Source organism: Mesoplodon bidens, assembly GCF_964165515.1.
Source record: "Mesoplodon bidens genome assembly, chromosome: 10".
Classification (NCBI taxonomy): Eukaryota; Metazoa; Chordata; class Mammalia; order Artiodactyla; family Ziphiidae; genus Mesoplodon; species Mesoplodon bidens.
The window spans coordinates 21,808,282-22,096,639 of record NC_138172.1 but is presented as its reverse complement, the minus strand read 5'-3'; the positions used below and the strand labels follow the sequence as shown (position 1 = coordinate 22,096,639).

The window sequence follows — 288,358 nt, the reverse complement described above, 5'->3', positions numbered from 1 at the left end:
AGGGATAAATTGACTTATGACTTCAACTGACTTCCAGAAATGTTAAGGTCAATGTAGAAAACTTTGTAGCTGTATTCAAATTAAGTAGGACACAACTACTGCGTGAAACCGATAATGTAGAGGTGACAGAGAATTCAGGTTTTCCTCAAGCAACTATGTTGTCTCTGGCTTTTTTATGTCAATAAAAGTTATCTTCTGGCTAAAATGTCTGGAAGGGATGTTGTTAAGAGAAAAATAAACTCAAGATAGGAGAAGAGATTTGTAAGAGAACATCTAGTTCTCTTCAATGATTCAAGCACCCTGGGCACCGTGATGCGGGAAGAAGGGAAGCCCTAATTGGTACATATTTTTGTTATTTCTATGGTATAAATACTCCCACCACTGACTCCAAGCTACCAACGACAGGTTGGGAAGAGGTGTACATTGTTGGCCCTCGCAAAGCACTGAGAGCCAGCTTCAGCATATCACTGCGTAAGGGGAAATCACATTCCTAGTACCAAAACAGAGAAACTGTCAAAAAATTACCATGCTAATGCTAGGAAACTGTGTAACTGGGAGAGGTACCAGAAGTCTAGTATGGGTTAAGTATAGTTAAAATTGTTTAAAAAAAAAGGAAGTGGATTCTGAAATCTATAGATCAGTGACCCTGAGGTCAGCCCAGGGCAAGATTCCAAAGTAGATCATTTAAGGAATTTGGGGGGAGTAAATAGGGACTCAGTGATCACCAGGGGCCAGCTTGCATTCTCTGAGAAGAACAATCATGCCAGAAAACTTTCTCATTGACCTTACTGTTTTCTTTAACTAGTCTAACGTATTTTTTAAAATTGATGGACATGTCTAGATATTAACAAGATATGAGTCTAGGCTAAGAATTGGCAAACGATGGCCCTTACACTATGTCTGGCATGCTACCTGTTTTTGTAAATAAGGTTTTATTGTAACACCGCCACTTGTTTACATATTGGCTAAAGCTTCTTTTGCAACAGTAGTTGAATGGCTGCAACAGAAATTTGATGCTCAGAAAGCCTAAAATATTTACTATTTGGCTCTTTATATTTTGATATCCCCTTGTGTATTCTGGAGAAGGCTGGGTGATAGTAAAAATTGTGTGAGCTCATAACCATAATGAATAGTCATATTCAAATGTTTCTAATTTATGGAATAATCATATCCTAGAGAAAGATTTCTAGTAGCAGAATCCTGGGTTCTGTCCCGGCTGTGTCCTGTGCACGGTTTTATTATCAACCGTGTGAAAGACAGTATTGACGTGGTATGCGGACCAGTTTTGCAGGTGATCCACAGTCAAACTGGTCATCAGCTACTTAGCATGGTTAAATCAAGTTCAAGCAAGTAGACAGAGGAAAGCATTTATGATGATCAGAAACAGTTGAAGCAGGTTGATGCGTAGATTCATGGAAAAAGAAGAGGGGGTCAAGAATGAGAAGGTGCATTTAAATATTTGAAGGTCTGTCATTTAGAAGAGGGATTAGATTAGTCTCTAAAGAGTGTGTAGAATTTATAACTAAACATATATCAGTTTAAAGACAATTTACCTGATTGACTTTAGGTAATGCATTTCTTGGTATGAATGGTATTCAAACATAGACCAGGAGAACTCTTGGGAGGCTGTAGAAGGATGCATGCCTAAGGAATCTTGTATTTCTCAGAATTTGTGATTATCTGAGCCTGATTTCTTATCAGTAGAGTGAAAATAGGATTAGAGATACTCTGTAATGTCAGATACTTATGACATAACAAATTCTTAGGTTCTGAAGAGCAGCTCAAACTGCCTACATCCAGATTGCTTGGCTTAGACATATAGATGTCCCTTAACTGCCCCAGAAGCATTGCTCACCAGCAAAGAAAAAGGTCCTCCATCCCAATTTTGTGGTATCTGTTTCTTCAAAGTCTCCAGCCACACCTGGAGCAAGCCAGCATCATCACTGATGAGTCAGTGAGAGCAGTAATGGGGTGATGATGGAAATGAGTTGGAGTCATACGAATTTTATAATAAATCAGCAGCCCCTGTTACAGAGACTGGCCAAAAGACTTCAGGATGTTCAGTCAGGTACAACTTACAACTGCAAGGATGAGCCAGTTGGAAGTTTGAGATCAGGGAAGGAGGCCCAAACCAAATAGGTCAAAACCAAAATGGTTGAAGGCAGGGATTGGTTTAAAAATGTAAAATTGGGGCTTCCCTGGTGGCACAGTGGTTGAGAGTCCGCCTGCCGCTGCAGGGGACACGGGTTCGTGCCCTGGTCTGGGAGGATCCCACATGCCGCAGAGCGGCTGGGCCCGTGAGCCCTGGCCGCTGAGCCTGGGCGTCCGGAGCCTGTGCTCCACAACGGGAGAGGCCACAACAGTGAGAGGCCCACATACGGCAAAAAAAAAAAAAAAAAAAAAATGTAAAATTGAGCAAGTCATTGAATATCTTAGCCAGGTATGTCTCCACTACCTTTTCAGTGGCTTATCAGATTATAGATATCATCTAATTCTATCCAAGATTTTAGAAGGCAATAAGATGTATGCGTAGTGAGAAAGTGAGTAAATGAAACTTCATGTAGACAAAAATTTCACAACTGTATTTCACGTTTCAGTTTTAACACACTACTTAGGTGTGTGAAGATCTGAACGTTCCTAAGATCTCAATGCTCTTTCCAGGAATGCCTAAGTAAAAGGCCATCAGATATTTCTCTATTCCATTGCAAGTTTTTTCTTTAAATGGGAGCAGTCAGTGCTAACTCAGAGTTGCCGTGTTCATTACTAATTAACCTGTCGCTGTGGCAAACTTACCCAGAGTCTGACAGCAACATGCAGAGCACTTGTCCCAAATATCCTAAGGAGCTACACAATGCCCGCACGTGTACGAATGCCACCAAAGAAATGCATGGCCTATGTCAGAGGGGCATCGCTCTGCAAGATAATCTCTTTATAGCCCTGCCCTGGTACAGTAATTATCACCCCTAAAAAAAATCCATTGGCCCCTTCAGACATCACCTTACTCTTCTGAAATGAAATTCATGGATACTATAACCTCCCGAATCACGTAATTTCAAAAAATTAATATAAGGTACAAATATAATATCAAAGAGAAATGAAAGAAAATCAGTTTATAATAAAATATTTCTTTTATAAATGCTCTAGCATATAATGTCAAAAGACATAATGAAATACTTAAAGGTTTGAGCAGAGTAAGTTTAAATTTAAGAGAAGTAACATTTATCCAGCTACTGTTGACACATTATATATTAAAATACAGACTAAGTAAAAGCAGATGTGTGCATATATTTTAAAATACAGGCTAAAGAAAAGGTATGCATACATAAAACCAAGAATACAACAGCTACAAATACAAACTGAAATGAACAGTTTTATTACTGACTCAAATCCACAATCCATGTACCTATTGGTAATGTGATTTTTCTAAAATGGTTGACTAATTCTTAGTAAAAGTCAGAACAAAACAAGACAATCTTTCCCTTATTTACATGGTAGTTGCACTTCTGAGTAATTTTAGTATATATCAAAATCATGCCAGCACGAATGTCCGTCAATTGATGAATGGATGAAACAAAGTGTGGCTTATCATACAATAGAATATGATTAAATTGTAAAAAGAAATAAAGTACTGATACGTGCTACAACATGGATGAACTTGGAAATCATGCCGAGTGAAAGAAACCAGACAGAAAATGTCACACAGCATATGATTCTATTTTATGAAACATACAGAATAGGCAAATCTATAAAAACAGAAAGTGTAACCGAATGCAGATTCAGCCGCTCGCCACTCAACAGCCAATAAATCGAGGGGCAAGCTTCGGTAGAGAAGATACTTTATTCAGAAAATCCAGCAATCTGGGGAGAAGGTGGACTTGTGTCCAGAGACCAACACCAAAGATTCTGCTCAGCCAACGACAGTTTTTAAAGGGAAAAAGGGGAAACAGTTAATCATTATGGCAGGAGGTCAGATTCTTTGTCATTTTTCCACTGTGTGCAGGCCTGTTGACTTATCCCAATCTTACTTGGGATGCTGTCTTGCTCATGTGGTCCACCTGCAATTGAATGTTCTCTTGCCCACGTGGTCCACCTGTGCCCACGGGATCCATCTGCAAATTTACTAAGGGGAAGCTAGGGGTAGAGAGTCAGTCATTCTTTAACTACTTAATTCTTCATTCTTATTCCTTCTAATCCAGGAAAGGAATCAACAGATTAGGTAAGGTGTTGTGAATATTTAGAAAAGTAGAAATCAGGAACTAAGTTAAGTGTCGCCTAATGATCTCATCTTTATGATTAAGGTCTAAGGAAAACAGGGATGAACAAACAGAAAAGGGGCAAAGGAGCTGCTTCCAAATTAGGTTAGTTTCCAGGGAATGGAAGGGGGAGTGGGCAAATGACTGCTATTTGGTTGTTTGAGGTAGATGAAAATAGTCTGGAATTAGATATTAGTGATGGTTGCACAGTCCTGTACATAATCTAAAAACCATTAACTTGTAAACAGCTTTAAAAGGGTGAATTTTATGAAATGTTAATTATGCCTCAATTTTTTTAAATATACAAAAATATTAGTTTTTGTATCTGAGTTCAGTTCTGGGCTCAGGACATCATAAACAGATTTTTTACTTACATAAATCTTCAGTGTAGCATTAATACTTCATTGGGACAGTTATTCTCCCTTGAGCAGAAGTATCTCATGCACTTCAGGGCATATAGCATATAGCATTTCTCTCTGCCCACCACATGGTAGTAGCAGCCCACCACCTCTGTAACAGCCAAGAAATCACTGCACAAATATCCTCATCGTCCTTGAGGGTTAGGTACTGTCCTTGTTGAGAACTACAGTCATAATAGCCTGCAAAAATAACCAAAGCATATAAATACTTTGCCCTGTGACTTTCTGGATTTCCAACCTGACAATTAGTCACTACTTACCATCACTTAGAGACTGCTTCAAGGACTATTCAAGCTGTATCAGTTGGTCCTTTCACCTGCCCCTCCCTTCCATTACATCTGACTTTTAAGATAACAGTGCAGAATATACTCTTCCCAGTGAACCATAAAATAATTTGCAGGATTCTGTTTGGGTTTTTTCTAAATTAACACTATTAGGATGTGTGGTATTTCTCAGAATTTACAATAGCCCTTACAGTTCAATGATGATGTGTTTCTCAGGAAGGAACTCAGCAACTTTATAGTTCAATGGTGCTTTGAGGTAGAGGGTTTAAAAAAAAAAAAAAAGGCTTCCCAGCTATTTAGGAAGTTTTTCTGTTTCTCAAAGATTTTTTAAATTATTATTATTCATTGATTTTGCATTTAAAACAGCAGTTAAGAGAGCCTCAAGGCCTGGGAAGGGCTTCAGATGTGAATCTGAGTAGCTGTTTGCAGCGTTGAAGAAGCACCAGAGGCTGCTGGTGTCACACACACAAAAAAAAGCCAGCAAAGGATTTTTTCAGGTTTTCATTTCATGAATTGGCCCCTACCAAGTGCTGAAGACTTAAAATTAGGATCGAAGTCAGCAATTCCCAAACCAAATTTTGGTACACACAAGGATGTCTCTAATGGTTTCAAGGAGAGTCTAAAATTCTCAAAATGCTTCATTTTTATTTGCAATCTTCTTCAAAATAAAATATGCCCTGGAGTATCTTAGAAGAGGTGGGCAATGCAACCCAGACTTTCTGAAAAGTAGTATGTCAGCCTGCTGGCCACTGACTGAAATCACTGTGAGAACGCTTTCTACGGGCTCCTGTGAACCATTGCCGCTTGTGAGAAGGGATATTGATGAAATAGTTATTTAGCTTAAACATTGACTATAGTCCCAAAGACAGGAGAAAAGAAAGCACTTTATTCAAAAATGACGTTCTCAGGCTTCCCTGGTGGCGCAGTGGTTGAGAGCCCGCCTGCCGATGCAGGGGACACGGGTTCATGCCCCGGTCCAGGAAGATCCCACATGCCGCAGAGTGGCTGGGCCCGTGAGCCATGACCGCTGAGCCTGCGCGTCTGGAACCTGTGCTCCGCAACGGGAGAGGCCACAGCAGTGAGAGGCCCGCGTACTGCAAAAAAAAAAAAAAAAAATGACGTTCTCTTCCTATACACCATAGTGGATTGTTAGTGTCCATAGTAGGATTAGAGACATGGCTGGTATTTTTCAATGATAATTCCATTTGGCCTCCTAACATAAGCACTGCAAATTGTACAACTGGAAATAAAAACTCTTTTGGTCAAATATTATAATCTGAACATACAACTCATTATCTCTTTGAATAAGGTGAAATCTAGCTTTCAAATTTATCACTAAGCATTTTACATTTGTTCAAGATAATTTCTAAAAAGAATAAAGATTTGGGTCAGATCAAACCCACTTCTAGAGAAACTCAAGATAGGCTCAAAGTCTGTTGGGGAGGGTCAATTTACAAGAAAATGGTGGTCATTATGTTGGTTTTATAACTTCTGAGATATTTAATAGATTTCAATGACCTTTGAGATGTGTGTGTGTATATGTGAGACATATGGATTTTACAGAGGGGGCTTTGAAGTGCTATAGGTTTTGGATTTGGCAACTGTAAACCTAAATTAAACATTTGATTAAAAAGTGAATCTTTAGAGCCCTTGCCCTACCCTGTGTGCTCTTAGAACTGCTCTAGGGCCAAAGCCCCTGAACATGCTTGAGGATTTCTGGCTCCATTTTGTTCCATGCTGGGGCTGTTGTTCTTTTTTAACTTTTTTATTATAGAAAGTTTCAAGCATAAGCAAAAGAAGATCAAATAATATAATGAACCCTTGTTTACCCATCAGCTAGCTTTAAGAAATACTAGTACGCAGCCCATCTTGTTTCATCCAAATCCCCACCAACTGCCCCCAACCCCAGATTACTTTGAAGCAGATCATCTCATCTCTTCTGTAAATATATCAGACTGTATATAATCAGGCATTTTTAAAATCACAATATAATTATCAAAACTAACAATTAACAATGTTATTAATATCATCAAATAGAAAGTCAGTGTTATTTGTGCTCTTGTGATTGTCTTATCATTTTTCAGTAAATTGCTTGAGTCAAGGTACAGATATGTTCCATCCATGACAATTGATTGAAGATAATGAGTTGCTTCAAACTAATCGAGGTTGGGGAGTTGGTGTGGACCAACACAATGGATTATAGCCTGATATATTTTTTCTTGATTAGAATCACCATCCATGAAGTTCATCAAAATCCCATTCCCGGGCTTCCCTGGTGGCGCAGTGGTTGAGAGTCCGCCTGCCGATGCCGGGGACACGGGTTCGTGCCCCGGTCCGGGAAGATCCCACATGCCGCAGAGCGGCTGGGCCCGTGAGCCATGGCCGCTGAGCCTGCGTGTCTGGAGCCTGTGCTCCGCAACGGGAGAGGCCACAACAGCGAGAGGCCTGCATACCGCAAAAAAAAAAAAAAAAATCCCATTCCCTAGGATGGAGGAAGATTGAGAATGTGTTGCTGAGTAAGCGCTTTATAGGGAACCAATCTTATTTTCACAAGCCCTTTTAGGTTGAGCAGAGGTAGGGAGAAGATGGAGATAAAAAAAAGAAGAGACTTAAAAAACATTTTGTTTTTCAGTTCAGACTAGCTTTTCCCGGGAGAGGATTAAGCCCTGTGATAGGTATCTTACCACTGTCAAGGATTTTGCTCTAACCCAATAAACTGGATCATTTTCCTGCCGCCTGGAGACATAAAATAAGCATAATATCTTAACCGTGTTTCAAGTAGATGAGCTGCAATCCTAGTGTTTAAAATGGTCTAATGCTCTTCAACCATTAGCTATTTTCCTCCATCACAATTCCTATTACACAGTATGGTTTGATGAGTTTGGGAGTAAGTGGGAATTTGCTGTAAAGTCAAGCAATGATTTTGTTCTCCTAGCAAAGTAACATTTACATAAGATGAAATCAAATGTTTCTCTTAATGACTCTTTAAAGGAACAATTGACTGGAAAAAATCGCTGTGACAAACTAATATGAAGGCCAAGGTATTTCAGGAAAAGAATAATAACAGATGCTAGTAACATCTCTCCACATTCGTTCCCTATGACTGAAGCTGTCTCTTAATAGATGGGAGAATGAAACTATCTCCTACCAGGGACCTCGGGCTACATGGAAAAAAGTAGATGCCACAACAATGTGAAATATCTGAAGGAAAAGCTAAAAATGAAATCAAGAATGTTTTAACAGATGTCTAGATATACAGATTTTTTATACCAGGTAGCTAGATCATGGGTCAGCAAACTTTTTCTGTAAAGGGCCAGAAAGTAATTATTTTAGACTTTGCAGGCAGTTACTGAATTCTGCCATCAGAGCATGAGAGGAAGTACAGACAATGCATAAACCAGTGGACTGGGGTATATTCCAATATAATTTATTAAGAAAATAATTTACAAAAGCAAGCAACAGGCTAGATTTGGCGTGCAAGCTATAGTTGGCAGACCTCTGAAATAGATGATGACAGAAATCTTGCTTTCACGTAGGAATCTGGCACTTAGTTGCAGGTATGAGAAGAATGGTGCAGATTATCGAATTTTTTTAAGTGGCTTAGGTAGGAGGTCACAGCCCAAATTTCTACAGGATGAAAACTTTAAGCCACTTGAAGAGATATAAGTGTGTATAAGAGGTTTGGAAGTGGTGAGAACATACCTAAGTAAAAAGACCCTTCTCTGTCAGTGGAAAGGGACCCTGTTACTCAGCTGTACCTGACTGTCACCATGTGGAAATGTCCAGTATCTCCATCTCCTCTAATAGTTCAGTGAAATCTCCCTATTTGTAAATGTTGTAAAATAATTAAACATTTTTAAGACAATGCAAAGGCAAACCAAAACAAACTGTAGGGCATCCAGAAAAGTATCGAGTAGACACATAGTAGATTCTCAATAAATATATGTTTTTTGTTTTGTTTTGTTTTTTATTAACTTTTATTGGAGTATAGCTGCTTTACAATGTTGTGTTAGTTTCTGCTGTATAGCAAAGTGAATCGGTTATACATATACATAAATCCACTTTTTTTTTAAGGTTCCCTTCCCATTTAGGTCACCACAGAGCATTGAGTAGAGTTCCCTGTGCTTCAATAAATGTATGTTTGAAGGGCAAAGAGAGGGAACCAAGAAGGAGAGAGGGAAGGAGGCAGGGAGGCTGAGAGGGAAACCAAAAAAAAGGGGGGGAAAGGCAGAAAAATTGAAAAAGAGGCAAATGGACAAAACCATTACTTAAACGACCAGTTTTCAAACTCCAGGCAAGAGGCTACGTCCCAGTCATTCATATTTGGCACCTGCCTGGTCTGACGACATGACGTGAGTTAGAGGAGGTGTTTTATATTTATTTAACCTAAACAAGATGTGCTATTTTCAACCTAATAGAAATGAAATAGAGTGAAGACCAAGACCCTGGAGGGAGAAGTCTCCATTTTCGTTTATGTCCCCCATTGTGGGACACACACCAAATTTTATCTTCAGTGCATGTGTAGTTGTATTCTCTCCCTCACTGTACATGATTCATCAGGGAGCTTTGTAAGAGTATCGGTGTGCAGTCAGAGCCCAGAGATTCTGACTGAATGGGTCCAGTGTGAGGCTCAGGCCTTGATATTTTTTTAATGCCCCCTATGTTATTCTAAAGCAGAGCCACGGAGGAGAATTACTATACATTAAAGACATATGTGGTGTTAGGAGGATATTTAGATTTATGAAGAGCAGACAATGCAGAATTACTTCTGACTGCCACTCAGGGATGTCTCTAGTAAAGGTCTACATTGTTGAATTGGGTCACCCACCAAGTTGGGCAGTGAACACAATTACACTCCCCAATCCTTCCCAAAGTACCATGTGACCTATGTCTTAGATCAGGGGTTGGTCAACTACAATCCACTATGGGCTTTTATATGCCCTATGAGCTAAGAATGGTTTTTACATATTTAAATGGTTGAAAAATATTCTTAAAGAATAATATTAGTGATCTATCAAAATTATAAGAAATTCAAATTCCACTGTCTATAAAGTTTTATTGAAACCCAGCTATGCCCTTTCATTTACATATAGCCTGTGCAAGGGCAGAGCTGAATCACTGCAACAGGAACTGCGAAGCCCAGAATATTTACCATCTGACCCTTTACAGAAAATCTTTGCCAACCCATGTCTTGGAGGGTATAGACTCTTTTTTGTGAAAAGACTAACAAATATAAACAAACGACTTGAAAGTTTCAGTGGATTAACCCAACAAATGTTTACCTCCCCCATATGTCTCAGGCTCCTTCCATGTGGCATTGAAACTTTTAACCTTTTTGTGCTTTGGACCCTTTGGGCAGTCTGGTGAAGTCTGTCAACACTTTTTCAGGATAATAGTTTTTAAAGGCATAAAATAAAATACATAGGATTTAAACAAAACTATATTAAAATTCAGTAATCAAAATATTTTTTAAATGTGACATAATAATATATGTGCTTCTTTAAATAGCAAAGTCTAGCAACAGGTTTAATAACTATCATAATTTTAAAACAGTAGTAAGTGTAAAAAATGTTTGAAATATCTGTAACAACTGTAATGAAAAATCTGATTTCTCCAGGTGACAAAGTCATAGGGAGTGCTTACATCATTGTGGTTATTTGCCTACATTCATAATAGAAGGAAATGCTAAATTTAAGTTAGAGTATCGTGAAGATAGGGATGTAATGTTTTTCTAGCCAAGCCCATGAAATCCTTGAATTTTATCCATAGATCAGGCATCTATGGACTGAAAGCTAAAAATTCCTCAGAGACTCTACAATTTCTGAGCCCATGGAAACTTCCATTTGAGACTCTGCTTTCCACCAGCAGGCAGGGAAGAGAGAGCAAGCACAAGACAGTCCTGGAAGTGACAGAAAGTACAACAGCCCACATTCCATGAAGCAGAACTCCAGTTTATGGGAGATTCCAGCAGAACCCACCTAACTGCAAGGGAGGCTGGGAAATGCAGCCCAGCTGTGTGCCCAGGAAGGAAAAGAGACCCACGTGGTGAACCCTCAGCTGGTCTCCGCCACAGCCTCTTCTCCAGAGCACTAAACAGAAGACCCTGGGAAGCTATATTAGTCAGCTTGGGCTGCCATAATAAAACACCACAGACTGAGTGGCTTAAATAACAGAAATTTATTTTCTCACAGTTCTGGAGGCTGGAAGGCCCAGATTATGATGCTGCCTATTCAATTCCTGGTGAAAACCCACCTCCTAGCTTATAGATGTCCACCTTCTCACTGTGTCCTCACATGGAGAAGAGAGAGAGTGAGATTTCTGGTATCTCTTCTTATAAGGATGCTAATCCTATGGCTTCAGGGCCGCACTCTTAGGACCTCATATAAATTTAATTACTACATAGAGGCCCTAACTCCAAATGCAGTCACACTGGGGGGTTAATTCTTTAGGGATGAATTTTGGGAGAACACATTTGTGTCCATAGCAGAAGCCATGCCAAGTTCTTCTTTAAAACTTAGAGAAAAGAGGATGTTTTGTTCAGAGTCTTCCTGGTAGCTTGATCTCAATATGGTAAACAGCTCCACGTTTTTCCATTTTCATGTTTTATCCTGAAGCAACAGAGCATAACATTAATTGACTTGTCTTATTAATTCAGTAAACTGCTTCCAGGATGAAATGCTTAGCTATGCTTCCTTGTTTTGGGTCCTTTTTGGTTGTTGGGAGAAAGAGCTTCAAGGCTCAAACCGTTCTGCTGTTTTTCACAGTCACTGAAAATTTTTACACACTGGTGAAGATTTGCCACATTTGGAATTACTAAAAACTTCTAATTTCTCATGATATTATGGTTTCATTCACACTTTTTAGTATGATAAGAAAATATTGTGTAGTTCACATATTGTAGTAGGATATTTGCTCATAGGTAGTTAATACCCTGTTTGAGTGTTTATCTTGGAGGGAATTCAGTGCAGCAAATTTGACAGCTGCAATTAAAGCCAAAGGAAACTCTCATGCGACAGTGCTAACTCTAGCCTGAAACAGCGGAATGTGGACTTCACTCAAATACTTTTTTGAAAATGAAATTAGGAAATCAAGTGAGTAGAAAGTGAAAACTTTCAACAAATACAGGGGAAAAAATCTAGATATTTAATTATCAAATCATAACATTGTACACCTTAAACTTACACAATGTAATATGTCAATTATATCTCAATAAACCAGTGGGGGAGGGGAGAATCTAGATATTTAAGAGACTAAATCTTTCAGGAATTAAAATAAATCTTGATAGTGACTTTTAAAGGACTTCCCAGGCTTATGTTGTTGGATTTCTTTTTCCCAAAATCTTTTGGTACAGTACCAGAACAGTACAGATGGGTGCCTAATGTGTGTTTTTAATGAGATTTCTATTGATGATGATAAATATGCTACTTTGTGAAACCACATGAGATAGGTATTAAAGCATGGTAAAGGGATGTTTTAAACAATTATCAGCGATTTAGACACTATAATCTCAAAGACAATTTGAAATTTACATTATTATTTTATAAACAGCATTTTAAAGCAAAAATAAAGACAGTCCCCTCTTTCCACAAGGACACAGATATGCTTACATTTTGTTTTGCTTCTTTGCAAAGAGGCTGTTGAACAAAAGGTTTTTTCAAAAATCCAAGAAGGTTTATAATGCTTATTCTACACTATGTTTGATATATGGAGTCTGCAAAGCAGCTCATACCTAGACAAGTGGGTTTAATATGAACAGCTATTCATGGCCCAATGCCCACTGAAGCTTGGGACAAAATGTGGAAGTAACCAAATATTATTTTAAGCTTTCCTCTGGTGTATTGTACCAAAACTTGATGCAAATCAAAGGTTAATGCAATGCATTAGGTAAAAGGGTTTTTATTGCATAGAATTGACTTTGTAACAGGTGTTTCCAGTATTAATATTAGGAAAACTGATAATGATGAAAAATACAGTTAGTAGTATGGATTTGCAAATCTTATCTGATCTTTCTTGGGGCTTGCTCTGTTAGCCCTAGAATTTTAGAAACCACTTCCTTGCTTCCACACAAAGCATAGCAAAAGAACTGGAAACACGTGAATCCCTGCATTCATTTATTCGTGTGAACATTTAGTTAGTCACTCGTTCCAAATTCATTCACTTATTCAACAAATGTTTCTGGAACATGTACTATGCACCAGGCTTTTTCCCATTTATTTATTTTATCTCACTTTTTTGTTTTTTTTTTTTGCCCATACGTTTCAGGAATACATTCCCTGAAAAAAAGTAATTCAAACAATAGAGAGCATATAAAGGAAAAAAATCTAAAATCTCTCTTCACTCTTCCCAATGCCATGGCCTTCAACATAAGTAACCAAATCTAGATCAGGAATCAACAACCAATAAGCTCAGAGGATTTTATTTTTATGTATTTCATGAGCTAAGAATGTTTTTCATGTTTACATTTTGAAAGAGTTGTTTAAAAACATAACTTTGAAAAAGAATATATACATGTATATGTATAGCTGAATCACTTTGCTGTACACCTGAAACTATCACATTGTTAATCAACTATACTACAAAGTAAAATTAAAAGTAAAAAAAAAAGAACATGAAGAATACACAACAGAAACTGTTAGATGGCCTGCAAAGCCTAAAATAGTTACAGTCTTGCTCTTTACAGAAAAAATGTTTGCCTACTGGTATAGACGTCCAGACCTTTCTCTAAGTGTGTATCTGTGTGTGTGCGTATATAAAGACACAGATAGACACAGAAATCTAGAGTTTTTTTTTTCTGTTTATTTAGAGAAATGAGGTTGTACTTGTTCATTGCTCTGCAACATGCTTTTTTTTTTTACTCAGTTGTGTATCTTAAAAATTGTTCTATGTCAGTATATTTATCTCAACTTCTTTTTTAACTCCTAGTAGTATTTCATACATATTTTCTGTTCCCTGCATCTATAGAGCCATTGCCCCCTCTTCAATGTGGAGCAACACCTCTTCTGAAGAGTCTCGCTCACACGTTCTCAGTTTGGCTCTCAAGGTGTGTGTCCCTGCCTCCTATTTTAAACATCCATCCATTTATTCATTCTACAAATATTTTTTGACACATATTATGTATCAGGTACTCTTTTAGCCCCTGAGGATTCAATAGTGAATCCAAATATCCTGCTTCATAAAACTTACCTTCTAGCGTAATAAACAGAACCAACTAGTGAAATATAATATGAGGCAAGGAAGGAAATGTCAAATGGTGGGGCTTGAAATTTAGATCAGGTGGTCATAGATGCCCTCCATGAGACAGTGACTCTTGAGGAAAGGTCCTTGGGAGATGAGGGTGCTGGCCCTGAGAATATCTGAAGGGAGTAGAATATTCTGGAATAGAGAGAGCAGCAAGTGGAAAGGCCCTGAGGTGGGTGTACACTTGCTGAGTCTAAGGAAGATCAAAGGTGACAAGAAGAGCAACGTGGCGGAAGCAAAGTGAATGAGGAAAAGAGTAGAGGAGATGAGGTTAGAAGGTAATGAGTGCCTGCACTGTGGGTTAACCTGTGGCTTATAATGAGGACTTGGGTTTTTACTCTAAGTGAGAGGGGAGCTGTGGGAGGGTTTTGATCAGACGAGTGACATGGTCTGATTTTCTTTAAAGCAAAATCACTCTGGTTGCTTTGTTGAAAGTAGATTAAAGAGTCAGAAATATAAGGATAGAAGAAGTTGGACCAGTTAGGAGGCTGTGATCATCATCTAGGTGAGATATGATGGTGACCCAGAATAGGGGTGGTAGAAAAGGGGGTGTGTTATGGAGCAAATATTTGTATTCCAGCCCACCCCCCATCCCTGAATTCATATGTTGACATCTTAACCTCCAGTGGGATGGTATTTGGAGGTAGGGCCTTTGGGAGGTAAGTAAGGTTAGATTAGGGCATGAAGGTGGTGGCCTCATGATAGGATTATCATCCTTATAAAAAAGAGGAGGAGATATAACATCTCTCTCTCTCTGCTCACCAGTATGTGAGATACAATCAGAAGGCAGCCCTCTGAAAACCAAGAAGAGAGCCCTCACCAAGCACCAGATCTGTCAGCATCTTGATCTTGGACTGCCCAGTCTCCAGAACTGTGAGAAATAAATGTTTATTGCTGAAGCCACCCAGTCTATGGTAATTTGCTACAGCAGCCTGAACTGATTAAGACAGGGTAGTACGAAATGGAGGCTATAAAAAGCCAGAGGAGGAGAAAACCAGTTTTGAGACTCCAGCATACAGACCCATAGGTAACACTCTCATTCCAAAAATGATGAAAATATATTACAAGAAGAATCTTCAGATCTCAAAGGCCAAGGTCAACCTAGAAGATTAATCTTTAGGTCTAAGACCGCATCTTATATAGGTAAACACCCCTAAGGTGAGGCTTTATTAGTTATTTTAAGATCAAGGCCATGTTCTCATGAACTGTCATCTTAGAAGTTTTTTTTTTAAGCCCTGTTGTGAAAATAGTGAAACAAAGAAGAGGAGTTTTTTTTCCTTTGCAACTACTCCAAGAAAGAATCCAATAATATGTGTGCAATTCTTTTAACAGAAAAATAAAGAGTGAGAGTAGGCCAAAGAACAAGGGGGTTCCCAGAGTGTAGGGCTTTTGGTAGCAGACACGAGTAGATGAGGGCAGAGCCTAAGGAAACAGCCAGCTGTGGTCATGAAGGCTCTTGGCCAAATCCCAAGGGTCGATTGTCAGCAGATTGGGACAGCTCTGGTGGTCACTCAGGAGTCTTCTCTTCTTGGGGGCTTGACTCCCTCAAGCTGTCAGTGGAGGCCACATACCAGCATTCTTCTGTTTCTTCACCTGAAAGGATGTTACCTTTGTCTCCCTACAAACTCAGAAAGTTGAGGTGAGTTCTACTGAGCTGAATGGCTTGTCAGAGGCATGGTCTCAGGTGCAAGTTATAAGTCAAGAACATTGCAGAGAATCTGAAATTCAGAAGGTTCTGTGCTTTTGGTTCGGCTTTATCTACCTTTAAACAATAATGATGCTTGGATATGGAAACTGGACTTAGTGTATGCTAACATACGTAAGATCATTCTCCCCTAAGTGTGAGGCACGATGAGTTTAGAAGATATCCAGACAATTATTATTTCATTCCTGTTTCCAAGGAAAAGGAGAAACCTAAGATATATTTCAAACTTTGGGGGGGGAAAAACAGTAATAATTTTAAATATAGTAACACTCCTAATACCAGTATATTGATTGGATTCTTTTGGTTACAAATGGCAGAAAAAAAAAACAACTCAAACTAACTCAAAGAGAGTATATATTGGCTCATCTAACTGTGAAGTCCAGGAGTGGACACAGACATAGAAGAAATTTACATGTTGGGTATAGCAGATTCTGGGGACTCAGGTGATATTCTCTTGCCTTTCTTTCTCCGTCTCTAGTTCTACTTCCAATATGCGTTGGTCTCATTTCTTTCTCCTGTCACATAATTTGATAAACTACAGCCAGCAGTCCTAGATGTAGATTAGTGTTTTTCACAGTGTGTGATCCAAGCGTAAGAGAATGCATCTTCTCCAAAGTTCCAGCAAAGATATCCAAGGAGAACTGTGATTGGCCTATTTGAGTTGAATGTCCATCTCCACACCAGTCACTGTAAGCAGAGGGAGGGGTTATCTTGGCCAGAACTAGATTACATGGTCATTCCTGGGCTCAGAAAGCAGAGACAACCACACACAAAATCATATACAAAGTGGGAGGAATGGTCCCCCGAAGAAAATGGAATTGAGAAGACGAAAACATGCGTCCCCTGTAACCTTATTTCTTTTTTTTTATTGAAGTATAGTTGATTTACAATATTATATTAGTTTCAGGTGTACAGCATAGTGATTCAATATTCTTATAGATTATATTCCATTTAAAGTTATTAGAAATGATGGCTGTATTTTACTATGCTATTCAATATATCTTTGTTGTTTATCTGTTTTATACATAGTAGTTTGTATCCCTTAATCTCATACCCCTATCTCGCCCCTCCCTCCTCCACTCTCTCCACTGGTAACAACTATTTTGTTTTCTATATTTGTGAATCTGTTTCTGTTCAGTTATATCCATTTGTTTGTTTTTTTAAGATTCTACATATAAGTGATAACCTACAGTATTTGTCTTTCTCTGTCTGAATTATTTCACTAAGCAAAATACCCTCTAGGTCCATCCACAGTGCTACAAATGGCAAATTTTTCATTCTTTCTTATGGCTGAGTAATATTCTCATGTGTGTGTGTGTGTGTGTGTGTGTGTATCCTCTTTATCCATTAATCAGTTGATAAACACTTGGGTTGCTTCCATATCTTGGCTATTGTAAATAATGCTGCTATGAACTTTGGGGTGCATGTATCTTTTTGAATTAGTGTTTTCATTTTTGTTCAGATATATACCCAGGAAAGGAATTGCTGGATCATGTAGTAGTTCTATTTTTTGTTTTTTGAGGAACCACCGTACTGTTTTCCATAGGGGCTGTACCAATTTACATTCCCCCGAACAGCATACAAGGGTTGCCTTTTCTTCACATCCTTGCCAACACTTGTTACTTGTAGACTTTTTTGATGATAGCCATTCTGACGGGTATTAGCTGATATCTCATTGTGAATACTTATGAATTATGTGGTAGTATTTCATTTCTTCTTATAAGTTTGAGAAGTGCTTTCTATATTCAAAAACAGCTGTACAGCTTACCCTAAAGGAGACAATAGTTTGGTAGAAATATGTTGAGGAAATTTCCAAGAAGACAGGGACAAGGGGAGATAAATGTCTGCAGCTTATGGACTGTCAGTTCTTGAAGGCAAGCAGGCCCTGTAACTTACTCAGCATGGGTCTGACTTTGGGTCTAGCTCATAATGCTGTTATGCAAGTAAAAACTTGGTCACCAAGTATTTGTTAAAATGATTGGCTTAATAAGAGAGAAGCACCAGACTGCAACTTGCTTCTCTACAGGAGGAGGGAGATGCTACCAAGAAGCTAAGTATCTGTCCTGGTGTGACCAGCTTAAACTCCTGAGATATACGGCCCATCATTAGAAGGCTTTACTCAGCCCTTTTACTATGCTAGGGGCTTGGGAGCCCTTTCTAATTATTAGAGTAGAGATTAATTTCCCACTGCAGTGTTGCAGATATCCCACTTTTGCCCCTCTGTATCTACTCTTCACTGTATCTCTGCCTCAAGGCTAACCTGTATGTTTCCGTATTTTCTGGCTGTTATTTTGGTTCAGCCAACAGCATGAGAAGGAAATTGGAAGGACAGAGAAAACTGAGGTTAGAGTATTAATCCCCAGATCCCACTCTGCAGGGTTGCATTGGATAAAACAGAATAAATGTCCTCTATCTGCTAACCCTGGACTAGATTAGCTCAAACTCCCTAGCTCTTGAAGTACACAATTCCATATTTCCCTCCTTCTTTTTGTTCTATTTCTCTTTTTTTCAACCTCTTCCACCTGTTTTGGCATTAGGAAGCACAGGTGTCCTCCCTTGCCTTTGAAATCGCTCTTCAATTTCTTTTGGCCTTAAGTTTGCAAACTCACACTCCAGTCTGTCCTTTCTTGTCCTGATTATCTGGGGTTTGGGTACATTTACTGTTTAAGGGTATATGACAAAAGTTGGGCAAGTTCTCCTTAATAATCCCTAATGAGGGACATTTTATATGATCCCATAAGCCAAGGGTCTTCCACCCATCTCCTGTCACCCATTCCAGATAAGATCCCAAATCTCTATCACCGCATCTTCTGCACCCAAAAGGGCAGATATCACCTCTGATGCACTTTTGGAAAGCAAAAGTTGATTATGTTTATTTCCTATACTAAGACAAACAGCAGTCTCTGTCACCAGCAACAGTTATGATAGGGTTCATTTCTACCCAATGAATTTAATTGGCTATATTTCTAGAGTGCCAATATCAGCAGTGCTTTGCTGGTTCACCAATGGCTGTTATTTCATCTGCTGAATGCAGAGGAGGACGTAAATCCACAGCAGTAAAAGTGTTTGGTGGTTAAGTAGTCTCTAGAATATATGACTGCTAGATTGCAGAATGAGCTCATAGAGAAACTATTATACTGAACACTGGCTCTTGGGTGGACCTCAGAAGAATGGGATTCAGTAGACAGAATGAGCGTCCTTCATGGAAGCTTTATTTACTTTTTAAAGACCCAAGGACTTCATCAAAAATGGCTTCACTTATGAGAGTGTTCCACAGAGATAGAAGTGAAATTTCACAGCAAGTGAAACCATAACCCTTGGCATCAGAAAAGCTTGGGCTTGAAATTTCTCTCCACTCCTTGCCACTTGGATGACCTTGGGCAAGTCACTTAATCTTTCTATATAGACATATTTCCTTCTGTATGTTGAGGGTAATGATGTACCAAATTATAGCATTGCTGGGATCATCAAATTAGATAAACTTAGGAAAGCAATTAGCACAGTGCCTGGCACAAAGGAAGCACTGAAGAAATACTTGCATTAAAAAAAGAGAAATACTTGCATTTTGATGATGATGGCGATGACAACCATCACTGGATCATCATTATCATTATCATCATTATTTGAATGACTGAAGGGCATTTTGCACTCTTATTTCCCTCAAACAAATCTCTTCATTCCTACAGTATTTTGGGCAAAAGAGCTATCTCTCTAAATACATACCCAAGTTCATCATGGCCCTCACTCTCTTAAAGATCACTCCTGGCTTCCTAGTCAACCTGCTAAAGTTGAAACTCTTGAAGATACCATATAGGCATTCACGATCTGTCCTTCTCACATCCCTTCAGCCTCATATCTGGATTCTTGTCACCCTGAATATTTTACTGCAGCCATAGCAAACTTTTCACAGTACCCACCTTGCTTATGATGTCATGCCTTCTATATTCTCTTCCCTTTGCCTGGAATGTTCCTATGGAGGGTTCAAGGCTTTAGTCAAGGATCACCTTATTAGCTCATATTTGTTATGTGCATATTGCATGCCCAGCACCATGATGATCAACACATCTATGATGTGGTACTATTATTCGGCATAAGAAGGAATCTGAGGCTTGGCAACAGGGAACTCATAAAAGTGATCCAGGGGTACCTGTCCAGGAAGTGGAAGAGTGAGAATTCAAATCAGGGCATTCTGACTCCAAAGTAGCTGTATTAGTTTCCTATCGCTGCTGTAACAAGTTACCACAAACTTAGTAGTTTAAAACAACATGTACTTATTATCTTACAACTCTGGAGGTCAGAAGTCCAAAATGAGTTTTACTAGGTTAAAATCAAGGTGTCAGCAGGGCTGCATTCCTTATGGAAGCTCTAGGGGATAATCTGTTTCCTTGGCATTTCTAGAGAGACTGCCTGTGTTCTTTGGTTCATGACCTCTTCCTCCACCTTCAAAGCCAGCATCTCTCTCTCTCTCTCTCTCTGACTCTGCTTCCATAGTCACATCTCCTTTTGTGTCTTCTACCTTCTTGCCTCCCTCTTAAAAGGACACTTTTTATTACATGGGGCCCACCTGGATAATCCAGGATAATCTCCCCATCTCAACTCTTAATTTATCACATCTGTAAAACCCCTTTTGCCATGTAAGGAAACATATTCACATGTTCTGGAGACTAGGGATGGACATAGTTGTGAAGACTACCACAGTACTGCACTTAACTTCTGTATTATTTTGTCAACTTTCTTTAGGAAAGTTGCCTTCTTTAACTTTTTCATGAACATTTCCATAGCCAAGGAGCTGCTCCTTTCTTGGGTTCCCATAACCCTCTATTCAAACTTCTCCTTTTGTGCTTATCATATTGCATTGAAATTATCTCTTTATCTTTCTGGCTCCACAAATCAAATGAGAGTTTCTCAAGGGCAAGATTTATGTTCCCAGCATCCAGCCCAGAACCATGTACATAGTAGGCGTTCACTGAAAGTGGGGTGGATGGAGGGAGGGAGCACATGTTTGAAAACTATTGATATCCCTTTTCAAAAATGTTGGCATCCATAGCCATTTTAAACAAATACATTCATGTGGCTAAAGGATGTCTGCAAAGTTTATATACGCCAAGAATGAACACTGTTCTGCAAGAGGTGAGAATAACTACAGTTCATAGAGCCTCTTCCTACTGGTGCTTGATTTCTTCAGTCATGTGACACTTGAATGTATCTATCTACTAAGTGTGAGGCCCCAGGGACATAAAGATAAATTACACTCTTGCCACTGAAGAGCTGACTGTTTTAAGGGCAGACATGTATGAACTCAACAATTGGTCAGAAGTAATAGGTGTTGTACTCATATGAAAGAGCCATTTTTCGGGTCTTGCTGGAATCCATGAAGGATCTTTGCAAAGCCTTGCTTCAGTAAAAAAGAGAAATGTAGGTTGTTAGAGTCTCTGAGGAGGTAGTGCCATTTAGTGGTTAAGGACACTCATTAGAAAGCCAGAGTCTTAGGATTAAACCCTATCTCATAGAGGTTATGTGGTCATGTTTAAATACACTGTTAGGGACTTCCCTGGTGGTCCAGTGGGTAAGACTCCACGCTCCCAATGTAGGGGACCCAGGTTCGATCCCTGGTCAGGGAACTAGATCCCACATGCATGCTGCAACTAAAGATCCTGCATGCCGCAACGAAGATTCCACGTGCTGCAACTAAGACCCAGCTCAGCCTAAATAAACAAACAAATAAATAAATGTTTTAAAAAATATTTTTAAATAAATACACTGTCGGTGGGAATGTAAATTGATACAGCCACTATGGAGAACAATATGGAGAACAGTATGGAGGTTCCTTAAAAGACTAAAAATAGAACTACCATATGACCCAGCAATCCCACTCCTGGGCATATACCCGGAGAAAACCATAATTCTAAAACATACATGCACCCCAATGTTCATTGCAGCACTATTTACAATAGTAAGGACATGGAAGCAACCTAAATGTCCATCAACAGAAGAATGGATAAAGAAGATATGGTACATATATACAATGGAATATTATTCAGCCATAAAAAGGAATGAAATTGTGCAATTTTCAGAGATCTGGATGGACCTAGAGAGACTGTCATACAGAGTGAAGTATATCAGAAAGAGAAAAACAAATATCATATAACATTGCTTATATTTGGAATCTAGAAAAATGATACAGATGAACTTATTTGCAAAGCAGAAATAGAGACACAGATGTAGAGAATGGATATGGGGGGCGATGGGGGTGGGATGAATTGGGAGATTGGGATTGACATATATGCACTACTATGTATAAAATAGATAATTAATGAGAAGCTACTGTATAGCACAGGGAACTCTACTCAGTGCTCTGTGGTGACCTAAATGGGAAGGGAATCCAAAAAAGAGAGGATATATGTATATGTATATGTATAGCTGATTCACTTTGCTGTACAGCAGAAACTAACATAACATTGTAAAACAGCTATACTCCAATAAGAATTAATTTTTTTTTTAATGCATGTGAAAAATAAATAAATAAATGACCTAAGCTAATCTTTTCAAACTCCTCCCTTATCCAAAGGAAATGAAATCAGTATCTCAAAGAGATATTTGCACATCCATGTTCAGGTGAGCATTGTTCACAATAGCTAAGATATGGAAACAACCTAAATATTCATCAACAGATGAATGGATTAAGAAAGATCTCTCACACACATACACACACACACAGAGACACACACACAGAGGAATATTATTCAGCCTTAAAAAAAGAAGGAATCCTAACATCTGTAACATGGATGGACCTGGAAGACATTATGCTAAGTGAAATAAACCAAAAAAAGAAAGTGAAATACTGCACCATCTCACTTTTATGTGAAGTCTAAACTAGTCAAACTCATAGAAGCAAAGAGTAGAATGGTGGTTGCCAGGGCCTGGGGGTAGCAGAGGGAATAAAGCCATGTTGATCAGGTGTACAAAATTTCAGTTGTAGAGAGTGAATAAGTTCTGGAGATCTAATATACAGCAATGTGACTCTAGGTAACAATGCTGTATTCTATACTTGACATTTGCTAAAAGGGTAGATCTTAAGTGCTCTCACCACCAAAACAAAAAAAAAAAGAAAGAAAGAAAAAAGTATATAAAGAAAGGAAAGAAAATGGTAACCATGTGAGGTGATCAATATGTTAATTAGGTTGATTGCAGTGATTATTTCACAATGTATATGTGTATCAAAATATCAGCTTGTACACTTTAAACAGTTACAATTTTTCTTTGTCAAGTATACCTTAATAAAGCTGGAAAAGAAATAATTTTTTTAAAAACTTTGCAAGCAAATACTACTTCTGAATGGGGAGGAAAACAAAAATCACATTAGTTTAGATTGTTTTGTTCTGCATTGTATCTGTCCATGAATAATCTGTGTTTACTACTTATTAGGCTTTAAATATACTTCTGTAAATCTGGTTGACATTTAGGTATTTTATTAAACACAACAAATGCCAGAGGAAATTGAATTTAAAAAAGTTCTCCCCCCGAAAATGGAAATTATGATCACACCGATCCCATAGGGATTTATGGAAATTAGATGAGATTTATGAAGAGCTTAGCTTAAGATTTAGCATATTCTTTGCGTCAAAGAAATTCTAACTATAATTATCATTTAGGATAATCCTTTGCTTTTTTTGGATGTTAAAAACAACTCAGTATAACAGAATGCATTTTCAAAGTGTTTACCAAAGTACTATTAACTACTTCCAAGTATAGCTGCCAACCATCCATTTTAGGAGCCAAATGGATGAACACCAGTTGTAGAAGACACAGGATCCACTACTGAGAGCAACGGTGACAACCTTAGCTCCAAAAGGAGGAATGAGCGGGAAAGATGTTTTCTTCCTACCCCCAGATTCTATAAAAGACCCTCTAAGCTGCAGATAGGGAGAAGAATTTGGATGAGAAGAGAGACAAGACATTCCAGGGGCCATTTACTCTGTCTCCCCTTCTTGGAGTAAGTCCTGGTGATGGAGAGGGGAAACCACCTCACAACTGATTTTGATTTGGGATCTGTGAATAGAGAGGATTGGCACCCTGCAGTAATTCTCCATCTCCCAAACCTTTAGGAGAGATTCCAAAGGGCTGAGCTTGGGCTGAAAAATCTGAATGAGCCTGGAGTCAAAAACAGGAATGATGGAGAATGACCTGAAGGCATAGGAATCAGAGCTATGGCAAACCTTGACCATCTCAAGGGACAGAATTGCTAGACATCAATGACCGTAAACTGTGAAGGGTGAAGTGCCATTGTAGACTGGATAGCACACCCAAGACTCAGGCAAGACAAGTTTTGAGTATTAAAAACTCTAACAAAATACCAAGATAGAATAAGTCTAAGATATGGACTTGGCTCCCCAGTAGCATCTTATAGCAATTATCTTAGCCGTGGGACATTTAAAATCAGTACTGAATTAAAGGGAAGGAGAGAACCTCAAGATGGTTTTATGGGATTTTCTGAATGATCCTGAGTTTTAAGGCAGAAGTAACGTAAATAAAAATCTCTGGACTGGAATGAGAAAATCCTGAAAAGGGTTAGGTTAATTTTTCTCTCTCAGGAATTCTTGAATCATAAAATCAGAAAGTTTTGTAGAAATAAAGTTCATTTTTGCACACCTGAGATGGTCACCATATGTTGATAACCCACAAACATTTGCCTTTCAGTAACTCATTCTCTCAGGCCAAATAAGGGAGACTTCACTGAATTAAACATACTTGTGACAACTGTGTTTAGAAGAACTCAGGTTGCATTTTATATTAAGTGTATTCCAGTGGCAGTACCAGGGATGCTGGGTTACTGAAAAGACTCACTGGGGGTGTTATGTGATTTAATTCATAGTTCTTGCCTGCAGAAGTATGACAAGTGGAATCTGCTAAATGAATCACCATTTGTGCAGGTGCTGCTCCTCAGATGAAGGAACAGAGGAGAGTGGAGGGTTGAGAATAACAATTGTTCATGTCCTGCCCTGGAACCTAGGAGACAACTTCTAGAAATCAAAGTGGTTACTGTGTAGCTCAAGGTTTGGCAATTTTTCTTTTTTGCAGAAGGTTATATCTTACTCAGTTTGGGCTGCTATAACACAGTATCCCAGACTGGATAGCTTGTAAACAACAGAAATTTATTTCTCACAGTTCTGGAGGCTGGAAGTCTAAGATCAGGTGCCAGCATGGTCAGGTAAGGGCTCTCTTCTGGGTAGCAGATATCTTCTTGTATCCTCACATAGCAAAAGGAGCTAGGGAGCTCTGTGGAGACTCTTTTATAAGGAGGTTAGGATTTCAACATATAAATTTGGATGGGGGTGTGGGGAGTGAAACGGGACACAAACATTCAGACCATAGCAGGCCAGATAGTGAATATTTTTAGGCCTTGTGAGTCGTAACATCTATGTTGCAACTACTCAACCTCATGGAATCAAGCATAGACAATATAAACAAAGGAGTATGGCTGGGTTCCAATAAAACTTTATTTACCAAAAAGAAAAAAAACTAGCAATTGGATTTGGCTCATAAGTCACAGTTTGCCGACCTATAGTCTAGCTTATCTGTACCAAAGTATGTCGGTTTGGCCATTAGACAACAATGTGGGCACACAAATGTACTTGCCTGATGGATGGATATAGCAAACATAGGAAACAGTGGGCATTGTTGGTTTTGTTTCATGGCCTCCTTAGGATCTATTTCCCTTAATGTCCTTTGGGAACCACCATTACCCCACCCTCAGCCCTCATGCTTTTGCTTAGGCTGGACTCTTGGCCTCATGGGTAGAGAATGTGATCCAAATCTAACCAATGAGCACACCTATCCCCTTAGCCACAGTGACTGTTGCAGAGATGAGGAAGTGGTCCCAACTTGTCCAATCAGGATGAGGTTTATGATGTGTTCAACCAGGAGGAATCCCCCAAAAGCAGACCCAGAGACAAAGATTTCAGTGTAAATGGTTCTTTTTTTTTGAGAAGTAATCCCAGGAAACACTGGTTGATGTTATCAAGCAAGTTACAGCTGAGGGGAATTAGAGCTTCATCCTGCTAGTGGACTCTGGGAGCCTGTGTAGAACAGGAGCCTCAGAGGCAGCCCGCCACAGAGGTACACATGAACCCCCATCAGTCATTGGTTGAGGGCTCTTCCTTGTGGGGTTCATCCCTGCTACTTGTGACCTGACCTCAGCACTAACAGAGTGGATGTTTCAGGCACAAAAGGATGACTTCAGGCAAAGAGGTACAGTTGTTAGGATTTGGAAGTCAGGTCTTACTGCACTGAAATAAGAACCAAGAGAGAATTGTGTGGAGGACCTACATCTTTTGCTGCCACAGAATTTCATTAGTCTCCCTATTAGGGTTCTGAAGAAACTGGGGCCTTATGTGACTCAGTTAGAGCCTTTGAATCACACTATGCCTGAAGTCATTTCATGGACATTTTAGTTACGGGAGCTAACAAATTCCCTAATTGGTTAAACCAGTTTGAGTCAAACTTCTTAACATATGAATCAAGAAGGACTAAATAAAGCACATGGGAAGTTGTAATCTATTTTCTACTAATATTGATTCACTACACAATCTGATCATTATTTGGGGGTGTATAGTATTCCTAAGATTATAGGTATAGATATACAGATATAGATCATATATATCATCTGTATTAGATATAGATATATCATATATTTCTGTGTCTATTTCTATATCTATATACAGGGGTGTGGTGCTGCATTCAGGAAAGAGCTACATACATATGATGGTTTTTAATCGTATACAAAGAGCTAAGTAAGGCTATAATGTAGGATCTCACAGGAAGGTCACCAAATCACCACAATCCTTTCATTTATCGACATGACTAAAACCTTACATGAATATCTGCTTCCATGAAAGAAGGAACTGTGCAGAGTTGCCCAGCAGACTCTCAGGAACTGTTTAATAAAAGAGATAAAAGTCTATTCTTCATGAGAACTTATTTTTGTCTACAATCTCTGTGCTTGAGGTTTATCTCTCTTTGTCATTTTTTCTACTCCTATTTGCTAAATGGAATTAAAGGATTAGAGTTGAGATGGTCTGGACAAATAGAAGAGGATCAGAAGATAATAAGACCAGGAAAAGCAAATGTATTCATTTCAGGGAAAGTCAGAGAGTCAAGGGAGTAAGCAAAGGATGACACATGCTTATGAGAGTGGGAGAAGGGTCAAAAAAGTAAAAGATTAACAGAAAAAATTTTGTAATGACTAGAGCATATACTTCCCCTTTTTTGTGTTCTCAGAGGAAATGGAATATATTTCTATTATATTTTTTTCAGACTGCTATTTCATTTAATGTGATTCTGTGCTGATCCATGCTTACTTAGACTAAGTTAGCAAGTGAAACCCTTTATAATCTGTGACCCACGTGGTTCAGTCTTTGGTACCTGCTTATTCAGGAGTCACAGGTCGGTCAACAGTCTAGAAATAGATTAAGATGGATTCCATTCATTGATTCAACATTTCTCTTGAACATCTTCTATGCCAGCCACTACTCGTGGCACTAGTGATTCAACAGTAAATGGACTAAACAAAAAGCACACTCATCGAGTTTACATTAAGCGGGGAAAGACAGATGATAATCAAAATAAATAAAGTGTGTAATAAGTTAGGTGATGATAAGTGATATGTAGAAAAACACAGCAAGAAAAATGACTTGGGAGTTCTGGGAGGGGAGGGCCTCTTTGAGATGATGCCTTTTGACCAAAACCCGGAATGAGCTGAGGGGTGAATCATGCAGTTACCTGAGGGAAGAATACTTCAGACAGAGGGAACAGCAAGTACAAAGGCCCTGAGGTGGGAGAGTGCAGGACCCTTTCTTGGAACTGCAAGGAGGCCAGTATGCAACTAGAGCAGGGGTCAGCAAACTTTTTCAATAAAGAGATAGTAAAAGATTTCCAGCTTTGAGAGCCATACAGTCCCCATAACAATGACTCAACACTACCACTGTGGTATGAAAGCTGCCATAGACAACAGGCTTTAAGTCTAAAAGAATGGGTAGGTGGTAATGAGGCCTGAATGTGTGGGGCCTTATATATCATAATTTTGGATTTTACTTTGTTAGTCAGGGTTCTCCAGAGAAACTTACGAACAGAACCAATAGGATAAGTGTGTGAGTGTGAGTGTGTGTGTAGAGAGAGAGATTATAAGGAATTTGCTCCCATGCTTATAGAAGGTGACAGCTGATAAGCTGGAGACCCAGGAAAGCTGATGGTGTAGTTCTGGCCTGAAGACCAGCAGCTTTGAGATGAAGGAAGACTCAATGTTTCAGTTTTAGTCTAAAAGCAGGAAAAAACCTGATGTCTCACCTAGTTTGAAGGCAATCAGCAGGAGGAATTCCCTCTCATTCAGGGGAGGGTCAGTTCTTTCATTCTATTCAGGCCCTCAACTGATTGGATGAGGCCCACCACATTAGGGACAATGATCTGATCTGTACTCAGTCTACCAATGTAAATGTTAAACCCATCCAGAAAAACCCTCAACAAAACACCCAGAATTATGTTTGACCAAATATCTGGGCACTCTGTGGACCAGTCAAATTGACACATAGACTTAACCATCACATTTTGCATGGGATAAAGTGATATTGGAGGGTTTTGAGCAATGAAATGACATAATCTGATTGAAATGTTAACCACATTACTCTAGTTGGTGTGCCAGGGCAGACATAGGGAGACCAGCTCTGAGGCTCTCTCAATATTCCAGGCAAGAGATAATGGTGGTTTGGACAAAGGTGGTAACAGTGGAGGTGGTGAGAAATAACCAGATTCTGATTATTCTGAGAAACAATTAGATTGGTTTTGGACAGTAGCACTGACTACATTTTCTGAGTACATGATATGAGTATGGAAGAAAGATTAGAGAAGGGTGGACTCTAAGACTTTCTCCTGAGCAATTTAAAGGATTGAGTTGTCCCCAACTGAGACAGGAAACATGGTGAGAAAAGCTCATTTAGGGGAAAGCATAGGAATGCAGTTTTGGACAGGTGGTATTAAAATGCTTTTTAGATACCCAAGTGTCAAAGTAGATACTATGGTCAGGATGTTTGTGCGCCCACCCCCCAAATTCCTACATTGAAATTCTAATGCCTAATGTGACGGTATTAGGAGGTAAGGCTTTAGGGAAGTACTTAGGTCATGAGGGTGGAGGCCTCATGAATGGGATTAGTGCCCTTATGAAAGAGAGGCCACAGAGATCCTTTGCCCCTTCCACTGACTGAGGATATAGCCAGAAGGTGCTGGCTATGAACCAGGAAGAGGCCCCTGACCAGAATGCAATCATGCCAGCACCTTGATGTTGGAATTCCAGCCTCCAGAACTGTAAGAACTAAATTTCTGCTGTTTATAAGCTACCCAGTCTGTGGTGTTTTGTTATAGCAGCTCAAATAGACTAAGACAGTAGAACAGGCAACCGTATATACAATTTGCAGTTCAGAGGGAGAGGCTTTTCCCTCACCTAAATTCAAAAGACAATTCAAGAGATCCAATTCAAAATTTTCAACATTTTCTATATCCCTTTCCTTTTTTCTCCACACACCTGAAACTTGTTGGAACTCTCATTTGCTACTGTCCACCCTCTGCAAACCCAGCCTTCTCTCTTCCTCTCACCAAGTCCTACTTCTCCATCCATGCCTCTCTGGGTCTTCCCTTCTCTGCCATTTGCTGGATCCATATCCCCAGGTCTCCTGGCTGGGGAAAGGCAAGGAGTGGATTACAAAGAGGGGAAGATAAAGAGAGAATTTGGACTGGAAATTATGTAATCTTTTTGGGCAGCTATAAGGATGGGTGAGATCTATAAACACCCCTATGATAAATAATAGTAATAATAATTATATAATTATATATGTATGTATGTATATGATTCATATACAAAATCATATGTATATGATTCATAAGTAGCTAATGTTTATTATATCAATGCATATTTATTAGAATCATAGGATTTTAGTAACTCTGGAAGTTTAAATATCATCTTGTCCCACTCTACCTTTTATAAATGAAGAAACAAAGATTACAGCAGTGAACTAACTTATCTGAGCTTCACTTTTTCTCAGAAGTGTATTCATCTATTAATCACCATAGCAGTATAATGTGTGTACAGACGTATGTATATCTCATCAGTGTAATAAATGGAACATCTACACATGTAGCACTATGAAAAGTGCTATATGTTCACAATTTCTTTGAATCCTCACAACTCTATGAAGTAGGTAAAATTAGCTCAATTTCACAAACAAGTGTCCAAAGGGCTGAAGAGGTGAAATGACTGGCGCTGGGTCACTAGCTAGGTCACTAGCTAGGCAGTGACTGAGCCAGGATTAGAAATTTTTCTAAAGCCAGTAACTTTCCTGCACATAGCTGCCTTTCAATCATGAATCATTGCATGTGTTGGGGTAAGGATGAGAAGTAAAGATGATCCGCATTTGATGGTAATTCATTCTGGCTGAATCTGTTTCAGTCTGCATGTTTTGGAGTCCCTGTGATTGAACTTCATAAGCTCTAACTTGCTCTGAATGACCTGGCTTTGTCTTCATTCATAGTTTTGTTTTTTTTTGTCCTTTTGTTTGCAAGAATTTGCATGTGCATGAGGGAAGGGATGTGGGAACAGATGTATATGTATGACTGATTCACTTTGTTATAAAGCAGAAACTAATTAAAAAATTAAAAAAAAAAAGAATTTGCATGTACTATAAGTGGGAGTAGTGGTGGGAGAAAGAGAGAGGGATAGAATACTCATCCTATTCTAAAAAGAGAGAGAAAAAACACACAGAGGAGAGTGTGTTCAGGCTCTACTAGCTGAAAGTATTATAATGTGAAAGTCAACTATAAACAGAAATTTGACATGAAGAAGTGTTAGGAGCTTGTGACAACCAAACATGAGGAAGTAATCGTTGCCCATTCTAACTAACTGTACTTACTCAAGAGAAGGCACAAACAAGCCGTGGGTCTGTTCCTCTTACCATGTACTGCATTGTATTTTTCAGCCATATAATTTCTCCAGGGTAAATTCTAAAATATCCTCCTATAGAGGAGGATTGGAAAGGAGTCTTACTTCTTCTTACTAAAGAGAATTTTGCTAGAAGGGAAAGAGGAAAAGGTAATAGAGCTGCCCAGGGACACAAGCTTTTATTTTTAATTTAGCAGATCCTAAATTCATGTTTCCATTCATAGCACCTTGTGTCTTATGTGTTCTACTTGAAAAATCCTTTCTCCTTTTGTCAAATATATCTTACTCTTCAAGACAAGGAGAAAGGCACGGAAAATTTGTGCAAGTGCAAAAGAATCTGTGAATCAGCCTAATGTTTTCATTTTGGTTGGAACACTGTATGGTGTCCATGGATTGTGTGCACACCTTTCCCACACTTTCACTCAGAAGGTCTGGATAAATAGTAGGCCAAAATTGTCCATATGACTCATTTTAACTTTTGGGAATAGACTGGGGCTTCTCAATTTGACACTGTTGACATTTTCAACCATATAATTCTTCACTGTGGGGGCTGTCCTGTGTATCACAAGATGTTTAGCAGCATCCCTGGCCTCTACCCACAAGATGCCAATAGCACTCTTCCCCAAGGCATGACGAGCAAAAACACTTCTGGATAAATGGATGATTCCATGGCTGGAGAAAAAAAAAAAGATAGTTATCAAAACACAAACACACACACACACAAATTTAATGATAAGGGTATGTCAGAGGGACACAGAAGAGCCCTCAGAGGCTAAAGCTGGAACAATTTAAGCAACAAAATAAAGTAGTATTGGGTTATAACCCTAAGTATAAAATAAATATTCATAAGTCCATATTAATATTAATACTTGATTGAAAAATTAAGTAAATGGGGATAATGGGCAAGTGTCCTCTGCAGAAGTACTTCAGGTAATGTATGTTAACACTCATTTTAATGAGTGAGTGTGTGTGTGCACGTGCACGTGTGCACGCACGTGAGTGTGTATATATATATAATGTATATATATATATTATATATTATATATATATATAATGAGTTAGGTAGTCATCAAGGAGGTATGTGTAACTTCCCCTTCCTTAACTTTGGGCTGTGCCTAGTGACTTCCTTCCAAAGAGTACTGTATGGAAAGCAGGGATACAATGAGTAACTTCACAGTGAAGAAACCTGACAGACACTACTCAGCCAGGTGGTCAAGGTCAACATCAGCAGTGATAAGTCATGGTGATCGTGTGTACCCTTGATATGATGTGATGAGAATGACACTCTACCTCTGTGCTCTTCCTTCTAAAACCCATAACCCCACTCTAATCATGAGAAAAGCACAGACAAATCAAAATTGAGGGATATTCTGCAAAATACCTGACCGGTACTCCTCAAAACGGTCAAGGGCATCACAAACAAGGAAAGTGTGGGAAATTGTCACAGCCAAGAGGAGCCTAAGGAGACAGATGCCTAAACGTAATATGGGATCCTGGAACAAAAATCTGAATAAAGTATAGAATTTATTTAATAATAATGTTGATATTGGCACACTAATTTTTTGAAGTGTACCATACTAATTATTAACATGAGAGATGTTATTAATAGGAGGAACTGGGCTTGAGATATATGGGCAATTTCTTACTATTTTTGAAACTTTTCTGTAAATCTAAAACAATTCCAAACTAAAAAGCTAATTTTAAAAAATATCTCTGGATATTGCCAAATGTCCCCATGGGAAGTAAAATAGCCCCAGGCTGAGAACCATTGCTATAGCATATCTGAGTTCCAGTCTCACATCTTCCATTTTCTAGCTGTGTGGCCTTGGGAAAATTCCTTAGCATCTTTGAGCCTCTGAAAAATGGCGATAATAATACCTATCTCAGAAGATCAGTTTGAGGATGAAGTGAGGTAATGTAAAGTGCAGGCTGGCACTTAATAAGCACTTGATAAATGTCAGCAGTGGTACCACTCACCACGATCAGTATTATAAATTCACATTGCATGACTAATGCACTACTGACACAGTCCTGTTTGTTCCTAGCTCATCAGGCTCCAGAAAAAACTATCTTGAGGGTGACCTGGGTTTAGACAAATCTCCCTTCTTGCCTTGAAGAACAGAATGTGCCTTTTAGAAAATTATAAACTCTCCCCCAAACCTGCAGGCTTTCTCAAAAAAAGCCCAAACGATGATCAACAGTGGCATTTCCTGCCCCAGTACCAACTCAGCCTAGCTCTCCCGCATCACGTTTCTTTTTTGAATCCCGGGGTGAGAAAGGCAGCACAGTAACACAAGTGGAAGATGAAGCCATCTGTCTGGCTGGGGAACAAGGGTGAGGAAATGAGAAGAGTGGGCTCCACTGCATGAAGTGCAGCCTCTGCTGCCAGATCTGTTAGGTCAACCATCCCTGGAAAATGTTTCCCATCTACCCTGTGACTATTCAATGTTGGAACGTTTGAGTCATCTCACCGCTCACTTTTCAGCATCCTGGACTCAAAACTATTTAGATGTAATGACTTCTACTGTTAGGGAGTTTAGGGCTGAAGGAAAATGCAGAGAGCCAAACAATTTACATTTTCAAAAAGGATATAGAGTGAAGCAGGATGAAGGCTACCACTCCAGCCCCTTGTTAAAACTGGGGCTAAAATGAAAAGCTCAGCATCGGGCAGCCTTTCATTTACCTATCAGTGTAGAAAAGTATGGTCCTTAAAGTCAGATTAACTTGGTTTCAAATTCTTCCAAAGTCTCTTCCAGCCAGGTGACTGTGAGCCAGACTCTGTTCCCTCTTTGAGCCTCCATTTCTTCCCATATAAAGTGGGGATGATGATGAGAAATCAATGAAGGGATTTTTATAAAAGAAAACCCAAAGGACCAAAATGGCAACAAAGGTCAGAGAGATGATGCTTCTAGATGGACTGATCCTGAAGAGTGATACCTCCTGAAGTTCAGGCACACAGAAACACACTCTGTCTGCTAAGAGGGTCTTAGTTCTCTCCAGCCAGGGACCAGCAGGACACCTTCTCCCCTTTGAACTGAGTTCAGAAGATGTTGATGTCATAGAGTGGAATCTGTTTTCTCACTCCGCTATGTTCAGTTACTGAGGAATAATTTGGAAGACTGTGATGGAAATAGTTTAGTCCAAGCAGTCTTTGTGGGGAATAGGTGCTGGAGAGCAGGGTAGCTCCAAGAGAGGGTGTGAGATGGAGTATAGGTTCCCCAGCTCTGAGAGAGACAGGTAGCATAGGGCTTTGGAGAGATCAACTATGTGTTGTTACATTAACTAATCTTCAACTTCTTGGACCTTCACACTTCTCTTGGACCCTGACCTCTGAAATCCCTATTTGAGCCCGCTTTCAAGGATTTGGCTTCATTCATTCAAGAAATAATTATGAAGTGCCTACCGTATGCCTAGGCACCAGAGATACAGTAGTAAAACAAGCCAGCTGCCAGCTAGCCTGGTAGGAAACAATAGCTAAGGAAAGATACAAATGAACGAATAATCAAGATAGCCTTGGTGATGAACTCTATAAAGAAAGTAAATCAGGGTCAGGGGGCAGAAAGTGACTAGATTTCAGGTAACCTCCAGACAGGTTGAGGAAAGCACCTCTGAGGAGATGGCATTGGAGATGAGCTTTAAAGGCAGAGAATGAGACAAACATGGAAAGATTTGTAGAATTATCCAGGCAGAGCCGACAGCCTGAATTAAGGATATTCTAGATTGCTTCTCATTTTTTACTTTAGCAACCCTACTCAAATCTGATTATCTAACTTCTTCCTACTTAGGAAAGTATTTTATTTTTTTAGCTTTTATTTTATATTGGAGTATAGCTGATTAACAATGTGGTGATAGTTTCAGGTGCACAGCAAAGGGACTCAGCCATACACATACATGTATCCATTCTCCCGCAGACTCCCCTCCCATCCAGCCTGCCACATAACATAGAGCAGAGTTCTTTAGGGAAGTATTTTAGACTCTGCTTGTGTGGACCATTTGTTTATTCATTCATTCCTTCACTCATGTACTCAATTACTTATTAAGCACTTCCTGTTGGCCAGATGCCAGAAATAATGAGTAGAACAGGCATGAGTTCCCATTCAAATGGAAACTGAGTTTACAGAGACTATCCCTGAAGTATTTCAGTGCCTAATGCACCAAAGAGTAGTATCTTAGAAGGATGTTGCAGAGCCCATACCTCAGAAATAGCTTATTTTTTTAGGGAGTCATCCATGGCTGGTAGATAGAACTGTAAAACTTGATTGCAGAGAGATGGTGGGAAAACATTGGACTTAGGGTCAGAAAGAACTTGACTTCAAATCTTGTGCTGCCATTGACTAGCTGTGAGACCTTGGCAAAGTCACTTAACTTCTCTGAGCCTTAGCATTCTCAGCTGTAAGTATCTAGCACAGGGTTCAGCACAGAGCAGACTCTCCACGAATGATTAAGGTGACATTTTGACCCATTTTTGCTGTCCTTTTGAGTAAGTAAATTGTAGCTTTTTCCCCAAGAGAACAAAACTATATAACCTACCTCAGGAAGGAATGGAGGCTTTTTAATGAATCTAGTTTAATCTGATTTTTACAGAGACTATCAGGTCCCTTAAAATCCAGAGGGTATTCTGCCCAAAGTTATCCTTTCCACTTTCTGTTATGACATTCATTCTCAACAGAGCTTATATAAGCAGTCCCTTTCCAGAGACCTGGATTCTCCAGTTGCCTGTACAATAATGTTAGTTAAATAATTATCTAATATTTACATGCATGGCTTGTAGAAAAAAAAAAGCTATTATTCCCACACTTTGGATAGGGACTGTTATGTAGAATTCAGGCAAACATCCTGAAAAAATAAATGCTGTGTCTTAGCCTTTGGCGGTAACCAGCTCAACTAGGAAAACGGAACTGATAGGTGTTGAATTACACCTTATTCTCTATGCCCTACCAAATATGGAATCCAGGAACTACTGTATAATGTTAACCCCCAGCAATAAACCACTTCTCAAAGCAGTTTAGCTCTAATTATAAAAGGAAACAGAGGTTGCCAGTTCCTATCTGTCACACATCCTACATCTGCCAAGGCCCTCCGCGAGCCAGTAGGGGGACACCCTCGGGGGAGAATTAGCTGTTGGGTTTCTCAATCACCTCCTGGAATGAGGATCAGCGGAAGAAATAGAGAGGTGTTGTATGAAGGTCAGTTTCCAGCTGAATCATGCACCAGCCCATAACTGGCAGCAGGGAGCAACACTGCTGATTTGTACCAAGGCCCCAGGAGTTACTCAGCTGTATTAAACTATTAGGAGGAAGAATAAAAATCGAAAGAGATCGCATCCACTTGAGGTGGGCTGTTCAAAATGCGTTCACTGGGGGAGCGTTAAATTCAACATAGATGACAAGGTTGGATGAGACCCAGTGCCTTATTCCAAGCATATTAACGTTCAAGTGCTCACCACAGGATATTACTGCACACTTCATTAGATTATACTTCTCACCTGAAACAATAACTGTTAAATTCCAAACTCCATCTGAGTCTTGGAGATCATGCCCCAGAGCTACCTTAACCTTGGGACAGGTAGCTGAATGGGAATTGATTTGTCATCTTTTAGAACTTAGCAAGAGCTAAGAGTTCACAAGTTGACACTCAGATAACATATTCTGAATTCTGTTAAGTGATTTCACCTTAACTAGAGACTTGTATAGTTCTTTCTGGCCAAAATTGCCGCAGCCCTTTAAAATATTACATTGGAGTCACACAAATAGGACACTGCCCTTGCTACAGAAGGTTGTTTACATTAAAATTATGTCTGCCTTGTGACCCTGTGGCCAAATTTTTCATCACCTAACTTTGGCCAAAATTCATTTTTACTTGCATCATTTTGAGGTCATGAAGTTTAACCTGACCGGCGCGAATATAACCACACACTTTAAACCCTTTTAGTTCTGCATTTCGACTTCATCTTTTTCCTGCCTTGTTCTTACAGTCTGGGGCCTTATGTTCCTTGATCAATCTTGTGCTTTCATAAAGTGACAATGTTTTACCTAGACTTTATTTTTCACCTCCCTAACCCTCCAAGGTATTCTCTATCTTCCAGACAAAAGAAATGTCTTCATGATTACAACCAGCATTCAGTCTTTGCTTCAGAGGATGAATTCATTCATTGATTTAATAAATATTAGTTGAGTACCTACTGTGTGTCAGGCATTATTTTTGACCCTACTGTTGCAGTGATTATGCTTAGGGAATCTTTGGAACTCACATACTACTGAGAGTGAAAGACAATAAAAAGTAAATAAAAGCACCTTATTTCAGAGAGTGAAAAAGATAGAAAGGTAAAGAAATAGAGCATACAATTAGGGTAACTACTGAACGCCTTTCTGAGAGGTGGCATTTGTGCAGAGATCTAAAAAGATCCAGGGGAAGAATATTCCAGACTGATGGGACAGCAAATGCAAGCTTCTGGGGCAGGAACAACCTTGGTTTGTTGGTTAGAAAAACAAAAAGTGTCCAATGCAAAAAGGATGAGGACCCAGAAGTAAGTGACCTTCCCAGCCCCGATCAGGAGTTTGGGTTTTATTCTGTGAATGATGGAAAATCATCATAGGGCTTTAGTAGGAGAAGGACGTGATCAAGTTTAATCTTTTTAATTACATTTTGGCTGATCTGTAGTAAATAGATCTATGGCTTATGCCTAATATGTAATAGCTCAATAAAGTGGGCTTTGGTGATCAGGTAGTTCTGAGTCCAAATTCCAGTTCTACCGTTCATTTGTTTATCGATTCATCACATACATATTCAACCACTGATATTCTGCCCCCTCAAAGTCCTGCATGTAGCAATTTTAATGAGCTGTGTATTTTTTAAATTATTTTTTGAGCATTTGATTTCCTGTCATCATTCTCCCAGCTTTTTAATACAAGGAAGTTCCAAACTTACCATTCCTCCATACTTTTGTGCTTCCTCAAATCCCAAACCCTCCTGAGAATCTGGAGCATTCCACACATAAGCCCGTGGGTCGTAGATTCCCATTCACTGGGTAAATACTGAGCTGCTCTCCTTATGGTATTTGAAGGATAAGGTTTTGGGGTGCTAAACCAGTGATCCTCAACCTTTAAAATACCAGAAATTTTGGTCACAAGTTAAAGCAATCAAGAGACTGAAGACAACAATTAATATGTCCATTATAATTACAGCACAATTCTATTAAAATAGCATAATATCTCAATGTATACCAAAATAACCATTGTTTTTTCCTCTTTGATGATTGCCCCTCAACCCAATGCAGACTGTTTACTTCCCTGACTAAGCTCCCTAATATACCCACAATGCAAAATTGTTGAGTAACCCAAGTCTTTTCTTCATGCTGACTTGATATCATGATTAGCCTCTTCTATCAGCAGGTTCCCTACTTATAGGGCTTCCTAAATCTCACTCAGCACAACATCATATCTGACAGAAGTCACTATGATAATATGAACCCTCAGTTGTAGCAGAAATTAATCGTACATACTGATCAAAATTTGAAGGCAAACACATGAATGATTCACAGCACACTAGTAATATTGTGACATCCCTTTGATAACTGCTAAAATAAGGACTGTCACTGGACTCCTGATTTTTATTTCAAACAGCAATAATTACTCCTGGGATCACACCACATAGACTGTGATATTGGTGCACAAAACTCCAAGCCTAGCACTTTTTAAAAATAGATCTTTATTGGAGTATAAGTGCTTTACAATACTGTGTTAGTTTCTGTTGCACAATGCAGTGAATCAGCCACATGCATACATATGTCCCCATATTCCCTCCCTCTGGAGCCTCCCTCCCATCCTCCCTATTCCACCCTTCTAGGTTGTTGCAAAGCAGCGAGCTGATCTCCCTGTGCTATGCTGCTGCTTCCCACTAGCCATCTATTTTACATTTGGTAGTGTATATAGGTTGATACTACTCTCACTTTGCCCCAGCTTCCCCCTCCCGCTCTGTGTCCTCAAGTCCATTCTCTATGTCAACGTCTTTATTCCTGCCCTGCCACTAGGTTCATCAGTACCATTTTTTTTTAGATTCCATATATATATGTGTTAGCATATGGTATTTGTTTTTCTCTTTCTGACTTACTTCACTCTGTATGACAGACTCTACGTCCATCCATGTCACTACAAATAACTCAATCTCATTTCTTTTCATGGCTGAGTAATATTCCATTGTATATATGTGCCACATCTTCTTTATCCATTCATCTGTCGATGAACACTTAGGTTGCTTCCATGTCCTGGCTATTGTAAATAGAGCTGCAGTGAACATTGTGGTACATGTCTCTTTTTGAATTATGGTTTTCTCAGGGTATATCCCAGTAGTGGGATTGCTGGATCATATGGTAGTTCTATTTTTAGTTTTTTAAGGAACCTCCATACTGTTCTCCATAGTGACTCTATCAGTTTACACTCCTACCAACAGTGCAGGAAGGTTCCCTTTTCTCCACACCCTTTCCAGCATTTACTGTTTCTAGATTTTTTGATAATGGCCATTCTGACCAGTGTGAGGTGATACCTCATTGTAGTTTTGATTTGCATTTCTCTAATAATTAGTGATGTTGAGCATCTTTTCATGTGCCTCTTGGTCATCTGTATGTCTTCTTTGGAGAAATGTCTATTTAGGTCTTCTACCCATTTTTTAATTGGATTTTTTGTTTTTTTGATATTGAGCTGAGCTGTTTGTATATTTTGGAGATTAATCCTTTGTCCGTTGTTTCATTTGCAAATAATTTCTCCCATTCTGAGCCTTTTCATCTTGTTTATGTTTTCCTTTGCTGTGCAAAAGCTTTTAAGTTTAATTAGGTCCCATTTGTTTATTTTTGTTTTTATTTTCATTAGTCTAGGGGTGGGTCAAAAAAGATCTTGATGTGGATCAGACACTAAAAAACTCTTAGAGGAAAACATAGGAAACACTCTTTGACATAAACCAGCCTAGCATTTGATTAAAATTTTGCAAAGTCAAAGAAAGCTCTGATATTTCCTGAGAGCTCTCTATGTCCTAGCTCATTGTGTCCAGACAGGTTTGTGACTTTTGAAAAGATTTCTTAGAATGACACTTCTTACAAATTCAGACTAATGAAGACATTCCAAAATTCTAATGCTCAGAGCATGGCAAAATCAAGTATGAAGTTGAGAGGTCCTATGAATAGTGCTTCCAGATGCCACATCTGGATCTTACTTAAGATCATTACATTATACAACTCTAGTTATATGCTTATTAAAATTTGAGAAATCCTGAAGGAAGAAACAAAAGAAAGGTCTGTATGTAGATAACTGGACAGTCAAACCCTTCAGCATATAACATAACTAGAAAATCCTTATCAGTAGATGAGATGTGAATAAACTCTAAAATGCCTCTACTTGTTCAGAGTTTGAGCCAATTTCCCGCTAAAAATACCTGTTTGAGGAGATGATAGTGTAGAATCTGGGTACAGTGAAGGGGAGGAGGTGGAGCTGGGAAAAAGATCTGACTTCAGCTTGTAGATTAAATGCATGCGTGCTCCATCTCTACCAAACTCCTATTTTACCTGCTAAAGCCAGAAAAACTTTGTAAAAATAAATGATATAATTCTATTTCACATTCCCTATGCCCTGTGTTGTTTTCAGTGTTCCACTTCAGGAGCAGTGCCAGAGTCTAGGGATGTACTCACATAAAAAAGATACGTTGAGAGTTTTTTTTAATTGAATTATAATTGACATACAATATTATATTAGTTTCAGGTATACAACATAATGGTACATTACAAAATGATCACCACAATAAATCTAGTTACCATCTGTCACCATACAAAGTTTTTACAATATTATTGACCATATTCCCTATGTTGTATATTACACCTCCATGACATGCTTATTGTATAATTATAAGTTTGTACCTCTTAATTTCCTTTACCTATTTTGCCCAACCCCCCACCACCCTGCCCTCTGACAACCACCAATTTGTTCTCTGTATCTATGAGTCTGTTTCTATTTTGTTTTGTTTCATTATTTAGATTCCACATATAAGTACAATCATGCAGTATTTGTCTTTCTCTGTCTGACATTTCATTTAGCATAATACCCTCTGGGTCCATCCATGTTGTCACAAATGGCAAGATTTAATTCTCTTTTATGGCTAAATATTACCACGTTGCATGTATATACCAGATTTTCTTTATTTATTCATCTATCAGTGGACACTTAGGTTACTTCCATATTTTAGCTATTATAAATAATGCTGTAATGAATAGTGGAGTGCATCTATCTTTTCGAATTAGTGTTTTTGTTTTCTTCAGATGAATACCCAGAAGTGGAATTGCTGGGTTGTATGGTAATTCTATTTTTAATTTTTGAGGAACCCCCATACTGTTTTGCACAGGGGCTGCACCAATTTAAGTTCCCACCAGTAGGACAAGCAGGGTCCCTTTTCTCCACATTCTTGCCAACACTGTTTATTTGTTGTCTTATTGGTAATAGCCATTCTGACAGGTGTGAGGTGATATCTCATTATGGTTTTGATTTGCTTTTCCCTGATGATTAGTGATGTTGAGCATCTTTTCACATGCCTGTTAGCAGCCTGTGTGTCTTCTTTGGAAAAATATCTATTCAGGTTCTCTGCCCATTTTTTAATCAGATTATTTGCTTTTTGATATTGATTTGTATGAGTTCTTTATACAGTTTGGATATCAAACCCTTAAGGGATACATTATTTGCAAGTATCTTCTCCCATTCAGTATGCTGCCTTTTCGTTTTGTTGATAGTTTCCTTTGCAGTGCAAAACTTTTTAGTTCGATATAGTCCCATTTGTTTATTTTTACTTTTGTTTCCCTTGCCTGGGAAGACAGATCCAAAAAAGATATTGCTAGGTCCAATGTCAGAGAGCTTACGGCCTATGTTTACTTCTAGGAATTTTATGGTCTCCAGTCTTACATTTAAGTCTTTAATCCATTTTAAGTTTATTTTTGTATATGGTATAAGAAAGTAGTCCAGTTTCATTATTTTGCTTGTAGCTGTCCAGTTTTCTGAATATCATTTATTGAAAAGACTGTTTTCCTCATTGTATATCCTTTGTTGTAGATTAATTGACCAAATAAGTGTGGGTTTATTTCTGGGCTCTCTTTTCTGCCCACTGATCTATATGTCTGGGTTTTTTTGCCAGTACCATCCTGTTTTGATTACTATAGTTTTGCAGTAGCATGATACCTCCAGGTTTGTTCTTCCTTAAGATTGCTTTGGTTGTTTGTAGTCTTTTGTAGTTTCATACAAATTTTAGGATTATTTGTTTTAGTTCTGTTAAAAATGCCATGAATATTTTGATAGGGATTGTGTAGACTCTGTAGATTGCTTTGGGTAGTTTGTACATTTTACCAATATAAATTCTTCCAATTCATAAACATGGAATATCTTTCCTTTTTTAATCATCTTCAATTTCTTTCATCAATATCATAGTTTTCAGAGTACTTAGTTAGATTTATTCCTAGATATTTTATTCTTTTTGATGCAATTTTAAATGGGATTTTTTTTTTGCTTTCTCTTTCTGATAGTTCATTATTAGTATATAGAAATGCAACAGATTTCTGTAAACTAATTTTGTATCCTACAATTTCACTGTATTTATTTATCAGTTCTAATAGTTTATTGGTGGAGTCTTTAGGACTTTCTATATATAGTACCATGTCATCTGCAAATAGTGACAGTTTTACTTCTCCCTTTCCAATTTGACTCTCTTTTATTTCTTTTTCTCATCTGATTGCTATGGTAAGGACTCCAATACTATGTTGAATAAAACTGGTGAGAGTTGGTATCCTTGTCTTTTTCCTGATCTTAGAGGAAAAGCTTTCAGTTTTTCATTGTTGAGTATGATGTTAGCTGTGGATTTGTCATACATAGCCTTTATTATGGTGAGGCGCATTCCCTCTATATCCACTTTGTTGAGAGTTTTTGTGATAAATGGATATTGAATCTTGTCAAGTGCTTTTTCTTTATCTATTGAGATGATCATATGATTTTTTTCATAAATTTATTTATTTTATTTTTGGCTGTGTTGGGTCTTCGTTGCTGTGCACGGGCTTTCTCTAGTTGCAGCGAGTGGGGACTACTCTTCATTGCAGTACGTGGGCTTCTCATTGCGGTGGCTTCTCTTCTTGCAGAGTACGGGCTCTAGGTGGGTGGGCTTCAGTAGTTTCAGCACGCGGGCTCAGTAGTTGTGGCTTGCGGGCTATAGAGCACAGGCTCAGTAGTTGTGGTGCACGGGCTTAGCTGCTCCGCTGCATGTGGGATCTTCCCGGACCAGGGCTCGAACCTGTGTCCCCTGCACTGGCAGGTGGATTCTTAACTATGTGCCACCAGGGAAGCCCGATCATATGATTTTTATGCTTTGTTTTGTTAATGTGGTGTATGGTGTTGATTGATTTGCGGATGTTAAATCATCTTTGCATCTCCAAATGAATCCCACTTGATCATGGTGTATGATCCTTTTAATGTACTATTGAATTTGATTTGCTAAAATTTTGTTGAGGATTTTTGCATCTATGTTCATCAGGGATATTGACCTGTAATTTTCCTTTTTGTTGTTTCTTTGAATTAGTTTTGTTTGGAACCCCTGGGGCTTCCTTGACCTGGATATCTGTTTCCTTTCCCAGAATAAGGATGTTTTCAGCCATTATTTCTTCAAATAATTTTTCTGGTCCCTTCTCTCTTTTCTTCTTCTGGGACCCCTATAATGAGAGTATTATTCCATTCGATGTTGTCCCAGAGGTCCCTAAAGATATCCTCTCTTTATTAAATTCCTTTTTCATTTTGCTGCTTTGCCTGGGTGATTTCCATTGCTTTGTCTTCCAGCTTGCTGACTCATGCTTCTATTGCTTCCATTCTGCTATTGAACCCTTCTAGAGTATTTTTCAGTTCAATTATAACTTCAGTGTGCTACTTTCTTTTACATTTCTTTGTTGAGGTTGCCTCTGTGGTCATCCATTCTTCTCCTGAGATTGGTGAGAATCTTTATGACCACTACTTTAAACTCTTTATCAAGTAGGATGCTTATCTCTATTTCATTAAGGTCTCTTTCTGGGGATTTGCCTTCTTCTTTGGTTTGGAACATATCCCTCTGTCTCCTCTGTATTAGGTAAAATGGTTACCTCCCTCAGTCCTGAAGGAGCAGTCTTGTGTGGGAGCTGTTCCACGTGGCCCAGAAGCACAATTTCCCCTGGCCCCCAGAGCCCGGCACTCATGTGGGCTGTGTGTGCCCACCAGCTTGATAGGGCTATGGTTGCTGCACAGGAAGGGTGGTGCTCAGGGTGCTCACCTGGTCTTCTTGTGGCTTGGCCACTACAGGGAGAGGACAGGGTTTGTGTTGCTTGCCCATCCCAGTTGTGGCTTGTCTGCTGCATGAAGAGACTGAGGCTTGGGGCACTCAGACAGGCTGGTTGTGAATCAGTTGCTGCCCAGGGATGGCAAGTCTCAGGGTGCTCACCTGACCCTGATGCAGCTCAGCTGCTGTGCAGGGAGAGTGGACTCAGAGTGCTGGGGGCCACCTTTTGTTGGCAAAAAAAAAATGCTTGCTTTAATAGTAGATGCTCTCTACCTTTGCTACCACTTCTCTTTCCCTTTGCCAACATCTGATAATTCAGATTAATTTTAGCTTTAAACAAGAAAAAAAATCTGTGCTCTCTTATTCTGTCAGCAAAAAGGGGTCACCCTGTCAGCCCAAAGCCAACTCCTTCTTTTCTCATATAAGCCATGGAAATCGGGTGTGCAAAAGATAATGCCACCATGCAAATGTTCTTGAGACCCTTCTTGATACTTCATAGCATGATGAAATGGAACAACCATGGGCTATATAGACTGAGATGGACTTTGATTTGAAACCTAATTCTGTATTATTCTAGTTACATAATTTTGGGCAAATCACTTAACGTCCTTTTACCTCCACTTCCTCATCTGTGAAAATATCACATGGTTTTTGTAATGAATAAGAAAATCAGCATATATGATCAACCTTCTTATGGTACATGACACATAGTAGGCACTCAGTTAAATGGTAGTTTCTTTGTAGTTATTGGTATAGCTTCTATTTTTTGCTGCTCTTCTTACTAATAAAATATCTGGCCCATACTACCCCTGAGGAAACATTAGCTCTTATCTATTATGCCATTTATTCATAGCCATCTTTGCCTTCTCTCCTTTCCAGCCCACTCCATGAGGCCCCCAAATGGTTTCCTGGTGCAATATATAAATAGTGAATATTGGAACCAGTGTTAATTTAACCTAGCCTTTGTTCCAGCCTTTCCACTGACCTGCCTTTCTAGATAGATGAACTCGAGCAGAAATAAGGAAGCAATGTTCTTTCTTTGTATCACACACCTAAGGGAACTTTTTATAGTCTTTTGAGAACATTCAACTTTCCCTGCAGCTCAAAGTTAACTCTCAATGAGAGAAATCATTCATGGGAAACATGAGAAGTGTACAGAACATCAAAGCCAGACCAAACTACAGCTGGTCCTCCCTACAACCCTTTTCAAGAATAGGAAAGCAGCAGCTGAAAAACTAGAATGGTGGGATAGATTGGGGCTGTGGTGGGACCAGGGTAAAAAATCTACCGTGGCATTTAAATAACATTGACAGGCTGAAATCAAACCATCATTTCAAAGAAATTCCAACCTAAGACAAATTCTCTGCAACAGAAGCAACACATTTTCATACTTTAAACTTCTTGTCATTCTCATATAAAACCTGCAAGTCCATACTAAGAGAATGTTGCCTGGAAATTGGAACTGTTAGAAATGAGGAATAAAGTTACCTTACAGGGAAGTCTCTGAGCCCAAGCTGTTTTTTTTTTCCTGTTTAGTTTATCTTGTAGGCGTGTTAAGAATGGATTGCTGGCTTTTCTGAGTTTCTAGCTTCCTGATGGGAAGTTTAATAGCTCAGTAAATGGCATACCCAGTCATTTTTTCCCAGACTTATTTTTTACTGTTTTAATGTGTGCTGTCGAATTTAGAGATGCACCCCCATTTTAACAAATAATGTTGGATAAAGAGCCATGTTCAGCCCAGGACACAGTGAAGTTTTTTTTTAAATAATGTAAACTGAGTTCATAATAAGTATATGAACCATTACTGGAACAGTGCTGTAACATTTCCAAACTTCTTTCACATGCATGATTTCATTTAATTTTCACAAAGTAGAAAAGTACTCAACCATTGAAAAAGAGCTTTGTAGTTCCTACTAAGCGCCAGGCATTGTGTTAAAATGCCAGGTCTGCAATTCTAGATAGCATCATTTCTCTCTTCATTTTCAGATGAGGAACCTGGCTTCAGGAACATCCATTGGCTTTGCCGAGGTCAAAAGCTAGTGAGCAGAAGTACCAGGTTCTCTGATTTCAAACCCAATATTGATTAGCACAGAAGAAACTTATAGCTGAGTGGGGCCTTGGAGATTACATATGTCAGTGTTTTTACTTTACACATGAGAAAAATAAGTATTCTGCCCAAGGTTACAATTGACAAATAGTTAAATGGGAATGGGAACTCAAATCCCCCCATCACCTAATGCATTGCTCTTACCCCAAAAAATAACTTTAAATGTATTGTATATTTTAAGTCGTATCTAAAATCCCACACTCTTTACTGGAGATCATGCTCTAGAATTCTTTTCTCCAACTCACATTTCCTTGGAGGAAATAATCTTAGAATATAGAGGAAAATAAGGGCTATCATGATAATTAATGTGATCTGGCACGTGGCAGTGGCTTAATAGATAACCTACTAGATGGATACATTAATGGCCTAGTAAATCCTTTAAAAACTTGTATTATTAATGTGTTAGTTCTGGCCTGCATTTAGATCTCTGGAAAGCAGGCACTTGTCTTATTTATCTTTGTTACTCCTGCAGTACCTCACATGGTCCCTGACACAAAGCAAATGTTCAGTAACATTTATAGAAGAACCATCACATAGAGAAATAGAACTCAGTATTATTACTGATACCACGGAACAGGTATTTGACAGAGGCTGCTAACATTCTCAGTCCAACGAGAATAATTTTCTCTCTCCCTGTCTGACTCGTTAAGCTGGCTCATGTGTCTCTGTAGCTTTGCTGAGTTTCCATTTGTGTTTAAAGCTGTGTTTGTGAAAGTTATTTTAATTCTGATGTCCTTAAGTTTGAAAAAGCTCTTACTAGCCCTTGCCCAGGAGTCTCCAAAAATATCAGCAACTTCACTGATGATGGCTTCCATGGAGACTGGATGTCTTAAGAAACTTAAATATAAGTCAAGGGAAAAAAAGAATAAAAGTGACAGTGATACCCTTCTGGCCATTGGCCATCATCCTCTAGATAGTAAGTACTTCACTACTGCAGTTTTAAATCTAGAATTCTAAAAAGAATAGTGGAATACAGAAAGAGCGGTAACATCTTGGAGGTACTAGTATAGTATTAGCACCAGGAGACCCTACCTACGTTTGCAATCATCCCTCCACAAAAAGAGCTTGAGGTAGTTGTTCATATGAGCAGTAGAAGCAGAAGAAAGCAGAATACCAGCTGCCTGGTAGGTGGATTTGTGCCTGCTACTCTAGCAGAGGGCTGCACTGTCTGGCAAGCTGAGTTGAAGCTTCAGGCCGTTGTTGTGTGTGGTCCACAGACCAACAGCACCTGCTTCACATGAGAGCCGGGTAGAATGCAGAATCTCCTCCCCGCAAAACTACTGAGTATCTATCTATTAGCAAGGTGCCTCCAGCGATTGTATTCACACTTACCTCTGAAGTAAGATATAGAAGAGAGAAAAGCAGAGAGAGAGGTACATCCAGGTGTCATGTCTAATAAAACACACATGCCACCTTCTCCCCTCCAGTCAATATCTCTGAGAAAAGACACCATGAGGTTGGCCGAACTTGGGATTTGCTCTTCCTGTTGGCATGTCCTGTATCGTTAGAGTCAAGCAAAGTCCCAGTCCCCGTCTGACTCAGAAATAAAGGCTTTCACAAGGATTTTATAAACTCCAAAGCGATAGCACGTACCATACTTGCTCCCACTAATTCCTTCAGCCAGAGACTGTAAATGCCCACATCTCTAAGACAGAGTTCAGAGAGGAGGAAGCCTGAGATAGCTTATCACTTAATATTTCGAATAGATAAGAATAAACTCCTTGGAACCCAATAATAAAACTTCAAAAACATAAATTCCTAGACAGGAAAACTTACTTTTATTCACCTTTCATACCTATACCCTTCCTTACAGTGACCTGTAACTGATTCTCAGAACTGAAAGTATGAATAAAGGAGAAAATCAAACTCAGTTATCTGGAAGGGAAAGAAAACCAAGAACATTTATTATGCCATCGACTTTTATAAGGGGTCACTTCTGTAGACATGAGACAGATATTAGGGGAAGAATTCTAGATTTAGAATGTGCATTAGTTCATTCAAAGTCTATTTTAACATTGAACTTTCTTAAGAGTTTTGATACTGTTCCTCAATACCATATGTGTAACCTCTTAATTTGCAGTGACTCCATCCACTAACAAATTTTCCCTAAAGTAATCTAGAATCTGACCAATAAAATGAGTATTCCATTTTCCTGGGAGGAACAACAAAAAGGGTGATAAAGAAGGATGATGGGGCTTCCCTGGTGGCACAGTGGTTGACAGTCCACCTGCCGATGCAGGGGACACGGGTTCGTGCCCCGGTCCGGGAAGATCCCACGTGCCGCGGAGCGGCTGGGCCCGTGAGCCATGGCCGCTGAGCCTGCGCGTCCGGAGCCTGTGCTCCGCAACAGGAGAGGCCGCAACGGTGAGAGGCCCGCGTACCGCAAAAAAAAAAAAAAAAAAAAAGGATGATGAGCTCAGTATGACATGCAGGGTTATCCTCATGCAGGCAGCCTTAATGGGGAAAATGAGATCCAAAGAGCATTGCAGAGGGGTGTGTGTGTGTGTGTGTGTGTGTGTGTGTGTGTGTGTGTGTGTAAAGGAAGAATTACACAAGAGACTGAGGGGTGGGTGAATATCTACTGGTTTCAGACCCCTGAGAAATCCTTCAGAGTCTTGGTCACAGCTTTAAATCTTCCCCAAGCAGAGGGGAAAATAGTGACTTCTAAATGTAGTTTCATACAGTGGCAAACCTTTATCACTTTCCCAATGTATTTTTTCCACTCCCACTTGAGTGGGGAGCTGCCCAAGGAAGCATCTTCCTTCCCCTAAAGGATCCTTATACTTAGATAAATAAATTCCCATTATCCTAATAAGCATAATTTTACCTTCCATTAAGGTTTTTGAGGCAAGGTCTTAAATGCCGACTTGAAACCTTGAGGAGCAGTAATCACATTAAACATGGAGTTGTTTTTCCTCTCAATTCACCTTTGAGATATTTAAACCCTATAAAAAGAAGAAAGAAACTCTTTGAATTTTAATGTCATAGTATTGCTAGCAGTAGGCAACCTCAGAAATAGTGCCTTATTTAAAAGAAATCTGATTTGTGATAGATTTAAATATTCTCTTCCCACCCACACAATCCCAGCTGTCTAATGGGCTGGTTGGTCAATCCATGTTGGAGTTTATGGGATCACGGTTGTCTTAACAAGTTATGGGGTTTGTTACTTAGTGAAAAAGAATTTTAGCTGTGCTTATACAGAACATATATGACATAGTATGTTTTCATATGATTCCTGAAACCACCCTCCGAAATGGGCAGAAAAAATATGATTAATTTTGTTTATAAATGAGAAAATTGAGCTTAGTGAGATTAAATGATTGCCCAAAATAGCATATCTGGGATTACAGTTACTGACCCCTAGGCTGGTGTTATTTCCCTTCTACAAAGTTGCCTCATGTGCTTCTAGGAGAAGAACATTTCTCTGAATTCTGTATCAAGTATTGATGTAAACCATGACAGCCAAAACATTGCTTAATGCATGTGATGTTTTGCACTGGGTAAAAAAATCCCATCTTTGTAAATTATCTTTAATATTTTACCTGTACCTCCTTAATAACAAGTGAGAGAGGTTTTAGAAGGGTATGCACAGATGCCAAAAGGGATGAGACTAATGGCCAACACAAAGCCAAGTTAGTAGGCCTGGCTGCTCTCCAAGGTGCCAAACTGGGATGACGTAAACGAAAGCAGCTCTGGCTTTTACTTCTTTTTTTCTTTATTTATTTTTTTAATTTTTATACTTTTAGCATCTTTATTAGAGTATAATTGCTTTACAATGGTGTGTCAGTTTATGCTTCATAACAAAGTGAATCAGTTATACATATACGTATGTCCCCATATCTCTTGCATCTCCCTCCCTCCCACCCTCTGTATCCCACCCTTCTAGGTGGTCACAAAGCACCGAGCTGATCTCCCTGTGCTATGCAGCTGCTTCCCACTAGTTATCTATTTTACGTTTGGTAGTGTATATATGTCCATGCCACTCTCTCACTTTGTCCCAGCTTACCCTTCCCCCTCCCCCTATTCTCAAGTCCATTCTCTAGTAGGTCTGCATCTTTATTTCCATCTTGCCCCTAGGTTCTTCTGACCATTTTCTTTTTTTTTTTCTGTCTTTTTTTAAAATTTCCATATATATGTGTTAGCATACGGTATTTGTTTTTCTTTTTCTGACTTACTTCACTCTCTGTGACAGTCTCTAGGTCCACCCACCTCACTACAAATTACTCAGTTTCATTCCCTTTTATGGCTGAGTAATATTCCATTGTATATATGTGCCACATCTTCTTTATCCATTCATCTGTTGATGGACACTTAGGTTGCTTCCATGTCCTGGCTGTTGTAAATAGAGCTGCAATGAACATTTTGGTACATGACTCTTTTTGAATTATGGTTTTCTCAGGGTATATGCCCTGTAGTGAGATTGCTGGGTCATATGGTAGTTCTATTTTTAGTTTTTTAAGGAACCTCCATACTGTTCTCCATAGTGGCTATATCAATTTACATTCCCACCAACAGTGCAAGAGGGTTCCCTTTTCTCCACACCCTCTCCAGCATTTATTCTTTGTAGAAGTTTTGATGATGGACATTCTGACCAGTGTGAGATGATATCTCATTGTAGTTTTGATTTGCATTTCTCTAATGATTAATGATGTTGAGCATTCTTTCATGTGTTTGTTGGCAATCTATATATATCGTCTTTGGAGAAATGTCTATTTAGCTCTTCTGCCCATTTTTGGATTGGGTTGTTTGTTTTTTTGATACTGAGCTGCATGAGCTGCTTGTATGTTTGGAGATTAATCCTTTGTCAGTTGCTTCATTTGCAAATATTTTCTCCATTCTGAGGGTTGTCTTTTGGTCTTGTTTATGGTTTCCTTTGCTGTGCAAAAGCTTTGAAGTTTCATTAGGTCCCATTTGTTTATTTTTGTTTTTATTTCCATTTCTCTAAGAGGTGGGTCCAAAAGGATCTTGCTGTGATTTATGTCATAGAGTGTTCTGCCTATGTTTCCCTCTAAGAGTTTGATGGTGTCTGGCCTTACATTTAGGTCTTTAGTCCATTTTGAGTTTTTTTTGTGTATGGTGTGAGGGAGTGTTCTAATTTCATTCTTTTACATGTAGCTGTCCAGTTTTCCCAGTACCACTTATTGAAGAGGCTGTCTTTTCTCCACTGTATATTCTTGCCTCCTTTATCAAAGATAAGGTGACCATATGTGTGTGGGTTTATCTCTGGGCTCTCTATCCTTTTCCATTGAGCTATATTTCTGTTTTTGTGACAGTACCATACTGTCTTGATTACTGTAGCTTTGTAGTATAGTCTGAAGTCCAGGAGCCTGATTCCTCCAGCTCCGTTTTTCTTTCTCAAGATTGCTTTGGCTATTCAGGGTCCTTTGTGTTTCCATACAAATTGTGAAATTTTTTGTTCTAGTTCTGTGGAAAATGCCATTGGTAGTTTGATAGGGATTGCATTGAATCTGTAGATTGCTTTGGGTAGTAGAGTCATTTTCACAATGTTGATTCTTCCAATCCAAGAACATGGTATATCTCTCCATCTATTTGTATCATCTTTAATTTCTTTCATCAGTGTCATAATTTTCTGCATACAGGTCTTTTGTCTCCTTCGGCCGGTTTATTCCTAGATGTTTTATTCTTTTTGTTCTGGCTCTTACTTCTTGTGGAGTATGGAGTTGTATCTATTTTCATTCATTCATTTTATAACAATGTTTTGCATGTCTACTGTGCATCATAGCAATAAATCAGAAAAAAAAAAAACACCTGGGTCCCAATGAGGTGTAAAAAGAAGCAAGTATCTGTGTTCCTGAGTAAATCTGGGATGGCTTCAAAGAAAACAGGCATTTTATCTAGGTTTCAGAAAATTTGTAGCATTTGAATTCAAGGTTGAGGCATCCTGTGTGAAAGAACAATGTCCATACAAAGGCATGGAGATGGGAAATCTTGTAAGGAATACTATTCAGCGTGTGAGTTAAATAAAATATGATACATAGTCAAAGATATGGGTAATTGTTGAATTTATCCAGAACTATTTTTGAACCTTTGAGCTTTCCTGTAATGTCATTTTTGGTAAATGAGTTCTACAATGGGCTGTTTTCTCTGTAATACTGTATTTCTTTGAGGTGCTATCAAGTCAATCCTATCATGCTACCAGTGAAGTGGTGGGGTATAGTGACAAGGACCTGGGAAGAGAAAGGCCCAGGTTTAAATCATGGCTCTGCCACTTCCAGCTCTTTGATTTTGGACAAGCTACCTAACTTCACTACAAGTGTTTACTAATTGGTAAAAAATAATATTATAATAATTTAGTCAGTTTATATTAACCTTCTAATGCCTATCATTAAATTGAGATGACACTACTTGCTTAATGAGGTTATAAAGAGAATTATGCTAGATAATGTGCCTAATGCACTTTGCCCATACATTGCCAATACTCAATAAAGGTAAGTGTTTGCTCTTCCCTAGATTCTAGTGCAATCTCCTATCTATCTGCCAGGATTTGATAGATTGGAATTTTCCTTTTGCATACTACATCCCTAATCATTTTATATCCTATCATTTGGATTATTTCAAAGCTGCTTTAGTTTACATTGTATTTGAGTTTTCTTTAGCCCACCAATTTGGTTTATCAGATTTAAGCATTTTTTTTATCCCAGTATTCAAGAAAGCCTATGCAAGGGATATGTGGATGTGAATGTAACAGAAAAAGGTAAAGATGAAACTAATAGAAGATACTCAAGGTAGACAAGGCTTTGTAGTCCCTTCCCTTTGGGTTTGGTTTGACCTGGAGAATGCTACATTAATGGCACTTTTGAACCATTTACGTGAGCCCCCATCTTTTCCATTTAGGGAGAGCCAGCGAAGTAACTTTTGTTCTTAGAGCCTTACTCTGAGGCTTTGAGATTGTGGCAAAGATACAGCCACAATCTCTTCCAGAGCTCAGAATTTCTAGGGTGTCTTTTCCTATTTCTTTCTATCAGAAAATAATCAGCTTTTAAAAAAAATTTATTTATTTATTTAATTAATTTTTCACTGCGTCAGGTCTTAGTTGAGGCACACGGGATCTTCACTGCCGCATGCGGGATCCTCCACTGTGGCACATGGGCCCCTTGTTGCAGCCCACATGCTTCTCTGTAGTTGTGGCACCAGGCTCCAGAGCACGTGGGCTCTCTAGTTGTGGCCCACATTCTCAGTAGTTGCGGAGCGCGGGCTTAGTTGCCCAGAGGAACGTGGGATCTTAGTTCCCCGACCAGGGATCAAACCCACGTCCCCTCCATTGGAAGGCAGATTCTTAACCACTGGACCACCAGGGAAGTCCTGAATCAGCTTTTTAAAAGTCCCTCTCCTAAAATAATTCAGTAGCATAGAGTGGAGTGGGGGGCCTACCTGGCACTGGATTTCTTATTCCTAAAACTCAAGCAGCAGACAGGGGAAATACTAATGCATCAAATAATTTATCTTAATTAGGGAGACACAGCTAATAAATCACAACACTCATCTGGCTGTTTCCTGCTGACCAGTACAAAGCTGTAGACTGATTTACAGTATGCAACTAAATCACACTTGCTACTTCTACACTGCACATTAGCACCAGGTTGGGTTATTATTCCAGTTGTCAGGATTAGATAATCACAAACAACTTGAAGAATTATCTCCTATACACCTTCCACCTGTCTTAAATCTAGCATTCCTTTTAAGTGAGTTCTGCGGAGACAGTCCTGGTCCTAAGCTGAGGCAACAGAATTCATTGCTGAGGTGTGTTTCTTCGTCATGGAATCACCCAACGTGTGGCACAAACTGCCAATCTATCACCCATTTAACAAATATGTATTGTATGACTGTTCTGTGTCACGTACTGTTTTAGGATCTAACAATAAACCAAAAAATAGAAAAATTTCTTCATTTGAGTAAGCTTACACCCTAACTAGAGAGAGAGACAAATATATCAATATCTACTGTTATATTGGGTAAGAATAAAGAAAAATTAAACAAACAAAGCAGTCCATGGAAGCAGGAAGTTGGAGAGTGAGGCAGGGAATTGTAATTTTACATATGGTGGCCATAGAAGGTCAAATGGAGAGGGAAATATTTGAATAAAGACCTCAGGGAAGTGAGAAACTGAGCCAGGCACATATACAAGGGAAGAGCAGTTTGGGTAGAGGATGTGAGAAGTGCCAAGGTCCTGAGACAGAAATAAGTTTGGTGAGTTTGAAAAACGGGGAGGACTGTGTGGCTAGGGAAGAATGAATGAGTTGATGAGGTTAGGATAGGAGTTCAAGGTCAGACCATGTAGAGCTTTGAAAGTCATCACAGGGACTTTGAGGTCATCTCTGGGTGATATGGAAGGCACAAAAAGGTTTTGAACAGAGGAGTGACAGGACAGGTCTTGCATTTTTAGAGGTTCACTCTGGCTCCTATGCGTCTATTTACAAAATGCTTAGTGAGCATATACTTAATATCAGGCTTGAGGTCATGTCCTAGGGACATAAAGTTGAACAACATCTGCTTTCTTTTTTCAACTCATGGACCTTACAGCAGCTATTGATACAAGTTGCTGTGAAAATGAGTAAATGTCTTACTTAATTCAGCCCATGGGCAAAGACCATGGGTTGTGAGTAAGTGAGGCTGTAATTTTAGTCCACTGCTGAGTGCCTCCACCATTCCTATATATTGCCTTCTATTTGTATTCTGGAAAACACATGTTTCACACTCCCATCCATTACCTTCCCTAATCTGACTAATAACTCCTTTCTTATGGCTGAATCAGGGCTGGTGTATATTCAGCTAAAAACAAGACACATTTAATCAGATTTCAAAAAGCCAGTTTCTCTCTATAAAGAAAAAAATGCAGATTATCCAAAGGAGTTTTATCACTATTTGCAACTATGGGTAGTGTTATGAAGAAGCAAGCAAGTAAGGAGTGCTAAAATCACCTCCTCTCCACCTCCTTCATGAAATTGGCAGTTATATCATTGTATGTGAGACCTCAGGCAGAATAAATGTTCTCAGGCCAATTTGGGGGTAAATTATCTGACAGAAAATATTATCAGAGCCCAAAACCAGCCTCTCTAATAACTGCCATAACACAAAGTCACTTTTTACTGTTTCTGTGTCTATGACATGTTTACAAATTCCCTGTTGGCAGGAGGGAAATAAGTGGGTTTTTCACATCTAGTGTATTAGTCAGCTTCTGCTGCATAACAAGTTACCACAAAGTCTCAGTGGCACACAAGAATTAACAATTATCTCTTGTTTAAGTTTCAGCAGATCTGGTGTACTTTAATTCAGAGCGTGGGTTGGGGAGCAATGAGGGAAACCCAGTTCATTCTAATGTACATGGCTAATTTTTTTTTAACCAACTCCCAGGGCCTGGCCTGTATGTCCAAATCCTATTTATTCCTATTATTCATGGAGCTTCTGTGGTTTTAAGGTCAGGAACTAGATACTTTACTCTAAAAAGATAAGAGAGATAGAAAGATAGATTCATAGATACATAGATAGATAATAGATCTATAGAGTGATAGAGATAGAGTTAGAGATAATGTAGTGAGTGATCCAATGAGCTAATGAGCACTGGGTTAGTATCTTGTTCTTCTGCTGTTATCTCCATGGTGCCTCTCTCTACAGTGTCTAGAACAATTGTTAAACTGATTTAAAGTAGGATTTAGACATTGCTTCCAGTCCTGGCTATGTGACTTTTAAAATTTTGTTTGCCCTTCCTACAAAATGGGAGTAGTGGAGTGCATCCTCAGTGAATACCAGTGCATAGACAACTAACAGGTTAATTACACTTTGGCCAAGCCAGGTTGAGCAGCAAAGAGGGCAGTTAATAGCACTGCAGTAGGTTAGTGTTGTCTCTCATGGCTGTGAGCATCACATTTTCCTCATCCTAATGAGCATGGTGTTCAGAAAAGCAGATGTTAGGAAATGCTGCCTTGAGAGAATTGAGGGGGTAGGTCTGACTCTTTCAGGGGACGATGATCCCTATAAATGTGGAAAGGGTAGTATGAGAATGAGTTTGCCTAGATTATTTATTTGCCTAGAATTTTATTTGTATGTTAACTTTATATAAAAACACACTATCATTCTCCTTGATAATAAACCAACTTGGTTTTATTTTGAGAAAAACATATGCTTATTCCAACTCCTTTACCTCCAAATATTGTGTACCTGGGAATTTAAATGTGAGTGGGGAGAGGGCAATTTTCTTTGCTATCTACTGAGCCAGTAGTGATTTTTGTTATAAAATGTCATTCTCTCCACCATGGTTCCCCTTGTTACAGTTTAAAATGGGCAAGTGATCCACACTCAGACAGGAAAAAAAATACAGCCAAGCTCTATTGGAACGTCTGACAGACCCTTAACAATAGCATTGCTATCAAACGTTAGTACTGTAGTTTATAAATAATTCATTGATCACATGGCTTTGAATAGTTCTATCAAACTCCACTTACAGAAGTGACAAAATATTCTTCAACACAATCATTTGTTTTCATCCATGAAGAATAGTATGCATTAATACCATGGCAAATAAGAATTGAAATTCCAGCCAGGCAATCTTTCAGAAGAGTTTTGTAGATGAAAATCTGAGGCATACTTTGTGAGATTGCCTCTCTCGCACCACCACTGCATGGAGTCACGGTCCTTGTTAATTTTATTAATTTGTAGGTTTGGTAGTTGACCTCAGAAGTGGTTCTGAAATTCTGCAGCATGCTCAGTGAAATGTTCTAGCAAAAGCCTAGCAAAAACATAGTTGAATCGGAGTGTGTAGAAAGTCAACTATCAAGTCTGTGAAACAACCAGTTCTTTTATCATACTTGGCTTGGTGTATGAATCTGTTTTCTCATCTGGCCATTATAGAAATCAAATAAAAATATAATTACACATAGATAGGTAAGCAGATGATAGATAGATAGATAGATAGATAGATAGATAGATAGATATTGGATGGACAAGTGATGAAGTTTAGAGGAAGAAAATGTTCTGTATATCCTTGGAAAATCAGCATTAATATGAAGCATGAAAAATATCTCAAAGAAAGACCACTCTACTGGTCTCATTTTCTAAACAAGCATGATGGGTAAAGTTAGAGCAAACTAGAAGATGAGATGAGCAAAAGCAATTTCTTCCTAGTCATACCCAAACATCCAAACAGTTAAGACAAAAAATCAATGGGAGCACTTTATGTAGACATCACCAAAGGTTGCCAATTTAGCATGATGAGAATGAATGGAAAGAAGCTAAAGAGCAACTGGAAATGGTCACTACTTTCTCTCCTAAGTGTCTGCCTGTACATAACTCTACTACGATTTCAAGTCATTTTTCTTTGAGTCACAAGCCAGTGTGAGCAAGGAGTCCCTTATTTCAGAATCCTAATCATGTTGGAGGTAGCATCATGTCATACCTGGACCACTGGACTTAGACAAGACAGATCCAGGCTGTGATGTGAGTCAGTTATTGTGTAACCTCAGATGACTCACTCTACCTCTCTGGGTTTCCCTTTCGTTGTCCTGAAAATGAGGTAGCTGGAATAGAGAATCTGCTGGATGCATTTTAGCTATGAGCATGGGGCATTATGCAGGGTTGAGAGTGGCAGATAGGCCAAGCCTTCCACTTAAATAGCTTTGTCTATGATGTTTCTTAACTTCTTTAAGTCTCAGCTTTCTTATCTGAAAAATGGGCTTAATAATAGTGTTCACTTCACAAGGAGATAGTTTACATAAAGCCTCCTAAAACATAATATCTAGTCAATAAATAACAGCTGATGTTCCTTGGGTTGTTCTGTAATAATGACTGGTTTTAATTTTTAAAACCAGAAGATGTTATGGGAGAGAAATAAAGTGGGAGGCAAGTCATGTGAAAAGGAGGCAGTGAGGGGTGACCCCCAGTCAGGCCACCTGGCAGTCCACATGACCTCAGGCCATCTTGGGAGACCATGTGATAAAGTTAAACCATGATACCGATACTTTTTAAGTTTTTAGTAACAGCAGGCAGAGTGAAGTTGGGAAAAGCATGGGAATGAAACTTTAAAAAATTATTCCTTTTGGTAGAAAGCTTTAAAAAGTAGAGAATGACTTAAAAGTTTTTCCTGGGGCTTCCCTGGTGGCACAGTGGTTGAGAGTCCGCCTGCCGATGCAGGGGACATGGGTTCGTGCCCCCGTCCGGGAAGATCCCACATGCTGCGGAGCGGCTGGGCCCATGAGCCATGGCTGCTGAGCCTGCGTGTCCGGAGCCTGTGCTCCGCAACAGGAGAGGCCACAACAGTGAGAGGCCCGCGTACGGCAAAAAAAAAAGAAAAAAAAAAAAAGTTTTTCCTTCATTGAACTTTTTAAAAATAAAACTTACTAATCGGGAACTTTTCTACTCAACATGTTCATTTCTCAATTCTATATTCATCCATTCCTGAGGTCTTGACAAATAGTGAGATGGCAGAAGGAAGTGGCAAAAATATCCCTAACTTCCATCGGAACACAAATGCAGTCTGTGTGTGGGCTTCAGAGACCTTGTGCTAAAGGCAGGAGGTCCCCCCCAGGCATTCTCATTATTATTTCTTGACTTCAGAAGACAACCTAAATGTCCTAGTTGAGGCAACCAACCCTGGAAGACAAGGGGACAGGCTGAGTTTTCTAAAAACAGGTTTATAAAATAGGAAATTGGTTTCTTGGGCCCATGTGTTGTGGAAATATTAAATCTGTGCCTTGAATTAAGGGTCTGTCACTTGCTCCATGAAATGCTTGTGTCTTCAAGAGGGGCTTTATGTGGCAAATGAAATAGAGGTGAAACAGAAATGCAGGTTTTTCTCAAGATGTGTTGCTCTAAAGAAAAGTGGTTTTGTTGCTAGGACTTGCAAGGAATTGCCTTCAGTATCTAGAGTAAGGTTTACTTTGACCACTGTGACAGATCTGATTTTTGTGTAGTCTTAAATACCATATAAGCCTGAATATAAGGCAAAGTATTTTCCTCAAAATTCACCATGCAGAAAATAGGGAGTCACCTTTTAATACAAGTTCATACCAAGTTTCTAAATTACTTTATTTTGAACAACCAAGTATAAATTGGGAAAAACCTGGCCTGAAAGAGATTCAGTCCATCTTAGTTTAAGATACTTGTAGAGGTCCTTGTACAGGGTTAAGTTTTTACACTTAATTTCTGCTTGTCTTTAAACACATATTGAATTAATTTCTGCAGGGATGACCCTCCCAGTTGCAAAGTTTCAGTGTCATAAATAGGCCTTTTAAAAATCTCTTTAAAATAAAATAGAGTAGGTGGTGGCATTGAGGAGATCACAAGTGTAGCCAGTGTAGAACAAGTGGGGAAAACAGTGTCCTAATGTTAAGCAAAGAATGTTCACAGCTTGGGAGAAAATATCCAGAATTAGCAAAATACCTGGATTCTCTATGTGGCTGCATGTTAAAATAAACCACAAAGGTGATATGCTCTAGAAAACTGTTAGGTGACGCAACGTGTTTCTAGTGATGACAGAAACATTGAGTCAGAGATACATACCTCCAGCTGTCAGGGCCTTCACAGTTTGCTTAGCTGCAGAGAGCTGCCTCATCCAAGGGCACACCCCTCTGAGAGTAGCCCACATTCAGTGACTGATGTAGTGGCGAGATAAAGGCCTGGCCCAGCCTGGGACGACTCTAATGGGTCCCGGGCACTCCAGAGCTCTCCACCGGGCGAGCCGAGGTTTTATTGGGCCTGCCTCACAGCAGAACTTCTCTGTTTTCTCAGTCCTGCGTCTCACTCCCTCTCTACCTTCCCATCCACAGATGTTGATCCCTAATCAATACCCTGCTCACCAAACTCCATCTCAACATTTACTTCCGGAGAATGCAACCTGTACGAGCCGGTTAGAGGGCAGAGAGGGAGGAAAATTACAAGTTCTGTTCTAGATGGAATATGTGCAAGGTATCTGTTAGGCAGCTGGGGGGAGGGGGGGCCATAGAAACAATTCTATGTATGAGCCTAGTGCTCAGGGGAAAGGTCAAGGCTGGAGAAACAAATTTGGGAGACAGCAACTTAATAGATGGTATTTAAAGCCAGGGGACTAGATGAGAGCTCTTAGGAAGTTAAGTACAGGCAGTGAAGAAAAGAGTTCTAAGGATTGAGCCCTACCATTTAGAGGTCAGAGGAAGGGAATCCAACAAAGGAGATTGAAAAAGAAGCAACCAAGGAAATAGAAGAAAAACCAGTTGTGTTTGACATTCTGGAAACCTAGGAAAGAGTTTCAAAGAAGTGATCATCCATTTCAGTGTGCTGAGAGTTTGAGTCATACAAGGATATAAGTAATCCCTAGATTTGGCAAGACAGAGTCATTGCCAACTTGACAAGAATGATTCCGTGGAACGGTCTGGATAGAAAGCCTGGTCTAAGTATTTTCAGGATAGATTAGATGTAAAGAAGTGGAAAGGGGGAGTATGAAGAGTTCTTTTCTTTTGCTATCAAGGGGAAGGGAGAAATGGGGTTGTGGCTGGAGGGAGAAATAAGGTTGAGGGAAAGCATTTTAAGGAGGGAAATAATTTCAACTTGGTTATAAACTGATGGGTATGAGCCTGTGGACAGTGAGAAAATAATGACACAAAAGGAAAAGGGGAGGGCTTCCCTGGTGGCGCAGTGGTTGAGAGTCCGCCTGCCGATGCAGGGGACATGGGTTCGTGCCCCGGTCCGGGAAGATCCCACATGCCGCGGAGCAGCTGGGCCCGTGAGCCATGGCCGCTGAGCCTGTGCGTCTGGAGCCTGTGGTCCACCACGGGAGAGGCCATGACAGTGAGAGGCTCGCGTACCTCAAAAAAAAAAGAAAGAAAAAAAGGAAAAGGGGAAGATTATGGGAGGAAAGTCCTAGAGTGGGTGAGAAGGAATGACATTGCATGCACAGGTAGAGGGACCAGATATGAGAAGGGACAGTTTTTATCCCATGTATCAGGAGGGAAATAAGAGAAACGGGTACAGATTCGGGTGGATGGCAGATGGGGTGGTGGAAATAGGAGGGATTTGTTTTCTGGGTACTCCTACGTTCTCAAGGTCATCATCTGAGGGTGGGAAAAAGCTCTTGACTTTCCAGTGCCAAGAGCATCGTCTTTTACTCCTTTGTAGTCATCCCCCCACTTCACTCCTCTGTGAATGTGTGGATTTTCAAAAGCTTGTGACTGGCCACTTCTCACTTTCCTTCCTTTTTCCAATAGCTGTATCCCCCTGGTCCCGTGTCAGGGTATCCTCTCTCTCCTTTTGTGTTGTTCATTTTTTTCTAATGAGTTCACCCTCTTGGCAATGTGGTGTGACTCACAGCCATGCCATTTCTTCACACCTGAGTCAGTTTCCTTTCAGTTCTCATGACCCATTGACCCAGCTCCTTCTTCCATTTGTTGGAGCAGGTTTTTTTCTTATGCTTTTGTCAGGATGCATTTGTCACTAAACAATGTGTGCCTCCCTGTTCAATTCCCAAATCCTGCGCACACAAAAAAGAGTTGATTCCAAATAGGAATATTTAGGTACAAAAATAAATTGTTCGGCTCCTCACATATGCCTGCACCCCTGGAGGTCATTGATAATCATGTTGCTTAGTTGCCCAGAGATCCTACACTGTTTGATTCCTAAAATACTCTCAGCAGTAGAACATTTATCCAATGACAGGTTCGCGGTCATTTCCCATTGAACATTCATCCTATGAATCTTCTGCACACACACAACAAAAATCCTGCCAGCACCATGGGAGACCTCAGAGATCCCCAATGCCCCTTATATGCTTGGATAGCCCAGGCTCTGGACTCAGACTTGCAGGCTTTGAGTCCTGGCTCTGTCCCTCCTCACCAGGTATATAAGTCATCTAACCACTCTGTGCCTCAGTTTCATCGTCTCTAAAATGGGGAGAGTCGTATTCCCCAACTTCGTAGAGTCAATCAAATGAATTAATGTCTCAGGTTTCTGACACACCTTCTGAGGAGAGAGAGTTTAGTCAACAGGAACTGCTAATTTTATGTCAAAAGCCCTGAGATATATTATAGAGATTAAATCTTTTACTTTTTTCTTGTTAAACCTTTTTGGCCAGAAAAAAACGTTTTTTTACCTAATACATATTAAAATGTTTTTCCACAGAATCCACTGTTTGTGCATGTATTTGTTTGCTAAGGCTGTGGTAACAAAGTATCATAAATGAGGTGTCAAAATGACAGAGATATCCTCCAAAGTTCTAGAAGCTAGAAGTCCAAAATCTAGGTGTCAGCAGGGGCATCCCTCTGAAGGCTCTAAAGGAGGAGGATCCTTCCTTGCCTCTTCCTGTCCTCTAGTTAAGTCCTTGGTGTTCCTCGACTTGCAACTGCATAACTTAAATCTCTGCCTCCACCTTCACATGGCCTTCTTCCCTGTGCCTCCTCTTGTCTTCACGTCTCTGTCTTTAAACAGACCCCCATCATTGGACTTAGGGCCCACTCTAATCCAGTATGACCTCTTCTTAACTTGATTACAACTAAAGGCCCCACTTCCGAATTAGGTCATATTCACAGGTACCAGGGGTAAGGACTTGAACATAACTTTTCAGGGGACACCATTCAACCTACAACAATGTCTATAAGACAAATACATCCAACCATACTTTAGTTGGCCCAAATCACCTCCCACCCATTAACTGTGATCTAGCTCAGTATGTCTCAGCATCTCGCCCGTGACTGATGCCTTTTATGAACTGTTTGACTAGGTCTATACTTATCGTATAGTATAGAAAGAGTAAGCCTTTAGAAACTGCCGTAGCAAAAAATTGCCACGGCCTTGACATCCAAGCATGTATTCAGTGGACTTTGTTTTAAAGGGAATAGTCTAGTTTGGATGCTGTCAAGCTCATCTGGTGAGTCATTTGTGACATTGGTCATCCAGTGGATTGGAAAGTTTTAAAAGTTTCGCTTTCTGATGATCATCTGAGATGCACTGACATGGAAAACAGGCTGTGAATGGTACAAATGGGAAAAAAGTTTGCCATCTCTGGCTTTTCCCTAGGTATTCACATAACCCAACCCTCCATTCCTAAACAAAGAATTGTTATTAATTCTGTTGACCAATTATTCTAGCTCATTCCAAAACCTCCCTTTTCCTTTTGAAGAACACAGTCTAAAATAACTTTCAGTAAAACCTTCCAGGGAGCAGAGTCTGTTCATTGTTTGCAAACAACTTTGCGATTCTGTGGACATGGGCTGCTTTGTTTCCAGACACACACCATATCAATTAGGAGCATTTTAAATGCCTTTGGTGATATAAAAGAAGTTGTTCTTCTAAAAGTGAAATACAGAGTTTGTTATGTTTCGTTGTTGTTTCTGCCTGATGAACAGAGTTGCTCTTGATGACACCATGTATTTTCCCGCACTTCCAGCTTGAACTTCCAAATGTTTGTGCATTACAGCAAAGATATTAACTCTGCAAGGAAACTGTTGCTTTGGAAAACTGCTTTTTACATCGAAAAAAAAAAAAACTCTTTGACTCACAGTGAGTTATTACTCTGAGAAAAAATAAAAGGAGCAACATCAAATTCTAATACCAGCTTGTTCTTTTAGGGATGGCTGTATGGTGGACTCAAGTTTGGATAGAAATTTGTGTTTGCTTTGTTGGCATTTTATTTTTGTTTCGTTTGGGTTTTAAAAAAAATGTTTTCACTAAACACTGATGATAGATAGATAGATAAAACTATACAAAATGACATATTATGACATTACTCTTATACTGCACACTCCTAGTCCCCTAAATCCAACTCCAGAGGTAAGCTCTGTTATCAGGTCATTAGGTGTCCTTTCAGAAAGAGTCTTTAGGCACATATGTGTGTATGTGTACAGACATATGTGAATATCCATAAAACCAAAGCAAATGACAGCATACTATGCCTACCATTCATTCCCTACTTGCTAAGAGTTTACGTTGTAGGTAGCTTCATACCATGTGGTATTTTCCAAGGTGACCTCCAGAGATGCCCTCCTCTTTTATAGTGCCCCTCACATTGAAGTGGGCTGACCTGTGTGCCGATAGGACACTGCAGAAAGGATGAAGTATGATTTCCAAGACTAGATCGAAAAAAAGCATTGTGATTTCCTCCTTGCTTCTTCTCAGATCACTCACCCTAGGGGAAGCCAACTGCCATATTGGGAGTTGCCATACTCAAGTAGCCCTTTGGAGAGGCAAGGAACCGAGGCCTCCTACCAATAACCATGTGAGTGAGTCATTTGGGAAATGAATCTTCCAGTCACTGTAAGGCTTTCAGATAACTGCAGCCCTGGGTCAATATCTGCCTTCAACCTCTTTAAAGACTATGAGTCAGAACCACCCAGCTGAGCTGCTCCCAAATTCCTGAACAAAAGATACTGTAGGGTAATAAACATTTGTTGCTTTAAGCCAGTAAGTTTGGGGGGTAATTTTAGATAACTAATATATACCAATGCATGTCATTTTTGTTACTTATTGCAAAGGTTAATAACAAAGAAACAACAATCCTAAAATATGATGACTTAAATAAGAAGAATATTTCCCTCCCATAAAATAGATTGGAGATGTGAAGCCCAGGCTGGTAGGAAGCTGTGCTCCACGCAGTCTCTCAGAGACCCAGGTTCCTGCTATCTTATTGCTCTGCTCTCGCCTAGGGTACTGTCATCATCTGTAAGATCAAAGCCAGTTGCTATCCTCTCTATATTCTAGCTCACAGAGAAGAGAAAACAAGGACATCTAAGGCAAAAAATTTTCTTATAAAAAGTTTGAGATGAAAGTTGCATCCATCTCATCTCAGGAGCATTTAAAAATCAATCACATGGCCACTCCCTAGTGGCAAGGAAAGCTGGGAAGTTATTTATCTAACTGACCAGCCATATAGCCAATGAAAACTGGAAAATAGGTTTTAGGAGGACCATCATTCTTCCCCAGCTTTGTAGAATTCCTTTGTTTAGATATATATTTTTAATAGATCTTTATTGGAATATAACTGCTTCACAATACTCTGTTAGTTTCTGTTGCACAACAAAGCGAAATCAGCCATATGCATATGCATGTCCCCATACTCCCTCCCTCTTGAGCCTCGTATATACTTTTATTTAGCTAGTCACTGAATGATTACCACCAGATATTGAGCTCTTGAGGCCACTGTAGCAAATTACTAGGGGAGAAGAAAAGTCAGCAGCAGCCTACGGGTGTGGGAAATGTACAGAAAGTGCTCAGGTAGTGCACAGTTTGAATGATCATGGTCTTGTAGGTGAGAGAGGAAGTGACCCGCACCTGGGCCTAAAATGGGCTCCTATGCCAGGAGTGTACAGTGTAAAATTCAAAGCAAACTGTGCCACAATTTCTCAATGAATATTCTTTTCACCCCGAATTTGTGAAGTATGTCTGTTTATCTAAGATCATTGTTCTCAAAGTGTGACCTTTGGAAAACAATATCAGCACCACTTGTGAACTTAGAAATACAAATTCTTAGGCCCCATCTCAGACCTACATGATCAGAGACTCTGGAGATGGTGTCCAGCCATCTGTGTTTTAACTCACACTCCAGGGGAATTCATTGCTTGGAAAAGTTTGAGAACCACCAATCTAAGACTGAAAGCAGCATATGCCACTCACTAGCTGTGTGTCTAAAGGCAAGTAACCTGGGTGCTCGAGAATTGTGAAGACTTGTGGCGGGGACAGGGGATGATGGGGGCATCAGCTGCTTCTTCTACATGCTAGGGAATGCAGCTGGACCTGGATCCAAAGCAATCTCTCCATATCAACCAGGCCCAGAGGACAATGCCCGGCTGGAGGACTGAGTGGAGCACAGAAGGCCGGCCACCCTGTGCCTGTGGACTGGAGAATTTAACCCATTTACATGTTAGGGTCTTGGTGCTCTGGCCGGTTGTCAGGCCTGAGCTTCTGAAGTGGGAGAGCTGAGTTCAGGACATGGGACCACCAGAGACCTCCTGGCCCCATGTAATGTCAATTGGCGAGAACTCTTCCAGAGATCTCCATCTCAACTCTAAGACCCAGCTCCACTCAACGACCAGCAAGCTCCAGTGCTGGACACCACATGCCAGACAACTAGCAAGACAGAAACACAACCACACCCATTGGCAGAGAGGCTGCCTAAAATCATAATAAGTTCACAGACACCCCAAAACACACCACCAGACGTGGTCCTGCCCACGTACACAACCCACTGAACCACCTTAGCCACTGGGGACAGACACCAAAAACAACAGGAACTACGAAACTGCAGCCTGCGACACGGAGACCCCAAACACAGTAAGTTAAGCAAAGTGAGAAGACAGAGAAACACACAGCAGATGAAGGAGCAAGGTAAAAACCCACCAGACAAAACAAATGAAGAGGAAATAGGCAATCTACCTGAAAAAGAATTCAGAGTAATGATAGTAAAGATGATCCAAAATCTTGGAAATAGAGTGGAGAAAATACAAGAAACGTTTAACAAGGACCTAGAAGAAATAAAGAGCAAACAAACAGTGATGAACAACACAATAAATGAAATTTAAAATTCTCTAGAAGGAATCAATAGCAGAATAACTGAGGCAGAAGAACAGATAAGTGACCTGGAAGATAAAATAGTGGAAATAACTACCACAGAGCAAAATAAAGAAAAAAGAATGAAAAGAATTAAGGACAGTCTCAGAGACCTCAGGGACTACATTAAATGCACCAACATTCGAATTATAGGGGTCCCAGAGGAAGAAGAGAAAAAGAAAGGGACTGAGAATATATTTGAAGAGATTATAGTTGAAAACATCCCTAATATGGGAAAGGAATTAATCAATCAAGTCCAGGAAGTGCAGAGAGTCCCTTACAGGATAAACCCAAGGAGAAACATGCCGAGACACATATTACTCAAGCTATCAAAAATTAAATACAAAGAAAAAATATTAAAAGCAGCAAGGGAAAAGCAAAAAATAACATACAAGGGAATCCCCATAAGGTTAACAGCTGATCTTTTAGCAGAAATAAGCCAGAAGGGAGTGGCAGGATATATTTAAAGTGATGAAAGGGAAAAACCTACAACCAAGATTACTCTACCCAGCAAGGATCTCATTCAGATTCAATGGAGAAATTAAAACATTTACAGACAAGCAAAAGTTAAGAGAATTCAGCACCACCAAACCAGCTTTACAACAAATGCTAAACCAACGTATCTAGGCAGGAAACACAAGAGAAGGAAAAGACCTACAAAAACAAACTCAGGGCTTCCCTGGTGGCGCACTGGTTGAGAGTCTGCCTGCTGATGCAGGGGACGCGGGTTCGTGCCCTGGATAGTGAATATAGTTCCCTGTGTTATACAGTAGGACCTTGTTGTTTATATGTAGAATCTAAAATATGACCAAATGAACCTATCTACGAAACAGACTTGTGGTCACCAAGGGGGAGGGTGGGGAGGGGAGGGATGGATTGGGAGTTTGGAGTTAGCAGATGAGAAAAAAAAAAGAAGAAGAAATTTTTAGGCCATGAAAATTAATTAAGTTTTGCCTACACAAAATGAAAAATAAATTGTTTACGTATTTAAAGTGTAAAAAAAAAAAGGAGTGCCCAGTACCAGCATGGGTCAGCCTAAGAGACCTAGAAAGTGGGTGAGTTAGGGGACAGATGCTCTGACCACATCTAAGAAACTATATATAGGAAAGCCTTTGCCAGCCTGAGCTGTTCCCAGCAGGGCTCCGTGCCCAGAGCCTGACTTCAGATTCAGAACAGAGAAAGTAGGCTGCAGTCTTTTCCCTGACCAAAGCATTGTCTAAAGTGAAGCATTTTTCTTCTTTGTTTTGACAGTGCACTAGAGGTCTGTGGACCCTTCTGAGCTGCGTGATAGGATGCCTGGGGCCTAAATAATTACTTGGAATTGAGAAATGGGTTCTCTTTACGCACAGTCATTGTCAGCGCTATGGCTACTGCTTTAAGACTTTGAGATTTTTTTTTGCAGGCTTAAAGATTGATCACACTATTGGTTTTTTACAGTCTTTCTATCTTTCTAATTGAGATAGAATATTGCATTCATTTTAGGTGTACAATATAATGATTTGATAGATGTATATATTACAAAATGATCACCAAAATGAGCATAGTTCACATCCGCCACCACACATAGTTACAATTTTTTTCTTGCGATGAGAGCTTTTAAGATCTAATCTCTTAGCAACTTTCAAATATACTATACTGTGTTATTACTTATAGTCACCATGTGGTACATTACACCCCCAGGATTTATTTATCTTATACCTGGAAGTTTGTACCTTTTGACCATACATTCCTTTCGTGTAGGTAGGAAGAGATAAAATGTACCTTGAGCAAGTGATATTCACTTAATAAGTGAGAAGAATGGAGCTGGACCCCACCTGTGCACAGCTAGTGTTCTAAGAGGTGTGTCCCCTAAGGGAATTCCTGTTCCCAAATAACCTGGATGGCACGAGCTAGCACTGGCTTTTTCATGGGGTCTCATCATGTTACAAAATTGTGGGAATATGTTGTTTGTCTCTCCACTCTCTGTCCCTACTCCGCCCCACCAAAAATCAGGTCCCTGGTTTTTCTTTGGGGACATCATCCCTCGGCCCTTCTCCACGTGTTTCAGGTGGGGTTTACCTCACACGTTTATTTCCAATCAGAGGCTCTGATGGGCCTAAGTCAAGACCCCTCCCTAAGGAATTGGCTCAAGCATGAGCATCTGACCAGATCAGAACCAATAAGATACAGGAAACATTTTGGAGGGAGAGAGGGTGTTTCCCGGAATGAGCAACCCTGGCTTTCTCAGCCCCTGTAAAGTGAGGTGAGAGGAGAGGGAATCTAGCACTGCTACAGAAATACTGCTGCCATTAGAGAGCATGAGGAATTACTGAAGGCAAATGCAGAGCCCAAAGATGAAGGAAATTCTGCAGGTGGCAGGAAAGAAGAGAGCCACGTGGGTGCTGGCAACATTGTCTGTGCCTTTTTTTTTTCCAATTGAATTATAGTTGATTTACAATGTTGTGTTAATTTCTTCTATACAACAAAGTGACTCAGTTATACATATATATATATATATATATATATATATATATATATATATATATTCTTTTTTATATATATTCTTTTCCATTATGGTTTATCACAGGATATGGAATATAGTTCCCTGTGCTATACAGTACGACCTTGTTGTTTATCCATTCTATATATAATAGTTTGCATCTGCTAATCCCAAACTCCCACTCCATCCCTCCCCCCACACACCCTCCCCCTTGGCAACCACAAGTCTGTTCTCTATGTCTGTGAGTTTGTTTCTGTTTTGTAGATAGGTTCATGTGTGTCATATTTTAGATTCCACATATAAGTGATATCATATGGTATTTGTCTTGCTCTTTCTGACTCTACTTCTCTTAGTATGATAACCTCTAAGTCCATCCATGTCTGTGCCTTTGTATGAAGCCTCACCTGAAATATACTATAGTCTCTAGACCAGTGCTTTCTATTGTGTGGTCCCTGGACCAGCAGAGTCAGCCTTAGCTGAGAACTTGCCTCACAATGCAAACTGTTGAGTCCCCACTCCAGACTTCCTGAATCAGAACTCTGTGCGTGCAGTCCCATAATCTACATTTTATTAAGCCTTCGGGGTGATGGGGATGCACACTAAAGTTTGAGAAGCGCTGCTGTTGACCGATACAATAGAAAGTAAGCTAGTCTAACTCAAGTACAATTATTCCAGGGTTCTCAGTACAACAAGCCAATCTATGCCTTTCTTATTAAAGCTGGTCTGAATTTGGTTTTTATATTCCTCATCCTAGCTTTAATCTTTTTGTTCTAATAGTAGGAAAATCAGATGAAATGTCTTAATCAGAATTCTTCCTTATATTTCCACAACATATTGAATTATGTGATGATTCCTGTTCCTTGGGACAGCTCTCTGAAGGACAGCAAGGATGTTCAGTGTACAAACTTCTCATTGTAGGGATGTGAAAACCAAAGTGCCCTCCCTTAAACCTCCTGGCTGGCTAAAAGTCTGGTCTGGTTCTTTCCACCATACTTGGCTACCTGTGCAGCTGAGTAATTAGACCCACAGCTGATGGAGTCTAGCCAACCCACATTTTTATCCTGATTCTGCTACATGGGAGCCTCTAGCTTTTGTGTCTCAGTTTCTTTATCTGTGAAATGATGAAAATGGTTCTGCTTCCTTCAGATGCCTAGTTGTGAGGGATCTATGAGAATTAGTATGGAAAGGGACAAGCTCTGGGCAAATGGTCAATAAATTGTGTCCATTCAGAATAACATTGTCAAATCCATCATTGCTACTGCACTATGAAATGCAGGGCTGCACCCACAGCAGATGGAACCGAGCCAAGGAGTGTTATCTGGGAGAAGCAGCATCTCGGTCCTGCATGGAGTTATCCAGCCTGCTGATTTCAGGGAGCCCTCTGAATTCCCTCAGCCAGTCACCTGCCTCAAGGGGCTCCAATCAGCATCATAATGTAATAACCTCTCACTTCAGCTTCCCATGAGAAACTGTGTTTCTAAACCTCATCCCCTTTAAGGCCATCTTTCTTCTGAAGGGAGTGAGGCTGCTGGTGATTAAGAATTGTTTACATTGCCATCAAAACAATAAAAGGCGAATCATTCTTACTAAAGAAACGGTGTTTATTCCTGTCCTGCCCCTAGGTTCAGGGTAGGAATGAAGACGTAGAGAATGGACTTGAGGACACGGGGAGGGGGAAGGGTAAGCTGGGATGAAGTGAGAGAGTAGCATTGACCTATGTACACTACCACATGTAAAATAGCTAGCTAGTGTGAAACAGCCGCATAGCACAGGGAGATCAGCTCGGTGCTTTGTGACCACCTAGAGGGGTGGGATAGGGAGGGTGGGAGGGAGACGTAAGAGGGAGGGGATATGGGGATATATGAATACATACAGCTGATTCACTTTGTTATACAGCAGAAACTAACACACCATTGTAAAGCAATTATACTCCAGTAAAGATGTTTAAAAAAAAAAAGAACCAGTGTGCTTGAATCAGTGGGTATCTCGCTCATTTCCATGTATGCTTGATTCATGTCTCATCCACACAGAGGGAGGTGGTTTATTAAGGATTATGACGTCCTGCCTTCTCTGGGCCATCCAGAGGTTGTGCTGCTCTGGAAGGGGAGGGACCACATTAAGCCCAGTAATATTTTTATAACTGCATTTCTCTTGCCTGGCTCTAGATAATTCATCTGGCCTTTCAGCATGGCTACAACTTAAGTGACACATCAGGGACATTTTCCTGATAGATCTTATAGATCTTATTTGGAGCTGAATCTTGTAGCTGCATGAATAAAATGGATATCTGTTTAATAACTGCCTGGGTTCAAATCCCAGCTTTGCCACTTAATACCTGTATGACTGTGAGGAAAATATTTAGCCATTTGGTGCCCTGGTTTATCCATCTTTGAAATGGGGATAATGGAACCTACCCATAGGATAACGATTAAACAAGTTAACGTTTGTTAAACACTTCGATGAGTAAAAATGAATAATAATAATAAATAATAATATTTACCTTTTACTAAGAACTTACTTTGTGCCAGACTTTACACTAACATTTAACAGACTTTACACTTTACATTTAACAGATAAGTTTATCCCAAACATAAATCACTGTAGTAGTGTGATAGTAATAATAAACAATATTGATGACAGTATTAATAATAATGGCAGAAATAATAATAATAATGTGTGCACACAGAACTATAGTACTATGTCTAACCTCACAAAACCTTACTAGTGAGGTTCTATTATAATCTCCATTCTGCACATGGGTAAACTGAGCCACAGAAAGGATAAGTATCTTTCCCAAAGTCACACAACTACCAAGTGGCAGAGTTAGAATTCAAATTTCATTCTCCCTGATTACAGATCCCAAGCTTTCAATTGCCCACCAACTCAAAACCACATAAATATTGCATTATAAAATGAAGATGTCAGTGTTCACATTTTCTAGATGCATGGGATAGATCAAAAATGTCAATACCATTTTTTTCTCTAGGCAAATAATTCCAAATGGGAGACACATAAATGGAATGGAGAACTGTAAAGGTTCCCAGTTGGCTGTGGGGCAAGCCCTGTGTGCTCCATGAAAACGAGGGATTGTTTTCCAAGTGAAAAATGACTCCATTAGTAATAGGTTTTAAAAACTATAGAGTCAGCATCTTTCAGAAGATACTCAGTTGGGTAATAAAAAAAAAAGTAGAGGCTTTTATAGCATCCAATTACATGACAAGTGAGTTACATTTAAAGGTATTGAAAAAAAGTGATTTCAAATGTGAAGTGAGGCGTGTGAGCAAATGTAACTAGTCCTCATATTAAGTTCTTTCCAAGCCCATGGGAGAGGTGAAGTCATAAAGGATAAGCATGTAACCTGACTTGAACTTGATAAATCTGCATGTAAGTAAGCAGGTGTGTCTGGTGACCAGACACAGAGGGAAGGGTGATGATTAGAGTCATCACTCATCCGCTACCCACTCTGTGCCTACTTCTGTGTGAGGTCCTTCCCAACACCCTGTTCTGGTCCTTCCTAAAGTGTTTCATTGGGAACCCTTCTGAGCCCCATTTTACAAAAGAGGAAACTGGAACTTTGAGATAGTAAGTGACTTGCCCATGGTCCTTCTGCCTGGTAAGGGGCCAAACTGGGGTTCGTACTGGTGTCTGTGTACTTGAGAGCCAACTCGCTTCCCACCACATCATGTTTCCTTTCTAAAAAGAGACCACAAGAGAAATTCCAGGATTTGAAGGCTCAGTTTTAGGGGAAATGATTTTTGATTTTCTTTGCACAATGTCACATTTAGGTCGAGAGGTAATTTTTTTAGAGGTGGAGACAAATTGAAGCCTTGCTATTGTGGAAATACCTAAGAAAAGAGAGCCTAATGATAAAGATTAGGGCAAATCCCTTCTGGGACTAAGTTCAAGAGAAGCATTTGTGTATTTATCTTTATGTCCTAGTGTTTTATGCCAAGCTGGTGTAAAGTACATGCTCCATAAACGTTCACTCAGTTGGCTCGAATTTTGTTCTTTTAGTTCCCAAACCTCTTAGGCGGAGCCAAATATACTTTAAGTTCCTTGAACCCTGGGAGAATGTCTAGCATTTCTTTGATACCCACATCTGCCCCCCAAGGCACAATGGTAAGCGTGTAGGTGCTCAAATCAATGTAATTAATACAGACCCCATAGGAAATTCTGTTAGGGTTTGCTTCAAGTTCAGTGTACTTTGGGAGGCTATGAAGGACTGAGCTAGACATTGATACCAAGCTAGACCCAAATAGTAGCTGTATTCTCAGAAATTCTGATTAAGCAGGATTGAGAGAATAAAGACTAGAGATTGAAATTTTAAAAATAAGACTGTTTACTGCAAATCCGTGTACAGAAGGAAGAAATGACAGAAGCCCAAAAGAACGGTTTAACTCTTCCATCTTCTTGGAATCTTGAAATTATAATCATTGTTGTATTCACCCTTATATAGAATTAACTTAGTTGCTTGAACAAGTGGCCAGAAATCTATCTAAGAGAATTGTCCTTTTGTGTGTGGTTAGGGGTGTTGTTACTTTGATTTGTTTTTCTAGAACTGCTTTTCATTTTTCTGTGGTCACAGGATTCTAGTAATGTAGGGGAATTTGGGGCAGAGGTGTCTCAGAAATCAAGGGTAGTTTATAGATTCTTGTAGTAGAGGAAAGGAGCAAATTAATAGTTCCCCAAATATATCGATGTCCTAATCCCCCCAAACCAGAGAACACGTTACGTTTATATGGCAGACGACATTTTGCAGATGTTTAAGGGGTTACGAGGATTACGTTAAGGGTCTTGAGATGGAAACGTTTTCTTGGATTATCCATATGGGCTCAATCATAGGGATCCCCCTAAAATGGAGGCAGGGTGTTAGAGCCAGAGAAGGAAATGTAATTGATGGAGCAGAGGTCAGAGTAATAAGACTGCTCACCTGGAAGAGAGAAGAGAGCCACGAGCCAAGGAGTGCAGGCAGCCTCTAGAAGCTGTGAAAGGCAAGGGACAATTTCTCCCCTGGAGCCTCCAGAAGAAATATAGTGAGACTTCTGACCTCCAGAAGTGTAACATAATACATCCGGTTTGTGGTAATTTGTTACAGCAGCCATAGGAAACTAAGACAAAGTTCCCCATCAGCAGCCTTGGCTAGAGAGGGGTGTTTCCTGACGGGAGCTTCCGAAAATAGTCTACCTGATTGGAAGCCTCAGTATTATCTTTGGGTACTTGTGATTTACCTTAGGGTTTCTCAGTCTCTTCAGCCTCAGCACTATTAATATTCTGGCTGCATGGTTCCTTGTTGTGGGGCCGTCCTGTGCATTGTAGGCGGCTCAGCAGCATCCCTCGCTTCTGCCCAGTGGATGACAGTAGTACCTCTTCCCCTCGGTTGTGACGATCGAATGTCTCCAGACGTTGCCAAAGGTCCCCTGGGGAGAGGAAGAGCAGCAAAAGTGCCTCCAGGCTGAGAACCGTTGATCTAGCTTGATCATATCCTCCTCAGTTTTAACATTTCTGGTGACAGTGAGCAAGCCATCTTTCTCCCATGGCCCTAATTCATAAATTAGCCAAACCCTAAGACACACAAAATACGCTTTAGTCAGAGTCATTTTGTTGCTCCATTATAAGGCAAAAAAATCCTCACCTCTCTACTTGGTAGAATAATCTCATGGCTTGTACCAAAATATCAGACAGGATTTCTTTGTGGATGAAACTCCGCTGATAACCTAAGGCAAGTTATTAATCTCCTCAGCCCAGCCAGCCAACACCTTAAGCCTGTTACTCTCAGTAAATGCCAGATAAAGTGTTTTATCAAATTGAGTGAAATGGCTTTGCGACCCTCCTCTTTATTGGTGGAAGTTAATTGGGAATACAATTCATAACTGTTACTGGTTCAAAATTCCCAAAATGTATTGGGATGAAATGTGGTAAAGTCTGAGTAGAGGAGAGGGTACGCTCTGTGCCTCGTCTGGTTCCAAGATGTGGCTGTTATTGGACATGGAAGAGAAGCAGCCTCTAGAAAGCCAGTTCTCCCTTCTCTGAATCAACATGCCTGCCAAAGGATGCCTGAATTCAGGAGGCGGGGTGTGGGGGAGGAGGGCAAGGGAGAACCGATTCCAGTTCATTTACCGAAAGAAATTCACATTGTGCCATGGATAGGTTTGGCAGAGATAAGGCAGTCAGAAGTGGGAAAAGGACAAGAGAATAAATGACACTGAGTTACGATCAGCTAGGATGGACGGGTAGGAGGATGTTATAGACTAAATGTCTGCGTCCCCTCAAAAATGCTCATGGTGAAGTCCTAACCCCCAATGTAATGGCATATGGAGATGGGGCCTTTGGGAGGTATTGGGTTTAGGTGAGGTCAAGAGAGTGGGGCCCCCAGGATGGGGTTACTGTGCTTATAAGAAGAAGAGACCAGAGCTCTTTCTCTTTCCAACATGCAAGGACACAGCAAAAAGGTAACTATCTGCAAGGCAGGATGACAACCCTCACCAAGAACCCAACCATGCTGGCACCCCGATCTCAGACTTCCCGGCCTCCAGAACTGTGGGAAACAAATGTCTATTGTTTAAGCCACCCAGTCTCTGGTATTCTGTTGTAGCAGCTTGAGCAGGCTAAGATGAGCAACTGAACCACAGAAATTTTATGAAGAGCTAGAAAGATACCAACGTATTTGAGTTTCTTGGAATGACCCCTACCATCACCGCCAAACATGAGACCTCTGGCTTTTTAATTAGTTCTTTGAATTTTGTAAACATGAAAATCATGTGCTAGGTTGAAGACTAGATTCTCACTAGCTCTATGAGTGTGTCTCTTTCTTGCTTCCCTTTTTTGGTTTCTATATTAAAATGGGCATAATAATACCTGCCTTGAAAGAGCATCATAAAAAGAGAATGAAATCATAGGTGTGAAATTGATAGGTATGTGATGGGCACTCAGTAAAGGTAAGTCTTCTCCCCTCCCATCTAGCCTCATCTTGATCAATTGAAAACAGGTCAAACCTAAATGAGGCAGGTTCAGTTAGTGTGTGAGAGTGAATGAGGGTATGTGAACATTTATGCCTGATTTGGATAATTACCAACACTAGTATACTCAAGTATGAAGAGTAGTTCTTCTAAGAGTCTCCTTGTGGTAAATATTTGAAAACACTGCTTTTGTAAACCCATCTTCTAGTCCCCATTGTCCTGGTAATTTCACCTTGATTCTCCTTTGAGCAGTCTCCTTTTTCTCATTCTCAGTCTATGAGTTTCGGTGAGAGCTGAGAACACTCTGTCACTCACACACACACACACACACACACACACACACACACACACACACACACACCCTAACCCCAGGAAAGAACAACACTCTGTCACTCACACACACACACACACACACACACACACACACACACACACACACACACACACACACACACACACACACACACACACCCTAACCCCAGGAAAGAACACTTCCTTGGTTTGTAAATACGATCATCTATACCAATTATTTCAGATTCCACATATATGCATTACTTTGTTTTTGTCTTTCTGACTTACTTCACTCTGTATGACAGTCTCTAGGTCCATCCCTGTCTCTACAAGTGACCCATTTTCGTTCCTTTTTATGGCTGAGTAATATTCCATTGTATATATGGATCATATCTTCTTTATCCATTCCTCTTTTGATGGACATTTAGGTGGTTTCCATGTCCTGGCTATTGTAAATAGTGCTGCAATGAATATTGGGGTGCACGTGTCTTTTTGAATTATGGTTTTCTCTGGGTATATGCCCAGTAGTGGGGTTGCTGGGTCACATGGTAGTTCTATTTTTAGTTTTTTAAGGAATCTTCATACTGTTCTCCATAGTGGGTGTCTCAATTTATATTCTCACCAGCAGTGCAAAGCAGAAATAGAGATACAGACATAGAGAACAAACATATGGATACCAAGGAGGAAAGGGGAGGGGTGGGATGAATTGGGAGATTGGGATTGACATATATACACTATCGATACCATGTATAAAATAGATAACTAATGAGAACCTACTGTATAGCACAGGGAACACTACTCAGTGCTCTATGTTGACCTAAATGGGAAGGAAATCCAAAAAAGAGGGGATATATGTGTACATATAGCTGGTTCACTTTGCTGTACAGTAGAAACTAACACAACATTGTAAAGCAACTATACTCCAATAAAAATTTTAAAAAAAAACAAAAACACTTCCTTGCATCTGGCCAGTGAGTTTATTAATCATTACCCAAACCAGATCAGAATAAATTAATCTCAAGAATACTGTTAGAATTCATTAAAAGGGGAAAGATTTCTTTCTGCTGGGATTGCTGGTAATAAGTGTAGTCTGAGCCTGGAGTTGTCAGGAGCCACCATAATGAGAAGGCCAGTATAAAACTTAAAAGTCATCACAGAAGAAAGCAGAGCTGAGAAATGGAGAGAGAGTGGTGGCAACAAGTCCCCCTGGATCCAGCTGTTCCTGAAGCTAGTTGGTCCCTTGACCTTCCAGGGATTTGAGCCAATTTATGTTTAAGCCAGAATGAATTCAGTATCTCTCACTCTCTACATAAAGACTCCTGAAAAATATATCCTCCCACAATTATTTCAGGATTTCATGTTGGGGTGAAATTCCCTGTGTTCAGAAATTAATTTTCTCAGCCAAAAGGAGACTCTGCAGCTGCTCTTCAAATGCTGTTAGGACCATCTCAGGGCTAATTGGTTGAGAATGTATACTGATGGCCAAGCTCCCAGCACCACCTCCATATGCCTGGGAGACTGACCACAGCTATGGTCTCAGTGCTAGTTGTAAAGAAGTTTCACTGTCAGCCAAACAAGGCCCCAGTTTGAAACTATTAAGCCTAAGCCACCCGTTTCTAGTAAACAAGGAGAATTCTCCTTCCTTCCATGTGACACTGGATAAGGGATACAGAGATAGCCTCATTTTATTTAGCTACAAAGATTCCAACTGTTACTTGCTGCCTGAAGTCCCCCAAGCATGAAATAGTAGGGGCTACTTTTCTCCCTTCTACTCCAACCATTGTCTTTTCCAGAAGACCCAGCCAGCACTTTTCCTGTTTTAATAAGTATTTGACAGGTTTGTCTAATCAGGGAGGAAAAAGAGACAGATAATAATAGGTCAGAAAAGAAAGCAAGGGAAGCAGAAATATGAGTGTAGGGTCCAAATGATGTGCTGTCATGATTTGTAGCAACATAGCATTTAGAAAGGAGATTCACTAACGAGAGGTTTCATTTTATTCATAAATTTTTCCTGATGTAAAAAATGTAACTTTTTCTTGCTACTTAACTGCCAAATAAACTTGGAGAAACATGTGCATAGGAATAATGACTCCCTCAGATACTGCCCCAGCCCATAACATCAAGATGAGTGCAGATATTTAGGAATCAGCAATACTTGGGTCCATGATTGACATACAAAGCTAGCCTTTTTGTGTCTGCAATCACTGTCTACCTTTCTGTGCGTGGATATCCTTCTCTATGAATTACGTAAGATGAATCCAACTGTGCTGCTTTGACCATATTTATTACGTAGGCACAACTTTTGTTAATTTCTCTACATTTCAAGTCAAAAAAATACATCCTGAGTGAGTGACTATCCTTTGAAAAGGTCTATACTAGAAGAAGGAAAGTATTTAAAGATGGGTAAGATTAAGATGCCTCCGTAATTCTCTGCATAGGTAGCTCCAGCAATGTTATTATTCTATCAATTTTATGCCAGTAAGAATGCAAAGAGAAGAGTTTGGTTTTGGAAATGAGAAATGAAAATATAAAGTGGCTTTGATAATTAGACATGCTCTTTTTCCTTAACACTGACTAGTCTTGAAATCACTAACCTGGGAGGGAATCTGCCATGTGTCTGGAAACCAGAGACTACAGTTTCTAAGGGCCCTGGATCCCTCTCTCTCTCTAGATCCCTTTCTGCTTTTTCTAGGGCTTCCTCCAAAGGTTTCAAAGACAGCTCTCTTCCTTCCTCCCAGCTAAATGGAAATGTGGGACTGAAGCTGCCATCAACCTATATCTGTTGAAATGTGCATGTCCCAAGTTCAAGAGACAACAACCATAAATAGTTTAGAATGCCTCTGTATCTCATTGCCAAATCCCAGGAGAATCTGATGGCCAAAATCGGGCCAGGTGTTCACCTCTGATCCAATCACCTCATCCAGAGGGGTGACACCGGGTAATACAAACATTGTCATTAATAACCACAGGGTTATTTTGGAAGTAACTCCGAATCGCAGATGGTAGGTTTTCAAAAGCCATCTCTGTCGTTCCAAAATCAAAGTCCCCATTCCCTTCTGTGCTTTGCTCCCTTGCCATCTTGAGCTAATTACAGCTGTGGAGCCTGCCCTCCAAATCCTAGCCAGGAGAAAGCTTGTTTCCCTTTAAGTGGAGCTTAGCCAAATGTTGCTTCTTCCAATGCAGATTTCATACAAACAGGCCCTGAAGTTTAAAAGGTGTCTTTAAACCCCATTAAATAACACAGTTCCTTAGCAGGAATATCTCCTGGGACGGGATGTCTTCTATTCAAATGCCATGTTATGACAAGCATGACAGACTTGATGGGGATCTGTTCTGACTCATGACATCCCTTGAATTAAGTTAGGTAGAATGTGTGCAGGCATTCTAAGAAAATCTCTTCGGGGCCCCAGTCCTATTATTTTTCTTAATAGCTCTGAGTTATGACTGTCTTCTCCTAGGGACAATAAACCCTGTTTCCATACTGGCTACATCATAGCATGTTTTTAGTACCTGATACCTTACCAGCAAAGCCAGTTGGCCTGCCACACATTAAATACTAATTTACTGTTACATTTCTTCTCCTCTCTCCCTCTCTCTCTTCTTCCAATAGGCCAGAGTCGGCTTCCCCCACCTGAACTTTAGTTTCTGCAAATGCTACAAGGGCCCCTCCTGTTTCCAATTTAACCTTCACCAAAGAGAAGAGTCCTGGGATGCCTCCTAATCCCCACCTTCTGCCTCAAACTTGATTCCCAGTCGCCGTTTCTTTGGTGGCAAAGGCTCAACTTGCCTGTGATCATTATTGGTTATATTGGCTCTTCGATCCGATTTAGTGCATCCTCTCCATTGATCACTGCAATGTAAATCTACCTTGTTATTTTGGCTTTAAGGAAATTTGAGGCAGGACTTAATCGGTTACAAGTCATCAGGACTAAGTTTCTCTCTGTTTCTCAGTTCTGCTTTCCTATCAGGCAGCTTTGTGAAGACAGCTGGCAGCTGCAGTGTCACATGCTCCCAGCCTCAAGCCAGCAGAAGGCAAGAATCAATTTTCCAATAGAGCCAACAAAAATTCCAGAACTTCTATTGGCTTAGCTTCAGTCACTGTGGTCAGGAGAACAAGATGTTCATTGGTCAACCCTACTTCATTGGTCTGCCCTTAGACCCTCTACTCACTAGAAGGCAGTAGCACACTTCTCCCAACCCCCCACCCCCCAACTGCCTCAGTTTGGACAACTAAAAATGTCTCCAGACATCGCCAAATGTCTCCTACGGGGCAAAACGTGCACCTGGTTCGAAATCATTGGCCTAGTCAAGCCATTTGAGTGGCCAACCTCTCCTTGGTTTACTACGAAATAGCCATTCAGAATCCTGGAACTCTGGCTTCTTAACCTTCTTGGAAGCATCACTTAGAAGGAATCATTGTGCATAAGAATCAACCAGATTCTCAGGGCCCACCTCCAGAGACCATAGCTTAGTAATCACGTGTAGAGTCATAGAATTTGCAGTTTTTATAAGTACTTTGAGACCCAGTTCCATAGAGGACTATTGGTCATTTTGCCACTAGTTCCTTCATTCAAGATCTATTTACTGAGCATGTACTGTGCTAAGAATTGTCCTAGAAGCTGGAAATACAAATATCAGTGCCTTCAGTGAGCTTTCATTCTAGTGGAGGAGACAGGCAATAAACATAATAAATAAGTAAATTATATAGTATAATGAAATGTGATAAGTCATATGGGAAAACATCAAACCTTAACTGGGGGTGGCGATGGTAGAGGGGGAATCCCAGGAGTGGAGATAATAGACATGGAGACCTCAGTGAGGGAGTAACATGTGAGCAGGCACATGGAGGATTTGAGGAAGTATTCCAGCATGCCTCTAAGGGAAGAGCAGATCAGAGCCAGGACAGCCAGTGCAAAGGCCCTGAGGTGTGTGTGTGCCTGACTTACTGAAGGAGTACCAAGGAGATGACATGGCTGAGGCAGAGTGAGCAAGAGGAAGAGGAGGAGAGGATGAGGGCTAAGAGTTAATGGGGAGGCGGGGACTTCCCTGGTGGTCCAGGGGTAAAGAATCCACCTTACAATGCAGGGGACGCTGGTTCAACCCCTGGTCAGGGAACTAAGTTCCCAAATGCCACGAGGCAACTAAGCCCACGTGCCACAACTACTGAGCTCGCGTGCCCTGGAGCCTGCGCACCACAACTAGGAAGAGAAGCCCTGACACCACAACAAAGAGCCTGCGTGCCACAACAACAGGTCCCACATGCCTCAACAAAGATCCCTCATGCCGCAGCTAAGACCCAAAGCAACCAAAAATAAATTAAATAAATAAATAATAAATCTTTTTTAAAAAAAGAGTTAATGGGGGGCAGGGAGAATATCACATAGAATCTTGTATAAAATCATATGGACTTCATACAGTGAGAAGTGATAAAAGAAATTTTCACATATTGTGATATGGGGAAGTCATTCTGGCTTACACATGAGTTAACCTGAATTTTATGATAACTCAAAGAGCCTGTTTGTGGCCTATCAAACATACATTATACATCTGCTTTAATTATTAGAGAAAAGGACACATTGACCAAAAGTAAAGAATGTCCACGTTAAAAAAAAAAAAAAAGATTAAATGCCCCTCTTCCTGGGATGCCAATGCTGGTCCTCCTTTGAGTGATAAGACTCCCTTGCCAGGCGCCGAGGCCATACTGACTCTCTGTGTACGTGCTGGTCTGTTCTTCTGGGGTTTTTTGTTTTTGTTTTTGTTTTTGTTTTTAACCTTGAAAAAATGTAACCCTGACTTTTTAATGTTCTTTGTTCTGACAAGATATAAAACTGTGCTGGAAACCATGCTTCTCCAGAACAGTTTCTCAGAGTAATCTGGAAAGCGGGCTTCCAGCCTAGTCCTCAGTTTGGCTCAAATAATACTCTTTTTCCTATTCTTATTATTGATTGTGTATTGATTATTTTCGTCGACAGAAGACACGAACGTGTTTTGAGCAGAGGTGTGACATGATTTGACTTATGTCTTGTTGCTGAGTTTAAAATACTGTATGGGAGGCAAAGACGGGAAAAGCAAGACTAGAGAGGAGGTCATGAGAAGCGGTGACAAGGAATTCGTGGGTGACATCACTGAGAGCGCTTTCCGTGCAGTGATCTGTGTGAAAGCCTGAAAAAACTGATTGAACTGGTTCAGAGGGCAAGTGAAGAGTATTAACACAAACAATGCTTAGAGGAGGTTTGCTTCAAGGAGAGCAGAAAAGTGAAGCTCCAGGGGGAAGAAGCAATGGGATCAAGGGAGACTGTTTTAAGGTGGGAGAGACGCCCGGTAGTTTTACACAGCTGGGAGCAATCTAGATGAAAGCGACGCACTGATGACGTAAAAGGGAGAGAGACGCGAGTTGCACGGGTGGTGTTTTCAAGCGGGAGAGCGAGGACCGGCTCTTGTGCGGGAGGGAAGGTGTTGCCTTTGCAGAGGAGCGTGGTCAGTTTATCTACAGCGACGAGAAGGAAGACAAAGAAGGTTAGTCAGCGTTGCGGTGGGACTTTGTGGAAGTTCTCTTGTTATCACTTCAATCTTCTCAAAGAAAGAAACGGCAAGGTTGTCAGCTAAGAATGAGGAGCAGGAGATGTTAGCATTTTGAGAAGGGAGGACGTGTCAGAAGGAGAGTGGGAGAGGGATGCGATGTGGTTCTAATGCCAGGAGCATGGCTTTACACCCAGAGATGGGTCAAGGAATACGAAAGTGATGGAGTCATTTTCTTCTGTGTTGTTGGCGGAAGGTGGGGACAGGATAACGTCCTCAGCACCGGGCACGGGTTTGAGGAATGTGTTCGGGACACACCATGTTATTCATTGAGTCTTGGCAAGCTATGGTGGAGAGGGCAAACACTGGCAGGCGGAATTGGAATTGGGAGGCACGTGAAAACAATGTCTTGCTGTACTGTTCGGTCTAAGTTTGATATTGGCCTTGGACTAGTTCTTAATCCTTTGGTATATACGTGTTTGCCTTCTTGCCCTCACATCACCAGGATTTTCTCAGGGTTGGAGGTGGGGAGAAACTGTGAGAGGGTATTTGAAAGCCGTTCAACCTCTTCAGAGAACAGCTGCTGTAAATCACCAAGTAGCGTTCCAGAATTAATACCAGTAGGGTTGGGGAAACGTGTCTTTTAAAGTGAGGATGTTTGTAATCTCGTGGTCACCCTGTGTTGAATAATAGATAGGTGCCTATCCCTTCAGCAAAGAAAATGAGATGAAAATGCTTTTTTCCAAAGTTACGCATTTTCAGAAGAGGACTGAGCCATCAGCACCTCACCATCCTTGCATAAAGGAAGGCTCAACAGGATCAATTAAGCTCACCTGTTGACTCATCCTATTAAAATGCCTCTAGGCCTCTAGGAAAAGCTGAGCCCACAATGCACCGTCGTCAAAGAGAAAATTGATGGATGTAAATAGACCAGCCAACCAAATTGGGTCTGAGAGGCAAGACTAGAGATTGGAAGGACTTATTTGAAAATTATGTAAAACTGATGCTAAAAAGGAACTGACTGCATCTTTCTATGTGTTCCCTTGTGTCCTTTAAAAAAAAAAAGTGCTTTTCTTACCTCACACCTTATAATGTATGTATCCAAACAAGCTTGTTTCCTTCACAGTAGTTGCCTTTGAAGCTTAGCATTTATCTATCCTAGTGGTGTTCACATGAGATGCTGTCATAACGTACGTGGCATCCTTTTGCACCTGCCAGCTTCCCAGTACATCTCCTTCTAGGGGGATTTAATTTCAAGGAGAAGCTACCAGCTGTTCTGAGTCAAAGCTAACAAATAACACGGCTCATCAGATAGGGGATCTGAAACTTTAACAAGAGGCCTGGGCTTCCCTGGTGGTGCAGTGGTTAAGAATCCGCCTGGGGCTTCCCTGGTGGCGCAGTGGTTGAGAGTCCGCCTGCCGATGCAGGGGACACGGGTTCGTGCCCCGGTCCGGGAAGATCCCACATGCCGCGGAGCGGCTGGGCCTATGAGCCATGGCCGCTGAGCCTGTGCATCCAGAGCCTGTGCTCCGCAACGGGAGAAGCCACAACAGTGAGAGGCCCGCGTACCGCAAAAAAAAAAAAAAAAAAAAAAAGCATCTGCCTGCCAATGCTGGGGATAGGGGTTCGAGCCCTGGTCTGGGAAGATCCCATATGCTGCGGAGCAACTAAGCCCGCAAGCCACAACTACTGAAGCCCCCGCACCTAGAGCCCGTGCTCTGCAATAAGAGAAGCCACTGCAATGAGAAGCCCGCGCACCACAAGGAAGAGTAGCTCCCACTCGCTGCAACTAGAGAAAGCCTGCGTGCAGCAACAAAGACCCAACACAGCCAAAAATAAGTAAATAAAATAAATAAATTTTTTTAAAAAAGAAGAGGCCTGATTTTCTAATACAGAATGTAAATTAAATCTACAATTTTCAAAGTTGACTAGAGATGGGAAATCAGCTCTAGAATATAATTGTAGCCTCCTACAACTAGATTTCCCCCTGATTAGAAATAGCTTTATATCATTTCTTCTGCTTATTATTTAAACTTTATACAGAAAACATACAGATCAAGTGTAATCACACTGCTGAGAGGTACCTGTGATTTATAGTTTTGTGTATATCTTTCTTAATTTTTCCTTGTTCCTACAGAGTTCAAAATGAGGAATTTTCTTTTGTAACTGGGATTATTATGATAATTTATCTTGTCATTTATGTAAAATGAGTGCCATTCTGTGTCAAATGTAGAACTAGACATCATTTTTAATGGCAGCACAGTATTGTGCTGTAGGGAGGATTCGTAATTTAACCAGCCCGCTCCTGATGGGCGCTTAAGTGGTATCCAAAATGTTGCTACTATAAACATTACTAGGAACATTTCTGTCCTTCCCAATTCTGTTATTTACAAAAAGGCCTTAACCTGTTCTTCCTACTCACTAAGCCTCCCTCAGGCTTTCTTTTTGAGGTAACATGTTTTTGAAGGATGTCTAACTTACAGGGTTTCCATAGTCATCTTTTTTTTTAAATAGATTTATTTTATTTATTTTTTTATTTTTGGCTGTGCTGCGTCTTTGCTGCGCGCGGGCTTTCTCTAGTTGCGGTGAGCAGGAGCTATTCTTCATTGCGGTGCGTGGGCTTCTCATTGTGGTGGCTTCTCTTGTTGCGGAGTACGGATTCTAGGCACGCAGGCTCAGTAGTTGTGGCACATGGGCTCAGAAGTTGTGGCTCACGGGCTCTAAAGCGCAGGCTCAGTAGTTGTGGCATACAGGCTTACTTGCTCCGTGGCATGTGGGATCTTCCTGGATCAGGGCTTGAACCCGTGTCCCCTGCCTTGGCAGGCGGATTCTTAACCACTGCGCCACCAGGGAAGCCATAGTCATCATTTTTAATACCAAAGTTCAAATACAAATGACCTGTTCTGTGGCCAGCCTTGGTGTGGACACTGGGGATTCTAATCTCAATGTCGTCCTCTTGGCCAGGAGAGGACAAATTTTGTTATCACCTAAGTCACAGTTCTAGCCAGCTGGCCCCATGGGAATCCCGGGGGACACATTTGAACATGTGTCACTGTGTAATGCCGTGCTCTCTGGGCTCACATGGTAGAGTGATACACTTAGTCTGAGAAAAAATAGAGGAAACTGCTTACACATCGTCTCATCCATCCTCTGCGTTCTGTAAACAAGATGACCAGGTTTCAGGAAGGTGAAGTCATACCGCCACCGTGTGTAGCAGTACCTCATTGAACTGGAGATCCAGGTTCACACCTTGTTTGGATTCCCTGGAACCCTGGTTAATAGCATTCTGTGAGCGCATTAGTCAAAGTCTAAGACTCAGTTTTGGAAAATGGAGTTCCAATACTTAACTCATAGGATTATTTCAAGACCATGGACTATAGTGACTTCTCAACAGTTTTTTTTCCCGCAGTAGTGGGACAGTAGTAGTTGTTGACGTCACAGTTGCTGTTGATATTGTTGTTGATATAGAAGTAGCTGCTGTTGGGGTAGAATTTGGGCAGAATTCAGGCTAGATTCCCTATTGAGTATTTCTTTCATTTTACCTGTCTTAATAAAGTTCCCAATTCATTATTTTGAACCCTACATACAAGGTAGAATTCTCTCTGAGATCTGTGTGTGTGCTTCTATGGGGATAGTTATCCTCATTTTTTTCTATGATGGAGGAGAGCAAAATCACACCTACTTGTAGTTCAAATCACATCCTTGGTTGTCAGTTTCCCCCAACCCCAGGGAAACTCGCCTTTGGTTGAAGCTACTGGAGTGGCCATATGTTTAAAGAAGGAAGTGAAAATTATGTTTACGACACTAATTTTTTCTATTTCATTTTTCTGTTTGCTTTTCTTGACACCGTGAATTCCTTTGGCAAAGTGTATGTGGCTTTAAATTTTTAAAAGGAAGGGAGGAGAAAAAAGTGTCCACAAGCAGGCAATCAATTATAATTCTCACGAATATAACAAGTGGATCACATCTGAGGTTACATTTTCAAGTCTCGTGTATGGATTTATTCATTGACTCCCCACTGACTTAATAAGTATCACACCGATAAATTACAACACATAACATTTTTTTTTAATTAAGGGCTAGACATCCACTAGGGATGCTCAAAATCAAATTATTTTTTTCTTATGACCATATTCAGATAACCATTCTGAAGGAGAAAATAATTAACTAACCTGATAAGAAGGCTTGCAGAACTACCATACAACTATTTTCATTTGGAATGTTCGTGCCTGAGCTTCCTCGAATTCATCTGCAGTGATTCAGCATCCAAAATGGTTGTAAGCAATGGCGCCAGCGTTTGTTTAATGTTCATTACATGCTGCACACTGTGCTAGGGGTTTTCCCTTATGCTCTGTGTCAGTCTGGAACAGTGGTTTTAAGCTGGGCATGATTTGACCCCCAAGAGGTACATGGTGATATTTTTGGTTGTCACAACTGGAGTGAGTGCTCCGGGATCTAGTGGGTAGAGGTCGGGGATGCTCCTGAACATTCTATCAACAAGAAATTGCACTCACTTTTTCCCATTAAAATAAATATTTTTTAAGCTATTAAAATGCAATACATCTTTGGCATGTCATATAAACAGTTTTAATGATACAATGAAATATAAAAATATATGGAATATTTGAAAATTTAGAAAGAAACTAAATAAACAAATCTATTTGACTTGCATTCCACTAAGCTTCCTAGATGTTTAATTAATTTTTTTATTAGAGTATGGCTGATTTACAGTGTTTTGTTAGTTAGTTTCTGCTGTACAGCAAAGTGAGTCAGTTATACATACACATATATCCACTCTTTTTTAGATTCTATACCCACATAGGTCATTACAGAATACTGAATAGAGTTCCCTGTGCTACACAGTAGGTTCTTATTAGTTATCTATTTTATATGTAGTAGTGTGTGTATGTCAATCCCAATCTCCCAATTTATCCCTCTCCTGCTTCCCCCTTGGTAACCATAAGTTTGTTTTCTATATCTGACTCAGTTTCTGTTTTGTAAATAAGTTCATTTGTACCATTTTTTTTAGATTCCACATATAAGCAGTATCATATGATATATGTCTTTGTCTGACTTACTTCATTTATATGACAATCTCTAGGTCCATCCATGTCACTGCAAATGGCAATCTTTCATTCTTTTTTATGGCTGAGTAATATTCCATTGTATATATGTACCACATCTTCTTTATCCATTCCTCTGCCAGTGTACATTTAGCTTGCTTCCATGTCCTGGCTATTGTAAATAGTGCTGCAATGAACATTATAGTTTTCTCCAGGCATATGCCCAGTAGTGGGATTGCTGGATTATATGGTAGTTCTATTTTTAGTTTTTTAAGGAACCTCCATACTGTTCTCCATAGTGACTGTACCAATTTACATTCCCACCAACAGTGTAGGAGGGTTCCTTTTTCTCCACACCCTCTTCAGCATTTATTGTTTGTAGATTTTTTGATGATGGCCATTCTAAAAGTGTGAGGTGATACCTCAATGTAGTTTGAGTTTGCATTTCTCTAATAATTAGTGATGTTGAGCATCTTTTCATGTGCCTTTTGGCCATCAGTATGTCTTCTGTGGAAAAATGTCTCTTTAGATCTTCCACCCCTAGATGTTAAATTATTTAACACACACAACAACCCTTTTGAGGAAATGTTGCTCATATGAATACTAATCTCAGATAAGCAGCCCTGAAATCCAGTTATCTAGGGAACTGCCATCCAGAAAAGCTGAGGAGCTTGCACAGGGTCTCATGGCTAGGAAGTGGCAGAGTCAGGACTCACACAGAGAACTGAGTATCCACACGTCCCAATATAAATGTATCCCACCAGATTCCCTTGGCCTCTGCCTTCTCTCCCTGATCCAGATGTTCACATCTCCTCTCCCTCTCAGCAACAACCCATCCAGAGGTCCCTGCCCAGCCTTGAACCAGATACCCAAGATGAACAACCCAGAGTCAGAATCTTTATCTGAATAATAGACTTCCAATCCATTTGTTGCAGTTGGAGATAAATGACCATTTCTAACTTTTTGTAGGAGGAGATATTGCTACTATTTACAGTTCCTGACTATCTTCCTAGAGGGCATAACTCAAGGAAAGTCTCTGAGCTAGTTCTGAATGTAAGAAAGCGCACAAATATCAGAGAGAGTGCCCCAAACTATACTTCTGATACCTTTCCCAGATGATTCTAATACTCACAAAGTTTGAGGCTCACTTTTCCAGGAGGAGAGAGGAACATGTGTCCTGGTAAATTATGGTGTAACCAGATAAATTACTGTGTAACCAGCCAAATGTTAAAATAGAGAAAATGCCTATTTAAATTCTATTTAGCTTTCAAAGCTGAATTCCTTGTGCTCTATGAAGGGTTTTTTGGCTGCCCAGAATACATTGATCTCCAAAAATACTCATATAAACATAATTGTCTCTAACTGTTTCTGAGTATAACGTTTTTCTTTTTCCATCTCGATGGAATCCCTCTGAGGATCATGATCTTGTATTCCCCAGAGTAAATAGACTAATCTACTGAAAGCTCAGTCAGCCAGTAATCGTGGGCTGAGTGGCTATTGAATGGAGTAAGTTGTATTCCTCTGTCAAGGTCCAGGGAGGGGAAATCAAGATAGAACCTAACTGAAAGAAAAATAAAAAATACTTCCTAAACACTGAGATTTGTTTCCATCCAAAATATGAGTTCACCTGGCCCAATCCCCTCAAGGTGATTAGCCCAGTCCTAATATTTTTGAAGTTCTTTTACTAGGGTAGGTTCTTCTCCTTTTGAGAGGTTGCCAAAGAAAAATTAGCAGAACCAATCACCAATTTCTTGCAAATTTTGCTGACATGACAATCAAAATAGAAACTGCTGAGGTGTCATGCGTTCGAGGACAAGGAACAGAGACCATGGGAGAACACATCCATGTCCTGAGATCCTCCATAATCACTTGGAATTTATCAGAGATATTGTAGTAACTACAGGCCCACTTACTAGGACATAAGTCAGGGTAAACACTCCATCTAGGGTCTTTAGGACAGCTAATGCCAAAGCTTGTTTGGATATGTGTGTGTTTATTATTTTAGCAGTCTTCAAGGCCTGTCTCACTAGGAGGTAGTGCAGATATCAAGATGATTGTCTGCCATCCTATAGAAAAATCCTCACCAAGAAAAAAACATACCTTGTGTTAAGAGAGAGTTGTGCACGTCCTCATGGCTCCTACCTGTCTGGTTAGATCTCTGACACAGGAGGGAAAAATTGACTTATTTAGAGTTACCACCATGATTTGCACAGAGCAATTTGACCATGATCAAGTTTTTTTCTACACTAACACTTCAAATAGGCAGTTAAGCAATTATTCCCTTATCTGATCCATTCAGGGAGATAGTCCACTCAATACAGCCCAAAAATGAATTTTGGAAGGTAGAATATAAATACCAATGATTAAAAAAAGGACATGTAAGATACTATTTCAGAATAATACAGCATTTTGCTATGTTTTAATTTTTTGCCTATTGCATAAGCAACCCCAAATTAATCTTCAAACCATATTAAAACAATCCTTCCATCATTACCAACCAATCCCACCCCCCAGCCCAGTACACATGTATAAGATTTGAGCACAAAGTATGCAAATTGCATGCAAATTTTTAAATTGTGGATGTGTTACACTTGCAAATAAGGAATCCGACAAGTTACCAATTTGCATTTTGTGAACTGCCTACAGCTACAGTTCCCAGAACTGATGAGATGTTCAGACCCTAATACACTTTTTTTCATAATAAGGAGGTAAAAAATGGGAAAAAATACAAAAGGAAAGATTTTATTACAAATTTCTTTCCAGCAGTTTGGTCAGGTTTAGAAATGTTCTATTAAAAGATAGGCAGCCAGAGTCTGTGATAGGGAAAAGGGTGGATGATTTTTCCAAGGCAAATGTATTCTACTTTTTCCCCTTCTTGTTCACTGTAGCACCCAAATACCAACACTTTTATCAGTATGTGGCTGGTAAATCCAACAGGAATGTCAAATTGAGAAAATTACTCTGTTCAATATTTTGTTATTGGCAGTGATCCTTAGGATCAAATACATGAGTGATGTTAGGAGTAATTCTTTAGATGGCTGAAATAAATGTTAACTCAGGATGAACAGTTAGGAGAGAGCATGATGCATGACGCATCAGGCAAAGCCACAAGAGAGAAGTTGACTTGGACCTCATCTAGGGTCCCTAGACAGGACCTCAAAGTAGAGATTTTGCTAGAAATGAGGTAATACCAAAAAAAAAAAAAAAAAAAAAGGTAGTCCTTTTGGGCACACTTTGGGTTTTGCTGACAAATGTTTATTTCAGTTTTCCAAGCACTGCCCAGATGTCTGTGCTGGTATATTGGGTAATATCTGGCTCGAAACTCACAGGCAGACAAATATGTCTTCTTGAGGTTCCTTCTAGGCCAGTGAGAGTTCAGGCTGACATAACCGAGCCACAGGAGAAGGACTTAGTCCTTCCATGCCGAAAGGAGAATTGCACTATTTCTCTCAAGCTTATCAAGAAAAATCCCCTCACTTCATCTTTGACCTCGTGATATTTCTCAGTTTTACCGCATTTCCTTATTTACTGTTTATACTCATGAAATTCCAAGCAATCACTGAATAGCTGTCCAATGAGAGGAGATAAAACCTTAGAAATTACTATCTAAGGGCTAAAATATAAGAATGGTATTTCTGAACAAACTGTGAGAAACTTGCATACAGATGGAATGTTACTTTTTATGCATGGAGACATCAGGCAAACCAAGATCAAGTGAAAGGAAATGTCTTGAAGTAACAGTGTTTGTAATTTATTATCTCCTGTATTTCAAGCTAATTATCTTTGAGGTGAAAAACTAGAAAGACTTAATCTGTTTTTGAAGTTCAGCCCCATCAAATTAGGCAGAATGTATATGGAGCTTCTTGCTGATGGAACTAGGATCCAGCAATTATTTCAAAATTAATAGCAACTACCTTTGTAATATTTTACTCTTTGGCAAATTTCATTTATTGATTCCTTAGAGGCTTATAATTGTTCTAACTCTCTAGGGAACCAGCTTTGTGTGCCACTGAACTAGCGCCTTCAATTTAAAATCAAGAAAGGAAAATGGAGACTTTATTTTAATGGTGTCATTTTTAGGTAAAATGTGTAATGTATGCAAAAATCTTACATACATAGTTATTAAGGCATTAAATGGTAGTGACTAAAAGTTGAAGTCTGGAATAAGTTAGACATGGAATACAGTAGCAGTTCTGGGCTTCTGTTTACTGTGTGAGCAAGTTTCTTATCCCCTCCAGCCTGTTTTGTGATCAGTAAAATGGGAATGATACAAACTTTCTAATAGGGTTGTTGCAGGTAATAAGTGCCTGGCATACAAATAAGCAAGCGTGTATGAGTAATGTTCTCTTATTTCAAGAGTGTTTACCTTCCGATAAAGGAGAGGGAGACTAAATTATTGAACACCTAACTCTATGTAACAATAAAATAGGGGTTATGGCCCTCTTTGTAAATGAGAATAACGAAAAGCAAAGAGATCAATTATGTGCTGCCCTTGGTCTCACAGCTACCCTTTGGTCAAATCGGAATTTGAACTAAAGTTACTGGACACCAAACCCCTGGGCTCTTATCCAGTACCATGCACTGATGGGTGCTCAGTGGTCCTTTTGGGGGTTTTTGGAAAGCAAACAGTGGCAAGGATTCAGGAAACCAGGGCCCTGAAAAAAAGGCTACTTCACTTTCTCAGGGCCACCCAGTGACAATACCAAAACTGAGACCAACTTTCTGATTCCTGCCCGTGGGGCTTTCAAATCTCCCTGGCTAGGTCTCGGAGCTTGCAGTCCCCATAATACAAAACTTTTTGGGTCCTTAAAATCAATGTCCTTTCTCATTTTTATAAGCCTACTTATGCACTTAATTGTCATTCCTATAGTTAGGAATGATCTTTCTTTAAAGTATAAGCCATGCTTTCCTAAGTGATGATCCCATCTATGTGAACTCAACATAACAGCTCTCTGTATTTTTTTAAAAATCTCTCTGAGAAGTTCACATGTGTAGAGATAGAAGCTACTTCCCCTCAAACAGCTGTTGCATTGAAAAGCACTAGAATTTGAGGAGGGTTGTCTGAAAATTCATCCTTGGATTCTTTACCTAGCCATTTCAGAAGCACCTGCTCTTTGGTCTCAAGAGTCTGATACAGCAAGCCCCATCTAGACATTCTCTTCATTTATTGCTATTTTAAATTTACAATTCTCTACGTCATTCTTTTGTAGTTATGAGACACTAGACACACCCTTTATGTGAGTTGACCTCAGAAGAGAAACCAGTATCAGCTAACCAAAGAACACTTTATCTTGTACTTCTTTATTCCTATTGGACCTTTCACTGTTAAGGAACCATGATTGAGTATTTAAGATCATTTCCATCATTTGTGATTGGTGAAAATCCCTGTATTCTCAACTCACTTAATAAATCTGCTGGAAAAACTATAGTCCAGTATACTCTAATTACTAATGGGAGGAGAAATATAAATATTATTCCATTTGGTTAGATTAAATCTATAGTGTAGTCACAGGTGTTTAGAAAGCTTCTGGAAAACGGCTGAGTTATTGACTAAAATATAATTGATATACAAGTAGTACGTTAGTTTCACATGTACAGCATCTAAATACATTATGAAATGATCACCACAATAAGTCTAATAACCATCTGTCCCCATACAAAGTTATTACAGTTTTATTGGCCATATTCTTTTTACTGTATATTATACCCCTATGACTTATTTATTTTATAACTGGAAGCTTATACCTCTTAATTCCCTTCACCTATTTCACCCATCCTCACCCCACTCCCCTCTGGCAACCACCCATTTGTTCTCTATATCCATCAGTCTGTTTTCATTTTGTTTTGTTGGTTTGTTTTGCTTTTTAGATTTCACGTATAAGTGAGATCATATGATATTTGTCTTTCTCTGACTTACTTCTCTTAGCATAATACCCTTTAACCCACCCATGTTGTTGCAGACAGCAAGAGTTCATTCTTTTTTATGGCTAAGTAATATTCCATTATATATATATATACACGTTATCCATTCATCCATCATTGAACACTTAGGTTGCTTCCATATCTTGGCTATTGTAAATAATGCTCCAGTGAACATTTTATCTTAAGTCCTAATGTGGGGGGCTTCCCTGGTGGTCCGGTGGTAAAGAATCTGCCTTCCAGTGCAGGGGACACAAGTTCGATCCCTGGTCAGGGAACTAAGATCCCATGTGCCACAGGGCAACTAAGCCCACACGCCACAACTACTGAGCTCGCGCGCCTCAACTAGAGAGGCTGTGTGCCACAAACTACAGAGCCCATGCGCTCTGGAACCCACACACCACAACTAGAGAAGAGAAAACCCGTGTACCAGAACCAGAGAGAAGCCCGCCCGCCACAATGAAAGATCCCACATGCCTCAACGATGATCCTGCATGCCACAACTAAGACCTGATGCAGCCAAAACTAACTAAATAAATAAATAATAAATCTTTTAAAAAAAGAAAAAAGGCCTAATGTGAATTCTTCATTCTTCTGCCCTGCCTCCTGACTAATGGTTACTTTTAACATTAAAAAAAAAATCAAATTCCATATATATGTGTTAGCATACAGTACTTGTCTTTCTCTTTCTGACTTACTTCACTCTGTGCAATTATACTCCTATAAACATGTAAAAAAAAAAGAATTAACCTGTTGTTATGAATTTTTCAATATTGAAAATGAAAAAAAAAGCTGGCTCTATGTAGATGAGTCCTTAAGCATATTTCTGTATCTTCTCTTTACCTACTGCCTACTAGATTGATTTTTTTAATATTTAAAATTTTCTCTTTCAAGATTTGTTTAATTTTGTTTTGTGACCACATTAACATTAGTTATATAGAATTTCTGCTTTGTTTCAGTGCTAATTGTTCCTATTATGCCACAAGTAATTCATTTCAAGTTTTCATATATATATGTAAATTTTACATATATATCTAAATTTAAATGTGTATCTATATATAATCTATATATACATAGCATAATTGTGTTAAGGAAAGATATATGTGTGATACACTTTCTGAGCCATTAAATGTCTAAGACCATCTTGCTGTTGTCTTCAGAGATGAAAAATTATTTAGGCAGAAGTAGATTTCTTGAATTGTGTTTTTCTCAAATGTTGGTGATTCACTTATTTTCTAGCTTTAGTATTATAGAGTCCACATACAGCTGGAGTTTTGTTCCTTTGTAAGTGACATTTTTCCTGGTTATTTATAAGATGCTTTTTTAAATCCGTAAAATTCAAAAGATGTCATAGGATAAGCCTACGATTTTGCTCTTTTCATTAATTTTTCTTTGGGCTTTCTTTTAAAGACAGAAAAATTGCCTGGTGTTATTTTCTTTGTTATTCATTCTGCTCCATCAATTCTGTTGTCTTTCAGGGATTCCTCATATGTATTTCTTCATGTTTCTAACCTTTTCTCCCATTAATTTTATCTACTTTGCTTGAATTCTGAGTGTATTTTACAAGGTTGCTATTTTCTGCAATAATTGATTTGCTAGGATATTTTATCATCTTTCACTGCCTTTTTTACTGTTTTATACATTTTATATAAAATATTTATGAATGCTACATATTTTATTAAATATCAGAAAATACAAGAAAAGAAAAATGAAACACTCAATACAGTGCCATAAAAATAATTGCTGCTGTTAATATTTATTTTTCCCAACTCCAAATATTTCTTATATTTGAGAAATATCCCCTTTTAGATTTTATATACATATGTAATGTATGTTTCATAAGTGTGTTCATACTACTCATTAACCTGTTTTTTTTAACTTAGGAACAATTTCCCTGATGATGTATATAGATTTAGTTCAACATTGATAATAACTTCACATAAATCTAATTAGATGAATGTTCTATAACTTAATGATCCATTACCTAATTGATAGACATCTAGGAATTCTACAGATTTTTTTTATTGAAGTATAGTTGCTGTACAATATTATATAAGTTACAGGTGTACAATATAGTGTCACAATTTTTAAAGGTTATTTAGAGTTACTATAAAATATTGGCTATGCTCCCCGTGTCACACAGTATATCCTTGTAGCTTATTTTATACCTAATAGTCTATACTTCTTAATCCCCTACCCCTAAATGGCCTCTCCCCAATTCCCTTTCCCCAGTGATATAACCACTAGTTTGTTCTCTATATCTGTGAGTCTGCTTCTTTTTTTGTTATATTCACTAATTTGTGGTATTTTTTAGATTCCACATATAAGTGACATCATAGAGTATTTGTCTTGATCTGTCTGACTTATTTCACTTAGCATAACGTCCTCCAAGTCTACCCATGTTGCAGCAAATGGCAAAATTTCCTTCTTTTTCATGGCTGAGTGGTGTTTCATTGTATACCACATGTTCTTTATCCTTTCTTCTGTTGATCCCTGTTGACTAGTGATGTTGAGTATCTTTTCATGTGCCATTTGGCCATCTGCATTTCCTCTTTGGAAAAATTTCTATTTAGTTCTTCTGCCCATTTTTTAATTGAGTTGTTGGTTTCTTTGATGTTGAGCTGTATGAGTCTATTTATACATGTTAGATGTTAACCTCTTATCAGTCATATCATTTACAAATATTTTGCCTCATTCAGTAGGTTGTCTTTTTGTTTTGTCAATTGTTTCCTTTGCTGTACAAAAGCTCTTAAGTTTAACTAGGTCCCATTTGTTTATTTTTGCTTTTGTTTCCATTACTCTAGGAAATGGATCCAAAAAGAATATTGCCACAATCGATGTCAAAGAGTGTTCTGCCTATGTTTTCCTCTAAGAGTTTTACTGTATCCAGTCTTACATTAAAGTCTTTAATCCAGTTTGAGTTTATCTTTGTATATGGTATTAGAGTATGTTCTAATTTCAGTCTCTTACATGTAGCTGTTCAGTTTTCATAGCAGCAGTTATCGAAGAGACTGTCTTCTCTCCATTGTGTGTTCTTGCTTCCTTTGTCATATATTAATTGACCATAAGTGTGTGGATTTATTTTTGGACTCTCTATCTTGTTCTATTGATCTATGTACGTTTTTTGTGACAGTGTCGTACTGTTTTGATAACTAGCTTTGTATTATACTCAGAAGGCAGAGCGTGTGATTCCTCCAGCTGTGTTCTTTCTCAAGATTGTTTTGGCTGTTTGGGGTCTTTGTGTTTACATACAAATTTTAAAATTATTCTAGTTCTGTGAAAAATGCCATTGGTATTTTGATAGAGATTGCATTGAATCTGTAGATTGCCTTGGGTAGTACAGTCATTTTAACAATATTATTCTGTCAATCCAAGAACACAGTATATCTTTCTGCTTGTGTCAGATTTAGTTTGCTCTTTTTTTTCTGGTTCCTTAAGATGTACAGTTAGGTTATTGATTTGAGATCTTCTTTAAAGTCTGACTTTATAGCTATAAATTTCCCTCTTAGCACTGCTTTGCTGCATTCCATTAGTTCTAATATGTTGTGTGTTCATTTTCATTTGTCTGTAAGTATTTTCTGATTTCTCTTGTGATTTCTTCTTTGATCCATTGGTTTTGTAAGAGCTAGGCTTTTTTCATGTTGCCCTTTATCAAACTGAAAGGATTAGCTTCAATTGCTGGTTTTCTTAGAGTTTTTATAATGAATGGATGTTGACTTTTTTATTATGAATAGGCATTAAATTTTGTCCAAAATTTATGCATATATTGAGATGATCGTGTGTCTTTTCTCCTTTATTCTACTAATACAGTGGATTGCCTTTATGATTTTCAAATGTTAAACCAAACTTGAGTTCCTCTGATAAACCCCACTTGCCCATAATATGTGATTCTTTTTTATGTATGGCTGTATTTAATTTAATAATGTTGAAGATTTTTGTGTTTTTTCTCTTAAGTGGTATGACTGTAGTTTTCTTTTTTAATGTCTTTGTCTGGTTTGGGTATTAGAATATTCCTGACCTGAAGAAGTTGGGAGGTGTTCACTACTCCTTTATTTTCTGAGGAAGTCTGTGTAGGGTTGGTTTTATTTCTTCGTTAATTGTTTGATAACATTAACCACTGATATTATCTGGACCTGGAATATAATGTGTAGAATTCCTTTAATTCCTTTAAGAGACCTATTCAGGTTATCTTTTTCTTAAGTGAGCTTTGGTAGTTTGCATCTTTCAAATAACTTCTCCACTTTTTCTATGTTATCAAATTTATTGAAATGAAGTTATTTACAATATTGCTTTATTATCCCTTTAATAATGTAGGGTTTGTAGTGCTGTCTTTGCTTTCATTCTTGCTATGGGTAATTTGTGCTTTCTCTCTTGAGGGTCATTCTGACAAGAGGTTTGTCAATTTTCTTGTTCTATTCAAAGATAGGCTCTCTTTTTTTTTTTAGCTTTCTGAATTCTTGCATGCTTGAACATGACTTAATTCACCCCCATACTTGATTACATAATATATGTATAGTTTCTAAGTTGTTTAACATTGCTTTTCTTCAGAAATAGGAAGGTCCTGTTGTCTTCTCTCATCCAATACTGCTGGAAGTTGACTTCCCGTCTGATTCTTGGTAGGTGACATTTTTATTCTCTGCAAGTAGAGGGGATGGTCAGTATGACAATTCCTTTCTTTGTTGACCAGCAAGTTTCTGAATTGGCATCAATTCCTTTACATTTTATACTCTTAGGTCCTTCAAAATAGAGAGAGAGCATAGAGCAGTGGTTCAGAACACAATTTATGGAGCCACACTGCCCAGTTATGAATACCACTTCCATCATTTACTTGGTTCTGTGACCTTGGGCAACTTGTATACCTGTTTCCCCAACTTTAAAATGGAAATGATGGTAATAATAGCACCAACTTCATAGAATCACTAGAATGATTTAATATTTATAGATCCTTAGAATTGTAACAGGTATAGAGTAACATAGGGCTTAGCAAGCTACAACTCTTGGACCAGATCCAGCATTTGGTCTCTTTCTGTACTGCCTGTGAACTGAAAATGGTTATTAAATTTTTTTATGTTACATATATTTTATTTATTTTTTAACATCTTTATTGGAGTATAATTGCTTTACAATGTTGTGTTAGTTTCTGCTGTATAACAAAGTGAAGCAGCTTTAGGTATACATATATTCCCATATCCCTCCCTCTTGCATCTCCCTCCCACCCTCGCTATCCCACTCCTCTAGGTGGTCACAAAGCACCGAGCTGATCTCCCCATGCAATGTAGCTGCTGGGAAGCTAGCTACCTAATTTATATTTGGTAGTGTGTATATGTCAATGCTATCTCTCACTTCATCCCAGCTGACCCTTCCCCCTTCCCATGTCCTTAAGTCCATTCTGTACATCTGCATCTTTATTCCTGTCCTGCCCCTAGGTTCTTCAGAACCATTTTTTTATTTTTTAGGTTTCATTATATATGTATTAGCATATGGTATTTGTTTTTCTCTTTCTGACTTACTTCACTCTGTATGACAGACACTAGGTCCATCCACCTCACTATACATAACACAATTTCATTTCTTTTTATGGCTGAGTAATATGCCATTGTATATATGTGCCACATCTTCTTTATCCATTCATCTGTCAATGGACATGTAGGTTGCGTCCATGTCCTGGCTATTGTAAATAGTGCACAGTGAACATTGTGGTACATGACTCTTTTTGAATTATGGCTTTCTCAGGGTATATGACCAGTAGTGGGGTTGTTGGGTCATATGGTAGTCCTATTTTTAGTTTTTTAAGTAACCTCCATACTGTTCTCCATAGTGGCTGTATCAATTTACATTCCCACCAACAGTGCAAGAGGGTTCCCTTTTCTCCACACACTCTCCAGCATTTATTGCTTGTAGATTTTTTGATGATGGCCATTCTGACTGGTGTGAGGTGATACCTCATTGTAGTTTTGACTTGCATTTCTCTAATGATTAGTGATGTTGAGCATCCTTTCATGTGTTTGTTGGCAATCTGTATATCTTCTTTGGAGAAATGTCTATTTAGGTCTTCTGCCCATTTTTGGATTGGGTTGTTTGTTTTTTGGATATGCAGCAGCATGAGCTGCTTATAAATTTTGGAGATTAATCCTTTGTCAGTTGCTTCGTTTTCAAATATTTTCTCCCATCCTGAGGGTTGTCTTCTCATCCTGTTTATGGTTTCCTTTGCTGTGAAAAAGCTCTTACCTTTCATTAGGTCACATCTGTTTATTTTTGTTTTTATTTCCATTTCTCTAGGAGGTGGGTCAAAAGGGATCGTGCTGTGATTTATGTCAGAGTGTTCTTCCTATGTTTTCCTCTAAGAGATTTATAGTGTCTGGCCTTACATTTAAGTCTTTAATCCATTTTGAGTTTATTATTGTATATGGTGTTAGGGAGTGTTCTAATTTCATTCTTTTACATGTAACTGTCCAGCTTTCCCAGCACCACTTATTGAAGAGGCTGCCTTTTCTCCATTGTATATTCTTGTCTCCTTTATCAAAAATAAGGTGACCATATGTGCGTGGGCTTATCTATGGGCTTTCTATCCTGTTCGTTGATCTGTATTTCTGTTTTTGTGCCAGTACCATACTGTCTTGATTACTGTAGCTTTGTAGTATAGTCTGAAGTCCGGGACCCCAATTCCTCCAGCTCTGGTTTTCTTTCTCAAGATTGCTTTGGCTATTCAGGGTCTTCTGTGTTTCCATACAAATTGTGAAATTTTTTGTTCTAGTTCTGTGAAAAATGCCATTGGTAGTTTGATAGGGATTGCATTGAATCTGTATATTGCTTTGGGTAGTATGGTCATTTTCACAGTGTTGATTCTTCCAATCCAAGGACATGGTCTATCTCTCCATCTGTTTGTATCATGTTTAATTTCTTTCATCAGTGTCTTATTATTTTCTGCATACAGGTCTTTTGTCTCCTTAGGTAGGTTTATTCCTAGGTATTTTATTCTTTTTGTTGCAGTGGTAAATGGGAGTGTTTCCGTAATTTCTCTTTCAGATATTTCATCATTAGTGTACAGGAATGCAACAGATTTCTGTGCATTAATTTTGTATCCTGCTACTTTACCAAATTCATTGATTAGCTCTAGTAGTTTTCTGGTAGCATCTTTAGGATATTCTATGCCTAATATCATGTCATCTGCAAACAGTGACAGCTTTACTTCTTTTCCAATTTGGATTCCTTTTATTTCTTTTTCTTCTCTGATTGCTGTGACTAAAACTTCCAAAACTATGTTGAATAATAGCGGTGAGAGTGGGCAACCTTGTCTTGTTCCTGATCTTAGAGGAAGTGGTTTCAGTTTTTCACCATTGAGAATGATGTTAGCTGTGTGTTTGTCATATATGGCCTTTATTATGTTGAGGTAACTTCCCTCTATGCCTACTTTCTGGAGAGTTTTTATCATAAATGGGTGTTGAAATTTGTTGAAAGCTTCTTCTGCATCTATTGAGATGATCATATGGTTTTTATCCTTCAGTTTGTTAATATGGTGGATCACATTGATTGAATTGTGTATATTGAAGAATTCTTGCCTTCCTGGGATAAACCCCACTTGATGATGGTGTATGATCCTTTTAATGTGCTGTTGGATTCTGTTTTCTTGTATATTGTGGAGGATTTTTGTATCTAAGTTTCATCTAAGTGATATTCGACTGTACTTTTCTTTCTTTGTGACATCTTTCTCTGGTTTTGGTATTCAGGGTGATGGTGACCTCGTAGAATGAGTTTGGGACTGTTCCTCCCTCTGCTCTATTGTGGAAGAGTTTGAGAAGGATAGGTGTTAGCTCGTCTCTAAATGTTCAATAGAATTCGCCTGTGAAGCCATCTGGTCCTGGGCTTTTGTTTGTTGGAAGATTTTTAATCACAGATTCAAATTCAGTGCTTGTGATTAGTCAGTTCATATTTTCTATTTCTTCCTGGTTCAGTCTCAGAACGTTGTGCTTTTCTAAGAATTTGTCCATTTCTTCCTAAGAATTTGTCCATTTCTTCCAGGTTGGCCACTTTATTGGCATATAGTTGCTTGTAGTAATCTCTCATGATCCTTTGTGTTGATGCAGTGCCAGTTATAACTTCTCCTTTTTCATTTCTAATTCTGTTGATCTGAGTCTTCTCCCTTTTTTTCTTGGTGAGTCTAGCTAGTGGTTTATCAATTTTGTTTATCTTCTCAAAGAACCAGCTTTTAGTTTTATTGATCTTTGCTATTGTTTCCTTCATTTATTTTTCATTTATTTCTGATGTGATCTTTATGATTTCTTTCCTTCTGCTAACTTTTGGGGGTTTTTGTTCTTATTTCTCTAATTGCTTTAGGTGTAAGGTTAGGTTGTTTATTTGAGATATTTCTTGTATCTTGAGGTAGGATTGTGTTGCTATAAACTTCCCTCTTAGAATTTCTTTTGCAGCATCCCATAGGTTTTGGGTCATCCTGTTTTCATTGTCATTTGTTTCTAGATGTTTTTTTATTTCCTCTTTGATTTCTTCAGTTATCTCTTGGTTATTTAGTAGCGTATGGTTAACCTCCTTGTGTTTGTATATTTTACAGTGTTTTTCCTGTAATTGATATCTAGTTTCATAGCATTGTGGTCAGAAAAGGTACTTGATACAATTTCAGTTTTTCTTAAATTTACCAAGGTTTGATTTGTGACCCAAGATATGATCTATCCTGGAGGATGTTCCGTGAGCACTTGAGAAGAAAGCATATTCTGTTGTTTTTGGATGGAATGTCCTATAAATATCAATGGAGTCCATCTTGTTTAATGTGTCATTTAGAGGTTGTGTTTCCTTATTTATTTTCATTTTGGATGACCTGTCCACTGGTGAAAGTGGGGGTGTTAAAGTGCCCTACTATGATTGTGTTACTGTCGATTTCCCCTTTTATGACTGTTAGTATTTTCCTTATGTATTGAGGTGCCCCTATGTTAGGAGTATAAATATTTACAGTTGTTATATCTTCTTCTTGGATTCATCCCTTGATCGTTATGTAGTGTCCTTCTTGTCTCTTGTAATAGTCTTTATTTTAAAGTCTTTTGTCTGATATGAGAATTGCTACTCCAGCTTTCTTTTGATTTCCATTTGCATGGAATATCTTTTTTCCATCCCTTCCCTTTCAGTCTGTATCTGTTCCTAGGTCTGAAGTGGGTCTCTTGTAGACAGCATATATACAGGTCTTGTTTTTGTATCCAGTCAGCCAGTCCGTGTGTTTTGGTTAGAGCTTTTAATCCAATTACATTTAAGATAATTATTCATATTTATGTTTCTTTTACCATTTTCTTGTCTGGGTTTGCTTTTGTAGGTCTTTTCCTTCTCTTGTGTTTCCTGCCTGGAAACATTCCTCTAGCATTTGTTGTAAAACTTGTTTGGTGGTGCTGAATTCTCTTAACTTTTCCTTGTCTGTAAAGGTTTTAATTTCTCTGTCGATGCTTAATGAGATCCTTGCTGGGTAGAGTAATCTTGGTTGTAGGTTTTTCTCCTTCATCACTTTAAATATGTCATGCCACTCCCTTCTGACTTGCAGAGTTTCAGCTAAAAGTTCAGCTGTTAACCTTATGGGGATTCCCTTGTATGTTATTTTTTGCTTTTCCCTTGCTGCTTTTAATATTTTTTCTTTGTATTTAATTTTTGATAGTTTGAGTAACATGTGTCTGGGTGTTTTTCTCCTTGGGTTTATCCTGTATGGACTCTGTGCTTCTTGGACTTCATTGACTATTTCCTTTCCCATATTAGGGAAGTTGTCAACTATAATCTCTTCAAATATTTTCTGAGACCCTTTTTCTCTTCTCCTTTTGGGAACCCTATATTTCATATGTTGGTGAGTTTAATGTTGTCTCAGAGGTCTCTGAGATTGTCCCCAATTCTTTTCATTCTTTTTTCTTTATTCTGCTCTGTGGTAGTTATTTTCAGTATTTTATCTTCCAGGTCACTTATCCGTTCTTCTGCCTCAGTTATTCTGCTATTGATTCCTTCTAGAGAGTTTTTAATTTCATTTATTGTGTTGTTCATCATTGTTTGTTTGCTCTTTAGTTCTTCTAGGTCCTTGTTAAACGTTTCTTTTATTTTCTCCATTCTATTTCCAAGATTTTGGATCATCTTTACTATCATTATTCTGAATTCTTTTTCAGGTAGACTGCCTATTTCCTCTTCATTTGTTTTGTCTGGTGGGTTTCTACCTTGCTCCTTCATCTGCTGCATATTTCTCTGTCTTTCCATTTTGCTTAACTTACTATGTTTGGGGTCTCCTTTTAGCAGGCTGCAGGTTCATAGTTCCTCTTGTTTTCAGTGTCTGCCCCCAGTGGGTATTGTTGGTTCAGTGGCTTGTGGAAGGGACTGGTGCCTGTGTTCTGATGGATGAGGCTGGATCTTGTCTTTCTGGTAGGCAGGGCTGCATCCAGTGGTGTGTTTTTGGGTGTCTGTCAGCTTATGATTTTAGGCAGCCTCTCTGCTAATGGGTGGGGTTGTGTTCCTGTCTTGCTAGTTCTTTGGCATGGGGTGTCAAGCACTGGAGCTTGCTGGCCTTTGGGTGGAACTGGGTCTTAGTGTTGAGATGGAGATCTCTGGGAGAGCTCTCACTGATTGATATTCCATGGGGCTGGGAGTCCAAAGTCCTGAACTCGGCTCTCCCACCTCAGAGGCTCAGGCCTGACACCAGGTTGGAGCTCCAAGACCCTGCCAGCCACATGGCAGTTCAGTGGTTTATTACCAAGTATATTAAAGCACAGGAACCAACAGCCAGATGAAGAGATTCATTGGGTGAGGTTGAGAACAAAGGAACTTCAGTCCTCTTGGAGTTTGGAGCCCAGCATGGTGGCATGTGGAGGCATTCTGCTTCACCAACCTGGAAGCTCTCTGAAACCCTTCCTTTTGGATTTTAATGGTGGCTCCACTCCAAAGATGGGCTTTTGATTATATTAGTTTTCTCTATTATTTTTTGGTTTCCTGATCATTTGTTTTTGTTTTTGTTTGGTTGGGTTTTTTGTTTTGTTGTGTTTTGGGGGATTTGGAGTTTTTTTCTTAAACATAGTCTTTATTTGTTTGGTTATTTTTTGGCCGATCCATGCAGCTTGTAGGATCTTAGTTCCCTGACCAGGGATCGAACCCCAGGCCCTTGGCAGTGAAAGTGTGGAGTCCTAACCACTGGACCACAAGGGAATTCCCAGTTTCCTGTATCATTGCTGTCTTTTTCTTCTTAGTTACCCTCTTCCTTCTACATATTTGGGTATTATTTAATATCCACTCTACCTTTTCCCTGACTGTGCAGCCCTTTAGAGCTGCAGATTATTGTGGAGAAAGTCTCCTGTTAGAATCACCAGTTCCTCGGGCTCTCCATTCTCCTGAGAGCTTTTCAGAGTTGAAGGGCATTGTTTCTGTTATCTGCGTAATTCTCTGCCTTCTCAGTTTTCCTTTCAGTTTTTGCCAGCTAATTTCTTACTCTTCTGCTTCTCTTTTTTGTTTTAAGAAATTTATTTTATAATTTATCCTGCATTTTTGGTTGTTTTTAATAGTAGGATTTGTCTAGAAAAGCTAGCCTTCTGTTACCAGCAGTTGGATCCCTAGTAGTTTTTCCACTTTGCAGGGCCATTGTCTCAAAGGCATTTGTGGCCCTTTCATTCCCATCTTCTCATATTCCATCAGAACTTTGATGATTGTGCTAGTTTCGGGACAATTAGGTTGAATTCAGTCTTCTGTGTCTCACATTTTTATTTTACATTTTTGGGAAAAAGTAATATTTTTATTTCCCAAGAGACCATACATGAAACTGTTCTCTTGATTCTAAACATAATAACTCTTGAACATTTTTTAAAAGAATGAAGAGAAAATGTCTATATCTCTTCATCCTAAAGAAAACTGCAAAGAATATAATAGTGCATTTCCTGCCAACAGGTTTTTTAATGTATTTAGATAGACAGATGCTCTGGCCACTGACTGTGTGTTTATGTGTAGGGGTTTTTTTCAACATCTTTATCGGAGTATAATTGCTTTACAATGGTGTGTTAGTTTCTGCTGTATAACAAAGTGAATCAGCTATATGTATATACGTATCCTCTCCCTCTTGTGCCTCCCTCCCACCCTCCCTATCCCACCCCTCTAGGTGGTCACAAAGCACAGAGCTGTTCTCCCTGTGCTATGCAGCTGCTCCACGTGTCCTCGGGTCCATTCTCTATGTCTCCATCTTTATTCTTGTCCTGCCCCTAGGTTCATCAGAATTTTTTTTTTTTTAGATTCCATATATATGCATTAGCATATGGTATTTGTTTTTCTCTTTCTGACTTACTTCACTCTGTATGACAGACTTTAGGTCCATCCACCTCACTACAAATAACTCAATTTCATTTCCTTTTATGGCTGAGTAACATTCCATTGTATATATGTGCCACATCTTCTTTATCCATTCATCTGTTGATGGACACTTAGGTTGCTTCCATGTCCTGGCTATTGTAAATAGTGCTGCAGTGAACATTGTGGTATATGTCTCTTTTTGAATTATGGTTTCTCAGGGTATATACCCAGTAGTGGGATTGCTGGGTCATATGGTAGTTCTATTTTTAGTTTTTTAAGTAACCTCCATACTGTTCTCCATAGTGGTTGTATTAATTTACATTCCGACCAACAGTGCAAGAGGGTTCCCTTTTCTCCACACCCTCTCCAGCATTTATTGTTTGTAGATTTTTTGACGATGGCCATTCTGACTGGTATGAGACTGACTGTGTTTAATAGGAATCATACTATTGTACCGGCACTACCGAGTAGGTTAGCCACAAGCCACATGTTGCTGTTGAGCATCTGAAATGTGGATAGTCTTTTTTGAGATGTGCTGTAAGTGGGAGATATACTCCAGATTTGCAAGTTTTATTATAAAGAAAAATAAGAGTGTAAAATATCTCATCTATAATTTTTATGTTGATCATGTGTTGAAATAGTATTTTGGCTATATGGGTTAAATAAAATAGATTATGAAAATTAAGTTCTCTCATTGTGTTTCTCTACTCTTTTAGTAAGCATGGCTTCTAGGCATTGACAGTTATTTACGTGACTCATATCTGTGTCTCTTATAATTCTTTTGGATGGAATTGATATATACTGTTCTATATTCTTTTTCACTCAGCTTTATAGAACAGGAAGTTTTGCATACTATACGAAATTCTTCAAAATTATTATTTTTAATCATAATTCAATATTTTATCATTTAGAGATACTATATTTATAGTATAGCATAAAGAAACTTTTAAAAATATTTTTATTTTATTGAAGTATGGTTAATTTACAGTGTTGTGTTAATTTCTGCTGTACAGCAAAGTGATTCATTTGTATATATATATAAATTTTTTTTTTCATATTTTCCATTTTGGTTTAATCACAGGATATTTAATATACTTCCCTGTGCTACACAGTAGGATCTTGTTGTTTATTCATTCTATGTATAATAGTTTGCATCTGCTAATCCCAAACCCCCAATCCATCCCTCCCCCACTCCCCCTCAGCAACTACAAGGCTGTTTTCTATGTCTGTGAGTCTGTTTCATAAATAAGATCATTTGTGTCATATTTCAGATGCCACATATAAGTGATATCATATGCGATTTGTCTTTCTCTTTCTGACTTACTTCACTTAGTATAATCTCTATTTACATCCATGTCACTGCAAATGGCATTACTTCATTCTTTTTATGGCTGAGTAGTATTCCATCATATACATGTACCACATCTTGTTTATCTATTCATCTGTTAATGGACATTTAGGTTGTTTGCATGTCTTGGCTATTGTGAATAGTGCTGCTGTGAACATAGGGGTGCATGTATCTTTTTGAATTATAGTTTTGTTGAGATATATGCCCAGGAGTGGGATTGTGGGATGATATGGCAACTCTATTTTTAGTTTTTTAAGGAGCCTCCATACTGTTTTCCCTAGTAGCTGTACCTATTTATATTCCCGTGAGTAGTGTAGGAGGGCTCCTTTTCCTCCACAGCCTCTCCAGCATTTATTATTTGTGGACTTTCTGATGATGGCCGTTCTGATTGGTGTGAGGTGATATCTTGCTGTAGTTTTGATTTGCATTTCTCTAATAATTAGAGATGTTGAGCATCTTTTCATGTGCCTATTTGGCCATCTGTCTTCTTTGGAGAAATGTCTATTTAGGTCTTCTGCCCATTTTTTAATTGGGTTGTTGGGGGGGTTTTGTTGACTTGTATGAGCTGTTTGTATATTTGGGAAATTAAGTCCTTGTTAGTCACATCATTTGCAAATATTCTCTCCCAGTCCGTAAGTTGTCTTTCCATTTTGTTTATAGTTTCCTTTGCTGTACAAAAGCTTGTAAGTTTGATTAGATTCCATTTGTTTACTTTTGCTTTTATTTCTATGGCCTTGGGAGAATGACCTAAGAAAACATCGGTATGATTTATATCAGATAATGTTTTGCCTGTGTTCACTTCTAGGAGTTTTATGGTGTCATGTCTTATATTTAAGTATTGAAGCCATTTTGAGTTTATTTGTGTGTATTGTGTGAGTATGTATTCTAACTTCACTGATTTATATGTGGCTGTCCAACTTTCCCAACACCATTTGCTGAAGAAACTACCTTTTTTCCATTGTGTATTCTTGCCTCCTTTGTCAAAGATTAATTGACTGTACGTGTGTGGGTTTATTTCTAGGCTCTCTATTCTATTCCATTGATCCTTATGTCTTTTTTTGTTTTTGTTTCGTTGTTTTTGTGCCAATACCACGTTGGGTTTTTTGTTGTTGTTGTTGTTGTTTTACACGTTGTTTTGATTACTCTAGCTTTGTAGTATTGTCTGAAGTCTGGGAGGATGATGCCTCCTGCTTTTTCTTTTTCCTCAGGATTGCTTTGGCAATTCTGGGTCTTTTATGGTTCCATTAAATATTATTTATGACCTATTTTTTCTTGCAGTGGAAATTCTACTCCTGTTACTCAACAAACATTAATGACTCTATGATTCCTGTTCACATACTTCTTTCTTCATTCCTTCATTGTATTTCTTTTGTTTTCCCTTCTTGTATTCATTTACCAAATATTGTTGAGGGCCCTTGTAGGCAGGATAATGTGATGATGTAGCATAACTGCCTCTGGAGCCAGACTGCATGGGTTCAAATCTTAGCCCTGTCACTTAGTGGCTGGATTACTTTAGGCAAGTGACTTAATTTCTCTGGTCCAGGTTTCTCAATAATAACATGAAGCTTATAGTTTTATTTACCTCATATGTTGTTGTATTAAATAGAATATAATTAATTGTAACAACACATTTTGCACACCACCTAGCAAATTTTAAGTACCATGTAGGTTATAAGTTATTAATATCGATGTCTGCTACCTTGTAACAGTCTAGCAGGGAAGATGGGCACTAGACAAGTTACTACTATCATGCTCACTCTTAGGAAATCTCTGAGAGATACCCCAATGAATAAGATATATTCATTGTTCTCAAGTAGTTGACAACCTGTTAGGGGAGAAAGACATGAAGATAAATAGTCCTAGTACCGTGGACTAAATGCTAACAGGAGTTGTATTCAAAGTGCTACAGGAGGGAGGAAGGATGAGCTCAATTCCTTTGGTGGTTTGTAGAAACAGTATTTTTGAGCTGAGTCTGGAGGGATGCCTTCGGTTTTTAACTCCAGTCATTTGATCATGTGCAAAGACTCATGGAAGACATTAACATCAGTCAGCAAAATAAAATGCATTTTCACAAGCACATTAGCAGTTGAATTGAACTAGCCAGTTGCATTTTTGTAAACAGAGCAAAGGTCACCAGTACCAGTTGCACACACTGGTACTTGGAATGGAGGAAGGGGAGATACTTCAGCAAACAAGGGATGCTCTTTCATGATAAAAGCATAAACAGATTACCAGTGTTGCAGGGATTATTTTCTTCTATTGCTGATGCCTGGTTATCAAGCAAAATACCAAATACCTCATCAGGTAAAGTGGGAAGCTTTTCCCTTACAATGAAAAGGAACTAAAGACTTCAAGTGTGAGCACAAGAGAAGTGTTGGGAGTTTAAGAAAAAATTTAACTTAGATAAAAAATGTTCTTGATTTTAGAATGGGCAAGAACAATGTAATGATTGAAATTGATAGAATTGCTACTTACCCAGTTAAATTATCCAATCTCAGTATAATGTCCAGGTGACTTTATGTGTTTTTCTTTTTCTTTTTTTTTAACTGATAAGAACTATACTTGAATCAACCCTCATTCAAGCCTTGAATCTGCTAAATTAACAGTCAGTTTACTGGGCAAAAACAATTTGACTAAATACTTGGGTTTTTTTGTTTTTGTTTTTTTTGTTTTGTTTTGTTTTTGCGGTACACGGGCCTCTCACTATTGTGGCCTCTCCTGTTGCGGAGCACAGGCTCCGGACACGCAGGCTCAGCAGCCGTGGCCCACAGGCCCAGCCGCTCCACGGCATGGGGGATCCTCCCAGACCAGGACACGAACCCGTGTCCCCTGCATCGGCAGGCAGACTCTCAACCACTGCACCACCAGGGAAGCCCTAAATACTTGTTTTTGTACTGAAGAAAATATATCAGAACTAGAAAGCTTCCTTAAAGTCATATGTCTCTCTTTGTGCTCTTTTCACATCATGTTTATCTACTAAGTTAATTAATAGGAGCCAACTCTTAAACAAATAGAAGGAATGTCTAATAATAATGAAAGGTATAAAGATTTTGATTGAAAGCTAGTGATACAGTGTGATCTTAACTTTGCTTTGTCATTCAATTACAACTGATGAGGATTTCATTTATTTTACTTCACCTTTTCATTAGAAAGTCAAGATGTTTATAAATCCAGATTAATGATAATAGCAGTTAGCTACACCTGCTCATAGATTTATTTGTGTTAGTGTATTTTGACAGAATGTGTTGTAATCTAACTCCCACTGTACGCATTTCTCTTTTCTTTCCAATTTATAACAATCCCAAAAAGAATGCAGTAAGGGACACACTTATTCTATAATATGTTTCTGTGTTTTCATTTATTTTGTAAACTCATTTCCAATTTAGTTATAGTGCCAGCTTTGCCATGATTTATGGTTATAACTTCTTTGTTTTGGTTATATATTTCTATCTTCATGAAAATGCTCCGACTAATGTAGGCTGATAATGCTTCAAAATTAAGATGCTATGTTCTGTGCAAGTATTTAATACATTAAAGACATTTTTAACACAATAGCTGCTTGGGACAAATAGAAATTTCTCTTAAGGCAGTCCTGAGTGATAAAATGCAAGGTACGTGTATATAATTTATGAAACTATCACCAAGGGATCCTGTGTTGATTTGATGTCTCTCTAACTGTTGGGTAACAAAAAGAAAACAATTAATCCACTTTTTCCCAACAGGGGTGACTTTTCTCCCTCAGGGAACATTTGGCAACATCTGGAGATACTTGTGGTTATCACAACTAAGGGATGGGTACTACTGGCATCCAGTGGGTAGAGAGGCCAGAGATACTGTTCAGTGTTCTACAATGCACCAGCCAGCCCTCACTCTAACAAAGAATTGTCCAAAACTGCCAGTAGTGCCAAGGATGAGAAACCCTTATCTGGTCTGAAGAATTTAAATCCCCTTCATATCCTTTAAGTGTGGCCATGCCTATTTCTCTAGCTATTAGCCCTTGTCAGAGCTACCCAAGCAACATCTCAGATACATATTTGATGGTGCATACCTCTCTGGGTCGATCTAAGTTGGCAAGAGTCCTGAGAAATTGAGGTGGCTGAGCTGGTCCCATCTGTACCTTCACTGGTACACACACGCACACACACGCGCGCACACGCACTCACGCTGTCTCTCTCTCTCTCGCTCTCTCTCTCTCATCACTCTTTGAACCCAAACATAGAGCCTATCTCTCTCATCTGTATCCAGGCAGCCTGAAAATTGCCACAGTTATTCTGACTTGCTGACAGCATGCCCCTACCATGTTGGTTCCCTGTGGTTTTGCAATGAGCCCAATGAGAGAAGCAGTGGGGAATAAGGAGAGTTAGGTGGCACCGCTGTGAGTAGTCGCTTGCTTTCCAAGGTAGCTGTGATTCTTGCCAAGCCTCAGCTCTTGTCAGCCTGACTTTTGAACACCCTTTCAGTGTGGTTCCTCTGGAGATGAGTGGCTGTGACTTCCCTTTCAAGAGGTCTACTGTGTGCAGCCTGCCATTCCCAATGGCTTGCAGGACAGAGAAAAAAATACTGAGCTATTCAAAATCAGTAATTCTGTGTTCCAGGAAGTAATTCTGCAGAATGTGGCAGACGCATCTTTCTCTCCACGTACAGACGCATCTTTCTCTCCATGTACAGGGGTATATATGTCTTCCTTAATTTCTGCTCCTGGGTGTCAGTCACTCAGCATATAATTACCAAGTATTTACAGCATGCAAAGCATTCCTGTGGAACTGTTCATACAGGGGAGAAAAAAACTTCTTCTGTGAATTCCTCTGAAAGTTTGGGGGTTAGGTGAAATGATCTTACACAGGAGTGATCTCAAGGAAGGATGGGATTTCTAACCAATTAAGGTGATGATAATGGATGGTAAAGGCCACAAGAGGGACAGTAATACATGACAGTCTCACCTCCACTCCCCACTCCCCACTCCCATGCTTGAGGCAGACATAACATGTCATAGCAGTCTTGCCTGCTGTACCCAGACATGGACTCAAAAATCTTTTCAACGTAGCAATGCAAGTGGCTATAACCACTCAATGGGAGAAGCTGTCTGAGTTACACTCTATTTGCCATCCATGGAGTGTGGACACAGAAGTCACAGTGGTTTGGAGAGAATAGACTGGTGGGTAGATGGAGTTTTGGTACCAAGAAGGATATTTCAGTTCTGAGAGTAACACCTTAAAATCATAGTGTATGGAAAGTATTTGGAGAAGATTTCAAAAGCGTCTGAGCAGGAATCTGGGGCTTTATTAAAATAAGTGGAACAGTCAGAGAAGCTACAAGTTTGGGGAAAACATCAAAATGGAGTCTGAGAATTATGGACCTCCGCTTCTTTTTTCTTATTCCCTCCCTACATTCTGGGATTTCTTCTCCATGTCTTCTCACTTTTTCACCTTTTCCGCCTTTCCTTTCTTGCCATTTTTCTTGCCCTCTCTTTCTGACATCACCCATCCCTAACGATAAGAGTGCTGAAAAGAGGAGCATAAGAATAAAGTCAGGGGCTTCCCTGGTGGCGCGGTGGTTGAGAGTCTGCCTGCCGATGCAGGGAACACGGGTTCGTGCCCCGGTCCGGGAAGATCCCACATGCCGCGGAGCAGCTAGGCCCGTGAGCCATGGCCACTGAGCCTGCGCGTCTGGAGCCTGTGCTCCACAACGGGAGAGGCCACACAGGGAGGGGCCCGCGTACCGCAAAAAAAAAAAAAAAAAAAAAAAGAATAAAGTCAGAGGCCTCTCCTTGTTTTCCTGAACTAGTTTTATAATTACCAATTTCAGCATTCTGCTTATGTAATTTTTTATTAGCTTGAGTGATTTCAGGTCTCAGTTTATTGATAACAACTATAATGATGGTAAATACTCAGGGCTAACATTTAGCAAGCACATCCCCTGTGCTAGATATACATGCATAAATTCACTTCATCTTCAGAACAATTCTTTGAGGGTGGTTACTATTAACATCCCACTTCTGCAAAAGAGACTTAGTTACATAACTTGCCCAAGATCATCTACCTAGGAAACCATGGAGATGCCTGGCTCTGAAATCCATGCTATTAATAATGATGGTGTTCATCCTAGTAGAGAAAGGTCATTAAAATAAAAGATTTATCATGATGAGAAATACAGATGTATTTAAGGAACAGTGAGAAATTAAAATCTACTGTGTGTGTTTGGGGTGGGTGGAAATGTGTAAGAGTGCGTGTTTTCCTCTTCATGTTCTTCTCAGAGTTCTGAAGGAAAGGGAAAAAGCTATAAATCTGCTGCATGAAGGAAACACTCAGGTGTCCTCAAATGGATCCGTTTGGGAAAAACCTGAGTGACAATCAGGAGATTAACTAACAATCTGGGGGGAGGTGATCTTGTTTAACCTCAGAGTCTATTCTTCATTTGGGTAAAGTTATTGTTTCTGAGTAATTCTTTGTCCCAGACACGGTCTACTTGGCACGGGTACCTGGCCACCCATTATGTTTCTTCCAAGACCTTTGAAAAATACAGTCATCTATTCTTGCATCATAGTAGTGGCTCATTAAATGCCTTCTCCCGGAGACATACACACACCTTCATTTGCCTCCATGCAAGAACGTGCAGATGAAATGAAGTCTTTCAACACCGTCCCCAGCAATCATGGAGCTGTTGGTAGATATTGCTTGTTGAGCTTTTCTTAGTCACTGCTAATGCACACACCAGCACAGTCTGAATTACTCTGTGAGTCCTTTGGATGTCTGGAAGTCAGCCACCCTTACTGTTAAAAGAGTTTACTCTGTCAGTGGGACAGCTACATTACCAAGTCTAATTATATACATGAAAAGGAAGGAAAATGTCCACAGAGCAAGCTGGATATAGAAGTCAAAGTTTAACATAAAAGAGAGGCTTTTATTCTTTTTATTTTTTATTTTTTTTTTGCGGTACGCGGGCCTCTCACCGCTGTGGCCTCTCCCGTTGCGGAGCACAGGCTCCGGACGCGCAGGCTCAGCGGCCATGGCTCACGGGCCCAGCCGCTCCGCGGCATGTGGGATCTTCCCGGACCGGGGCACGAACCCGCGTCCCCTGCATCGGCAGGCGGACTCTCAACCACTGCGCCACCAGGGAAGCCCAAAGAGAGGCTTTTAATTGAATATGTCAGCTAGCTTTTGCTGTCAGCTCATAGTTTAATTCAAGCACTCGCATTGTGAAAACACTGGGTCAAGAATCCTTCCCCTGAGTGAAAAGTATAATTTTGTTATGGCTTTAACAATATGCTATATGCAGTCAGTTTTCTGATCAAACAGAATTTCTGAATTATAATGAAAGTCTAAATAAAAAGAATTTCACGCGTATTTTTCACTTTAGAAATTAGGTATCATATATAGAGAAAGAGATCCTGTTATTATGTCTGATTTTTAAAAATTTTATTAAAAAATCACTAAATAAAAAAAAAAAATATTTCCTCTGGAGTCTTAGGGAATACAATCACTCTTGTCCAGGTCTAGCCAGATTCTGTTTGGAGGCCATTCCCACTGCTTTAATTAGGGGGAAACATTTAATGTTGTCAATTCATAGCATGTCACTCCGAATTTCCACACAATCCATCACAGTCTGAGCCTGTGTGCGGCAGCTCTTTTTAATAAAGGATTTTCCAGAGCACCTGCTGGGGCTAAAACACTTTATCATCTTTGCTAGCTCCAGGAGTCCTAGCATTATGTCATGCTTGACTCCCAAAAAATATTATTATAAGCCCTGGAATTAGAAACCCAACAATGGAACTAGCTGATTTCAATTGCCCATGAAGCTATCATATTCTGAGGAATAAAACTTGGTAAGTTTTCATTTTAATCAAGACCTATAACAGGACCTGGGGTGCTTGTCTAAAATGAATAGTTTCCACATTTCTGGATGCTATCAGATAATGGCTCTCTCATCCGTGAATTAATTATGAAACTAGAAATACTCTAAGAATATCAAATTGTATCCCCCATACTTTCTTTTGATGATAACTTTGTTTCATACACTCAGAGCTTAAAGGATGGGAGTGAAGAGCCATCAAGAGACAATTTTTAGAACAGCTTTTCAGCTGCAATGCCTGGGAAGATCATCAGGGCTTGCCGTGTCTCAAGCATCATCCTAGTGTAAATGGGCTTATTGAGGACTCACGAGTTATTGGGCTAACTTTCAGGGAAAACTTTTTTCCTAATAGTAGCCTTCAAGGAACATATGTAAAACTGCCTCTAGTATTTCCCAGCTGAGTAACATCTCCTTTAGTATCTAAGCCCAATTCCACAAGTTTGAGCCATTTTCTACTTATTCCAGTGGTCTCTGCAATTTGTGTTGAGGCACAGTCCTGGTTGTTTTTAAATCTCATTCTCAGCTTTTCTCTCTGTGCCCCAGACCTGAATCTCACCAACCTTAGGAGAGAATCTTCTGTCTCTAACCTGTCCCCGACCCACAAAGAAAGTAGTTCTGTCACTCACGAGCTTTAAAAGTGACTTTCCTGGAGGACTGTCTCTTGACTCCAAAGAGGGAGAGTATCTCCCAACACAGACCCCCTGGTGAGAAGTAGAGGCAATAGCTCTTTTTTGTTTTGTTTTGTTTTTGTTGTTGTTGTTGTTTGGTTTTAAGGTTTGCTTTTTTTTTCTTTTTTTTTTCCTTATTGAAGTATAGTTGGTTTATGATGTTGTGTTAGTTTCAGGTGTGCAGCAAAATGATTCAGTTGTCCATACATAGATATCTTTTTTTTCCAGATTCTTTTCTCTTGTAGGTTATTATAAAATATTGAGTATAGTTCTCTGTGCTGTACAGGAGGTCTATGTTGGTTATCTGTTTTCTACAGAGTAGTGTGTATATGTTAATCCCACACCCCTAATTTATCCCTCCCCCCACACACCAATAGCTCTTCCTGCTGTACTTGTCTTATTAAGGGGGTGGAGGTGAGGTAGAGAAAAGGGGCCAGTTCTACAGTGGTGCCCTTAAGCAAGTGCTTCAGGGGAACAGCTGCCCTCTTCACTCTGACTTCAGTATATAGTATACTTCCAGATTCTTCTTCAGCTGTGGGCTTTAGCCACAATTCTGGGATGACAAGGGCAGTCTCCTGGGTACAAAGGAGACTTTATATACGCTCTCCTCAGCAAATTAATACTGACTTTCTGAAGTAGTTTTGTACCTTAATTAGAAAGATGTCATGGCTTGGAGAGATAACATACTATAGTGTCTATACTCTAACAGTTAAATGGACAAAGCAGTGTCAGACAGGACTTCACGTTGTAGGCTCAGTAAATTATAACTGCTTAATAGATCTAGGAGTCAGATGAGGGTTTGGGGTCTACCCCCTCCTCGTTTTCTATGCACTGATTCTTACCCTTAGCTTCTCTGCTTCTCTCCAGGCCTATCTCTTATCTGAAGCTTCCTGACATAAACCCTGCTGCTCCTAGAGAGCCTGTTAATTTCCCCGATCCAAGCCTTTGCTTATGTTGGTGACTTACCTTAAAAGTTTTCCCTTCCCTCTTCTTCACCCAAAACCCCCAGAAGAAAAGCAATCATCAAATTATTAAGCATGAACTTACTTAAGGACTACATTTATCAGTTAGGATAAGCTGGGTTTTGCTACAGTAACAAACAAGCCCAAAATATAAACGGTTGATAACAACACAGATTATTTCATACTCATATAACATGTGTATTAGAGTCAGTTGGTGGCCTTGCTCCGTGGCTTCCTCAGTCAGAAACAGTCTTGAGCATGTATAGAAGCTCTGTCCCAATAGATCTCTCTGTGATGAAGGGAATGGTCTATATCTGCACTGCCTAAAACGGTGCCCACTAGTCACAGGCGGCAAGTGAGTACTTGAAAAGTGGCTAATGTGACTGAGGATCTGAATTTTTACTTTTATTTAATTTTAATTATTTTCATTTCAGTGGCCACAATTAACCAGTGGCTACTCTCTTAAAGAGTGTAGGTCCAAATCGTCGTGCATTGCTAGGGAAGAGCGAAACGTGGACACTTACACACTGGTCCTTAAAAGCTTCTACTCAGAAGTCATAATTGCTACACTGTCTGACATTTACTGCACCAAAGCCCTATGTCCACCTATAGATTCCAGGGATGAGATAGAGCTGTCCTGTCTTGTCCTTGGAGGAGGAGAAACAATAGTATCAGTGAGGAACACTGATGAATTACACACCACTGCTATTCAGTATTCTGGATGTTAAGTGCACAATGAAAGAGACATGTGCCTGGGTCTCATGGAACATAGGGTCTAATAGGGGAAGGAGGATGAGATGATCATTTGAAATACACCCCCCCCTTTGACCAAGGTTTAAATGTGATTAAGAGATTGCGCTCTAGAGGCAGACACACTTGAGTTCAACCCTGCTTCTGTCTTAAGTAAAATGACATTCAATGAAATTACATGACATTTATAAGCTATTTCATTACAGTTCCAACAATAAGTTATTATTTTTGTTAATTCAGACTATATGATTCTGTGTCCATAAATAAAATTTATGTAATAAACTGGGTTTTTTTTCCCTGAGTGCCAAACAATTAAAAATTCAATAAAAATTAAAATGCACCAACAAATAACATGGTTACATATCTTTGGGACAAAATAACTGACTTATAAATAAAGGCCTGTAATTTAGCCAGGGAAGTAGGAAAGTATGAAAACATGACATGACTGATGCGTATGAAATGGTTCAGAGTGTGGTAAAGAGTGTTTCAGACGAAGGGAAGAGCCAGTGTGAAGGCTCTGGATTTGGAAAGTACCTGGTGGTGCCTTTTAGGAAGTCAAGGAAGGCCTGGGAGGTTGCAGCGTAGGCCCCAGGAGGAAATGGCACTGTGAGGTCTGTGTCATACACTCTGTTGTAAGCTATGGTGGGAGTTGAGAGTTGGCTCTCATTAACAGGAGGCCATTAAAGAGTTTTAAGAGAGACATGATCTCCTGTACAATTTTGAAAGGTCATTCTGGCTGCTGCTTGAACAATGGGTTTGAAGAGGCACAAGAGAGAAGGGAGAAAGCCATTTGTGGTGGTTAATTTTGTTGTCAACATGACTGTGCTAAGGGATGCTAAATAGCTGGTAAAATATTATTTCCAGGTGTCCTCTGTGAAGGTGTTTCCAGGACAGATTAGCACTTGAATCAATAGACTGGATAAAGATGATTGTCACTAATGTGAGTGGGCATCATCCAATCCATTACGGACCTGAACAGAACAAAAAGGTGGAGGAAGGGCAAACTTGCTCTCTGAGCTGAGACATTTATCTCTTCCTGCCCTGGGATATCAGCCTTCCTGGTTCTTGGGCCTTCAGATTCAGACTACATTGTACCACCATCTTTCCTGGTTCTCCAGCTTGCATCCCACAGATTGTAGGACTTTCTCTGGGGAGCCTTGGTTAATACACCCCTCCTCCAGAAAGGCTTTTGTATTTGTTATCTGTTGCTGCATAACAAAAAACATGCAAACATAGTGATTGTAAACAACTCTCATTTATGATTTCCCAGTTTGAGTGGGTCAGGAGTCCCAGCATGGCCTATCTGAGTCCTCTGCTCAGGGTCTCTCCAAGCTGCAATCCAGGTGTTGGCAGAGGTACATTCTTTTCTGGAGCTCAGGATATTCTTCAGTTGGTTGTTGCCAGAATTCAGTTCCTTGTGGTTGTAGGACTGAGGTCCCTATTCTCTTAATAGATGTATGCTGGGGTTCATTCTCAGTGCCTGCAGTTCCTTGTTGTGTGGACTTCTCACAACATGGCAGCTTGCTTCTTCAAGGCCAGCAGGAGAAACTGTCTTTTCAGAACAGGCCAGTGTCTCTTTCAACGTCTCTTACCTGATTGAGTCAGGCCCACACAGGATAATCTCCCTTTGATTAACTCAAAACCAACTGACTTGGGGCCTTAATTACATCTGTAAAAAGTCTTCAGTTTTGACACATAATCTAATCACAGGAATGATATCCCATTATATTCACAGATCTTTTTCATATGCAAAGGGAAGAAATTATATAGGGTGTGTGTACCAGGGGCAAGATTCTCAGCTGGGGCCTGGAGTGCCATCTCAGAATTCTGCCTACCGTGACTTGGTCTTTGGAGCTTACACAGCATTTGGCCTCTGAGAACCTCCCACAGCAGTTATTGTCTGTATTCGAGGGAAAAGAGAAAAAAATTAGGCAGCTCTTGACCCCTAAGAACTATTTCACTCATGTGGGTCATAAGAAGCCATAGTCTACCATTTTTTTTTTTTTTTTTTTTTCTTTTTGCGGTATGCGGGCCTCTCACTGTTGTGGCCTCTCCCGTTGCGGAGCACAGGCTCCGGATGCGCAGGCTCAGCGGCCATGGCTCACGGGCCCAGCCGCTCCGCGGCATATGGGATCCTCCCAGACCGGGGCACGAACCCATATCCCCTGCATCGGCAGGCGGACTCTCAACCACTGCGCCACCAGGGAGGCCCAGTCTACCATTTTTTATCAACTTAATTTACTCATATGTTTAGCTCTGAGAGCCTAGTGTAGGCTACCCAGGCTCACAAGAGGCTGACCAGTAAGCAAGAATGACATCACTATCTTTCTTTTTAATTAATTTAAAAAAATTTTTTTGGCTGCCTTGGGTCTTCGTTGCTGAGTGCAGGCTTTCTCTAGTTGTGGTGAGCGGAGGCTACTCTTCATTGCAGTGCACGGGCTTCTCATTGCGGTGGCTTCTCTTGTTGCGGAGCATGGGCTCTAGGCGCACAGGCTTCAGTAGTCGCAGCACATGGGCTCAGTAGTTGCGGCTCACAGGCTCTAGAATGCAGGCTCAGTAGTTGTGGTGCACGGGCTTAGTTGCTCCATGGCATGTGGGATCTTCCCGGACCAGGGTTCAAACCCATGTCCCCTGCACTGGCAGGTGGATTCTTAACCACTGTGCCACCAGGGAAGTCCCTTAATTAATTTTTTTTGGAGTATAGTTGATTTACAATGTTGTGTTAGTTTCTGCTGTACAGCAAAGTGAGTCAGTTATACATACATATATATCCACTCTTTTTAGATTCTCTTCCCATATAGAATATTCAATACTCTGAGCTCTATTCAACACTCTGGGAAAAGAGAACAAAAAAATAGGCAGCTGTTGAATATTGAATAGAGTTCCCTGTGCTATTCAGTAGGTTCTTATTATCTGTTCTATATATAGTAGTGTGTATATGTCAATCCAAATCTCCCAATTTATCCCTCCCCCCTTTCCCCCCTGGTAACCACAAGTTTGTTTTCTACAAATGTGACTCAACTTCTGTTTTGTAAATAGGTTCATTTGTACCATTTCTTTAGATTCCATATATAAGTGATATCATGTGATATTTGTCTTTCTCTGTCTGACTTACTTCACTCAGTATGACAATCTCTAGGTCCATCCATGTCACTGCAAATGACATTATTTTGTTCTTTTTTATGGCTGAGTAATATTCCATTGTATATATGTATCACATCTTCTTTATCCATTTCTCTGTTGATGGACATTTAGCTTACTTCCATGACCTGGCTATTGTAAATAGTGCTGCAGTGAACATTGGGGTGCATGTATCCTTTCGAATTATGGTTTTCTCCAGGTATATGCCCAGGAGTGGGATTGCTGGATTATATGGTAGCTCTATTTTTTAGTTTTTTAAGGAATCTCCATACTGTTCTCCATAGTGACTGTACCAATTTACATTCCCACCAACAGTGTAGGAGAGTTCCCTTTTCTCCACTCTCTCCAGCACTTATTGCTTATAGATTTTTTTGATAATGGCCATTCTGACGAGTGTGAGATGATACCTCATTGTAGTTTTGATTTGCATTTCTCTAATAATTAGTGATGTTGAGCATCTTTTCATGTGCTTTTTAGCCATCTGTATATCTTCTTTAGAGAAATGTCTATTTAGGTCTTCTGCCCATTTTTTGATTGGGTTTTTTGTTTTATTGACATTGAGCTGCATGAGCCGTTTGTATATTTTGGCAGTTCATCCCTTATCAGTCACTTCATTTGCAAATATCTTCTCCAATTCTGTGGGTTTTCTTTCCATTTTGTTGATGGTATTCTTCGCTGTGCAAAAACTTTTAAGTTTAATTAAGTCCCATTTGTTTATTTTTGTTTTCATTTTCATTACTCTTGGAGGTGGATCAAAAAGGATCTTGCTGCTATTTATGTCAGAGAGTATCTTATAGTATCCAGTCTTACATTTAGGTCTTTAATCCATTTTGAGGTTATTTTTGCGTATGGTGTTGGAGACTGTTCTAATTTCAGGGAACGACATCATTATCTTCTGGCACAAAATAATACTGCCAGGAAGACCAAAACAATTGTGTTAGCTAAGGAAACTGCAGAAAGTTTTCAAAGAGTTTTGGAATCAGAGAAGAAGGTTCAACATGGTCAAGTCCTTTAACTGTTCATAGCCTCAGTTTCTTCATCTGTAAAGTGGGGATCGTTTTAATCACTATGCAGCATTATTTATGGGGAAAATATGAGATAACGTATGTCAAACCCTTAACACGGGGCCTGGCACCAGATTTTTAAAAAGTGGTAGCTGCTGTTATGTTCCTTGTCCTCCTCACCAGGCACAGCCAAAGCCAGATAAATACATGTTGCTGTAACACAGTGGAAGGCAGGCAGCTTGGGAAGCTGCCAGGTTTTGTCCCAAGAGGGGATCAAGAGTTGAAATGAACAAGCTTACCAGTGTGTCACTAAGCCACTCTGGGCCATCATTTCCAAATCTGTCAAACCAAGATAACCTTTCCCTCCACCTCCTTTGGTTGAGGAAGTTTCTGGCAGCAGATCAACATTTGTAGAAGAAATATGTCATGGGATAATCATATAGTGATAAATACCTTGCTTCCATGTCTCTTGTTTCCTCCCAAAGCATAAAGGTATTCTTGCAGCTCTGACTAACATGGCTTGGTAACAGAAGCTTCCTGAGCAATCTATCATTTCCATTACTTTATAACTGGAATTTGATTATTTATTCATTTGGACTCTGCTACAGACTGCTTCATACCACTGAACAGCAAGTAATCAATTAGCACTCAATTTTCCTGTTGTCACACATGTATGTTGGAATGGGCACAATTTCCCCACCTGGCACCTCTGAAACCTCAGGAGTATTCTTGGAATCTTGAAGGCTCAGTACTTGCCAGATATTTTCTAACACATAGTTTTATGCATTCTCAGCTAAATATGATGTGTCTTAGGATGCTCTTTTGTAATTGATTTGCAGGGATTTATTCAGAAAACAGATGCGACTCATTCAGATCCACATATAAGGATGTTTTGGTTTGAAATGAGAATATTATGTTTTCTCAGATTCATTATATGTCAGATGTCAATATGCAAGTTTCCAGTAATGTAGACATGGCTGGTAACAAAAATGGAAATGTATTTTCACATCCATGTTTTAGAACTGGAGGCATTGTAGAAGGAAGAACTGTTCTTGTAAATAAACTCATCACAAATTGGTAGATTAGAATCTCTGTAATTCAGCAAAATTCACAGAATCAAAATACTTGCTGGAATTATGCAGAGGAAATAGCCCAAAAGAACACAAAGAATGATATTGATAAAAGAACCCAGGTAATAAATCACACTGCCAAAAACCATCTATCTAGACCAGGGGGTACTAAATATGGTCCAGCCCACTGCCTGTTTTTGTAAATAAAGTTTTGCTGGAACATAATCACACTTACTTGCTTTCACATTATCTGTAGCTGTTTCGTCACTATAGCTGTAGAGTTGAGTAGTTGTGACAGAGGCCATATGGCTTGCAGAACCTAAAATATTATTGCGTCCTTTACTGAAAAAGTTTTCAGGCCCCTGATCTAGAACATCGGTTATTAACTTACTTTTGTAAAGACAGTTACATACAAAATTCATTTAGAATATTGCTATATCTACATTTAACTCACAACAGGGTCCATTATGATAGAAAATGTGTCAAGAGGAGACAGGTGCATCTAACAGCACAGTCCTAAAATATGTGAAGCAAAAACTGACAAAACTGAAGGAAGAAATATACCGTATTGTTCAATAATGATAGTTAGAGACTTCAATATTCTACTTTCAATGATGGATAGAACAACCACACAAAAGATGAACAAGGAAACAGAAGACTGGAGGAATAGTATGAACCGAGTAAGCTAAGAGGCATCATCTATAGAACAGTTCCTCCGAGAACGGTTCCTCATTTTTCTCAAGTGCAGATGAAAACTTCTCCAGCCATGATAGCACAATACTTACTACCTTTTTGAGGGGAACTTTTCAGATAAAAAGATAAAGGGAATTCTCCTTTGTTAGGGAAAGATTTTGCGAAAGTAGAATGAAGATACTTATTGAAAAATAAATATGGCTTCAAGGCTTCATAGGAGATAAAATGAAAATATGCCTCTTTTTCTCCCATGCCTTTATTTCATTATTGCTTCTCTGGACCAGTGCTTGGAGCAGTGGCCCAGCTTGAGGGGATACCTTTCTCTAACCGGAAGAAATGTTTGACTGACCAAGGAAATCTTATGTTTGATGTTCAGATCACAAAGCAGGTGGTCATCACTTGCATAGCTGCAAAACCAGAAGAGATTTTCCCCCAGGCCCTACCTGATCCTCCTCTTAGCCTGTGAAAAACAGCCTCCTTTTAGCTAATTGCATCCTGTTGGCTCCGATTTTCTGCTGAGCCAGGGTCTCAGCAATTGGGATGACGTTCCATTAAACTCAAAGACACGTACTTTCTCATTTCAGCAGTCTTGCTGACTATACCTCACGTAATGTCTTTTTACTAAAACCAATTAGTATCTTAATCAAATTTTTAGTTAAGTAATTCTCACTTAAATTTATTTACTTTCTAAGAACTCACATTCCCCGTTCTGGACCGTCTTGTGTAATTACAAAATTAATTATAGCATTAGGCTCCAAGTCTCTCTCCTTTTGACTTCTATTATCACCACCCTGATGCGACTTTATTTTTACAGTGCCTTCTCTGGGGGGAGGCGGGTTGCTCAAGCTTTAAGGCATTGAGAATGACTTGAGGTTCCTGACTATTTACTAACATTTTCTCGCAAATTGCAAACCTCTAAGAAAGACTAGGTAGGAACATGACAAAAGGTGTGAATCTTAGCTCTGACACTTTCTGTGTCTCCAGGGTGGCTTTTCATTCTTTCGAAGACTCAGTCTTTTCATCTGGAAAATACTGGTGAGCTACAATGTTGCACCTTACTCGTACCGGCTGTTCAATAAATATCAGTTCCCTTTTTCTCTCTAGTGATTTCTGTACCCTGGAACCAAAGATGTTTCTTGCTTGTGTCAAAATCTAGAATGTGAGGGATCAGATGGAAAGATAATAGATGAACTCTGATGGCTATACACATCTCTTTCCAAGCATTCTGACACATGACATCTCTAGGTTGGTGAGACTTATATTTGAGAGATCAAGTTGAAAGTGATCATCTTGGAGAGTTTTAACAGTCAAACAGAATGTCATTTCTAGCTACCTGGATTGTCCTCCCTGCAATGGAATAATAACTCAGTTTAAGTTAGAATGACTAGGTAAACCAAGGGAATATCTGAAGGGAGATCAGTTGGAGATTAAATATATTAGTGAACTTGTCTCAAAGAAAGATTGTGTAAAGAGGGAACTTAAAGCCACCCATCCTCCTTCCACTTACCATTTTATATATGAGATCCATGCCTGTATTTTAATAAAATGGGATTATACTAGATAGTTGAATATAAATCAGTAACGTTTTAATGGCTCTATAATACTTATTGCTTAGAGATACCATATTTAGCCACCTCTTCTTTATAATAACCTTTTATTCTGAAATAGTTTAAGAGTCACAGAAAGTTACAAAGACAGTAGAGCTTATGTGTACCTTTTAACCGGATTCTTCTAATAATAATATCTTACATAACTATACTATCGTGGCAAAACCAGAAAAGTGATGGTAGTTTAATCAGTCCTTATTATTCATGGATTCTGAATTGTGAGGTTCTCAAATCTGTGCATTTGTCTTTTGGCCAATATTTATGTGTAACCCCAAAATCAATACTCTCAGTGCTTTCATAGTCATTTGGACATGTGTCTGCACAGAGCGGTGAAATATTTTAGTCACCCAGAGCAAATGTTCACAGTGGAAGTTGAGCATGGGGACACTCTGCCTTCTTGTTTTGGCTCTCAGACTGTAAATGAGTGTCCTTTATGCAGTCTATTTAGCACCACGCCTTCTTGCCTTCTTGTGCTTTTTTGTTGGTGAACTCACTGTTAAAATGGCCTCCTGGGATCCCGCGTGCCGCAGAGCGGCTGGGCCTGTGCATCCGGAGCCTGTGCTCGGTGGTGGGAGGGGCCACAGCAGTGAGAGGCCCGCGTATCGCAAAAAAAAAAAAAGGCCTCCTGGCTAGTGCTTCTACACACAAGAAGGCTGCGATGTGCCTTATGGAGAAAATATGTGTGTTAAATAAGCTTCGTTCCAGCACAAGTTATAGTGCTGTTGGCCATGCGTTCAGTGTTAATCAGTCCACATTCACTTATTACATAGGGTGTCCTTAAACAGAAAGATACATTGAAAAAGGTAATGTACTGATCCGTTGATGAAAATGTTGTGATTGGAGGCCCATAGGAAGATAGCCCTGTGTCTCCCGTAGAAGCAGTGGCTCAGCATCCATTCACTGAGCGGCCCTTGTGATGCTGCAGATCATGACTACTGTGAAACCTGTACGAAGCTGGTGAGGATATAGAGTAACTAGATTTCTCACACAGTGCTGGTGGAAATGTAGGATGGTACCACAACTCTGTAAAAGTTTGGCAACTTATAAAGTTAAACATACATGTACCATGCAACCCAGTAAGTGTACCCCTGGGTATTTATCCCAGAGAAACAAAAACTGACATTCACACATGTACTGTTGAATCTGTAAGTTTATGTCTGTTGCCAAATTTGGGAAGTTTTCAGCCATTTTTAAAGTATTTTTTGAGTTCCATATTCTTTCGACTCTCCTTGTGGGTCTCTGAGGACATGAATGTTAGATCTCTTGTTACTGCATCACGAGTCCCTGGGGCTCAGTTTATTCTATTTCAATCAATTTCCTCTCTGTTGTTCAGATTCGATGATTTCTTTTACCCAATCTTCAAGTTCACTGAGTCTTTCCTTATTTCAATTCTGCCATAAAACCCATCCAGTGAGTTTTTAAAATTTTTTATCTATTGTGTTTTTCAATTCTAAAATTTTAATTTGGTTCTTCTTTGTGTCATCTATTTTATTGCTGAGATAGGCTATTTTTCAGTTTCCTTCTTGAGTGTTCATAATTGCCTGTTGCAGCATTTTTATGACAGCTGCTTGAAAAACATTAGAAAATTGCAAAATCTGTGTCTTCTCCATGTTGGTGTCCGTTGATCACATTTTCTCCTTTGAGTTGAGATTTTCCTTTTTCTTGGTATGATCAGTAATTGTGGACTGCATCCTAGGCTTTGGAATATTACATTATTAGAATCTGGTTCCTATTTAAATCTTCTAATCAACCTATTAGGTTCTAAAGACATATCCCGGTTCACTTTTGTGGTTCATGGTTCAAATATCAGTTTAGTTTATAAAACCTGTGCAGTGGTTCCCCTCACTCGCGTGTTACTTAGATGATAGGAGTCCACCCTATAGTGTCCCCAGTGGTGGCTGCAGGTGGGAAGGGGAGAGACATATCATTCCTGCAGGATGGGGAAAGAGGACAGTCTTATGCAGTAACAGACGTAGGGCAGGAGGGGTCACCTTGTTCCTGAAGAGAAGATTGAATCAAAATTTTGCCCGCAGGCTCCACGGCACCAAAGTCTCCCCTCATGGTCACCGTGGTGGCGTGAGGGTACAAGTCAGAGTTCTGCCCACAGAAGAGGAAAGTTGCCTCATTATTTTCCACTCCATGGTGAAAACAGGCTCAGATTTTTGCCAGCAGGCTCTATGCGGAAGGAGTGCTGTCTGATTACCATAGGGAATGCAGGAGACAAGGCTCTGCCCACGGGCTACAAAGGAGGGGGGTACACCGCTGTTCCCACGACAAGAAAGTGGAGGAGGTGTGAGTTCATCCCCCAGCCCTGCAGGGGAGGGACGCGCTCAACACTGGGAGATGGGGATGAAAGACAGAGTTCCACCCGCAGATCCCCAGCTGCAGTGCCCATTTGGGGAGGGAGTGGCTACAGAGGGTTTTCATGGTGTTCACTCAAGAACAGGCAGGTACGGCCAATGGCTTCTGCTCTTTTGGGTTGCTCTTTTCTCAGTCCTTGGCGTGAAAGAAAGCAGGTTTTTGAGGGGGGCTATGTTTTGTCTGCACCCTTTGGCATTTCTGGGTTGCAGGCTTCTCCAGCACCCAGCTGGGTTACACAGAACACAAGAAAAAAACAGCAACTCCAGACCTCACTCCTCGGTTATTCCTTGTGTCAACTGAAAGAAAAAAGCATAATGTGCGAGCTGTGAGTTGCGTTTTATCTGGGGCAAAATGAGGACTATAACCTGGGAGATAGCCTCTCAGAGAGCTCTGAGGAACGGCTCTAGAGAGGTAGGGGGGAGGTCAGTATACGGTGATTTTGGTGAAGGGGGTACGTGCAGTCAAGCACACACTTTGGCAGAAGGTTACTGCTGGTCACAAGTTTGCTGCTAGTCCAAAGAGCAGATGTCTCCATTAATGATTTTAGTGCCTTTCTAGATATGAGAAGATACAAGAATTTGGGCTCATAAAATCTTCTCCTGAAAAATGTCTTACTATCTGAAGTCCTGTTCTGCCAGTTTTTCCCAGAGCCCAGAGTGCCTCCTTCCTGATCGCCACCCTGAACTCCTTTAGGGTGTATTGAAGGTTAGTGGCTGCAGTGGCCAATGACTTCATTCTTCCATAACCAGATGGCAAGTGACAATTTTTAGTTGGCACTTGAGTCCCAAGGTCCCTAGCTAGTCTGCCTGTCGTCTGTCTTTGACCCTGCCAGGATTTTAATGTGTTTTGTCCAGGGATTTCTGTTGAGATGAGCAGGAGTGCCCAGAACCAGAAGTACAGCCCTTTTTGACAATGACGTAGGATTTCTGATTGCTTGCCTTTATGAACAATTCTGGGACTGATATTCTTGCTAATGCCACTTGGCCTCTTAATTTCTTATGTTCTGCAAGTAGAAACCTTGAGGCAGGAAGGTTGACTGCTAAGCCTCTTGATGCAATATGCACAGGGCAACATCACACCCCTGCAACCCCTGTTAGATATTCTTTCTTTTAAATATCGGCCAAACTGACTTGAAAGACTGTTCAATCTCAACTATTCATCAAAAATTGCAAACCATTTGGCCTTTTTGTATTTCTTCTTTTGTGAATTATTACACCTTTTGTTTGCTTTTCTATTGAGGTGTGCTCATCTTTTGCTTACCAGTTTGTAAAAGTTTTGCATGGATATTAATATTTGTCTGCCAATATAAGCTCTAAATACTTTTCCCAGTTTGACTTTTAGTTGGGTTTATGTGGTTTGGTCATGCACAGAGTTTTGCTTTGTATGGAGTCAAATCTATCGATTTCTACAAATCTTTTCCTGTTGAGTAGATCTGCCTTCCAGGTCCTACTCTGAGCCTGAAGAGATTTCCCTTCCCCCTTTTGACCCCTTTTTGCATTTGAAATGGCAGGAGGGAGAAGAGAAACTGACACAGCTCTCTTTAAAGCACAGGAAGATGAATGGAGTAACAAATGGGAAGACCTTCTACACCGGTCTCCTATCTAATCGCAAGTCAAATAAGAGCCCTCCAAAAGCACATGCAAACCCCTTTCTACTTTACTTTCTCTGACCACAGCCCAAGGGCCTGCATCACCAAATCAGAGCCATCTGTATGATTTGCCACAAGCAAAGTCCCTTTCCCTCGAGAATATCAGACATAGCATCTTTTAAAGATCCTCTCGTCTATTCCCACTCCTCATCTGTGCTCTAGTAGCGAATCAGAAAAGACAGTGATTGAAATAGCATATGGCAGCATCAGACACCAATTTTTCTGACTCTGACAGTTTCAAGAGTTGTCACGAACTTTTTCTCCAGCTGAGACTTAGTGGTTTTACTCCCCTTTCTTTACTGTGGCACTAAGGATCCGTTTCAGCCCTCTGTCAGATATATGGAGCTCATAAATATTTAAATGTTCCAAAGTATTGTCCTGATTCCTATTTCAACCCATGCCCCCACTGAGCTGACCTAAGCAGTCCACTCTATGGATTTGTGTGTGAAGAGAGACAGGATGAATTATTTTTTATGTTTTCTTTTCAGTTATTGCAATGCTGAAATAGTAAGGGCGTGATTAAATTTTCTGTGACGTCTGTGAATGGGCTGTAAAACACTCAGTGTTGAACTTAATAGATGTAACAAAGCAAGGACGAAGATGCAGTTCAGAAAGAGGGCAGGCAGGTTCAGAGATGCAGACTGAACTCCTGCGAGTAGGATTTCAGATTTGGAAGTAGAGGACCCAAGTTCATTTGCTTGGTTCCATTCCTTGGTTGTTCATTACAGTGACTCAATTAATAATTCAGTGTCCTGAACTATTGTGATAACTCCTCATTAAGAAAATCAAAGCTGATCTTTAAAGGACAGGTCACAGACCCTATCCACAGAGAGCAAAGGTCCAGGTGAACAATACAAAGGAAATACCACTGCACATTCCTCACATGGAAGCAGGCTATGAATATTGATAGCACCAAAGAGGAGAGGAAAAAATCTCAAGCATGAGCTTGCAGTGCCCTGCTTTGTTCACAGCCCCAAATCAATACTACAAAGACTGTCCAATATGCTTCAGTAACTATTCATCAGTTATCTAAGGAGCTCTTTTGTTCAAAGTTTCTGTTTACAAGATTACTTTGTAACTTGAAATGATCGTTTCCTTTCATGTAGATGCTGGGTGGGGCTTGAGTTTTTTACACGATGAACCTGAAAGAACGGTGTTCATGTGTATGTCCTACATCTGTTACCTCGGGTGGCAGATTCAAATCAGCATCCCTGTGTAGTACATCTTTCTTTGCAGTGGTGCTCCGACTTCTACCAGGTAGGTACTACAGACTCAAGACATTGACGTGTCCATGCAGAAAGCATAAGCATCTTCAGTTCTCTGCCAAATAGGCAGCCAAGGTTAAGGGGGAGCAGTGTTCCTTGAGTTGTTTGCCGAGTTTGTCCTTGCTCTGCTTTCTCAGAGTTTTTACTGACTTGAAAACAGCGAGAGAACACTTTAAGGTCTAGTCTTATCTGGCCCCAATTTTCTGTCAGTGGTGTCCACTTAAACCTTACACCCCCGTTTGGAGCCCAGGGCCTGCTATTTGCTTCTCCTTTTTTGTGTGAGGTGACTACTTGGATTATGAATTACTCATAACAGAGGCACAACTTTATCAAGAGCCTATTATTTGCTCGCCAGCATGCTAAGAGTTTGTTGATATAAAATTCTTATCAAAAAACTTCTGTGGGGTGTATATATCATTATCCTGATATCCCCATTTTATAAAGGAACTGCAGTTGATGGAGTAGAAAGCTTTGAAAGATGAGTAGCAGAGCCCATATTCATACTTCGATTTGTCTGCCTCCAGAGCCTCAAATCTTTGCCACTCTGTTACCAGGTTCCAGTGACCTCATACAATAACATCATGTTCTTCCACTGTATAGAACATAAATTGGCCAACTTCTCTATAAAGGAGCAAAGACTAAATATTTTAGAATTTGTGGGTCGCGTGAGCTCTATCACAACTAGTCTTCTCTGCTGTTGTAGTGCAAAACCCCAGCTGCTACACAAATGAACGGCATGGCTGTGTTCTAACACAGCTTTATTAACAAACCCGGGCAGGCTGGATTTGACTGCAGTTTGCCAACGCCTAGTATAGAAGAACCCACAGGCTTTAGGTACAACTGTTGATAATGCTTTGCCTATTTCAGAGAGACCCAAAATGGTGAAGGTAGTTACCAGACTAGCTGTGGATTAATCCTTGGTCAGTGAGTCCCTAATTGCCCATCACTAGGAATTCTGTGCAGAAACATTTCCCAATCTTGGAGAAATTTTCTCTGACACAGGCATTTTGATGAGGTGGTTTCCACAGGTATTGACAGGACTCAATTCCCAACCTTGTGCACCCACAAATTCTTTCCAAAATTCCATAGTATGAGCAAAAATTCAAGTGAGGGGGGCTGGCCAAGTAGTCATGGCATTGGACCGGGTGGGTGGGTTGTGCATACCCATCGAAGGGGCTGCCGTCTCCCCTCCACCCAGTAGCATCGACGTGGAAGAATATGGGCTTAGTGTCACTGCATCTTCAGGAAACCTTCAAAATCCGTGGAACGTATACCTGGGATGCATCTGCCCTGATGCAGCCTCTAACTAAAAATTACGTGGAGAAGGGCTGGTGTTCTGCCAGTCTACACAGTGGTATATGGAACCTTACAGTTGCTTACAGTCGAAGTCATAGTCATGAGAAGTTCAATTTTTGAATCGTTTTATCCCAGGCCAACAGTATTTTAATTGTTCTTTTTTATTTAAAATTTTATTGGAGTATAGTTGACTTACAATGTTAGTTTCAGGTGTACAGCAAAGTGATGCAGTTATACATATATATATATATTCATTCTTTTTTTAGATTCTTGTCTCAATACAGGTTATTACAGAATACTGAGTAGAGTTCCCTGTGCTATACAGTAGGTCCCTGTTGGTTATCTATCTTATGTATAGTAGGGTGTATGTGTTCATCCCAAGCTCCTGATTTATCCCTCCCCCCGCCCCATGTTTCCCCTTTGGTAATTGTAAGTTTGTTTCCGATATCTGTAAGTCTGTTTCTCTTTTTTAAGTAAGTTCATTTGTATCACTTGTAAAAAATTAGATTCCACATATGAGTGATAGCATATAATATTTGTCTTTCTCTGTCTGACTTAATTCCCTTTGTACGATAATCTCTAGGTCCATCCATATTGCTGCAAATGACATTATTTCCTTCTTTTTTTGTGGCTGAGTAGTATTCCATCGTATATATGCACCACATCTTCTTTATCCATTCCTCTGTTGATGGATGTTTAGGTTGCTTCCGTGTCTCAGCTATTGTAAATAGTGCTGCAGTGAACATTGGGGTGCATGTATCTTTTTGAATTATGGTTTTTTTTCCGGATGTATACCCAGGAGTGGGATTGCTGGATCAAATGGTAGCTCTATTTTTAGTTTTTTAAGGAAACTCCATAGTGGCTGTACCAATTTACATTTTCCCCTACAGTGTAGGAGGGTTCCCTTTTCTCCACACCGTCTCCAGCATTTATTATTTGTAGACTTTTTGACGATGGCCATTCTGATTTGCAGTTTTGGTTTGCATTTCTCTAATAATTAGAGACGTTGAGCATCTTTTCATGTGCTTTTTTTAAAAAAATAGTTTGAGTAAAATGTACCACTTGAAATCGGCTTCTTGCAAGTTAGCCCTGTTTCGAATTCTTCTTGGATTACCCACACCAGGGCATTTCTTGAGCGCAGGTGTCCTTTACAGCCCTGCAGGCCTTGTGACTCTGAAGTGTGCAATTGTTGTTTTGGAAAATGGCCACAAGGCGGCAGCATTTCTTCATGCCCAACTCTGATTACTCAGGCAACCAGAGCCTTCGCGTTCCTGGGTTATAACATAGAGTTGAAGGTGCCAGCACACACACCCAAGGGCTTGTGTCTCATTACTTCTTTCCCCTTGCCTTTCACCACCCACCCTGCCCCGGGCAAAATCCCAACCCTGCATGACCGCTGCGGCAAAGGTGCTGTCTTGTGCAGGTGAGGCTCCAAGGAAGGAGGCTGGAGGGTGGGAACCCCACTAACCAGGAGTCATGGAGACCTGGGGACATTTCAAAGCTAATCCAACCCGGAGGCTCCACCATCCTTTGCGTGCACTAGGCTTGCCTTAGCTGTAGGAGGGCCCATCTGGATCTTGAGATTGTGGTAGCATCCAGAGGGAAGCAGGCACTCCAGGTCCACGGGGGGCTCATTTGCTGGAGCATCCTCCCCAGTTCCCTTAGAACCAGGACAGTCCTTAGACCCCAAGCCTGCTCAGGCTCCAGGGATGTGACAAGTTTTTCGAGGCCTGCGGAGAATAGGGTAGGCATGTCTTTTTATTTTTTTTAATTAATTTGGGGGTGGGTACTACAGATGATTTATAACGTTGTGTGTGTTTATGGTGTGCAGCAACATGATCCCATTCCATATGTACAGATACCTGTTCTTTTTCGGAATCTTTTCCCATATAGGTTATTACAGAGTGTTGAGTAGAGCTCCCTGTGCTCTACAGTAGGTCCTTCTTGATTATCTATTTTGTATATATTAGTGCATATATGTTAATCCCAACCTCCTAATTTATCCCTCCTCCCACCTTTCCCCTTCGGTAACCATAAGTTTGTTTTCTAAGCCTGTGAGTCTGATTCTCTTTTGCAAATTAGTTCATTGGTATCAATTTTTAAATTCCACCTATAAGTGATATCATATGATATTTCTTTCTCGGTCTGACCTACTTCACTTAGTACCATCATCTCTAGGTCCTTCCATGTTGCCGCAAAGGGCAGTATTTCATTCTTTTTTATGACTGATATCCCATTGTATATATGTACCATATCTTCTTTATCCATTCCGCTGTTGATGGACACTTAGGTTGTATCATGTCGTATCATGTCATCTGCAAACAGTGACAGTTTTACTTCTTCTTTTCCGATTTGGATTCCTTGTGTTTTTTTCTTCTCTGACAAAGAAGGACTTCCAAAACTATGTTGAACAAAAGTGGTGACAGTGGACATCCTTGCCTTTTTCCTGATCTTAGAGGGAATGCCTTCAGTTTTTCACTGCTGGGAATGATGTTATTAGCTGTGGGTTTCCAATAGTCTTTTTTAGTAAATAAAAAAGAATACAGTTATTCTTTTAAACTCAAGTAGAAATTCAATAGCATAGTACACAAAGGGTCAGATAGATACACTTGTGTATAAGGGTGGAAAATTTCCCCAGCAACCTCGAGGGGTCTTGGGAAGGTTTATTAAGTGCTGTCGAATTTAAAGTGTGAACAGAGTTCCACTTTTCCACGGGCGTGTGCTAAAAGGGTATATATGTTTTAGAGCAGCAGATCGGAACCTGAGAGAGTGCTCTAAAATCAAGGAGGTTGCGGGTCCTTTGGAGAGACCCTGGCTGAGTCTGCAGCCTAGCTGGGCAGCTGAAAGTTCTAAGATACAAGAATTGTATGTCTCTCGGGTATTGAGACCACATGTGCCACAATCAGAGGACCTGAGCCTGCCATGACTGATATGCTCCTTTGGTATCTTTGCTTTAAATTTTGTAAAAATACAGGAAAGTCTCCTATCTACTCCCCTACAGGAAAATAAAAGGAATGATAACATTAAAATGCTTCTCAAAGAAAGCCCCATTTCAGGGCTAACTTGCGAACTAGGTAAAAAGAACACTTGGAAGCAATAATGGATGAAATGGCAGCTTTGATACCTTCCATTTTCCCAAATGGACTATTTATTCCCTGGTAGTAGTTTATATCCTAGAAACGAACCTCAAGGTGAATCAGTGTCATTTTCCACTTCATCTTATTTGGGGTACAAGATCAGATGTGTGGCTGAAAAACTAAGACATTATTTCATGTGCCATAAAATCTTCTCTTCTTTTTAAACTCGCTTTCTTACAGTGGAAGGTCTTATACACTGAAGGCAGCAGAATACACGTAGAACATCATGAAATGTGCCTCAACTTAATAAAATCTTCCTACGTTTTAAATTCTCCTTACTGCTAGATAGGTTTGAGAGACGAAACTACGTAGTAATCTATATATAAATGCCAAGTTTGCCATATAGGAAACATCCCCAACATGAAACTGTGTCAAGTTGTTTTTCACATTTATAATAAAAATGTGCAAGCCTAAGAATGTTAACACCACGTCTTAAGGCATAAAATAATCACAAAAACGTATATACGCCATACACCATCAGCAAAACAAATTTTTTGCTTACTAACATGAGAGTAACAATTCTGGTAAGTGTCTAGTCAGTCAAATTCAAACAAAATGTAGCAAACAAATAGCTATCAATCACCTCATCCCATTCCTTCTGCAAGAATAAAATCAAATAGACACAATAGTTACTGCTACAAACAATATGATAGCATTATTTTCCCCCATAACTGTGAAAGGACAGGGATAATCAACAGTGCAGAAAGTATATTTTTGGCATTTCTTAGTATGTAAAATGTATGCCGTATTATTATAGTGGTATGTGTTTTAATAACATTATGCATTTAAAATCTGGGTCACTTACTTTTCACCTGTAACGTGTTTCTGCATGACAGCATCTGTGAGTATGTGGAGACACGTCTGCTGCAAAATCATTAAACCAAGAAAAAAAGACTCAGGTTTTACTTATATTTAAAGAAAGAAAGACGATGAGTAACACGTAAGTAGGGAAGGAGTTAGCTAGGAATAAATCACAGTCTAAAAATTCTGCATTTAAAGGCTTTTGTCTTGGAGTTAACAAAATATTGTAATATAATTGCCATAAACTGGATCGAAGAAACCACCCTTGATCTAAACAGAAACTGTTTCATATTTTCAATGATTTACCTCTCTGACTACACTGCAGCCGTAAAAATCCCAACAGGTTTTCTTTCTGTTGTGGATATGTCATGATAGCGCTTTGGTTATAAAATATTGGAATTGATACCCTTCCTTAGTACTCGGTAAAATGGCACACAGAAGTTAAAATGGGAGCATTTTATTTCTGGTAACCTGCCAACAGAACCTCTAATGCAAAGATTTTAGATCGTCAAAAGCAATAATACAACTGCACACACAACCACCCCAGTATAAGTCCTTCTGTTCTTCCAGGTTTATAAAATAAATTTTCATCACCAGTTGATCAGAGTTCCTTAATCTCTATATGCCAAAATGTTTTGTCATTCAGACCCCTTTCAGACTTCCTTCAGCCCTTGCGTTAAAGTTCAAGAGAGGAAGAGAATGAGGATCCTCAGAGACAGGTCCGTGCTCCTTTGTAAATGTAGAAAGAAACTGAAGACCCGGTATTCCTTCACAGGTGGTCCATTCTGAAACTTCTGGTTTGTTCCTCCAGAGCTTCTTGGAGGTATGTTCCTTAGTAACCCAGATAGGATGTCAGTTGTGTGTGCAGCAGCCCATAGGTATAATTCACTGTAATAAAATCAGGAAGCAGAGAAGGCTGGGACAGTTAAGTAAATATCACCCTTCAGAGCACAGATATGCAAATGTGATGTGGGTGAAATCCAAGACAATTTCCTGCAAAGAGTCCAGGACAGCAGTCCAAACAAGAGAGCGCTGCATCCTGTCGCTCCTCCGGGGTTGAAGCACACCTCTCTCTTTGCTACCGTGTTACCTAAAATGAATTTTAAAAGTTAGCATTCGACACCCTATACCCACCAAAGATAACCCTTCCTGTTACCGGACCCATAAATCCCTGTCTGTGTCACACGCATAGAATTTAATAGTGGGCATCTTTATCAGGAACCAGCTTTGCCAAATCACCTGTTCAAATCAGATCATTCTTTACATGTCTTGCTTTTAGGTTGCAAAGAAAAACACACCCAAAGCCTTCCACAACATGGTATTAGCGCCCTAGCTCTGTATCCTGTTGAGTTATAAAAAATCCCATCAGATTAGGTACATTCATTGCCCATCAAGTTAACTCATGCATGCTAAGCATGCTTTGTTGAAGGGGCTAAAATATGTCCAAATGAATACTGATTTAAATCAGTGTATGTTAAGATCAGAATGTCACCTTTGTTCGTTTTTTTCAAGGTTGTTAATTTACATTAACTTTAGTTTTCAGAACTAGGTTATTTTATTAAACTACTGTATTGACTGGAAACATACATCCATTAAAAAGTGTGCTGTTTCTTCCATTTTTAAGCACCCAGGCTCGTCATGGCTTAGGATCTAAGGAAACAGGCCTGTGGTTTCTATAGTTTGATTTCATCATGTAAGAAGCTGTACAGGTTAGATCATCAATACATCAGCTGGGAATACATAAATAAAAACATAATACTCTAACATGTCTACACCATCCAAATACTTCTAAAGTAAATTATATTATTTGATCACACAGTCGTCATGCCTGGGCTTTAGACCCAATCAGGTATTTTTTCAAACCTCAGATATGTTTTAACTGAAAGATGGCCTTGATTTATGTATTCTACACTATAATTGCTCTTTTGTTTGTGCAGGGGAATACTATATAGCAAACAAAATTAAAAACCCTGTCCTCATAGAACTTAGAAACCCTGTCCTCATAGAACTTAGAATAGGGATTGGTATACTTTTTCTGTAAAAGAAGACCAAACAATAAAATATTTCCCATGTTGCAGGCCATATAGTCACTATCACAACTTCTCAGCTCTGCCTTTATACCACAAAAGCAGCCATAGACAATACATACATTAATGGGCATTGCTTTATCCCAATAATACTTTACTTATGGATGTCGAAATGTGGATTTCATATAATTCTCATGTGTTATAAAATATATTCCTTTTGCTTCTTTTTCCAACCATTCAAAACGTAAAGCTCCTTCTTCCCTGTTTTTTGTTGTTGTTGTTGTTAATGGCCTGTGAGCTAAAGGCTGCATCTGGTTTGCAAGACATCGCTTGCCGATTCCTATACTAGAGGAAAAGGGCTGGACAAATAGGTAAATAGTATGTCAACAGGCGATACGAGCTATGGAGGAAAGTAAAGCCATACTCTGGAGACCAGTACTGGGGCAGGGAGGGGAGAAGTCTAGTGTGTCATAGAGGGATGTCAGGGAAGGAGGTATTTATGGAGATACTTGATGGAAGGGAGTGAGCCCTGACTCTCTGGGGGAAGAACTTTCCGGGGAGAGGTAAACGCAAGGGCCGATGCAAGGACTTCGGCCTTTTTCCGACTGAGGCAGAAAGGTGAGACAAGGGGGGCAGGGCCAAGCCATCCACTTAAAGGGATCCCTTTGGCTGAAGTGGTAAAAGAGGAAGGCAGCAGGGTTTGTGACAAATCAAGGGTGTAAGAGAGGGAGCAAGGACAACTCCAAGGTCTTTGGCCTGAGCCACCAGATGATGAAGCTGGTCATTTTCTGAGCTGGGAGGGACTCTCTCTCTGCCTAAGGTTCTTCATCTGCTACGTGGAGAAGAGTAGCATCAGCCCCCTTCAGTTGTAGCGAAAAGGAAATGAAAAGCACGTGAGGTTAGTGCTCAGGAAATGGTGGCTCTTGTCAGGTTAGCTCTTTCTGGATCTTTCACGCATCTGTTTAAAACCCAACTATGTTTAGAGCCAGCCAACTATCAATCTACATCTAGGATGTAATTCTCAAAAGCATCTTATTTGAGAGGAAGCTCATTCTCCATGCCCAGCTTGTTTTGGAGCATCTCCGCACTGACGGTCGGATGATAAGGCGTTGACACTTTCCGATTTAGTTTCTTTTAAAATACTTGTGCTGATTGTATATGGAAGGTTCGTTGTTATTTTGGTGGATAAACAGTTGCTATCGTGTCGCTATTAGCTCCAGTCTCATGTGACAGGGTACCTAAGAAGTTCAGGCTCTGGCTCTAGGGATCAGAGAAGGTAAGAGCTCAGGATAAAGGAGTCATCTCGGCTAGACCTTGAAAGACAAGTAAAACTTTAGAAGTGGGAGATGAGGAGGAAGGCCGTGGGCTATGGAAGTACGTGGCCTATTTGGTGAGCGGCCGTGAAAGCCCATCCCAAGATGCTTATACTCTATATTTTCTACCAGTTACCAAGGGGGAATCCATCGATGGTCTCTCACCTGGGAGGAACCTGGGCGGGGCTTCACACTGGTGGCACAGAAAGCAGAGTATAGGCCAGTTAAAGGCAAGAACAGAGAGCAGTGGGGGAGCTCAGAAAACTAGGGATCCCGGCACACTGCTTGCTCGTCAGAATCACCCTAAGGACAATTTCTTCAAAGTATGGTTTTTTAAAGCCCCATCCAGAAACATCCTATAGTGAGGCTCAAAATAGTTTGTTTTTAACCAGTTCCTGTGATGATGTTTCTGTAGCCACTGATACCATTAAGTAATTTAACATTGTGTTAGAGAGGCTAAGGTGACCCGTCACAGTAGTCCAAGAGACAGAGGAAACAGGTATTGATTTGAGTCCTGTGAGGAAGATACTAGAAGGACGTTGGTCATCTTAGATGTTGAGGGTGAGGGAGGTTTTGAAGAGAAAGCCTGTTGTTTAATTTCTTACCTCCTACCTCTAGGTTTTCCAGTACGAAATATTGGAAACAAAACAACTGGACACGTAACAGAAACTTTGAAGAACAAAAGGAAGTAAGAATCAGGTAGGATGCTTACAAACAGCTACTAAAGAAAACGACCCTATTCTAGAAAGCACAGTTTTTCAACCTCAGCACCACTGCCATGTGGGGCTATATAACCCTTTGTTGTGGGCACCGTGCTGTGCATTTTAGGATGTGGAGCAGCATCCCTGGCCTCCATCCACACAAGGTGCCCATGGCAAGCCCCCTCCCCGACGTGTGACAACTAAAAATGTCCTGAGACGTTGCCAAGTGTCCCCTTGAGGGCAAACTTGCCCCTCACTGAGAATTACTGCTCTAAACACATACCTCTTCACTCTTAGTAGACGTTTTAAAATCCGAACCATTTTAAAATCTAAAACTTCTCAAAATTCAATGTGAATTGCTTACATTTGCAAACAACAAAAAGCCCGGGCAAGTCATTGCCTTTGGTGCTAAGAGGACATTGCACACGTGTTAGGAGCCTTCATACTGAAATAGGGAGAAATGATTTAGCACATTTAGCAGGGTGGAGGTAATAAAACTCAGAATTGAATTAAGGAAAATTGAGGCAGGATGACAGAGAGTCAGTTATATTTTCCCACAGAGCAGTAGCTGCCTCCTCTCTGGGGATACTGAAAACTATACCAGCGGAATAAACTCAATGCCAGCCTTCCTGGTTAGGGAATTGTCTCCCCTCGCATTCCTATCTTCATCTAAGGCTATTACTAGCTCAAGTTGACTGCTAACTTTGTCACATCTGCACCTAAGTGGAAAATAAAATTCGGACCTAGATGGCTTACTGCAGATACTCTTATGTTTTAGCCTTTCTGTGTTTTGATGCTGCTGTGCATCAACTGTTAGGGACACTGGAAGCCATTTCGTTATGGTTAATACCCCCTCGAGGGAGGTAATTGTTCTACATTTATAGGATGGCTGTCTCACCTGGGGTGTGAGGTCCAGTGTCGATGTTAAGGTACAGCTTCTGTGAGTACCAAGCTCTTCAATGAAGCCAGTCACAGCTCCACAAATGAAGTTACTCTACGGGCAGAAGCTCCATAAATGACGTAAGATGTTTTATATAGTTCAAGTCACACTGACTTGGATTAATAAAGGAAACAAAGTTTTATGACTTAGAGATTATTCTCCAGTGCTGTATCACTTAAAAAAAAAAAAGTAGCTACGTATCATGAAGGCTGGGGGAACTCTGTTATGCTTCTATAACTTTCCCAAGTGCTAAATGAAACGTCACTACCGTTGAGAATGCAGCTTGAGCAAACATCTAACCCCCAGCACACCAGAGCCAAAACGGCCCTCAAGGTTTGCTTCCTGCAACTGCCCTCGCTCTCGGCACATCAATACAGAGGGAGCTGCTGCAGCAGGGGACCCCTCAGACACGTTCATTTCTGGAACACAGCTGGCTGGTGCTCGTGTTGTTCTTTTATATTTATATGTAAGAGTCAATACAAAAATAATCTTGCAAAATGTCATTTCCTAGTTGACAAGAAACACGTTGAAGGACAGCTTTTTTTTAAATTGTTGGTGGATTTAAGACCCTGGCTCCTTGGCCACTCCAAGATTTTGATTTAGGAGGGGGTGAGGGAAGAAGGGCTGAAAGGGGCGCATTGGGAAAGGATGGTGGAATCATCTTACGGCGGGATTTGCTTAACAAGCACACTTGGGTTTACACAGATTGGAAGTGTGTGGGGAGTTGGTTAGAAGAAGAGCTGATCAGAAGGATGGCAGTGCTAACTAACCTCCTTCCCCCTCCAGCAACCTCCACGAGCTTCTACTGCCCTGGACATAACAGCATAGATCAGGTCATTTAACCTAGTTATGCTATCACTAACAAGGACACGTTAGTTGATCATTGCAAGTAATGTTAAAATGGTCTTGATTTTGAAACTATTTTACCTAGATAATAAGGAACTAATAAGCAAATCACTTACTTACTGTATACTATTGGTAATTTGGGGTATGACAAAGATCAGCTAAAATCTACATTAAAATGTATTATAAAACCTTGTTTTATAATAGTCTGTTGTAGATGTAATCTTTTATTAATGACATATTTAAATATTGATTTTATAAAATCTTGTTTATTATAATACCCCACATACACACATAGGAGGAGAACTCACCTGCTCTTGACCTCAGGGGTTGAAAATGATTGAGAGCTCGAGTAATTCCAAATACTCATAAAGGGGAAACTGTAAGCAAGATGAGAAACGCTTCAAGAGATGTTATACCTCCTCAGGGGCCAAAGCTGACACAGCAACCGGAACTAAACAGTCATCCCATTCCGGTGTGCCTAGCTCATTATAATCCTAGAATGACCGGTTGTATTAATATTTCCATTCAAGCAATAGTTGTGGAGAGATTCAGCTGGCTCTGGGACGATTATGGGTAAGCAAAACAGCGAGGGGCCCTGACTTCACAGCTCTCCTCCTAGACAGAAGGCTGTCGGTATGAAGCAAATAAGTATAGCACTCCCTGTAACATGTAACTATAGTACCGTGCTCAGAGATACAGGGGGCGTGAATCCTATCAGTGAAGGATTCCCTGAAGAAATAATGGTGAACTAGAAAAGAAAGGCGGAAGGCACATTCCTTTGCAACTGTAAAGGCACCACAGGAAGAAGGACTGACAGAAGGCCGAGACTGTTGGAGCAGAAAGAATGAAGCGAGGTAGGTAGTTTGCCAGGTTGTTTATCTAGGGCCAGACAAGCACAGGCTAGCTAAGGAACCCAGAGAAGCCACTGAAAAATGTGGAGGTGGACTAGCTTAGTAGATCTGCAATTCGCAAAAACGACTAGGGTCATCCTGTGGAGAACAGACTGGGAGGGAATCAAGAGCGGGTGTGAGGCCGCAACCTCAGTCATCCAGATGAGACACAATGGCGGACCTCACGGGGACTGTAAGTATGGGACGCAGAAGCGTGGAGGGATTTGGGAGTAGCAATCCCAAAGACAAAATAATAGACTGGACAGGGAGAGATGAGGAAGAAGTTAAATTTCTGGCTCAAGAACCGGGTGGAAAATGGAGTCTTTGAGAGCCAGAAAGAGGATGATTTGGGGAGGAAACTATTGACTGACAAGGCTTGAATTAGAGTCTTCAACCATGAAATCTCCTCTTAGGCAGCAGGTCTTTCTGTTTCAGTGAACCATCCGGAGGTGGACTCCTGCCATACTGTTTTGATACACGGGACTGTCAACTCTGAAACCTTTACTTGAAATCGGCCCATGAGGGAGCTGAACTGAATTCAGTAGCCCTGCCTAAAAGAATGCGTTTCCCCACCAAATCACTGCTCTATAAAACCTGAAACTGAGGGTGATGCTGAGAAATGGGCTTTTCAAAGGGCCAAAGTCACAGAGGGGCCCTGCCCAAGCAGGTGTATCAACAAAAAAGAACGCTGTCCTCTTGACAGCAGGACGAAATGAAGGGGGGGAGACCGCGCAGGTGATGATATACCGAGGTTGTAAATTACAGTTGGGTTTCGTCTCTACTTGCCTTTGTCGTTTTGACTTTATTGCCGCTGCTACAGGACCAACCTGAGTGATCTGGCAGCACCTTGCACTCCTCTCCTTCCACACAAGGATTCATATGACACCACCACTTCTGAGTCACGATGGAAGCTGGAAGACAAAGCCAAATAGTATTTGGGACATTGTTTCTTCCTCCAGATACAGGTAACGTAAAGCTCAACACTGATGAGTACACTGGCTTCCAAGATTGCTTATGGTGAAATCTTGTGAGTAAAGAATCCAATCAGCCATATATTGTACAGAAACAAATTCTCTCTCTTTATGCAGTTGGCTAACCGACGATGATGTAGTTAGTGAGATCTCGCACTGTGCAGTACGCCCGCCCGGGTTTGAATTCGGCTGTGCTACCTCTTTTGAAGGACCTTGGACTAGCTCTTTTACCCTCAGCTGCAGTTTCTTCATCTGTATGACGGGAATAAAAACGGAGCCTTGCCAGAAGATGGCAAGAGGATAAAGCCAATCCGTGTGAAAGTCTTGGCTGACTTTGGACCGACCAGTCACTATGTTGTCAGAAAATGTTCACTATTATCGTGGTCTCCGTCTCTGGTTGCAGGTTATAATGGTGGACGCGGATACTGCAGTTGTGTTTGATACTCTGTGTTTTCAACAGCAAAGACTAAGAACCGTCAACATTTTCAACACACAGGGTGCCTCATCTCTCCCATTCCAGCAAGGTGAGTAACCACTTGAGTCAACTACTCGATGCAAGTTAAGATGGGAGGGGCGGGCCACCCCCTCACATGCCTACATTCTCAACTAGTCAGTTAGCTTACCTGTGAATTCCCTTTCCTCTTCATCTCATCATCCCCACAGCAGTCTGCCAATAAAATGATTGATGTTTTAAGCCCCTAAATCAGAAACTAGCACCCCAGATCTCTGGGTTTGCAGGCAGATGAAGAGAAGTTAAGAAAAAACCATCACCTTGATGCTTATTCCCATAGATTTCAAAGGATGATTTAAGCCCCTAAATCAGAAACTAGCACCCCAGATCTCTGGGTTTGCAGGCAGATGAAGAGAAGTTAAGAAAAAACCATCACCTTGATGGTTATTCCCATAGATTTCAAAGGATGAAAAAGATTGATTTTTAAAGGTGAACCCCCACCCTTCAGGCTGGTATAGGACAAAGCTCCAAAGCCAGGGATAGTATGTGTGGATTGGGGGTGGAGGTAGTTTAGCCTTGGTTTTTTTCTTTTTTTGGGGTCGAAACAGTAACACGTTGACTAAAAAAAGAAAAAAAAAAAAAATATATATATATATATATATACCCCAACGGATTTTACCACTGCCTCAGAAGTCTGAAACTAAAGTTCAAGAAAAAGCAGGCATCCACAGGCCCACCTTGGAGAACTCCAGACCACCACCCTAAAGTAAGTGACACCAATTTTACGACTTCCCAGTGCCTAGAAAAGTTAGGTTTACACTACACTGTAGTCTATTAAAGGTGCAATAGTCTTATATCTAAAAAAAACAAAAACAACAACAAAAAAAAACGGTGTACCTACTGTAATTAATAAATATTTTATTGCTCAAAATTGCTAACCATCACCTGAGCATTTAGCAAGTCACATTCTTTTTGCCAGTGGAGGGTTTGAAAAACTGCAAGAACTACCAAAATGTGACACAAATAAACAAAGTAAGCAAAGGCGGTTGGAAAAGTGGCACTGACAGACAATTGCCTCAAACCATCAGTTTGTAAAAACGCAGTATCTGAAGTACAGTGAAATGAGGTATGATTGTAAATCCTAAGAGCTACTTTTTCTTGAGTGCAGGACACATCGCCAGATGTCCTGCCTGCATTTGCTAATAGCAAATTCACTACAGCTCTGAGGTTCAAAGTGGTTATTTTCTTTTCTGCATTTTACAGAAAGGAGAAAACTGAGGTCTGGTGGTATTAAATGAGTTGCCCAGAGTCACCCTTTTTCCAAGTACCCAGCAGCATTTGAACAGAGGCAATCTAACACTGCTGCCAAAACTTAATACGTACCCACTCCCTCACAGCAGAGATCTCTACTAGAGGCAATGACAAAAGTAGGTAACGGAGGAAGCCAGTGCATTCAAAACTCGTCTCCTGTCAGGCAGGATGAGGGCATAGGATTGTTCCATTATTGGCTGAAGTAAACAGATACTGTATTTTCTCCACATGCAGCCACCATTCCAGATTCGGGCCAAATACTGAGCTATGTAGCCAATGAGTCCCATCCAAACCAACAGTACATGAGTCAGGCAGATGTGTGATCTAGAATAACCAAGTGCTATTTAAATCAGGAAGTGCCAACACTGAGAAAGGCACGTAGCTAAATGGGTTATTTATTTTGTCAGAGACTGACACTGCACTTGAGTGGACGGACACACTGGGGCCACGTCTGACCAAGTTACATTCTTTTCAGCCCCCGACATCACAACGGTTTCACCTTAAAATTGTATGGAGCTGTGTCATCTTCAAAGCACTTTTATGGACTATTCCCTTATGATGGTCCCAAGAACCTTCAGAAGCAAGAAGGGGAGGCAGAGGGTTCCAGATACAAAGACCAGAGCTTTCCACAAAGTGAGTAATACTTGAATCGAGACTCTGTATCCATCTTTCTACTTATACCTTTCTATTTATACCTTTCTACTATAAGTCTTTCTACTTATACCACAATTTGCAGTAATAGTTTAGATTAATAAGTGCTACACAAAACTGACCATCTTCAAAGGGCCGACCAGTCATTCATTATTTTCGGAGTACCTTAGTTTGGTCCCAAGTAGATATAAAGATAAACAAGAGGTGGTTCCCAGCCCTCAATTGAAAATACCAGCAGGACTGGAAAAGTTATATAAACGTTGACAGAGCTTAGTTATATTTGCACAGAGTTAAAAGTGAATCTGAGATGCTTTTTAAAAAGGCTTTAAAACTGTTCCTTAGACATACTTTCTTCCACTCAGCAGTGGAAACCTAGGTACTCTTGACAGGTATCAGAGCTACATGGATGATTCACAAAGAAGCTTTGACAGATGGCTAGTGATCTGTCCAGGTGAAGGCAGGAGGGGCAGTGAACGGCCACCTGGAAGCCAGGAGACCCACGTGGCTCAAGTGAGGGGTCAGCAGGGAAATAGTGGACGTTCAGCTGAGAAAGGTGGTCTGGGAAGCAAACTTTAGGGACTGTCAAGGACAATTCAGGACTTGATTCTCTAAGCAGTGGGAAGCCATGGAAAGTTCCTGAGCAAGGTAGTGCAACAAGCCAGGAAAACCTATGTCCCTAGAAGGGTGAGTCTGGCAGGGACGATGAAAGAATTTAGAACAAAAAGATGCCTGACAGGGAAGACCAACTGAGGTGTGAGTGAGGGGAGAAATCTGGGAATAAACTCCCCGCAGAGGAAATAGATTGAATCCGATATTATCTCAGCTTCACAGCAGAGAAACGCTAGTACCTTCTCACTGGACTCGGGAACCTGAAATAATCCTGATGCCAAATCTAGAAAAGGAGCTTGAGGTGGGGAAAATGATGGATTCAGGCTTTCATCACAGAAAAATATGCCAATTCTCAACTACAGCATTGCCTAGTATTTTGTTTAAGGATTTAAGTGTAATAATGTATTTAAATAAATACAAGGAGGAAGCATACTCAGTCAAGCCCTTTGGAAACTATTTACCACTGTCCTTTCATTTCGTTGGGAAATACGGAGTGATGAAGACAGATTCACAATAGACTCCTTAAAATAGCAGGCTGCCCTGGAATTTCAAATATTTCTATTTGTAAAAAAGACATCATGTTCATATTTGATAGAATACATTGAGGAGCCCTATAAGTAGACATTTGATCCAGATAAAGTTTCTTTGTGAAAGAAAGACTTAATCGCAAAATGTTCTTTCAGAAAAGGAGACATGATAAGAGCCATCCCGGTAGCCAAAATACAAGTTTCAAATTCCTTTATGAGTTAAGGATTGACTAGGAACTCCCAGCTAAACTGAAACCAACAGAGGGTTTGACCCGACAATGACTAAGATGATTAAACAGCCCGAAAGTTTCAGCGTTGAGTGCATACGGAGTAGGGCTATGAGCTGAGACCAAAGACTCAGAAGTAGGGTTCTATTAAAATAACTCTTGAGAACATCTACCCACTTAACTGAGTTTTGCCTCCACAGGCAAATAAGTTTGTAGGAGAGATAGTTTGTAGGAGGGATACATGGTTTTTTTTCCTGGTGCCAAATACCATAATATACTTTACATGAGAAAGTGTCTTGTCACTTCTATTTTTAAAATGAAATTCTTTAAAAAGCCCCCTGCCTTAGGAGAATACAAAATATCCCTATCTCCAAGCTGCCGAGCTCTAACGAATTTCTAGCTTTATGCGGAAACAAACTTAAAAAAAGACAGGCAACTAGTACTTTCTATAATGTTGTTTTTTAGGTGAAAATGTAAGGTGAGTAAGTAGCTATTGTGCTCCTGGTGCATTTTCTTTACTCTCTGTTGTATGAAATAGATGGAGGGTTTTTGTTTCTAGCCCTTGTCCCAAATAAATACCACTCTACTAAATAAAACACAATATGTATTTATATAGCTATTTAGATAAGCCCACCTTTGAATAAGATCAACAGGCTCACTTCTCAACAGCTGGCATCTCCTTTGGGGATTTAGTGTGGTTGTATTTACACAGAGTTAAGGCCTTTCTAAAGAAAAGTGTACTTTTACCCTGAAACTACGGACAGAGAGATTAAGAACACATCTTCGGGGAATATATATCATCTAGAAAATGGAAACAGTCACAGGCATAGGTTCTGAGGTTTTAACGTATCGTATCTTTAGCTATTTTGCTCTCACCACTGTTATTTCAAGACACTCACTGTGTTCTTTAAAAATTAAGCCATTTGTTAACTTTTAAGATAGGTAGGTGGAAAGCCCTGCCAATTTATATTTCTGGTTATTCAGAGAAAAGAAGCCATTCCAACCTGACCCAGGTAACATGCATAAAAGCAGTAGTGAGAGGACTCTGACTTTTTAAAGGAATCTTTTCCTTGTTCCCAGATTTCACAAATGACACAGTAGTGTTATCTGCACAGAGTGCGGCGGGAGGCTGGGGCTGAGGATGTACAGACTCCTCTTCTGTGATCTAGGTTTGTCTTCCCAGCTAAAGGCCCTCTCGCACAAGCACATTTGGCAGAGACCGCTAAGGCAGGGTCTCTTGACCTACGTTTGGGACCAGATCATTCTTTACTGGGGGTGTATATCCTGTGCATTCACCATGGATATTCAGCAGCATCCCTGGCCTCTACCTGCTAGATGCCAGTAGCACCCTCTCCCCTCAGCATAACAACCAGAAGTGTCACCAGACATGGTCAAATGTCCCCCGGGGCGCAGGGAGAAAATCACCCCTGGCTGAGAAACATTGATCTGTGGTTATCTATTTATCTCTGGTGATGATTTAGATGTACTCGGCCCAACATGAGAGGCTATGCTAGATCATCAGACCTCATCAAAACTTTGGCTGGTGGAAGTAATACTAATTCATGGTAAATATCATCATGCCACCTCTATTCCATGGCTTCCGTCCTCCCTCCGCTGTGGGCGATTCCACAAGTCTAACCTTTGTATCTCTCTTTCACACACACAAATCCTGGCTAATCTTGAGCTTACTCTGCTGACAGTCTATGTGACCTGTCAGATTCAGAGATCACATGTTTCCTGCTCAGAAACCTCAGGGTATTTTATATGCACTTTGTTCCTAGCACTTCATACCCTTTCTTATCGGCAGTCTGCTTCATCCATTCTCCTTGAATACAAATTCCCAGAAGGCAGGCAGTAAGCCCTGAAATTTGATTTGCTCTAAGGCCTTTAATATCACAGGCTCTGTTTACATCTCCAGCTTTGTCTTCTACCATTTCTGGGCCAGACGAGCTGATTCCGCTTCCCAAGGTTGTCCCCTTCGTTCTCAGGTGCCCTACACGCCTGCCCTCCCTAGCTCCTTCCTTCCTACCTGGTAAAGTCAGACCGATGGCTTCTCACGGGCACCATCGCTGACCCCTCGTCTGCTTTGTCCATGAGCCCTTCATTTACTAGAATTTAATTACCCATCTTTCTGAGGAAATTCTGGGCTCCTTGAAAGCAGGACCTGAGTCTAATTATTATGCTACCCTCCAGCATCTAGGACATGCCAGGTACAAATGTGCTAAATTAAAACTTGATAAGTGAACAAACATAGGCAAGGGGCATGTCCTTCCAAAGTACTTTCTGTAAAGGATACTCCATTGTCATTTACCTGACCAACACTGAGAAGAACTCAGCAAACTGCTTTGTCTGCCAGGTGACACAGAGAACATAACTGGTAACAAAACCTTGTGAACTCACAACTTAAAGACAGACCCTGCATCTCACCACACAATCCATAGCCATGAAAGATGTCTGCAATACACACAGTAACTCTTGTCCTTAAATAAGCAAAATCCGATATCTCAGAAAAGATATTTGAGCATCATCAAAAGGAAAAAATATATAGCTTTAAAAAGTAACTGTCTTCCATTCCTAGGCTTTCGTCTTACTAAGTTTTTTTAAAACCGATGTTTAGAAAGCATTCACTTTGACAAAATAAACTAAGTTTCATTGTACTACACATTTATCTCATCTTATCTGAAAACGATTCGGCATTATCTCTTGATAAATGTGTAGAATACGGTTCCTACCACAAAACAGCCTTGTCTATGCCAGTAAACGAATCAAAAGCAAGAATGCTTCACAGCTAAATAGTTTCTGTTTTAGGATCCAAGTAATCACAGCTTTAATCAAATAATTGCCCATTCCTTCTCCCAAATCCCAAATGTGTATGACAGACACATTTCAATAATTCAGGGGGACTTCATAAGTTAATTATAACAAAAAAGCCTGATGGGAGGGAAAAAAAGCTATTTTTCCTCCCTTTTTAACTAGTAAAAGCTATAATTTTATGGAAAAGCAACAAAAAACACCAGATAAGTACCTGTGGTGTGGATTAACAAAAATGCATAAAGATAGTCCAGTGTTTATACCAACATTAATAAGTGCCCCCCCATGTCTTCTCGCCTTGGTTTTAATTTAAATGTAAATTCAAGTAAATTTTATATTTTAGATCCTCTCTATTCTTAGTGACAAATAAGATAAAAGGAACATATCAGCAGAGACTAGGTCTTCCCACATGCCAATTAGCAGCATGATACTGCATAATTATTATGGGATAAAGATTAAGCAGGTAAAGCTAAAAAGCCCTAATCAAAACATATTCAGATAAGGAACAGATAATCAGGGACATATGAAAACAGGCACACATCCTAACTAGAGCCTAAACTACAACTTCCTACACCTCCTCTGTGACTTTGAGCCAATAAACATGGACTGAGCACTGACTATTTGCCAAGCAATGCTAGTGCAGGGAACACAAATATGAAGACACAATTACAATCCCACCTTTCAGGGTTTTGGTATGCTCTGGCCACCAAATGTTGCACTAAAGTTACAGATTTACATAAAGCTCCTTTACTGCCCAATATAGACACTTCTAGTCACAAGTTCCCATGTAAATTTACACTAGTCACATCTCAAATGCTCAAGGGCCACTTGTGCTTAGCGGCAACCAATCATACTGGACACATATACGTCATGCCATATAGATAGGGAGATATATAGAAAGAACGTTTGCGTCATCACAGAAATTCTACTGTACAGACTCTGCTCCGACACCAAATCATTGGTCTCCATCACTTACTGATCCTCTACACTAGGGAAATCATGGACCCTGTGAGCGTGTTTCCTTTGCCACAGACACGACCAAAATGTCTTTCAGTAGAAGAACAGCTAAATAAATTATAACCTGTCCAATATAATGGATGCTGTGGAGCAACTAAAAAAACAGGTCAATAGGTACTAGCACACAAAGAGCTCCACAACCTAATACTAATAGGAATAATGCACATTGGATTAAGAAATATCCAGAGTGATAGCCACTTGTGTAAAACACATTCATACTGAAATCTACCACATTTTCTACAGACCTGTCTTAAATACACAAGTATATGGAAAATATATTGACCAAACCCACAGGGTACCCATAGGGTAGAGGCCAAAAGGGATTTTTCCCATATACAAAATTTAAAACAAGCTAGTTTATGATAAGGTATTAGTATTTCCTTTACTAAGAGACAGATGCTAATAGAAACTATTACCCTATCTGTACTTTCCAGGCATCAATAAAAGTGCTTTGAGTATTGTAAAACGTTACTTAGATATCTAAGATTTTTATATCCAAATATTCTAAACTAGACAGTATAAATACAGTTTGTTATGATTCGTGAGCTCCTGTAGAAGTTTAAAATATACAGAGGCGATGTTGGTTCTGGATAAAATGGCAGAATAGGAAGACCCTGAGCTCACCTCCTCCCGTGGACACACCAAAACTACAAATACCTATAGAACAACTATTTCTGAGCACGACCTAGAGACTAGGACAACATATTTCTACAACGAAGACCATAAAGAAAAAGCCACATCCAAACAGGTACCCAGGGCAGAGATGTGGTCTAGTCAGAACCCACACCCCTGGTGCGGGGACCCTCAGCACGAGGGGTATCACAACCATGAAGCTCCCTGCTGAGGAGCAAAGGGTCCGAGCCCCACATCAACTGCCCCAGCCCGGGGGTCCTGCACCAGGAAGATGAGCGCTTAGAACATCTGGCCTTGAAAACTTACGTCTAGGAGAGCTGGAGGAATGGAGAAAACTGAGACTCCACTCTTGAAGGATTCACACACAAACTCACTTGCTCCAAGTGCCAGTACAGAAGCACCAGCTTGCAAAGTGCCTGTGTGACACAAGAAGGAAATTCATTGACTAAATTTAGGACACATGCCAGAGGGGCAGGGATCTGGTGGAACTTCCTCCAGGGACAGAAGTGCTGGCAGGAACTCTTTTTTTTTTTTTTTTTTTTTTAAACTCTCCTTTTACCTAGCTTGCCCAGCACTGATGTGCACCATTTCCGTAACTCTCCATCTACCTAGCTAACACTGTGTGCCCCACCCCGGCGTTCCCCTAAGACCCTACCCTGCTGTGATCAGTTCCTCCAAAGTAGCTCCTGCGCCCTACCTTCTGGGCCACCTCAGCCATTACCAGTGCCCCTGCAAAATGGTTCTTGCCCCCTACTCCACCCAGCAGCTTGGCCAGCACTGGTGTCCCTCCAAAGCAGCTCCCATTCGGAGAGCTCCGCACACCAGCAGTCTCACAAGAGTCATGATCAGGCCCCACAGCCAGTTGTGTCAGAGATGAGTTCTACACATCAACGTGCCCCATAACGGTCCTGGCCAACCCATGCAACCAGCCAGCCTGGGGGTCAGCCCTGCCCACCAACCAGTGTGTCTGTAGCAGTCAAGACTCAACCATAAAAGGAGGGTGCCTGGCTCTGGTGACCAAGGGTGACTGTGCCACTGGGCCCCACAGGGCACCTTGTACATAAGGCCACTCTTTCAAGACTGGGAGACATAGCTGACATACCTCATATATGTAGTTAGCCAAAATGAGGAGACAAAGAAACACCTTCCAAATGGAAATAAACAGGAAAAAATGCAGAAAAAGAACTAAATGAAATGGAGGTAACCGATTTACCAGCTAAAGAGTTTAAAGTAATAGTCATAAAGACACTTACTGAACAAAGGAGAAGAATGAACGAACTCAGTGAGAACTTCAAAAAAGGGATAGAACTTCAAAAAAAAATCAGAACTAAAGAATATGGTAACTTCTACTCAATACTCTGTAATGACCTGTATGGGAAAAGAATCTAAAAAAGAGTGGATGTATGTATATGTATAACTGATTCACTTTGCTGTACACCTGAAACTAACACAACATTGTAAATCAACTATACTCATTAAAAATATATATATACAGTAACTTAAATGAAAAATACACTAAAGGGAATCAACAGCAGATGTAGCAATACTTAGAAAAGACTCTAAAACAAAAACTGTAAACAGAGACAAAGAAGGACATTACCTAATAATAAAGGGATCAATCCAACAAGGTATAATGCTCATAAATATCTATGCACCCAACAGAGGAGTACCTAAACACATAAAGTAAATATTAACAGATATAAAGGTAGAACTTGACAGGTATAATAGGAGGACATGAACACCCCACTTACATCAATGGACAGATCATCCAGACAAAAAATCAATAATGAAACATTGGCCTTAAGTGACACATTAGATCAGATGACCTTAATAGATACAGTCCACCAAAAAAAAAAGCACACAAAAAAAGTAAACTCAAGATGGATTAAAGACCTAAATGTAAGACCAGATACTATAAAACCTTAGAGGAAAACATAGGCAGAACATTCTTTGACACAGATCACAGCAATATCTTTTTCGATCCGTCTCCCAGAGTAATGGAAATAAAAACAGAAATAAACAAATGGGACCTAATTAAACTCAAAAGCTTTTGCACATCAAAGGAAACCATCAACAAAATGAAAAGAGAACCCACAGAATGGGAGAAAATATTTGCAAATGATTCGACCAACAAGGGATTAGTCTCCAAAATTTACAAACAGCTCATGTGACTCAGTATCAAAAAAAAACCAACCCAATCAAAGGATGGGCAGAAGACCTAAATAGACATTTCTCCAAAGAAGACATACAGAAGGCCAAGAGGCACATGAAAAGATGCTCAACATCACTAATTACTAGAGAAACGCAAAGCAAAATTATGAGATATCACCTCACACCAGTCAGAATGGCCATCATCAAAATATCTGCAAACAATAAATGCTGTAGAGGGGGTGGAGAAAAGGGAACCCTCCTACAATTGGTGGGAATGTAAATTGGTAGAGCCACTATGGAAAACCATATTGAGGTTCCTTACAAACAGAAAAATAGAGCTGCCATATGTTCCGGCTCTCCCACTCCTGGGCATATATCCAGAGAAAACCATGGTTCAAAAGGATACGGCACCCAATGTTCATTGCAGCACTGTTTACAGTAGCCAAGGCATGGAAGCAAACCTAAATGTCCATCAACAGATGAATGGATAAAGAAGATTTGGTACATATAGACAATGGAATATTACTCAGCCATTAAACAGAATGAAATAATGCCATTTGCAGCAACATGGATGGACCTGGAGATTATCATATTAAGTGAAGTAAGTCAGAAAGAGAAAGACAAATATCAGATAATATCGCTTATCTATGGAATCTAAGAAAACAGATACAAATGAACTTATTTACGAAACAGAATCAAAGACTTAGAGAACGAACTTATAGATACTGGGGGGAAGGGTCGTGGGAGGGATAGATTGGGAGTTTAGGCTTGACATGTACACACCTCTATATTTAAAATAGATAACCAACAAGGACCTACTGTATAGCAGCAGGGAACTCTGCTCCGTACTCTGTAATAAGCTAAATGGGAAAAGAATTTGAAAAAGAGTAGAAACATGTATATGTATAACTGAATCACTTTGCTATACACCTGAAACTAACACAACACTGTTAATAAACTGTACTCCAGTATAAAATAAACAGTTTCCTATAAAAGCAGAAAAAACACATACATTTCAAGATCACATGGAACATTCTCCAGGATAGATCACATTATGCCATAAAACAAGTCTCAATAAATTTAAGACAACTGAAATCAAGCACTTTCAACCACCCACAGAGGTATGAAACAAGAAATCAAATTACAAAAAGAAACCTGGATAAAACACAAACGCGTGGAGACTAAACAACATGTTACCAAAAAACCAATTCGTCAATGAAGAAATCAAAGAGGAAATCAGAAAATATCTTGAAACAAATAAAAATACAATTTTCCAGAATCTATAGGACGCAGTGAATGTAGTTCTAAGAGGGAAATTTAGTGATACAGGCCTACCTCAAGAAACCAGAAAAATCTCAAACAACCTAAACTTACCATCTAAATGAATTAGAAGAAGAGGAACAAAGAAAGCCCAAAGTCAGCAGAAGGAAATAATAAATATTAGAGCAGAAATAAATGAAATAGAGGCTAAAAAGAAAATAGACAAGACCAATGAAACTAAGAACTTGTTCTTTGAAAATATAAACAAAATTGATTAACGTTTAGCCATACTCATCAAGCAAAAAAAAGAAAGGGCCCAAATAAATAAAATCAGAAATGAAAGAGAAGTTACAACCAACACCACAGAAATACAAAGAATCGTAAGAGGTCAGTAGAAATAATTATATACCAACAAACTGAACAACCTCAAAGAAATAAACTCCTAGAAACATACATTCTTCTAAGACAATCAGGAAGAAATAGAAAATCTTGAACAAATTGATTACTAGTATTGAAATTGAATCAATAATCCAAAAACTCACAACAGGATACCAAGGGGGAAGGGGGGGTGGGATGAATTGGGAGATTGGGATTGACATAAATACACTATCAATACCAAGTATAAAATAGATAACTAATGAGAACCTACTATATGGCACAGGGAACTCTACTTCATGCTCTGCAGTGACCTAAATGGGAAGGAAATCCACAAATGAGGGGATATGTGTATACATATGGCTGATTCACTTTGCTGTACAGCAGAAACTGACACAGCAGTGTAAAGCAAGTATACTCCAAAAAACAAACAAACAAAAAAAACCCTCACAACAAAGTCCAGGACCAAATGTCTTCAGAGATGAATTCTATAAAACATTTAAAGAAGAGTTAATACTTATCCTTTACAAATTATTCCAAAAAGTTAAAGAGGAGAAGGAATGCTTCCAAACTCATTATCCTTATACTAAAACTATAGACAAAGACTGTACACCAAAAAAAGAAAAAAGAAAGACAATTACTGGCCAACATCCCTGATGAAGACAGAAGCAAAAAACCTCAACAAAATATTAGCAAACCTAATTCAACAGTACATTAAAAAGACCGTATGCCATGATCAAGTGGGATTTATTCCAGGAATTCAAGGATGGTTCAATATCTGCAAATCAATCAATGTGATGCACCACATTTACAAAATAAAGGAGAAAATCATACAGTCATCTCAATAGATAAAGAAAAAGCACTTGGCAAAATTCAACATCCAGTTATGATTAAAAGCTCTCAACAAAGTGAGTATAGAGGGAATGTACCTCAACATAATAAAGGCTATATACAATAAACCCACAGTTAACATCACACTCAATGGTGAAATGCTGAAAGCTTTTCCTCTAAGACGAGGAACAAGACAAGGATCCCTACTATGACGACTTTTACTCAACACAGTGTGGGAAGTCCTAGCCACAACAATCAAACAAGAAAAAGAAATAAAAGTTATCCAAATTAGAAAAAAAATAAGTAAAACTGTCACTGTTTGCAGATGACGTAAGTATAGATTAAAAAAACCTTAAAGACTCCACCAAAAAACTATTAAAACTGATAAGTGGATTCACTAAAGTTGCAGGATACAAAAATCAATATACATAAATCTACTGTATTTCCATAAACTAATAACAAACTAAGAAAAATTAAGAAAACAATCACGTGTGGGATAAGCGAACCCTTATACACTGTTGTTGGGAATTTAAATTGGTGCAGCCTCTATGGAAGACAGTATGGAGATTCCTCAAAATACTAGGAATAGAACTACCATATGATCCAGCAGCTACCCCACTTCTGGCTCTCTACCCAAAGAATACAAAAACACTACCTGGAAAAGAAATATGCACCTCTATATTCACTGCAGCATTATTTACAATAGCCAATATATGGAAACAATCTAACTGCCCATCAACAGATGAATGGATAAAGAAGATGTGGTGTATATATATACAATGGAATATTACTCAGCCATAAAAAGAAGAAAATTCTGTCATTTGCAACAATGTGAATGTATCTAGAGGGTATTATGCTAAGTGAAATAAGTCAGACAAAGAAAGACAAATAACATATTTCACTTATTATATGTGGAATCTAAAAAAATTTTAAGAAAGAAAAAAAAAGAACAACAAACAAAACCAAACAGAAACAGACTCACAGATGCAGAAAAAAAACTGGTGGTCTCCAGAGGGGAGAAGTGTGGGAGGTTGGACAAAATAGGTGAAGAGAATTAAGAGGTACAAACTTCCAGTTATAAAATAAGCCATGGGGATGTAACATACAGCACAGGGAATATAGTCAATAATTTTGTATGGCAACAGATGGTTGACTTATCCTGGTGATCAGTATGTAATGTTTATCCATGTCAAACCACTATGTTGTACACCTAAAACTCCCATAATATTGTATGTCAATGATACTTCAATAAAAACATTAAACATCTTTACAATTGTTAATTAAAAATTAAATAAAATCTACAGAGGCAAGCAACCATTGTTGTTACCTTTCGAAATGAATCTGTGATTAGTGAAGATGAAATAATTCTCTCCTGTGCTAAAACTCATCATGCACCAGCCACTGCGGGGAGATGTAAATAAGAGACCCAGTTCCCATCCTGAAGCAACTTGCAGACTAATGGGAAGCATACATTCGACAAGTTTTTACAACAAAACAACATGCACATCATGAACTGGAAGTATGGGGAGATACAAGAACATATAGAAGATTTGAAAAGAGACTAGGCATTAAGTGGACAAATGTGTGTTGGGGGGATGAAGGCAACGATTCAGGCAATGGATATAGACAGGTGAAGTGCAGAGATGAAAGGGAACAGAAAAGACTCTAGTTTGCCTGGGGTTCAGTAGTTCAAGGAAAAAAGTAAGACTGAACGAGATTATGCAGGGCTTCATCAGCCAAGCCATGGTAAGGAATTTGGATTTCATTTTAAAGACAGTGGAAAGTCACTGAAGTGTGGTTTTAAATATGGGAGTGACGTAATGAGTTGTTTCTGTAGAAGGATCATTCTGGCTACGGCGTGAAACTTGAAAGACGAAGAGTCGTAAGCTCAGCAAAATGTAATTAGGCCCTTAGACTGTGGAGGTGACAGTGGGGTAGAGCAGAGTGGACTGACTGGAGAGAGAGCAAGGAGACAAAATGAGTGTGATCTGGATTCAAATGTATGATCTGGAGCAAATATATACACTGAACTGTCCCAGCTGGGGAGACAAACTTAGCAAATTTTTTTTTTAACGTTAAAGATCCTTACCTTTTTTTTTTTTATAGGCCTACAATCCTTTAAGCCCCAAATCCAAAAAGCTCTGAAAATGGCAAGAATTTCTTTAGAATGGCAGCAATACCTGACTTGAATTAACATGAGGTTCTTCATCTTGCCTTATCCCATCCTGCATGAATATTCATATATTTTACTGTATAAATATTAATATCTGTAATTATGGGGTTAGGTCTGTTAGGTAATAGATGGCATATGCACTATGTTGCCTTAACTAAATCTGACAGAATCTGAATCCAGCAACACATTTGGCCCCCAGGGTTTCTGGTGAGGAATTCTAGATGGGAAATTTTCCACGTTCACTTTCCAGTTTGAAAGGTGGCGGAGATCATGCTGATACATAGCACTGGTATGTATACAATACATGTACACCAAACAGTCTACAAATGTGTGTGTTTGGTAGGGTAGGTGGGATGTGATTAATTATTGTCGACTGTATGATTCTAGAGGTAAGAATGTGTGTGTGTCTTTTAACTGCTGACCTTTAGAAATGCATCAGATAAGACAGGAAGTGTTCATTTTCAGGGAGGTTTCACACCACTGTAGAGAAACTGCTACAAGACTTAACCTCATGCATCTGTCCCCCTGGGGACTGATACTTGTTTCTAACAAGGTGTCTGCTGGAAGGAGCCAGGGGGCATCAAAAGGAATCAATCCCAGGCCTCCACCTACAACCATCAACATTGATTCATTTTTTTTCTAAACCACTGGCACCGTATTCTGCTAGGGGATAGGGAAACAACAAATGAATGATAGCCCAAACTGTTCTCAGGGAACTTGCTCCAGAGATGTTGTATAAATAGTAAACTAGAAATAAAGAGAATATTAGTCTATAACATCAAACACGAGGTGAGAAAACCAGGTTGCTGACTTTCTGAATAGAGTTTTAGAGGAGGCAGAAAAGCATGTCTAGGGAAGAAACTGCTCCAGTGGGTGATATTTGGAGAGAGAGTTGGGCAAGCAGAAATCAAAGCATATCTTCCTGATTGTCCACTAACAGAACTCCTCATTGGTACCTCTTGGGAGACATCATTAATACCCTAGTCATTAAGAAATTTGTGGGGTCATATTTATGTTCATTTTTTAAATGACACTGACATAGTTGACGTAGGTGCAGCCCTAGTTTTCTTTGAGTTGCAAAGACAACAAAGTAGGGGGTTCTTTAGTGTTCGGTCCTTTTGCAACATTAGGGAAACTGACCAGAAAGGTCTTACCTTCAACACAAGAAGGCTGAGCCCGAGTTGTGCCAGCAACCTGTCCTGGGAAGCAAGAACACTTGACCGTTTGTGATCGCTCCTCTATGCGGTTCTTGTTACAGCACCTGTGCACTGCGACCACCTCACAGGTTCCTTGCTTGATTTGTTGGTGACCTGGTGGATAACAGGGGAGCAAAACAGACCCAGTGCTGTTAGGAAGAAATGAAAGTACCAAAGATGTGAATGATGCCATGACTACGTTTCCCAATTCCATGTATACTACGTTTATGAATCCTTTTTGTTTGTTTTGATGTAAATTTAAACTTATATAAAGGTGGCAAGAATAGTGCAAAAAACTCCTATAAAACTGAGGTATACGGAAATTTGGCTTCCAGGACCTTTAGCCCCTGGTATCACACCAATGGCTATGCTATGTTACTTACATGGCAAAAGAGATTTTGCGGATGTAATTAAGATTATTAATTGGTTAAGTTTAAGAGAGGGAGATTATCCTGGATTATCCATGTAGAGCTAAGGTGATGAGCCCTTCAAAGCAGAGAGATGAAGCAGAAGGTGAATTCAGATTTAAACCATGAGGAGGACTCAAAGCACCATTGCTGGCTTGAAAATGGAGGGGCCAAGAGTCAAGGAAATGGAGACTTCAGTCCTACAACCACAAGGGACTGAATTCTGCCAAAAACCTGGATATGCTTGGAAGCAGATTCTTCCCCAGGGTCCCCCATAAAGGAAGGCTCTCCTGCTGATACCTTGGTTTTAACCCAGAGAAACCAGCCAAACTGTGCCAGACTTCTCACCTACAGAAACAAGCCGCTAAATTTATGGTAATTTGTCACAGCAACAATAGCAAACTGATATAAGACCTTTTACCTAGATTCCCTAATTGTTAACATGTGACCTCATTTGCTTTATCAGTCACTATCTTTCATATATTTTTCTGAGCCATTTGAGAGTAAGTTGCAGACATGACACTCCTTCACCCCTAAATACTGTGTATTTCCCAAGAATAAAGACTTTCTCTGACATAATTAATGAATTCAGGACATTTAACATTAATACAATGCTATTAATATAACTGACAATCTACAGTCAAATTTTTCCACTTGTCCCAAAAATGTCCTTTAGAGCCATTTCCCCCCCTGCTCAGGATCCAATGCAGAAGCCTACATTATATTTAGTTCACATTTCTTTAGCCTTCTTTAATTAGAAACTATTCCTCAGCCTTTATCTTTCTTGACCTTGATATTTTTAAAGAATACATGTCAATTATTTTGTACACTGTTTCTCAGTTTGGAGTTGTCTGATGTTTCCTCCTGATTAGAGTCAGGCAATGCACTTTTAGCAGATTACCCCAGAAGTGACACCATGTTCTTCTCAGTGCATCATATCAGGAGGCGCATAATGTCATTTATCCAGCTTTTGGTGCTGTTACTTTTAATCACATGCTTAAGGTGGTGGCTGCCAGGTTTCTCCATTTCTAAAGGTACTATTTTGCCCTTTGTAATTAATAAGCATTTTAAGGGGAAATATATTCAAACTATGTTAACACCCCACTCTTCAAACTGTGACCCACTATTTTTAGCATCCATTGATGACTTCCACCAGAACCAATTATTAATATGATGGTTGCAAAACTGATTCTATATTAATATTCAAATTATCTCAGATCTAGACAGGAGGAGCCCCTTCATACTGGCAGCTGTGTCATTTTGACATATCCCCATTATGCTTTGAGATCTTAACTAACTTTCTGGCTCAAAAGATGTGCCAGATTTTCCCTGCCCTCATCAGTTTTCTCCAAGGAGCCCTGACTGTTTTTAGTGGGGCTTCAGATTTAGAAACCAGGACTTTGGCACAAAGGTTTATTCATTGCTACCAGGGAGTGATTTGGGGCTGAGAGGGCAGATAGACCTAGGAAGTGTGTGTGTGTGTGTGTGTGTGTGTGTGTGTGTGTGTGTGTGTGTGTGTGTGTGTGTGTGTGTGTGTGTGTGTGTGTGTGTGTGTGTGTTGGGCTGAGAGGGCAGATAGACCTAGGAAGTGTGTGTGTGTGTGTGTGTGTGTGTGTGTGTGTGTGTACAGCATAAGTCCACAGTGTTAAGTCCACACTGGCATCTCCAGTTCCATCCTAGCACCACAGGTTCTCACTGCTCTGACCACAATTCTGTATTTCTACCTCCCATCGCCAACAAGGATAAAACTGACTTCCATAGTCCTGTAACAAACAGAAAATGGTTTACGTTTAATTTATATTGGAGTCCATTTTATCCGTTAGGAGTCTTTGAACAATGGAAAGTGATCTAAGCTCACTTAAGCCAAAGAGAATTTATTGGAAAATTATCAGGAGATTGTAAAACCAAGAGAGAACTTAGCTTCACACTAAGTGGACCCATTCTCATGGCTGGACCTGAGGAAATGATTCCACTCCATGACTCTGTCGTTCTGTTCAAGGTCATGTCAGCTGTGGCAGCCACCGTCTAAGATGGTCCCTAATGCTCCCTGCCTCCTACTGTCCACACGTTTGTGCAGTCCCTTCCCACATGGTACCAGGGTTGGTCTTTATGACCAATAGCGTGCAGAGGAAATGATGATATGTCACTTCCAAAATTAGGTGGTCACCCTTTCTGTGCCTTTTGGATCACTCACTCAAAGGAAACCATGGGATAAGTGGCCCTATAAAGGGGCCCTTGTGGCAAGGAACTGAAGTCTCTTGCCAACAACCCTGTAAGTGAGCTTCTAGGTATATTCCCTCCTACACCGCACCAGCACTGGTCTGTGTGCCAGTGCCAATAGCACACATCAGAAGTGATGGTTTATCACTTCGACAGTCAGGTTATAAAAGACAGTGGTGCAGTCCCTTGCTTGCTCATCAGTCACTCTGGAGGAAATCACGCTGTGTGCTGCCATGAGTGAGTTTGGAGGTGGATCCTACAGCCCTAGTCAAGGCTTCAAAGACTACAATCCCAGCCAACAGCTCAACTGCAATCTAACAACCCTGAGTCTGGACCACCCAGCTAAGCCATTCCCAGATGCCTGCTGCTCAAAGACTGTAAAATAATATATAGTTGACCTGTGAACGATGCAGGAGTTAGAAGCGCTGACCCCACACACCCAGTCGAAAACCTGAGTATAACTTATGGTTGACCCTCCTTACTTGTAGTTATGCATACATGGATTCAGCCAACCACAGGTCGTGTGCTACTACAGTACATATTTATTGAAGAAAATCATAGTATAGTGGACCTGCACAGTTCAAACCTATGTTGTTCAAGGGCCAACTGTTTGTTGATTGTTTCAAGCATCTAAGGTTGGGGCTAATTTGTTACACAGCAATGGATAACTAATACACCAACTCTGGTTATACCAAGATGGAAAGACTTACTTTGCTCTGATAAAAAAAAATACAATGGAAACAAGATTGTAGAGGCAATGTTTAGAAATTATTACTGAAAGGCAAGCTTTTCAGGCACCCTTGAGCACCCTCATGATTTTCAGATATACCATTAACATATATATTGTTCTGTGAATTACAAGAAATCTCATCTACTCATTAAAACAGGTTTCCCCAAGGATTCCCACAGGTTAATGCTTTGCTTGGTTTCTGCTGTTTGGTGTATGTGCTTCGAATAACAAAGCTCCTTTTTAAAATTCTGTATTTCAGATTTTTAATCCATTAAGATAGACCTTCTACAAAGTAACCTCTATATCATGGTGAATTTTTTCTGGCCCTTCCCTGTCATACTATCTTAAATGGTGGAAGCAAAATCCAATTAATGGTGAGAACAAACACTAAGGCAAAGTTTCATTTGTAAAATACATAAAAGCGGAACCAGTACCCAGAGAGTCAAATTGCCAGCATGAGAGAAAGTTTTCAATCCACTACAGAGGAAAACATAAATGTGAAAGGAGTAATTAAAACTATAAACCTAATTAAATGTTCGCAAGAAGAGTGTTGATTTCCCATAGGTTGTTGTGTACAACTGTAAAAAAGTAAATAAGTAAAAAATAAAGAGTAATTACAATGTCAGTAAAGTAGCATGGGACTTTAGCACCAAGTAAGTGGAAAAGTGAGGACTGGGGAGAGTTCGTGGGGAGAGCCTTTCTGTAGTTTCCAATTGCAAATAAGCACTTCAGGTCAAACAGTCCTGGACAGGTAATGAGTAGCCACAAGGGGGAAGAGGGGTGGCTGGGATGAATTCATCCTCAGTCTTCTCTCAGTGACCACCCTCCGTTGGCCATTGTCTCAGTTTGCTCAGCAGCCACAACAAACTACCACAGACTGGGTGGCTTCAACAACAGACATTTATTTCTCAGAGTTCTGGAAGCCAGAAATCCAAGATCAAGGTGCTGGCCAATTCAATTCCTGGTGAGAGCTCTTTTCCTGGCTTTAAACAGCCTCCATCTTACCATGTCCTCACATGGCAGAGAGAGAGAGAGAGAGAGAGAGAGCGAGCACGCGCTCTGGTGTCTCTTCCTTTCTTTCCTAAGGACACCAGCCCTATTAAATTAGGGCCCACCTTATGACCTCATTTAACCTCTATCACCTCCTCACAGACGCTCTTTCCAAATACAGTCACATTTGGGGGTTAGAGCTTCAACATATGAATTTGGTGGGTGGTGGGGGCACAAACACTCGTCTGTCTGTAACAGCCATCATGCCTTAATTAGATTTTTAATGGTCCTAGAGAGTCTATATTGAAAGCAGCTCTAAAGCTCATTAAGAAAATAAAAGAAATACGCTTTAGTAACTTCCTAGAATAGTCAAGAAGTGATGTGAACATTCATTAATATTATAGTTTGCTTAGAATTTTGTTGCTATTTAGATAACCATCCACAAATGCAAATCGTTTTTTTTTTCCTATTCAATCTTGTCTCTGAATAATCAGCTTGCCTGCTCTCGAATTTTATTCATTTATATAGCACCAACTATGGTACTTCATTGATTTTTAAGATACATATTTTAACATGTCAGGATGTGTCACAACTGATAGCATCTTACCATTATAATTGGCATTGCTTTTCTTTCTTTGAAATACACAAAACAGCAGTGTATTTCACAATTGACAGCATCTTAGATTTGATAAAATATGGTAGGTTGCAGGCACTCTTCTAAACTTTCTACAAATATTCTATGTAATCTTTTAAAATGCTACAATACAGGCACTATTTTTATTCCTATTTTACATTTAATAAAATGTCCAGAAATTTATTTGCACAAGTTAACACAACTAGAAAACAGAAAGAGAAGAGATTCAAACCCAGGCAGTGTCTATGCTCTCACAGCAGAAAGTGTAGTAGCTATGGTAGCTAATATTTCACCAAGTACAGCCAAAATAGTATCTCTACCTCAGCAAGTCACAAGATATGGCTCAGTTTCCCACATAAACATCTTTTCTACTTGGTAACAATGTTTGTGTGGCTCCATTTAGACAGTCTTTCTAGAAATGTGTATACTGTTGACATGTGACAATAATCTTTGAATAAGGATGTGCCTCGTTTCTCTGTAATCTTTGTTCCTGGCACAGGAGATGGGTTCTGAGAAACAGGTACTTAAAACTGCTGAAGGAATGATGGCAGAAAATAGGGATCCAGTGTGGGCGATGCACAGAAATCACTGATTATACATGCTTGAGCAGCTCGTGTGTTAACATTGTATTAGTCAGAGTTCTCCAGAGAAAGGGAACCAACAAGATGTGTCCAAGGGTGGACAGATTCATGATGCAGTAAGAGCTGATGTTTCAGTTTGAGTGCAAAAACAAGAAAAGATACATCCCAGTTCAAAGCCTGGAAGAATTCTCTCTTATTCAAGGAGAAGGTTAGGCTTTTTGCTCTATTCAGGCCTTCAGCTGATTGGATGAGGCCCACCCATGTTAGGGAGGGCAATCTGCTTCACTCAATCTGTAGATTCAAATGTTAATCTTATCCAAAACACCCTCACAGAAACACCCAGAATAATGTGTGACTGGGGACCCCACCAGTCAAGTTGACATGTAAATGTAACCATCGTAAACATCATACAGCTATGTAGTATAGTGTTGCTGGATGAAAAAAAAATGAAAGTAGAAAACAGACAAGAAACTAGTGGCTTACTTCTCTAAAGACATACAAAAGAGATGCCTTGTTCAATAAGCTTAGTACCAGAAAGTGGCCACTTCAGGTAAATTCACTTAAAACAAAGATGCATTTTCTCTCTTAAACAGCAGGGAACATTTCAGTTGGAGATCTGTCTTGAAAACTACAGCTAAATACATATACATAAGACCTGTGCAGTAAGTGAGAAGTTGTAGCTGAAATCTCTCATTTCTCTTACTTTAGAGCTTCAAGGTGTGAATTGGAGTATATACAAATGAATTATCCAGAAGTGGAGCCAGATTCACTGGACAGAAACTGGCCAAAGAGGGGGGAAAAAGAAAACTGTCCTTTTTTTGCTGTTAACCCTTGTCAGTTTCTGGGCCATTTTCCTTCCAGTTTTCTCTGGGCAGGTAGATGGAAGCATATTTATTTCTACTTATTTAACCAACACTTTCATACAGTATACTATGTGGCAGACACTATTCTCAGTGTTCTTGGAGACATATTTTATAAGTGGGGAAACTTTAAACTTCCTTGATTCCTTTCCACACTTCTGAACTTGCAATCAGGTTATATATGTTCTTTTCAAAAAAGGTGACTTAAAATTAATATTGGCAGAATTGTAAAATTTAAGATGCCTGCTTCCTCACTCACCTGAATAACTGATGTATATAACATTAAAAGAGTTATGACAATCCTTACAAAAAAAATTGATTGCTTTGGAATTGCTACAGAGGATGGATTAACTTTATCTGCTTAAATACATATCTTTTTTTCTTATTAAATATGCTTTTAAACTGAAACCATTTCCACTAAGATCAGGAACAAGACAAGGTTGCCCACTCTCACCACTATTATTCAACATAGTTTTGGAAGTTTTAGCCACAGCAATCAGAAAAGAAGAAGAAATAAAAGGAATCCAAATCAGAATAGAAGAAGTAAAACTGTCACTGCTTGCAAATCAAATGATACTATACATAGATAATCCTAAAGATGCTACCAGAAAACGACTAGAGCTAATCAACAGATTTGGTAAAGTAGCAGGATACAAAGTTAATGCACAGAAATCTCTTGCATTCCTATACACTAATGATGAAAAATCTGAAGGAGAAATTATGGAAACACTCCCATTTACCACTGCAACAAAAAGAATAAAATACCTAGGGATAAACCTACCTAAGGAGACAAAAGACCCGTATGCAGAAAACTATAAGACACTGATGAAAGAAATTAAAGATGATACAAACAGTTGGAGAGATATACCATGTTCTTGGATTGGAAGAATCAACATTGTGAAAATGGCTCTACTACCCAAAGCAATCTACAGATGCAGTGCAATCCCTATCAAACTACCAATGGCATTTTTCACAGAACTAGAACAAAAAATTTCACAATTTGTATGGAAACACAAAAGACCCTGAAAAGCCAAAACAATCTTGAGAAAGAAAAACAGAGCTGGAGGAATCAGGCTCCCTGACTTTAGACTATATGACAAAGCTAGTCATCAAGACAGTATGGTACTGGCACAAAAACAGAAATACAAATCAGTGGAACAGGATACAAAGCCCAGAGATAAACCCACTCATATACGGTCACTTTATCTTTGATAAAGGAGGCAGGAATATACAATGGAGAAAAGACAGCCTCTTCAATAAGTGGTGCTGAAAAAACTGGACAGCTACATGTAAAAGAATGAAATTAGAATACTCCCTAACACCATATACAAAAATAAACTCAAAATGGATTAAAGACCTAAATGTAAGGTCAGACACTATAAAACTCTTAGAGGAAAACATAGGCAGAACACTCTATGACGTAAATCACAGCAAGATCCTTTTTGACCCACCTCCTAGAGAAATGGAAATAAAAACAAAAATAAACAGGACCTAATGAAACTTAAAAGCTTTTCACAGCAAAGGAAACCATAACCAAGACCAAAAGACAACCCTCAGGATGGGAGAAAATATTTGCAAATGAAGCAACCAACAAAGGATTGATCTCCAAAATTTACAAGCAGCTCATGCAGCTCAATATTAAAAAAAAAAAAACAACCCAATCCAAAAATGGGCAAAAGACCTAAACAGACATTTCTCCCAACAAGATATACAGGTTGCCAACAAACACATGAAAGGATGCTCAACATCACTAATCATTAGAGAAATGCAAATCAAAACTACAATGAGGTGTCACCTCACACCAGCCAGAATGGCCATCATCAAAAATCTACGAACAATAAATGCTGGAGAGGGTGTGGAGAAAAGGGAACCCTCTTGCACTGTTGGTGGGAATGTACATTGATACAGCCACTATGGAAAACAGTATGGAGCTTCCTTAAAAAACTAAAGATAGAACTATCATATGACCCAGCAATCCCACTACTGGGCATATACGCTGAGAAAGCCATAATTCAAAAAGAGTCATGTACCAAAATGTTCATTGCAGCTCTATTTACAATAGCCAGGACATGGAAGCAACCTAAGTGTTCATCGACAGATGAATGGATAAAGAAGATGTGGCACATATATACAATGGAATATTACTCAGCCATAAAAAGAAATGACATTGAGTTATTTGTAGTGAGGTGGATGGACCTAGAGTCTGTCATACAGAGTGAAGTAAGTCAGAAGGAGAAAAACAAATACCATATGCTAACACATATATATGGAGCCTAAGAAAAACAAAAAAGGTTCTGAAGAACCTAGGGGCAGGACAGGAATAAAGACGCAGACGTAGAGAATGGACTTCAGGACACAGGGAGGGTAAGCTGGGACGAAGTGAGAGAGTGGCATGGACATATATATACACTACCAAATGTAAAATAGCTAGCTAGTGGGAAGCAACCACGTAGCACAGGGAGACCAGCTCGGTGCTTTGTGACCACCTAGAGGGGTGGGATTGGGAGGGTGGGAGGGAGACGCAAGAGGGAGGAGATATGGGGATATATGAATACGTATAGCTGATTCACTTTGTTATACAGCAGAAACGAACACAACGGTGTAAAGCAGTTATACTCCAATAAAGATGTTAAAAATTTTGTTTTTAATAAATAAATAAATATGCTTTTAAGAAAAGTTGCAAACAGCAGGGTAAATAACTATTTGTCCCAGTGCAGTCAGGGCTTTCCCACTGTAAAGGAGGTAAAATATAAAACCACATTTGCAGTAAAAGTTCTTCGGCTGAAACTACTTGAAAGCTGATGGAGAGACAGAAGGCATCAGATTAGGGTGACTTTTTCTTTATTCTATTATTTCCCTTGAATCCTTTTCCTTTTGTTTAAATCCTTTTTTCCCTTCCTCCTCCAGCCCAGCACAAGAAAATACACCCTCAGAGAGAAGCATCACACTCCAGTGATCTTAGAAGGCATTTATTTGATTTGAGTGGGGTATTCTCTATGGCATTCTCAGCCTCCCCCCTCCATGGAAGCAAAACAGAGGAAACAAAAGGCTGAAAACAAGATTTCATGAAATGAAAGCAGAGAATGAGGCTGTGGCTAGTCACCTGCCTTTGGGAAACATGCCCAGTATTCCTAGTTGTGCTTCCCTTATAATTCTCAACTTTCTTCCCCTATCCCAGCTCCAACTTGGCTTTTTGTCAAAAGGAGAGACGTCACATAAGTTAAGACTATGGTAGCCATGGGACCATCAGCTGGACAAACATGGTAACTTAGCTGTGCAGACAAATATCCTCTGAGCCCCTACCATGTGCCAGGCCCTCTGCTGGGGTTGAGGACACAGTAGTAAAAAAGAGAGATGCTTCTGGCCTCAACAAGTAGAGATACCAAATGGAAATATCTAACGATTCTCCTAAGGTGGAAATGGAATTCTTCCCTGTTGGTAACCAAGGGGAGAGCCCTGGACTTGGAGTCAGAATTGCTGAAATGGAATGCCAGCTTCCCCACTTGGAGAATTCCACTGAGTAATTCAATCTCATTTTTCTGATACACAACTAGTACATTATCTGTCACACGTGATGGTTATGAAGTTTCAATTAAAGTGCTTAATGAATGAAAAGTGTTTAATTGTGATTAATACTTACACCATAGATGTTGAATAAATGACTTTGGGTTTTTTGTTTACATATTTCTTCAATAAATATTCGTTGAGCACTTGCTTTGTGCCAGACACATGGAAAGGTAACACTGAACAAAACAGGACAAAAAAATCCTCTTCCTCAAGAGTCTTTCATATTTTTGTGATGAAAGAAACACAAAGCATGAAATATGGAATTTAAAACAGGGAGGCCCTAAGAAACTAAACACGTCAGTGTGAAATTAAAGCAGGTGAGAGACTGTTACTCGCAGATATCTGAGGGAAAGAGGCCCTTTACCCGGAGCTATGTGAGAGAAGGGAAGATTAGTAGGAGATGATGTCTGAAAGATAACGCAGGGTGAATGGGCAGGTTACCCAGAGCCTCATGGGTCACCGTGAGGCTCACAACCGGATGGGAAGCCCCTGGGAAGTCTGAACTTAGGATGACCGGATATGACAAATATTTGTAAAGGATCTACTGTAATGAGCACAGACTAACGAGGAACAAGGATGCAAGCAGGGACACAGCTCCTGTCACCATAACCCAGGGAGAGGTGATGATGGCTTGGTCCAGGTGGTAGCAGTGGAGATGTAAGACAAGGTGGCATTCTGGATATATTTAGAAGGCAGAGGTGACAGGATGTGTTGATGGGTTAAATGTACGATGTGAGAGGAGGACAGGAGTCGATGCAGACTCTGAGGTTGTTGCCTTCAACAACGAGAAGGGTAGGGCTGACTCTTAAATAAAAGAAGGCAAACCAGGAGCTTGCTTGTTAGGTGTTAGGTTCCTAACTGAAGAATGTCAAAGAGGCAGTTAGATTAGACGTCTGAGTCTGGAGTTTAAGAGAGAAGGCTGGTTTCAAGCTAGACATCTGTTCATCATTAGAATATGTGGATGGTATTTAAAGCCAACACACTGGGTAAAAATCCCCAAGGAAATAACTGTAGCTGGAGAATTTTTTTAAAGGTTCATTTCAATGCTAAGAGTTTAGGAGAAGAGAAGCAGTGGCCAGTGGCCTAAGAAAAGAACCAAGGAGGAACGTGGGGTGCTCTGCAAGCCCAAGGGACAAAGGTTTCAAGGATAAGGGAGTGGTCGTGTTAACTGCTGTTCTGAGTTCAAGTAAGATGAGGACCACTGGACACTGCAGTATTCAGGTCAAGGGCGGCCTTCACAAGAAAAGTATCAGAAAAACAGTGGAGGCAAATCATGACTGGAATGGGTTTCAGAGAAAGCATACAGTGAGAAATTGGAGACAATAATTATAGCTAGAAATTGTGGTGTAAAAGGAAGAAGAGAAATGAGACTGTATAGGGTATATAGATGTTAGCAATCTTTTTTTTAAGATATGAGAATTTACAGCAAACATGTATGCTGTTGGGAAAAATCTGATAGAGAGGGAAAGCTGCTAGAGAGATGTCTGAGTAGGTAGGAGGTAATGGGTGGAACCTAAATGAAGAGGCAGGCATTTGATAGGAGCACAGACAGTTCATTTCTAACCCTCCTCTTGCCAATTTTCTGTGTGCCACCCTTGTGCTGGGTAGTCTATATGGAAGCTGTGTTAACTGCTATGTGAGTATTCATTAACATCATCAGAATAAAAAAATATGCCTAGTCACACATAAAACTAGTCCCCACTCGGGGCTTCCCTGGTGGCGCAGTGGTTGAGAGTCCGCCTGCCAATGCAGGGGACGGGTTCGTGCCCTGGTCCGGGAAGATCCCACATGCCGCAGAGCGGCTGGGCCTGTGAGTCATAGCCGCTGAGCCTGCACGTCCGGAGCCTGTGCTCCACAACAGGAGAGGCCACAACAGTGAGAGGCCTGCGTACCGCAAAAAAAAAAAAAAAAAAAAAAAACTAGTCCCCACTCAACACAAGGGACTGTCCTGTCAAGGCTGTCAGCGAGCCTCTCAGCGACGGTCCAAAACATCCTATGATGCAAATGTTACAAAGGATGAAGAATTTCATAAGGTCATTGAAAGTGACATAGTAGAGCTGCTTGAATACCACTCAAAGCCATTCACTGAGAATATGGCAGATTTAGCCCAATAATTAAAGAGGAGAAAATCACCTGAAAAGACTTCACAAAAGAGAATAGCTGAAGTGGCAAAGGGCTAAAGAGCAGCTCATGGGGAAATTGGGGAAGCTTCTGAATGCTTTTGTAGACAGTTATGATCATGCGGCAAAAGGCAATGATAAAATAAAAGATAATCCATTACACTATGTTACAATTTTTCCCTGAAAAGCCATATCTAATCCAGTCTAAGAATTATATCCCAACTACCTTTCCCTTTCCTGCCTAAGACCTTCCACCTGCACTCAAAAAATACAACTTTCCTCCAGAAAAATTTCCCATCTACCTGGAACGCTGTCTTTGTGGGGAGAACTATTTTTATCCTATTCTTATAGATACTACAAATACAATTTTTCAATAACTGATTAAAAGTCAAAACAATAATATGTTCTAACATCAACACAACCCAGCCACTTACCTTAGTTTTTAGAATATCTAAAAATCTCCCATACTCAGTCAGCATTCCTAATTCATCTTAAGAAAATTTTTCTTCTGACATTATTCAAAATGATACACCTATTCTATGGACAAAACGTTCACAAATAATGTGACTGACAAGGGATTAATCTACAAAATTTACAAACAGCTCACACGACTCAATATCAAAAAAACAACCCAATCAAAAAATGGGCAGGGCTTCCCAGGTGGCACAGTGGTTGAGAGTCCGCCTGCCAATGCAGGGGACACGGGTTCATGCCCTAGTCGGGGAAGATCCCACATGCCACGGAGCGGCTAGGCCCATGAGCCTGCGCGTCCGGAGCCTGTGCTCCGCAACGGGAGAGGCCACAACAGTGAGAGGCCCACGTACTGCAAAAAAAAAAAAAAGGGCAGAAGACCTAAATAGACAGTCCTCCAAAGAAGATAGACAAATGGCCAAAAGCACATGAAAAGATGCTCAACATAACTAAATATTAGAGAAATGCAAATCAAAACTGCAGCGAAATATCACCTCACACCAGTCAGAATGGGTATCATCATAAAGTCTACAAACAATAAATGCTGGAGAGGGTGTGGAGATAGGGGAACACTCCTACACTGTTGGTGGGAATGAAAATTGGTACAGCCACTATGGAGAACAGTATGGAGGTTCCTTAGAAAACAAAAAATAGAGCTACCATATGATCCAACAATCCCACTCCTGGGCATATATCCAGAGAAAAACATGGTTCAAAAGGACACATGCACCCCAATGTTCATTGCAGCACTGTTCACAATAGCCAAGACATGGAAGCAAACTAAATGTCCCTCGACAGATAAATCGATAAAGAAGATGTGGTACATATATACAATGGACTATTACTCAGCCATTAAAATGAATGAAATAATGCCACTTGCAGCAACATGGATGGACCTAGAGATTATCATACTAAGTGAAGTAAGTCAGACAGACAAATATCATATATCACTTATAAGTGGAATCTAAAAAAAAGTGATGCAAGTGAACTTATTTACAAAACAGAAACAGACTCACAGACTTAGAGAATGAACTTATGGTTACCAGGGGGAAGGCTGGGGAGAGGGATAGATTGAGAGTTTGGGGTTGACATGTACACACTGCTATATTTAAAATAGAGAACCAACAAGAACCTATTGTAAAAGAAATAAATTTTTTTAAAAAAACACGTATTCTAAAGACTTGCCCTCCACACTTTTCTTAAGCAAATCTACTATCTCTTTGCCGTTCTTTGTCAAGAATACCATCAACTAGAAGATACATATAAGAAGATGATAAGATGATAAGCACCATGGAATAAATGCTCTGAGAGGATCTCATCATTAGATGAATATATATCATGTTATATATATATATAGCCTTTCTGATTATTTATATATATAAACTAGAAATAGTTCCCAGTTTAATTATAATATAAAAGCTGTCTGTAATTGATAACATATACTTTCACATGTTACACTGAGATGCTACTTTTTAGTAGACTTAATCTTCCCATATTTCAGAAGTATTCCTTCAAAACGTCTGTCATAGACTGAATTTTACCCCCTCTCCACAAAATGTATTTGTTGAATCCCTAACCCCCAATGTGACAGTACATGGAGCTAGGGCCTTTAGGAAGGTAATTCAGGTTAAATGAGGTCTAAAGGGCAGGTCCCTCACAACAGGACTAGTGTCCTTATAAGAAGAGGAGGAGATACCAGAGAGCCTGCCCTTTCCACACACACACACACAGGACAGGCCACGTGAGGACACAGTGAGAAGGGGGCTGTGTGCAAGCCAGGAAGTGAGACCACACCAGAAAATGAATGTGCTGGCACCTTGATCTTGGACTTCTAACCTCAAGAACGGTGAGAAAATAAATTTCTGTTGTTTAAACCACCCAGTCTGTGGTAATTTGTTACGGCAGCCTGAGATGACTCATACGTTGTCACTCACTAATTCTAACTTCATGGACTTGAAAAAGGTGACATGCTTCACATCAAGGGGTATCACAGTGAAAACATGACTGGGCAAAAGAAATCTTTTGGGATCATTCATGTTTCTGAAAAAGTTTCTGTCTGTGTGTGTGTATGGTAAATGGAATTTTAAAACCCAATTCATTATCTGCCTTAGTGTATGGCCACATAGTTTACAGTAGCAAACTGTATTGGAGAATGGTCTTGTTCTTGGGAAATATATACAGTTTGCCACTTACTTTCAAACAATTCAGAAAAAAGAAAAGAATAGCTGCATAGGCATAGGAGTATGTAATTGGCAGCTCTAATAAGATAGGATCTCATAAGGGATATAAAGATGTACTTTTCACTCAACCTTTCTTTAGATTTGAGAAGTTTCCAAATAAGCTGGGGTTAGCTAACATTGCGAGAAATAACTTGAAGTCATTACAGTCAGTAAAGACACCAGGTGCCTCTGTTTCAATAGCTATCCTGCCATCTCTCTACTTCTGGGAGGTTTTCAACTAGTGACTTCACTTCTCTTTGCCTCGGTTTCCATATCTGCAAAATAATAAGCCTTCAGAGGTCTGATGTGAGGATAAATAGTAATATAGATAAAGTGTCAAGAATGCTGCCTGGTGTATAGTAAGTGCTCAATAAATACTGATAGTGCTAGATGCAAACTAGTTTATATAGGATGGATAAACAACAAGCTCCTACTGTATAGCACAGGGAACTATATTCAATATTCTGTGATAAGCCAGAATGGAAAATATGAAAAACAATATATATATATATATATTCTTAAAACTGAATCACTTTGCTATAAGTAGAAACTAACACAACCTTGTAAATCAACTATACTTCAATAAAAATTTAAAAAATATTTGTGGTAATAATAAGTATGACAGTAAAATTACTGCTATTATTATTATAGACTACTTAAATAACTATTAAACTGGGAAGATCTAGGAAGAAATGCAAAGAACTGAATTCAATTCATTTTTTAAAAATTATACTTCTCAGAATAAGGAAAAAGTAAGTGCCTCTAAGAGCAAAACATCCACCTTATAATGGTCCCCTTACCCAACGGATATTTATTGAATTAAAGATTTGAAACAGTTAGCAACCTTTGTTTTAATTTTTCCCCACCTGGTGCATGAATTCCTTATTTCCCGTAAAGTTTTCAGTTAATGCCTCCTTAAACCCTTAGCTCTCCCATTAAAAGCCTGTTGCTGCCAAATTTAGGGCATCTCCAACGCTGTGAATCATGACTCCCATCTCCACTGCACTGGACTACGCTGGGCCCTCCGGTTTCTATCTCCCTGGCTCCCGGTTTCATCATTGCCTAGTACTTTTAAAGGTTTTAAACTCAGCAGGATCACTGGGGCACAGGAAATCAAATGAAGTGGCTCCCCGTGTTCAGTTGATCAGACTGAGCCCCTTTTTCTTTTGAAAGGAGAACATAATTGCAGAAGGATAGGAGAGATTGTAAAAAGCCTCTCCCATAGTGGTAGCTGATGAAGTAGAGAAGTGACATTACGATTTACTGGCACCTTCTCTCCCAGCCCCAGGCATGCTCCCCCCGCCCCTTTCCTAGCACTCGCACAAATCAGGGGTATAGCTAAGTATAAGAAAGAAAGAAAAAGAAGTGAGAAGGAGGAGTGAAACTGCTGTGTTCAGTTTCAAAGAGCCTGTTACACAACTAGTGTATATATATGCTAAAGTTAGAATAAAGCCAAATGGAGAGTTAAAAATAAACAAAAGAACTTGTTTTAGTCCCTGCAAGTCCCTTCATGCACAGTTGGATAGATTTCTTAACCGTTCTTCTACTAAATTTATATGCAGAACCATCTCCGTGGACAAAAATAAATAAATCTGTGTGCATGTAGAAATTGGTGATAAGCTTCCAGTTGTACATTTTAAACATAAAAAGTACATATGTATTTTTTAACATTTTCCCTAAGAAAATTTTGTTCTATTTTACTTCTAACTAAAACAGACTCCAGCAAAATGCTGCATGTTTTTTTATCATAACCTAAACAATATTTCAGTTGTTATTTAAACTCTTATAAACATTATTTTTTATATGTTTTATATGTTTTATATGTTTTATATAGTGACATGTTATACATGTCACTAAGTATCTAAGCCCAGAATTATCAGTAAAATAGCATTCTGATATGCTACCCTGACACGTCACCATGAACCTTTCCTTAAGAGCAACTTAGCAGAACCAGTTTTCAATAGATGTTTTAATTTTTTAATTCCCCCCAAATGGTAAATCACCCACCTATGTTGATGTTCTCTCCTTCCTAAGACCCAACCAATACTACAGTTAAGGAAGACAAAAGATTTGAACTCACAAGAGCAAAGAATAAAAGTGGAGATATCAACAAGTGAGAAACATGTAATAGTGTTTTGGGAGATGGAAAGAAGGTGAATTAGGAGTGACTGATTGAGACAGCACGAGTCGGGGAAGGAGACTGATTCACTTCCAGGGACCTCAATAGGTCCTTCAAGGCATGGGGCTCAAAGCAGAAGGCTTGGCTGACCACCAACATACTCAAAAACAAATTCCACTGGTCACCAAGTCCTATACATATTCAGAGATTCCACTCTTCTCTAAGGAGGAATGACATTGAGAGAAAGTCTCCAATATGAAAAAGACTAAAATAAACAAAACAGAAAAAATAAAACTAGAGGACACAGAGTTAATTCAAGGAACAGACAAAGACCTAAGAGTACGAACAGTAGCAGTATGACTCCAAAAGAAAAGGAGGAGGAGGAGGAAATGATTAACATTTAGGATGTGCCAAATAGTCTGTTTATTAATATTTAATATATACCTCTACTAGTTTTATATATATTATAATATATATAAAATCTCATAGTTATAGAACATATACATATGTGTATAGATAGATGTATAGAGATAGAGATATATTCTCATTAAATCTTTGACAATAGGTAAGGGAAGGGAATAAAACAAAACTTTACAAAGCCATCTATCAAGTATTCAAAAAACAACAACAAACCACATCTCAAATCCAGGTAATCTGATACTGCAAAATGCTATGATAACAAAATCTGATAATGAAAAAGCACTCTTGGGAATTTTTTAATAGATGAAACCAATGAAAATCTCTCAAAATTCAAAAATGAAGATAAAGAGATGGAAATCATTAATGCAAACAGTAAATGCTTATAAAAACAATCCAAATGTCCCAATATCCTACTCCAGAGATAGAAAACAACAACAAAAAGTGTAATGAGGATATCATCAAAGCAGTACATGTCCAAATCAGAAGGACATGAATCCAGTTAGTGCCCAGAAACACAGAATGAAGAGCAGACCTATGCCAAGATACATCTGCATGAAATTTTAGACTTCTCAGAATAACAACAACAAAAACAAAACAAAAGGATAATAGCTTTGAAAAGCCAGGGGGAAAATACTAACATGGGGGAAAATACTAATGTGGAAAAAGAATAGAACAATTTTATTAGACTTCCCAAAAACAACACTATATGCTAAAAAGCAATTGAGTTATGCTTTCAGTATTCTAAAGGAAAAGATTGCTAAACCCAACAAAAGTATCAATAAATTTTCAAACATTGTTTCAAACGTTTTACTTTCACGAACCCAATTGTTTAGGAATTTACTGAAGGATATACTGTAGCAAAAAAAAAAAACAAAACCAAAAGAGTAAAGCTCAAAAAGAGAGAGACAAGGGAAAAGAAGGAAATCAATCCAAAAGACAGATGAAACAGAAACAAAGCCAGAGGGTCAGTCTTTCAGCTAGACACAATGGAAGAAGCAGCCAGAATGGAGACGATCTCTGAAACAAAAAGGAATTTGATATGATGCATAAGCTAAAAACATTTATGCATGCAAATAAACAATAAAACTATCCAAGAAGGGACATGTATTCTTTATCTAGAAGTTTAATACATAAGATTTTAAATTGTTGAATCAATAAATCAATATGCAATAAATGCATATTGCTTAGAAATGTGATATTAACAAAATCTAAGATGTAAAAAAAGAAAACTGTATTTGCAGCTGTTTTGTAGCCATATTTCTGGAGAAAACCATAATTCAAAAAGATACATGCACCCCAATGTCCACTGCAGCACTATGTACAATAGCCAGGCCACAGAAGCAAACTACATGTCCCTCAACAGACAAATGGATAGAGAAGATGTGGTACATGTATACAATGGAATATTACTCAGCCATAAAAAAGGATGAAATAATGCCATTTGCAGCAACGTGGATGGACCTAGAGATTATCATACTAAGTGAAGTAAGTCAGAGAAACACAAATATCGTATGATATCACTTCTATGTGGAATCTAAAAAGTGATACAAATGAACTTATTTACAAAACAGACTCACAGACATAGAAAACAAACTTATGGTTACCAAAGGGGAAAGATGGGGTCGGGAGGGATAAATTAGGAATTTGGGATTAACGTGTACACACTACTATATATAAAATACATAATCAACAAGGACCTACTGTATAGAACAGGGAACTCTGCTCAATATTCTGTAATAACCTATATGGGAAAGGAATCTGAAAAAGAATGGATATATGTATATGTATAACTGAATCACTTTGCTGTACACCTGAAAGTAACACAACATTGTAAATCAAGTATACTCCAATATAAAATAAAAATTTTTAAATAAAATAAAATCTTTAAAAAAAAAGGAAAACAGCATTTGCAGCTGGAGAATGGGACCAGGGACAGAGAGGTGAGGCTGATGCTTTTTCAAATAGACACCAATATTACTTTGATAAATTTAATCATGTGTTTTGAAATTTTAACCAGCCAGATGATTTCCAAAGCCGCAGTATCTTACATTCATAGCTAAGTCCTTACATACATCCATGCATACACACATACACGTACATGTGTGCATACATACATATACATACATTAATTGACTCCTTAGCACTTGATAACTATGTCTAATAGTTAGGCTTTCTATTTTCAGTAAAGTTTTTCTCTAATACTAAAGTTATTTTCAGGTAAAAAAAATTTATCTTTATGAGCATTTCTCAGATCTACTTAAGCAGTCACACACCCGTGTGCATACCCAATTCCTTACGTGAATACTGACTAAAAATTCTTGTTAAAACTTCCAAGACAAAAGAGAAAATCCCAGTGTGTATAAAATAATACTTAATTGACATTAATTTTTTTTCTGGGCACCATCCCTTAGACTATCAGTTTCATCAGGGCAGGGAACACAACTCCCTCATTCATGATTGGATCCCTATTGTAATCAGTAAGTTCTTCTTGAATTAAGGAGCTCATCCTTTCAATTTTCTTTTGCATATATGGCTTAAACTAATACTGGAAGATAACTGCTACACAAAGCTTCATCAGCGGCCAACAAACCTGAACCAGTAGTATCTTTATATCGTGAAAACCCAGGGAAGAGACTGTGTTCCTGTTCTCTAGGCTCATCATGGATTCAGACTCATTTATAAAAATCCAAATATAATTATATTCAAATGCCAAACCTTTTATATCCTGGATTTTAATTTGTTAGTTCATTTGGGATCTTTGTTTTGGTTCGTTTGCTTTTAATGAAATTCTAGGTAAAAACACTTTGTCAAAAATGGCTCCCACCTGAAAACATGATGGCTTTATGAATGAAATTCAAAGAGAGATAAAAGTAGGGTTAACTTGTGGGGATTATACATTTTAAATGCTGTAAGGGTAGAGAAGTTTGTGACCACTCAGGGCAAGTTGATGATAACATGTTTTGAAATGGTCAGAAAAAATCTAGTACAGTAAACCACTGCTGATAACAATGATTATCTCTGAGGAATGAGACTGAGGAAGAGAAGTGTTAGAATAGGCCAGGATTCATTCTTATAATTAAAGAAAATAAAATGAATTATAAAAATGGAAATCAATAAAGCTGAAGCTCTCTTAATCAATGTTCTAAAATAGCAGTTTTCAATTCAAATGAGGGTATGTGAACCCTTAGAAATACACAGATTTTCCAAGGGGTACCCCCATATTCAGCTGTAAGGGAGTCAATGTCTAGACTATACTCCAAACATCTTTTTAACTGAAAAATGTAGGATGTGCCTATGATGAAGGCACATGCCTGCTCTCCAGACCCACCTCACCTTCTCTAACTTTACAAAGAAAGAATAACTTTTGGGCAGCCCATATCTCACTATGGGATTAGGAATAAACATTTCTGAATTAACACCCAAAAAAAGGAGAGTTTGAAATGTGGTGTTATTGACAGTCCCCTCTCCAATATTCATCTCATGAAGAGATATTCCAATAAAATTTTACAAATGAGGAAGAATTTCTAGATGTCAACCTAAAGTATGCAAAAAGGCCCCAAGTTGTTCTAAGTGTGATTACTACACTACCCAATGACTTTCTAGACTTTTCTGATGAATCGCCACGGCACACTGAATGCTCTCACACGGGGGAGCAACAGCTGAGCTGCCTACTCATCAAAATTAAAAGTGTATTACCAAACACACTGATACCATTTGTAGTGTAACTGGAATTATGTGACTTAATTGAATATTATGTAAGCTGAAAGAGTTATTTCCTCTCCAAAAAGGAAGACAAATGCTTGGAAAGACTCAAAGGCAAACTGAAAATTCAATCAAATAAGATGTAGGCAATTGGGATTTCCCTGGTGGTCCAGTGGTTAAGACTCCGTGCTCCCAATGCAGGGGGCACAGGTTCGATCCTTGGTCAGAGAACTAAGATCCCACATGCCACACAGCTCAGCCCCCCCCCAAAAAAAATTGTAGGCAAGGCAAATATAAGAGCAGGTAACAGAGATTTTTTTCTTTAATTTTGTAAGGCTTCACACATATCTTATGTCCACACTTCATTTTTACAAAGAACCCAGAATTTGGGGATGACACACAGTAGGTGAGCTTTATGGCAACAAGACAATATGGAATTCAGACATTAGACTCAAAGAAAAGATCTTAATCTAACATCAAATGATTGGTAAATAAATGTATACTTATAGGTATTAAGTTCAAATAAAATATTTAAGCATATTTTACATTTTTTAACAATTCCTTCTCTAAGTGACTTTCTCACTTAGCCAAACAACTACTGGTCTCAATCACCTAGATAAGAAAGCATCTACTAAAATAAAAAGTAGGATTTAACTTCAGCTGGAAGTTGAAGAGTCATTCCCAAAAGAGTACATGGTGCCCCCTATAACAAGGAGGAGTCCCTTTAAGACCAAGAACTCAATTTCCACCCCAACTGGGCCATACTGTAATACAATTCTGATGCAGTCCCACAGGTCAAGGGCAAAATCCTCTACAAGACTGCCCCTACTTCAGACGCCAGGTCACCTGGCACTCTGGACAACTTGGCTACAAATTTGGGGGCTCCCATGAACCCCTTAGCTTTAATAATTCTCCATAACTACTTGCAGAACTCACAAAGCACTATGCTTATAATTACAGTTTTATTACAAAAACTGCACATTGGGCCAAGTCTGGAAGGGTCCTGGACAAGGAGCTTCCACACCCTCTCCCCTTGGATTCAGGGCACATCTCCCTCATGGCACATCAGTGTGTTCACCAACCAGGAAGCTCCTCTAAACTTCAGTGTCTGAAGTTTTTATTGAGATTTCATTGCACAATCATGATTGATTAAATCTGACCATATAAGTGAACTCAATCTCCAGTTCTCCTCCTCTACCCAGAGGTCAGGAGGCTAAATCTTCCAACCTTCTGATCACATGCCTGATCTTTCTGGTGACCAGTCTCCATCCTGAAGTTATCTTGGGACCCATAATGAGTCACCTCATTAGGATAACAAACAGTCCTATCACTCAGGAAATCCCAAGGGTCTCTGAAGCTCTGTGCCAGGAATCAGGGACAAAGACCAGATATATCTTTCCTTATACTACAACAGGTAAATTAATATTGTGTAATAGAGACAATTTCATTTAAATTTCAATGAAATTTGGGGTAGAGGGAAGACTAAGAGTAGGGGAGCTTAAGAAGAGGTAAGGAGGAGAGGAAGCAAGGAAGACTGAGAACAGTGATGAAGGAACACAGAGCCCGTGAGAGAACTGGACCAAGGAAGGAGTCAGCGATGGACTAAGATCAGAATAGTGCTGTCAGCATTTTTGCCAAAAAAAAAAGTGTTTATACAGAAACAAAGCATCTGGAAGGAGAAACCAAACACAAATAGACCTTGCTTCTTCATCTAGGAGATGAACTAGACTGATCACTCTAGACCTAGGGTAGATGTTGGGAAGGCTAGCGACAACAGAAGGAATCCCCCTGCCAAGCTCCCGTCCTAGAAGAGGTGGCAATACTTGGAAAGGAAGCCTCTGGAAGGACGAATTCACTCCTAGAATTACCTGTTATGTTCAATCAGCAACAAAACACTGGAATTCACAAATGATGCCTAACACAGTATATTGTTAGTATTACAGAATTCTTTCATCCTGTCCCAAGGATTAGGTAGGTGGAAATTACCGCTTACTTCAGTAGGAGACTGCTTTACTGAGTATTTAATACGTATTATCCCATTTGAAATTGTTCTTGAACTGGAAGGAAAGGAAGATAAAACCATGAACACAGAGGCACTGCTTGTGGAGAGGAAAACTCTCTCCATGCTGTGTACTCTCAAGCAACAACAGCAGAAAGTAAATAAAGACAATGTGCTTAAATGGAATACCAGGAAAGTTTAAGCATGACCTGAATCCTGTCTTCCACGCCTTAATGGCACATGTGTGAGAAGCAGTAGATCAAAGATGAAATCAACAAACGGTATTAGATCAACTAGACAGCCACTCGGAAAAAATCAATCTGAATTAATATATAATGCTACACACCAATGCACACTCCAGGTGGATGAAAAAATTGAACATAAAATAATGAAATGTAGATGCACTATTAGAAAACATGAGAGGTTTTTTTCTCCTTTTGTAGTAAGGACACCCTTTCTAGTCAAAACATAAACCTCAGAGGCCTATGGGAGAAAACTTATATGTTTGCGTAAAAAGGAAATTATGTGGCAAAACCAAAAATAAGCAGTTGAACACAGGAGGGGGCTCTGCTTGTGAAAATGACAAAAGAAAGCCACTCCCACCATAAAAAACAGAAAGCCAGATCACCTACAGAGTCACAAGTTTCCTGAGCCTATCAGAGAGTCACAAAGAACTTGGGTGAACTGAATTCCAAAGGATGGCAAGTACCTCTGAGGATGTGAATTGTGTGACTTTTGTCAGAAGAGGGGAAGAAAAGGTGGCTGCCACAAAAGCAGTCGAGGAGAAAACAACTGAAATGTTAACCATTTCTTAAAGGCCCAGTGTAAGCAGGGAGCCCCAGGCACAAGGGAAATATGCACTCACTCTTTCCCAAGGTCCTCCACTGGGTGCTCACGAGCAAGACTAGGGACAAGCTAGGACAGAGAGAAACTCCCAAGGCAGGACAGATGTGAGACTGGTGATCAGCAGTCACTGGGGAACACACAAGACTCACTGTTCTAGAAGCTTCTGTCATACTATGCAGTAATTATGTGCAGTCCCAGACCAAGGTTGTGATCACATCAAGGAGGGTGAAAACCTGAGTGTGCTTGCCCACCCTGCCATCAGACAAAAGCCACTTGCCACTGGGGGGAAAGTAGGAAAACCCACTCATTGCCAGGATCCTATAAAGATCAAAAGCACTGGTCGGAGCGGGCAGAAGAGAAAGGCAGGCAACCTACTCCCGCCCACATAACCTTCCCCCACAGATACCAGAGTAAGTTCAGCCACCATGGAGCGAGAGGCAGGAGCAAGGGCTTTGAGAAAGCCCCACCCTTGAAGCTCAGGCATGCAGGACCTGCCTAAGACTGAAGCTGGAGTCGAAGAGACAAGAAGCCCTGCTCCCCACAGGACATACCATGAATAATGAGCACCATCAGTCTACCACTGGGGAGGGGACAAGAGCAGGGAGGGACGCTACCACATGTCATGGGTATATGGGACCTGCTGGGGGTGAAGCAGAAGCAATGGGGAAAAATGCTCTGATAAAACAGGCCCCCCACTAAGCATAAGGTGGCATCGCTCCACTGCTGAAGGGATAGGAAGGCTTGGAGGCACTGAGGGTAATAAGAGCAACAAGAAAAAACAAATCCAGCTCAACTGACAGACTAGACTGACTTGACTTACGGCCTGATAAAGAAGGGAAGGGCCTATTTCTAGTCATAAATAGCGTCTATCTGAGCCTCCTGTTCTATACACATTGTCTCATATTCAGTAAAAAAAAAAAAAAAAAAGAAAAAAAATTATGAGATTCACACAAGAAATCAAGAAAACATGACCCAGAAGACAAGGGAGCAACATCATTAAAGTGCAGAGAGAAAAACCGTCAACCCAGAATTCTGTGTTCAAAATCGAAGGCAAAACACAACAGGAAAATTAAAGTAGAATTCCAAAAAATTATTCAAAAATGACAGGAAGGAGGACATGGAGGGACAGAAAAAGAGAAGGAGCAAGAAAAAACAAACAATAAACTGGTAGACTCAAACCCAAACAGAGCAATACTTAGAGTAAAGGGTAGTGGATTATGGAATTCAGTTAAAAGGCAGAGACTCTCAGAAAGGACAGAATAAAAACAAGGCCCAAATATGTGCTATCTACAGAGACACCCCTTAAGGAACAGAAAGGTAGGAAGTAACTGCACTGAAAAAAGATATATCATGAAAAGAGTAAGCATAAGAAGATTCAAATCATTTTATTAATAGTAGATAGATTATATTTCTAAACAATATGCATTGCCAGGAATAAAGAGGGACATTTCATTATTTTAAAACAAAGGTAAATTTAATAGAGGGAAATAGAAAACATTGAAGTGCATACAATAGAGCTTAAAAATACACGAAGCAAAGTCATGGAATAAAAGGAAAAATAGATAAATCTAACATTCAAAGTGAAAATTTTCACCTCTTCTCTCAATAACTATTAGAACAACAAGATGAAATCAACAAAGACACAGAAAATCAGAACAGCACTATCAACCAACTTGACTTATTATTTAAAGAACACTCTACTCAACAACAGAAAAAACGTACATGTGTCCAAAATAATGTATACCAGAATAGACCATATTGTGTGCCATAATTGTCTCAATTAATTTAGAATTATTGAAATCATAAAAAGCATGATAACTGAACACAGTTTAATTAAACTGGAAACAAAAAATACTAAGATAACCAGGAAAAACATCTGGATATTAAACAACATACTACTAAATAATCATTGACTCAAGAAGAAATCATGAAAAAAATTAGAATATGTTTTGACCTGAACAGTAAGAAAAAGAGAAGGCAAAATAAAAACTTTCTCAGACAAACAAAAGCCAAGAGAAATTAATGCCAGCAGATCAGCAAAACAGAATAATCAAAGAGTTTCTTTGGGGAGAAGGAATTTAACACTGGATGGAAATATGGATTCACACAGATAAATAAGGTGTGTTGGAAATGGTAGAAATGTAGTTAAATATGAGAGACATTTTTCTTACTTTTAATCTCTTTAAATTATAACTGACCATCTAAGGCAAAAACAGTAATATATTAAAGGGTTTAAACCATAACACAAAAGATGGATGAAATGAAAGCACACTACTGTAAGGCTCTTACACTGTACATGGATTGGTATATTATGTAAAGCTAGACTATGAGAAATTAAAGTTATCTATGTTAAACGCCAGAGCAGTACTATATAAGAAAACATTCTTTGATGATGGAAATGTTTCAAATCTGTCCTATCCAATACAATAGCCACTAGCCACATGTGAATACTGCACACGGGAAATGTGGTTAGTCCACCTAAGGATATGAAATGTTAATTATACTTAACTTTAATTAATTAAAATATTAAACTTAACTGGCCGTACATGGATAGTGCCTACCAATTTGGATAGTGAAGGCCAGGTGAAGAATAACCACTAAAAAACTGTGTAAGAAAAAGGCATAGATAAACTAATAATGGAGGGAAAAATACAATCATGAAAAATACTCAATTCAAAATAGTCAAGAAAAGAGGAAAAAAGAAATTAAAAACATATAAAAGAAGAAAAAAAATAATGTAATAGATTTTAAACCAAACATGTGTATAAATGTTAAATATACATTAAATACACCAATTAAAAGGAAGAGATTGTTAGAATGTATATACAACAAAACCCAACTATATGCTGTCTACTTTAAATATAAAGATATAGACTGCTTAAAAGGAAAAGGATGGAAAAAACATACCATGCAAAAATACACCACTAATGAAAGAATGGAGTAGCTATTTATTATTAGACCATATGAATTTCAGAAAAAGTAATATTACTAGAAGTAAAAATCAGAACTTTGTGGTCATAGAAAGGTTAATATATATCAAGAAGACATAATAATCCTAAATGTGTATGCATCCAATACCAAAGTTTCAAAATACACAAAGCAAAAACTCATGCAACAAAGAGAATAGAAAAATTCACAATTATAAGAAGCAGCTTCAAACCTCTACTACTAGTAATGAATAAATCAGTAAAAAAAATAATTAGTATAACTGACGTTTATGGAACTCCAGGGAACATCAAAATACACATTTTTAGGTGCACATGGAACATTCACCAAGATAAATTATATTCTAGGCCATTTTTTTTAAATCTCTAAAAACTTAAAAAGACAGAAATCATGCAAAGTATGTTCTCTGTCCACAAAGGAATTAAACTAGAAATAAGTAACAGAAAAATATTTAGAAAATATTCCAACTATTGAAATTAAACTCACATTTTTAATTGGTCAAATAAATCACAAGAGTTAAGTCAAAAACATATTGAATTGAATGAAAATGAAAACACAACACGTCAAAAATTTGTGGGACACAGCTAGCTCAAGTAAACTTACATAACTAGGTGCTTGTATTAAGAAAAAAGAAAAGCCTCAAGTTGAAAGTTTATGATTTCATATGAAGAAACTATAAAAAGGAAAGCAGATTTAACCCAAAGCAAGCAAAAGGAAGAAAATAACAAGAGCATACAGTAATGAAAGAGATCACAGAAAAATAATAGGGGATAATAAGTAAAACAAAAGTTTGCTCTTTGAAAAGGCCAATTCACTTCTTAAATTTCCGCAGAATGATCAAGAACAAAAGAGAAAAAAATACGTAATACCAATATCAATAACAGAAGAGGAAATATCACTACAGGTCTTACTGACATTAAAAGGATAAGTGAATATTATGAACTTTATGCCAGTAAATTTGATAATTTATCAGGAGAATGCCCTGAAAAACACAAACTTACCAAAGCTCATTCAAAAAGATATAGATAACGTGAGTATCCTTTTACCTAATTAAGAGAATGAATTTTTATTTTAAAACCTTCCTGCCAAGAAAACCAGATGTTAGATGATTTTACTGCTGAATTTCTAGAAACATTGAAGGAAGAATTAACACTCATTCTACATAAACCCTGCCAGGAAACAGAAGATATGGGAACATTTACTAACTACCTCATTTTATGTGGCCAGCATTACCCTGCTGCCAAAACCAAACAAAAACATTATAATCAAAGAAAATCACAGACCAATATCTCTCATAAACATAGATGTAAATGTGCATTTAAAATCTAGCAAATCAATAAGAGCTAAAACTTTAAAAACCTTTATAAGAAAACACAGGAGTAGTGAGGTGGATGGACCTAGAGTCTGTCATACAGAGTGAAGTAAGCCAGAAAGAGAAAAACAAATACCGTATGCTAACACATATATGTGGAATCTAAAAAAAAAAAAAAAAAATGGTTCTGAAGAACCTAGGGGCAGGACAGGAATAAAGACACAGACGTAGAGAACGGACTTGAGGACACGGGGAGGGGGAAGGGTAAGCTTGGACGAAGTGAGAGAGTGGCATGGACATATATACACTACCAAATGTAAAATAGATAGCTAGTGGGAAGCAGCTGCATAGCACAGGGAGATCAGCTCAGTGCTTTGTGACCACCTAGAGGGGTGGGATAGGGAGGTGGGAGAGAGACACAAGAGGGAGGAGATATGGGGATATATGTATACATATAGCTGATTCACTTTGACATAAAGCAGAAACTAACACACCATTGTAAAGCAATTATGCTCCAATAAAGATGTTAAAAAAAAATAAAGAGGGCAAAAAATAAAAAGAAAACATAGGAGTAAATCTCCACAAGGGTGGATTTAGAAATGTATTCTTATGACACCAAAATTATATGCTAGGAACCAAAAATAGATAAAATGGACTCCTTGAGGATTAAAAACTCATCAAAAAACATTTTAAAATTAAATTATAAGACACATATTGGGAAAAATAATTTGGAAAACATACCTAATAAATGGCTTTTATCTAGGATATATAAAGAACTCTTCCAACTCAATAATAAGGCAAAAAAATAAACACATCCTCTCACCAGAAAACAGACACAACATTAAAGAGACATTTCAACAAAGAAAATTTACGAATAGACAATTTAACATATGAAAGTATTCACAACACCAACAGTTATCAGAGGAATGCAAATTACAGCCATGGTAAGATACCACTAGGTATCTACTAGAATGGCTAAAATCATAAAAGTGACAAAACCAACTGCTGTTGAGAATGAGGACCAGCTAGAATTCTCATACATTATTGGTGGGAATGCAAAATGGTATAGGCACTATGGGAAGCAAGTTTGCAGTTTATTACAAAGTTAGCCATATGATGACCAAACAACCCAGGAATCTAATTCCTCAGTATTCACCCAAGAGAAATGAAAACATATTTCTATACAAAGAAATATATGAATGATTATTGCAATTGTTTTCATAATAGTCAAAAAGTATAAACATCCCCAATGTCCATCATCTGGTAAATAGATAAGCAAACTGTGGTATATCCATACAATGGAATACTATTACTAAACAATAAAAATGAATTAATTACTGATACACAACAACATGGATGAATGTTAAGTGCATTATGTGAGTGAAAGAAGCCAGACTCTGAAGTCTACATACTGTATGATTCTATCTATATGTCAATCTAGAAATAGCAAAATTATAAGGACAGAAATCAGAGCTGGGTGTTGGGGGACAGGGTAGATGTCATAAGTGCCCAAGGATAATTCTGAGGCTGATGGAAATTTTCTGTATCTCAATTGCGATGATTAAACAAACTATATATATATTTATCAAAACTCATCAAACTGTACATTGAAAAGGGCAATTGTGTATATGTAAATTATGTCTTAATAAACCTGACTTAAAAAAAAAAGACAATGCAAGCTGAGAGGCAGAGAGTAACCCTGAAGTCCAATAATTACGTCCCCAATAACAAACCAAAACAAAGTCAGACAGTCTCAGAATCAGACAAATATAGACAAAGGAGCTCCATCCAGTTTGGGAGCTTCAGCGATGTGAGCAAAGATCTAACAGGGAGAGGCCCATTTACGCCCTCCCTAGAGAAACAAGAAAAGGATCCTTATAAGCACTGAGGATTTTCCTTCTTAAAGAAAATGGAAAAAGGGAGGTGATACAAACAAGTTAATAGATCTGCTTCACAGCTTCCCACCTAGTTTTTGGACACTCCAGGTGGCTCCAGAAACTGCAAGATAAAACAAACTTTGAAACACAATGATCACACACACTCATACATACCAGAAAAAGACTAGAAATTTCAACAAAAAATCAAAAGTGGTCACTAAATGACAGAATTATGGTGACTTCCATTTTCTTCTTTTTGCTTTTCAGATTTTCCCAACTTTAATCTTATAATTGAGACAGGCTGGGACCTGGGACTCTTTGCCACAGTGCTGCAATGCTTGCACCTGGACACACCTCTCCTCCAGCAACAAAATACAGAGAAACTACATGGGACTAAAAATAACTGTGCACATGCAGTTGGGGCAAATTCTGGACCCAAAAGATACAGAAAGACCTAAAAACCCAACTGCCACTTTTGAAGAGCCTGGAGCAAAATCGGGGTGTCCAGAGCAAAAGCAGGGTACTGTGCATGCCCCCTGCACACAACAGCACCTAAGGGGTGGGCAAAACACCTAAACCACCCCTCTGGCCCAACCTCTGGACACACCCCTACCCTCACTCCATGTAAGGAACAAGCTTGCCTCCCCTCAGTGAACAAGCAAGGGCACCTGTTGTTTGCTCTTGTTCCCCCCTGCTGCAGCAGGGGCCCCAATAAAGCCTTGCCCCTATTTCTTGTCTGGCCTCTAGTCAATTTCTATTGATTGGGGAAGACCAAGAACCCTGGTCAGTATCATAATGACCATGTTTACTCTTGTAATAAAAATTGGGTGTTTTTTTTAATGAAAAAAGGTCAAAACACAAATGATAAATTGGGGAAAATAGTTGCAACAGGACAGATGTGTTCTTCAATACACACGGATCTTAAAGTTATTAAGAGAATTAAAAAAACAAATAACAGAACAGAGAACTGTAAATGAAATATTGATACAAATTGCTTATAACCATATGAAAAGATGATCAACCTCACTAATTAAAGAAATGCAAATTAAAACAACTCAGACTGTCAATTTTAAAAAGCTTTATGATTTAATGTATTAGACTAGTTGTAAAGGAAGGTCTAATCTTTCGTGTACGCTGTTATACTTTGTAAATATTGTAGTGAAATAATAGGACACCTTTAGAAATATGCATCAAATTTTTAAATGCATCTACCTGATAGCCCAGCAATTCTACTCTAGGAATTTGCCTATCTGTCTAGAAACAGGTGTATTTCCAATATATATGCAAAGATCATGTACAAGGCTCTTCAGACCAGTCCTCTTCGTAGTTCTAAAAAACTGTAAACAACCTAAATGTCCACCAATAGGGGATGGTTAAATAAACTATGCTAAGTCCCCACAGTGTGGGAGGGAAAGCTGCAGGACCTGTGATCATATATGTTCAATTTCCACCACACAATTAAGTAAATAAAGCAAGTTGCAGAACTATGGAGAACATTATCTTCTTTGTTAAGGGAAGAAAAAAAAAACTATAGACAAGTTTGAACATGCATGGAAAACTACTGGAAGAAATGCATGAAAATGGTTAACTATGTTTACCTCTAGGTAGGGAAACTCTTGTGTATCCTTAGTACTGTTTCAAATTTTACTATTTACATGTATTAGCTTTTATAACCACTTAACCTTGACCATCAATCTTGGTTTTCTACTTTGTAAAGTGGTAATAATATTTGTCGGGCTCACCTCAGAAGATATTTGTGAACACTAAATGAGAAAATGCAGATGCATTGAAAGTGATCTGTAAGGTTTATATAGTAATGTGTAAACCGCATACAAGTTGGGTATTACCACTAATGATTTTTTTTAAGCTATAGGAAATCATTTTATGACCCAGGATTTACAACGATAGGTATGAAGAAAAGTTAATTTAAGGGAAAAGGATAAATGAGAAATAAAGGCTAAGAACATTGCTACAAAATATATGAGGGGAAAAAGGCTTTTGTCTTGTTTGCCTTTAAGGTCAGAGTAGAAAAAATAAAAAGGGTCAAAAAATATACATACAAATGCTCATGTAAACTTAAAAAATTCTCTGCTAAATAAAAACGTAATCCTGTAAAACATTTTTAAGGCCCTTAAAAATGAAGATAAAAACCTTATGCGAAGTTCCACAGGAGCCTTATAATTAAAGGAGAGTCAGTTGAGACCAAGGTGATCGAAAGAGCAGTATGTTCCCTCCATGCAGAGTGAATTTTAAACAGGTGTTTGCAGATATCAATAAAGCTACTGTTAAAGAGAAACAGAAAAACAAGGAGACCTCAGAGTATTCAGTGGAGAGTGAAATTGCAACAAACTAACCCCCTACACTCACTATTAAAAGCTCATTAACTCCCAGCTGTTCATCCATTAGGCTAAGAAGAAGAAGAAATGCATGCCCTCCCTGTCACATATTTATACCAGAGGTTTTCATCTACTAAAAGGGAGAGTGAGGAAAGATGAGAAGATTACAATCATACTTATATCACCAGGCTGTAGAGAAAGCTGTGCTAAGTGTAATAAACCTCTCGGCAATAAAGTCAGACGAATGTCCAAAATCTGCCATGTAAGGAGGGAAGAAGGGCAGAGTGGACACCCAGAGGCATCACCGGACTCATCCTTGAACCACTTACAAACCGGAGGCCCATGACCCACCCGGCCAGGGGGTAAACATCTAATGTACACTACAGAGAGCCACACCAGAAAAGAAAACATTTTTCACCAAGTTACTGTGGTATATAGTCCTTGACTACAACATTAAACAGAAGAGGGCATAGGAGCGCAAATCAGATTTAAAATAATCTATGCACAAACTACTGTTTTCTTTAAAGGGTGGTGCTTATTGTACAACAAAGCTTCCAGGCCAGCACTTAAACAAAGGCAGCCCAATTCTGGCCCATGGGTGTTATGTTTGGCTCAGAGCTCCAAAAACTTTGTAATTTTTCAGTTGTCCGTACTTAAAGTCCAGACAAGTAACTGAATGGTCTATCTCCAGCTTGTTCAGCAAAATTGGAAGATTGCAATGCTAGGCTTACACTTACATATTTCAGTAGAAGACAAGACTAGTCTTAGGTATTTGAGTTTTTTGACCTTTATTATAGCCCAGGAAGAGTGAAGTATTAAAAATAAAATACAGCTTTCCCTACATCAGTCTCATGCTGTGCTGTAACAAATGGTTGGTCTTTCTTAAATCTTTTTCACAGTACCATCTCTATGGCCACATCTTCACCTATCTGGCCCTATTCCTGCATGCCTCACCACCCTTCTTCCTCACTACCAGGGCCACACTGGCCTCCTTGCTGCTCCTCACACGTACCAGTCAACCTCTGTCTCAGGACATCTGCACTTGCTTTTCCCTCACTTAGAACATTCTTCCCCCAGATATTATCAGGGCTGGTTCCTTCACCTGATTTGAGTCTTTACTCTCACATACCCTTCTCAGAGAGGTCATCTTTTTGACCAACCTTTTTAGAAGTCCATCTCTGACCCCTGCTCTATTTTTTCACATAGAACTCATGACATTTGACTGACCATGCTTTATTTGCTTATTTGCTGCCTATCTCCCTCCACACATGATGTAAGCCTCAAGAGGGCAAAGTTATTTTTCTGTTTTGTTCACGGACTGATGAATATCAGTGCTGGGCACACAAGAGGCATGGAAAAAAGAAATTCTCATTGGACAAATTAACTTGGGTTCTCATCAGGAAACAAAAGAAAAGCACACATTCAACACATACTCACACATATCAATGAAACCATGGTGACCACATACCTCTAAAAGGACAGTACAATTTGTCGGGACAGACTTTCCCTAAAAGGAAAGCTAAAAGATATTCTTCAGGCTAAAGGGAAATCATATCAGACGGAAATCTGGAACTTCATCACTGAAGGAAGAGCAACAGGTAAATGGTAAATATCTGAGTAAATAGTCTATTTCTCTCCTCTTCAATTTTTAAAAATGTGGATGACTGTTGAAAGCAAAAAATATAACATTATCTGGTAGGGTTTTCAATGTACATAGATGTAATATATTACATATATAATATATAAAGTAATATAATATAAATATAATATAAAGTAATATAAAGAGAGGAGGCTAAATGGACCTATATGCTTGTAAGCCTTCTACATTTTGCTCATTGTGTCAAAATATTAACTCTAAAGTGACTGTGAAAGATTAGTAGGTACCTTTTAAGCCATAGAACAATCCCTTAAAAAATGCAAAGAGATATAGCCAAAAATCTGATAGATTAAAATAGAATGTATTAAAAATTATTCAAATGACCCCAAAGAAGGCAAGAGAGGGGAACAAAGAAAATCAGAAGTTACAAACAGAAAACAAAGAATAAAATGGTAGGCCTAAGTCCAAATATATCAATAATTACATTAAATGTAAATGATCTAAACACACTAATTAAAAGACAGAGATGATCAGATTAGCTAAAATGAGAATACTTACAATTTAACCAAAGAAGAACCCTTTCTGTGTTGAAGAACAAGGCTGACTATACTCAGCTGACTTGCATTACACAGTAAATTCTCAGGTGGAAAGTCAGAGCCACATTTACACAGATATGGGAATCCCCTGAATTAATTGTACAAATGACCTCAAATTAGACATAAGTGGAGCAACCAACCAGGAACTATTACAATGGCACAGTAATAAAGCAAAATGGCTGAAACCATTGGATTCAGAAACTTGGGGTCAAATGGGAGAGGATGAACTAGAATCAGTAAAAAATTTAAAAGAATCTCTCCCACCTTTTGTATCACCTCAGCACTAATGAAGGAAGGAAGAAAGCATCAGGAATCCTACTTTGGTAACTTTTGGCTCTCCGGCATTCATGCCCACCCCCTAACAACATACTGATTTCCTTTTGAAATATTTATGGCAACCCCTCAATACGTGCAGTGGCTTAATGGGAGGATAAGGCAGCTGCGTATAGATAGAGACTCTTATAGAGACATGTGATCGAAACAGGAAAGAATATGGTAAAGAACTAAAACAAGGTCACTGGGCTGGAGTCATCTATTACTGTGGGTTGGTATCAGGTGACATGGTCCACAAAAGGGCTTCACCCTAATCACCTCACTACCTATGGCCCAGGAGCCATTGGTCATGTTGGTTCTGCTCTCTGTTCAATGCAAGTGATGTGTGTTGAATTGTGTCCCCCAAAAAGACATGCTGAAATCCTAACCCTCAGCACCTGTAAATGTGACCTTGTTTGGAAATAACATTTTAGAAGATGTAATCAAGTTAATATGAGGTCTAATCTAATATGACTGGTGTCCTTATAAATAAGAAGAGGAAAATGCCATGTGAAGAAAGAGATGCACAGTGTGTGATGATTGAGGCAGAGACTGAAGTGCTGCAGCATCCACCCAAGGACAACCCTTGGAAGAGGCAAGGAAGGACACTCCCTTGGAGCCTTCAAGGGGAGCATGGCACTATCAACACCTCAATTTCAGACTTTTAGCCTCCAGAAATGATAGAATAAATTTCTGTTGTTTAAAGCTACCCTGTTTGTGGTACTTTGTTATGGCAGCCTTAGGAAACTACTACAGCAAAGGATGATATTCCTCTTTGTTGGAACACGCCATCATTTGAAGAGGGTAAAGAAGAAGAAAAAACATAGCTTTGTTTCCATCAGAAGAACTGGACACTCAAGGGAAAAAAAAAAATCTATATCCTGCCTCACATGAAGCAGCAATCTTAAAGACTATAAAGTAAATGAGAGGAACAGCCATATAACCTAATAGGGCACAGAAACAAATGGGAGCATCTCTTGTCTAGGCACAGTTGTTCATAGAAGTCTCTTATGATCTTTTGTATTTCTGTTGTATCAGTCATAATGTCTCCTCTTCCATTTCTGATTTTGAGTCCCCTCTCTTTCTCTTGGTGAGTCTAGCTAAAGTTTTGTCAGTTTTGTTTATCTTTTCAAGAACCAGCACTTATTTTCATTGATCTTTCCCATTGTCTTTATAATATTTATTTCATTTATTTCCACTCTAATCTTTATTATTTCCTTTCTTTTACTAACTTTGGGCTTCATTTGTCCTTTGTCTAGTTCCTTGAAGTGTACAGTTGGGTTGTTTATTTGAGATTTTTCTTGTTTCTTGATGTAGGCATTTATCACTATGAACTTTCCCATTAGAACTGCTTTTGCTGTAACTTTTAAGTTTGGTATGTTGTATTTCCATTTTCATTTGTCTTAAGGTATTTTTTTATTTCTCTCTTGATTTCTTCTTTGATCCATTGGTTGTTCAGTAGTACGTGATATAATCTCCACATATTTTTGAATTTTCCAGTTTTCTTCCTGAGATTGATTTCTAGTTTTATATGACTGTGGTTGGAAAACATGCTTGATATGATTTCAATCTTAAATTTATTATGATTGTTTGGTGGCCTAACATATGAGCTATCCTGGAGAACGTTCCATGTGCACTGGAGAAGAATATGTGTTCTGTTGTTTTTGGATGACATATCCTATGTATATCTGTTAAAACCACCTAATCTAAGAAGATATGCTAATATTTTGATAGAAACTAGAAATCAGGATTTTGACATGATATTCCCACACTGAAACATTGTGCAGGCTGAACACAGCACATATTTGGGCCAAATATGTCTCACAAGCCACCAGCTTACAATCCCTCCTGTCAATCACACCCCTGCACCCCAACGCAGAGATTCACATTCTAACAAAACCCTTAGACCAGCGGAAAAATCACAGTACTTTCAAAACTCAACAATCTACCAATGGATTTCATTAGTTGTCTAGAGTTTCTGAAGTATTAAGCAATCTTAATTGTTCTTAGAAAAATACCTTCAACGTCCATCCTTGCAAGCTCATTTCACTTATTCATAAAATGAAATGCTGGCTTGATACCACATTATTAAATAGTACTTAACAAGGATAGAGGTTCATAGACAAAAAACCCATAACTCATCATAATTAGTAGAAAGAAAATATCAAATGTAACCTTATTTCTATTTTTGGTTGAGAACATTAGCTACAACTACATATGTAGACTCACCCATTCACAGTCATTTTCTTCCTCAATAAGTCAAAGAAATTTTTTGGAAGAGACAGAAATGAAATTTCAATTTTGGTGGCACATATCCTCATTTCATGGTCTGGGATATGACCTGAGCATCAGGATTTTTAAAAACATCCCTGATGATCCTAGCACACAGCAATCTTTGCAAACGTCTACAACAGACAATGGAATGAAGAGCTTTTTCTAACACTGAGATAACATTCTTTATTTGAAATTCAAAATATGATGCCCTCATACCCCAAAGATAATCCCTGCAAAGCTTTCAAAATTTCAGGGAAAAAAATCAGATTGATTTATGCTGTCTCTTGCCCTGATTTTGGTTAATGAAAATATTCTAGGTCCCTAAAATGCTCTAAAGTTGCCCATGTCATTTTATAATCATTGTTCTTCACGCAGCAATAATTTTCATCTAAAATGTTTTCAAATTAACTGGATTAAAAGAAATGCCATTTATAATGAACAAAATGTGTTCTGAAGATACAACTTTGCTTCCATTCCTAATGAAACTCAGCCCTTTCATCTTTAATTCGAGCAGAATCTCAAACACTAAAATGAAATGAGTTTGATACTTTCATATTTCTATTAAATTGATGGCCATCTACACACAGGTAAAAAGCCTCCTCAGTCTCTTAATTATCCCTGTACAGCTGTGCTACTACTTCTGTGAGATCAGTGGGTTATACTGTCTCTTAATAGTGGGATTACATTTTTCCTATATTTCTGCTTTTATTATTCTGGACCTCGCAAAGCAGCTCAACTTTGGCAAGCAAATACAGGCAGTTAATCGCTCTCTGATGTCAGAGAAGTAGAAGCTGACTTATCCAAAACCCCCACTGGGAGACAGATCTTCGAATGAGATCGTTTGAAAAATTCAGAAAAAAGAAGATAGTCCGTGGGCATGACCCCAACATTTGCTAAACAGAAAAGGAGACTGGATTATTGTTTATAAATTCCACTAAGCAGACTGCATAATTAAGAGAATACAGGCCCAATAAGTGCACTCAGATGATCATTGCTCTACTGAAACGCCCTCTGTTTTAATTGCTTGCTTGTAATTCGTTTCAGGGTTTGGGTTTGCAGCAAACTCTTTCAGATAAGCAATCCTATTTGGTGGTTCAGAGATAGGCAGCCCAATTTGGAAATCCAACTGCCACTTAGGCAATGATTAGTCATAAAGCTAAATGGCAAAAATGGCATTTTAATTTTGAGCAAGAGAACATTAAAAACATTTAGCATGAACCAATGTTCTCCTGCAACAGTTAGCTGAACTTCACGGAGAGTAACAATTACGATCTTTTGCAAAAGGAATGAGTGAGACTTTGAGCCAGTTTTTAAAAAAAGGGAGCTGCCATTTTTATTGCTGTGCCTGAGTTATGGATTTTAAAAACTCCATCTCGTATGCAATTTAATTCACTCTATAACAATGAATCAAATGTAAGCACATAAAGTGGGATTCCAAATCAGATAAAGTGAAATTCAGAAAATGCCATCTTTACCTGCCAATCTACATAATAACTCAAGAGGTAGCCTCACTGTATTTAATGGCGTAATCAAAAAAAAAGTCAAGACACTGGAATGGTGAAGCTGCTCCACTTACACCCTGTCCCCGAAGAGTCAATTAAAAGTGGGCAGGGAATTCCCTGGTGGTCCGGTGGTTGGGAGTCAGTGCTTCCACTGCAGGGGGCCTGGGTTCGATCCCTGGTTGGGGAACTAAGATCCCGCAAGCCGTGTGGCGCGACCAAAAAAAAAAAAACTTTAAAAAATAAATAAAAGTGGGCGGGCTGTCCTAATCAATGGGACATAAACACCTCTTATTCCCTGAGATGCTGCTAGGATCCTGACCTGTGCAACCCGTTATTTTTTCAAACCCCTCTCTTTGGAATAAAAGGTGCTCTTGAAAATTCTAGGATCTTTTACCAAACATTGGTAAGCATATGACAATTGATTTTGCCAATGATGAGAATACAGACTTCATGTTATAAGGAGTCACTGTCCATGAATACAAGCTAAGGAAAGATGGCACCAGTTGCTTTGTGTCATTTTTTTCCCTTCGACTTACCCATTCCTGGAGAACTAATCACTAACACGGGGAGGCCTGTCTTCACCCTGGCTGTTTTCCTTTCTTACCTTGTACTTTGAAAAGCTATAGGGTGTATAAAGATCACTGTATTTTTTGACTCATGTTAAATACATGCTGCATTATTATAAAGTAACACAGGAGGTAACTTTAAAGACCCTCACTCGCAATTAAATAAAAATAACAGGGACATCTCTGGCCTTCAGATGACTTTATCTTCTTCCCCCGATTGACCACTGGTCTGCTCTCCCATCTCCTTACATTTCCATATCACTTCTCCCTGCTTTCCATGGCTCCCTTCTTTCTTCACATTTCTTTCAAAATTCCACATTATGTATTGATCTTAGTGAATGGCTTAGGCTTACCTGAAGTTATACGGGTAACTTAGAGCCAAGAAGATGTCTTTGTTAATCATTTGGAATCAACGGGTGGGGATATATATATATATATATATATATATATATATACACATACATACATACATACATACACTCCACCCCTCAGAAAGCACGCTGTAACCCCTTTATTGAATGTGGCCCAACGATTCTGATTCTTTTTTTATTATTTTTAATGATCATCCACTTAACCCCACTAAGGCAAAGAGTAGTAGGAATTGACCCCATCAAAGACAAAGAGAGGGCTTCCCTGGTGGTGCAGTGGTTGAGAGTCCGCCTGCCGATGCAGGGGACACGGGTTCGTGCCCTGGTCTGGGAAGATCCCACATGCCGCGGAGCGGCTGGGCCCGTGAGCCATGGCCGCTGAGCCTGCGCGTCCGGAGCCTGTGCTCCGCAACGGGAGAGGCCACAACAGTGAGAGGCCCGCGTACCGCAAAAAAAAAAAAGACAAAGAGAAAAAAAAAATACAGCTACTGTAGAACCAAGTGTTGATGCAGATGAAAAAACATAGGCTACCAAGAGTTATACAGCCTAAACTAAGCCTGTGCTTTTGAATCAGGTTTATGCTTCAATAGGGAAATCACAATTAATTTTGAAAAATTAAATTCAGAGTGCTATAATTGCTTTACTAGCACTCAAAAACATACTTCGATTTTTATTGTGACTTGGACAAGAACTGAAGGTTACAGAAAGGATAAGCATAAAACACACTTTTCTGGCAGAAGTGTTTCTCCAGATCTGGAATTTCCTGAGGAATTAGAGGAGCAAAGGAAGTAGCCTTTGAAAGGAAGCTGGTTTTCTGATGTGCTTCCGCATGTCTTGTTTAGAGAAGAAAGTCAGATAGATGAGTCCATGAACTACAGAATAAATCCCAAGGGCTCCCTCTTTCAACAAATAGGTATTTGAAGGCGACTGTGTATCCAACACGGGGCGAGCACCAGGGATGTAGCTCTGAGTGGAAGAGATCCCATCCCCACGGAGCACACAAGCTTCTCTACTCCATTCACTGGATAAATATGAGATAACGGACATCACAACATTGTATATTGTTAGTAGAATTACAAATCGTCTTGACCTATACACGTACACACACAAAGGACCGAGGCCAAAGAGCATACATGATTATCAAATGCATCATGGCAGGAAGAACCGGGGTGTGTGTGTCTCCCTCACCTCCCACATTCAATCACCAATGTCCTGACAACACTGTCTCCTACCTCATAAATCCATCGTGGTGGATTGCCAACTTGGTCACAAATTCCTCCCCTCCTTTCATCTGTGCCCTTGCAATGTGACTTGGTAACTTCTCCCACCAAGAGGTGGAGTCTTTTTCTACACCTGAATCAGGGTTAGACTTGTGACTTGCTTTGGCCAATATGACACCAGCGAACACTGAAAAAGCACTTGCATGTTAAGACTTGCCTTCTTGCTGATCTTTTAACTTGCTGCCCTGTGAACAAGCCCTGGATAATTCCGGATGACAAGAGACACGTGGCCCCCTCACCCCCTCATCCAGCCAGCAGCCACCCAACCTCAGACAAGTAAGTGGAGCCATCCTGACCAGTCAGCCCCTAGCTGACCTTCCAAGTGATCTCAGACAAACAAGTAAACCCAATCAAACCAATGGCTTGTCACAAACCAAGAGAACTGTCCAGAAGAAGTGTGAGCTGAATAAATGCTAATGTTTTAAGCCGTAAGTTTTGAGGCAAAAGCTTATACATTGAGTTACTCATCTCTTTCCTCTGCCATCGTAATTTCTCACCTAGACTATTACATCTTCCATCTTGCCCTCGCCAATCCACTCGCCACAATGCAGCCAGATGGATCTCTGAAATTATATACACGTGAGTCTACATGTATATGTATATATATATATATATATATAAAATGTATGTACTATATAAATATATTTTTATATATTAAATATATTTTTATATATTAAATATATATAGGGACTTCTCTGGGGGAGTAGTGGTTAAGAGTTTGTGCTCCCAATGCAGGAGGCCTGGGTTCAATCCCTGGTCAGGGAACTAGATCCCACATGCATGCCTGAACTGGGAGTTCGCATGCCACAACTAAGGAGCCCGAGAGCCACAACTAAGGAGACTGCCTGCCACAACTAAGGAGCCCACATACCACAGCTAAGGAGCTGGAAAGCCACAACTAAGGAGCTGGCGAGCTGCAACTAAGACCCAGTGCAACCAAATAAATAAATTTTTTTAAGTGCCATCTTTAAACATAAATATATATATAATATACATATGTACATATAAATACAAACATAGAAATTTGATGAACACACTCAATGGTGTATGGTAAGTATTTAATAACCCTCTCAAGGGTCGGAAGAGTGACTTGTGGCATTTGCCAATTTCCACGGTGTAAACAGTCCCACCATGGCAGATTTCAAGCTACCAATGGTTTAACCAGTTGCTTGCACAAATTTTGAAAAAGGAACAATCAGCTTTCATGAGCCACTATCAAGCCCACTCTAGCAAAACACTCTTCTCTCCTTAAAACTTTCAATGGTTTCCCGTTAAATTCCAGATAAAATCCAAACCTCACACGCCATGTCCTATAAGGTCTGTAGGACCAGACTTTGCTTCTCTTTCCTTCCCAAGTTCTACAGTCTAGTCCTGTTAAATTTCTTTCATTTCCTTTAATGGTGTTTCTCAAAGCATGGGCTTAAAAACATTGGCAAAAGAATCTCATGGAAGGAACACTGGTTAAAAACTGGGAAAACAAAGCTCCATCCCAGCGATCTCACGTTAGAACTTCTTGGGAGTGGAGTCCAGAGATTACAAGTTTTAACTACCTGAACAGATTCATGTGCAGCAGACATAGCAAACCTAGACAAAGGACCCCTTTAGCCCACAGAATTTTATTTTGCCCATACAGTGTTTTTAAAATTTTAATCCATTGCCAAAATTTTTGAATTGGAAAATGTGAAATAAAAACTCTTCAAAAACAGAAGATCTGGCAACCTGGACTAGAGCTGAGAGGACAAAGCTACTTGAAATAGCCTTTTGACTCACAACCCTGCCAACATGCATTGTCCTAATCCTGGCCTGCTTCTTTCAATTATTCATCCTCCCAGACAGAGGAGTTTGAGACCCTTGGTGTATGACAGTTTCTGGGCCTTTCTACTTCCTCCCATCTACAATAGTCCATTCCCCTTATCCTAAACTATCCTCATCTGCATCTAGGTAATTCTGGGATTCACGTTAAATAACACCTCCTCACCAAAGCCCTCTCAGATCCCCCAGACTAAACGTTCCTGTTAAATTCTCCCACCCCTTCTCCTGCTGTAACACTCATCACACCTATAATTACCTGTGAAATGCCAGTCACTTCCACTATATAGTAAGTCCCTCAGAGGAAATAATCAGCGTTTCTGTGCTCAGCACACAGGGTCTGAGAGATGAACATACTTTAGATGTTTGTTAAATGAATGGATAGACTCATAAATAATCAGATAAATTTCAGATCATTTTGTGCTGGGAGTCCTGCAGGAAGGACTCTGAGAAGAGGTAAAGTTTTAGCTAGACATTAAAGAACAGGTGCAGATACTAATAACAGAGAAGGCAGAAAGCATTCTAGATGGGCCAATTCCAACAGCTGTTAATTTGGGGCCACTCAGCATCCACGGCCTTCAGTGCTAGTAAGAGCCTGCTTTTCCTTCAGTAAAAGGCCTTCCCTATTTTCAGTCTCATGATTCAGACGGGGCCCTACCTTCCAGCTCCAGTTACAGATCCTATGACCCAAACCTAAGATGTCAGTGCCTTGCATTTGCCCCCTGTGTCACAATAATTGGTTTAGTAAACAATAAGGTCTTACTGTATAGCACAGGGAACTATATGCAATATCCTGTGACAAACCATAATGGAAAAGAATATATATATATATATATATATATATATATAATTGAATCACTTTATTGTACAGCAGAAATTAACACAACATTGTAAATTAACTATACTTCAAAAACGTTAAAAAAAAACCAAAAAATGAAAATAATAATTGGTTTAGTGATGAGTTCAAGTCTACCCAAGCAGGCCCAGTTAGAGCTAACCCAGTCTTATACCCAACTAACAAGTATATTGCTCCATCCCATGACAATGAAACTTGAATGGATGTAAGGATTGAGCTACTATCTTGCCACCACATGGACCCTAAAAATAAAAATAAAATCCAGAAGAAAGCAGAGGCAAAAAGCAGAGAAAAACTGCATCTTGGAGCTATTGTTTGAAGCTCAATCAAGGTATAAACACAGCAGACTCTGCCTTCACAAGAGCCACCATATGCTCCTTTTGCTCAAGACAAACTGGATGAGTTTCTGCCACTTGGAAAGAGACCTAAATAAAACAAGGAATTATATGAACAAATTTACAAAACCTCCATACCCTAAAAAAACCACATGCTGGTTGCAGATTTATAGGCTGGTGACCAGGGGATAGAGCTGAAAAAAAAATTTTTTTTTTTTTTTTGCCAAACTATAGAGGAGCAAAGGCCTGATTGTAGGGTTCCAATACCTTACTACTTCCAAAAAGAAAATAGGGGTGCTACTCAGTATTTTTAAAATCTATATACAGAAAGGTGATATTGTGATTTATCATAAGAAATATATATATTTGGTCTTTGTTCCCATTTCTGGCACAGAGCTCTCTAAACCTTTGGAATTTCCTAAGTGCTGAGAGTGATAAAGGTGTCCTTTATTATGCTAATAAGGTGACTTGTGGACTGTACATAGGATGGAACTGGTTGCTAGTGGAGCCAACCCTATGATCAGAGAGGGTCAGAATTTCCAGTCACATCCCCTAACCTCTGAGGAGGGGAGAAGGGCTGGAGATCGAGTTCAATCACCAATGGCCAGTGATTTAATCAATCATGGCTACATAATGAAGCCTCCATAAAAACCCCAAAGGATGGGGTGCAGAGAGCTTCTTGGTTGGTGAACATGTGGAGGGGCTGGGAGCAGCTGGGAGAGGGCAAGGAAGCACTGACCCTTCCCCATACCTAACCCTAACCCTACACATCTCTTCCACCTGAATGTTCATCTGCATCCTTTATCATACCCTTTAACAAACTAATAAATGTAGGTAAGTGTTTCTCTGAGTTCTGAGAGCTGCTCTAGCAAATGAATCGTACCCAAGGAGAGGGCTGTTAGAACCTCCAATCTCTTGCCAGTTAGTCAAAATAACCTGGGCTTGCAACTGATGTCTGAGGTGTGCATGGGGGCAGCCAGGGGGCAGTCTTGTGGGGCTGAGCCCTGAACTGGTGAGGTCTGACCATACCTCTGGGAAAACTGTGTCAGAATGGCATTAATTTCATATACACACTACTATATATATATATATAAAATAGATAATCAGGGCTTCCCTGGTGGCGCAGTGGTTGAGGGTCCGCCTGCCGATGCAGGGGACACGGGTTCGTGCCCCGGCCCGAAAGGATCCCACATGCCGCGGAGCGGCTGGGCCCGTGAGCCATGGCCGCTGAGCCTGTGCGTCCGGAACCTGTGCTCCGCAACGGGAGGGGCCACAGCAGTGAGAGGCCCGCGAACCGGAAAAAAAAAAAAAAAAAAAAAAAATTAATCAACAAGCACCTACTGCATAGCACAGGGAACTCTACTCAACACTCGGTAATAACCTATATGGGAAAAGAATCTGAAAAAGAATAGAGATATGTATATGTATAACTGAATCAGGTTGCTGTACACCCCAAACAAACACAACATTGTAAATCAATTATATTCCAATATAAAATAAGAAGAAAAATTTTAAAAGAAAGGGAGGGAGGGAGGGGGAGGGGGAGGGGAGGGAGGGAGGGAGGAAGGCCTACAGTATTCCCCTCAGGCCTCGGTGACCTGGGCTGGTGTCACATCCCAGGAGCCGGAGCAGCCTTGGGTTCCAAGGCTGGACTGTCATGGGGCAGAGGGAGCTGGGGAGGGTGTGCCCGCAAATGAGCCCCCCTTGGACCTGGAGTGCCTGGTCCCCTGCGGATGGGACCACAATCTCCAGATGCAGACGGGCCCTCCTACAGCTAAAGCAAGCCTAGGGCACAGAAAGGACGGTGGACCCTCTGGGCTGGAAGGGCTCTGAAAGGTCCCCTGGTCTCCAAGTCTCCTGGTGGTGGAGTTCCCATGGGCAGCCTCCTTCCTCGGAGTCTCCCCACCTAAGTACGACGGCGAGCTCAGCATAGCGGTTTTGGCAGGGCTTGGGATTTGTCTGCCAGGGTGAAGGGTAAGGGGGAAGAATAAGAGACACGAGCCCTGGGGTGCTTCTTCTGACACATCCCACTCAAATCTACGACCCAAGGACAAGACTTTCTCTAAGGCTCTGGTTGCCGGGGTAACCCTAGTGGGGCATGAGGAAATGCTGCCCCCTTGTGGACATTTCCCATAACAACAACTTTACAACAGGTGCTTATGGACACTTCATATTCGCAAGGCCTGCGGGGCTGTGAAGGACACCTGCCTTCAAGAAATGTCCTGGGGTAGGTAATCGAAAAAGAATTCAAAACAGGGCGGGCCTTCAAGAAGCCAATTTCAAGAGGTAAATTTAACGCACACTGTTTTTGTTTTTTTTTTTAAGCACAGGAAAAGCTGCTCCCTATCGCTAACTATTAGAGAACTCCAAATCAAAACTACAACAAGGTATCACCTCTCACCAGTCAGAATGGCCATCATCAAAAAGACTACAAACAATAAATGTGGGAGAAGGCATGGAGAAAGGGAACCCTCCTACGCTGTTTTGGGGAATGTAAATTGGTTACAGCCACGATGGAGAACAGTATGGAGTCTCCTTAAAAAACTGAAAATAGAACTACCACACGATCCGTAAATCGCACTCCTCGCGTATACCCAGAAAAAATCATTCACGTGGACCCAGGTTTACGCCTGAAACTAACACAACATTGTAAATCGACTATACCCCAATACAAAATAAAATTTAAAGAAAAGAATTGCATTAAATTGTAGGACATCCAGCGGACCCAGCAAAAATCACTCATGTGTACCCAGGTGTACACTTGAAACTAACACAACATTGTAAATCAACTATACTCCAATAAAAATAAAACTTAAAGAAAAGAATTGCATTAAATTGTAGGACACCCAGCTGCTGTCAGAGAGAATTGTTCGATGTGGGGAAAAAACCTCCACACATTTGGTGACCAGAAGTGTCAGAAGTGAAACATTCTCTTGAAGGTAAAGGAGACACACAGGAGTGAAAGACATAATAGGGAAGAACTGGGTCTTCCCTTAGATAGAAAGATAGAAAACTGTAAACGTATTCATTTACAAGAATAAAATCATCAACCTCTTGCCAGAAAAGCAGAGCTAGTAAAATTAAGTTACACAAAATAAAATAGGACTAAGGAAAAGAATAAAATATGCAAATTTAAATTTCCACATGGTTATTACAATTAAAACATGTCACTGAGTTTCCTGATAACCAGTTTTCTTGCCGTCTTTGTTTTATTTTTAAAAGAAAGATGCATCTTGAAAATCGTTTACTCTCTGGGCTACAGGGATCGATCAAAGGGTTTTTGAACAGAGACATGTTAGGAGTATGTGGTGGACATAACAAAGCCATCCCTCTCCCTGCCCCGCCCAACCCCCCACGATGTCCACGTCCCAATTCTCAAAACCTGGCAAAGGGACTTTGCAAGTGTGACTAAGTTAATGATCTTGAAAGGGGGAGATGATTCTGGATTCTTCTGGTAATCACAAGGGTCCTTGTAAGAGGGAGGCAGGAGCCTCAGAGTCAGAGACAAGGCAATGTGACAAGGAAAGCAGAGAGAGAAAAGGCAAAATGATGGGAGGACACACACCAAGGAATGAGGATAGCCTCTAGGAGCTGGAAAGGGCAAAGAAATAAATTCTCCCCCCAGAGCATCCAGAAGGAACCAGCCCTGCGGATACCTTGATTTTAGGACTTCTCACCTCTAGAACTATAAAATGATACACTTGTGTTGTTTTAGGCACTTAAGTTTGTGGTGTAAAGCCCATTTTCTTAGACACACTCTATCTTAGTGTCACTTACAGAATCAAACTTTTAAACAAATGGAAGCATGGCATGGATTTTGTGAAAATCCGGTTTGGCTTATATGAAAAAAAGTGACTTGGGGAGCGCCTAAGCAGCCCGCCAAGCTCAGAAAGTGTGAGTTCTCGGCCTCCCAGTTCACATTCATCTCTGTAACAGGTTTGCCCCACAGGTGCTTTGAGTTGTCCAGGGCCTGGCACCAGAACGCAAAGGCTGCTTGTGAAGAATTTCATTAAGGCATGTTTGAAAGACTTGTCACAGCTTAAAGGGAGAAAGGAAAGCAAGTTCTGCCAGGCGCATCTTCCACAAATTTAATGAGAACTGAAGCACGTGAAGAAATGAGTTGGGATCATTATTAGCGAGATGTGGAATTGAAAATAAGACTAAGGACAGGACAAAGTCATGAGATCGAAATGATGGGATGTCAGCTTTGTCACCAAAACCATGGGCATGTGGCAAGTATTGAGGGGAAGAGAGCAGGTGCCACCCCTTCGACAGGTGCAGAGCTAATAGCGCTTGCAAGTGTCAAATGGCCACTGCTGCCTGGTACGAAAGAGCCCCCCATTAACTTGCATGACCTCAAGACCCCAAAGTCTCACAGCCAGATCTGCTCTGGATTTACATTCCGGGAAAGGTTACTCCCCTACCTTCCAAGGTCATGAGTTTTACTTTTCCGGAGTTAGGAGATTTAATAAATACTGTTTTCAGTTACTGTCGCTGGCATGTAGATTTCTAAGTGACATTCACACCCATATCCTCACTGGCCACAATATTAGCAAAAATTACCATTTTGCTGATGTGTCCCTGTTTCATTCTGTCTTTACCTAATGGACCATCCCTTGTGGCTCTGAATGAGCCCTAATCCCTGTGGATTTTGTGGCAGCCTTTGGGGGGAATATGCAGGTTTAGGTTGAGGGCCACTCTCATCTCTTTTCCACTGATGGCCGTTCAGTGGCTTATGTGAAAAGCTGGAATTAAAAACCTTCTTAGTTTATAAAGTTTCTCTACTCACAACACCAACTGCAGTGGTGCTTTGCTTACTACAGTTATCTCTTGACGGCAGCATGAATGTGGCCCAGAAAGGCATTTTTTACCTGCTACGTATCCATCATGCCAAGGCAATTAGGCAGAGTTTTATCACCACAATCTAGATCAGAGGTTGGCAAACTTTTTCTTAAGAGACCAAACAGTAAATATGTTAGGCTTTGAGGGCCAAGAAGGAGAATCAAGGCTATTAAATCAATGCCTAAGTAATCATTTGAAATATGACCATTTAAAAATGTAAAGAATATTCTTAGCACATAGACCATACAGAAAGACGTAGTGGGCCAGAGTTAGCGCAAGGGCCATACTTTGCCAACCTCTAATCTAGATAATTAAGAAAGCCTGTTCATAGGTGGGGCGGGGGGGAAGCCTGGAATTTGAATTTTGAAGCGTTCCCTTAATCATTCAGATTCTTTACCTAAAATCCATGTAGTATGTTTTTTCTTGGAGCCCAGAAATCAACGATGTGTATAAGATGCAAACCAGCCACTGGGAGCTTCAGACCTTTTTGCAGGTAAACACTGTTAAGGAACACTGATACACACTTAGGTTCACAAGATTTTTCGAACTAACAGGGTAGGGATTACATTATATTTTTACTCTATTGCAGAATGATAATAGTGGTATTAAGCAACACGGAAAGCTATTCTAATGGATATCACCAGTTAGCTAACATTTATATGCAGTTTAGCCTCCTCTAATTGACATTTTATAAATGGTATCTGCTTCTAAGCGTTCCATTTTGGTTCACACCAATCTGTTGGCATTACACAGGAACTGGAAGAAAATATGGAGCCTTCTGCTTCAAGTATCCTAATTTATATGCTAAATCAGAAGGTCAACATGAATCTTTGTCGTATTTAGAGCCCTGTACACTGGCCCAGAAATAAAAGGCAGCATGTTGATTTTTTTTTTTTTTTGGTGGCAGGAGGGATAATTCCCCAAAAAAAGCAGCAAGTCATAACTCAGTGTGAGTTTAGAACAACAAAATCTAGTACACTGGAAGATGAATACTGTGGAAAGTGTTTTGGCATGATGAGTATGGCTCTGTTGAAGTTGGAAATTCTTTTTCATTCTGATAGTAGTGGAGGAACACATGGCCTGAAGTTATCATAAATATGTAAGCCCTAGAAGTGTTCTGCATTGAACAGCAGCCAAAACACAACAGTGCTGAACTACACAGAGCACATAGAAAACCGTCTGACACCTAGAGAAGAATGCGAAGCCTTCCCCCATACAGTATGATTTCTAATCATAGTAGAACATCTGAGACACCACCTAGCTTTCCCACACAGCAGTAGTGCATAGAGCAGCCCCATTTTTGAAAGGCTCCGTGGTGACGAACTTAGCCTTTCTTTCAATTAAATTACCACATTTTCGCAACACAGAACTTGAAATAGAACGTCAAGTGCTTTCTTCTTTGGAAACTTGCTGTCAAAATGGAAGCTTACTAGTACGATGCAGAGCTGTACATTGCAAAGGAGGACTCTAACAGGATGGTTTGCTTCAGCTTAAGTGTAACTTTCCACCCTTCTCTAGGCACTGTGATTTTCCCCCCTTGTTCCTGTCTGCCTGACTGAGTACCTGAAATGCCACCCAAAGAGATCTTTATTGAAAATTCCCTTCACTGATGAATTATGAAGGTAGCTCACTTTATATCTATGGCAGCTACAGCCATAATATTTTGTAGTTATCAGGCTTCAATAAATAAATACACATGAGATCCATCCATTTGTTAACGCCTATTATGTGCTATGCTAGATAGTGAGAAATACAGAGATGGACAGTTTGCAGAGAGCACTACTCCTCTCCCAGTGTCGCTACAGAATTGGTTTGAAACTACTGCCTTCTCACACTCAGTCCTCCAAATGGGAAAAGGAGGAACTGATTTGATTGGTGAAATAATGAGAATCCAAAATCCCTGGTCCAGCATTCGGTCCTGGGCAAGGTTGATTTATTCACAATTGCTCTGCTGACCAAGACCATGGTCCACCACGATGCTGCACGTGGGCTGCCGGATAACTGTCTGTTCTGCCACTTAACACACTACAGTATAAACATAACTTTTATATGTGCTGGGAAACCAAAAAATTAGTGTGACTCGCTTTATTGCAGTATTTTCTTTATTGCGGTGGTCTGGAATCAAACCTACATTATCCCTGAGGTATGCCTGTATTCTGTTCTAATATGATGATCGCAGTGGATTTGAACATTTTAAAGTACAATCAAAACCCTGAAAGCACAGTGGATCAGTATGAATCACAGCCAACGGTGTCTCTTTTGGATTGCCAGTTTGTGAACTCACTTTACCAATGCAATGAAATTCTACTACAACAAAATAATTTGGACATGGATTTAAAGTTCATTATGACAGTACGGAGTTTAGAGTTATTTATCTAGACATATAACTTGTTGCCAACATAATTTGGTTGCTTCTTTTTGGCAGTTCTGAAATATACAAATTTGATATAGTAAGATATGAAATATTATTAAAGTTTCACTATATATACAAAGTTAACCCTTCACAATTAAACAAAAGGTGAAGAATTTCATTTCAAGGTTGTTGAGCCATGGAAACTATAAACAGTTTGTGCTACACCATAGGAAGGTGCCAATTTAGCTGGTATGTGGATACACAGACTTTGTTAGCATTGTGGAAACCAATTCTGAAAATTATTTTACCAACTTTCATGGCTGTTGTTTTAACAGTTAATACTTACAAATTAAATTTTTTTAATCTATAAGAATGTCATCTATACATTCACTGATGCTGAAGAACGTGGCCAAAAATCAATAGCTTTTGAACCACTGCCAACATATACCATGCTGTTAATTTAAGTACAAATTCTGAGCTATTAGAGGTAATACTGAGGAAATAAACACAGTATCAAAGCAACAATAAGACATGATGGCTGTAGATTTACGGACCATGAAGACAGCCCCATTTGATTTTTTTTTTCCCAGAAGAAAATCAGTCTCAGATGCATTGTGCAGTGAATTATGTGAGCTCTTCAGGCATCACTCCTCACAATAAACCCCACTGCCACTCAGTTTTAAACCTTGCCACAAACAGTGAATCCATGAGGCCACATTCCCAGTAACTATGCTTCATTGGGGTGTTTTGTCCCTATGTAACTTTTTATCCGAAAGATGAATGAGAAAATATTGACTATTTAAACCATGGTAAGTAACTAAGAGCTCTCTGTCTTCTATTTCAAGACATGGCTGTCAAATCCATCACTTACAAAGATACTTGCGAGTTCTTCCTCCAGTAAATCTGCAATGGAAACCACCTGCAGAAAAGCTCTACTGGTATTAATTCTGCAATCCTACTGAGCCTCATGTTAACAAAATAAAAATGTATCATGCTCGCTCCTGTTATATGGCAGGTGTGGACAGCTTTGAAAAGCCACGTGTTTACTTGGGGCTGCCATAGCTTTCTAAATTATGCAGTGAAAACAAATATTGACTTTTCGAAAAACGTCATCCAGGTAGTGAATATGGTGTAAAATGTTCTTGAGTCAAACCAATTTGACAACCACGAGCATGCCTACTATGTGCAAAGCCATGTGCCATATTTAAGCCTAAAACTCTCACTAAATAAGCTATCTGCTATGCTAGCTAATGAGTTCCTCTTAGGAACTCTGGTTGAAGCTCACCTGTGGATACTGCGCAGTGACAATGGTCAGCACAATTTAATGCACGTTCTTACTCATTTTTGGTCAAGAAAATGTTCCTGACCACTGTTATTTAACCAAAATTGCCTCGCAATTACACTGAAATTCTTATAACATTATTCATTCCTTTCATTGTGTTTAATGCTTTGCTAACATGGAATTAATTTCACTCTCACTACCCTAATCTTACTGTTTATTTGATAGGTCTTCTCTCTTGGTAAGTTAGATTTATAAATAACGTTTCAAAGCATGAAACCCAAATAAAATTCAATTGGTACAAGAATGCCTTTGCCCTTTTCCAAATGAAACAGAGCAGTCATATCCTTGTCCTAATAGACCTACAGTCCCTTCGATCCTCAAGGATTTACAGAATACACACACTGACTCTTGATATAAGTATTAAGATCTCGAAGTTTCACTATACTGCCTTGTGGTCTTTCCAAAATGCCCTTCCCAGGGATTCATACCCCAAGGGGGTCCGCAGTCAGAAATGGAGTTGGAAGACATGGCAACTGAACCAGGATGGGGAAAAATTACATTTTCATTCCATAAGCTCAAATTGAAATCTACCAGTTCCTCCAATGATGAGGCAATGAAATGCAGTAGTATCAGCAGTACCTGGGGTTTTATCACCAAAAGATATCACGAATATTCTCATCTCACATTTCAGCTTTTGGAGATGCGTTGAAATATCATTTATGCTCATTACAACTTCTAAAGTACAATAGATTTAAGGCCTGCCACAAGATCTTTTTTAATGTGTTCCTAAGGTTCAAACATTACTTGAACACAACATTTGGGGTTTTTTTAGTATTTGCTAAGTGTAATTCAATATAATGGAATTTCTGGGTCATAGTACTGATTTTATGAATTAAAAAGAGAGTTATGAGAACAGTCCATAGACTTTACATAATGCACTGCAAAAGGGGTCCATGGCTCAGAAAAACCACCAAAATAGGTGCAGCACAGTGACGGTACATGAGTACCAACAAGAACCTAAAGCTTAGAAATTCTGTGAGCTGCCCACGTTGCTTGGCTCACTGCCCCTTCCATCCTCACGGCCAGCAGTCACTTCACTCCAACCTCTGCTTCTGTCCTCCCAGCTCCTGACTCTGACCTCCCACCTCCCTATTTCACTCACAAGGACTCTTGGAATTACACTGAGCCAGCCAAATCACCCAAGACAATCTCCCCACCCCAAAATCGTTAATTTAATCTCATCTGCAAAGTCCCTTTTCCCATGTAAAATAACATTCACACAGGTTCCAGGGATTAGGATGTGGATCTCTTTGGGGAACTATTATTCTACCTACCACCCTGGCCCTATTTCCTTCCAGCCATGCTTTACGTGGCATAACAATCCAATGAGGTTGAAAGTATCATCTTCAGTGTAACAGATGAGAAGTCTGAGATTTTAAGTTCAGAGTTCAAAGTCATATGGCCAGCAAGGGGCAGAAACAAGAACCAGTCCTCTTAAACACCAGACATTGTGGGGTGCCTTCTATGTATCAGATGTTTATATCCAGGCTCCCTTATCCTTTACCCTACAGGCTTGCTGTCCCATACTCTCTAGACCAACTCTCATTTACACTTGGATGCAAAGTTTAATGCTTTCTTTCATGGCTCTCGGGGGACTGGTACTTTCACTGACATGTCCCCCCATCTGTCCCTGAATTTTACTTTTACTCATCCATTATCTTACTGCACATACTTCAGCATAGGGGGGAAGCAAAAAGGAGAGGCTCACTTAGCAGCATCTTTATCCTTTGATGAACTTGGTCCTCATAACTCATAAAATGCAACCGATGAAGGGAATGACTTTCAGTATCTGTAAGGCCTTCTACAGGGAGTCTCAGGTCAATTCAATGACCATCTCCGCTCTCTGGTGCAAGACTTTATATTGGGTTCTATTGGGGACACAGAAAGGTGTTCATCCCTGCTCATAAATTGTTTATAACATAAGAGAGGGATAAGCAGAAATCAACTCGTGTAAACACAACTATTTGACAGGGAGGGACGCAGTCAGTGACCCAGGCTACAAGTCAGCATCACGAAGCAGCTTTTAATAAGAGAATAAATCAAACCAGCAGGACCTTCCTTTGGAACAGGCACGGAGCTCAGCAGAACAAAGAGGGTTTTGCAGGTGAGTGACGGCTGTTGGCTTGAAATCATGGCATAGCTCAGGGAAGAGTTTTATTTGGGCTGAAGAGAGGAGGTGAGACAGGAACAGGCCACTGGACCTGGAATCAGAAGGCCGAGGTTTGAGGAGTCAACTCTGCCACTACCTGTATAACCACGAACACTTGATTATCTCAAGTTTTCTCATCCATAAAAAGGGATAAGAAGGCTAATTCAGAGGGGTGGTATGATTAAAATGAAATGAAATGAAATGAAATAAATAAAATGTAAAGTAAAGTAAAATAAGTGAGCCTGTGTAAATGTTCATCTGACTGTGAGGGTAGAATCCCCATAGAAGAGCATCACCTGGAAACGAAGGCAAAGAGGAGACACAGTAGAGTCTGCAGAGACTCAAGAATAAGGAAAACCCACCTTCCTCCTGAAGACTCAATACTTTTCTCCTCCAACCTCTTTCTTACTCAGTAATATTAGCGCAAAGAGGTGTGAGAATAAATAACAGGTCTTGTGTGATTTCAGAAGATTTCTATTTTACAGGAAGTCAGCTCTTCTCAAAAGACCATAGAATAATCACAGATTCAGCAGATGTACACAGAGACAGAGTCTAGAATTTTCCACGACTGAAATCCAACGTCGTACGAAATGTGGCACCCAGATTTATAGTACCATGTCTTGTCTAAGAAGCCCCAATAACAGTGCCACTGTAATGATTATTTTGAATATCTGAAGCATTCAGGTACGTGGGAATAAAAGTGAGAGTAAAGATTGGTTCAACATGGCAGAGTAGAAGGACATGCTCTCACTCCCTCTTGCAAGAACACCAGAATCAAAATTAACTGCTGAACAGTCATTGACAGGAAGACACTAGAACTCACCAAAAAAGATACCTCACACCCAAAGACAAAGGAGAAGCCACAATGAGATGGTAGGAGGGGCACAATCACAATAAAGTCAAATCCCATAAATTCTAGGTGGGTGACTCACAAACTGGAGAACACTTATACCACAGAAGTCCACCCACTGGAGTGAAGGTTCTGAGCCCCACATCTGGCTTCCCAACCTGGGGGTCCAGCAATGGGAGGAGGAATTCTTAGAGAATCAGACTTTGAAGGCTAACGGGATTGGATTGCAGAACTTAGACAGGACTGGGGGAAACAGAGACTCCACTCTTGAGGGCACACACAAAGTAGTGTGCGCATCGGGACCTAGGGGAAGGAGCAGTGACCCCATAGGAGACTGAATCAGACCTACCTGATAGTGTTTGAGGGTCTCCTGCAGACGCGGGGGGTGGCTGTGGCTCACCGCAGGGACAAGGACACTGGCAGCAGAAGTTCTGGGAAGTACTACTTGGCGTGAGCCCTCCTAGAGTCTGCCATTAGCCCCACCAAAGAGCCAGTTAGGCTCCAGTTCTGGGTTGCCTCAGGCCAAACAAACAACAGGGAGGGAACCCAGCCCCACCCATCAGCAGACAAGCGGATTAAAGTTTTACTGAGCTCTGCCCACCAGAACAACACCCAGCTCTACCCACCACCAGTCCCTCCCATCAGGAAGCTTGCACAAGCCTCTTAAATAGCCTCATCCACCACAGGGAAGACAGCAGAAGCCAGAAGAACTGCAATCCTGCAGCCTGTAGAATAAAAACCACATTCACAGAAAGACAGACAAAATGAAAAGGCAGAGGACTATGTACCAGATGAAGGAACAAGAGAAAACCCCAGAAAAACAACTAAATGAAGTGGAGATAGGCACCTTCCAGAAAAAGAATTCAGAATCATGATAGTGAAGATGATCCAGGACCTTGGAAAAAGAATGGAGGCAAAGATCGATAAGATGCAAGAAATGTTTAACAAAGACCTAGAAGAATTAATGAACAAACACCTAGCAGAAATAAAGAACAAACAAACAGAGATGAACAATACAATAACTGAAATGAAAACTACACTAGAAGGAATCAATAGCAGAATAACTGAGGCAGAAGAAAGGATAAGTGACCTGGAACACAGAATGGTGGAATTCACCGTTGTGGAACAGAATAAAGAAAAAAGAATGAAAACAAATGAAGACAGTCTAAGAGACCTCCGGGATAACACTAAACACAACAACATTTGCATTATAGGGGTCCCAGAAGGAGAAGAGAGAGAGAATGGCCCCGAGAAAATATTTGAAGAGATTATAGTCGAAAACTTCCCTAACATGGGAAAAGAAATAGCTACCCAAGTCCAGAAAGTGCAGAGAGTCCCATACAGGATAAACCCAAGGAGAAACACACTGAGACACATAGTAATCAAACTGACAAAAATTAAAGGCAAAGAAAAATTATTGAAAGCAACAAGGGAAAAATGACAAATAACATACAAGGGAACTCTCACAAGGTTAACAGATGATTTCTCAGCAGAAACTCTGCAAGCTGGAAGGGTGTGGCAGGACATACTTAAAGTGAGGAAATGGTAGAAAATACAACCAAGATTACTCTACCCAGCAAGGATCTCATTCAGATTCAACGGAGAAATCAAACCTTTACAGACAAGCAAAAGCTAAGAGAATTCAGCACCACCAAACCAGCTCTACAACAAATGCTAAAGGAACTTCTCTAAGTGGGGAACACAGGAGAAGAAAAGAACCTACAAAAACAAACCCATAACAATTAAGAAAATGGTAATAGGTACATATCGATAATTATCTTAAACATGAATGGATTACATGCTCCAACCAAAAGACGCAGGATTCCTGAATGGATACAAAAAGAAGACCCATATATATGCTTTCTACAAGAGACCCACTTCAAACACATACAGACTGAAAGTGAGGGAACAGAAAAAGATATTCCATGAAAATTGGAAATCAAAAGAAAGCTGGAGTAGTAATACTCACATCAGTTAAAATAGACTTTAAAATACAGAATGTTACAAGAGACAAGGAAGGACACTACATAATGATCAAGGGATCAATCCAAGAAGAAGATATAACCATTATAAATATATATGCACCCAACATAGGAGCACCTCAATACATAAGACAACGGCTAACAGCTATAAAAGAGGAAATTGACAGTAACACAGTAATAGTGGGGGACTTTAACACCTCACTTACACCAATGGACAGATCATCCAGACAGAAAATTAATAAGGGGACACAAGTTTTAAATGACACAACAGACCAGATAGATTTAATTGATATTTATAGGACATTCCATCCAAAATCAGCGGATTACACTTTCTTCTCAAGTGCACACGGTCATTCTCCGGGATAGATCACAACTTGGGTCACAAATCAAGCATCAGTAAATTTAAGAAAACTGAATCATATCAAGCATCTTTTTTGACCACAACACTATGAGATTAGAAGTCATTTAAAAGAAAAAAAGTAAAAAACACAAACACATGGAGGCTAAACAATATGTTACTAAATAACCAAGATCACTGAAGAAATCAAAGAGAAAATCAAAAAATACCTAGAGACAAATGAAAATGAAAGCATGACAATCCAAAACCTATGGGATGCAGCAAAAGCAGTTCTAAGAGGGAAGTTTATAGCTATACAATCCTACCTCAAGAAACAAGAAAAATCTCAAATAAACAATCTAACCTTACACCCAAAGGAACCAGAGAAAGAAGAACAAACAAAACCCAAAGTTAGCTGAAGGAAAGAAACCATAAAGGAACATAAATAAATGAAATAGAAACAAACAAAACAATAGCAAAGATCAATAAAACTAAAAGCTGGTTCTTTGAGAAGATAAACAAAATTGATAAACCTTTAGTTAGACTCTTCAAGAAAAAGAGGGAGAGGACTCAAATCAATAAAATTAGAAATGAAAAAGGATAAGTTACAATGGACACCACAGAAATACACAGCATCATAAGAGACTACTACAAGCAACTCTATGCCAATAAAATAGACAACCTGGAAGAAATGGACAAATTCTTAGAAAGGTTTAATCTTCCAAGACTGAACCAGGAAGAAATAGAAAATATGAACAGACCAATCACAAGCACTGAAATTGAAACTGTGATTAAACATCTTCCAACAAACCAAAGTCCAGGACAGATGGCTTCACAGGTGAATTCTATCAAACACTTAGAGAAGAGCTAACATCCATCCTTCTCAAACTCTTCCAAAAAATTGCAGAGGAAGAAACACGCCCAAACTCATTCTAAGAGGCCACCATCACCCTGATACCAAAACCAGACAAAGATACTACAAAAAAAGAAAATTACAGACCAATATCACTGATGAATATAGACGCAAAAATCCCCCCAAAAATACTAGCAAACAGAATCCAACAACACATTAAAAGGATCATTCACCATGATCAAGTGGGATTTATCCCAGGGAGGCAAGGATTCTTCAATATACGCAAATGAATCAATGTGATCCACCATATTAACAAATTGAAGAAGAAAAACCATGTGATCATCTCAATAGATACAGAAAAAGCTTTTGACAAAATTCAACACCCATTTAGGATAAAAACTCTCCAGAAAGTGGGCATAGAGGTAACCTACCTCAACATAATAAAGGCCATATAGGACAAACCCACAGCAAACATCATTCTCAATGGTGAAAAACTGAAAGCATTTCCTCTAAGATCAGGAACGAGACAAGGATGCCCACTCTCACCACTACTATTCAACATAGTTTTGGAAGTCCTAGCCATGGCAATCAGAGAAGAAAAAGAAATAAAAGGAATACAAATTGGAAACCAAGAAGTAAAACTGCCTCTGCTTGCAGATGACATGATACTATACAGAGAGAATCCTAAAGATGCCACCAGAAAATTACTAGAGCTGATTAGCTCTAGTGAATTTGGTAAAGTTGCAGGATATAAAGTTAATGCACAGAAATCTCTTGCATTCCTATACACTAACAACAAAAGATCAGAAAGAGAAATTAAGGAAACAATCCTTTCACCATTGAAACAAAAATAATAAAATACCTAGGAATAAACCTACCTAAGAAGGTCAAAGACCTGTACTCAGAAAACTATAAGACACTGATAAAAAAAATCAAAGATGACACAAACAGATGGAGAGATATACTATATTCTTGGATTGGAAGAACCAATATTGTGAAAATGACTATACTACCCAAAGCAATCTACAGATTCAAGGCAATAACTATCAAATTACCAATGGCATTTTTTACAGAACTAGAACAAAAATCTTAAAATTTGTATGGAGACACAAAGACCCCTAATATCCAAAGCAGTCTTGAGGGGAAAAAAATGGAGCTGGAGGAATCAGACTCCCTGACTTCAGACTATACAACAAAGCTACAGTAATCAAGACAATATGGTACTGGTGCAAAAACAGAAATATAGATCAAAGGAACAGGATAGAAAGCCCAGAGATAAACCCATGCACCTATGGTCAACTATCTATGACAAAGGAGGCAAGGATACACAATGGAGAAAAGACAGTCTCTTCAATAAGTGGTGCTGGGAAAACTGGACAGCTATGTGTAAAGGAATGAAATTGGAACACTCCCTAATGCCACACAAAAAAATAAACTCAAAATGGATTAAAGACCTAAATGTAAGGCCAGACACTATAAAACTCTTAGAGGAAAACATAGGCAGGACACTCTGTGACATAAATCACAGCAAGATCCTTTTTGACCCACATCCTAGAGAAATGGAAATAAAAACAAAAATAAACAAATGGGAATGAAACTTAATGAAACTTAAAAGCTTTTGCACAGCAAAGGAAACCATAAACAAGACGGAAAGACAACCCTCGGAATGGGAGAAAATATTTGCAAATGAAGCAACTGACAAAGGATTAATCTCCAAAATATACAAGCAGCTCATGCAGCTCAATATCAAAAAAAACAAACAACCCAATCCAAAAATGGGCAAAAGACCTAAACAGACATTTCTCCCAACAAGATATACAGATTGCCAACAAACACATAAAAGGATGCTCAACATCACTAATCATTAGAGAAATGCAAATCAAAACTACAATGAGGTATCACCTCACACCAGTTAGAATGGGCATCATCAGAAAATCTACAAACAACAAATGCTGGACAGGGTGTGGAGAAAAGGGAACCCTCTTGCACTGTTGGTGGGGATGTAAATTGATACAGCCACTAGGGAAAACACTATGGAGTTTCCTTAAAAAACTAAAAACAGAATTATCATATGACCCAGCAATCCCACTACTGGGCATGCACCCAGAGAAAACCATAATTCAAAGACACATGCACCCCAATATTCACTGCAGCACTATTTACAATAGCTGGATCATGGAAGCAACTTAAATGCCCACTTACAGACAAATGGATAAAGAAGATGTGGTACATATATACAATGGAATATTACTCAGCCATAAAAAGGAACGAAATTGGATCATTTGTAGAGACATGGATGGGCCTAGAGAGACTGTCCTACAGAGTGAAGTAAGTCAGAAAGAGAAAAAGAAATATTGTATATTAACGCATATATGTGCAATCTAGAAAAATGGTACAGATGAACCAGTTTGCAGGAAAAAAAAGAGAGACACAGATGTAGAGAACAAATGTATGGACACCATGGCGGGAAAGTAGCAGGGGCGGTGGTGGTGGTTGGATGAACTGGGAGATTGGGATTGACATATATACACTAATATGTATAAAATGAATAACTAATAAGAAAAAAAGTGAGAGTAAAAAGTTTCGCTAAAAATAAGTCCAATGAGAATGAATAGTCCACAGTCTTTTTTATTTAAATTGCATCTAAATATTTAACGTGGTTGGAAAAACAACTTTTCTAAATTCTTTTGTGACTTTGAATAAAAGTTTCCCTTAACTGATGTCTACCCTAAACACTCCATCAGCAGTAACAAAACCCAACGCTTTCATGTCTATAGTTTAAAAAATAATAATAAAATGATCACCCCTTTGCTAGTTCATTTCTTTACGAAACATAGCAGAGGAACTAAAGACAAGTGTCAAATCACACAGAGGTCTTCCCATTGCAAACTATACGATCTTAGGCAAAGTAGCATCTTTAAGTGTGAGTTGCCTCATCTATAAAATGGTGATAAAAATGTGGTGATTACTTGAAACAATTAGTGTAAAGAATCTAACATTCAATCAGATGGGTACCGGGGAGATAAGTATTCCCAACTCCTGATGCTCTATTAGCTAGAGTTAGTGCTCACCCTGGCTTCTCTCCCCAGATCTCAGGAGCCCCTCTCTAGAGGAAGAAGCATGACTTATGCATTGACTGCTTGGCAAGTTTAAGGAGAAGGAAGCGACTTTCAAGGTCTGTCTGTGATAAGAGTTCATTCAAGATCTGCTTACCTGAGCAGACGCTAACATTCTGATCTGCTCGGTACCTCCATGCAGTAAGGGACCCACCCCTGAAACTGTCCACCTTGACCATGCCTGGTAGAAAAGCCTACCTGACTCAAGAGTAAAGTATGGGTAAGTCCCCTTTGCCATAGACACGTTCTCTAATCCTGTGGTTATCAGCAATAAAGCTGAAATTTCAATTCTCTAACTGTACAGTTTTTGTTTCAATGTATCACTTGGTTCTGAGTGCAGACACATGAAACAGAATGTTCTTTATTGTGTTCATACACTCAAGTAATAGGCACTCAAGCTTAACAGCTCTCACTACCATCATCTTCCGAATCCTCCATATAACCTCCACCACCACACATCCACGTGCCTTCCTGACCTCTTCATTTGAGTAGCTCATCAGCATTTCAGCTCAACATGCCCCAGATCAAACTCCTGATGTCCACATCCACCCCCCACCCCTGTTCCTCCCATATACTCCCTCATCTCAGAAATAGCATCACCTCCCTTCTGGTTGCTCAAGCCCAAAATATTTGCCTCATCCCTGATCCCTCTCTTTCTCTCACCATCTGTATTCCATCTGTCAGCAATCGTGTTGGCTCCATTTCACAACATTTTCAGAGTCTACTGAGTCCTTGCCATCTCTAGTGCTACTACCCTCATCCAAGCCACCCATGTTTCTGGCTAGGAATTATTTCAACAGCCTCCTAACTGGTCTCCCTGCTCCAGCTCCCACCCTTATACTTATGAACACACCACCCGAGTGATGCTTTTAAAGTGTAAGTCAGATAGGGTCCCCCCTGCTCAAAACCCTCTGACGTCTTGCATCTCATTCAGGGTAGAAGCCAATGTCTTCACAATGGCCTATGAGGCCCAATACTATCTATGTTCACATGCAGGGGCAGGAAGAGCAGTATTCACCCCATTGAACTCTCTGTTTCTTTCTCTCCTCCCTCACAGCCTTCAATTTGTCGTGCACCCCACCTGGAACACTCACTCCCACTCATCCTCAGGACTTCATCTAAATGGTACCCCAGCAAAACCTCCCCTGATGGCCCTATGTGAAATGGCTACCACCTCCCACATCCACCCTGCTCCCCCCAATCCCTTGAACCTGTGTAATTTTTCTCCTTAGAACTCATAACCATCTGATGTTCACTTTTTTCTGTTTGTTGATTACCTATCTCCACTCACTAGCATCAAAAACTCCTTGAAGGCCAAGACTTTGTTTCCCCGGAATGAGAACACTACTTGATACACCGTCAGCATGCAAATATTTGTGGAAGGAATGAATCAAAGAATGAATGAATGAGGTCAACATACACGACAGAAACAAATGTTAATATTTCTTCCTTGCTAGCTGGCTTCTGCAAGGTCTGATAATAATAAATAGCATGAATAAATAACCCCCCAGATTGTAATGTCTCAATTTTTCTATCGAAGGTGGTCTAGTCAAGTTAGCTGCTCAAGTACAGTACAAAGAGAATACTCTTAGACTTCCCTGGTGGCGCAGTGGTTAAGAATCCGCCTGCCCGGGCTTCCCTGGTGGCACAGTGGTTGGGAGTCCGCCTGCCGATGCAGAGGACGCGGGTTCGTGCCCCGGTCCGGGAAGATCCCACATGCCGTGGAGCGGCTGGGCCCATGAGCCATGGCCACTGAGCCTGCGCATCCAGAGCCTGTGCTCTGCAATGGGAGAGGCCACAGCAGTGAGAGGCCCGCACATCGCAAAAAAAAAAAAAAAGAATCCACCTGCCAGTCAGGGGATACGGGTTCGAGCCCTGGTCCGCGAAGATCCCACATGCAGCGGACCAACTAAGCCCGTGCGCGCCACAACTACTGAAGCCTGCACTCTAGAGCCCGTGAGCCACCCGCGAGCCACCACTACTGAGCCCACGTGCCACAACTACTGAGCCTGCATGCCACAACTATTGAAGCCCACGCGCTCCAGGACCTGTGCTCCGCAACAAGAGAAGCCACCCAATGAGAAGCCCACGCACGGCAACGAAGAGTAGCCCCCGCTCGCCGCAACTAGAGAAAGCCCGTGCACAGCAACAGACCCAACACAGCCAAAAAAAAAAACAAGAGAGAACACTCTCGTAAGAAATTTCACTACAAAGCCCAGAACTCCGTGGCAGTCTTGCATGGATACAAAGTTGGCTTGCAGGTGAGATCACTAGGTCACCTGAGGCAAGAAGGCTTAGAAATGCTAAAGAATTTGATACAAGTTAGTGTCCTTGTAGCTTTAGCAGCTGCTCCTTCCCTCTTGCCTCCTCAGGATGGAAAGCCCAACTCCCAGCCTTCCAGCAGCATCTCTACTTCAGTAAATTCCACTTTAAGCAGCCATTTTGTCTTCTTCACATACCCTTCTTCAAAAATTGTATGTGATGCTTTAAACACACCTGCCAAATTGCCCTTCCCTTTGTGTCAGAAGAACCTTGTACAAATTATAGTGTGTTTTCTAGCAATATGCAATATGGTTACCAAGAAACCCATTCTAGCAAGGTCTGTGGATTTCATTTTTAAAATCTTATTAAGTGTCCTAAAATGAGAAACTCCAGAGAACAAAGAAGAAAAGGGTGTATTACCCTTGTCCAGACCCTTATTTCTTCTGATTGGTGACGTGACAATTGACTATTGATTTTGTTTTGGAGGAACTCCCCATGAGAAGATGACAGGAGTTTTGTCTGGGATCTCTTGCCCCAGGAATAGTCCTTGATTCATTCCTCCATTCACCAGGAGGTTTGCCAGAAAACAATTTTATTCCCAATGCTGAGAAGGGAGTGAAGCCTTAAAATTAAGAGGGGATAGTATCTGTCTGAAGCTACACGGTAATGACTTAGGTTCTTGCCAATTACATTTATCAAACTTAAGTGCACCGCCGAGCATGAAGGAGGCTGAGCGTAGAAAAATCTGCTTCCTAGGACTTGCAATGAGGTTCACTAACTGTATTATCGGTTGCATTGCTTTACCTCAAAAATCCCTTCCCATAAAACACCATTATTAGAAGTGGGAAATCATGAACTAGCCATTCATTCAATAAATGTTTACTGAGCACCTACTGTGTTCCAAGCCCTCTTCTAGGCAGTGAGGATACCGAGAGAACCAAAGATATAAATTCTTGCCCTCATGAAGTGTACATTCCTCCAGTCCTTCAAAAGAAAAGTTATTTCCAAAGATTTATTGCTAATGTGGAACCCACAGTGTATAATAGAAAAAACACTCAGATTGTAGTCCAGAGGTCAGGGCTCAAATCTCAGCTCTGCCAGCTGGTAGCTGTGCATCCTTGGGAATGTTCCTTAATTAACGTTTCAGAAGTCGTTTTGCAGAAAAAAAAAATTACTTAGAGTAGTTCCAGGCAATTAATACACTCCCAGTGAATTTTAGCTATTTTCATTTTCTCAGCTTTTGGATTCATCAGTTTAGTTTTTAAAGACATGAAAAACCTGGAATGACCGTAAACTATTGATCTTAAAAATAAGGCATTGTGAATTCATTTAAAGTGCACGCACTCATCCCTAAATTACATCACAAAAATAGACTACTTTAGTAATAAACACATAGATCAATGAAACAAAATAGAGGACCCAAAAATGGGCCCACATAAATAAAATTTTAAAAAAAAAAGTAGTTTGCATATGCTACCAGGATACAAATGAATGAAACCACCTTCCAAATGACCTGTCACATGAAAGGTGCTCAGTAATTCTGAAGAACAGTAATAATAACTGGTATGATTTTCTAACCCAGAGTTGGCAAATCATGGCCCTCAGGGCCAAATCTGACTGGCCACCTATTTTTGTAAATAAAGTTTTATTGGGACATAGCCCATTTATAATTTATGTATAATCTATGGCTGCCTTGGCGCTACAATGGCAGAGTTGAGTAGTTGAGACAGAAGCTTTATGACCTGCAAAGCCTAATACTTTTACTCTCTCACCCTTTAGGGAAAAAATTTGACAGCTCCTGCTCTAATCCCCTGTTATGCTAAATGAGGTTCAAAAACAGATGCAGGTACCATCATCTGGCTGCTTATTTGAAATGCAGAATCTGAAGCCCCACTCCAGACCTGCATCAGAATCTATTACATTATAACAAGATCCCCACCTGTGAGTTGTATGACATGGAAGCCTGGGAAACACTGGCATGGAGTCTGCCATGATGATGTCAGCATCCTTGCCCTACAATGATATGGTAAATCTCACCCTTCCCCTTCCTCCCAATATTTGAATTCGGAACAATGATTTTCCACCTTAGTAAACATCAGAATCACATATGGAGCTTGTTAGAAATATAAAGTCCTGGGACATCCCTCCAGTGATTCTGATTCAGTGTGTCTGAGGTGGAGTCAAAGACTCAAAATATTTTTAAACAAGTACCCCCTGAGGAGGTTCAGACACAGGTGACCCTGGGACATCACTCTGGAAACACTGCTTGAAAAGAGTAGACTTTTATATCCTGTAGAGTTGGGGCCAAAATCAAGAGGCATCATTTGTGTCCACCACTATTAATGTTTTTCTTTTGGATACTTAAAATACCACCAGGAGATCTGTCAGCTACAGTTTATTGTAAAGTAATGACTCATGGGGTCTCCGTGCCTACCAAGGGGTCAAGCGCTGTACTCTGAGCCACAATAAATATTTTACCACAGTTACTGTTTTCAGTGACAGGAATGCAGTTTTATGTCTTCGCAGCCTTGTTCAAGACACTTTACTCAACACCAGACGTTTGTGAGACGACATTCTAGGTAGATGGAGAGTCCAAAATTGAGGGACCCAAGCGATGTTCCTTCATTGCACAAATATTTATTGAGGGTTGGCTCAACAGCCAGGCACTGTTCTAGGTCAGGGGTCAGCACATGTTTTCTCTAAAGGGTAGATGGTCAATATTTTAGGCTTTGTGAGCCACATAGAGTCTCTGTTGCATGCTATTCCTCCTGGTTGTTTGTTTGTTTGTTTGTTTGTTTTACCTCTTTTATAACCCTATAAAAAAGCAAAAATCATTCTTGGTTCTTAGGCAGTACACAAAGACAAAGGGCCAGATGTGGTCTGTGGGTTGTCATTTATCGATCCCTAGTCCAGGTGATAGGAATACAGGAGTGAATAAAAGTCCCTGCCCTCATGGAGATTACAATCTAGCATAAGGACATATATAATAAACCAACAAATACAGTAAAATGACGGTAGCAATTAAGTTCTATGAAGAAAAATGTTAAAGGAATTAAGGAGCAGAAGGAGGTAGCCAAGGAAGGTGACACTTAAGCAGAGATTTGAATGAAGTGGGGAAATGTGTACTCCGCTTCCAGATATGGCAAGACCTGCTCACGTTAAATTATCAACATGGGGAATAATGTTAACACCACTTGGGAACAGTGGAAACAATGTCCAAAACAAACAGAAGTCATTCATCATGAAATGGGCTTCAGGCCACAAACAAGAACAGTCAAGGTGGAAGTGAAATACTTCAAACAGGGCCTGGAAAAGTCGGCACCAACCAAGCTTCATTAACAGCCAGATGCAATTCACAGCCTTTTCATGTGAGAAATGTTCCCCTGTCTCTTAAACAAACATTCTAATCCCTCCTTTCCCTGACAAATGGCCTGTTGCTCTGCTTTCCAGCCTCTTCCATTAGAAGTGTTAACTTTGAGATCAGTGGATCCTCACCACAGAATTTTGTTGCAAAGGAGCTGCTGAGTCTTGGAAGTTACAGTTAAGGGGAAAAATCTAAAGACAGCAATTCCTTAAGCTAGCTGGAAGTTTCATAGGTCAGATGGACCATCAGCTATAGTCACAGAGGCGCTGGGATGGGAGGAAAATGGGAGAGACTTTTGATGGGTCCACCATGAAAATGTAGCACTGGCCACAGATTTAATACACAGTTAGAAAGCTTTCTTAGACTCTCTTCACCTCCCTTGGCTTCCAGGTAGAAGCTCTGATATGACACTGTCTTTCCTCCTCAAAGAAGCTTTTGTTCCCTTAGGCTAAAGTCTCAAAAAAGATGGAGATTGTGAGACAGAGGACTGCATGGAAAACGTGGGCGGCATCAGTAAACCTTCCCTGGCTAGAAATCACGGTCTTGCCACTTAGTGGTTTTAGAAGTACCATCTGTTGGTACAAATGAACTTATTTAAAAAACAGAAACACTCACAGACTTAGAGAAAGAACTTATGGTTACCAGGGGGAAAGGGTGGGGGCAGATAGATTGGGAGTTCGGAATTGACATGTACACACTACTATATTTAAAAGAGATAACCAGCAAGGACCTACTGTATGGCACAGGGAACTAGGCTCAGTATTCTGTAATAACCTAAATGGGAAAAGAATTTGAAAAAGAATGGATACTTGTATGGGTATAACTGTCTAACACATCATTGTTGCAAATGTTTTTTTTTTGTGGTACGCTGGCCTCTCACTGTTGTGGCCTCTCCCTTTGCGGAGCACAGGCTCCGGCCGCGCAGGCTCAGTGGCCATGGCTCGCGGGCCTAGCCGCTCCGCGGCATGTGGGATCTTCCCGGACCGGGGCACGAACCCGTGTCCCCTGCATCGGCAGGTGGACTCTCAACCACTGCGCCACCAGGGAAGCCCCACATCATTGTTAATCAACTCCAATATAAAATAAAAAATTAAAAAAAAACTGCCAAAAAAAAAAAAAAAGAAATACCATTTGTACGTCTAGGTCAGCTGTCTCCCCAAGAAACACTGGAGAGATACAACACACATGACTTTTAAAAATTAAATTCAAACTCTAAAATTCGGTTTCCTTAAATACCCAAAGACAAAAGCTGAGAAGCTGGCAGATGACATTTATGTGTACCCAATATGGTGATGGAGAAGGGAAAGGAGAGGCCTAGCCTTTCCCCATGGGGCAAAATTATAGTTCCACAGATGTTTTAGCAGCAGCCACTCTGCCTGGGTGACGAGACTTTCATAGTTTGTCCGTAGGTACCACCATGCCGGCCAAATACCACACTGGGCGTGTTGCCCCTACTATAGCTAGAATGACTCTTGCTTCAGTCACTGTTACTTCCTGAAATACTGAACTAAGTAGTTTCTTTCTAATGCTGGACTTGCGCCATCTCACATTCCCTACCTCAGCTGTCAAGACAATAACATTGTAATCGCTGCAAAAACCTAACAACACTCAAAGGCTTCCATCCTTTCTTGACAAGTCTAAATTGAAGGTGATCTTCCAAGGGGGGAAAGTGGTGGTGGGGATGGTGGTGGTGGGATGAACTGGGAGATTGGGATTGACATGTATACACTAATATGTATAAAACAGATAACTAATAAGAATCTGCTGTATAAAAATAAAATAAAATAAAATTCAAAAATTCAAGAAAAAAAGAGGGAGGGGATATGGGGATATATGTATATGTATAGCTGATTCACTTTGTTATAAAGCAGAAACTAACACACCATTGTAAAGCAATTATACTCCAATAAAGATGTTTAAAAAAATAAAATAAAATAAATTGAAGGTGATCTTAAACACACACACACACACACGCACAGGTGCGCGCGCACACCAAAAAACAAAACAAAAGAAGAAACCTTTTAATTTTCATTGAGTCTCTGTGGTTCCACAACTGTCTGGCACTGTTCTTGCCTTTCTTCCCTGACAGCACAAGGTCACCAGCCCCTGAGCTAAATCACAAGGCGTGACTATCACCCTACACAATTCATGCAATGTCACCTTCGACTGATTGACTAGAGGGCTTTGAGAGGAACTGAGCTTCTCAAAGGTCACAAGTTCCAAATTAGTAGATTAGAGCACAGTAAGGTATAAAATCACTAGGTCATAAAATTCACATTAATTTCCCAGGTGTACAGCATGTTTTGGAAACATTTACTACCTTTGCCTGTACTTCCTGCTTTGCCTTGTCCTCCAAAGTGTACGTGAAACACATGCAGAATTCACTCATCTAACATTCTAAAGTCCCTACTTTGTGCCAAGAATTAATGCTAGGAATTACTCTAGAAAAGATAAACACCACTACTGCTAATAGCTACCGCTTCTACAGCATTCTGTCCACTTGACATGCAACCATGTAGTTAATCTTCACACCTCTACCAAAAGGTAAATGCTATTGTTAAGCAAGAGAGAGGCATGGACATATATACACTACCAAACGTAAAATAGCTAGCTAGTGGGAAGCAGCCGCATAGCACAGGGAGATCAGCTCGGTGCTTTGTGACCGCCTAGAGGGGTGGGATAGGGAGGGTGGGAGGGAGACAGAAGAGAGAGGAGATATGGAGATATATGTATATGTATAACTGATTCACTTTGTTATAAAGCAAAAATTAACACACCATTGTAAAGCAATTATACTCCAATAAAGATGTAAAAAAATGCTATTGTTAGCCTCATTTTATAGGTGAGGAAACTAAGGCAAAGAAAGATTAAGTAATTAACCTTAGTGGGTACAGCTATTAAATGGTAGAATCAAGACCTGAACACAAGAAGTCTGGCTTCAGGATCTGTGCCATTAACTTCTCCACTATACCACCTTGTGACATCTGTGGAAATGTGTCTTCTCCGTATTTAAGTGGAATACACACAAAATTAAACTGTCCAGCATTTTCTGAGGCTCTACCCTCTATATGACTCCATTTCTAGACATGGGACAAGAGACAAGCAATAGGACAGTATCCTCTCTCTACTCCCAGCCATGTATCAGCAAATGAAAATAATGGTCTCCACTCATAGTTCTGGGTTTTTTAAGCACATGATCTAACTGGCGTTTCCTATCACCTATATGCCTTTCCCCTACAAAGCAGGTAGCCTAAATCAATAAGGTAGAGACTTTTAACAGCCTTTTCATCCTACTGTTCAGCCTTTCCATGGACCACGGGTGGTCAATGACTCGCTGGCAATGGTACCATGAACTTAGATGAAAGGTAAAAATGGACATGCATATTTAATTACATCACTTCCCCCATGCCCTTCGAACATCTCCCACACCCAGTGCCCGTGGCTCAGACAATCATTTCTATTGGCACCTCCAGAGGAAACGAAGCCTGCACTACACTCTCTTCCCCAGACCAAGGTCCCTAGCTCCTCTGCCACTTTCTCAGGCATGACCGTTTCAGGATGAGAACACACAGTTCATAGTACATGAAATGCGGCAGACTGTCTCCTTTCCACCTCATTAGTTCACCATATAAAAATCAAGTTGAGGGCTTCCCTGGTGGCGCAGTGGTTGAGAGTCCACCTGCCGATGCAGGGGACACGGGTACGTGCCCCGGTCCGGGAAGATCCCACATGCCACGGAGTGGCTGGGCCCGTAACCCATGGCCTCTGAGCCTGCGCGTCTGGAGCCTGTGCTCCGCAATGGGAGAGGCCACAGCAGTGAGAGGCCCGCGTACCACAAAAAAAAAAAAAAAAAAAAAAAAAGTGGAGGTAAGTCATTGTGGCAGATTAAAGACTGCCGCCAATGCTTTGACGCCCCTCTGAGGGAGAATGGGGATCTATGTCCCCTCCTTTGAAGATGATGTGCTCTGTGACCACTCTGAATAACAGAATATGGCAGAAATGACACTGTGCCGGTTTCTGGGCCCAGGCCTTAAAAGACTGGCAGCTCCCACTCCTTGGCTTTTGGAAAGTTTGTTCTTGAGCCACTATTTAGAAGTACTATAACCTCCCCCCCACACCGGGAAGACCATGTGGAGAGACCCTGAGACTCATGGAAAGGGACCCAGCTGACCGCCGCCTCCCAGCTGTCCACCAATGTGGCATTAACATGAGGGAAGGCACGTGAGTCCTTCAAACTAGCCACATGTCATCTGAATATCACCAAGCAACCCAGTCCATGTGGAGACCACCCCTAACCAAGTGTCCAGAATTCCTGATCTGCCATCACGACATATGACAAAACATTGTTTTAAGTCACAAGTTTTGGAGTCGTATCTCATATTGCATTAAATAACTGGAACACCAGTCCTTCCACAAAACCCCAACTTTCATTCATGTTGCCTAACTCGCCTCCTGCTCCAAAGGGATCCACTACTGAACAGCTCACTCACTGTGTTATGGCCTTATGGTTGTCCAATGCTGCCAGCAACAGGGTAGAGAAGTCCTAATTCCAGGCAGAAGCATTAGCAAGCTCCTCTGGCTATAGACATGAAGGCACATTCTCAAACCAGCTTGAACAGTGCCCAAGGCGACCTGATCATCTCCACTTGCCTGACTCCACAGCTCTCTCTCAACCGGTTCAACCAGTAACCACTCAGGGGGTGCAAGTTCCCAGGCCTCCCAAAACTTTAAAAGTTTTGAGTTGAACTGACCAAGCTTCAGCTTCTGCATATAAGTCAATACACACTGGTCATCGATTTCCATTCAGATTTACTAAGCCTGGATCCTTAGTCATTGAAATTCATTAACCAAGTCCCTAAACACTATTAGTCCACCTTCAACTTAGCCTCGTCATCAACTAAAACGAAAGCAAACTAGCAAGACTGAGCTCCTTGGTTCTTTTTTTCTTCTTCTTCTTTTTTTAATTGGAGTATAATTGCTTTACAATGGTGTGTTAGTTTCTGCTGTATAACAAAGTGAATCAGCTATACATATACATATATCCCCATATCCCCTCCCTCTTGCGTCTCCCTCCAACCCTCCCTATCCCACTCCTCTAGGTGGTCACAAAGCACCGAGCTGATCTCCCTGTGCTATGCGGCTACTTCCCACTAGCTATCTATTTTACATTTGGTAGTGTATATATGTCCATGCCACTCTCTCACTTTATCCCAGCTTACCCTTCCCCCTCCCCATATCCTCAAGTCCATTCTCTAGTAGGTCTGTGGATGGACCTAGAGTCTGTCATACAGAGTGAAGTAAGTCAGAAAGAGAAAAACAAATACCATATGCTAACACATATATATGGAATCAAAGAAAAAAAAAAAAGGTCATGAAGAACGTAGGGGCAAGATGGGAATAGAGCTCTTTGGTTCTTGAAGAGCCGGGGGTGCAGGGCTGGGGAGGTGGAGAAAACAAAACAAAAAACAAAAGAACAACTCCTTCATCTCATATTCATGATCGGACTAGATAATCCTTTTGAATCTAAAAACTCTTCATGTTTCCCAACAGTGTTCTGAAATAATTCCTCCCTTAATGCACTCTTCTCCCTTCAAAGGAAAACTGACGATTCTTTTTTTCCCCTTTTTCTATGAGTTTATTTGTTTGCTTCTTTTTATCTAATTTTTCACTTTATATTCAGTTTTAAAGTTTACAATCCATTTACAGTTATTAGAAAATATTGGCTTTCTTCCCAGTGCTGTATAATACATCCTTGAGCCTACCTGACACCCAGCGGTTTGTACCTCTCACTCTCCCACCCCTATATTGCCCCCCCCCGGACTGGTAACCACTAGTTCATTCTCTGTATCTGTGAGTCTGCTTCTTCTTTGTTATATTCACTAGTTTGTTGTACTTTTTAGATTCCACAGAAATGCGAAGGTTCAGGTGTGATTCCCTTGAGCCTTTTGCAAGTACATGGTAAGAACATACGAAGCCATGGGATTTCTGCATAAGTAAATTACACTTTAATTTACAATGTCAAATAGATATAAAGTTGGAGTGTCACAATGTTTATATATCTATTAGCCTTAATTATTATCATTATCTACTACAGAGTTAAGGGGAAAAAAAAATTTCTCCCTTGCCAGTGTTCTAAAAATAAATCTTCAGGTGTTAATAGATATGACCTGGTTGTGTTTTTAAGACGGGAGAGTGTGACTCTGTAACACCCATCTTCCTTCTATTACCTTTAAGTCTATTTTAAGTAATGTTTTAAATGCATGATTTATCATTTTTATTAATTTCCTCTGGAAGGCCCACATTTCCCCCTCTCTTAAAATCCAGGTAAGCCCCTTCTCCCCTTTGAGGTGGGGTTGGGGTGAGGGAGGTGTTGAGTCATGACCCTTCCTTTTCCCGGATCATACCTTGGCTAATTCCTACCCTACTTCTAATTTATACAGCACAATTATCACCCCTCTACATGCGTCTTTAGTCTCTTACCATCCATATTCCATAATATGGCCCTTTATTATTCATTCCAATGCAATAAATATTTATTGAATGCCTACTGTAGGCAAAGACATTGCAGTGAAGTGGTTAAGGGATCACAGAATGCCCAAGTACAAGGATCCTCCACGTACTACCTGCTTGACTTTGGGCTAGCTGGTCAACCTCTGTGCCTCAGCTTCCTTCTTTGTACAAAGAGAGCTAATAGTCTGACCTACCTCAAAGGTTCTTTACACAAATTAATACTTGCAAAGCACTTGGAACAGGGCTTGGAGTGTAGCAAGCTTCGGTAAACATTAGCTGTTACTGTTATCACTACTGCTAATCATATTCCTGGGCTCAGGGAGTACAGATACAAACAGGGCATGGTGCCTTTTCATATTTTAGAACTCATTTACTAATTTAGCAAAGATTTACTGAGCACCTACTATGTGCCAGAGACTATTCAGGGGATGTGACTGTGAAAATTCTCTGTCTCGGTGAGAGAGAAAAACAATAACCGATAGAAAAATAATTGAAGATACATTAGGATGTCAGATAATGATGAGTTCCATAAAGAATTATAAAGCAGAGTAAGGGGAGAGAGAGATGTAGAAGGAAAGGGGACACCAGAAGAGATGACATTTAAGCAAAGTCCTCAATAAAATGGGACAGTGAACGTGCAAGAAGAGTTCAGAGGGAACACAAGCCCAAGATGAGAATGTTATGTGAGGAAGGGCAATGAGGCCAGTGTGGCCGGAAAAAGTGAGTAAGAAAGAGGAGGCTTTCCTGGTGGCTCAGTGGTTGAGAGTCCGCCTGCAGATACAGGGGACACGGGTTCGTGCCCCGGTCCGGGAAGATCCCACGTGCCGCAGAGCAGCTGGGCCCGTGAGCCATGGCCGCTGGGCCTGCGCGTCCGGAGCCTGTGCTCCGCAACGGAAAAAAAAAAAAAAGAAAGAAAGAGAAAGGCGGGAGATGATGCCAGGGATGTAGCCAGGGCCCAGACCAAACAGGGCCCTGGAGGTCACAGGAAGGACTACAGCTTTATTCTAAGGATCATAGGAAGCTGCTAGACGGTTACATGCAGGGGAGTGACATCATCTGCCATGTGGAGAATATACTAGAATCACATACGTACCTTTTCACTCATTGTCAAAACGCTGTATGTTCACTAGTTGTTCTTGTGAGCTCTCCGAGCTACTGATAGGCAGGTACCAAGTCTTAAACTTCTGGGACTCTCATACAGTTCACATGGAGCGAGGAATAGACACGTGATAAAAACCTTACTGATTGGAAAATAATCTTCGCCTCTCGTTTCATGCAGTTTTTTTAAAAAATCAAGTATTTTCTAATAGGTTTGTCTCTGTTGTGTTTCTTTGTGTGGTTTGCTATGTTTGCCTCTGTTCCTAACCAACTTTCAAAAAAGGGTGAACAACAATTTCGCCTTCACAGAAGTCCATTTTCCAACAACCTCAAGCTTCTGGAACAGTCTTGAAAAACAAAACAAGAAACATTCCACTAAGCTCTCCAAGAATCAGTCATAACTTCCTAACACACAATCTCTGTATTTTACTTGTAATCATCTGGATACACTCCCATTCACTCTTAGTTAACACACAATTCTAACACCTCTAGTCCCAAACCCCCAACAGAATAAAAATCTTAACAGGGGATAGTGGAGTTCTTAGGCGCCAAAAAACTGACAATGATAAGTAAAAGATAACTCGATGAAAGCTAAGTAAGAAAGAAAATCTAAATTACAACAGAACTCTGCTGGGTGCTCCCAAAAAACTCAAAACTAGTTGTTTCTAAAGTTGCTGACACCAAAGCATTCAATTATGTCCTGTGTCTTTTCATTTACAGAAGGAAAAAAAAAAGGAAACAGTAAAATATCTCCTAGATGGATTTCTATGCAAAATGGTTCAAATCAGCAAAGTTTTGGTATATGACAGGAACAGCTTGATTTACTCTTGTACTTTAGATGTAATGGGAAGAAAATTTGATTTCTATAATGAAGCCCAATAAATTACTAACATAAGCTGACAAGTAGGGAAAATAAGTTGCAGAACAATATCTAGAATGTACATCATTTATGTGTGTGAGACAGAGAGAGAGATTTTATGCATACTTATACAGGTACATAAATTCACTGAAAAAGAATAAATGGATAAGAGACACTGGTAAAACCAACCCAACATCCCTTTGTCCGATATTCCTTACTATGAAAAACATGATTTTTCTTCCCAAGTGGTCATGTGACAACATTCTGCCCAATGAATGTAAACAGATTTCACTGGGCATGGTCTCCAGAAAAGCTACTGTTTTCCTAATAAAAAGGACCAGAATCAGTTGCCATGCACCTATTTCTGTTTGCCCTTTCCTGTTTTTCCTGCTCAAAATGCACAAAGGCTATCCAGAACTAGAGCAGGCACCTTGCCACCAGGAGGACAAAAGTCACAACTAAGGATGGTGAGGCAGAAAGAGAGGAGTCGATGTCTGAACAGTTGTACCACCCTGGAGTACACACCCTTAGATTCCTTGTTAGGAGGCAAAAATAAACTGATTTGTTAAGTTTAGTTGATTACATCCAGAGGAAAACAATCCTAACTGATTCCTACACCAAACTAATGAAGAAAACTGGGTTAGGGGCACAGTGGGAGAAGGGGATTGGGAGCTCTGAGACCGCTTTATTGTTTAAATGTTTTAAAATACAATACTGTATTATTTATGTCATATTTAATTAAAAAATAGACGACAGGGGCTTCCCTGGTGGCGCAGTGGTTGAGAGTCCGCCTGCCGATGCAGGGGACACAGGTTCGTGCCCCGGTCCGGGAAGATCCCACATGGCGCGGAGCGGCTGGGCCCGTGAGCCATGGCCGCTGAGCCTGCGCGTCCAGAGCCTGTGCTCCGCAACAGGAGAGGCCGCAACAGTGAGAGGCCCGCGTACCGCAAAAAAAAAAAATAGATGACAGATGGTGACTATATTTATCATGGTGATCATTTCACAATGTACAAAAATATCGAAGCACTGTGTTGTGCACCTGAAACTAATATAATACTATAGAGTCTATTATACTTCAATAAAAATAAATAATAATAGAGTAGAGGATCATTCTGAGAGTCCATGAATAATATGGCCCAAATGAGCAAGACAGCCACTACGGTTGCCCTACACAGCATCGCTCTCCAAAGACTGAGATGGTCTCAAACACACCTAACTTGTCTGATTAATCCCTCTTAGAACATTCTTCCAGAGTCTTATGAAAACTTCTCTTGACCTGTGTTTTCAACCCATTAGGCAGCCTTTTGGGGTAACAAACTTCACAAGCTATGGAGCAGTAAACTTCACGTGATTTTCAAATTAACTCCTAGGAGTGGTACTCAGGCAGGAAGCTTAAGCTGGAAAACAGACCCGGTTCCACTCTCACCTCTAGCACACATTGGTACTGGGAAAGTCACTCAACCCAAGTGGAGTTGTCAGCATTCCTATGGATGGAATAAACGGTAACTCCACTCACCCATCCTCAGGGAGGTGCAGGTGAGAACACAACACAGAAATAAAAATGTGTCACTGGTGAAGCACTGGGGTGTGGAGGGGAAGGATATGGGCTCTGGAGGGGAACTGGTGCCATTCCAGCCACAGCCCCACCACTGCTGGCTGTGTGATGTCGGGCCAGTCACTGAACGAGTCTGAGCCTCAATGCAAATATGAGAGGATAACAACGCACACCTCCAGGACCTCGAGTAAGTCCAATGGGATGCATATAGGGTAGAGGATTTGGCCCAGCGGCTGTTAATAATATCATAATAGGTATTAGCATTAATTAAACTCATCAGCATGTAAATAACATTCTTCCTGAATTAAACTTAAATTACTGAGTATCCTTATTATCAGCTTCCACGCACCTGTTATACGTTCAAAGTGTGGCAGTCAGATTCCTTTTCCCCATGGCGTTGGATGATGCTCCCAATTGGTGCAAACTGTCAAAATGTAGCCACATAGCCATTTCTGAAAACTCAAAGATATATTGGTGGCACGACTGTTAAGTACCACAGCACAGCTGAAGGACAAAGTCCTCTTAATAAAGGAACATCATGGCCTGTTGATTCGTTAAGTACCTTATGCATACACAGAATGTTGGAAGGACGGAAACACAATGCCTGTACCCTAAGGTATGGAACTTATTTGAAAAGAGGATAAACAGGAAATAATGGTAGATGTTAGCTAATTAGAACCCATGGATGTAAACCTTTCATCACGATACCATTCATCATTATACAATGCTCTTAACTGCCATGAAAACAATTTTAAATCATTGAAATTAAAAATGGCTTTTACATACTATGATTGCTTCACTAATTTATCCTTACCTAAAAAATACATTATGTAGAAGAGAAATGTAAATTCATATACATATATGTTGTGTATCTATATACACACATATATACATACTATAGTTAATGTTATTAATTTTCCTTGAGTTTTAGAGCTCCAGAGGAATAAAACCACTCAGAAATGCACTTAGTTTTAGTGCTAAATAGCTTTGGAAGCCAACATCATCTTTTAAAATAAGGAGGGGGTGGGGAAAAGCCATATTAGCTGAAGAAATACAATGTATTAAGCTCTGCTTCTAGTCAAGAGAGGACATAACACTAAAGCAGGCCAATTGATCTCCAGCTCATTCCATCATTCAGTAATTTAAATCTGATTTCTGATTCTCCATCTGCTTATCAAACACCAAACACCACCATGAGATGCTATCTCTGAGAGTGATCCTGCTTTTCTTCCCCTGTGGAATGTCAGATCCTGCTACTTTACCCATCAGCCTGGCATTAGCTCCACCTCCTCAGGTGGAGCGTGGAAGCCGTCACTTAAAGCCATCTGATTCACGTGTAAGGAACAAGGCTCGCGCTTATGAGCAAAATGCTTTGTGAAAACGCTTTGGCATCCTTGCTACACGTACCAGTCCCTCAAGTCTCACTGCTTGGGAGGACATCAAGAGCAGGAAAATGTCCATCAGCTTTGATGATTTCTTTTTGTAGTTAAGTTAGAATGGAATTAAAAACAGTATCAACCTAGCATACCTGCAAATTTTAAGAAACATCACAGGAAGCCAAAAAATATTACTTTTTGCCTTTTTCAGCTGATGAGAAATGGAAGAGGAATTATTCTTTTATTTACCAATTAAATTTTCTTTTTCAGCCAAACTGTCTTTTTAAATATTGATTCTAAATATTTGATGAGTTAGCATGAACAAGGCACTATTCTAAGTGGTATCTGTGTGTATATGTGTGTATGTTAGTATTTAATGGATACACACCCACACAGATGCCGATGGAACCCTCACAGCAACCTTAGGAGGCAGATACAACTGCTGTCCAATTTAAATGAGAAAACTAGTGTTCAGAGAGGTTAAGTAGACTTTTTAAGGTCACACAGCTAAACTGGAAGAAACCAGCACTTGTTTCCATGCAATTTTGATTCCAGAGCCCCAAACTGTTAACCACTGTGCTATAAAATAATAAAGATGCATGAAACCTGAAATAAAATCTTCTAGTTATTTTTATCTTCATTTTGAAACATGTGAGTCAAGGCTCTCAAACTCAATTGCTTATATTTCAGGGTCAAGGGGGTCAACATAAATGAGGGAAACAGGTGACAAAGATGAAAAATGCCCCGTCTGCTGGGAGTGGCCAGCAGTCAGCTACAGCAAACTTTACAAAGCCGAAAGAAAAACCCAGTGTTGTCCCAAATCTGGATTTATATGTGAAATCCTGTGATTTTCAAACAATGCAACCAATTTTTAAAACACTTTTTAGACATAATCTGAGCCAAACAAAACACATCTGTGGGCCTAATTTACCTGTGGGCCGCCATGTTGAGACCTCTGCTTCAGACCATAACTTAATCAAATTTTTGGTGGGAAAAAATATATCAAATCACTGGCAATAAATAACTGATAACATTCACATTTCATTGCAGGTATCTATTTGGTATCTGTTTGATTCTCTTTATTTCTGAGTATCTTGAATCCCTCCCTCCCCCCCAAGATGTTTAACTCTACCTGTTTCTTCATTCATGTCTTCCTGCTGCAAAGTTTACCTTTGGTCAGGCAGAAAATGACCTTGCTGGTTCTATTTATTATTTCACAGAACTCAGTTTCAAAATCCCTGTCATAATCCATAATAAAATAGAGAGAGCAAAACTTAATCGGCTATAAATGTATGGTAGTTAGCATTCACCACAAAATGCCAATAATATTTCGAGAATGCCATTTCTCTTCTTGGCCTTTTGACTAAGTTGGTTAATGGACTGAGACTTGGGAAATAATGGAAATAATTTAGGCAGAACCAAACCATGCATCAACCTTGAACTGCATTGCATCCGAACAGAGAAAGCTGCACCAAGAGGGCCCATCACACAGCTTTGCCAAGAGCTCACCAACCAGCGTGAACACTTGTAACTCTGACAAAAGGAGAATCTAATATTTCATTCTCAAGTGGCCAATACCCACTTTTTAAGTATTCTTAGCACCAAATTTTCTTACAACACTATGAATTTTAAATTGAATGCCTATTATGTATGCAGAATGCTTGAATCCTATGGTTGTAAAGAATAGTTTAAGTCCACAAGCACTTATGTAGTACTTAGGTCCCTAACCCAGAATGCTAATCACATATGCTCATCAGTGGGCTATGACCCCTATGAAACTGATCAAGAGAAGCATGGATATTATTTTCTAAAATCTTTGCCTTCAAATTCTTTCCTTTCAAAGAGGACATCTCACACACAGCTTCTAGGACTGTTAAGGAGAGTGGTCACTGTGGCCGGCCATCTGTTACTATTTTGTAATGTTAAGTATGCACTCCCTTCTCTGGCAACCCAATAATCCCTCCCACCTATCCGTATATCCCCAAAATTCCTGAACAGGTCCATACGGGGACATTTACATGGGTTATCACGAGTGCACTTTTCTTGTTGTTTGTTTTATTCTTGTTTGGGGATAGTGGAGAGCGGGAGCAATCTAACCATCCGTTACGAAGAGAATGAAGAAATTCATCTGTGATGGACATTCACGATGGAATATTCCACAGCAACTGGAATCTTGGTTTGTTCTTCATTCACTCTCAGGAACTAACTTGCAAAAATCTCTCCCACTTGTATCCTGAAAAGCTGAGATGATAGGCCCTGGGAAATTTTACCTTAGGAGAGAAAATATCCTATGATATTCAATATTCACTCACTCTGTTAATTTTTTTAAATCATATTGTGCCAGGTACCTTCAGAAACAAAAGTAAGATACCTCTGCCTGCCCTGTAGGAACTCTTGCCTTGAAAGGGAGACTGACACAAATCATGCTCACACCCAATGATAAAGGCCACAAAAGATGTGTATGCCTATGCAGGGAAAGCGCTGAAGGTGCTGGCTGTCCCGCAGGATGCCTGCAGAGAGTAGGACACGCTGCTGGAACTTGCCATGGAGAAGAGCGCATCCACCTCCCTGGAGCCCAGCTCCACAGCCTCTGAGAAAATCCCACAGCCCTGGAGATGTTCAAGCACTTACTTGCTCCTCTCTCCACGAAGAGAAAAGGGCACAAGGACTCACCAGAAAACCAAGCCATCTGTGACCTGTCATCTGATTCCCACCTGCTGGAAATGCAGATTGAGACAACAAGTGTCAGGAATGGAGATTCAATACTGGACACCTGATGGGGTGGAAGTCCTACAATGACAACTTTACTGATGGCCCCTGAATCAGTCACATATAAACTCCATGTCCCAACATCATAATATGATGCAATTTATTCCACTTCTGCCTCCTGTTATTCCCTTCCCCCGCTGGCCTGAGGGGAAGCTCGTCTTTGTGGATACCTGACGTCATGACAGAGCAGCTTCCCACGTGACCACCAGATTACTTCCCTGTAGGGAAAGAGTTCTCTGATGAAGCCGTGAGATGCCTCTGCTACCAGCAACCCTTACCGACTTAGGGGACTTGTGAAGGGCAGGTAGGCTAAGATGCAGCTGGAAACGCTCACAGCAATTCCATCTTTTTTGTGCCATGGTGAGTCTACAAACTTCCTCTCAGAACAAATAGTGTAAATGCATAAAATAAAACTCATAGGATGGCAAAGGAAATCAGTTAAAATATTCTAAGCAATTTGTAAATACCACGTATGATGTGTCTGTGTGTGTGTGTAAAGACATGTAACTGTTAGTAAAAATAAGCAGAGAGAAACATATAGATCACACGACAGTCCCTACAAGGATGTGTCATTTCACCCTAATTAACCTGTTTTTTTAAACATGTTCCTGAGGGTTTCCAAGCTAGCACATGTTATAGGATATTCACAGAGAGAGGTTCTAACTCTACCCTTCGGCTTAAGCTATGAATATACTCTAATAGTGATATACATCACCATACTTACCACCCATGCCACCTTCTGAGCCATCAGCAGTGTGGATGCAGCAGAGCAAGGAACACCGTCAGGGGCCAGTGAGGAGAGGCGAGACATTTACTAACCTGGGACTGGAACCATCAGAACAAACTGGCATCTCAGTGATGCTAAAACCCACCAGCCACAAATGCTGATCAACTAGGACCTCACAGCCTCATTACATCTCGAACCTTGAAAGACTCTTAGTAGAAGATCATTGAGATACAGGTTTTCCCATCTAAAATGAGTAAGACTACATTTTACTAATAAGAATAAAGTTTGTATTTCCAATCAGACAGTGGTTGCACTGCTGTACTCCTTGATTACGAAAATGTAGACCTGACACAGCATTAATAGGAAGTCAAAGCCCTTTTAAGTCAATTTCTATTTTCTTCATCAAATGCCATCAACACATGCTTGAAAAATGAGCTACCCACAGCTGAGGGACATCTAACCAATCTAGTCAATTATTGGTGCCAAGATGAATATAAAGACCCATAAGAAACTGCCCACCCCTAGTGGGCAGAGTTGCACACTGTGAACATAAAAACTCATTTAACTTCTGTGTATGACAGCTGTAGAAACTGACACCAACAGATTAAACAACTTGTCATGGTCTATACAACTGGTTTTTGCCCAAGTCTGAAGGAAGAGCTGGTCTCCTGGCTTCCACGTTGATGGTCCTCTCAATGTTCAGAGCTTCAGAAACGCGCTCTGTTTCAAATATTCTTAATTGAAGTGCTGTATTGTATAAATTATTGCACATCTTTCTTTTAACTCACTAATTCACACTAATTAGTGTGGGACTAACAGTCTGGCTCATTAAAATGCCTAAGCTGTTGAAAAATAAATCTATGATTTTATTATTTTTGAGTACTCTCAGAAACTTCACCTAGGTAACGGGGAGAATTTATAATGAGCAGTATTTTCTTACCTACACAAACTGCATTAAAGTACATCATACAGAGAGGGCAGACAGCAGAAGCAAGAAGAACTACAATCCTACAGCTTGTGGAACAAAAACGACATTCACAGAAAGACAGACAAGATGAAAAGGCAGAGGGCTATGTACCAGCTGAAGGAACAATATAAAACCCCAGAAAAACAACTAAATGAAGTGGAGATAGGCAACCTTCCAGAAAAAGAATTCAGAATAATGATAGTGAAGATGATCCAGGACCTTGGAAAAAGAATGGAGGCAAAGATCGAGAAGATGCAAGAAATGTTTAACAAAGACCTAGAAGAATTAAAGAACAAACAAACAGAGATGAACAGTACAATAACTGAAATGAAAACTACACTAGAAGGAATCAATAGCAGAATAACTGAGGCAGAAGAACGGATAAGTGACCTGGAAGACAGAATGGTGGAATTCACTGCTGCAGAACAAAGAAAAAAGAATGAAAAGAAATGGAGACAGCCTAAGAGACCTATGGGACAATATTAAACACAACAACATTTGCAGTATAGGGGTCCCAGAAGGAGAGAGAGAGAAAGGACCTGAGAAAATATTTGAAGAGATTATAGTCGAAAATTTCCCTAACATGGGAAAGGAAATAGCCACCCAAGTCCAGGAAGTGCAGAGAGTCCCATACAGGATAAACCCAAGGAGAAACACGCTGAGACACATAGTAATCAAATCGGCAAAAATTAAAGGCAAAGAAAAATTATTGAAAGCAGCAAGGGAAAAGCGACAAATAACATACAAGGCAACTCCCATAAGGTTAACAACTGATTTCTCAGCAGAAACTCTACAAGCCAGAAGGGAGTGGCATGATATACTTAAACTGATGAAAAGGAAGAACCTACAACCAAGATTACTCTACCTGGCAAGGATCTCATTCAGATTCGATGGAGAAATCAAAAGCTTTACAGACAAGCAAAAGCTAAGAGAATTCAGCACCACCAAACCAGCTCTACAACAAATGCTAAAGGAACTTCTCTAAGTGGGAAACACAAGAGAAGAAAAGCACCTACAAAAACAAACACAAAACAATTAAGAAAACTGTCATAGGAACATACATATCGATAATTACCTTAAACGTGAATGGATTAAATGCTCCAACCAAAAGACACAGGCTTGCTGAATGGATACAAAAAGAAGACCCATCTATATACTGTCTACAAGAGACCCACTTCAGACCTAGGTACACATACAGACTGAAAGTGAGGGGATGGACAAAGATATTCCATGCAAATGGAAATCAAAAGAAAGCTCGAGTAGCAATACTCATATCAGATAAAATAGACTTTAAAATAAAGAAAAGAGAACCGTCTTGCACTGTTGGTGGGAATGTAAATTGATACAGCCACTATGGAAAACACTATGGAGGTTCCTTAAAAACTAAAAATAGAATTACCATATGATCCAGCAATCCCACTACTGGGCATATACCCTGAGAAAACCAGAATTCAAAAAGACACATGCACCCCAGTGTTCATTGCAGCACTATTTACAATATCCAGATCATGGAAGCAACCTAAATGCCCATCGACAGACGAATGGATAAAGAAGATGTGGTACATATATACAATGGAATATTACTCAGCCATAAAAAGGAATGAAATTGGCTCATCTGTTGAGACGTGGATGGATCTAGAGACTGTCCTACAGAGTGAAGTAAGTCAGAAAGAGAAAAACAAATATCGCATATTAACGCATATATGTAGAACCTAGGAAAATGGTACAGATGAGCTGGTTTACAGGGCAAACTGTACACTTATAAATATGCAAAGTTTACTGTATGTCAATTACACCTCAATAAAGCTGTTTAAAAAAAAACAAAATCAAAATAATGCATTAAGTTCCCAATGTAATCCCCAACTTTTCCTCTGAACTATTTTATTTAAACCTCACGCAAACACTTTGAGATAGAAGGTGCTGTTATATCCATTTCCAGGAAAAGCAAACTGAGCAAAAGTCTCAGAGAGATTGAATAACTGTTATTCAATAACTCACATAGCTAGGACTTCACAGAGCCAAGGCACAAGCATTTTTATTTCATGTTAAATAAATGCTTCCAAAGCACTTGACCATTTTTTAAGATAACTTCAACAGCTCCCAGGCAAACATATTTACACTATTTATTTGCTTAGCAAATCTCCTTTCGTAGACGGCACATGGGTAAATGTCAACCCTATCATTTCAGGATCATCACAAATTCTAAAATTAATAGGGTTCAATTTAAGGTTTCAGTGACTTAGAGAAACAATCCAGGTTCCGACGTATCACACACCCAAGAGTCACCAAGTCAGCACATTGGAAAACAAACTCAAGATCAACCCAACATACAGTAGAAGAGACAGGCTAATAACCTTTTTGGTCCCACCTGGAGAGATCAAACTCCGTAATTTTTCTTCTGGAGCACACACACACACACACGCACACACACATCAGGCAACCAAAATGCTGAGTGTGAATGTTTCAAGTTTCTAGATGTCCACTAACTAGAAAAACATTGTTGATTGTTGCTTTCTTGCTTTACATACAGTCATTATTTCCTATCAAATAAGATTGACCAGCAGAAGCTCAAATACATAGAATATCCCCCATTAAAAGTCGCTGGCCTCCACTGGTCGACAGTTTGGAAGTCTCCTAATGACTGCAGGACATCTGTGGAGGGGGACAGGCAGAGAAAACTGCAACAAGTTCACTTCTATGGCTCAAATCCAATCAGCCTCTCAAGGCTCCTCTTGCAAAAAATGACTTCCACAATGCCTTGCAAATGCTTCCCCAATAGCAAAGCATACAACTGTGTTTGGTTTGGGGGAAGAAGACACACACCTTAACTCTCTGCCAGGTTCAAGCTGTTCAAGTCCCCAACCCCCTCCCTGGATTGCTGGTATTAATTTCCAGCCCTTTAGAAGGTAGCTGTGCAAAGTCAGTGACAAACTACAGAAAAATGACCTGCTGGTGGATTTATTCATTTATTTCATTTTGTGCCCATATTATTTTTTTCCTGAAACAAAGTTCTCTCCTGTTTCCCTTTCTGACTTTCCACAACAGATAAGAAACAGGAAAAGAAAGCACAGTCCGAGATGCTCCCACCTTCAGGCCCTCCTAGCCTGTTCAAATTGGTTATAGTTCTTATCTGATTTCAGACATTCCCTAAAACATATGCATTGATGGCACACGGCATAAGGTGTGGAAAAGTTTTTAACTGTTGAACCCACAGTCTTCTCAGAGTGAATTAATCTCTTTTAATGGATTTTTGAATATCCCTTCAATAATATTAATATTAATTAATATTAGTATTATTAATATTAATAATATTACTTGTGCTATTCTGAGACCACCATATGGGCCAAAATATTTCAAGCATCCAAGCTACACCTAGAAAGACACAAAACCTCTTTTTCCTTCCCGTGCCATCTTTACCCCTGCTGATTCTTCTTACCAAATGATTTTATTTTCCTTATATGGGATAAAAGATTCTTATATCCTCAGATAATGATGATAGATGATATACTGACCCCTGGCTTTTTAAACCCCAAATTGTAGGCTTTGTTTAGATAAGTTCAAGTGCATGTCTTGAAAGAAGAAAGAGGAACTTTCTTCTCAAGGGTAAGGAGAATCTTTTCCCTAACTACCCAGAGAACTCTTCCAAGGCCATGGGTTGCCTCTTCTGCCTCAAAGACACAAAAAGGGGCAGGAGAGAAAGCCTTCTCTGCCACATAGGGTGTCTCACAAGCTCATTTAAGGAACTGAAATTCTTTACTCTCCTGTCAGTGAAACAACCCTTCCTCCCCACGAAAAAGAATGGGAAGCACACTCATTTGTCAGATATTTTGCAAAGCTGCCCTTGACGGTGGCACTGGGACTTGAACTTGCAGGCAAGGAGATGAGAAGTCAAATATTTAACACCTCACATAATCTGTTCCTTTCCCTTCTTATGAAACATTGAGAATAAGACGAGCCTATCAAGATGGAACTAGAGAAAAATAATGTAGGGTCCAAGGGAGGTCAATGGAATCCCTCACACTACAAGCTTTTAGCATCCAGGAACAGCCCTGCCAGTGCAAAATGACCAAGCATTTTCACAGTCCTTCCAAAGAGATGGATACAGAGGTCACCATTAGAGGAAGAAAACACACCTCTGCTCAGCCTGGCAACATGTAGTGAGAATTAAATGGAGACTCATCACCACCGGAATCAAACTGTAGCTTAACAAGAGCTTGAGTCAAACCTGATTTTTTGGGCTTCCCTGGTGGCACGGTGGTTGAGAGTCTGCCTGCCGATGCAGAGGACGTGGGTTCGTGCCCCGGTCCGGGAGGATCCCACGTGCCGCGGAGCAGCTGGGCCCATGAGCCATGGCTGTTGGGCCTGCGTGTCCGGAGCCTGTGCTCCGCGACGGGAGAGGCCACAGCAGTGAGGGGTCCACATACCAAAAACAAAAAACAACAACAACAAAAAATCTGATTTTTTGTTCTTCTGAATCAGTGGTTCTGATACTCACCAGGCAACTATTAAATAATATAGCTGACTGGGCTCCACCTTGCAAGATTCAAATGTAACATAGATATGGTAGGGCCTCCATGTTGTTTAGTGGAAAACTCCCCAGATAGAGAATCAAGTAAGCATCATCACCTAGCTTCACTACCAAAACACAGGCTTTTCTCCCGCTCCAAAATCTTTTTCTTGTTTATAAAATAAAAGTTATTCCTGTAGAATTGTCTACATAAAAATATACCCATATAGTTAAAGAAGTAACCATTCATTGGGGGCAGGGCAGGAAGATGGAAACAGTTATGGAAGAAACCATATTAAAACTGTATCACTGGATTTCACTCCAGTGGATAAACGCCGATTATGGGTCATAGTAAGCTTCCAGGGAATAACTTTATGACTTAGTGGCTGGGTGTCGCTGGTGGCGCAGTGGTTGAGAATCTGCCTGCCAGTGCAAGGGACACAGGTTCAAGCCCTGGTCCGGGAAGATCCCACATGCCACGGAGCAACTAAGCCCGTGCACCACAACTACTGAGCCTGCACTCTAGAGCCCACGAGCCACAACTACTGAGCCTGCATGCCACAACTACTGAAGCGCACAGGACTAGAGCCCGTGCTCCTCAACAAGAGAAGCCACTGCAATGAGAAGCCCGCGCACCGCAACTAGAGAAAGCCCGCACACAGCAAAGACCCAATGCAGCCCAAAATAAATAAATAAATAAATTTATTTTAAAAAGTCTTGATGGCTGAAGCCATCACTCACACACACATACACTTTCAAACTATCCTGCTACTTCTCTCTCCCTAAAAAATATGCTCTTGCAAAGAATGATCATATGGGCAGTTCATTAGGAAATGGAACCATTTTCCCCACCCTTTATGAGGGCTACAAACCCCACTTACCTGGCACTTTTCCTGAATTTAAATGCAGTCATTTAGGAAAAACCAAACTAAAACCAAAAACATGAAAAGAAATTAAGTGAAATAAAGGGAGATAAAACACTGTGTCCTAGGATTGACCCATGAAAATATAAATAAGTCATAACTCGAATCTTTCAGAAAGTAATGTTAAGACCCAATTCATTACCCTGTACTAAACAGATTATACCGGCCTCTGGCTGCATGTAGCTATTGAGTGCTTAGAATGTGGCTTGGGCCACAGGTTGAAATGATCATATTTGGGTGTATTCGATTAAATAAAATATATTATTAAAATTAACCTACGTGTTTCTTTTTACTTTTTAAATGTGGTTATAAAACATTTAAAATTACATATGTGGCTCCCCCATTTCTGTTAGACAATGGCTGCATCAGGCTAGAGTCCTGCTTCTCGCTATTTAGCTCTTCTAAGCCTTGCCTGCCCCCTAGTGTCAGAACTCTGGCAATGCAGACAAAATATTTTTCAAAACCATCTGTATTGCTTGGAAAGAAATAGAAGTTTCTTCTATTAGGAAGATGAGGGCTAAAATAGTCATTCCCATCAAAATCATCAGCAGGGTTCCTATAAAAATTCAGCCTTTATAGGGGACAGAAATATGAGCCCAAACTTAGGTGCACTCTTCATACAATTTAACCAAAGTTAAAAACAACACAAGGCACAAAAGCACACAAGCCCAACATTCATATTCTGTATATATCATTTATAACAGAGAAAACAGAAAACCTAAATTTCCATAAATTTAAACATTACAGAATCTCTAGAAGATGGGATTCCCTCAAAAGGAGAAGGCAGTTCTCAATAAAGATGACTAACATTTATTAAACACTTACTGCGCAAACACAATTCTTAGCACTTTCCCGGTATTAACTGACTCCTCATTACAACTCTTTAAGGATGACTTTTATTGTTTATTATCCCCACTTTACAGAAGAAGAGACTGAGCCCCAAAGAGGTTTTGTAACCAGCCCAAGTATGAAAGGAGAATGTAAGCTAACCTGGATGCCTGCTGCTTAGTGTGCAGTGAGAATAAATCCTTCTCTGACCCAGGGATCTCATGTCTTCTGCAAGCATGCAGGAAATGGACATGCTATCCTGTTAGCTTGCAAGAAATCTCAGACCTGTCACAATTTTTGACACCAGCCACCCATTAGTGAGGTGCCCCCTCTACAGAAGATCTGGCTGAAGGCCAGAAGGTAAAAGGGCTCTCCGCATCCTTGGGTCACTCTGTTTTCAGCTTTTGAAGCCTTGTTTGTTAGAAATTTCTTTTTTCTTAAGGTTGGGCTGAAACCCCAGTCTTCATAAAGAAATTCTCTTCATTAGAGTAAGCTTCTAGGACAATGAAAAACAAGCCTTTTTCTCTCCTACACGATAAAGCTTCAAACCTTAAGCCACTGATCACATCTCCCTACACATACAAAGCCATCAACCATTCCTTGAAAATTTCCAGACTCCTTTTCGTTTTGGATGCCTCTAAATATGAAAATAGCTACCATTTATTGAGTGTTTACTGTGTACTAATCCCTTCACCTACTTTCTTAGCTAATCATTCCAATAACCCCATAAGGTAGGCATGTACATCATTCTATTTTTACAGATAATGAAGCAAATTCAGAGAGGTTAAGTGACCTGGATAAGGTCACACAGCTGGGATGTGGCATAACCAGGGTTATGTTTGACTCCAGACCCCCTATGCTTTGCTGCCTCATTCTCAGTTGTGCTCCAGTTTCTTGGGCCCTTAATACTTTGGACAGAATATATTAAATAAGAGATTTTACACCAAAACAGAGTATATTAAATAGCAGCTAGGCACCATGGCATCTGCTGGAATGAAAACACCCCAAACCAGTCATACTTAAAGCTCTCTGCAGAAATGGAACTATTAAAATGAACTTGTAAACCAGCAGCACGCCAGTTCCCAAGTCTCTCAGCTATAATGGAAAAGTAGCTATGCTTCTGTTTTCAAAGGGGAAAATTTAAATTTTTGAAGTGTCCAAATGTTCCCAGGGATAAATCTCCAGGATGTAGGGTGTTTTGTGTTCTAAACTCATCATGTAACCAGCCAATTAATTTCAAATGACTCTCAAGTTTCTGAACCTATCAGCATCTTTCCACTGCATTACATGTGTTGCCTTCTTGTGGGGAAATGATGTTACATATGGGACTGGGGAGGGGCGAGACGGAACAAAGGACAAATTGCTAGTTGAAGAAATACTAGAGTTAATTGAGTTAATTCTGGATTCCTTTTAAAAGAAACTAACCTACCAAATGGCTCTCATACCTTTCCTACAGATCGGGGCTACAGAAGACCATGTCTCCTACTCAATTATTATGTCAGGTAGAATTTTTAAAGCAACAAAGTGGCCTTTTGTGTTTCCTAATTCCTTAAAGATACTACCTCTGGACTCTTGTGAAAGATTATCAATGCCATGTGCCTTAAAGAAAAATTCCTACCACCAACACTGTGAAAATTAGGAGTGTTTTCGTTTCTTACACTTGAACTAAAATGAAACTTCGGTCCACACCTAACAATACCCCATCCGATCTGCCCAGATTAGGGGTGGTGTCCCACATTCTTCCCCTCCCTCTCTGTCTTAGAGGTATGGGTGGAGATGGGATTGTGAAATATCTCCTTGTTCATACACAGCCATCAACAAGCCACTCTCCTAATCTGAACCATTGAAAGCATCCAAAAAACTTTTAACTAGTGTTTCCTAGGGACACAGTTCCTTAATTGGCCAGCATGAACCACAAACTCTTGGGACGGTGTCAGGGGTCCTTCTGGACACTGCACAGAGGCTTCTTCAGTTAACTCTCTGCAACTTGCTCCCGCTCTCAGGCTGTTTCAGATACACCCGAAAATCTGACCAGAGTTTCTCAGGGCTGACCCTTGACTTTGTCACCAGCTGAGCGCAATTCTGGGAAGAAACTCCACGTGGCCACTGCAAGGTCATCAGAGAAATGTACAACACCTCCCTCCCACCGCCATTTCCCTCTCTGTCCATCTCTCTCCCCACCCCTCACTCACACAAACACACACACACTCACACAGCCTGCTGGAATACACAGCCTTGCTAGAACGGGAGTAGTGGGCAAAGAAAAAGCAGAAAGAAACAAGAAAATGATGGTCAAAGTACTCGGGTGTCCTCAATTTTCAAAAAGCTTTCACAAATCGACAAGTAAACAATCAATAAAGCCAAGACAAAAACGGATAAAGGATAAGATAGTGCAAAGAAGAACAAATACAAATAGTCCCCCAGCACACTGAGTACTTAGCCAAAAAGAGTTGCAAGGGCCTCCCTGGTGGCGCAGTGGTTGAGAGTCTGCCTGCCAATGCAGGGGACACGGGTTCGTGCCCCGGTCTGGGAGGATCCCACATGCCACGGAGCGGCTGGGCCCGTGAGCCATGGCCGCCGAGCCTGCGCATCCGGAGCCTGTGCTCCGCAACAGGAGAGGCCACAGCAGTGAGAGGCCCGCGTACCGCAAAAAAAAAAAAAAAAAGAGTTGCAAGACAAGACAATCCAACAGCAGTTTTCATTACCATATTTGCAAAACAGTAAGACGTGATCACACCCAGAGTTGATGAGGGTCTGGGGAAAGGGGAGTTATCATACTATTACTGCTGGTGTAAGTATAACTAAGTCCAGAAGTTTTGGAGGGCACTTTGCACTATTAAAACCTTAATGCGTTGTGTCAAAGGCTGCAGGATACTCACCAAAAATCATTGTCTCCTCTTTGAACTGGGCCCACAGCTAGGGTATGTTTCCCAGCAGCCCAGGCAGTAAGGTGTGGCCATGGGCTGCTCAGCTGCAGCCAATGGCAGGACAATTCAAGGGATGCAGTCAGCATCTAACCCCGTTCATCAACACCTCCCAGGTGTATCATCCATGCCCATTTCCCTTCCAGCCGGCTGGAATGAAGACCACTCTAGAACAACCTTTAAGGCCACGGGTTGAAAACAGTAGAACTTCCATCCACTGTGGCTCCAAAAAGACCACAGTAGAGAACATCCAGCTGACATATTACCCACCCAGCACTCATGAGCAAGAAATACAATTTCTTTTATTTAAGCCATTATGTATATTTACTTGGTCTATGTGTCACAGAAATTAGCCTACTCCCATACATTTACATGCACTTTAATTCAGCAATTTCACTATTAGGAATTCATCTGAAGTCAGGACATATCTATTTGTACAAATATGGTAACAAGCTATATATATGTCCACCAAAATTGGGAGTGATCAAATAACTTATGGCACATCCATACAATAGATGACTATGCAGTGTTACAGAGAGTGATATAGATCTGCACGCACTCACATGAAAAAGACCTCTAAACTTTATTGTTAAATGGGGAAAAAATCAAGGTACAAAACAGGGTGCACGAAGAGACATCTGTGCATACACACATACTGGTATATACATGCTTTTTTCTAGAAGGATAGGTGTATGGATACAAAAAATCTAAAGTACTATAGAAAATATACAAAATATAGATGACTACATAAAAAATACCTAGAAGGCTATATGAAATTAACAATGTGACTGGGCCAGGGGACACCCAGATATCTGCTTAAACATTATTTCTGTATGTGTCTGTGAAGGTGTTTCTGGAAGAGGTTAGCATTTGAGCTGGGGGCTAAGTGAAGCCAATGGCCCTCCCCACTGTGGGTGAGCCTCATCCAATCCCTTGAGGACTTGAATAGAACAAAAAAGCAGAAGAAGGTTGAATTTGTTCTTTGCCTGATGGTTGAGCTGGGACATTGACCACCTCCTGCCCTCTGTGCTCCTGGACCTCAGGGCTTCAGACTCAGGCTGGAATCTACACCATTGCCTCTCTGGCTCTCAGGCCTTTGAACCACATCATTGGTTTTCCTGGGTCTCCAGCTTGCAGACTGCAGGTCATGAGACTTCTCAACTTCCATAGCTGTGTAAGCCAATACCTTACATCAATAATAAACTAGTTGTGTTGGTTCTGTTTCTCTGGAGAACCCTAATAGTCAACAAAAAGTTAAAAGCCTATCTTTTCACACCTGCCTATTATTTTCTGGAATTTTTACCACCAGGAGAAAACTACGTAATTGATCACAGGGTGACAAATGGGCAAAATCAGCCTATTAATAAATATTCATTTAGCACCCATTATATTCCAGGCATCAAGGACACAGCTTAAGAAACCCACGAGGGAATAAGACTTCACAGTAGGATTCAGAAGCCCTCATCTGTGGTTATGCAAAGGGTACAGGCAGGCCTCAGGGATTTTGCCAATTTGATTCCAGACCCATGCAATAAAGTGAATATCGCAATAAAGCAAGACATGAATTTTTTGGTTTCCTAGTGCATATAAAAGTTATGTTTACACTATACTGTAGTCAATTAAGTATGCAATAGGATTATGTCTGAAAAAACAATACACATACCTTAATTTTAAAATACTTCATAGCTGTAAACGCTACCCATTATCTGAAACTTCAATGAGCCATAATCTTTTTGCAAGGGTCACATCAAAGATCACGGATCACAGATCACCACAACGAATAGAGCAAAAATGGAAAAGTTTGAAATATTGTGAAGATCACCAAAATGTGACACAGAGACATGAAGGGAGCAAATGCTGTTGGAAAAATGGCACCAAAAGATGCTGGATTTGTAAAAAATGCAAGATCTGCAAAGTTTAAGAAAGAAGCTAAGTGCAATAAAATGAGGCATGCCTGTACTTCAATAAAATGAGGCATGTCTGCACTTCTGTGAAGATGGTTCTTCATGCAGCCTGCAGCCCCAGTGAGAGAACAGAGCCCCTGTGGGCAGGAACCAATCCTGATTGCTCTGATGGTTGTTAAGATAAGGGGTGAGAAGGGGTGAGAAGCACTTAAGTTCCAAAAACGAAAGCAGGAAGAATCCCCCAGAAGACAAAAAGAAACCAAAAATGGGCTGAGAATCCAAATAAAATCATCTAGAAATTCTAGGATGAAAATTTCATTTCTTGAGCAAAACTTGCCAAGGCTTTGCTCAGACTTCTCACCCTCCCTGTTGCAGGAGAGTCTTTGCTTATATGGAAGACACTGCATCTCTTGTGTACACAATTCTAATCTTAATTTAGATTTATTCCTACAGTTCGACGTTTTCCAAATTTAAAGGGTTATGGTATGACATGAGGATTGCCACAAAGATTTAAAAGTGAAGGTTCGCATAAAGACTACCAGTGTCGGGGGGTGGGGGGCTGGTGGGATAAATTGGGAGATTGGGATTGACATATATACACTAATATGTATAAAACAGATAACTAATAAAAAAATAGGTAACTAACAATAACCTGCTGTATAGCACAGGGAACTCTACCCAACACTCTGTAATAGCCTGTATGGGAAAAGAATCTAAAAAAAGAATGGATGTATGTATATGTATAACAGATTCACTTTGCTGTACACCTGGAACTAACACAACATTGTAAATCAACTATATTCCAATAAAAATTTTTAAAAAAGAAGAAAAAAAAAAGACTACCAGTGTGTATATCTTGGGTGTGGAGGGGTGATAAAAATAAGTAATCTAACCTGGAAGAAAAAAAAACCAAAGTATAATGCCTTTAATAAATGAATACTGAAAAGAAAGAAAAATTGAAGTTTCAGTCATGTCCCCTGTTTCCTCCAAGTTTAATCATTTTTCATCATAATCTCTCTGACATCTGGAAATGTGCTGGTGATAACCCCCCACCCCGAAATGCTTTGCTTCTTTACTAGCCTGACTCTCTACCTGCACCCAAGAAACGAGATGTGTATCAAACAGATAAGCCGGATGACTTCAAATGCTCTATCCTTGACAGCAAGTTCATCAAAATATACACAGCACAATAACCAACTAGCCTGGGCACTTTCACAGCAGCCAAATGGTATTGATTTTATGCTGATTCATTAAAATTTCAATCATTAATTTTCTTGTCTTCTTGAAACTATTGCTTAAGGACAACTGAGTCATAGAGAGTTTAAAAACTTAAGCCTAGGACTTCCCTGGTGGCACAGTGGTTAAGAATCCACTTGCCAATGCAGAGGACACAGGTTCGAGCCCTAGTCCAGGGAGATCCCACATGCCATGGAGCAACTGAGCCCGTGTGCCACAACTACTGAGCCTGCGCTCTAGAGGCTGCGAGCCATAGCTACTGAGCCCACGGGCCACAATTACTGAAGCCCGCGCACCTAGAGGCCGTGCTCTGCCACAAGAGAAGCCACCACAATGAGAAGCCCGCGCACCGCAATGAAGAGTAGCCCCCGCTTGCTGCAACTAAAGAAAGCCTCCGTCAGCAACGAACAACCAATGCAGCCAAAAATAAACAAATAACTTTATTAAAAAAAAAACTTAACCCTAAAATTAAGTCTTAACCTTAAATTATCAGAATAACTAAGTAGAGAGCTTCACCTGCTGTATATCTGAGGGTAAGGATAACTAACAAACTTCTCTACATATTTTCTTGGAGAGAGACTTTACAATTCTGACGCATACATAATTTAGGGTTCAAGTTTCACTCTTTCACTAAAAAGTCAAAGCATGTCTGGCACTGCCACACCTCCAATTACTGAAGCAGAGACAGCAAATTAATTGCTTGGCAGCAAGTCCACTGACAAATATGAATTATTCAGGAAAACACAATTCTCGGAGGAGTTTCCAAGTCTGTGTCACTTTAAATGCAGATGTAACAAGGAAAGGGGATGCGGAGCACACACGAACATACACACACAGGTACTTTACTGATTATTTTCATCTTTCTTTAGAAATAAGTAACTACAGCCATGGGTCTCACTAGAAATTAACAGAATGATGCTCTAAAACTTCAGACACATTCTATTTTAGGTCCTGAGTAAAAGTTACCACTCCTTTTTTTTTCTTTTCTTCCTTTCTTCTTTTCAATCATTCACCATCTTTTCTTAAAGGGGTCTTAAAATTATCTGAAAGCTCCCTTCACTATAGCCCTGGAAGTGTTCATTTAAGTTTATTAATGAAGATGTTCTGCCTTCAAAGGAAGCTGGAGTATATAATCACAAAGTGCTGCTGGTTTTCCAGGATTCTTTGAGAAAAATCACTGAAAAAATGGAAGTGTACTCAGGAAACGAGAAGGTAAAAAAGGAAAAACCTGGAGAACATTTTAGATAGATGTCCGGAACAACACTCTTTAAGCATCAAACCATTAAACTGCTTTACCCTGTTGTATTTCATGCTTCCTCTGGTTAGTTGCACACCATCAAAAGCTTTTGTCAATTACCTGTGTCTAAAATGTGGGCTTAGGGGGCTTTCCTGGTGGCACAGTGGTTAAGAATCCACCTGCCAATGCAGGGGACACGAGATCGAGTCCTGGTCGGGAAAGATCCCACATGCCACAGAGCAACTAAGCCCGTATGCCACAACTAATGAGCCTGTGCTCTAGAGACTGTGAGCCACAACTACTGAGCCCACGTGCCACAACTACTGAAGTCCACGCACCTAGAGCCCGTGCTCCACAACAAGAGAAGCCACCACAATGAGAAGCCCACACACTGCAATGAAGGGTAGTTCCCTGCTCACCACAACTAGAGAAAGCCCACACTCAGCAACGAAGACCCAACACGGCCAAAAATAAATAAATTAAATTAAATTTAAAAATTTTAAAAATAATAAAATAAAATGTGGGCTTTGCTGTTTGAAAGGGTTTTATTAATTGATCTCAGTGGCACGTAACGAGCTTAAAGGGCTTACCTGCGTGTCCCCGGAGGTGCTGGCTGGAGGCGGACATCAGCTTACAGCACACCATTAACACATAGGCCAGAAAGAGCCAGTGAGACAGCAAGACTGACCTAGCACAGACTCTCATCCTGGAAAGAAAGCAGGACGCAGTTAGTGAGGGCTGAGTGACACAAGCCTTTTCAGCAAACACCATCCTGAGAAGGTGGGGAAAGCAGGGGAAGATGCTCAACTATGGACTTCTTCCCCCACAAGGAAACTGAAGGCCAATCAAACCTTATTTGCACTGTGCATTCACTCAGTTTTCAATAAATACCTTTTTTAAAACATCTTTATTGGAGTATAATTGCTTTACACTGTTGTGTTAGTTTCTGCTGTATAACAAAGTGAATTAGCTATATGCATACGTATATCCCCGTATCCCCTCCCTCTTGCGTCTCCCTCTCACCCTCCCTATCCCACCCCTCTAGGTGGTCACAAAGCACTGAGCTGATCTCCCTGTGTAAAAGTTTTCCAAGTTAGCTACATGCCTTGGTGAGAAGTCTATTTATGAATCCCTAGAGAGTAGCCTGAGTGGCCCTGATAGAACATGGGGGTTATATACTATTTTATAGCATGAAATTTAAAAAGCGACATACTTAGAGCTGGATTCAAATAGAAGATATGTGGTTTCCTCATCTGAAAGAAACCACAGAAATTTTCACACCTGGCTCGAGAGATTTCCCCTGGTTTCTCTGACTGTTTATTAATGCCCTCTGCCTAGAAGACTGGCTGAATAGTTTATTAATCCAATCTCAAAGTTTGATGGGAATATGAACAAGTACAGGTGAATATAGGAACAACTTCATATAGATATCAACAGATAAATGGATAAAGAAGATGTGAGATAGATAAGATGAAATGTTATTCAGCAATGAGAAAAAAGGCAATCCTGCCATATACAACATTTTAGATGGACCTTGAGGGCATTACTGCTAAGTGAAATAAGTCAGATAAAGACAAATACTGTATGATCTCACTTACATGTGGAATCTAAAAAAGACAAACTCACAGAAACAGGTTAAGTAGCATGGTGGTTACCAAGGGTTGAGGGTGAGGGAAATGGGTAGATATTAGTCAAAGGTCAAATATTTCAGTTACATGATTAACAAGTTTGGGGATCTAATGTATAGCATGATGATTATAGTTAATAATACTATATCATATACTTGCATGTTGCTAAGAAAAATGTTCTCACCACCAAAAAAATAAAAACAAAGGTAACTATGTGATAGTAGGAAGGTGGTAGCTGATACTATGCTGAAAATCATTTTGCAATTGACAAACATTAAATCAACACATTGTACACCTTAAACATACACAGTGTTATGTGTCAATTACATCTCAATAAACCTGGGGAAATAAACTTCACCTCATATGAATGGACAATACCCAGACAGTTGCTCAAAGACAATTCAGTTCACAGATATGCTTGTGTGGTCTATTCTAAAACAACCCCTCCCCCCAAAAAAGAGTAAGTAAAAAGAAAATAGCCAGTGTGCATTCCACCCCCTCTCCCTAACGTTCTGCCCTTTATGATATTATAGGGAAATTAGATAGCACTTGATTAACTTTTATGTTTGCTTTTTTTTTTTAATTAACTTTTTCAAGCAAGAGTCAGAGCTCTTGGCGTTTGAAACTCTAGTGATACTAGGCTCTGCCTGGCACATGTCTCATGGTATTTAGGATAAAAGATCCACCATAGAGGATCAAAGGAACCCCCTTTTCATATACACAAGATGTATAAACACTCATGGGCAGACAATAAAGACATGGCCCATGGGGATGGATCCCTGTTTGGGTAACACTAGAGGCAAAGCTTCTGAGGAAATCCTGGAAGAAAAGGTCTAGCCACCCCATGGTTGTGAGCCGCACAGTGCCTCAACCAGAACCGTGAGTCCATGCTCAAGGGAAGGCACAGCCTTGGGGACCTGGTGCCCACATCACACTGTGGGAAGTAGGTTGTGGTCTCTCACAAGTTAGCCAAATAGATCTTGTTGAAAGATCTCGTATTGCTCCCTGATTTGAGGCTCAATCTGCCTTTGAAGCAACCACAGTAAGACAAGATTCTAAGATTATCTTTGAAGAGCACGGTGTTAAAAGGGACTGAAAGCTTGACATCTTTTTACCCCTTGCCTTGGAAACCCTGAACATTTTAAACTGACATGGAAACAGAGGGTCTCTTTGCTTTGAAGGGCCTACACATGCCTTAATTTTACAAAGCATGTCTTCTGTCTCCCCCACCTCGGCACACACACATGGTAAGTAGAAACCCTAGGATCAGTTTGAAAGGTGGCAAAGAATATACACGTAAGCCTATGTGAGCTTGAGGTGCTATTGTTTAATTATATTTTCACTTCAGGAAATTGATTATTAATTTACTACTAACAGGGAAAGCATGTAGGTCCAGAATTCCATATTTGCTGAATTTTTGAATGAAGTGCTCTATCTCACCAATAATGTTTTAAAATTTCAGCTGTTAACCCCAATATCAGTTATTGATCTAATTGTTACAAAGGCTTATCCCTCTTACTCAAGGATCAAAAATTCAAATATCTCCAAATAAATGTGTAGGCTGCCTGGGTCAAAAGCACTGGTGAACAACAGGGAGTGTAGAGACCTGTCTAGGAGCAGCTGCTCCAAGCAATGCCAGGAACGACTTTTAAGAAAAGCCGTTTTCTGATACCCAGTCTACACACTTTATATGTCGGCAAGTAATTCCATTTTCTTTGTTTTTTTTGTTTTTTTGTTTTGTTGTTTTGCGGTACGTGGGCCTCTCACTGTTGTGGCCTCTCCCGTTGTGGAGCACAGGCTCCGGACGCGCAGGCTCAGCGGCCATGGCTCACGGGCCCAGCCGCTCCGTGGCATGTGGGATCCTCCCAGACCGGGGCACCAACCTGCGTCCCCTGCATCGGCAGGCAGACTCTCAACCACTGCGCCACCAGGGAAGCCCCATTTGCTTTGTTTTAAAAACACAGTGCACAGCTTCCCTGGTGGAGCAGTCGTTAAGAATCTGCCTGCCAATGCAGGGGACACGGGTTCGAGCCCTGGTCCGGGAAGATCCCACATGCCGTGGAGCAACTAAGCCCGTGCGCCACAACTACTGAGCCTGTGCTCTAGAGCCCACGAGCCACAACTACTGAAGCCCGCGTGCCTAGAGCCTGCGCTCCGCCACAAGAGAAGCCACCACAATGAGAAGCCCGTGCACCGCAACGAAGAGTAGCCCCTGCTCGCCGCAACTAGAGAAAGCCCACACACAGCAATGAAGACCCAACACAGCCAAAAATAAAAATAAATAGATTAAAAAAAAAAAAACCACAGTGCAGACTGAACAAAACACATTTGCAAGCTGGATCAGGTACCCCGGTTTCCAGTTTGTAGCAATTAATGGCCCAAAAAGCAAAATTTCAAAGAGTCAGATGAATGGAGTACTAGTTTTCTATTGCTGTATAACCAACCTGCCAAGTTTAACAGTTTAAAACAACGGGTGTCCTACTGGCTTCTTAACTTTTCTATCCTCCACTTTTTCCTGCTTGGGGGGTTGGCTCCCCTCCCTCTAAGCACAGTGCCCCGCCGAATTTAGAGTCTCTAAATTCAGACTAGGTCTTTCAGGTGAGCTATAAGCCCTCCCACCTAAAGTAAAAGTGAAATTCAGTTTCCATGTGTTTATCAGTCACTGCATCACCTAAACTTGTCTGAATGGAGTTTACCAAATCTGGAGAGTATGTCTGAGATGATCTGAGTCTCAAAGGTTGGTTACCCTGGGAAGCCAACTGTGAGATGGAAATTGATGAGCAGGGGGTTATTTAAAGGATGCTCTAGGGAGAATCACCTGTGGAAGGGAAGGGGCGAGAAGAAGGCAGGACAGGAGGAGGAAACAGCCTCAGATAACCCTAGGGCCAGTTCCAAAGCTGAGACGCCCCTTCTCTGCGGTACCAAGTTGGAGTGAGGGGCCAGGCCTTTATACTTGGACATAAGGGAAAATCTTAAATCTTCAGCAAGGAGGCTCTTTGTTTTGTTTTGTTTGTTTGTTTGTTTTTGGCCACACCACGTGGCATGTGGGATCTTAGTTCCCTGACCAGGGATCGAACCTGCGCCCCCTGCACTGGAAGCATGGAGTCTTAACCACTGGATCGTTGGGCGAGTCCCCCAGCAAGAAGGAGGCTCTTTGAACTGAGGACAATTCAAAGAAGCTGTAGGCCATCTTCTGTAATACTTCCAACAGTTGAGGGAATAAATCCTTCATTCCTGAAGGGGGTTCTGGGCAGTGCATCACAGTCCACTACTGTCCATCTTCAGACAGAAGATTCCAGGGCATAGGCATAATTTACTTGGTGGGGCTGTGAGAATCAGCCTCAAGAGAAGACTCATCCTCTGAGGTAGAAAAGCCTGTGCCATGCTCATTAAAATGTCATGGGAAGAGGTTTCAAATATAAACTCTAGGCCAGCCTGGGCCTGTTTTGCCCTCAGAACCATTCTTTCCCCTTCCCCTGGGTAACACCTATACACTGCATTTCCCAGCCTCCTGAATCACCTGGCTCCTGGCTGGGCTTAACCAATAGGAGACCCTGGCTGGAGCCTGGGGGGTGGAAGGGAAAGGGCAGGGTATTTCTCCCCACCTTCTCTGTCTTGGTAGGTTCTATGGAGTGGCCATTTCTCCTCCACAGTGTCAATTTCCAAGAGAAGGGCCCACTATGGATCCAGCTCCGCTGAAGGTCCCTTCCCTTAAGCACTGGCCAGCAGTACTGCTGCCTTCCTATGTCCCACCAGGCTCAGGATGGCAGAAGCTTCCTGCTGTAGCCGATCTCTGCGCTGCCTCTGTCTCTTCTGCTTAACGTCTCTGACTCTCCCATCACATGTGTAAGCAGTTCCCTGAATTCACTACCCTCTGTTCCACATTATCAGGATGGTTTCTGTTTTCCTGGTTGGATCCCAACAGCAAACCCCAAATCCAAAGTCTCAAGGGCCACTGTTCCAAATCTCGGGTGATCATTCCTGATCTAACTTCTTCTTCATGGACAATTCTACGTACCGGTGCGGGGTGAATAATTACAAGTTCCCAGTGCCTAAAGTATTTATAAGTTAAGTATTTACTTAACAATAGCTATGATTCCCCAGAGAAATGTCTACGGATAAGTGGGCAGCTATTGAGCAATGATTCTTTATTTCATTCAATAATCTAGGACCCCCTCCGCCAGTAAAAGGATTTCTCACCTACTACATCTACTGTGATACCTCAATTTCTTCTGCATTGAACAATTTTGCCCAAATGTAAAACAAAATTGGTTTACCTTAAAAATATCACCATTTACCCTGCTAAATAGCTGAAACACTGCTTTACAAACTGAAATAATTTCAAAGATGAGAGCTAAAATTTTTTAAACTCCCCAAATTCCCAAAAATTCAACATAAAAAGAAGGCCTTTATAAAGGATCATCAACTCTAAGATACTCAGTTTGGCTAAATTCTTTATGCTTCATAAAGATATCATCTCTAGGTATGTGTTAAAATCATTTTACCTTGGAGACTTCATAAGATTTGGTTCCAGTCAAACACAATTATTCCAGGATGTATTTCAGAGTGACTCCAAATTCCCATTGGTAGCTAGGACTAATTCTGCAGTTCCAAAAAATTATCTTAGCTTGGAAGACCTATTTTAAAAAACAAAAAAGACAGGAAGCCATTAGCATTTTAATGTTGAAATGATGCAGATTTCCAGTAGCAAAATTATGGGGTTTTTACAATGCCGCCTGCATTTTCAGGCAAGCGGTAGACAGCCAAACACATCCACATTTGTAAAGTGTCCTAATAGACGGAGGGGAGGGGAGGACGCTACAGAATTCTACACTTATTAACTAGTCATACATTAGTTAACATAATATAGTTTTTTTTTTTTTTTTTTTTTTTTTTTTTCCTTTTTGCGGTATGCGGGCCTCTCACTGTTGTGGCCTCTCCCGTTGCGGAGCACAGGCTCCGGATGCGCAGGCCCAGCGGCCATGGCTCACGGGCCCATCCGCTCCGCGGCATATGGGATCCTCCCAGACCGGGGCACGAACCCGTATCCCCTGCATCGGCAGGCGGACTCTCAACCACTGCGCCACCAGGGAGGCCCAACATAATATAGTTTTAAAGTAGAAGTTCCCTCCAGAGCAAAGTCATCCCCAAGTTGACAGAGGGTCTAAACCATTCATGATGCAAAATTTCACTCTCATTAACCATGGGATGAAAATGAAATTGGAAGTAATCCAATCCCAAGAGTTCTACAACTTGCCCAAGTTCACAGAGCAGTGGGAAAGCCAGCATGAAGATCTGAGTTCGTATGTTTGTGTGATATAAACCTGATGATGTTAAACAATTTGCAAGACACACTACCATGCATAAAATAACCAACAAGGACCTTCTGTATAGCACAGGGAACTATACTCAATATTCTTTAATAACCTGTAAGGGAAAAGAATCTAAAAAAGAATATATATATACAAAAGTATATATACATATATAGATATGTATATATGTATAACTGAATCGCTTTGCTATACACCTGAAACTCACATGATATTGTAAATCAACTATACTTCAATTAAAAATTAAAAAAAACAATTTGCAAGGATGCTTTTTGAAAAATGTTGATGGGAGGCAGAAGGCAAAAATCTTTCCAACGTAAAACACCATACCAAAATACAGAAAAACTTGTTAATACCATAATTGACACTCAACACCATCCTTTAATGCACAGACCTAAAAGGACTTTTCTACTCAGTGAAAAAACATTTTTCAGGAAAGACTCAGATGACTCCAAACCAAAAGACATCTCAAGAAAAAGAAACAAAAAGCAAAAAAAAAAAACCCCACGAAACTACCCATTTTTCATGTTGCTAAATTAAATACGTCTCTCCCAGGGGGGGAGATCAGAGAGAAATAATGATGGGCAACAATAAATATTTAAGTTGCAAATATGACACAAAAATTATCCTTGCAACACAATCTAATTACTATTGAATCCTGTGGAACCCATTACAAATCCACCACCAAGCACAACTGAGATTCTTCTCTTCTTTGGATGCCCCTGAATGTAATTACAGATGTTTGTCTAGAGACCACTTTAGGTGATAGACTTGAGATCCATCCTTTCAGGGCTACAGGAGAGACAGAGGAGGCCTTGAGTCATTAGCGCAATGAGAGGGAAGTGGCTTTGAATAACTGTATAAATATAAGGTGTTTGGGAAAAAAAAAAAACCACTGGAAAATAGTCATCTCCCAGATCCTCCAACTTCATTAAGTATGTTTGCCCTGATGTCCACCCAAGGGCACCATGTGACCTTCTGTTATCGGAAAGAAGCACACAGCATAATTTATCGGAACCCATCCTAATGAACTCCCCACATACTGGAAACCAAAATGACCTTTCCTAGCTAATATTTATCTTTTTTTCTTCACACAAAGGGAACCACTGGGGATTCTTTTTTCAATTCATTAAAAAAAAAATGTATCCATCCATGAAAAGAAATGTGATCCAATAGTTCGTATGCCAGACAAAAACCAGGAGTTTAATTTTAGGCTGAGCAGTAACTCATTCAGTCAGATTTTCCCAGAGTGTACCCTAGGCACTTGCTTAAAAGGATTAACACTTTCTTGTCACTTCCAAACTTCAGTACGTTCAAGACCATCAGTAATTTTGTGCATTACACCAAAAGCATTTACTTCCGGTCACTCTACTTCCCTCTCCGTTGTTTCACATCAATAGCACAGTCCTTTCTATCATTTGCTTTAAAAGTCATTCATTTATCTATTACATATCGAATGGATAACTAACAAGGTCCTACTGTATAGCATAGAGAAGTATATTCAATATCCTGTGATAAGCCATAATGGAAAAGAATATAAAAAAGAATGTATATATACATATATATACATAAACATGTATATATATATATATATGTATAACTGAATCCCTTTGCTGTGCAGCAGAAATTAACACAACATTGTAAATCAACTATACTTCGATAAAAAATAAAATATTCAAATTAAAAAATAAAGTAATTCATTTTTGAAGAGTCTGGGTGTTTATAATGACAAAAGGCATTGCCCATATCTAGACTACAAATAAATTTTAATGTGTCTGGTCACTGTCAGAATGAAAAGAACTCAGCATTTAGATGCTAGGTTACATTTTTCATCTTTCACCTTACATGTTGGTCTTATGTGGAGACAGTCACTCTTTTACAACAAAAGAGCAGGATGCCTGTTTATGTTTCCTGGTACCAAGAAATTTTGAGTTCCCCAGACAGAGGAGACCATACTTCAGATGTTTATTTCTGTTGTACACAAGAAAGAATTCTGCCTGCGCTTGATTTCTTTTCAAGGAAATAGCAAGGCTCTAACTCTTGATCCACCTGCCTTCACTATCAGTAGAGTGAATTCCCTAAAAGGATTATTTTGGGAGAATATAGTTATTTACTTGTTGCAAATAAGCATCCTCAGAATACCTCTTATGCGAGTTTCGCTACACCCACCTCACTCCACGCACATCAATCTATGCAGTATGACGTTCTCCTCATCTTTTCATTCCAAAAATCTACAATGGTGAAATATCACCGTTCCTTTTAAAACCGTAAGACACAACGACCTTAAACCTGGACCTAATCGTGAGGAAATACCAGACTAACTCAGATTTGAGGGACATTCTGGATCGTAATTGCTCTGTATTCTTAAAAAGTTTCCAGGTTATGAAAGACAAAAAAATTTTGAGGAATGGTTAAAATTAAAGACGTGATACAGGGCAACTAAATGAAATTGTGACCCTATGTTGGATCTTAGATCAGGAAAAATATACACACATAGTCATTCTCGGAATGAACTGCATGTACACACACATATACACACACATACACACACACATACACACATATGTTTACACACATATAGCTATAAAGGACATTACTGGGACAATTAAAAAGTTCTAAATATAGCCTATAGATTAAATCACAGTGTTGTATCAATATTAAATTTCTTGATTTTGATCATTGTATTACAGTTAAGAGAGAGAATGTCCTTTAGAGAACAGACTTATGATTGCTACAGAGGAGGAAGTTAAGGAAAGGATGGACTGGGGGGTTAGAGATAGCAGATGCAAACTATTATATACAGAATGGGTAAACAACAAGGTCCTGCTGTATAGCACAGGGAACTATATTCAGTATCCTATGATAAACCGTAATGGAAAAGAATATTAAAAAAAGAATGTGTATATATGTATAACTGAACCACTTAGCTGTACAGAAATTAACACAACATTGTAAATCAACTATATTTCAATAAAATAATAAAATAAAAACAAAGAAAAAAAGGAGAGGGAATGTCCTTGTTATTAAAAATACACCCTGAAATATTTAAGAATAATGGGGCAAATGTCTCCAACTTATTTTCAAATGATTCTGAGGGAAAAAAATAGACATGAAAAAGGGAACAGGGAAGGAAGGAAGGAAGGGAAGAGTGAATGAATGAATGAACACAAAACAAACAAAATGCAAGCAACTGGTGAATCAGGTAAAGGGTTATATGGGAGTTCTTTGTACTCTTCTTTTGACTTTTCATTAAGTCAGAAATTATATCAAAATAAGACAATAAATATTCACTAAAAGACTTCAGTTTATCACACATACTAAAATGATTTAGAACTTATTACCAATCTTAAACAATAAGGAGAGTTGACCGTTGAAATCTTCTGGCTAATTCAATTCTCTTGACACTCACCCAAGGCCCTGGAGGAAGTTTGTTTTTCTTTAAAAAGCATTCCTGGGGGCTTCCCTGGTGGCGCAGTGGTTGAGAGTCCTCCTGCCAATGCAGGGGACATGGGTTCGTGCCCTGGTCCGGGAGGATCCCACGTGCCTCAGAGCGGCTGGGCCCGTGAGCCATGGCCGCTGAGCCTGCGCGTCCGGAGCCTGTGCTCCGCAACGGGAGAGGCCACAACAGTGAGAGGCCCGCGTACCGCAAAAAAAAAAAAAAAAAAAAAGGCACTTCTGGGGTGGGGCTAATGGCAGACTCTGGGAGGACTCACGCCAAGGAGTACTTCCCAGAACTTCTGCTGCCAGTGTCCTTGTCCTCACGGTGAGACACAGCCGCCCCCCCGCCTCTACAGGAGACCCTTCAACACTAGCAGTGGCTGCAGTGATAAACGGCACACAGCGATGGACTGCTTTCAACATCTGATCTGCTAGACTTGACCTCCCCACCAGCTTTAGGATGACAACACTGAACCCCCACCAGGTGGGAGAAGTTAACTGCATGCTGCCCACAAGCACGGAGACCCCAGACCAGCTGGAACCAGAAGGTTGATGATGCTGACGCCCACTTACCTCCCCACCAGCCAATCAGAAGAATGTCCACAAGCTGATCACGCCCTCTTTGAACCATTAATATGAAAGTCCTCACTACCCCGTCGAGGTCGGGACACACAGTTTTGAGAGCATTAGCCCACTGTGGCCCCCTTTGCCTGGCAAAGCAATAAAGTTATTCTTTTCTACTTCACCCAAAATAAATAAATAAATAAAAATAAATAGAAAGCACTTACACAGTGCCTACTATGGGCCAGGCACTTAATATAATAACTTACTTAAAAGTAGGATTTATTTCTATCCTGCTGTACAAATGAGGGGAATGAGGCACAGAGACGACAAGGGGCTTGCCGAGGTCACTCAGCTAGCAAGTGGCTAAGCCAGGATGCAAATTCAAGCCATCTGGCACCAAGGTACCTACAGTTTCAATTCTTGTAAAAATATTTTCAAAAAGCATTTGTCCTTTTTCATGTTTTAGTAAACAGACTGAAAATCTATCTTTCTTCAGGAATTCAAGACACTGATCATCAACCTAAAAATAAAAATTCTGTCTGTGAACCCACATGTGTAGACAAATGGACTGAATTAGCTACCAGACCCTGGCTTAGAGCCTAAGCTATTTTATATTAACCCCTAAATAATTTCGGCTTCATCTCTGAGAAGCTGGTGAACAACAGTGATTCTGATTTGCTGCAGGGTTCTGCTTTGCTGCAGATTTATTAAAGGCTTATGTCATTTTCCAAATTAAGGCCAAACATACAAGAATCCTAAAGACCTTGGGCACTTAAGCTGCCATTTTTCAAACAGACGGAAAACAACTGCACTTCAGATCAGAACTCCTCGAAGATGCTTCAGCGAAAAGATAGCAGAGCCACAGCATAACGCTAAATGACTTGTGTCGATTTCTATGAAGGAATTCAGCATGGAAACAAAACAAAATGGGTTTTTCTCAGTGCATCCACTCAGACTCATTTCCTGATAAACTCCAATTCAGAAGCATTTTTGCAACAGTATAGCAAGGCAGATTCTGGCTTAATAACAAAACAGACAGTCCTCCAGCTACCAATCAGCACTGCCCTTTCCTGCCTGCCCACTCACCTAGGAGGTTTCCAAGCACTGTCTTGCATCACCTGCAGAGTGGGGAATGTTTGAATAACTATCTATTTCCAGACTCACCATCAGTTCAGCTGACCTCCCGGAGTGGGATCTACTGTGATGATCTGGTAACTGTGGTTCTCAGCTCCTCAGGTATCAGGGCACAAGTAAGGAATAATTCTTCCAGCTAATGATGTAAGACGTGATACCGTTAAGAGTTTAGACATCACTGTAAATCATTTTTCCACACTAATTTCAAATCGGTCAAGACGGAAGATGATAGAAGCGAGGAGTGTTTCATAAATTAGCAACCTGGGCTTGGGGAGTAAAAGCAGAGTTTTATGAGTGGAAATGGGTTAAAAGGATGGTCCCCCAAGTGAGGTCTTGTCTGATAACCAATGGAAATTTTGAAACAGAAGTTGCCTCCATGAAATAATTCATCATTTCTTCAGACAGAGAGGAGGAAAGATGCTTCCATTTCTAGATGCTTAAATAACACAACCACATTGCATTGTCTTCTGGAAATTTTCAAACAGCTTTTCCACAAAAGTATGCAAACAAGTGTAACCTCTCTCTTGACAAATTTATGCTCGAACAAGACAAGTATTAATGAGCATCTGATATTTAAGAGGGTGCTGATGAAAAGCAAATGTACTTGCTAGGTTATCAATGCTTTTGTGAATGTATTTCAAGCACTGATATATGGCTGATGCCTCAGCTGAGCTATCACTTATAACTATCACATGATGCGTGGGATTACTTTGTAATTTAGAGCATGTTCAGTGTCACACGTTCAAGTGGACATGTTTTGCTGCCAAAATGTGGTATATACATGTCACAAGTTGCTTTTTTAATGCTAACTTAAAAAACATCAATGAAGAATTTACTCCTTCACTTTACAATATGCCAAAGCATGTTCTAAGTGAGCCATTATAAAGACAATAACTCTGTCTGTTAAATGCTAAAGAATTTTATAAAATTTTATGAATGGCATTTTAATTTCAAGTGTTGCCAATACCATGTCATTTAAATTAGGTGGTAGAGGTCTTCAAAAGGGCCCTTCTGGTCAGAGATGATTCAAATACATTAAATAGACAAGCTGTGATCTCCTAAGGTTCACATTCTGTCACTTTAAGCACTGAAAAATTCCTTACAAACCCACAGTATCTTTATTTCCATGCAGTGACATGTTCCTTTCCAATGGAAGTGTGGGCAAAAAATGCATTTTGTTAATGAATAAAAACTCTAGCCTACAAGTGACCGTGAAATGTACAAAAGCAATCATCGCTAAGTGATGACGGTTCAGTGAGAGCCATTATCAGTCACAAAACAGAGAAAACAAACCTGAGAGTGACATGAAATAAAATGCACTCACCAAATTCAGGGACATTCAGCATGATTCCACAGCTTGTTGTCCAAGTGAAACTGCCCAGGTCTGGGGCTGAACAAATGTGAGTGGTAATGGCAATTTAGCCATAAATCTCTCAAGGTCCAATTACCCTTACGGCTAAGTGTTTCTTTCTTTTAACTAGACCAGTTTTTAATTGTAAATTTTCCTCTCCTTTCTCAACTTTCAAGGATTCAAAACAGTGTCCAAGGATTTTATTTAGCATAACAAATAACCAACATAATATTTTGGAGGCTACCCACAAGTAGCCAAGCACTCTAACTTTTATTTAAAAAAATTCTCTGTGATATGATCTAACTAACTTCTACATAGTATTATAAAAATACAGTAAATTATACGTAAGTATCAGTAACAGAATTTCTATGACATGAATAGTTACCTTGCTGTGGTGGAGGTTGTATGTTCATTTACAAACAGAATGTAAAGCTCTTGAGGGGAGGGATTGTGTCTTACTTCTCTTCTACCCTAATCCCTAACACGATGCCCTGCACATCATGGGTGTTAAATACATTTCGTTGAATAAATGAATAAATGTAAGTCTCTAGTTTTACTCCCAAATGAAAGGTCATTTCACTTCTATGCTTCCCTAATTCCTCACCTGTAAACCAATATGGTTCAACTACATGATCACCAAAGTGCCTTCCAGCTGTAACAAGCCTCACAGAGTATTTTAGGAAAAATACAGTAAGATGCAGCTATTGATAATTTACAGCTCATGGACATATATACGCAGTAAATTCAACTGCAACAGGATTACACAGCAAGACAATGCCCAGCGCAGGGAATATTGGCTATTTTAATCCATTAGTGGGATAAATGCTTCTTAAAAGCTTAATCTAAACTGTGATTAAATTGCCAAATTTAGTCATCTTTTGTTTGACAACAGTGCCCTCCTGTGGCCAAAAAAGGAAGTCTTCTTCTTCTTCTTCTGACAGGTGCTAACATGATAATCTGATTTACATGTTTTTATTATAAGTACGTTTTAATTTTTTTAGTAAAGTCATATTTATAAACAGAATGTAAACTATCCTTAAATAAGCATAAGATACTTATAGTTTAAATAACAATTTCACACTAAATGGCATCACAAAAAAGTTAAGTCAAAATATAATAAAAAGCTTCTAAATGAAATGGTAATTATTTATATGGAAAACTACACAAAATAAGCACAAGCATAATGGGATTCAGTATTTATTGGTTCTCCCAGTTACTTCTACAACACAAATCCATGATAGCTCCCCAAGCTACTTAAAGATGCTCTAAATACAGCCTATACATACAAAAGCATACTGAGTTCTGGCTTTATACCAAGACATGCTGAGGGAAATCAAGAATAAGACTAATTCCTGTCTATCCAAAAATGACAAACTAATTGGAAAAGACATACGTGGGGCAACCAAGAGAGTAGGTCATTAATATTTGCCATTGCCTTTTGGAATAATGAAAATAAAGACTTCAACAATGTTGAGAAGAGTAAGATGGGTGAGGACTGCTGCAATCCAGGAAAACTTCCTGGAGGAGGCAACAACACAGAGGAGGGGGGAAGAGTAAAGAGGTTTTCAGGAATTTTAAAATTTTTGTTTGTTTGTTTGGTTGGTTGGTTCTTGTTGAGGGGGAAAGATCTGCCTATGTGTGTGAGTTTGTTTTGTTTTGTTCTGATTTAACCTGGTGGATAAGGTGAAAGGGCCACTAAAGGAAACCACACAGAGAAAGGGGGAAGGGAGGGGAGGTAGATAAGGCACGCTGACCATACGTGGAAGTCATACAGAACAGGTGAGCAGTCTTCCGTATTCTACCCCACGCTCAACGGGTCACCTCTGCATGATTCCTTCAACACGTATTTTTTGATCAGCTCTTTTGCACCAGGCCCTGTGTGGGTGCTGGGCACAGAAGGTGGTGGTAAGGTCCCGGGTACCCTGGAGCTTGCATTGCAGCATGGGAAGACAGACAAACAAGTAAATGGGCGTGAATAAGATAAGTGTGGGTTGAGATAAGTGTGACAGAGGAAAAAAAGTGAATAGTGTGACAGACAGAGAGATCAGCTGGGTGCTTTGTGACCACCTAGAGGGGTGGGATAGGGAGGGTGGGAGGGAGGGAGACGCAAGAGGGAAGAGATATGGGAACATATGTATATGTATAACTGATTCACTTTGTCATAAAGCAGAAACTGACACACCATTGTAAAGTAATTATACTCTAATAAAGATGCTTAAAAAAAAAAAAAAAAAAAAAAAGAACCTGCCTGCCAACGCAGGGGACACGGGTTTGATCCCTGGTCCAGGAAGATCCGACATTCTGCAGAGGAACTAAGCCCGTGCGCAATTAAAAAAAAAAAAAATAGTGTGACAGAAACTGTCTGGGTTTGGAGGATGAAAGGCTGCACGGATGGGGTGTTCCAGGAAGGAACCTCTTTGAGAAGGTGACTCTTGACATGATGACGGATAATATGATGTGAATTCCGGGGGAAGAGGGTCCCAGATAGAGAAACAGCGTGGCCCTGTAGGAGCCTAATGCCAAAACAAGCTGGATGTGGTCAGGTGCAGAGAGGCAGTCAGAGGGGCTCGAGGAAAGTGAGTGAGGCAAAGAGAAGCAGGGGGGTGATGTTTGGGGGGCGGGTTTCTGAGAGCAGATCACGCAGGAGTTTGCAGACCATGGTGTGGAGTTGGGATTTGGTTCCAAATGTGATGTGAGAATTGTAAGCAGGAGAGAAATAGGAGATGGTTTAGGTTTGCACAAGAGCCCTCCAGCTGCTGGGTAGAGAAGGCCCTCTGGGGAGCAAGAGTAGAAAATGAGAGACTACTGCAGTCGTCCAAGCAACGGATGGCGATGGCTTGAAGCAGGATGGCGACAAAAGAAACAAAGAAAAATTGATGTGGGGAGTTCCCTGGCGGTCCAGTGGTTAGGACTCAGCGTTTTCACTGCCAGGGCCCGAGTTTGATCCCTGGTTGGGGAACTAAGATCCCGCAAGCTGCGTGGGGCAGCAAAAAAAAAAAAAAATTGATGTTCCTATGCCTAAAACAGAGCCTAGCATACAACAGGTTTTAATAAATATTTGTGAATGAATGAGTGAGTGCTTAAATGAGCAAGTGAACAAACTCCCATTTTGCAATCTCCCATTTGTCCCTCATTAATTCTCTCTAGGGCTGGAGTCTGTCTGACATGTAAGTGCAACAAAATTACTGCCTTATCTAGGCCCTCAAGAAAAGAAAAACTGGCAAAACATTTTATCATCTGCTTGCTTGGGTCAGACTAAGATCTCAGCCTAGAAGTACAAGAGAAGGAATCTGGCCAGATGTCTGAAGAGCACAGCACTAAGAAGTCAGGCCTCTTTAGCAAAAGTTCTTTTAACATACACCGCTGGGTATCCTAGACCCTCCACCTGGAGTCAAACTACTGAACTAACTTGCAAGGTTCAAGTGTCAGGTACTGGTACCAAGAATACTAGTTTTTATCTTATGGAACTGTAAATCTTATGCTCAATTGTTTTTCACTCTTCACTTTGGCAGCTAGGAAGCTCAGAGCCCAACTTAGAGTCCACCTTTCATAAGGGAAGAGGACCTTTCGCCAAGCATATCATATAATAACCTTCTGCTTAGTTGTCCTTATTTTCTCTTTATCTCCAATTTCATAAAATAGTTTTAAAAGTTTTCTCAAGTCTGCTTTGATGGGGACAGGTACACATACATGAATATGTAAACAAGACACTGTATGCCTTAAAAGGTCCAACTTGTCCTATCTCTTCATCCTCTTCCCTTTTTTCTACCCATTCTACTTGCCAGACCAAAACTCAAAACTCCCACCTTGACATGGTTACCTCAGGGAAAAGCATTATTTCCAAATAATAAAATGAAAAACATTATCTAGATGACACAGCCTAGAAACTAACGAGCAATGAATCACTTTGGGATTCATCCATGGATTTCTCAGTAGACTGCAGGATGTGAATGAATGGGACAAAGGACTTGGTAAGGTTTGGTTTAAGGTGAGTAAGAATGTGAGGAACGAGCTCTAATGCCTGCAGTACAGGGAAGTGAGCAGTCAGGGGACCCAGAGGGAGACAAGGGGAAAACAGGATGGGATGGAAAGGGACCCGAGGACACACGTTTTAAAAAGATCAGTCCCGGCCAGTGGTGATTCATAACCAATCACTCCCTCTGATATTAAGATCACATTATAGGGCTTCCCTGGTGGCGCAGTGGTTGAGAGTCCGCCTGCCGATGCAGGGGACACGGGTTTGTGCCCCGGTCCGGGAAGATCCCATGTGCCGCGGAGCGGCTGGGCCTGTGAGCCATGGCCGCTGAGCCTGTGTGTCCAGAGCCTGTGCTCCGCAACGGGAGAGGCCACAACAGTGAGAGGCCCGCGTACCGGAAAAAAAAAAAAAAAAAAAAAAAGATCACATTATATATAATCTAAGAATCCAGAAAAGTGTTCACAGGACATAGAAAACACTAGAAAGCCATATCTGACTGTTCTGTACCTTAGTTAAGAGAAGAGAATCAAGGAATCTAACATCATGATAATAATTTAGCAGCTGGATACTCTGAGCCAAGCATTAGATCAGACACCATGACTTCTCATTTCATGGAACCCTCAGAACAACCCACAGGACAGTGTTACTTTATTTTGTTTTAAATCTCTAACATGGGAGAATATAAGTAATTCCACTTACCCAGGAGCACAAAACAAGTAAGTAGTTAGTGGACCCAGGATTCCAAACTAGGCTGGGATATTCCCCACGCTGGGAGGAAAAGGGAGGGTAAAATAGGAAAAAGTCTGGGAAAGCCAGAGAGCGGGCTGGAGGTGTAAAGTAGTCGGCCAAGTCTGTTTCAAGACTGGAATTTGCACAGTACAGAAAATCCAATTCAGAACGTCTCCCAGTTCAAAAATGGAGCTGTTAAAAAAGATGGAATCCCCCAAACAACTGGCCATATTTGAGGAAGGAATACATCACATAATTTCAGTCACATATCCACTTTTTCTGATGTAAACATTACAAAATAAATGAAATGCCTATCAAACATTTCCAATGAAAATTTACCATCTGAGTTAAGATGCGCCCTAAGTATTAAAAAAACACATAGGATCATAAAGACTTAGAACCAAAAAAGAACTCCCTCATTAAAGTTTTAATATTAATTACTTGTTGAAATGACAGTATTATAGACATAGCGGATTAAAAACAATACATTATGAAAGTTAAAAACAAAACTCAGGCTTATGGATATCACCACAAGTTGTTATCTATAGACAACAGTACACTCTGGATTATTTGTTTCTTCATTTGGGAAAATCTCTTGGCTTTCATAGCAGTTGTCTTCAATTCCTCCCATGGTTTGACATCATTGACTCATATAAAGGCTTATGAGGCTGCTCCTCTTATTCAGGCTCTAAATAAGACACAGCTCACATTTATAATGCATTACAGTCAGAACCTGAGTTCTAAGGAATTTCTACATCTCGTTCACATTTCCACACAAGAATTCACTAATCACACTTCATTCAGGCATCAGGGAAACATTCTGGCAGCAAGTACGCCCATATAATGAAATATTAGGTCATGATCCTATAATACCAGTACACAGGAGATGCACCACACTTTAGGAGGCTTTCATGTATTTTTTTTTAGTATTTTTTTAAATTTTTATTTATTTATTTTTGCCTGCATTGGGTCTTCGCTGCTGAGCGCGGGCTTTCTGTAGTTGCGGCGAGCGGGTCTACTCTTCGTTGCGGTGCACGGGCTTCTCGTTGTGGTGGCTTCTCTTGTGGCAGAGCACCAGCTCTAGGTGTGCAGGCTTCAGTAGTTGTGGCACGTGGGCTCAGTAGTTGTGGCTTGCGGGCTCTAGGGCGCAGTCTCAGTAGTTGTGGCACACAGGCTTAGTTGTTCCATGGCATGTGGGATCTTCCCAGACCAGGGCTCGAACCCGTGTCCCCTGCATTGGGAGGCGGATTCTTAACCACTGCTCCACCAGGGAAGCCCAAGGAGACTTTTAAAGCAGAAAAACCCAGGAGGCCAGCAAGAATGACCTCTGTTTCCAGGGACCAGTTTATACCTTCCAGGTAACAAATGCACTCTTCATCCCCAGAAGGGAGAAATGGATGTGAAAACAAAGATTATCATAATCTGCTGTGTAACACAAAAATGCACAAAATGCAGATTTATCTTTGTGACCTATAGGACCTTCACCTTTTAATTAAAAAGACAGAGTCCCCTGAAAACCCATCAATTATAGTCAATGCCAAAGTATTTTTGGTAACTGGGGCCAGGAGAGCAGAAACAATAAAATTCTCACATGAACCAAGTGCAGTTTCCTCTTCCAGAATTTAGAATGGAGGCTGAGAGACAGCAAATCATTCTGGAATAAGCTGCTGACAGAGGGAGATACACATTTGGGCGTTGTGGGGTGCCCATCCTTCTCTCGTCACATGCGGGGGGAACAAAGAAAGCCTGTCTTCACAGAGACGAGATCAGCATAGATGTGCCAAGAGCAGAAATGACCCAGAAGAGCATGATCATGACCCTGAAGATCGTTCTATTTTTAGCCTTTCCTTGGCCTGCTTTTATTCCTTCCCTTGGATTCCACAGAATGGCTATAACTTTTCAAAAAATAATAACATTTTTGTTTGGCCTCGTTAGAGTGAATTTTTTTTTTTGCAGTACGTGGGCGTCTCACTCTTGTGGCCTCTCCCGTTGCAGAGCACAGGCTCCGGACGCGCAGGCTCAGCGGCCATGGCTCACGGGCCCAGCCGCTCCGTGGCACGTGGGATCTTCCTGGACCAGGCACGAACCCGTGTCCCGTGCATCGGCAGGCGGACTCTCAACCACTGCATCACCAGGGAAGCCCTAGAGTGAATTTTTAATTGTCATTTTTGTTTGGTCTCGCTAGAGTGAATTTTTAATTGTCCCATTTCATAGATAGGGAAACTGAGCCCTCAGGAATTATCTTCCCCAGGTGGCAAAGCTAATCGGTAGTAGAGCTGGGCTTTCCACCCAAGCCTTCTAACACAAGAGCCACTCTGTCTGCAGTGTGCAACTGGTAGCTACTAGTTACATGTGGTCATTGAAATTTAAATGAACTTAAATAGGGTCAAATTTACAATTGAGTTCATCAGTGGCCCTAGTCACAGTTCAAGTGCTCAGCAGCTCCATGCGGTCACTACTGTTGCCGTGAACAGCACAGCTACAGAATATCCCCACCACTGCAGAAAGTCTGATGAGGTGGCGCTGGATCCCTGAAGGAACAAACCTCTTCATTTGCAAAATCTGAAACGAACTGCAAAGGCTCACTTCAGCCACTCTGCCAAATGCAGTGGGACCCACTGGAACCTGGATATATGTCTCACCATCCCAAAGCTTGGGTTCTTGTCTGCACTGCTTCACAGCCTTTCAGTGGACAAATCATGGAACCTCTCTGTACTTCAAGTTCTTCATCTCGAATATGGATTTTAAAATAGCTACTACGGTTACTGTGGGATTCAAATGAGGTATGGTACAGGGAAGGGCTCCGTGGACTGCACCTGTACTAATATGAGTTGTTCTAATGAACAAAGCAGCAGCTTACGACCACTTCCAGAGCCCGTATTAATGCCTGGCTCTGCTCTAAGAATTTTCTAGGCGTTAACTCTCTTCATCTTCTTTACGTGCTTGGAGGTATTTGCTATCATTGTCCCCATTCACAGAGGAGGAAATTTAGATGCAGGGAAGTGATGGGATTTACCCAAGGTCAGCTACCAAGTACCAAGTGGCAGAGCTGGGATCTGAGCCCAGGTTCCAGAGGCTGCCCTCTCAACCACTGGGTACACTGCCTTTCCAATATCTAAAAATGGGCATTCACCCCTCCCTCCCTTTTACCCCACCACCATTTTTTCCAGCTGATACCTATATACTTCACTTTGTGTATGTGCACTCCAGTTATAATCTTGTCTTTTGGGCTTTCTCTTCTAATATTTTTCCCTCATGCATAGATATAGATATAGATTTTGTATATGGGTATGAGAAGCTTACTAAGGACACAAAAACACTTGATGTCAAAACCAAAAGCAGGCTCGTTCAGTCTACGACATTCTGCAGAGTAGTAATCAGCAAACAGATCCTGCCTGAGAAAACCTGACAAACCAAGTTAGTAAAATCACTTTCCAAAGTACTTTCAATCTAATAAGTAATTTCAGACACCATTGGTTCTCCCAATCAATGGCCATTTCTATTATAGATGAAAGGAACCAAAAAAAAAAAAAAAAAAAAGCAGAGACAGAAATCCTGAGAGATAACCACCCAGCATCATCACTCTCATTATTAACATTCACCTGACCTGTAACAACAGCACGCAAAGTGTTCAGCGATGCTTTCCTTCAACCAACATTTGCCAAGTATCTCTCGTGAGGCCAATGATGGAGCAAAAGGCCACCACCCACCTAGCAAACAAGAGCTTCGGCACAGGCCTGAAAGCATCTGCCAATCCTGAGAAGAGGGCTTCTGAATTTGGAGTCCTTGGATAGAATTCAGGGGGTTCATGAACTGGGATGAGGGGGAAAAATATCTTCATTTTCACTAACTCCTATTTGAAACATCATTCCCTTCAACTATAAACGTCAGCAACAAACCAGAGGGGCAGTTAGCAGTTCCTAGGACTTGACCACAAACAGAAACCACAGGTATTTTCAAGTCACGTGATGGTCTGTTGCAGAGACCTTGAAACACGTGCCCATCACAACCTCATAATTATAGAGTTAATGGATCTGCCTGTAGGTCGTGTTGTTTAATGCGTCCATGCAGAAGCATGCATGTTCCGTATCACGAACTATGTTAACCTTTTGATGACCATGCTTCTGTAGACTTGGCTTCTTTTGTAATCCTACAAACTTTGTTTTATGTGTTTTACAACATTATTTTGAGACAGGATCCACTGGCTTCACCGAGCCTCCCAGGGAACCCATGGCAAAGAAGAGGTTAAAGGATCTACATCCTAGGAGATGGCAAAACCTTATCTTGGATGTGCAATATCACAGCTGCCTTCTCCCTTCTTCCCCGACACCCACCCTACATAAGCTGAAACTTTCACCCATCAGTTCTGCCGGTACTGACACACAAGTTTGAAAGAAAACTGACGGATGACGTAATGACTTCTGTGCAGGTACAAAAGTACCAGATAACAGTTGCAGAATGATTTGGAGAAGGTTTTTAAAAAAACCGATTTGCCCTGTATAGCAAGCACCATCATTTCAAGTACTTCTTGCAACCACTATCTGTAATGTATTCCAACTTGCAAGTGTAGAAGTGGCCTCATTATCTCCACAGAGGTCCTTCAGCAAGTCTATTTCAAAGCAAGCACCTCTGAAAGTTGGCCCACCATCTAAAAGCCAGTGCTATAAATATGCATGGGAAAGCAACAGCAAGCTGGATCCCATGACTGTGTCTTCAAGAAACTAGGAGAACTGGGGGCCGGTGGATTGCTCAGTGAACAGCTGTAAGAAAAAGGAGACGAAGTTTTTAGATCTTTAGGATAACAGGTCTCAGAAATCCAAGAGACCCTTGTCATCCTGAAAGACATAAAACACATAAGCAGGCAAACGTTCATAAAAGGTTTCCCAATTTATACTGTAAATGTCTATGCAGGCTGTGACAAAGGACAGGCAACGACAAAGTGAAACTATCCGTGTGAATGGGGTCTTAGGGTGGGTTCTCCCCAAAGCAGAGCCTGAGACAAGGATGTAAGATAAGAGCATGTGAATGAGGCTGGTGATGTGAGTAATGGCAACTGGATTCCCCTAGCCCCTCCCAAGAAGCGTAGAGAATCATCCACCTAAAGACACGAGGTGGAGGCATTTACACATCAGGTTTCCATCAGAGGCATTAACTCCCCGATTCTTCTGCACTGCCTCTGCTTATACGCCATTGCAACAGAGAAGGCCCCGTGACAAAGGTGGAAAGACGACTGGCGAATACTAGGGACAGAACATGAGCTGCTCATCCTATCTGGTACCTCGTGTCCTCAGCTCCCCACAGAGCCACCTCTGAACCTGTTCAGGACGGTCCTTTGCAGCTGTGGGGAGCTGAGGGCTTGGACACGAGGTACCAGAGCTACGTGCTACCCACAGCAAAGGTGGAATGTAAGCTTTTTTTTCCTAGAGTAGCCTCCCCTGCATTAACTTTTTTTTCTTCGCATTTTCTTGAGATATAATTGACAGATAACACCATATACGTTTAGAGTTTACAGCATAATGATTTGACTTACATGCATCATGAAATGATGCCCACAATAAGTTTAGTGAACATGTATCATCTCACAGAGATACAACATTAAAGAAAGAAAAAATTGATGCATTTTCTTGTGATGGAAACTGTTCAAACTGACTCTCTTAACTTTCATATAAAATGTACAGCAGTGTTAATTATATTTATCATATCTATGTACATATATGTACATTACATCCCTAGCACTCATTTAACTTATAACTGGAAGTTTGTGCCTTTTGACCGCCTTCCTCCAGTTACCCCTCCTCCCTAATACCTGCCTCTCGTAGCTACAAATCCGACCTCTTTTTCTATGACTTTGTTTATTTCTGACCTATAATTGTCCTATAACACTATATTAGTTCCTGGTATACCACACAGTAATTCAATACTTCTATACATTTCAAAATGATCACCACAATAACTCTAGTTACAATATGTCACCACACAAAGATATTACACAGTTATTGACTGTATTCCCCATGCTGTACATTTCCTACCTGTGACCCATTTACTTTGTAACTGAAAGTTTGTACCTCTTAATCTCCCTCACCAATGTCTGCATGGAATTTTAAAATTCACTCACTCACCAAATATCTGTGAGCCCCAACTATGCGCTAGGCACTGACTCTAAGTGCTAGGATATGGCAGGGACAGGAGAGACGAGGTCTGCGTCCTCATACACCTTGTATTCCGAGAGCAGCCATCTGAAAAAATGAGTATTCCAGATACTGACAGAAAGAGATGATAAGGGAAAGCAGGATGAGGAAAGGAGAGAGGGCAGAGAGGATAACTTAGCAGGGGTAGCTAGGAAATGCCATTTTGATTTGGAGCCTGAAAGATAAGGAATCAGCCCTGGGACATGCAAAGGAAAAGCACAGCACAAGCAAAGACCCTGAGGTGCAAAGAAGCCAGTTAGAGCACCAGTCAGTGCAACTTCCCACAGGGTGGGTGAGGGCAGCATTTATTCCCATCATGAGTTGTCCTCTGTCAGAGAGCAAGCACTGTGGAAATCTGTTTTCAGGTGGTAACGAGCTCTAGACAATACACAGGGTCCTCTCTTTAGGCAGACCTCCAACCAAACCGAAGTGTTTCTTTTCTTTTTTCCTTTTCATTTTTTTCTCACCACATTTTCACCCACGGATCACTGAACTTGGAGTTTCACAGTGTTAACCATGCTTGAACTAAAGGGAAAATCTCCAACTGCCTGTAGTCCCAGGGCATTTGGGAAAGAAGAGAACAAAAGTAAATCATAAAGTACGTTCACATCTGAGGAAGAGAAGATAAGGAGCAAACGGGGATCGGCACCCGTGGACCAAAATAACGTTCTGGGTACACAGCTGGCCAGATAAGGAAGCAGGATGTGGGCGTGAGGCATCTCAAAGGATCGAGTGTCCTTCCTCAAAGTGGCCAAGCCAACTCTGCATCTCCATTCCTTTCTCACATCCTGAGTGATGACACATTGACTGGCGTTAACAGAAAATCAGGTACTGATTTCACGTGTCCCTAGAATTGAAGATCCTGCCACAGGACTGCCCTTTGATTTCAATTATTCGGGGCCTTTTAGCCTTGAGAAACTCGGTAGGCAAATCCTAACTGCTGCCATTAGAGAGCTTTTATTTAGCATTAACTATGTGCCAAAACGATGCTGAAAACTTATTCCATACATTACCTCATGTGAGTCTTAACAACAGCTTTCTGAGGTTGGGACCTCCTTAGAAGAAATTCAAACTCAGCAAAGTTAATCACTGGACCAAGGTCATAAAGCTGATAAGCAGGGAAGCTGGGATTTGAACCAGCCAGGGGATGACTCCAGAGTCCCTCTCCCAACCACAAGCTCTAGGGCTCTGTTAAGTCCGTGGGAACAGCACAGCTGACCTTCCGTGGTGATGGCATTTTGAAGGTGCTGGAAGCCTGCCTATAGAGAAAACCCTGTGTCTCATCTGAAAACCACTTCCCACAGTATATTGCACCCATCATGAAAGGGTCTCAGTAAAGTGATTTTAACCAAGAGAGATTTTTTTTTTTAACAAAAAGGCAAGGGAGAGAAGGTTTAGTGAAATTGATCCTCCTCTAATACCCAAAGTAGTCCAAGAAATTAATGCTCATTGTCTGAACCGAAGGTGGAGGCATAGATATGCACCAGCTGTCATTCTCAGTATAATAGCTTTCTATCTTGCTGGCTCCTTTAAAGTCATCTGCTTTGGAGAATGTCTTGATCCTTAAATGAAAAATCTTCCAGCTTCTGAGTTGAGTGTCAGGAAGGCAAAAGGCTGGAATGAGCTGAGCCCAGCAGAAAACACGCAGGACTACAAAAGGGTTATTTTTGTTATTCTCAGGGCAAGGAGACCAACAACAAGACATTGGTCTCCTGCTTGGAGAGGGTGGTGTGACGCTCACTGGTGACAGCAGGCGGAATTACCCAGCCTCTGGTCTGCGTCCGTGTTCTGTCAAGAGGGGTGAGATGCTTCCCATAAAGAGAACAGGGGACACTGATGAGAGGGAATTGAGGTCCAAAATAGGTGCTGCGATTGTCAGAGTGCCTGCCCTCTCTGAATGAGTCTGAGGCTCCTGGCCCTGCTGAATTAAACTCCATGCTACTGATGCATGAGGTGGGAGGTAGCAAAAACATTGTTGGCAAACTCCGAAGAATACTGGAGAATAGGCGATACACCAGCAAATGAAAAGGAAGGAAAATAGAGGTTCTGCCAATTATAAATCAGTAAGCAACTGCTAATCTCACCCCCAAAATTCTTCAAATGCCATTATTAACATGGGGGGTGGGGACAGGGAGCACCAATGATTACACACAATATGCATGGATTCACTGAGAATAATTCATACCAGGCAATGCTCATTCCCTTTCTCCATACTCACTGACATTGACAATCAAAAGACTGCTACGAAACTTATGGTGACCAAAGGAGAAAGCAGGGAAGGGAGGGATAAATCAGGAGTTTGGGACTAACACTGCTGTACATAAAACAGACAAACACTGGGGGCTTCCCTGGTGGCGCAGTGGTTCAGAGTCCACCTGCCGATGCAGGGGACACAGGTTCGTGCCCTGGTCCGGGAGGATCCCACATGCCGCGGAGCAGCTGGGCCCGCGAGCCATGGCCGCGGGGCCTGCGCGTCAGGAGCCTGTGCTCCGCAACGGGAGAGGCCACAACAGTGAGAGGCCCGCGTACCACACACACACACACACAAAAAACCAGACAAACATTGGAATTTCCTGGCAGTCCAGAGGTTAGGGCTCCGCGCTTCCACTGCAGGGGCACCAGTTTGATCCCTGGTCGGGGAACTCAGATCCTGCATGCCACGTGGCCAAAAAATAAAGATAGTAAGTACCTACAATACAGTACAGGGAACTATATTCATTATCTTGTAATAACCTACAATGGAAAAGAATCTGATAAAGAATATATACATATATGTATAACTGAATCACTTTGCTGTATTCCTGAAACTAACACGGCATCGTAAATCAACTATACTTCAATTTTTTTTAAATTTATAACAAGAAAAAGAGCCTGTTATGGTCATAAAATCCAGAATTCAGCAAGATACTCTGACTAGGTTTTTCATAAAATTCCAGTGCAAAAATATAAAGAAATATAGGCTAGACATAATGAAAATACGTAGGCTGAATAACTCACTAAAAGTTTTCTTCTGCTTAATTATATCTGTGTCAATTTAGAATGCAGTCTCTAATGGTATGCCACTGGGCTCCCTCTAGAGCACTGTCCTGTTCATCTTCTTATCAATAATTTGGATGGTAGTGTTGCTGGCATTCCACTCAAATCTGAGGATGAATTGAAGCTTGGAAGGATAACAATGATTCTGAAATGTTGGAAGCAAAGTTGAAAAAATTCCAATACAGTACCCACTCCGTGAAATGTTAACAAAATTAAATTCTCTAGAGGTAAATGCAAAATATTAATATGAAGCTTGGGTCTAAAAATAGAAGTAGACAACTACAGGAAATAAGAAACACTGCTCTCTTGTATCACCCGGGTAAAGATTGCTCATAAATATCTTATGGACTTGCAATTTAAAATGAGGAATAAAAAATGGCTGCTAAAATGGTTACTTTGATCTTATGTTTCATTAACAAATGTATATGACTTACAACCAGGGAAGGGATACAGTTCACTTACACTGAGTTAGTTAGACCAGAATGAAACCCTCTTTTTGGGAATGTGAAATTAAACTGAGCAAATATTTCAGGCAAAAGCTGTCATCAGATCTTTTTTACATGCTTCGTAATTTAAGGGGAGGTAAGAGTTGATGTTCACCAAACGATTAGGTACCAAGTATTAAGTTACCCTTTTAATGATGTTTTATTAGGATAGACCTATGAGGTTGGGACAATGGAATCTGATTGTACACGGGATTTGGTGTTTAAGTGTGTAAAAGAAGACTCACATATAGTCAGATTTACTCTCTGAAAAATCCCATAAAATATTTTTGTGCACAACCCTGTAGAAGAGTCCTTAGCCCTAAAGTTTGAGAATCACTGAGCTAGTCCATAGGAAGGAATAAAACGAATGTCTCCATGGGGAAGTCTGGGCATTCAAATGTATTGAACAAATGAATGTTGAATGAGTTCTGCTTATAACTATCAAAGTTCTATAGATGGGTGATGGGTTGAGAATGCTTAAGTATTTCTCTGGCTTAAAGAGTTGGCTTGGAGATTTCTTGCTGCTTTCGCCCACACCTCCATCATCTTCTCATAAGACAAAGACAAAACGTCAGCAATTAAGAGGTGCTGCCCGATTAGAACCAAATGCTCTTTTTTTTTTTTTTAACATTCTCTGTGGATTTTGGACTGAGAGAGTAAAAAGAAAGGGGACAATAACAGAGGTATTATGTGTCAGAGACTGTGCTGGACGAGGTCCCCGTGCTAGGTCATTTGTACCTCACATCCACCCTAGGTGAAGGGTATGAGCAACTCCTCTTTACAGCTGAAGAAACAGAAGCTGTGAGAGAGGTCCCATGGTTTGTCCAAAGCCACACACACACACCAAACTGCAGCTGGAAGCTAGACCCTCAGAAGAGGATCCCCTAATACAGAGCATGTCTCCAGCACAGGAGAATCCGCAAAACAAGTCATCTGTTCAACAAATATTTGAAAGTCTTCTATGTGCTGGACAACCCCACCTGCTGCATGGCTTGTAAATAAACCAGAGAACCAATCAACAGGGGAGATCCAGAAATACAAGTTCACCTGTAATCTTGGGGTAGCAGATGGGGGATAGGGAAGGAAGAAGGCTTAATTTATACCACTATGTCAGACAAGGTTAAACAGAAAAATAGAATGCCACAAACCTTCCTGGGGAGGGTGTCTGTATGTTGGGATGTATGTGTCAGCAGATGGGGCTGCCTTGGCTCAAAACCCTTATTAGTAGTGATTTGTTTGTTACCCATGCCAAGGGCTCTAGCACTCAGCTCATCAGCCCAAGAGCTGTGAAATCATTTCAATTCTCCACACCTCACCTCCAAGGCATCACTCTCCTCCCATAAGCTCCCTTGGATCAATGTTTCATCCGCTACATTTGAGCAAATCACTGATCCTTCTCCTTCATCCTTTTGGTCCAGGCTCGCAGAATATTTCCTGCACCTTTATTCCATTATTGCCATTCTATTATTTTCCCCGCCGTCTGTTTCCCCCTTCCCAAGACATTAAAGAGAAGCTCTCTCCTAAAGGGTATACAAGCCAATTTGCTTTCCTTCACCTGACAAGGCCCCTTTAATCATGAAACATCAGAAAAGACCTGCAAACTCAAATCCCCCTTCCACTTTTGCCAGTCCCATCGAATCAAATCTGGGCCTTTTTATTTGCCTGCAGAATAGTAGATCAAAAGAAAGGGGGGGATGATGAAAAGACCAGCAGCTCAAGGACACGACCAAAACATAACATGCCTGACTTAACCACTGACCACTAATTCAATGCAAAACAGTAGCAACAATGCGAAATGGGATGAGCAGCACTGTATTTATTCGGTTTTCCTTTTTCCTGCACAACGAACACCCCTGGTTTCCCCCATCCCCATCCCGCTGTATTTTCAAAGTGTTTGGGACCAGGTGAGCGAGCAAGCAGGACACCATTAATCAACCCTTACTCATCTGTGTGCCCCTGCATTCTGAGAGAATTAATGATGGGTTGAGCTAAAAACCAGGGGACCAAGGTGCTGCTGGCTCCCATTCAAGTGCTCTCGGGTTCATGCCTGTTCTTTTAAGCCCCAAGAGTTCAAACTCACTTGTTCTTCTGTCAGAGCCTGAAAATTGGAAAGCCCTACGAATACCCTCTTCTCGGCTTCAGGAAACCACTGGAGATTAACAAAGTCGAAGGAAAAGACTCTGGGTTCTCAGATATTTTCCTCTGGGTGGATGTTAAACCACGTGTGGATCTCACTTTGTGGGTTCAAGGTATTTACCCAAGTTCTTAATGCAGGCTAGCTGCTGGGAAAGGCGTGACTGAAGGCAGTAGGGGAGGGAACCCAGCCCCCAGATATTTCCCCAGGCAGGTTATACTATTAAAGATCAGCTCTCAGGGTTATCAAGGAATTGTCTGTCCTGGAGGAATTAATATGGGAAGACTTTCAGCTGTCCAGTCATTCATTGAAACGGCCCTGATGACACTCATTTTGAATAACAATTAAAATAAATATTGGGTGGGCCAAAAAGTTCCTTTGGGTTTTTGGCAACATCTTCTGGAAAAAACCCAAACGAACTTTTTGGTCAACCCAGTAATAAACACAGCGGCTGATTCTATCTAATGAAAACTTCCTGTGTGTCGAACACCATGCTGTGCGCTGTATACACATTTCCCATCTAATGCTCACATGATATTTTCTCCATTTTATGGATGAGGACACCTGAAAGGGTTGCACAGATAGTTAGGACTAAAGCCAAGGTCCAGGCAAGTGATGCCAGAGGCCAGTTTTCTAAAGGCCACCCAGTTCTGCCTCTTTACACATGGTGGCTGGGTGGCATTGCCAAACAAAGCTTGCCAACCAGGAAGAGAACAGAGGGCATCGTCGGGGTGAGGGACAGCACTACCACCTGAGGTGACAAAGAGCCCATGAAGAGGGGGAAAGATTTGTTGGAAGGGACAAGGAAAAGCTGACCAAGATGAGGCTTGTTCTATTTATGCAGAATCATTAAGAGTAGAGCCTTAGGAGCCATACCTCCTGGGTTCATATTCCAGCTCAAATCAGGAGCTGCTGAAGATCAACATACAGTGCTGTTCCTCACTCACCCTCTCTGTGGCACGGGGTGCTACACAATGACAACCATTTGGAGAAATCAACATAATTAATCTGATCGATGCTTGAAAGTCATTCTCAGTGAGAGACAGAGATGGAAAGAAATTCCAGCTGTTTAAGTTACTAGCCGGTGACCCGGGCCAAATGCTCCCTCACTCTGTTCCTCAGTTTCCTCATCTGTAAAATGTAGACAATAATCCTACTCACCCCATTAAGAAAGGCTGATAGATCCAAAGGATTCAAAACAGTGTTTTGCACAGGATAAGTGCTACGTAAGTGTTAACTGTGTTTTATTTTTATTATTGTAACAATTCTGGCAAAATAAATAGCTTTGGCTCAAACACCCAGTCTAAAAAACATGAGGATATGCTACAGAAACGAAGGTGTATGTCAACCAAAAACATGATGAGAATGTTCACAGCAGCCTAATGCATAAGCTAGAAAAAACCCAAATGTTCAACACTAGAATGGATGAGTAGAATGGCTTTTTTGTTTTTTTGGCTGCTTTGGGTCTTCATTGCTGCACACGGGCTTTCTCTCATTGTGGCGAGCGGGGGCTACTCTTCGTTGTGGTGCACGTGCTTCTCATTGCAGTGGCTTCTCTTGTTGTAGGCTCTAGGCCATGCGCGCTTCAGTAGTTGTGGCGCATGGGCTCAGTAGGTGTGGCTCGCAGGCTCTAGAGCGCAGGCTCAGTAGCTGTGGCACACGGGCTTAGTTGTACTGCGGCATGTGGGAGCTTCCCAGACCGGGATTGAGCCCGTGTCCCCTGCATTAGTAGGCGGATTCTTAACCACTGCGCCACCAGGGAAGTCCCTCAGAGTGGCTTGTTAATACAAT

At 40.1% G+C, this 288,358-nt stretch overlaps 1 protein-coding gene and 1 long non-coding RNA gene across 9 annotated transcripts; one reads left to right on the top strand and one right to left on the bottom strand.

Moving 5' to 3' along the window:
- Positions 1 to 134,604: 134,604 nt before the first annotated feature.
- On the bottom strand, positions 134,605 to 262,827 carry TAFA4 (TAFA chemokine like family member 4). Of its 8 annotated transcripts, none has more exons than XM_081246518.1 (6): positions 262,708 to 262,827; positions 257,165 to 257,280; positions 159,812 to 159,967; positions 143,446 to 143,570; positions 142,078 to 142,146; positions 136,945 to 137,032 (listed from the first exon to the last, which is right to left on the bottom strand). In XM_081246518.1, exons 1-5 carry the CDS (start codon positions 262,719 to 262,721, stop codon positions 142,090 to 142,092), a joined length of 468 nt encoding a protein of 155 aa, XP_081102644.1. In that variant the 5' UTR covers positions 262,722 to 262,827; the 3' UTR covers positions 136,945 to 137,032; positions 142,078 to 142,089. The 8 variants fall into 8 exon arrangements, 6 of the variants coding, with proteins under 6 accessions (XP_081102642.1, XP_081102646.1, XP_081102644.1 ...); XR_014016886.1 differs by having other exon boundaries at positions 137,017 to 137,032; positions 143,487 to 143,570; XR_014016887.1 differs by lacking the exon at positions 136,945 to 137,032 and adding an exon at positions 141,003 to 141,036 and having other exon boundaries at positions 143,487 to 143,570.
- On the top strand, positions 144,770 to 171,187 carry LOC308623811. Its single transcript, XR_014016888.1, has 3 exons — positions 144,770 to 144,847; positions 145,868 to 146,025; positions 169,183 to 171,187. It is a non-coding gene; the product is annotated as an uncharacterized lncRNA (long non-coding RNA).
- Positions 262,828 to 288,358: the final 25,531 nt, after the last annotated feature.

Bases quoted from the DNA above. Each gene is read 5' to 3' on its own strand.
- TAFA4 (XM_081246516.1), bottom strand. The intron at 159,968-257,164 runs GTAAGCCCTTTA...GTTATCCACCAG, and splicing joins GCACCTCCGGGGACACGCAG to GTCACCAACAAATCAAGCAA. The intron at 137,033-143,486 runs GTTGGTCCTGTA...AATTCATTTTAG, and splicing joins GGTGCTGCCAGATCACTCAG to GTAACACGGTAGCAAAGAGA.